General features: G+C 40.7%; 2 protein-coding genes and 1 non-coding gene across 3 annotated transcripts; all 3 read left to right on the plus strand.

Annotated features, from left to right (window-relative positions):
• The first annotated feature begins 29508 nt into the window (after positions 1-29508).
• thsd7aa (thrombospondin, type I, domain containing 7Aa) lies at positions 29509-167493 on the plus strand. The gene is made up of 28 exons (XM_034600231.1): positions 29509-29967; positions 93192-94398; positions 98242-98490; positions 102940-103121; positions 111042-111197; positions 115978-116181; positions 122729-122923; positions 127878-128118; positions 130480-130595; positions 133114-133246; positions 134306-134409; positions 135798-135992; positions 136263-136529; positions 137844-138022; positions 138457-138462; positions 138727-138860; positions 139257-139410; positions 140954-141095; positions 141202-141317; positions 141409-141526; positions 147597-147742; positions 147907-148081; positions 150653-150826; positions 150986-151081; positions 153390-153472; positions 161652-161865; positions 163305-163392; positions 167039-167493. Exons 1-28 carry the CDS (start codon positions 29814-29816, stop codon positions 167124-167126), a joined length of 5316 nt encoding a protein of 1771 aa, XP_034456122.1. The 5' UTR covers positions 29509-29813; the 3' UTR covers positions 167127-167493.
• A 13728-nt stretch (positions 167494-181221) lies between these two features.
• nxph1 (neurexophilin 1) lies at positions 181222-230282 on the plus strand. The gene is made up of 2 exons (XM_034600468.1): positions 181222-181791; positions 228190-230282. The coding sequence occupies exons 1-2, from the start codon at positions 181738-181740 to the stop codon at positions 228925-228927; spliced, it is 792 nt and encodes a 263-aa protein (XP_034456359.1). The 5' UTR covers positions 181222-181737; the 3' UTR covers positions 228928-230282.
• A 54537-nt stretch (positions 230283-284819) lies between these two features.
• trnas-gcu lies at positions 284820-284901 on the plus strand. Its single transcript has one exon. It is a non-coding gene; the product is annotated as a tRNA-Ser (tRNA).
• Positions 284902-288358: the final 3457 nt, after the last annotated feature.

A 288358-nucleotide genomic window follows, 5' to 3' on the forward strand; every position in this document is an offset into this window, starting at 1 on the left:
GGTGAATGACAAATACACACAGTGCAAGTTGTTCCCTCTCCACCTGAGCTGGAATTCTTTGGACTGTGAAAGCAAAGACCATGGAAGCACAAACAATGTAGAACACTACTGAGATTGTTCTGTTCTTAACACACCTGACTGGAGAACCTCCTGCTGCCTTCTTCCCAAACCCCATTGTGTGGACATTTCTGGCTTCTGGAGCACATTGAATAACACCCAGGTGCTAGCTGTAAAAATAAATGGTAAATGGTCTGTATTTATATATTAGCACTTTTCTAGTCTTGATGACCACTCAAAGTGGTTTGCAGTAAAGTTTTGCATTCACACACACACACTCATAAAGTGCATCTATGTGCAGCACGTTTCTCTATGAGAAGGGGCAATTTGGGGTTCAGTATCTTGCCCAAGGACACTTTGGCATTCGGAATGGGGAAGACTGGGATCGAACCACCGACCTTCTGGTTAGAGGACGACTGCTCTACCTACAAGTTTCTTTAAGTCAATTTGTCTGTTGAGCGGCAAATTACTTACAATCTACCATTCACTGCATCAACAAACTTTAGACATTTGGAATTTTGAGACAGAAACTATTCACTCTGTCTTAGACAACTACTGGATTAACAACACTCCTCATTAGTTATCCTGTTTTCTTGTGCGGCACAGGGGGAAGAGCGAGTCATCCTCTAACCATAAGGTCAGTGGTTCAATCTCAGTCCTCCCCATTTCCCATGCAGCAGTGAAACTGCAGAGATCATATTGAAAAGCATAAATATATTGAGGGGAAGTGAGTTATCTCATTATCCAACAGAATCACAATGCATGCATGAGAGTCTTTGTGCTCAGTGTTAAATATTCATGCAGCTGTGGGGTATCAAACCCCCTCAGAGAACCAATCCTTACATATCCTCGGTTCTCAAGGTGTCTAATGATAGACCCATTGTATACTATTGGTATTTCAATTCCAGTTTGGCCTAGCACAGTTAGTCTGACTGCCCTGTGTGCTTGGCATAGCTAATCTAAATAAACCAGTCCCTCTGATAATGATCCTCGTGGCACAAAGTCATACAGGAGCAAGGAAATCGATTATTAAAGAATGAGGAGGGAAATGCCCTTTATCTTGTCTAATTATATGATTCATTACACAATCTGTGATATCCGACATTAATTAAGAGATTTAATTTAAGGGTTACCTGAGCATTATCAAATTTAATAGCAAATGCTGTACTTTGGGTTTAAAAAGGTGGCAAGGGCCCGGAATATATTGCACAAAGCGTTTAAGCCATGTGTTCGTGTTCAACATAAATTACGTAACTCACACATTTATGAGCAATCCAGTCGTGGTCAAAGATGAGACCAGGAACAGAGGCAGTGGTGGATGTCTTTACCCTGACAATTGATTACATCGAGTCTAATTTACTGAGAGAGCAGCATGTGCTGATTACTTAGTGTTCAAACAATGCCCCCAGATCAACAGAACTGAAACAATAAAGTCATTTATCAGGTGTCTGCCATTTTATTTTAATTTCTTCACCACATATTGCCAGATAGTGCTTTTTGATAGGCCATATTAACAGCAGGAACAGAGCTGCACACACACATACAGATGTACACTACCGTTCAAAGGTTTGGGGTCACCCAGACAATTTCATGTTTTCCATGAAAACTCACACTTTTATTTATCAAATGAGTTGCAAAATGAATAGAAAATATAGTCAAGACATTGACAAGGTTAGAAATAATGATTTTTATTTGAAATATTAATTTTGTTCTTCAAACTTTGCTTTCGTCAAAGAATGCTCCATTTGCAGCAATTACAGCATTGCAGACCTTTGGCATTCTAGCTGTTAATTTGTTGAGGTAATCTGTAGAAATGTCACCCCACGCTTCCTGAAGCACCTCCCACAAGTTGGATTGGCTTGATGGGCACTTCTTGCGTACCATACGGTCAAGCTGCTCCCACAACAGCTCAATGGGGTTGAGATCTGGTGACTGCGCTGGCCACTCCATTACAGACAGCATACCAGCTGCCTGCTTCTTCCCTAAATAGTTCTTGCATAATTTGGAGGTGTGCTTTGGGTCATTGTCCTGTTGTAGGAGGAAATTGGCTCCAATCAAGCGCTGTCCACAGGGTATGGCATGGCGTTGCAAAATGGAGTGATAGCCTTCCTTATTTAAAATCCCTTTTACCTTGTACAAATCTCCCACTTTACCAGCACCAAAGCAGCCCCAGACCATCACATTACCTCCACCATGCTTGACAGATGGCGTCAGGCACTCTTCCAGCATCTTTTCACCTGTTCTGCGTCTCACAAATGTTCTTCTGTGTGATCCAAACACCTCAAACTTTGATTCGTCTGTCCATAACACTTTTTTCAAATCTTCCTCTGTCCAATGTCTGTGTTCTTTTGCCCATATCAATCTTTTCTTTTTATTGGCCAGTCTCAGATATGGCTTTTTCTTTGCCACTCTGCCTAGAAGGCCAGCATCCCGGAGTCGCCTCTTCACTGTAGACGTTGACACTGGCGTTTTGCAGGTACCATTTAAAGAAGCTGCCAGTTGAGGACCTTTGAGGCGTCTATTTCTCAAACTAGAGACTCTAATATACTTGTCTTCTTGCTGAGTTGTGCACCGGGGCCTCCCTCTTCTCTCTCTACTCTGGTTAGAGCCCGTTTGTGCTGTTCTCTGAAGGGAGTAGTACACACCGTTGTAGGAAATTTTCAGTTTCTTCGCAATTTCTCGCATGGAATAGCCTTCATTTCTAAGAACAAGAATAGACTGGTTTCACATGAAAGTTCTCTTTTTCTGGCTATTTTGAGAGTATAATCGAACCCACAAATGTGATGCTCCAGATACTCAACTAGCTCAAAGGAAGGCCAGTTTTATAGCTTCTCTCACCAGCAAAACAGTTTTCAGCTGTGCTAACATAATTGCACAAGGGTTTTCAAGGGTTTTCTAATCATCCATTAGTCTTCTAAGGCGATTAGCAAACACAATGTACCATTAGAACACTGGAGTGATAGTTGCTGGAAATGGGCCTCTATACACCTATGTAGATATTTCATTAAAAACCAGACGTTTCCACCTAGAATAGTCATTTACCACATTAACAATGTATAGTGTATTTCTGATTAATTTAATGTTATCTTCATTGAAAAAAACAGTGCTTTTCTTTGAAAAATAAGGAAATTTCTAAGTGACCCCAAACTTTTGAACGGTAGTGTATGTGTACTAAAGGAAAACTACTGCCCTAAACAGTGTTATACTGCATTATCCATTTCACATGCTCATACTGTATATCTGAAATGTCTCACAAATCTGAAGTGCATCACCCTAAACTCAGTATGTTGAATTAAGTAATCTTTGTTATCTCTTTGTTTGTATATGTGTGGAGGGATCTGCTTCCTCAGCTTCACTGCCTTCCCTTTGGCCAGAATGGTTCATCTATATTATCTAACAAAAAACATATTAGATGAGAAAATAAAAACAAAGACAATTTGCATTGGTATATTTTAATGAGTCAAAGTCGCTAAGCTCAATATTGTATAGGTAAATACTATAGTATACCAAAAATGCCTGTTAGGGATGCTTCTTATCCTAACCTTGATACAAACCAACAAAATGCAGCTAACAACAAATGTAAATATCATTATGCTCAATCTCTTTGTTTTGCCCTTAAGAGACCTCTTCTCCATTGCCTAGAAAATTGGCAACTTGGTCCAACTCTTGGTTTTTGAGGTTCAGGACCTTTGACAAAGTTGCAAGATGTTTGCTTAGCTGTGTCGACCTCGGGAGTTCAGGGTTCTCGTCAGCTCAGTGTTAGTATAATTTTGTTACATTTCATCTCAGTAAAAACATTACACAGTTCTTTCTTCATGCCATCTTTACTTAATGGACAGTTTATGTTCTGAGTTGGGTGCACACAATTTGGTAAATTTTCTGTCTTTTTCTTTAATTATTCTGTGTTTCTCTTTAATTTGCAATAACACTTACCCTTTGTTTGCATCAAGCTCCCCTGGTAAAAGGGCTGAAGTCTGCAGGAAGTGGCCTTTTAAGCCCAGCCCACAGGAAGTGGAGGAGGCCAAAGCATGATTGAAGAGGGGGGGATTTTGTAGTTTATATTCTATTTTTGTAAATTATATTGATTTAGTTGTTTGTTATTTGGTCCCTAACAGTGAATGTGAAACATCATTAACTTCTGTCCTCTGTTAGGAGACGAACAATGAGGTCTTGCAAACAGGAATTGGTTTTCTTCTGGAGCTCCACAATCTCGTATTTTGTTTCTGGGGCGCATTCAGGAATCCGCCATGTCTAGTATTAGCAGCACAGCAACTGTGTGCCCTTCTTTAGCCTTAATTTCCACATGACTGAAGTGTTTACAGAGATTTACTCAAACTTCGTAAGCCAACGGCAATCTCGTATATAGGGCAGTTGTGTTCCTCCTGAGGAAACTTTTTAGTTGCATCTTTGAAACCTCTCCTCCACTTCTATGGTTTAACATTATTATCTTTGCAAAGTTCACCAAAGGTTTGTGGTGTTGGCAGCTTTCCCAAGTTCTCCGATGCCAAGTTTTTTCAAGATGTTGAAGACGTTGCACATCATCTGTGAAAGAAGAGCAGATGGCTTGTTAAAATACACAATCATGTCTGATGGTCAAAGCTGTGAGACAAGTTCCGCCCACTTTGTGGTAAGCCAGTCTGCGTTTAGGTTGACTTTATCAGTTCACTGTCTTTGGCCGTTAGAAGGGTACAATTTCGTATCTTTTGTCCCAACAAAGTGAAAGGTTTGCAGTTTGGGTAATCACATGCACATTTTGAATTCCCTGCATGGTGTCAGTCTAAGGCCGGAGATATACTTGCTGTTTAAACACGCGTTTGCGTAGACAACCGGCTGCATCGTGAATGTAGTTGTTCAATTACTTGCCAATGTACTACGCGTGTTACTGGAGGTTACCACTAGAGGGCACACAAGAGAAATCAGACCGTATAGAACTTCCGGATTTGCATGATGTAAACATGGCGACACTCGCGGGGGTTACTATTTTGTTCACTCTGAGATCACGGCAGAAAAAGGGACAGCGGCGCCATCGTAGATTGTCTGTAAGGCCCTTAAATCAAGCACGGCGAGACAATGGAGATTTTTGTTTCTCCTGTCTGCCAATGAGAGAAATTGATGAGAGAAAATTCTTGTCCGCCAAGACGTTTGATGATTTGCTCCGCTGGATTAGCCGGCTGATGATACACCTGTCATTCACCGGTCAAGTGCATATTGCATCTGGCGTACACATAGCGTTAATTTCTGAGGACGTGCACAACCGACGCTCCAAATGGACGCAGGATACACGAGGCAGCCATCATGCGCACACGTACTTGTAGTTAGCAGCAAGTATATCTTCACTTAAGTCTTCCAACTTTGTGGAGCTCCTGACAGATGTACTCATATTTGGTGGGATCCTTCCAAGGGCGGACTGGGACAATAATTCAGGCTGTAAATTTGACTAGTTTCCAGGCCACCCTTTTCAATCAAAGCACCAGACCGCTAATTTTGTAGGCTAACCCTATTTGTTGTAACGGTAACCAGACTAGTAAACAAATAACTCACTACCCTCTGCCATCTTTTCAATGACCTCATCTTTGTCAAGTGCCATAAGTATATCCTCTCTGTTGCCACAACCAAATCAGTGAAAATATGATATTTTCAAGGGCTTTTACTTTGAAATTCTACATCAGCATGTCCTGATATTGTCTGGGTGACAAGGCGACGAGGCGGTGAACTGTGAAACAGGTAGTTTCGCAATGACAGTCTGTTATTTTGTTGCATGAATTTAATAATATATCATGTTATAATACATTCATTTTTTATCTAATTAATTCATTCATGCATTCACAGACTTAACAAATGTGATGTCCCATTTACAGGAAGGTCATTGTATTTTGAACGCCTGTAACATAATGCTTAGAAACAATGCACATCATTAAATGAGTGGGGGCCAGTTTGACCATGTGTGTCAGAGTAGAGGCTGGTTCGACCGCAGTCCTGTACTGCTGTACAGTGAGTTTCACTTGTCTGACCTGGGGCCTCATTTATAAAACAGTGCGCAAGCGCCAAAAAAAATTACATTTATAAAACCAAGCACACACACATCCATCTTCCTCCTGTAGCTGTTCTTCCCCTCCCTGATCCTCCTCCTCAGCTCCTTCAGAACAGCTTTCAGCTCCTCCTTGTCTCTGTGTCTTCTCTGTCTGTGACCGTCTATCATGTGTCTGTCAGTCTCTCCTGATGGTAGTTTGAAAGGCAGCTCTCTCAGCTGCCCTTTAAACTGTGGAGGAATCAAACTTCCTCCTGGTATGTACAACTGGAGGTGCCCTCTGACACAAACATTTTGTTTAAAATTTCATGAGAGCCAACTGTAGTGACCCCTTTGCCATGTTATACAAAATAATGTTATATGCTGTTTGTTAAATGCATCCCCTCTTACTCATATTGCCAGTGAGGAATTCAAAAAAGTAGGACTGCCACCAGTACATCTCAGGGTAGAACAACAGAGGCTGAATCATAGGTTTAATATTATTCATGGTTATGCTCTTAAATACTTGTGCTTTCAGATTACAATGCTCCATTCTCAGCATAGCCATAATACCAGGGCCAGTGTACGCTCATGTATAGTTCCCACATTAAATCATGTTGCCAGAGGCTCCTTTTTTTACACCAGTGGCACGTTGTGGAACAGCACTTCTGTTGCAAATCAAGCTCTTAAATCCAAAAAAGAGGAGCTTTTAAAAGTCATGTCAAGATTTTGTATGCAACCGGGTTACAGATTTCTGATGTAATATGCATTACATTTATATTTTGGCTTTTCCTTGGCTGTGGATTCATATTTTTCTTCTCGGATTTAATGGTAATTATTTTGTTTGTAGGGCAGAAGATCGGTAGTTCAATCCCCATTCTTCTCCATCTGCATGCCGAAGTGTCCTTGGGCAAGATGCTGAACCCTGAATTGCCCCTCATAGAAAAAAAAGTGCTGCTAATAGATGCACTCTATGTGTGTGTGAATGGGTGAATGGCAAACTGTACTGTAAAGTGCTTTGAGTTTGAGCTCTTATTAAATGGTTTTGTATCTTTTTACATCAGTTTTTTGTCTTGACATCTTGGGACAAGTGTTTTTTTCACTTTAAAATGTTATGTTATATTTGTCTTATTGTCTGCTAATCCATAAATAAAATCAATGAATCAATCCACCTCAACGGTGAGTGACTTGTCTAGGGACATGCACCCAGGTCTGATCAACCTGTGGTGGGCCTGCCTTAGAAAAGGGTGTCTTGTGATTAAAAGGCCGAAACACCTGATGGTACACAACTGAAGATATGTCCCTAACATCCGCTGGTGGTCACTAACATCAGATAACATCAACTAGTGGTACGCATTAATTAGTGCGGTAGAACGTACAAGGGATACTCTCCATCTTGTCCTATGTACTAAGATGGGATTTTTTTAAGTAATACCAACAAGACATTTCAAGTTGTATCTAGGTTTTCGGCTGAGGCTCATGGCAAATCTGACTGGCTACTGGCTTGTATTGCAGTACTATGAAAGCCATGAGCCCCACTCAATACCCTTTACAAACAATACATGATAAAATGCTCAGACAGTTGTTTTAACTGACCTTTTATACACTGATGGCATTTCAGTGCCCTCGTAGTGGTCAAGCTCGACATTACATTACTGTAGATAACTGTAGATTATTGATTACTGTGTACTGTATATGAGTATAGATTACTGTGGATGCAAACATGCATATATATGGTTCTAACCCCAAAGGGATTTATCTGATTTTACATATACCATATTATAATATGTGTGTGTGTCTGTATGTGTGTGCAAAGAGTATCCCTGAGACAGTCCAGTACATAATAGCAGGCTATAAGACACAGGCAGGTCAGGCGTACATTGAATGCTTTAACCAGGTGGCTGGCATAGTGTACTGGAACATTTTCGCTCAGTGTAGTACATTGTAAATGTTCTATATTTATATAGTGCCTTTTCAGTCTTATTGACCAAAGCGCCTTAAAGCACATTCATACAATGCTTCTATTACACATTCATACAGTGTGGACACAGCCACCAGGGGCAATTTGGGGTTCAGTATCTTGCCAACGGACACTTCAGACTGCAGACTGGGGAGCAAGGGATCGGACCAACAAACTTCTGGTTAGTGGACGACCCTTTCTACCTCCAGAGCCATAGGCAGCCCCAATACGCCAAACATGGGTGAGACCAAGCCATAATGTGATGTCCAGATCTTAGAAGCTCGAAAAGTACTAATACCAAGAGGAGCTAGAGAAGATATTGAAAGTAAAAGCAACAGTGGTGAAGGGATAATCTTAGCACTCGGAGCTGTAACCGGAGTCTAACATCTATCTAATGTAAACTGTATTATATTATATTACCAGCATTATATTAAAACTTTATTTTTACTTCTTTTAATAGGGTATTTATTTTTATACTTAATAGGTACAAAAAAACAGTATATTGTTCTTAATTTCGTATATTGACCATATTATAAAATAGACTTACAGTGTATATTGGGCATGGCAAGTTTAATACAGCATATTCTATACATGAGGTAAAATCAAAGTGCATTTTATAATGGCAGGGAATTGAATTTACAAAGAACCTATGAAATCAGGTGAGGATAAAAAAAATAAAGACAGTGTAAGGAGAATGAGAACAAATGAAAACTGATTACAAATTTGAGAAAATAACTGTTGAGATAAAGTTTCAAAATTAATTCCGAGATCTGCAGAGTTTATACAGTTTTAACACAGATGCATTCTCATATTCGAACCATAGAGAGAATTTAACATGAGAAGCAGAATTTGAAAATGAATATACACTATCACACAGGACGGTGAAGAGATATGAAAGATTGAAAGGTTTTATTTTGATTCTGACAAAATAATTTGTTTGTGACATCCTGCTGTTCTAGTTGGCAAACATAGCTATTCCAGCTCATAATACTAAATATTTAAACATCCTCACTCCAGCCCTGGCCCTTTCCAATTGTACTCTGCCAAGTTAACAGCTATGTGAGTGACAGAAGGACAAAATGGTACAGGGGTAATGTCTGTTTGCATTTTCATGCCATGGAGTCCCAGTGAAAGAATTCATTACTTATGAATGATCCAAGTTAGGAGTCAAATTTTTCACTTTGCTACATTTACCGTTTACTGTTTGAATACTTGTGGAGTGCAATCATATCCTGTATTTATGACATAAGATGGTGGTTTGATTAAATACTTGAAGATTGACCATGTCCTTCCTTTTGATATTTAAGACAATGGGCCTCATTTACCAATATTTCCCCTATTTCTTTTTTTATTCTTTCTTGAGAAAAGTCCAAAGAAAAGTTTAAATCAGATTCATGATGTATTCCTAAACCACAGATTTATTCTTATCAGGATGAATCCCATTGTACATGTAGCAAAGGGAAATGCATGGCCATTTCCTAAAGGACATGAGACTGCAGGGCTGTGTGTTCTTACAGAAACTGAAAAGAAACAGAGAGAAGACTAAATCTACAGATGATGGAGTAGCAGACTCGAAACAGTAGTTCTGAAGTGGACGTACTGCTGCAGGAGGTGAGCAGCAAACAAGTTCTCATATTAAATAGCATGAGTAGTGTACATAAACAATTAAATAAATAAAAGTTAAAAAAATCAAAAGCAGTTATCTGAGCTGGATGATCAGGGACATTACTGGAAAGTCAGCACTCTAGGGTGAGTCATAAGCTGAGCATTTGGACACATGAGGTCCGTGTCGAGTCCAGGGTGTTTTCATATAATACAATTCATTGTGCAAAATCTAAAGGAATGTGTTTGTTTTTATGAATAGTTTGTATTGAAAATTTGCTTTGTCTTTTTGAGATGCCAATTCTTTGCTTGTTGGGACGCAAGCACACGTTAGAGTGTGATCATCTCCACTGACCTGTTAACTCTGTGACTCTACCGCCTGGAGAAAACACAAATCCTTCTGTGACTCCACTGCTGCTTCAAAACATGTTCAGCTATGCTGATGTTCTCAGTTACATGCAGCATCTGTCCGTCCTGGGAGAGGGATCCCTCACATGTGGCACTCTCTGAGGTTTCTACGATTTTCCCCCCGGTTAATGTTTTTTTTTTGTAGTTTTTCCTTACTCTTGTTGAGGGTTGAGTACAGATGATGTCACACCTTGTTAAGCCCTATGAGACAAATTGTGATTTTTGAATATGGGCTATACAAATACAATTTGATTGATTGATTGACTTCTACATCATCTGACTGTTTTTTATTTAATGTCATTATCCTGAAATCTTTTATAATAAAGTGCCAATTAGTAAAACCTACAACCTCGTCATTAACATCCCTCCTTTTAACACTGCTCTCCCCTGAACTTTTTTCCTGAAACTATAATGTTCTAAAAATATTTCAACCTATTTCCTCAAAATCTATGATTATTTCCCCCTCACCTAGATAATTCTATATAAGGGACTGTGCAAGAGCCAATAACACCATCAGTTATGTATCATTTGTATTGTCACCTCTAGGGGCCGATAGTGAGGTGTTTGGCTGTTGGAGTTGTTATTGCATGTGTTGCTGGGCGGTCGCTGCATGGCTGTCCCCCTCAACCTCTGTATGGCCTGTAGAAATGGGAGTGGTCTGCTGCCATGCCTCAGTTGGAGAAGAAAAACATGGGTGACCCACATTCTAGGAATATCACCCCTCAGTACGGGACCTGAATAATGCATACTTTGTCACAAGTACACATGGGATCGTCTCTGCATCCCATATAGAACTAGATCACAAGTCTGCACCTATAGAAAATATTGTTGCTGCTCAGATGCCAGTAGATGGGATCAGATATTAAATAGATATTTAAATGAGCAATTTTTTAAATCTTCTATTCTTTCTTCAACACCTTCTTCTCTTTCTCTAAACACTTCTGTCCCCCTGCCGGCCGTCCTCCACGACCTGGATCCTGCCGCTCAGCCTCAGCAAACCACCCTGACCATCATGGTGAGCTGAGCACCAAGAGCTTGACATTTCCAATTCAACAGCTGAGCAAACTGGGGACATCAATTACCTGTGTGTACAGCATGCAGAAACAAGTGGCTCCTATTAACCCTGCTGTGTTTTCACAGCCGGCCCAGCACTCTCCCATTTCCCTGCATCCTCGCGGAGATAGAGTGGTAATTTCCTCACCAAAACAGCATACCTGACAAGAAAGAACTGATTGCTTTCAGCACGACATCAATATCTCAACGCATTGGCGCGTACCTCAGACTTTGATGGAAATCTTGTGAACTGATGGAAGAAGTTTCACGAAGTCCTCAGAGCAGAAGCTTGTATTGAAGCTATAGGTCATTGTGTATAGAGACAAGCAATACAAGTTAGCACTGTGTAATGTCACCCACGTTTGAAGGATTCCTTCCTGGTGACCGCATTTAACCCCAGACTATGTGACATGATATGTCCACATGAGGTTATTCTTCATGGAACCACATCACACATGAGTGACTAATCCTAAATATTATACCATGTTTACCTAAATGTACTTGTCCTACATTGAGGAGACTTTAACTGTAACTTTACCTTGAGACACAGGCTGTTTGTCATGTCTGTTTACATGTGCTGACTAATTAAACAGAACTCATGTATGTGAATGTGTTCGTCAGTTGTCTCATAGTTATTTCTTATTTTCCTACTAAATATAATTTCGAATTCCTATATTAAAAAGAATGGTAATCGCATTTGACATTGTTATTACTGCAGAACTGTAATATCTTTCATCTGTTAAAGGACATCTATCTGCATTTCAAACACAACTTAAACTACATTTCCTGCAACAGATTGCCTTGAAATATTCAGTAAATATAGAGAAACTATTGATCCGGTTTAAGTGACGTGAACACTAATATAAATTACAATATAGGTTCATTACACTTTTTTGCCTGACTATTAAACTCAACATCTAAGATACAGTATAATGATTATATTAGATGAAGTGATATTATATTACTGCCAGTTATTTAAAAAACACAATATTATTTAAACGTTTAAATCCCCTTAATATGGAGTTTCAAAATTAAAATGAATTAAAACACCTATTAGGGTTAGGGTTACACCTATTACGGTGTAAACTGAATTCCTCAAACGAATGGAGCCTTTGTACTTGATGAACATGGAGGAAGTTGATTTGGGCCACTGGAGATGACCTTTCACCACTAACACCCTTCTGCAGAAATGAACAACTTGAGCCTTCCTCTGCATGACCTGGATTTTTCATCTTACTGTGAAGTCCAATGAGAATTAAGAGCCCATACAAAACCCAACAGAATCTGTTGACCCATTTATTTATGGGCAAGTGATAACATTATTGTTCAGGTTGGAATAGGTCATAAAAACAGCTGATTCTGATTTCGATATCCACATCACAATTATGTTATTTAATGCACAGCGTAAAGCCCCTGAATTTTTCTCATCAGCAGATTTGCTCTGGCTTTGCACAAACATCATTTTGAGAAATTGGATTGAACGAGGCTATAAATATAATGTAATCTCAGCTCCCCAAGCTGGCATATTGTGACACTGATATTGACATTATGCTGAGCTGATTTCATTTAATCCAAAGCAAGTTGCTCTTGATATCCACCCCAGCCTCATTCTGATGCACAAGAACACTCCCAGCAGTGAGGACTGCAAATGTGAGACAAGCCAGTGTTGCCCACAAGAGTCCTTGGTTTGACTTTGAATTCGAATCAAATGTCTGAAGCAGGCTGATGCAGGGTTTGAAATTTTAACTCTGTAGAATGAGACATAAACATGGTAAATGTTGTTTTTCTTGTGCATAGCTTCACCAGGCTGGCTGTTGTTATGCCCAGGGGTAGTCACCATGAAAACCCATACATTGTGCAATTTGCCAATTCAGTAACTCTGTGATGTGGAATCATTTGGCGCCAAGCATGTGATTGGTGTTAAGCAGCATGGCAGGCAGAGGGAAGGATGCACCCAACCTGGAGGCTCCTGTCTCTAGGAAGGAATGCCGCTGTAGTTCTCTCATTGGTAGAGCCCCAAAGATCCTGGGGGGGTCGTGGTGAGTGCAGTGGGGGGTTCCAGTGTTGGGGGATGGGGAAAGGATGGGTGGGGAAAGCATGAAGGAAAGATGAAAAACAAGACCGCATGGTTCCTCCAACCTTGTTACAGCTAATAACCCGTCAGCCAGGATTGCCACTGCTACTTTGTATCATTTCAAGTTCTGTCAGTGAGGTCTCGATAGACTAGGTTTTATTATTACACTGCTGCAAAGTGTGTGACAACCTAGTTTCAGCTCAAAACATGCCTTTTATTAATATACCCATTGCCAGAAGAATATTCATGGCTACTTCTTCATTTCTCAATTTCACTGTTGAAAATATAAATGTGTGCGCACCATCTGGAGCTGTAAAAGGCTGCTCTGATATGGAGTTTTGAAGTGTGAAATAATACTAAGAGTTTTAGATATTTACAAAAATATTCACTATTATTACATTTGAAACTTTGTAATATTGTATGATATATATATATAAAAAAATATATACATATTATAATTAGGCCATTTTTACACCATTTAACTTTTAACATTAATAATTGCCATAATGTGCGTGAAAATTGAATGGAAAATAATTATTATGTTGTATTTCAATAAAAAACTCTTTATATAATTTAATATATATATGAGATGTGTTTTGTCTCTTTTAACAACCCTTTAATGTTGTACTGAGACCCGCACCCAGGCAAGATGTAGGATGTAGGGCGCATGGTGAGAAAGCATTGCACAATGTCTAAATAGGTTGTGTAATGAAAGCTGCACATTACTAGCTCCAGTATACCAGGTCAGTCACAGAATTGACAGTAGGTCATTTGGCATTAGCCTAGAAATGAGACCAATCAGCAATCTCATGTTAATTTGCTGTCACAGATGAGTCTGGTCTCCTCCTGTTCAAACACATTTCTATCTGTAATGAAACTGGTCGGGCCAATCACAAATAAAAAAAATAGGAGGTTCGCCGTAAAGCCGGTAGAGCTGCCGCCCCAACAAGGCTCCACCTCATCTGCAGTGGCCCGGGTCCGACCCCGACCCGTGGCACTTTGCTCCATGTCATCCCCCACTCTCTCTCTGCCCCCCTTATTTTTGATATCACAAATAAATTCAGAAAAATCGCCCAAAATATATATAATAAAAAAGGAAGAAATAAAATAAAAAACGGGATGAGCAGTGCTGAAGCATTTTCATTAACATCCAAGATGTCTGCTCTAAAGATTTTTCATCTAAAAGAACATGCACGACAGAACATGACAGTATATCTGCTTAAATTTTTCTAAAACCCTCCACTAAATTGCATGTTTTGTTGATAATTAAAGGTCTATTCAACTTTTATATTTGTAAAAATCATAAACAATGCTGAATGAATTAACTAACCCAAAATCTGTTATTGTGGTTAGTTTTACATTTTGATTCTGAACTAACTAAAGCAGAGGAATTTCAATTACTAAGTTCAACCTACTTAAAGTGACTTAATTAATGAAAATCTGTAAAGAATTATGCAGCTAGTGTAGAAACCTGAACTTTTAAAAAATAGATGTATGACTCTGGATCATGTGCCTGCTGAGGTGGTCTTCATAAAGTGCTAATAACCATTTTTCCTTTTTCCTCTAAACTCATGTTAACGGATCACATCTGCACTGTATAGTCCTTGTCACAGCTTAATGTTGACCCCTTAAGGGTAGCAACATGGTGTTTTACAGACAATAGCATAGCACTTGGGAGTTTCACGCTATCCCTTGCAAATCCACCTGAGTTGTGCAGCTACCCAGACGGCGAGTAGCAGTTGAATAAGATGCTTAAAATGTGAATTGAGCTAGTTGTATTTGTTGGACTGTTAAGTGGACATTATACTGGGAATTGTCGCTGAACTGATGGACAGGACATATCAGTTTGTGGTCAAGACCTTAAAATACTGTGAATACAAGTGATCCAAGCACATTATTGTCCCAACTGGGACATTTTTCTTGGGCTCTTCAATCACACAAGGGAGGAAGGAAGGACACAAGGAGTGTGATGGAGGCTGATAAGGACCGGAGTAAGAAGGTTACCCCAGTTGTATAAATGCCTTCCCCACTTATTAATTTCGTCACTGATTTACCATGATGCACCCTGAGACAGATCCCTACATTGACCATTAGTTGGTAGCAAACCTGATTAATAAGCACTGAGCAGCTCAGTAGCATTAAGCTGCAAATTAGCTAAATAGCTGAAAATTTGATCGAGAAGACGAATCCTTCATTGGCCAAGTTTGTTTGCAAACAGGAATTTGACCTGCATTTCCATTTAAGCCTAACCCATCTCTGTGATAATCAATAAGCTGTGTTCATTCTACAGTCACATTTCCAGGGTATCAAACCTGCAACCTCTCTATAACAAGCTTGCTTCTCTTGTGGAACACCAGACATGAGGTGGTGGCCCTGCTTAAAGGGATAGTTCATCCAAAAGTGAAAATTCACTCATTATCGGCTCCCCCCTATGCGATGGAGGGGTGGGTGAAGTGTTTGAGTCCACAAAACACTTCTGGAGTCTCAGGGGTAAACTTTGTTAGAGGAGAATCCAATACAATTGAAGTCGATTGTGAGTCCTACTTCAGACGTAATAAAACGACAGACAAAACATAACATGCCTCCATACTGCTCCTGTGGTGTCATTCCAAGTGTCCGGAAGTCCCGACAATCATATTCAACTCGAAACGAGGTCATTTACACCAATTTTTAAGCCGAAATGTCCTGTGATATCTTCCGATGAGGTGTATCGGAAATGCTAACGTCCGCTACATTCACATTCCAAGCATTCCAATTTCCGAGCCTTATAATTTATTTCAAAGAAAGTCACTAGAAATGTACGTTTGTTTTTACTATGTTAAACTTTGATGTAACAGGAAGTTGAAGGTTAAACAGGAAGTTGAAGAGTAAGCAGGAAGTAGAAGAGTAAGCAGGAAGTAGGAAGTCCACTTGTTGAGACATGCTGCCATGCATCCCAGCCATGCTGAAGCCTGCAGCCTTGTATGCTAATGCTGAGCACAGCCTGTAAGTTGTCTAAGTAACATTTTTCTGAACATATGACTTTGTAGAATATCATGTGGTGTATAAACAACACTAAGTTTAAGCATATTTCGTTGTTAGCATAATGACGCTAGCATTAGCATGTTAGCACCTCTTGTGTGTTAGCTTGCATGTTCTAGCTTAGCGTGTTAGCTTAATTTGTCACATGGGGATCAAACAGTTAATTTGCTTTATGGGAAATGGGACACTTTGTACTGATGGTGGTTTGTATTTTTCATGAATTGGAAGATTTAGCTATCTGCATAGCTGTGTAGGGAAAGCAGTGGGGGCAGAATAGTGAAAGAGACATTACCCAAGAGGAAAACGTCTCTTTCCTTGAAAGATGTTAACACATTCTCAGTAGGATACGGAACACAAATCAGAAACAGGTGACCTGGGTAGACAAAATCTTTCCCTGAGGTTGCTGCATGACATGTCACTAGAAGTCATTGTAAATCAAAGCTTTATTACTTTGTTCATTTGCACGTTGTTCCCTGTGGAGCGTTAAGATAAATCAGATATAAAAACAGTCAGATCCTGTAATGTGGGTCCCATGGAGCTGGTGATACACCTGCCCAGTCTTGTCTGTAAAACATCAGCATCCCCTTGAGTTCCCTTGGGGATCCGAGACCCGACGCCAGTGTTAAGTGTGTGGTTGCAAACCATCCAGCTAATGTTATCAATTTGCCTGGAAAGAATCGAGTTAGTGTCCCTGCGGAAAGGCTGCCTTTCATCGAGGCAGCACAAAGCAGGCCCGATAAAAGGCCTCTTCAACCCTGCTGCTGTGACGGAGCTGTTTGTGCAATTACAAATCAATCAATCACCCCAAGCATACTGAAGATGTGATAAAGAAAATGTCTGTTTTTATTGTCACTAGGATTAACATTGGCTCACTACATCACCAACGGTTATTTAGACAAATGAAGGCTTCAATGTATTTGTAGCAGATGGGATTTTTTTGTAAATGGCATCTCAGGAGCATGATTACAGACAGCATTAGATAGAATAGACAGTTGAGAGCTTTGAGCTCCCTAACCCCAAACTTGCCCTATAACCCCCTAACCATGATAAGGGTATAAAAAGAGTCATCCTGTCATACTGTGATGCTCCTCCATGATGTTGTAACATAGGTTTGAGCTATTAATAAAGGACCCCTCTCTAGGGTCAGAGTTGATTCACATGGCCAGTGCATAAAGTTGTCTTTTGTCTTACCCTACAGCCCTAACCCTGTGACCAGAGAAGTTACATGACATGAGCGATCACTCTTAATGTGAACAGGAGTTGACAGCAGCGTGTGTTTCTGTATTCCCTCACCAGCAGCTATTTGCAGATACAGGACACACTCTCCTTGGGCTTAAGATGCTGACCAACATTTTTCAGTCTGTCAAGGGGCAACATGTCTATGTCACCAGGCCCCGTGTGTTGTGGGATGACACAGCAGGGTCAACTCTGTCTTATACAAACAGCCACTGCACATCTGTCAGGAGATGACAGGACGAGGCCGAGACTTTCACCTTGTCTACGGGGGCAAAGTCAGCTCCATCACTCTATGAGGTCAGAGTCTGGAGGATTTGTGAACAGCTGAAGATCCCCTGTGAGTGTAGTGAACTTGACCAAAGCCTTTGGAATCACAAGGAAACCTGTGCAGTGGGACACGGAGCAGATGTTGAGGTCTAGCCACTGCAGAGATGATCCTGACAGCCAAACTGTAAAACACACACACATTTCACAGGACACTCCTCACTATAAGCATCACAAGTAAAAGCCTAACCCTAATCATGAACCTAACCCTAACCTTATTTTAACCCTAAAAGCATGTTTTAATCCTCAGGCACACCCATGAATGAAAGTCTTCAGTTGCTGTTCCACCAGCTATACAGACAACTCCTGAAATGTTTACAATATCCACATGTCAGATGGTCAATCAAATGCCTCAGCTGCTCACCTATTTGTCCTACATCTGCCGTGTAAAGGACAAATATGTTGGAATGTGAAAATTCTAAAAAAATCTCCATTGAACTATCTGTTCCATGTGACATTTGTTATTTTTAATTCTTTAGACACTTTCAAGGAGACTAAACGTTTGTCGAGTATGATCACTCTGGAATTTGATCCATGTCCCTTTTTGTCACTGTGTGGACTTTTACATTAAGTGAGACCCTAAGCAACATCTATCTCATCCAACATAAAATAGCTTGAAAGTATGACTAAATTCAAATCCATTTTTGTGAAAGTGATTTGCTTTCATTAATGGAACTCAATATTTTGTTCATGCTTCGTAGTCTCACGGCCTCACACAACACTTTGTGGGTAACAACAGCAAACAGAACCGATGTCAGTGAGGATTTTATTGCCCCTGCCATGGAGGTTATATTTTCACCTGTGTCTGTTTGTTAGTTTGTTCATTTATTTGTCAGCCTCTGCTCTGACCTGCACTGCAGACGTGGTGGAGTGACATGTGCAAGGGAAGGGCTTATGAAAGTGTATGGTGTTGACATTGGCCTTGGTGGAGGTCTGCTGAGTGACATTATAGTTTACTTATAATTCATCTAAAGGGCTGTAGGTGTTTTATTTTATTTGCAATATAGTAATGCATCTAATGATAAATATGTATGAAATGATTCCATTTATTTATTTATTAATTCTTTGGAAAAAAAAAACAATGCTGCATTCTCACCAAAACACAAAGCATATTTTATGCACAATGAGATCACATACAAAGTTAATGCAATGATGTAAACTTTGTGTCACTTGCGCCGGACAATAAATGTGAAATTCGTGCCTCTCGCTCAAGATGAAATATTTTCACTTGAGCAAAAACTTACAGTGATGCAATGGTGGTGAAAGACAATCAGTGTTGAGAATGAATGCAATGACCAAATTTGCTTCGCATTTGGTGTGAAGGCTGCATGATACAAATATTATTTAGAACACACAGAAAAACTACATAACAGAACTGTATTATGTATATGATACATAGAAATGTAAGGTTTGTAAGTTTTTGTTAGTAAATGGTAAATGTACGATTCAATTGAGTCACTCCTTAAAAAAACTCCACATTAGTGTGTCACGAGTCCAGAGGGAAATCCTCTCCTGGGTGAGTAATGGCAGGGAAACAGGTTTACAAATAGTTAGGCCCAGCTATTACACAAAGGCTTTGTGTTTGTTTTGCAATCCCCCAGAGGTTGCTCTTGTGTTGTGGATGGTAACACACTTAAATCCTCTTTCTGGGGTGCACCAGCAGGCTGCCTGAAGTGGGACTTTTTTAGGGCTCAATGGAGGGTTCCCCCCGACTTTGTTTCCCCCAATCTGGTTACCAGCTTTGAGCCAATGAAGCAGACAACAATGGAGAGCAGGGATGAGGCTAAAGGCTGGTTGCAGTCATGGCCACTGCCTGGCTGAACTCATTTCAGGGATGATTTGCCTTGAGTGATATAAGCTGCTCGGATTACTGTTGAGTCTCTTTGTTCCTGTTTGGGGAAGGGGTCAAAACAAGCCCCTGAGAGCACAGCAGCTCTACATAACATGCACTGACAGATTTAAATTTTAGTATCTGTGCCCGGCATGCTATTTCATGGCTCTGCTTGACTTCAGACGACTCCTCCTCTGAAGTTGGGCAGAGCCATGAGACAGATCTGCTTCCTTAAACTCCAACAGGGCAGTGTCTGTTGTAAATGCGCATTCACTCTCAGCAGACAAATGAGATGAGCAGTTTACCGGATGCTTGCTGTGTGCGTGTTGTGCCTGTTAATTTTTCTTCTCTGACATGAACAAATTAGCCTTTTCATTGCAAACATGTCACTTCACATTCCACTATAGACCCAATCTCTGATCCTTTTTTCCATTGAGACTTGACAAGAGAGAGTTCCTGTTTTCCGCAACTTCTAAAACCGATAATTAATTTCTCAATAATGGAAGCTAACAATAGTAAACATTTAATTACATTACTGTTTTGTTCTGTGTTCTCCCTCATTGCCACATTGTTCCTCCATCCGGCTCCCCGCGATAACATTTGCATATTTAAATTGGATGTGCTTCACTTGGCCCATCGGTACCCCCCCCCCCCCCCCCCCCTACAAAACCACCACAGCACATTTCCCACCCCCCACCCCCCTCTTAGAAAAAGGCCAGAAAATGGCAAACAACATGCAGTACTAAACAGACTAATAACCTAATGCCTTCTTTTTTTCCACCAGTGTACAGCATATTCATTATTATGTTACATTTGTCCTCTTTAATGTAAATTAAATTGCAACACTAAAAGTCAAGTGGCTACTAGAGGCTACAATGTTCATTACAGCTCTCATAGGTTTTGAATTTAACCAGCAATAGGCCAGATACATTCAGGTATAAGGCCATTATTTGTACTACATCTACGCCCAATAAAACACGTATGGTCTAACCAAAATGGGTAGATGATGTAAATTTACTGGTACTGTAGCTAAAATGTAATCCTGAGGGTTGTACAAGCTAAAAGTTAACAAAAGTCGAAAAAGGAGGTCCCCTGCTTTATCTGCTTTTCCTATTCTTGCTGTGTTCTCCATCACCAAACATTCTATCATGTTGTGGTTGTCCATCACTGAAGGTTTGGTTGCTGCACTTTTAATGATGTCACTTTGTTGCACCCTCGTCTTCTGCAATGGCACACTGGCACCTGACTCAAGATTCTGGACAAACCAACTCCATATCACTGCAGTACTAGTGTTGATCACAAGACACCGTGTTCAAACTAAACCAAGTTCAAGAGACGATACATTGTCATGTAACAGCTCTGCAAGTTTACAACCTAAAGGGGTGTACCAGCAAAACTTGCTCACTTTGACAAATCTCAAAATATAGAGAAACTCCATCATTATCAAATACATAGAGCCTACACCATATATATAGAAAATAACATTCAACTAATCAAGTGATTCTTATTATAATCACTTACTTTCTACTGCACAGTAGACAAATTAAAACAATTAAAAATGTTATTTTTTTAAAACTGAAGTAAAGGTAAACTAATATTCAAAGATATTAACTCAGGATCTGTGAACACAAATTTACTAATAACCCTGTTTGTGTGTTTAAAATAATCTTACAAAACACGCAACCTCTATATTTTATTTTAGACATTAAGCTAGAATAGTCATCCATCCATCCATCTGTTATCTATAGCGCTTATCCTTTGAGGGTTGTGGGGAGCTTGTGCCAATCCCTGCTGACATTAGGCGAGAGGAAGGTTACACCTTGGACAGGTTGCCAGTCTATCACAGAGCTATAGAGACACAGCTTACTTAAAAGCCTTCACAGGACTATGTGGTAAGTGTCCGTAAAAAAGTTGCCACTTTCCAAAATAAAAAGATACTTGTGCATATACAAATGCAGCTCAATGTCTTATTCATAAACACAATCCATTAAACCATCTTCAAAAAGAATTCCCCGCACAGTGTTCTAAGCTCTGCACTATAGCCCATACACTTCACACAGCATGAACGCATATGCTGGAGCATGCAGTAAAAAGAGCACTGCACAAACTGTGTCAGGTCAGGAGCCGCGTTTGATCATCTAAGCCAGACTAATGTACTTGGTTAGTTTCAGCCTCGTGTTTTAAGTTAGGAGGGATACTTCAAAGAGTGTCAGTCCAAGGAGAATGCAGCATGCACTCACTACATTATCAAGACCAGTGAACTCTGAGGTTCGCTCCATGATGCTGCACATAGACTACAGTTACCTGGTCCTCTCTGTCTAATGAAGAAGTCTGGTAATCAAAATCTTACACATCAATCAAGGGTAGTTTCAGCTTCAGGTCTGACCTAACACACTAGCTGTGTGTCATTTCAGGGGCTTCATCCTTTGGAGGCTGCCTTTGAAGACTGATTGTGTCACAGCAGCGCGACCTAACTGTCCCATTTCGAAGTCTCATTCAAATGCGCCGACAAATGAGTCCTTCCTTCCCCAAGAACTGAAGTTGAGTATCATGCTTCAACTCAACTGAACAGCGAACCGTACACATGTTAAAACAACAAGGGACATTCAAATAATCTTGTCATGTCCAATGTCTGCACTGTCGCTAGGAAACAGCAATAAGCGCTGGTGACGCTTATCACGAAAAACCTCTATAGACGAGATCGTCTCATTTCAGTTTGGCCTTTGCAGTCTACATTACCCACAAAGGAGGCAGTCTTAATGGACCGGACAGACCAGGTCCTCCGAAAGGATGCGGTCCTTGAGATACAGCTACTATCACAGCAATTACCACACAAAGGGTTATAAAATGTTGCTAGCATGCTAGTGTGATAACCACAGCAAGTGCTCTAGCATGATAATGCATGCTGATCACAGTTAGCATTGCAACTTTGACACACTGTACTGAATTCATACTACTGCACAGTACTAAAAATACACATACATATTATTACCAACTGGCGACTTAAAAAACTACATTTTCAAATGAGGCAGTAAGAACTGCACTAGTGAAGGTGTTGTCCGTTTGTGGTCGTTTCTGACTCCTTGTGATTTTAAGACTTGAAATGCTTCCCATAGTCCCTGCTCATTACGCAGGTTCTGTCCACTGTCCATCCTCTCAAATTCAGGGTGAGGTCATCATATATACCTATAAAGGAATTATTTTTCCAGCAGGGGTTGTCCAACCCTACCCCTAACCCCTCATCAGCGTCCCTTTTGTTTTGTGGATGTTGCAGCACCACTAAAGTGTCTATAATCTGAATTATTTTAAAGGAAAGAGAGACAGAGAAAAGAAGTTCTCCATCCAGAGTTATGATGATGCTCTAATAGTGACACTAATAACTCTTTTATCTGCTGCCGTCAGCCTTTGAGTACCTGGAGGGTTTTATTGCATGGCCTACTGTTTCTTACATTATCCACATAGCTGGTAGAGTTTTAAATACTGGAATTAATGTATTGTGTTGGATCAGAAAACATCTTAGAGGAGGCTGTTTGTTTGTCAAGTCAAGTCAATTAATTTTTATAGCAAATAAAATAAAAAATCTGACCAAAGTGCTTTACAAAACACATACACAGACAGAGATCAATTTAGTTTGTGTGTGACATGTGTGCAATTGTATGTCATATTCTTCTTCAGCGTTATAATTTATACATCTCCTTCTCTCTCACCTTTCTACACTCCGCTGTGGATTGCCTCTACAGTATATCCCTCTCTCCCTCATCATCATCCAACCTGCTATGTCTCTATGGAGACCTGCAATATCTATTTCACATGCACATGCTGTACTATTCATTTCCATGCCAATACTCTACATTCCAATGCTGTACTTTGTACTCTGTGTCAATGGTGTGCACTAAATAGCAGCTCATTTTGTGATTGTGCTGATAATCTTGTTTCAAACATAGATTGGAATATTTGCACTAGAGGACACAGCACTGAACAATGTGTCTTGATTCAGAAGCAAGGAGAAATCATGGAAGATTTCTTCAAAGATCTCAAAGACACTGCATCAAGCATCTCATTCTTTTGGATTGTGACATTGAGGTGAGCAGATATGTTTAAGTTGTTGCAGGTCGAGTTGCCACCTGCAAAGGGCAGTTTTAAAGGATAGTTCACCCAAAAATGAAAATTCACTCGTTATCTTCTCACCACTATGCCGATGGAGGGTTGGGTAAAGTGTTTAAGTCCACAAAACACTTTAGTAGTCTCAGGGGTAAACAGTGTTAGAGCAGAATCCAATACAATTGAAGTCAATGGTGAGTCCTTCTTCAGACGTAATAAAACAACAAAAATAACATAAAATGCCTCCATATTGCTCGAGTAGTGTCGTCCAAGTGTCTGCAAGCCCCAACGTGCGGCCACTAGGGAAGAGAAGGAAGCACCCTGAGCCAGAGGCACACACAAACACAGGCTCACACACACGTTTCCTTGGTCACTTTCCTTAAAGTTGCAGCGTGTAGAATCTAGTGACATAAAGTGGTGAAGTTGCATAATGCAGCTGAATACCCCTCACCTCACCCTCCCCTTCCAAACATGAAAGAGAACCTGTGGTAACCTTCAGTTTTCATAAAAACACAAAGGGTGCTTAGTTTGTCCAGTCTGGGCTACTTCAAGAAACATGGCGGCCTCCATAGAGAGGACCCCCCCGATGTAAATATAAAGTATTTCAATAAAAAGGTTTTTATTGATAAAGATTTCGCCTAAATCTTACACATTGGACCTTTAACTTATCTTTTAGCAGGCGGTGAACCAAGACTTTCAGCCTCTGCGTCACGTGCGACTCTTTCACGTAACTTCGTCCAGTACCTTGTCTTGGGCTTTGATCACTTTGCCGCCCCGTTTATCTTATGCAAACTTCCTCGGTGGCACCGCCTTAACTTTGCGGCGTGTTAAACTGTCAGGTCTTGCTCCCTTCCTTGTGTCCGTCTTCCTTGTGTCTCCCTTCGTCTTTTCCTTCGCCCGTACCTGTCTCCTGAAAACGTAGCTTAAAAGAATCGACACCAACCTCGACACCAGCACTGGAGAAAATACAAGACAAAATCCTTAAGTCATCCATGAGCCCAGTAATTCAATTCAATACAGTTTTTGCGCCAGATGACAACATACATTATCTCAAGGCACTTTACATAGGAAGGTCGAGACCTTACAAACTTGTAGAAAAATTCAACAGTTTCCACAATGAGCACCATGGGCATTTTGCGACTGTGGAATGTTTGACCATCATCACACATTACATCTGTACACCATTATGAGAATATAGCCTGTCTCATTCCACAGATACTCCCTTCTCTCCAAGCAATACTTAAGGTCAGGTTATAGAGAAATGGCCAACCAACAGTAAATTGTAGTGTCTAACTCATGGACTTTCATATCTAATTCAGATGCACCAAACAGAGAGGCACCAGCTCCAACTCTTTTGCGTATTACACCAGTGGCAAGACACAACATGATTTACCAATGCATACTTTATGGGCTTAACTATCCAATAGGATGCGAACACCTACATGTAACATAGAGAGTGACGGCAATTCTAGCCATTCATGGATGTGCTGTTGGAATGGGTGACGCAAGTAAAGGAAGATATATGCAGATGCTGTGGGAGTCATCTTCATACTTGGGGGTGACAATTGCTCATGTTACTCTGTTGACGTTTGTATATTGTTTCACCTTCTGGTCTCCTTGATGCTTCAAGTCTACATTAAACTCTTCTGCTTAAGACATCAGTTGCTGCCTGAGTTCTCCTTTCACCAGCTTATAGAAAACTTCCATAACAGAGAGGGAAAAAAAAGAAGGAAACCTCTGGCAAAACCAGACTCAATGTGGGTGCCCATCTGCCTCCACTGGTGACCAGAGGAAATGGGGGAGAGGGGAGAGGTGGGTGGAAAGAGGGTAAAGAGGAGACACAGACCTGGAAATGTAAGACTTTTTTAACCTGAGGAGCACATTTTTTTTCTCCTCGAGTTCAAACAGGTGACATGAAACTCCTCCGAGAAATGTCATGGGGAAAGGGCACCAGATGGAATGGGTGATGCAGTGACAAGATGTGGTGATGTCTTGATTCAAAAGGAAGGAGAAATCATGGACTAAAAAGATTTCTTCAAAGTCCTCACAGACACTGCATCAGCATCTCATTCTTTTGGATTGTGACATTGGGGTGAGCAGATATGATGAAGCTGTTGCAGACTACTTGTCACCTGCAAAGGGCACTTTTAAAATCAACCACATTGTGAGAGGATTCACGATTTGTAGGTCTGCTCCCGAGTCAACACGACTTGTGAATTTGGACCAGCTGCGCTGCTCCAATCAAGTGACATACATCATGTGACACACATCATGTGACATACCTCACTCTCCACAACCATCTATAATACACACCCACCTGATAAGGTCTATTTAAGCAGAGATACATTTCCCATCATCCCCTTTGCTCGCACTGCTGCTGCAGTATTGCTACCAGTTGCTTCAGCCCCTCTACGACCCCAGCATCCACCTGTAGGCTCCAACGGGGGGGGGGGGGGGGGGGGGGGGGTACAAGTATTTGCTCATCACTCCCATCATTCCTGTGTAATCATATGGGGGAGTGATTAAGTTGAAGCCTAGACGCCAAACACTAAACCTGTTCTACTACTGCAATAAACGTTTGAACGTGAGTGGTCTGACTGAACTATGTAAAGCGACTTTTGATTTAGTTTTGGTCCTCTAATGGCTGTAGGTGATGAGTTTAAGTGCATGCATCAGAGTGGCGCTGGAAAGACTACATTCATGTGGCCAGTTTGCAACATTTACATCAGACCACATTTACTCAGGAATGTTATTAAAACACATGTATGATCCAGGTAAACATGAACAAAACATTGAAATAATTGGAACAGTGACAAAACAAATATACTGTTTCAACTACAGCCACTGATAGGGTGTAATTCTGTGGGAAACATTGCATGTATACTATACTACAATATATATAAAAATGATAACAATAATGATAATAACAATATATTTTATTTCACTGGGTCTTTCTAAAAATCCCAGGACCGATTTAGTTCCTCATAAAACCAAAGGTTAAGATTAAATGAGTCATAGATCATTTTTACTTGACATATCTTTTATTGCTGTTATATTTTATAATCTTACATTATAATCTTTTTTTACTGTCTGTCGTCATACAGTTTTGTTCTTGACTGGTTATTCTCCACTTTCACCAGCTCTCCCACTCCTCCTTTCCGGTCTGTTTGTTGTCTTAAATGCAACGGAGACTCTAATCCCATCCAGCAGATTCCCACTAATCAGGGTCAGATAAGCCCTGCTTCCACCTTGCTCTTACTCCAGCTCATTTTCTCCTTGCTCTGTCTTCTTCCTCCTTGAGATGACCCATGTGATCACTTGTCCGTGCTACAGGCTGTCCCATGAAATTACATAAATAACTTAAGTGAAGGATTCTGTATGTCCATGCATCTTGTACTGAATGGCAGAGGGAATTGTGTGTATGTCAGCATCATACAGCAGAACAGGGAATCATTAAATCTATAATAAGAGGATTTCAGGCTGGTTGTCTCATTAAAAATGAAATGAGCACAGGACTCTAGTTAAATAACATCACTTTGAAATACAGTTTTCAATACAGTTTTCATTTTGTAGGCATAATATTATCTTGGGATTTTAGAACATTCATTAAGTTATGGCCATAGTGTGTTAATGGTTCTGGTTGGCTTGGGTGTCCTTAAGTTGTATGCCACCTCGGTAGTTTTCTATCGTACCCAGAATATCTCTCCACTCAGAGTGACATACATATTCCATATGTACGGAATGGTTAGGGTTGGGTCAAGTGTAGTCCACTGCCCCGTCCAGTATCCTTGCCTGCAGTTCTGTTAGAGTTCCTCCTGTCCCAGTCAGTTGAACTGTGGTCATTCTCTTCTTCTGGAGACAAGGCAGCACCAAGAGCAGCACCAGTCTGTGTCCCCTGTAGGGATGTCAGGATTTACAGATTTTACCATAACCACAGTTTCATAACGTCAAATCACTGGTTGAGTCTTTGTGTTCATAAAAATACATCAATATACTACATTATACAAATGATTGATCATCTTCAGCAGATCAGCCCTTAATAATGTGCTTCTTACTGAGCTTCGAATTAATTCAAGAGGCGGCACAAATGCATAACAACCCAGTAATTTGCAACAGAAAGTTTTGATAGAAACTTAATGGAACCCATAGGGACTGTGTCCACGAGCAGCTGTTTTTACTCTGGAAGCGACCGTGACCTAAATTTTTAGAATGCTTTTCTCAAGCGCTTATTGTTGCTAAGTTACAAGAACCATCTTCCGACACTTCTGTAAAACTTTGTTGTGAACCATGAGAAAAATGACTGACAAAAGACACCTCATTTAATATTCCAGCAGATGTGGCAACATACCTTCATGTACTTGATTTCAAATATTGATGAAGGTTACTCTTCATTGTTGATCAGTTTTCCTTCTGGCATTGTAGACAGTGTTGAAATTGTGAATTGAAATTGATTGGCTGTTGAGGATGTTCCAAAACTCTTGTAAGTGGACTTTTGCATAAAAAGGATACCGAGGCAAGCAGTGCGAGTGTTCTAGCCTCATTTGCATTCCAATTGAAATTAGATTTTATATAAACAACATTATCTATTATCTATGTCATACTAAAGTAAAATTATGCTGGATTTATTTGAACTTGCTGGTTGTAGCACCAGCAAAAATGAAAAATCTAATGTTTTGGTCTGTATTTTTTCTGGTCTGTCTTTATATAGTGCTTCACTTGTCTTGATGACCACTCAAAGCGTTTTACAGTACAATGTTTGCCATTAACCCGTTCACACACACAATCATACAGTGCATCTATGTAGAGCAAACTGCCGACCTTCAGGCTAGCGGACGACCGCTCTACCCCCTGAGCCACAGCCTAAATAGAAATTTGGATTGGAAGCTATCAAAGATAGAAAGATTAGATAATATTTCCCTCCGCCGAGGGGTTTATGTTTTCACACATCTATTTGTTTGTTGTTTGGTTTGTACGTTTATTTGTGAGCAAGATTACACATACAAATAATGGATTTCCATGAAACTTGGTGGAAGGAGGCAGTATCATAAGGGAAGAACCTATAATTTTGGTGTGGATCTGGAACAGGGAGAGGATTTAGGATTTATATATTTTTAGATTTTTTCAACATTGTGAGATCAGTCAATATCTCAGAGAATATATCATGGATTTCAATTTAGGGCAGATCCGAATAAAAATCTTCATCTAGTGAATTTAAATGTGGTTTCATGAAGTGAGGTGCTAAAGGTCTTGCGTGGATGTATGGACTCTACTGAATGTAATGCCAGTTTAAATCTCAAACTTGAGCACTGACTTCTGCTGAGGGCTGATCCTTGGATGAAAACACAATGCCATGGTTTTCTGAATATTAATTGCAAATGTCAAACAGTTTGACAATTTGTGTAGTTTTGCAATGAGAGGTCAGAAACTGGGGATATACTGTGGTGCTTTCAAATCCATATAACAATGTGATGTTCACACATTAACAACTGCTCTGTAACATATTGGCAAATAATTAATTTACAATATAAGCTGAAGAGCAGTGGACCAAGGACAGAGCCCTGTGGAATCCCTGTTTATCCCCATTCCTTTTACTTTTTCACCTTCATCAGATGATGATTTAATTATTTCTTTATTATTACATTTTATGTTGAGGCAGTGTTTCACCGACTAATACACTTCCACACCTTCACCTGGTGGATCCAACTGCCTACCTCAGTCAGAGCACAGAACAACTTCCTTTGAGATAGAGATGAGAGACAAGTGAGAGGGAGGGAGAGTAGAGATGGTGGGCGTGTGTGCATGTGTCTGCTATGTTAGAGAGGGAGAGAGGGAGGTGCTGCATCAACCCGGCATACAGCAGCAGCAGCAGCAGGCTGGGCTTAGGGATCTATTGTTCCCTGCTTTATTGCTGCTAGACCTCGTTCTTTCTCATTAAGGAGCCAAGAGAGAAAGAGAAACAGAGAGGAAGAGGAGAGCGAGAGGAGAGTTCAGCCCCGTTCATCCGGGATTACTTCTTCTTGGACTCGCTGGTGTGGACAAAGCAGAAAACATACTTAAGTCCAGCTCTCTTCCTCGTGGACAGGCTTGCTTTTTTCCTACTGACTGCATTGGGAACTACAGTAGTTGCCGTGCGGTGGCCATGGGGCTGCCCGAAAGAGCTGTGGGGACACCGGCAGTCTTGAGTGGGGCACCTCTCCCCTCTCTCTGGAGGTTAGCACTGCTCTTTTTCTCCATCTGGGAGCTGGATGCACAAACCGCAGTGGAAAATAAACCCCTGTACATCTGGCAAACAGGTACGGTCCACCTTCTACTATTTCATTACCTCCTCCGAGGATTAGGAGAGGATGATTGTCCCATTCACTACTACTCTGGCACCCTAGATGAAATATTAATATGTAAATGTTTGTGTCCATAACATGATGAATGGGTGCTGCTGAACTTGTTCAAAGTGTAACATTTTTTTTGCTTCTATATTATTGTTCACTTTTTATGATTGCATCAAATAATCCTGCAAGGAGGAAGAGGAACTGACAAATGGAAGCAAAAGTTTCTTTCCTGAGCCTCATTTTCTGCAGAGATGCATGTGGCAGAGGTTGATGCATTGGAGCCATCTTGCTACAGTGTAGTGGGGTAACATATTTACTGCAGTCCCTGAGGTGAATGTCTCTTTACCCCATAACCAAGGTTTAGAGTAGTGGGTTGTGCTGCCCATTTATAGGCTGTACTTCCTTCGTTCTAGGCTGAAGCATATGGGACTCCTCGGCTGCCCAGTACTACTATTTGGCTCATTTATTACAGTTTGACATGTGTGCAACTGATGAGAAATGGTGCGTGCACTGTAGTCACATGTGGCTCCTTCTTGTATGGAGGGAATACCACTGCGCTACAACAGACATGAAAACACTCCATTTTAGCGATGAAGCAGGTGTTTTGTTTGTTCAAAGATGAAGCACGAGGTGAATGTTAACAATCTTTACAGTGTAGGCAGATGTGCGGTACACAGCTCTCTGTTGTTGCTGTTTTGGGTGGTGCCTCCCTCTGATCGAAAAGCTCATTCACTGTGAGAGAGCAGCACATGGTCAGAGGAACACAATACTGATGCATGGTCCAGCGAGCAAAGTGAAGGAGTGGGAGAAGGAGGGGAGTAAGAGTAGGGGGGGATGGATCTCCCTCACCCCATCAGGACAGGAGTGCCCTTTGGATGCAGCTGGAGATCAATGTTCACTTTCACATCTGTCTAATCTCTCTCTGTTTCTCTGGATCAATGTACTGGTTTCATTGGGACCCCGCAGCCCCTTCCCACCAGTAGGGGCTGATCAATGGGTATAGTCCTGGTAAATTAGCTCAGGCTGCATGGGATCAATGCTGGCTTTAGTGGGAATCCTAAATGTAATCTATGTGCTATGTTTGTGATATTTAAATGTACAGTCCTTGTGAAATTAGGATTTGTTTTTGCTTAACAAAATGCATATATATACATATATATATATATATATCCTTCAGTGTTTGAATTGTGCACTTATTTGGCCAAAGATGTAATTCCCAGAAATAATTAAGTTAATTTGTTTCTCTGTAGTGATAGCAGCCCCAACGTTGTTGTCTGAGGTAGATAACTTTGGTACTAATGATATCGGTGCTGTGATTTAATTGGTAAAATATCATTGTAGGTGCACAAAAAAATCACTAAATTTCATTAGTGTTTTGAATTAAAAAACAAATCAATTCAATGTGAGCAAGAAGCAGGGCAGATTCAATTCAAAGCTGTGAACATTGTGGGATTTCATATACATGAAACATGACCACTTCTGAGATTGTCTTTAATGCATTGCTGTGTCTTAATGTGAAAAATAGATATGGCTGGTTTAAGTCTGGATATTCCCAAAAGTAATTTATCTGGAATATAGCTCACAGTTCAGATCATTGAGCGTGATTGCATGTTAATATGCATATGTAAATAAGTGGCCGTTGTTGTTTAGGTTTTTTGATCACCCACCTTTAACTGCCAAGATTTAGCAGATGACGAAATACCTTGTGCAAATGAGTGCTAACGTAAGCAACTGCACTAGCTTCCATTTCCTGAGTGCAATACAAACCCAAAATGTGGAATATATAAAGGAATAGACAGCAATAATTGATAATTGATAGATAACACTACATGCACAACTTCTTTTATCTTAGAGTTCAATCAATGCCAGTAAGAGGCTAAAGACTGAGATACTTTGAAAAAAAAACTTTAAAAAAAAAGATGTCATGCACACTATATAACATAATATTAATCAATAAAAGATCATATTCTCTTTTTTTTTTTTTTTTTTGCACACCAGTTTCATTGTTCACACCCTGTGCGAAGGAATGGAAATCCGATGGTATTATGTGTTCTACCTCCCACTGTGTAAAGACAGGGGAGGAGATTAAGGATAGAGAAACCAGAGCAGATTGGCCAGACAAAGCTAACCTAGATACGGTATAGACATGTTTATGTGTGTCTCCTCTCAGCTTAAGTGTGTCGGCACTTGGCTCCCTGATGCTAGTTTGGCTCAATGACAGGAACTTGGCACTGCTGTTGACATGAATGGCAATTAACTATTATTGCTTGTTGTATTCTTGCATTTGACGTGGCATTTTTGATGAGATCCCACCTTCCCATCGTAGCCCTGACCATTCCCCAGATACTCAACACGACAATGTGCAGGAGGCTCTTCCTGCACCTCAATAGCTTTTGTGTTGGAGCAAAGAGGGTGTATGTCAAGATCTTGGAAAAGGAGATGGAGTCTCTTCCATATTTTTTTCAGTTACAAATTGGCTACATCTATAACTCTGGTACAGATGGGCTGCTGAAATTAGCCATAGGAGTAATATGTGAGGGTGGGTTCTCAAGAGACAACTGTTCCCAGCAATATGTGCACCAGTGCCAAGGGAGATAGTACAATTTCACTAAATGTACTGTGGTTGTATTAGTATTTAATCTACTTAATCATCCCCTGTGGACCACAACCAAGACTGAAGTGTAACCAGGCCGGGAATGCGAAATGAAACAAACAGATGAGTGGTCGGGTCGCATTACTCCCCTAACTATCTGCATATGTATGGAATTGTGTGGCATTGTGTAATTTGGCACTCTGTGTAATTTCTTTTGGCACAATAATTGCTTGTGTTGTCTCAGTATTTGATGCACAGAAGCCACAGACAGAAGGTTGGGGATTATTCCTGTTCCTGCATGTTGCTCTCTAGGATTTCCTCCCACTCTCACCTGGTTTGTCCAAATAAGTCTTGCAGGTGATAAATACATTTACAAGGAAGGTTTCTTTCACAACTTTGTTCTTTTTTGTAGGTCTTACAATAAATGGTTGATTCTGAGGAAAGTTTCAGAGGCCAACACAATAATTTTTTCTGCAGAAATCAACCTTCACAGGAGTGTCTGAGACAGGCAGGTTAGCCAATGCCAGGGGCAGGAGAAAAAAACAGTCCGTCAGTCTGGCCAAACCTGTGGCTGATGTTTGTGGGTTTTGAGACATAGCTCATCTTTGACAGAGGTTTATTACAACCCATATTTATGTTTTATTGTTAGGCAACCTCTAGTTTAATTATGAGAGTACTTACAGACATAGTAATTATGATTAGAGCAAAAGAGGAATATAGTAGACAACGTACGTATATAGAGCAATACACTCTGTGTTAGGATGTAGTTGGGGCTGCATTGATGGGTCAATAAAAGACTTAAAAGACTAACCATGATGACAAAGGTCCTCTTCTCTGAAGAAAATGCTTACATTAACCAAACCACAGTCTTTTCCTAAACCTGTAACCAAACCGTCAAGCAATGTTTAAACATTTGTTATTCTTACCATGACGACAAAGGTCCAGTATGCCTGCTGGTTGTAAGCATCTATGGATTGTTTTCTTGTAACGATGATAACAAAGGTATAGTATGCATTGTCACTGCTCTACTCCTATGGGTCATATCTTAGAGTTGGCATAGTTCTTCAGGTTGATTTGTTGACCAAGTTGGATGATTTGACAAAGGCAAACTGCAGAATTGTGACCTCAACCATCTAATGTAAACATCCATCACAGTTCAAGAAAGAGTCTTTTTTATGATGCATGCAGTGCATGGATTTGCCTTATGCGTGTCTTTTCCCAAGATACTGTCATTTTTTATAAATTCCTCAAACAAGATGATTTGTGTTAGAAACAGTAAAAAAGCCACACCATACTCTAATAATTATTATTACTTCTCCTGGACAACAAAACCTCCATGACTTGATAATGGATAAAATAACCTGAAATAACAGAGCAAAATCAATGTTCTGATTGTCTTTTCTCTCATGTCAACATGGCATATTTAGATAAAGGCAGGGGTCATGTTATTTCCCTACCGATGGCTTCTTACTGTACTGCGTGTAGTTAAGATTTCTGAGGCTTCGGATGAATGGCATGCACACCATACACTCAAAATCCGATGAACCGTGGCTCTTGAGGCTCACAGCGTGCCTAAAAACAGTTGTTTGTGCTGTATATTTCCTGTTTTCTCTCATTTGTCTTTTCCAAGCAACCTTTTAACCATCAGTGACACTGTCAGTGTAGCTGGAGACTTCCTGTACTGGTGCAGGACAACAATGGTCCCCGCAGAGCTGAACAAACCAGAGCAATGACTGATGGTAATTAGTGGGGCAGGTCCTCTCTCCAGACCAAGCCAGCTTCAGAAAGATCCAATGAATGGTGGCCATTTAGGGCCGCAAAAACCACACACACGCACAGAAAACAACAGTGTCTCCGCATTGTCCTCATGTGGCGTACGTCTCTGTTCTGGCCCTCCACCGCAGATGCTCGTGTCCATGTGGCGCACAAAAGAAAGAGGAGGCTTCACCTCGAGTCACATGACTCGCTCTTTGTTCTTCCTCAAATGTCCCCATAGAATTACCCCCCGCCCCTCCTCAGCCCCCCCACGGGCACACACTGTCACCATCACCCTCTCCCCCTCTCTCAAGGTGACCTTTAACCTCAGAACTGAGAGGGGTCTCATGAGGGTATCACTGGAGAAAAGGAGGCGGGGGTGGACGGTGAAATACAGCAGCTTCTCCGGATCAAGTGTCAAGTGCTTAATTCAGCCATTTACACCAGTACATTTAATAAGCTGCGTGTGAGCTGGAGGTCGACTGATTTAGGTGTATGAAGGTGATACAGTGATACTCGTGTCTTTAAATCTGAAGGTGCCAGTAATGTGTTTAAAACTGCAGTGATCAGTATATTCTGAACCATGGAACCAAGGTTCATATATATAATATGAAACAATATGAGCCATGGATGAAATGACTATGTGTGATGCGAGAGGTGTTGATTGTACTGACAAAACCAGAGAAAAGCAAGTCTACAGAGCTTGTTAGCTGCTATTAGCTGATTGTGTTGTTTTTTCACCACTCACGCTGAACACGGTGAAACATTGATCAGCGTAAGAGACAGTTATATTTTCATTGGAGCTGATGTACAATGAAATGAGCCAAAGGAGAGCAAATAGAGGACCTAATATTATTTGTCAGGTGACCAGAAATCTTACCTCAAATGTTGCACTGGGTCTGTTGGAATCTAAACAGTAAGAACAAGTTTGCTAAAGTGAAAGGCTGCAATATGTCAAACTAGTTAGATTTTGAAGGTTGTTTCTGAGTTCAAGATACTGATTAATGCATATTTGTAGGAATAGTCTCTCGAGTCAGATTAAAAAAAATGTCAATATGTTCATCTGTGCTGTGTCAAGAATGTGTCTAGCCTAGCTTAGCATCAATACATAAAACAGCTTATTTACTTCAAATGAAAATACTAGCTTGAAATTTAAATACATTTTGAGACTGTCTAGTTTTACTCTGCCACATTTTCTAAGAAAATATTGTACTTTTTACCCCATTATACTTACAGCCGCATGTGGCAGACCTGGCTGAATTAAATAGGTCTATTATTCAACATGAGAATACTCAACTATCTTTTCAAGGGAGACCTTAGTCTTTACCACAACACTGACCACATTGGCTGATTTTGTATTTCAATTTAAAGTCGCCCAATTGTAGAGCACTGCATTGCTTAGTAGCTGCAGTGGCTCTTCAAAAATGACTGGAGCTTACATTTTCTCTATGTGGACCTCCTGTGGTTCCCAAAGGCAAAGGCTGAAGTAGTGTCCTTCTGTTATGGTATGACACATCCTCCAGTGGTGGTGATTCAGTTCAGCTGATCACATCCAATCTCCTACTGCCGGCCTGCATTCTCCCAGCTCTGCTATTACACTGCAGCTTGCTCAAAGTAGCTCCTTCTCCAGTGAGGTTGTCATTTTTGAGCAGTTTCCTTTTCCTTTTTCTGTCTAATACGATTTTTGGATTTATGGGTGACTTGCTTGCCATTCTGAACAATATTGTGCGAGTTATAAAATTGATGAAGGCCCATCACTTTTGACAGACAGAGATTGGTTTACAGTTTTTCGCTGCTTACTGTCTTTATGCTAAACCAGCCTAAACCCACCTGTGCCTGGGTCCATGACTCCCATTAAACAGATCAGTCTGTTGTCTGTCTCATCTAACTTTGATAGCAAACAGGCCAAACAAGTGTGTGACTGTGTTGTCAGAACTTGTTTGTGTAGCAGCATGTGTGGCTTGGGGGGAATCAAACCTTTATTCTCATTTTCTTGTGCACCGCTGATGTTGGACAACCATTTCAGTGGAAACATATGGATGTTCATGAGTAATTAAAAGGCATTTGTTATGTTGAACACACACTGGAGTGTCAGATGGGCCTGGAGCTTGAGGATCTTGAGCAGTGCCATTAAGGCGTCATGAAGGCGGGTGGGATTATTTCTGGTTTTGATGGGATTCATCAGGTGCCAAATTGCAGCCATTATTCTGTGTGGGTTTGAAGGAGCTAAATCCAGCTGTTCAATTCTGCCTGGCGGGCTGCCCCAGGTGGTGTGGCTGTGTATAGAAACACACACACACAAACACACACACACACACACACACACACACACACACACACACACACACACACACACACAGGTGCATGCACACACCACCACTCCACTGAACTCAGCACTGTGTCTTTGTCTCTCTCTCTCAGCCGCCTGCTGTCTCTAATCGACCTTGTAATCCCCATTAACATTGACACACTCTTATTTCTCTTTTCTTTTACTTGACAAGTAAAAAAGAATTTGTAATAAGGTAGTTTAGTATCTCACCACCCTGACAAAAGCAGAGTGTCATTCGTGCAATTCGTCCCGCATCCACCTCCTTGCTACTTTATTCAGTTTCTTTTATTTCTCACTCACATACAACTATAGCAACACCCATTCATTTACACATTGGCACACACACACACACACACACACACACACACACACACACACACACACACACACACACACACACACACACACACACACACACACACACACACACACGCGGATGGGCATTGTGTGTGTGGCATACCTCATTACTTCCAGAGGGAGGCCTGACAATGGGGGAGGAGTGTTGCTGTCAGTTTGCCACCAAAAGGCAGTGGAACCATGGAGGCTGAGTAATTACATGGGAGTGGAGTTTGTTCGATCCGGGTGCAACTCCACTGCATGGCCGCCACCTCGTCTGTTAGCTGACAAGAGGCCAGCGCAGACGAGAATACACACTCAGGTTTGACTGATAAATGGGTTTACAAATATACATGGTTGACACCGGCCAATTATTCACCATGGGGCTGGTTTAAAGAATTGCTGACGCTCCCCAAGTAGCCACAGTGTTCCCTCTATTCCCAAAATGAAAGTGTTAGGAAGGACCAACAACTCAGAGTTAAGTCATGGGTATTCTGAGAGCTTTTCTTGTTGCGGGGTTAAACAGTAAAGTTAGAGGCTTGAGGCCTCCTGCAGCGACCACAGGTTTGGTTCCTTCTCAAACCTTTGCTGGGTGTCTTCACTAATTTTTCTCCCCATTTCACGCTGACACTGCCTTATCAATAAAGGGAAGAATATCTTTGAAAATATATGAATGTGAACATACACATTAATCGTTAACACATTAATCTGGCTGGTAATTGTAGACAGTGCAGTGTAGTTGGTTGAATGAGGCACCTTTAGATTTGAATTATGCAATCAGGGGACATCCCCTACCCATCCAGAGTCATGATAACACATCCTCTGGGAACCATGATGGTCTGTATCAACGTTTTTGCCATCTATCCGCTTGATGTTGATATATTTCACTGGAAATTTGAAAACTTTGACCTACTTGTGGTGCTCCCAGATAACATGCGGATGTCAGCCACTTCAGACAATGATGCAGCACTTCTGGCCGTCTTGTGGCTGGGACAAAATGGATGTGAGCCTAAAGTGGCCCACTTGTAAAATAGCAAATGTGACCCAAATATCCCAAAAGATGTGGAGCTCTAGGCAAGGTTTTATTTTGATGTGAACCTAAAGTGGCCCATGTTGGAAGATAGTGAATATTGCCCAAATAGCTCAAAAGAAATCCAGGTCACCTTTGGCACCTTTAAGTAAGTAAGTTAGGCTGTATGAAAGGGAAGGGGATCAAACCATCAGGTTGTTTGAATTCCTGCAATATATGGGACAAATCCTATGGCAATCTATTTGATAGTTTCAAAACGAAAAATGTAAATCTCCAAGTGGCACTAGAAAAAAAAAAGCAGACATTTAGTCCTCTCGGAACCCTCTTATTTTGTATCCAGTGTAATCCATATAATGAATGTGTTGAACTGAGCACCATCGCTAGAGCTATGCAGTGTAGTAGTGTAGTAGATAAAACCATCGGGGAAGAGGTGGGTGAAGAAACATAGACTGTTCTCTAACTATGGTAAACATGTCAGTCATGGCTGACTTAGTTCAGAATAAACATAAAAAAAGACAGGAACATCCCCTGCCCAAATTTGGAACATCCAACATGCTGAAACTGTGTTGTCAGCAGTTCCCCACACAACTACTGCCATGTATTAGCCCTGTTAAGGATCATCATTCCTTAATTTCCACTCTTCAGAGTCATTAATCCCAAACCTGTTCAGATCTAATGTGTCACCCATCAAACCCAATATCACGGTGTTTGCACCTTAAAACGCAACTCTTTGTGTGCGGGTGCAGCCTGTGCAGAACAATACTAGTTCAACTAACCACATTACAGTGATTAGCACAGTCTTCCTGTACTCAGATAAACCCTTGTTTCCCTCTGGCTAACTCATGCTCTCCTTGTGGCTTGATTAGCCCTGGGAAGCGTGCTAAAGGATTGGCCTAAGCAGCATTAAGAGATCAACCTGCTTCTCTCTCTCTCTCTCTCTCTCTCTCTCTCTCTCTCTCTCTCTCTCTCTCTCTGTGAAAGCCTCTATTAGAGATCACCTCCAGCTAACTCACACATGATCTAAAGACACAGCCACCAACTCTTATCTTCAGTAAGTAAACCCAGACATGAGAAATCGCAGGTATATGATGATCTTTCACTGGTTACATCATTTCTAAACCTAAGCCCAATTGTAATTACACCATTTACACTAAACCCAGAGCCTAAAAGTGTCAGACCAGGGCTATACTTAGCAGTAGCTACACTGAGTTACTGACTTTAACATAGTGGCTCAGTTCGTTTTGTTTAGACATGATATACTTTGATTTGACAACTGTTGGGTCAACACACATAAATAAATAAAGAACTGGGGCTGGGTAATCTCTTCCCATACATTACTTACTTTGGGGGATAGTTGTTTAGGCAAGTATAATACAACAAATATAATAGGATAGGAAAGTGGATAGGATTCATTAGACGACTTGGCGTTAATGTCACTATTTCTAACATCCTGGCAGACTGAGTTCACTGAATAATTTAGACATGACTGGATACAAAGTCAAGTAGTAAATATGCCTGTAACGATTCTCGAACCAAAACCAAAACCCGCGGCCCAGACCAGTTTTGGTTCACGGTACGCAAAGAAGGAACTGCCACACATCTCCCTGACCAATCCTGCATGCTGTCACAGCTGCAGGTGCAGCCTGTTGCGTGTCTGCGGATGTTTCCAATCACTCCCAAGCTTATGCCCGACTTGACCATCGATGGTACCATGAGTGCCCTGAACATATTGTATATAGGAACGCTGTTGTTATTGAAGCGACATGGACCCTTCTCTCTCTGTTAACTTTCCTGAGTTGTTGGTTTATGAAGATCTGCGGTAAATCCCTGGAACAGATTTTTTTGCATCTGTTTTTCTTTGTTTGAACTGGAGTGAAATGAAGTGTGTTGGGTTTGTCGGGGAGACTGAACCGGACTTTGTATACATATTGAACTCTGGACGTCGAGACTGTGGGAGACACATACACACACACACACCCTCACCTCTTTCCTATTCTTTGGTTATTTTTGTTTACCTAGTTTTATGTGAAGTCAAGTCCATTAATAATAATTGGAATAATAAAAACATAATAATAACATCTTATAACAAATGGTAAAATAATAAATTCACATTCAGGACAAGCTTTCACCCAATCTCTGACCTAGGTAGATGCACATCTGGCACACATAGCTAGAACTAATGCAGTCTATGCAATAAATCATCCTTCAAGAAAGTTATAATGTTCATTGGTGTTGATTCAGTGGTGTTGATTCTATTGTATCATCATTCTGAGGGATGTTGCTTGTGGTGCTGTTGAATTGTAATGCATTATACAATGAGATTTTCTTGCTATATAGCCTACCCTCAATGATATAGATTCATGGACAAAATAATCCAAACACCTTTCCCAACACAATAAAACATGATGCAATTCAGCAGCATCGCAAGCTGCAGCCTCCAACATGACTATTGTTTTAATGCACAGTTTGTGCTGAAACTGTTGCAGAAAGTTTTTTGCTCATATTCAGTTTTAACTGGGTCTAATATATTGAAGAAGTGAACAATTGTCATGCAACTATTTCCATTTGACTGTTTACTATTGCATTTCCATTTGCTACCTGTTTGTATGCTGAGAAGTGTCCAAGACCATAATTACATTAAGGTTAATAACGGAGAGCCTCTGGTAATTGGACTCAGTACCATGATATAATGGCTTTAATGACGGAGTCATGCTGTGGTGGGCCATCAGACTGAGACCTGGTAGGTACTATCTCTGATTATCATCTCTACACTATGATGCTGTGCTGCCAGTGACACAGACACACATAGTGATATGGTGGATAAATACTATTTGAGTTCTGTGTGATGTGTTATTAATAGCCGAGGAAATTACACAAGGAGAGATTCACCTCTGGCAGTCGAAACTGTGCAGCCAGACAAATAAGATACACAAGCGCAGAGTGTGTGGGAGAAATAAAACACACTCACACTGATTATGATGCACAGAGTAGAAAACAATCCCATTTCCATAAGCAGGAACTCTGAATGTTAGGACATGCATAGTCAACATAACATGTATTGAGCTCATTTGTGCTTCATAACCTTCTCCTGAAACTTAGACATTTCAAGTTCTTCTGTTGTACTAGATAACATACAATTGAGCTCATGCATAATACCTAGAGGATGAACCCTAATGAAGTGTTCTTTGGATGTTCTTGATCCCACACTAACCAAAAGATCGACTGCATTGCTCAAGCATTTAGTTTTCAAGCATTTGTTAAATGCTTTAACTGCAAATTGATCATGATGAGGATATTTGGAAACTCAAACAATTTATTCATGTTTCACAGAGGATAAGCCTCAATGTCATTGAGTGTTGTTTAGCCCCCAGATTATTCATAAAAAAAGGGCACCATCTAATCAAAACTTCTTCTTCTACACAAGAACCATAAATTGTAAAAAAAAACAACAGCTATAATCTATACACGAAACCTACTCAAATTTCAATCAATAACTACAAATGAAACAATAACCTGGTTGACCCTGCTGCCCTGTTCTGGAACTAATGGTGCCCTGATCTTTTCCCGCTTCCTTGTTCCTCACTTTTTTCCTTCTAATTTATGACTATTATTCCTTTTTATTATTATTACTTTGTATAGTGTAATTAGTAGAGAAAAGCAGCAGGACACATTATTCTCCTTTCCTACGCTCAGTTCACTGTTTTTTCTTTTCTTTCTCCCTTTTCCGCTTCTCTTTCTTCCTTTTTATTGGCTGGGCCCAAGTGTCCTTTGGCAACATACAGAACCCCAAATTGCCCCTCATAGAAAAAGTGCTGCCCATAGATGCACTGTATGAATGTGTGTGTGTGTCAATGGCAATTAACTGTAGAGTAAAGTGCTTTGAGTGGTCTTAAAGACTAGAAAAGCTCTATACGAATACAGCCCATTTATAGACCATTTTGTCCTCTGTTTATTGTGTAATGGTATGTTCTGTTTTTGCTAAAAAAAGAAATAAACAAAAAAAAGAAATATAAAATGCACAGATAAGCATGACGTTTCCTGGATACATTCATACTTCCCGGGGGATGAACCCTTTTCAGTCACTTCATGATCTGTCCTCATGCAATGCAAACTGTACATGTGTTTTAGCAGAGCACATACCTCTGCCAAGGCCAAACAAAAAGAATGAATGAAGTAGTCTGCCAAACACCAACCTGTTCTACTGCAATAAACATTTCAATGTGAGTTGTCTGACTGCAATATAAATATGTTTGATTATTCCCTGACAAACTGACAAAAATGTTTAAAAATACAATAATAAGCAAAATGGTTAAAAAAAAAGGATCCTCCCCTTTAACCACATCCCCACCAAAATTAAATGGATTTGTGTGTGACGTGTTTTTTTCCCCAACCTGAAGTGGGCAAATACCTGCTCCTGTCCTGCCTGTGATTGGCTTACCCAGATATCCTAACAAATAATTACTCATCATGCCTACACCTAACCAACCCTACAACTGAAGGCAGTGAGTTGGGACAAATACAACACTTCCTTGGCTCATGCCCTAATCCTTCCACCAAGTTTGTTGTAAATCAGTTCAGTACTTCTTGTTAATCCTGCTGACATACAAATTAACAAACATGGGTTAAAACATGACTTCCTTGGCAGAGGTAATAGGAGCAAAACTTTTTACACTGTGCATTACTTGTACTATTTGACACTTTGGCAATGTGGTATGTCATGAATACTGTATTGCAGCCTCTAAGGGTATTTCAACTCCAAGTCTTGTTTTGAATTGAATTAAATGAATCTTAAGTCAGTTGAGAATGGGAAACATAGAGATAGATGGGAAGATATGAGATATGAAATATTAATTCTTAATACCAGCAGCACACAGTAGAATCTCCCTTAAATAGCAGCACTTTAACTGCAGTCATCACTGTATTATTCATCAGGTCTTGGAGGCAGCGGCACCCTGGAAGACACAAACACAGTTACACCAGTCATCCTTGGCCTAATGAGGCCCTGAGGAGGCCACTGAGGTCAAAACACAACCAGATCCCAGCAAGTGAGCTGTCTGTTTCTCAGTCGAAAGAGACACACTCCTCCAGTAATGAAAATAAAAAAGGCAGCAGTGCCCATGCCCCCTGTGAATGAGAGGTTAAATTCGAGTTCCAAGTCACCGTGAAAAATATTATCTGGCACTGTGTCACAGCAGTGCCATCTTTTCATGCTCCATATCGTGCTTCTTCTTGGATTCACTGATTGTCCAGCCAGTCAGTTAATGCAGATGAGGGGCTGTTTCTGAAAGGGCAGTATACATAGATTGATTGATTACAAGTTGTAAGTAGATGATGAGAATATAATTAGAGCCAAGGCACATTTTTAATAATTCAAATTCATTTAATTTTAGAACTTTTCATTGATTCTACTTAGGGATTTCACTCAGACTGCTTCATCTGCTGTATCCGAAACTGAGAAGTAAGCACCTCTCGCTGATGAACAGCAACAAAAGCTACTGTTTTTCAATTAAACTATTTTATTGCTATACAAATGTAACATTAAATACAAACTGATATAACATAACATACAAAACTGTTAGAGCACAACAGTAAGCAGAAATTCAAACTCAAAGTCAATTCAAAGAAGCAGACACATAAGCAAATGAAAAAATAAGGAAAGGAAAACACAATTTACATATCACGGTCCAGATCGAGTCCAGACAGGACCACTGGCCATTGGAAGCCACACCATCAGGAGTGGGGGTGGTGCTGAGGGTGGGGGTGGGAGGAGACAAACACCCCACAACCATTTACGACATAACAGAACAAAAGCAATTAGGTGACGCTGCACGCTGCACGCTGCACATACCCCCACCAACGACCACACAACCCTCCAAGGACCATCTGTCAGCAGCAGCAGCGAGCTCACAAAAAGACAAAAGATGAAAGAGAGGGAGGCAGAGCGTACGCCAGCAGACATGACAGCACAAGCTCGAGGTACAACTGGGCACGACTTCATTAAATAACTATGTATGCACATTTTCTGTCTTCTTTCATGCCCGTCCATCCCAGTTGTTTCCATCCTACTTGTTTTGATGCCAATCCTTCTGTCAACCAGTGTAATTTACAGTAAAATACTGACATCTGACATATTAACCTATGTGGGTATTTAATATTTAATGACATCAGTTATCCCCAGTAATAACTAGTGAGTTATTATGCTCACTAGTTAACCCTTGCATCAATAATTAATTATTATTGGTAATTATTTATTTTATCTCAGTGTTTACTTTCATTGTTACAAGACTCCCCATATGCTGGAAGGATTTACTTATTATATATATATATATATATATATATTACAGATATAATACTTGTACTATTGCAATAATTATTCAGTCTTTATACTTCTATATTCTACATTATAGTATATAATCCTCAAATATCCTTAATTAAACTTATATATTTTACTTTATTTATTTTCTCTTTATCAATAAAATTGTGTAAAGCCCATATTCACAAATCACAATTTGTCTCATGGGGATTAATCATCCATGATAAATCTTTTCTGTAAGGGGGTCATACAAGTTGTTGGGGAATTGTCTCAGCTACAGTATTTTTCAACTGAATCCCGTTTATTCCTAATCGATTGTTTATGATTGTATTACAAGTTTTAGGATGTTGTCTTGTTTGTCTGTGAGGTGATAGTGTGATGGTGTCTTCCATGAAGACATTCTGGGAAATAAGTTGGTTAAGATGTGTAACATTTACAAACAGTGTTTTGCACGATAGATGCCTTTTGAGAATTAGGTTTCATTCATTGTGTTAGTGGTTAAACTATTATATTCAGGATCTCCACTTCATCTAACCATACTCTTTTAGTTCACAAGTTGCACTTCAACTTATCTAAGTGCAAGAATTCCAACACCTTTCAGCACTTTCACTACTTGATACTTGAACTCCACTCAGCACTTTTATTGAATGACAGTTTCATTCAGTACTTACACTCAAATCAAATCTTCTCTTTCAGCATTTTCATTCTACCGTTCCAATTGAAATTAAAGTCGTCTGTCTGAATTATCAGTACAATCAAAGAGGAAAAAGTCAAGTAAAACTTTACTAGTTTCCTAGAAAAAAAGACCCTCCAGAGGAAATGGGATAAGACACAAGCTTCACATTGTGCTGCCATGCTGCTACAGTTAAGCTGATATTAGAAGCTGAGCACAGTAGAAGTTTGCTGAATACGTTAAGAAAAAGGATTCATTTAAATTGGTGGAAATGAATCAATTCAGCAACTTGGACCCAGGGTTTTCCAATTTGCTTTAGCTTTGATTGACTGAGGGTTCACTGAAGCACAAAGGACATATTTATCACTGTAACTTATAACATTCAATAGACATCAGTGTTACTGTGCTGAGATTAGTTCTATATATAAGTCACACATGTCCCTATGCACTGGTGATGTATCTCTTTGGGCTTTTCTAAAATTTCCAGACATGTGGTCACATTCCAGGTTGCACGACCTGAGAAACAACTGAACGAGTACGTCTTTCTGCTTATGCAGAGGATGTCAGGAAGGAGGTCCTTCAGTGTGATCCAGGACATAGTTGCTGATGTAATGTGGCCACCTGCTTCTTTCCAGACCACCGAATGAATGTGGATTGAGCGGGATCTCAAAGCATCTTGGGCACATTCAGCACTTTGAGCTGTCCACCTGTGAGCAGATCACTTTACTGTGATGGACGTTTTCTGGGAGCTGGTGAAAGGAGAACTCAGAACATTTGCACGATAATGCAGTTATGAACAGGGCCGGTGGTAACGAGAGACACCAGATTCTTGGATCGACCTTGGAGAGGTAGTTGGCGCCGTCTCTTTGCAAAAGAGATAATCTATCTCAAGAGTCTGTTAAAGGTAACATTTTACAAACTACAAAGCTGATATGGCCAAGAGGAGAGTATGATGTCAGGTCTTTTGCCACATCTTCAGGTATGGACATTTGGAACAGGTGTAAACACTTGATGAAATGATGATAGCCAGATTGAAATAGACTGAAGCCTTTACCCTCCTTACACTGGTTGTGTTGCTCACAGATTGGGAAGACTGTGAACTCATCAAAAATGCAGCAGCAGCATTTACAGACCAGGGGAAGTTTAATTGTAACTAATGAAAACATTATATAGATGTTTTGTGTTAATAAGTGGAAAGAATGAAGAGCCTGGTTTCAGTTTAATGAGTGTGAATGAGCGAATATTACCAGTCTTACTATCGCGTGGTATCACATAATATGAGATGAAACCAGCGCAGCGGTCGATCAGAGGTCATCAGGGAGCTCTGTGGGGAGCTTCAGTGCGCTGTGGGTCAGACAGCTCTAACTTTGATTCCTGACCCTGGTGATTTGATTATTGAGAGAACAGTCATCATCCGACAGCGACACAAGGAAGAAACTAGCAAGGACTTTGCAAACACGAGTTCCTGTCTAAAAATAAACACCGCGGCTCAGATTGTGGAAAGAAAGCATGTGATAATAAATGCAGGGTGACAATTTTAATTAAATGGAAAGTGAGCAAAGTGTTGATATCAGTGGGATCAAAGCTGTGAGTTTTAACAGTCTGGATGTTGCCAATGTACTTGAACACAGACTTCATGTGATAATGAGGCTACAGCTGGTTAGCAATATAGAGGAAGCCTCATTGCCTGGGAGCCTTAAAGTTGTATTCATTGATTTGTTTGGCTGTTTGGATGCAGTGAAACAAACAATATCAATGTATAATAACTTTACAAGGTTGTTATTGCTAACCAACAGTTATTAGTTACTTTGCACAGGTCAATATTAATCCAATTTAATACCGTTTTTGTCCTTATCTCAAGGCACTTTACACAGTAAAGCATAAAGTATAGTGTTGTTCAGTCTTTTCCAAAGCTTGAGCACAAATGTAGCAGCTGCTTCACTATGTACACAACCGGGTTCTAACTCTACGTGTCTGCTGTTTGATGCTGGACAGGTGGCAAACAGAGTTTTCTTTCACAAACAGCTGCCTGTTGATGGAAATGGAAAGAACAGTGAACGGTGAGACGTCATTGCTTTCAAAATGAAATTCTGGACTGTGAAACTAAACCTGCAAGTCAAACAAGGAATTTAGACCACTGTGTGAAACAAAGACCACACACTATGACTGTATGTTTAATCAAGATGTAGAGACATTTATGATCTTGGCAGAAAACCACAGTGCAGCTGTGTATTGAAGGCACAGACGCAGAGAAAAATGCTCGCGAATGAGTACCATCATAGATAATGGATGGATGCAGGGTTTGAATTACATGATGGCTTTAGGGGGGGGGGGGCTATTTTCCAGTGCGCACCAGTCCAGTACTTAACATGTCACATGCGCATAAATCCAGATGTGCACAGTGCAGTCAATTGCAGGGTTACTTTATAAAATTGAAAGCAATTAATTATTAAAAGCAACCTAACAATCAAAAAATACATTTAATTGCCAAATCAGAGCAAACAAAAAACATCCTAAAAGCAGGGGGAGACAGGAAACACTTTTCTGCTTTTCATACACACCACTTCAAGATCAACATACCACTTAGACAAAAAAGGCAGAGCATTATTTAGCTAACTTGTTTTTAACAACAACTAAACAAAAGAGCTGTCTGCTGCTTGCAGCTCCCTCTCTCTCCCTCTGTCCCTCTCTGTCGCTCTGTCGTAACGGTCCCTTCACTTTCCTGATGTTTCACTTCCTTCTGTGGATTGCAACAAAAAATAGAAAAGAGTCAACAGAGGAGGGAAGAGCCACGTATTCCTGTTTTTTCCACTCACTACATTGCTTCCTTGACCAATTGAAAGGGAATGATGCATCCCAAGGTTCCGACCCAGGTTCGCTGCTGCAGGTGGCAGCGGTGGTGTGTTGTCATTACTCGTTGTCGTCTTTTTTTGTTTTGTGAATCCAAATTGTATCAAGTGTTTATTTTAACCATTTGAGCAAAAAAAATGAATAAATGAGCAGACATTGGTCTTTAGTAAGGTATTGATACTACAAACCTCTAGAAAAGCTTCACTGCCTCTTGTCCTAAACCCTCTTTCTTCCAGAGATCCCACTATAGCCATTAAGGAGACTCCTTATGAGGCCATACTTGTTTCTGGTTAACCGACACACTTATGCTCCAGTGTGTGATTTTAGATGGCGTGCAGACATTCTGGAATCAAATGTATGACGTATAATACAACAGTGTCTGCCACCTGATTTCATCATGATGCTTTTACACACGTCGATATTTCTCGTTGACGACCTCCACTGCCGGCATACAGGCACAACATCAATTTCCCCCACCCCCCCTCTGCTTTCACACCTTTTTATACAGAGTGAGGAGGTGGAATGAGGGTGCAGCATTTCCTCCTGAACAGGCTTTTTAAAAAAGGACCTTAGAATTTCTTGCAAGTGGAATTCTAGTGGAGGGATAAACAGCATCCTCCCAGAAGACATTCTGAGTTGAGTGACTGTGAAAGCCTTCACACGATTGTTGGTATCGCTGGTGGTTACCTCAATTCATGAGCTACACATTCCTGTACGGGTCCTTGAAGAGAAAAACATTATCTCTTCAATGAGCTGCCACAGTTTCCACTACTGCACTTGTGCTTCCATGGCCGTTCTTTAACTAAAGCAACACTACAGGTGTCCTCATCCTCTGAGATTTAAAGGTCCTCAAGAGCACAGAGAATAAGTGGGATAAATGACAAACCTTGTTGAAGTGGAGGTTGGTTTCATTGGTGCCATTTTTCATCGGTCCATCTACAGAGCCTGAAGTTACTCTATTTGAATTACAGGCACTGGTTCCATTCATCATAGCCATGGACCTCACTGAGCAGTACTCTTTCAAATGATCCTCCTCTCTCTTCCCCACAATGCACCATTACACCCGATCAACCAGCTGCACTCTGCAACCATTGGCTCATCAGGTTCTCGTCTTGTGAGACTTGTCAGCTGATTCCTCTATATAACTGTAAACAGTGGGAATCATGGGTGGGGGGACCCTTGTTGACCTTGTAAATAAAAAAAAAATTGATAATAAAAAATTCTAAATCAGGGTCATATCAGCATACACTCAACAAAAAAGGTTAATCCTCCTAAAAGCATGTATCTCTGCTTGCAGAATTCGTGCCGGTCCATTGTTTGAGTAATACGATTGCTTACATACATAAATGTCCATTTGGACTCAAGCTAAAGCTCATGGACAGTTTGTGTCATCATCTGGGGAGATGATGTTTCCTGCATGCAAATGTAAAAAAAAAGAGTTCTGGTAATATCAAAGAAAGGGTCAGGAGGTTACTGGACAACAGTGTTTAAGATATTTGGATAAACACATATATCGTGTAAGCCTTCAGCTACAACAGCATACTTCAAGGCAGATTTTGCCAATGTGTTGTCCACTGAAATCGTTCAACCATTATGCCCGGGCCACACTGGCTGCTCTTGCGCCGCGGAACGGCTGCGGAACGTTTTTTTTCCAGCTGTCGCGGCTGTCAGCTGTTCACACTCTGCAGCCGGTGTTGCCCGTGCGTTAGGAAGAAACCTCTGTCAATGGAATTTCATGGCCTGTAACAATGTGACATGTCTTTCTGTTTCAGTGAACATTTTGAGTTTGGAGGTTACAAAATACTGAAGAATCATTTATCAGGGAAAAAATATCGTTTCCAACTAATTTCATGTCAATCTCGAGATACCTTACTCTCAGGCTAAAGGTTGAATGAACCAACCGAAAAGCATTCTTAGGCCCCTATCATGCATAATTCTAATAAAACCACCACCAGTGGGCCTGTACGTCACTGCTAGAATGCTATGCTGCAAAAATTGTTATGCTAATAATATTGTATGTATTTTTAACAAAGGATTAAGCCCATCTACATTTAGGAAGTTAAAGTAACAACAGAACGTCCGCTAGACACTTCTACTGCTATTTTCTACAAACTTCTGGGCTGCCTCAGAGGTCTCATGAAAAATGGAGACAAGCCTATTCACAGATAGTGTGAAATCCATGTCAGAGTTGATCAATTTAGGATAGCTCTCATTTTATCCTGTTTCTCCTCTCCTCTACTGTGTGTGTGTGTGTGTGTGTGTGTGTGTGGAGGTCATTCTGACTCTGTTTGGCTGTCCATTGCATGTTGCAGTACATTTTGGAGATGTGACGTGATGATACTGAAAGGCTAAATAACAGTGTTAAACCAGAATCTGTTTCATTGGTCAAGTACATCTATGTTTGTACATACACAGAATTTGACTTATAGTGGCTCTCAGTATTCGGTACTAACACATTTACTAACACATAGATACACATGGATGTACAGCAAAGCAGAACATAAGTAATGACTTGTGACATATGACTAACATGTAAAGGCAAGTAGGGGATATAAAATAAAGAAAATACACAAATGTATAGATGTAGCAACAACTAAAAACATACTCATACAAGTCAACCAGTTTCTGAAGTTGTAATCAGTGAAACAAGTGGTGCCGGCAAATTAGTGCAATTGTGTCATGCAATTCTTTATATACACACAGTAGATGGGTCAGCATCCTGCTCTCAAAGGTCTTCATGATCATCGATGTTGGGCTAATGGCTCTGCTGTCAGTGAGTCATGCAACTGATGGTTTCTTTGGGACCCGCAAAGCATTTTTCAGGCAGGAGGGGGACTTCACACAGCTCCAGGGGTCTTGGTAAAGATCTGAGTGAAGATTGGGGGCCCAGCTGGTCAGCAGAGACTTTGAGACTGTAGGGTGACGCACCATCTGGGCCTGGTGCCTTCCTGATCTTTTAAGATCCAGCGAACGTCATCTTCATGAATTCGGGATGCAGGTGGGGAGTTAGCGGGGAGGGGTGAGATGACTGCGGGAGCTGCAGTTGGTTGTGTGATGTGATGCGAGTGAGGGGTGTGAATATGAATGCTAATGTTGGCCAATTGGTGGATCTCTACAGTACTGGGGGATGGGTTCCTGTCTCTCCATACTGACGCAGGATCGTTAGCTTGCTTTTATGTAGTACAACAAAACACAAGTTTGTATCCCTTGTGAGACATTTAATACGTAATCTGTATTTTCATGGCTCCCCTAAAATAATCAGGAATGTCTGGATGTTTTGTGCTCCATGCTGTTTATCTGGTCAGCCAGGTGTTGAAATGCCTCACTAACACAGGCGTGGGCTGGCATCTAAGAGCCACCCGGAATAAAGGAGGAAAAACTCCTGCCGAGAATAAAAAGGTTTGCAGCGCATGATGAGAGACTGCAGAGTTTTTCTGAACACCATGACATCTGCACACCAACCTTTGTTTATCTAAAGGCAGATTCCACCTCCCCTTGTTTCCCCTGATTGCTCCGTGGCTGCTCTGAGGAGATGAAAACCCGGCAGCTGTAATGAGCTGTCTGGGGTGGACTCACCGAGCCGGCTGAGCATGAAAAGTCGGGTTTGTCCTGTTGATGAGCAGCAGTTCATCCTTTTTGTGGTCTACAGAATGCTGATTTGCCAAGTGAATGGTCAGCAGTGGTGCTGGAATACCCCGTGGAGAGCTCATTCTCCTCCGACCATCTCCGTGAAACTTGCTGCACTTGTGGAAAATTGTAAAAAATTGTGTGGACTGGATTGTGAGGTGTTCAGTCGATCTTCTTTAGTGAAAGTAATCGTGTTTGAGTAGTAAAAGGTGGCACAGGTGGAACAAGAACAGTGAAAGCAAGAGAGACCCAATGCAGTCGAGTGTCTTCAACAGAGCAAAACTCAGCTAAAGCCACTGGGATTATCAGAAGACTGATCGAGTGAGTGGGGACTTTCAGCTCCAAGCCAGAGGGGAAATGCTAAAAGCCATGTGAGAGGACGTGGAAGCACTGAACTTGTGGACATATCTGGATTAGGCTAAAGGCTAACTCCACTAGACCTGCCCTCTTGTCTCTAATGTTGGCTAACGTATGCTCACCGGACAACAGGCTGGAGTTTATTTTGCTTTGATGGACGGCTGGGTCTTTGTTGTTAAACTGCATTGTGGCCACGCAGCGTTGGAAAGTTCGGATGATGCTGCTTCAGATCTACCAACTTTCATTCGGGCCTCGTGGTGCTGATGTGGCTGTTTTCCTGCCTCAGAGTGTCCGCTCACGTCCATCGTGTCCGCACCCTCTGCCAGACCGCCCTGTCTATTTAACTTCACTGCTCTGTGTTGCTCTGAGTTGTTTGTGTCTGGAGTGACGTTCCCTGGTGTGTCCGTTGCGCACCAGTGGCCAGCAAAATAAAATGGTCTGCATTCTGCACTGACACATTGACACACACACACAAACTTACAAATGTATCACACACATCCCCAAACCGCCTGTTTCTGTCTTCTCTCTCGGTAACACACTTCTTCGCATCATTAAGTCTCTGTTTCTGGTAACTGCTTGATTCACTCTGGCCATTCATAACCTCTCCGCTCCAGAAAATGATTCTTTCCACTTCATCATTTACTGCCAGTGCGTTAAACAAAATGTCACAGGCCGACAAGTGCCCCACCTCCTTAATAGCTGTAATTTGCTCGCTGCTTGCAGGGCTAACGGCAAGCGAGCATTATTGCCTGAATTGGTAAGTGTTGGCGTCTGGCTTGCTCTTAGCAAAAGGCCAAGAGGCCGGGCTGAAGTGTTTTCTGCCTGAATGTGTTGTCATCAGACCACGTTTTGACAGGAACATGAGAAGGAGGCATTGTTCACTGTCCTTATTATGCTGCATAAACTTTCTGCTGGTGTTTGCAGACTGCTATGAAATCTCAGTGCACATTCACTGAGGCTCTTCTCCACATAAGCTGCTTTCACACATGCACTGCAACCCTGAAAGTTTCAGGACATTACCCAGCGGAACTTTAATGTGAGAACGCAAATGTCTGAATAATTAGATGGATTTTACCCTGCCAGCTCCCTGGTACAAAGAAGTTGGGATGTCTGACTGAGGCCCTGCTTGATTAGAGCCAGTCATTGACTGGAGATTACACAAGGGGCATGTGGGAATGTTGATGACCTTTTATCCTGGCTCCTGATCGCCCGACCCAGGCGCCACCCCTTGCCGAAACTAAAGAGAGCATTTTCAGTAGGAGTGAACATGTCTCGCATGGACAGTCTGCGAAAGGAGAACTGTAGACAATTTTCAAACCTGATTCTGTGGACATCGTCTTGAGTTTGCACGTGAAATGGCACAGCAGAAGGAAATGGGGTTGATACTTTGATACACCAAATTTATGTTCGTAAGATCTTGGTCGCCCTGTAGTGACTCCTGCCATCATATCTTTGTTACTGTTGAGGGTACTTGCTATTCTGTTCAACAGAATATAAACTGTACAGGTGAATAAACGAAAGAAGACAGAGTACTTCATATCTGCACAGGCAGGGCTGAGACAGTATTATTCTTATCAGGGTGTAACAGCACGTTCAACACTTTTCGGATGGGCACCTGTCTAGTTAAAGCACCTGTACTCTACACTTTCATAAAGCAATGTATCAAAAACCATCATGAAAACAATTTGACAGTGTGAAAGCGATCCCCCTCACCTCCGCTCCACCTTTTTGCTCAATCTGCAGCTGTCGGGTCCTTCGCCTAATTAAGTAACCGTAACCAAAAATCATAACAAAACACAGCGTGCACGTGACGAAGGGAAACTCAATCAAATCTTGTGTCGTAACAGTGGATATTGTAGGGAAACAAGTGGAACAGTGTCAAAGAACATTTTACAGATTTTTATTATCTGTACATTTTATTACATAGATTATTAGATATATGATATACTCCTGAAATAAACATTACCTCATTATGCTACTAATAGACCCGTCTGTCTGTCTGTCTGTCTGCTCATCCAATCAATCTCAAGCTTGGCAGGTGTATTTCTACAGACCCTGGCAAGTGTTTTGAATGGTCACTTGTCCAGACCTCAATTTAATCAGGCAAAAACATGGCTACATATTTGCTATTTATTTATTATCTGTATTTAATAATACTCATTATTTACAATATAAAAGTAACCTAAAGGAGATTGGGTTGAGTTGTGTTGCATCTTATTTTCCAGCATTGGTAAACATCAGCTCTTCAGAAAAGTGTTCCATCAGATCCACACATCCCTCCTGCAGATCCTAGCTGGACTTTAACCTACAGGTGTAGTCACTGCATGGCTGCTGGGCAGTTTGCTGGAGTGTATCCTGTCTGTCGGAGCTGCTGTCCAAACACCACTGTGGTTATCTCTATCCACACAACTACCGGCTCTGTGGGACACAGACAAATCGCACCAGACACACACAGAGAGAGGGTTAGGGGAAAAACATATATATATATATTTCTTTATCTGAGACCTACTTCCTGATATTTCTTTCTTTTTACCAGTGTTAGCCTCAGAAAACCAGTTTCTTTTTTAAAATATAAATATTGACGTTGCTCTTCACGTCCGACCGATGATTTGATTCGAAATGTCAGACTGTTCCTTTAATCAAGTTGCTTTTTATATATGTTTTTTTTTTATATATGTCTTCCTTTACATCCCAGCTCTTCAGACAGCAAAGCGAATGTGTTTGTAGTGAAGCAAGAGCAGCACGTTTGGCAGTGAGCTCCCCACCGCTCCCTGCCAGTTCCTCTTTAGAAGTGTCAGTCTGCAGGATTCTACATTTAAAGCCTGGTCTTTAACAGTAGGAGAGAGATCAAACGTTGCCACTGACCCACCCAAGCTCCCCCTTCCTCCCACCGTCTCCCCCTCACCTGCCTGTCTCTGCAGGCACGCATGCTGCAGTGTCTCTTCCGCAGAAAAAAAGGAGCAGAATATTCAGGGATGCTGAGTATCCCGGGGAGGCCGGCGTCGACTGCTCCCCACTGCTGACTTTTTGCTGATGCTCAGTTTTTCTTAATGAGACCGAGCCGAGCAGCACAGTGGGAGAATCCAGAGGCTGAGATGGAGAGGCCCTCCCTGAGCTAATGGCACATTGCAGCAACCTAATTGCAATGAGACAGTGGGCTCCATATTTGCTGTGATCACACTGTACTATTAAATCTATACCACTGTAAACCCAAAGTCTGGATTGACCAAGAGGAAATACCCGGAAACACCGACTATGAGTCAGTATCGGTGCGTATTGCATCACTTTGTAACACATTACATTAATGTTACTGCTTTTACTTTTTGTAATAAGTAGTGTAAAGGATTACAGAGGACTTACATGTTGGAGGCCACTGCTCATTCACTTAGAATGGGGTGACTTAAGCTGTTTTCAGACATGAATACAAGAGAATGTCTCTAGAAGGAGCAGGAGGCCGAGGCAGGATGTAACGTATACATTCCACTGTGGACATCATGTGTTTTTGTTAACGGCACCTCGACACTGGTAACAGACCTTATCACCAAAGGTTCTGTCTTCTACAGCACCATTTGGTACCGCTGTTTCCTCCTGAGATATTTATATACCTTTCATTCATTATTGCATCTCTCGCATGGTAGATACATCATCAACACGCCCACTCGCTCGCGGTGAATCCTGTGCAGGATCTCAGTCGGACATTTGCGCTCTCACGTACAGCCCCTCCGGACAAAGATTATCCAGATTTCATGTCTGAAAGAAGCCTCAATGTGTTACTGAACTGCGATGTAATTCCATTGCTTTTCTTTGCTTTGAGGCATATATTCAAGTGCAGGCGATAGACAATCATATCACCTTTTAAGCAAATATAGGTCCTGCATGACATTAAATGTCAGAATGAGCCTGGAGAGAGGAGGCAGAGGCAGTTGGTGATGTGTTGTATACACAATACATGTTCATCTGGTTGTAGAATTTATTTCCCCTACATTTCCCTTTAGCATTGCATGGACAGCTAACACGCAAGCTGGCTATGTTCTGTGTCCTGAGTGAGAAACTGATGATTACTATTTCCCCAGCCCCAAGCGCCATACCCACTGTAAGTGTGAGTGCTCGTTACGATATGAAGATAAGCAGTCACATTACAGTTGCAAACCCAGTAAGGTCCCATCTCTGCGAGGTTTGATGGAGAGTTGATATGAGTTGGGCCACTCTGTGTTCAGTGGATTCTGGAATATGAATGAGCCTCTATCGGAAGAGGAGAAACATAAATCCAAAGTAGTAAACTTTTATTTGTGTGCATTTTGTTAAACCTTTCACACCCTGAAACAGCTCTTCAGAGTTGAATGGTGTGTGCTTCTTGGAGAACACTCACCAAGGTTGAGCAAGCTGCTGGATTGTCAGTGGGAAAAACTGTAGGGTTGTTAAAATGCAACGTCTTGTTTTGATTTGATAAAAACAGAAGTTCAAAGGCACCTTTGATTCCTCTGTAATATGTAAGTAATTCTCTTTTCACTGAGTAACATTTAATGAGTAACAGATTCGAGTTTTCAAGTACCTGACTGCACAGACCCGCCTTCCGCAGCTTACTCCTCACAGTGATTTCACGTTCACAGTCCACCCACCACCAAGGCTGCACCTTCTGACTCCTAATGTCTTTGGACTCATCCTGGTGTATGGACTAAGGTTATTATTGTGAGACTCGAGTTGTTTTAGAGAGGTGCCGTAAAGGTCAGTAGCTGCAGGGAGTCCGAGTACGCAGAGAAGACAAAGAGCCAAAAGTAATAGCGCAGAGGAAGGTTATGTTAAGTTCACATTCTCCACTGAATGCAGCAAACTTGAGAATGCACAAAGCAACACTGGGTACTGACAGTGAAACTAAGAAAAGGGGGAGGACTGCACAGCTACATGCTCCCTTCGTCACCTCCATCAAGGCCATTACGCGTTAGCCCAATGAGAATTCAGTGAGTATGAGTTAATAATGTTCATTTAATTTTTTCTTTGTTTCACATCTTTGAGTTTATCTTGAGATAGCATTCTAACATAAATACCCATGGGGGAGGGCACAGTGATTCCACATTACCAGTTTAATGAGTTTAGCATTTCCATTAGCAGTACTATCATCAAAATTGTTACAGAGATGTCAATTAAGGGCTTCAGTGTGACACAATGTGTCCCCTGGAGGCCAGACTACATATCTGCCATGTTACACAAGTGGGAGAGGAGCCTGGCAGTCAGACTGCATTTCCATTTTGTTTTCCTTAATTCACTGAACATCTGAAGAACGTGGGCTGACATTCAGACATCTGGATCCATGATAGTTGTATTTTAGGATAAATCTCAACAGTGTGCTCCTTGCATGGCTAACATGTGCGTTGGTTTTGAATACATAGTTGCTCTGGTTGAAATTGTTGTAGAAGTTGATTTTTGTTAAAATAAATTCTCAGAAAATCTTTATCATTCAGAACATTAGAAACTGATTTCCACTCCAACATCGGTAGACCAAAGATTATGACGATTTAAAACTGATGTGAATAACACAGTTAGCACAGTATTACATATACTACCATATACGTATACTGTAAGCTACAATGCAGCACCAAAGTACTCTAAGGGAAGCTTGGTAAATAACTTCCATGAGCACTTTAGATCAGTTCTCGTTCAGGTACAGAATTAATTAATATCAATGAACAGCAGCAGCAGAGTCAGGTCTTTACAAGCTGCTGAAAAGATGGGGGTGGCTTGTTTTAATGGTAACTATAGTGTTTGAAACTGCTGCTGTGCACATATATTGTACTAATGTCAGGTAGAGGCCATTTATAATGAGAATACTATTATCTGATGAACTATTGTTCAGAAAACACTCATGCATCCCAGACAAGGCCATTCCTCGGTCATTCAGTTTATTTCACAGCTTTACCTTCAGATTCTTTTTAATTCAGGTGATTTTTGACAATATGAGAGGCCATCAGTGACCCTTGAATTTAAGCTGCAAACACACACATAATAGTGCACCTTTGCCACACAAATAAAAGTTGGAAGGTTTTATAATCACTTTTTGAAAGAAAAAAAAATTCAGCAAAATATAATGCACATATAATATGGTTAAAAAAAAATGAAGAATCCTAGTTATAATGATCTTAAATTTCAGTCAACTCACAAGCTTTTCCCTGAGCTTCAAATAGCATCTGTCTTCAATTTTTTTGAACTGGTAAAAGGTCCCAGCAACAGCTGATAAACATCGGGTGGTGAAACAATTTTTTTCTGTACTGGTTTTTACAGTGTATCAGCCCACCATCGTAACAGGCAGACACTCCTGGTGTTTGCTCTTCCACAGCTTCGCCTCACCTCCTGAAAACCACACATGGCCACGTCGTCAAAAATAGATGGAAAACTGCTTTTAGAGACACGCTGCTGCTCTGATAACTGACATCTTTTATTTTATCCTCTGTATGCTCCACTTTTTTCCTCTCATTACTATTTTAACACCAAAATCACTGCAGCTGTGTCTCCACTCTACTAGAACAGACAACGTGTTCACACACATACACTCTCTCTCTCTCTCTCTCTCTCTCTCTCTCTCTCTCTCTCTCTCTCTCTCTCTCTCTCTCTCACACACACACACACATACACACAATGGTGAACAAGATAAATTAAAAAAACACACAATCAAAACTAAATCTTTATTTCAACATTGCTGCACAGGATGGATCATATTTAGTTATGTGCTACTTATGGTGAGGAGACATGCAGCTGGTAGTGGTGGGATAACTGCTGACTTGAATGTGTCTGGGGGCTCTGCACTCTCAGTATTATTATCCATCTTGAGCCAATTAAAGCAGCTTAACTCTTTCTACAGGCCTAATCATGATTGGTAGTGCAGCGTGTAATATTTACAAAATATCCAGCTTGTCCTATCTCTAAGTAGAATAATGATTATGTGATGTATTTGTGTTATGGTGTTAACTGTGACATGGAAATTAGTTTTGGTACATTAGTAAGGTAACACAAGCTCATTGGCAGCGGTGGCAGCAGGTTGGGGTGTTGCGGTTCCCTCATCCCGTATCGTGTATCTCAACACTATGGATGTTTTGGTTTGATTTCAGAACCGCTCCACATATGATACACATGTTAACAACGCAGGCTGTTGTTTCCTGGCTGTAGATTTCCTTCAGGCCCCTTCCAATAGATTTGTTATCTGCCACTCCCTCACTCTCTCTGCTTCCACCCCAGACTACACCATGCTATTCTATCAGGGGCACTTATGGGCACTGTGGGTGATTACACGCCACCAACATAATGAAATTCTCCTCTGACAACGTGGGACTGGTCGTGGTAGTGAAATTAATTTACATTCACTCCTAACAGTAACCCTAGGAGGAACCTGCTGTGTGACTGCAGCTGCTGAACAAAGAGGTTTCCCTCCCGTCAGGTTAATATGACTTGGTGTGAAGCAGCCAATCAACCATTGCTTCTTCTTACTGTTTCCAAAATAGGAGAGTTGCATTAGACCCATGAGTTATCAAAGTCTGGGTTAAAGATCATTTTGTTCTTTCATCCATCCAGAATAAATGAGGCAATTCAAATAATAATGTTATGACACATCATCAGGAACTTCATTTAACACTCAAAGCCAAATGGTAATTAAAGCTTTCCAAAAAAAATGCTACAGCATGTTGATATATTATATTATTTGTAATATATATAAACTGCATCATCGCAGGAGAAATGTATTTTATTTTGTATCATTTTCATGATGGTTTCATCCTTCTCCACATGAAATTGACATCATGTATTTGTCTGAAGAAAACAGCGAACCAAACAAGCTAATGGTCATTGGAGAGCTGGTTATCCAAAGTCACGTTTGAACAAATGAATGGCTTGAAAAAAGAGGATTTATATATATATATACATACACATGTGTATAAGGTTATTGGCTCATACAGGTTAATTGACTCATACAGTGAGATAACACCATGAAACAAGTATACAACAGGTTTTAAAAAAGCATACCTGCAAATATCAACACATTGTGTAAACTGGAGCTTGACAAAGGCCTTTTCTTGAATTACAATATCTCATGAATTACACAATTTATCATTATGATTTGCAACAGAGGGTCAATGATTTTAAATGCATGCAACACAGCTATTCATGACATGTCCCTGTGCACTGGAAACTTTTCACCTGCAGATAATGCTGTGAATATTTTTTTCGGCTGCCCTCATGCTGAGCAGTCATATCACTGTAAAAAATTATACAATGATAAAGTCAATGTCAATCTGACATTTTGCTTTGTGCTAAAGAAAACAAAAGGTTGTAATAGCATTAGACCACAGAACAACTAAAGGGCAGTCACACAGACAGCGCTCAGTGTCTGGCTGTGAAAAGCGATTGACTTAGCGGGATGTCTTTGGGATTGTGGCCGACGAATTATGTGTAAATCTATAGAGATGTGTGTTATCATCTGCTATGTCTTTGTGTAAACCAGTGATACGTATGCTGTGTGTGTGTGTGTTTGTATGGAGTTTTAGAGAAGCAGGTTGAGTCTGGATTAAGATGAGCACTCCCTGTATGCTAAGCTTTTCACACCGGTCCTGTGGGAGTCCTCAGTTTTCCATTATGCCCAGCCAGGTGAATATCACTGCAGGGCGAGGCAATCATTCCCCAGCCAGTGCATGAAATGATACTTTAACATTAAATATTAATGCGAGCTATTGTCTGACAGTGGTGCCCTCCATCAGACTGATGTACTCTGGGAACCCAGAGAACCTGTTTGTCATTTTACTCTGTGCATGTCAGTGTTCAGGGCAGACCCAGTCACTGAAATGCCCAATTATTTTAAACAGCCTGCTACTATGAGGACCTGCCATAACCTATATATAAAAAATATATATATATATATATAAAAAAAACTCCTCATCGTTGAGGCTATACGCAGTCATTATGATGATTTCATGTGGCATCCTTTCTTTAAATGTTTCCTGGTGTATTTGTTTGCATTCAAAACTAATTTTCTCTTCAAGTCCTCAAGTGATGTTTTATCTTTCTTTTAAATACACACATCTCAGCAGCTCCGGCACACATCCCTCCAGAGGCCCTGCATTTCCCCTTGAGGGAGAAAGAATGTCTCCTGAATTCAATTAAAGTCTTTGTTTGCTATTCACTGTAGACACTACAAATTCTGTCTCGTTTGGTTAATAGCTGAAACAATGAATCCATTATTCATCCCGCCGATAAATAAAACTAATAATTTTGCTCACCCAAGTCATTCATCAATTAAAATATACCAAATATTATCCTACTTCAACTTTTCAGTACGTGAGAAATTGTTGTGGCTTTGGACAAGACAGCTAATATAAAGATGTGGCACCAGTAAACTAGTTTCTTACCCTTTTTCAGATATTTTATGATAAAAAGACACAGATGAATTAAAGCAACCGCAACAACTAGAGTAGTCATTGGTTTCAGTCCGGATTTCAGTGCAATAATCACAATGGATCTTTCAGACATGGAATTATAGATTTTATGAAGTAGTATCTGAAGCAGTAAACCTTGTGTACGCAGTGCCGACACAGTCCTGTTGATGAGATGATCTGAATAAGATCATAAATAACAGCGTGTAACTAAATGGGACTCCAGAGGTTTAATTCCCCTTTGGAGAGTTGTGCTCTATTGGTTTGGTCTGTGAGACTGGATTTCAGCACCAGGAGCTGTCCACTGTCTGACTTGCTGCACAGTGAGTCAGGATCAGTTTCTTTTGTCCGAGTTGAAGCTTCTGAATATTGAACAACACTCAATTAATAAAATAATTTCCAATGGAAGTTACTTAGGTCTTATGATCATGATGATCTACGGATTTATGAAATTTGCTGGATTTACGAGGTTTTGATGTGACTTTAAAAAGATAAGGATTCAAACCAGGAAACCAGACACTTTTGATTTCCAACTCTTGAGTGATGTTCTGACCAACGAGATTTCACCCAAATTAATGGTGGATCTTTTTTGCACAGTTTGTGTTTATTCGCCTCAGACATCCTCTCTAGCTAACAAGCAACATACGCAGCCAGTATGGCTCTCACACAGCCTTGGGGTGTGTGTGAATTTTGTTGCTCAAGCTGGAGCAGTTTCAACTCGCCAAGAATGAATGCAGCCCAGGGCGAATTTTTTTGTATTTGCAGCCATTTCCGTTTTTGCATTAATTGCATAATTGCCACAATTATTTTCTACAAGAAAAGAACATCGCAAACCCCTGAACTCTGATACTATGAAGCTATGATCCATCAATGACCATGTTTTGAAAGCTCATATTGGTAAAATGATTTAGACAACATCTAAATAACATGGCAACCACAGCACCTGTGACAGGTTTAAGAACTACATGCGCTGTGGGCCCTCGCCATAACCCAGACCTCCTTCCTTTACTTTCTGCTTTGTTGCATAAAGGGTACATTAATTCTCACTCTGGTACTAAATGTTGGCACTGCACACAAATCATGAAGCAGAATCATCCAGTATGGACATAATGCCTGGGGATGCTGTGCTGGCCTTATGCTGTATTTTAGCACCAGTCTGAAACATAAAAAATATCGTCCTGTACATCAGAGGACTTTTCCCTGGAACAAGCTACAAGCGTCTTGATGACGATTCTTCTTATGTCGATTGCTATATTTGTTTGTCTAAATATACAGAATATAATGTTGGGCTGTCCCCTGAAAGTCAAAGATTCAAATCATCTCTATAGACCCTTCAGTCAAGTAAGATTCTTTCAAATTGAACTCGAATTTAGAATTTTTTTTGTTTGACTTTGTGTGGTGTACTTCTAGAGGGTGTTTTGGTCTACAGAGTGAGCACTTGGTGAAAATGTCTGTGATAGGTCCAGGCAACTGCAGAGCCAGGGTAAGACGGAGGCGGCTCTCTGGTCAGACTCGGAGTTAACCTCATCTCCTGCCTTCTGCTTAGAAGGTGCTGACTTTACAGCTCAGAGCTACACAGCACAGTCGTCTGTTTTTAGTTTGATATCTAGTGTCATTTGCATAGTTAGCACACATTAGGACATTGGGATGACTTGGTTTATAGCGTCGCCATCACCCAGAATGTCACTCCAATGTCTGGCAGTTTACCAAAGTGCAGTCTATGTGAAATAAAGGCAATGCAGAATAATCGGATTCGATTTACAAAATTCTTAGTTGAGTACAAAACCTAGAATCATGCTAGTGCCATCCTGCAGTAACCACGGATGATTTGGTTATTATTATTATTTTTTGTTATTGAGTTGGTAGGTACAGTACGTTGTAATTTAGCTCTTTGGGAGAATTGCACATCCCACTGCCTGAAGGCGAACTGCAGCAGAGACAGTAAGTGGTTCGCCCTCCTGCTCGGTGCTGTGCAGGAGGGAAATCTGTGCTCAGCAGCTGTCAATCAGGTCACACAGGTGTGTTTAGAGCTCTATTGTTTGTGTCAGGTGAAAAGACCCTTCCACAGGAAATCTTAGTACACTGTAGGAAATCATCCACTTGTGTTATCGGACTATTGATATTTCAAACAGGTTTTTTGATGTCCCCATTTTAGTGTGTTTATTAATAAAATAGTCAGAGTCAATAAGTCAGAGTCACATCAGGCCATTTTGAAGGATTTTTCTCTCTGTAACTGGAGGATCTGTGCATATACAATATAATAACAGGAAGCCTTAATGAATGATTAATTGGTATGAAGTGTAGAATTAGACAATATATATATATATATATATATACAATATATTAGTGATAGATCTTTTGGATCATATTGGACAATTTAAAATAATAATAATTGAAGCACTTGCACAGCCAATCCAGCAGCCCATCTGCACTCCTGTACCCATCCCTGCTAATTCTCGATCTTCATTAGGCCACATGGACATTAATATTTCAATGTAGCCATACGCTGGTTTGAATATATTAATATACAACAGTCAGCATGGCTTATTTGAAGATGTGCATACGCTGTGCATGAGATGGAGAGCTGGATATTAGAGAGTAGGATCAATTAGGGGAATGTATTTGACTCTGTATAGAAGTCACCTATACATCCACGACCCCCACATGTATCTCACATCTCTTTGGTTGAAAGCAGACCGTGTTCTCATCTGGAGAATCCCATTCAAACAAATTCCCGATTGTGCTTCCATCTAATCATGCCCAGAGCCTGAAGAGTTCCAGACTGTAAGATTTAATTGGAATCCTGGTTGTCGGTGACAGCAGCGCAGATGGGATCCCTTGAAAGCTTTTGTGCGTGGTAAACGGTTCGCGTGGAGAACACAGGAAAATGGATTGCATTCTGTGTATTAATACATTTCTTGAAAGGGGGAGAAAATGGATTAAGCCTCAACTCTGTGGATTGTCAAAGAGAGCGTGTCAGCTGGTTTGTGCCAAGTGAGTGAAATACAGCGACTGAGGCCAGAAATCTTCCACACCCCCACCCTGTTCCTGTATGTGAGAAACGCTCCTGACTGCGAGTGATGAAGCTAAATATATCGCTGGCAGTGTGTTGCAGCTGAGATCTCAGTGAGTCTATGGTGGGCTAATCAACACCTCCTCCATCCATCCATCACCCCCACCCCCACCACCCCCACCACCCCCACCACCACCTCTCTACCCTCCCCTCCTCCCACCCTCACCTCCGTAAAGCCCTCCCTCAGGTGCCACTGTACCCCATCTGCTCTGTTTACTGCAATTAGGCTGAGCAGGAGGAGACGGTGCCGACGCAGGGGGTCACTGGCTTGTTTTTTTCCCTTTGACTTTCATGTATATGATGAGTAGTTCACATGGCTTCCCCGACCTTTCTTTTTTGTTTTGTTTGTTTTTGTTGTGGTAAAAAGACGTACTGGGGTAAGAATAATTTGTATTCTGCTTAGCTCTACAGTTGCATGGCAACCCTGGAACACATGGTTCATAGTATGGTTCATACAAATCATTATCCTGTTTTTCCTGAGCAGTTTCTGAAGACAGAAAATCAAATTTTTTTCATTTGAGATGTTTACCACCAAGGTTGTTATGAATTTATATTGGTATTAAAATAATAACCAAGTCTCAAATAATAAATAATTGAATGACTGGATGAATGCTTGGTGTGTGATGGGGGATGGTTCCTGTGCTCGAGTAGATCACATCGTAAATTCATCTTCTGTACTTTTCCACTGCATTGATTTCATTAGTACAGTATCAGTACAGTAAGAACACAATGAAGATGATGATCCTACTCTTCACCCCCATCCTCAGTTTGGAGCACAAGCACTGTTTTCATTCACTCTCTGAACACTTCTGCTCTTCAGCCTCGTCAGTTTGCACCATCAAATTACTGCAACATCCCGACATTACAAACAAGTCATCACAATATCAAGAAGAAAGCCTGTAAGTCGTAGCTATTCTGTTATGGATTTACTAATTACAGTAAAAACAATAAAACGATGGTCATAGATAAAACAGTCTTTCTAGAGAGGAGCAGAGCAGTGTTTACAATATATCTGCTGTAGAAACATACATTATTCTGAATTTGTAAAGACGTCAGAGTGTATCAGGAGACCAGGAAAATATGAAAGAGGGTATATTGGAAATACGGATCAGTCTCTAATATGAATCTGATTCAAATAAAGGCCAAGTTATCTTTTCAGTGAATCATTTGTGACATTACAGAAAATATGGAACATAAGCGTACAGGTTCTTACTTATTCATTTCACACCTCTACTCGTGGTTATTTTGTTTAAAAATTATAATAATTCACAACAGCTAAATTTTCTACCAGTATATCTGATCTTACAGTCCATTTTATTACCCTTGTTTATGATCACATTGGCACTCACAGCTCATGGTTAAGTTCATGGAAAGATCGCGATCTGGTTAAATATGGAAAATTTCTGCTATGACCCTATTGTTTTTATACACATTCAACTAAGACCATAATCTTTCCGGAACCTCAACCAGAGACATTTTGACGCTTAAACCACAAATGGGACTTTAACTGTGGTCTGTGGTGTTACAGTTATGTACATGATGAGACCACTTACCACCTCCTGCTTACTCTACGCTGTTATTCATTTATTCAACAGCCCCCCCCCCCCCCCCCCCAAGAAAAATCATTACTCTGAACAAAATCCAATCAGTGACAACACTATCACCACAATGTCACTGGGAGCAGTGTAATCGCCTAGTCGGGTATAACTATAACTTGTAGCAGACAGGGTTGTGCTGGAATAATCTTAACCCTCCATTTCTTTCAAATTTCTCCATAAAAACAAGAAAAGAAAACAGAGGATTGAAGATATATACAAACAAAGTTTAACCACTGCAGGAGATAAATCTCTTTTGGTTTGGTTATACATTTTTCAGCTGGATTCAGATTGGATTTCTCTGAGCTGCTCGTCACCACATGCGACATGAAACGCTCTTTTGATGGAGGATTGTTTATGTTGTGGAAGAGTCCATGTGACTGAGGCTGCTCTCCGTGTTGCTCTGGAGCCTTTCATGCTACATATTAATATCTCAAATATCAAAAATAGTATTTAACGCAGCTTTAAAAATATGCTGTTATTTCTCATCTTGCAAAGAGTATCTCTGCCCTGCCTGCTCAGCGGCTTTAGCAGTCTGCTGTTGTTTACAGTTTATAGGAGGCATTTAATGCGCTGTTGATTTTTGCTGCACGTGTATTCGCTGTTAGCGAGTGTGTGGAAACCCATCCCCCACATGTCAGCATGTAGCTTCTAATGAAGAACATGCCCCACAGGCTGGATGGCAGACGTAGACAGGAGATGACAGCTTGGCTGATAGACTTGGGACAACTGCATTCTCAATAGTATATAATAGTATATATGTACATTACAATTGACAGGTGTGTATATGTAGGGAAAAAGAAATAATCATCAGAATTAGTGAAAGAATGAATAATACAGTACATTCATTTGTTTCACTACAATTTTTAAAGGTATATTACTTGTTATTTGAATCATCAGCTCTTCAAGAAATACATTCAATTGTGACCAAAGCTGCTCTGACAATCATGATGGCTTGTATTCTTCTCGAGAAAAGCTGTTGCATTTTAAGGAGAAAATGTACTTAGTGATGATTAACTATGTATTTTTCCATTTATTACTTTTTATGTCAATTAAGTCAATCAATTAATACTTCTCTACAGTATAACGACAAAAAACGGACTGTTTTTTTTATCTGGTTCATGAAGACAGATGTTTTATTGACAAGTGCAGTGCCTGTTGTAAAGCTGCCTGTTTGGGATGGGCTGTTTACTTGGCCTATGGTAAAGCTGGTTGCAGTTTTTGAAACTGTAAAAGTCACCTGTAAATAATTGAACTGCACCAAGTGAAGACCAACTGCTGGACTCCACAGAACCCTGACCCCCCAAAATGAAAATCAGTTGTTGTTGCCGTTGTCGTGAACCAGCTGTTCTCATGAACAACACGTTGTTATACAAAGTGTCTTAGTGTTGAATGTTTAATGTGTCCAAATCGCAACACATTCAACACTGCCATGATAGCCATGGCTGTCTCAACCTCTTTCTCACAATGTTTGAGGCCTTTTAAAAAATCCATAAAGATCTTACTGTCCTTTGCAGACCAGCAGGATTAAACTCAGTCATGTATAAAACTGAAGAAAAGCTAATTGAGCATTGCATTATTGGTGTTTTTACGGCATGCATGGGAATATTGCATTGTTAAATCAATGGTTTTTACTTTATGGGGGAAAAAAAGTGTATGCTGTGTGCTTTCGACACAAAACATGGAATTCCTCCTTCATTTCCACACAGTGATTAAATTCTTTCCCTGACTGTTTGAACTGATGACTCATCAAGTGTCATTTTGAATTTCATTATTGTTTACCACCTTCTAGGAACAACACGGGCTGATCCCTGCTATGAATAATTCATCGGTTACAGTATACTGCCAGACATTGACTAGAACAGGAGACAGTTTTAGACCCTGCTGGCAGCGGCCCCGAAGAGGAGGCTTCATTTCTGTCATATATATATACTTCAAGGTGCCTTCAAGTCTTCAACACAGACACTGGATACAATCAGTGGCTTTGAATTCCAACATAAACCCTACTACTCACTCCAATCAAGTTTGCATTGAAATAACGGAAAAATTAGCTGCAAGAAATGACCTCTTTGAACAACTGGGGAATCTGTGCTGGTGGTACATCAGCTCCCAAATCCATGGCACTGTAACTCTCACTGGGAGACTGACTGATTTGCATGGCCAGTGCATTCGTGTGTGCTCACTGACACAGTGGCCCTATTCCACTGAGCTCTTGCTGTGAGGGAAGCCTGCGTCTTTGCCCACTGTGCTAATTTTATTCCTGTCAAAGTGGAAAAGCCTCAGAAACACCGTTTGACACGAGTGACACTGACTCGACACTTAAAGCCTGGATAGTATTGCTGCTCGTGGTGCTAATGCTTCACTGCTGCTGTCACTGCTGTGCTGCTACTGCAGTTACTGAATCACATCCACCTGCTTGCCTTAAAAAAAAATGCAACATAACCAGTTTGGGTGAAAGTAAGTAAGGATAAGTTAGTACACTGTCCTTAGCTTCTTGGAGGTTTTTACTTAAATTATATCAATACTTTCCCAAGTCTCACCATGTCTTCATAGAATTCTTCATCTCCCATTAGGCAGCCACTGAACTAAACAGGATCTTGTAGAGAGAGCATAGGTGATTGTGCATAGCAGGCAGCATAGGGAATCATTAACAGGCAATACTTGATTTAATTTGCCAGAATATGTTTTCCATGTCATCTTTGCATGTGTAATACTTTCAATTCGGCTATTCTGCAAAATGACTTAAACCATCTGTCAAATATTTTGTTGTGTATTCACAGTGTGTGAGTGAGGGAGTGTGGCATGAAATCAAAATGGCAGGCAGTGGTGTTTTACACATCTTGACTGGAAATGATGTGTCTCAACACTGTAAAGCAAACTGTTATGGAAATAGACAGGATGGCAATGGAGGCTTTGAGCAACTGCCTGCTCCTCCTTGCTGATTTCATGGTCTCATCTCCAATCATGAATGCTACTGAAGTTTCCTAAAATTCCTCTATTGCCATCGACTGTTTTCATGGCTTTGGTTGTCAGAATCGCGTAAAATGGAAGTGTGGCAACTTGGACCTGCTGTTTTTGGTTGGGGTAAATCCAGGAAGCCGTGTTATCAGACTTTCTTGATGGATTTGGGGACTTTTTTCTTTGGACAGACACTCTCAAAAGAGCGTCACCGGCAACCAAAAAAGAGTTTGACTCAACTGACAATATTTTACTAGAGAGAGACAGTAATACTGACTGGACATTTAAAAACAAAAGGGGGGAGACTTATACAGCCTTTAACACCCCATACAAAGGACCACCCCATGCTGTTAAAGCTCCTGGTATGGTCCATTTATTGGGTCTCTGTATTTAACCAGGCTCCACCCTCCGCTACTTCTATTGGCCAAACCAGAAGGGACTGATAGTGCAGACACACTAACACAAAAACGAGGACATTAATACAACTGAAAATGACAGAATAGTGTAAAGCAAATGTGCAAGACTCCTTTAGAACACAGTTGAATTTGAATGTTGTTGAATATAATACACTTTCCATAGTGTGGCAATGGATATTGTCATCAAAGTCAGGCACTACCTTTTCCTGCTGTCCTGCTTCTTTATTGTTGGTTTTTGTGACGACTACTTTAAGTTGTAAATGTAAATAATTTCAGTGGCAGATGTTTAAATTAAAGCACAACAGAGACTGAATTGGGCAAGTGGATTTTATTGTTGACTGAGTTTTAGTCTAAAATAATATATAATTGCGTAAATATATTATTTTTTGAAGCATACTTTAATTCAAAGTGAACAAACAAAGAAATGTTATCATGGCCTTCTGAATGAAGGCAAAAAAAATATCAGCATAATTATGTACTGTACTACACCATTCTGCTTAACACGCACACACAGAGGACAATATTCGAGGACTAATTGACTCCGCAGCAGGCTGTGACCAGGTTCATATATTACTTCAGTGTGCAATTCACAAGTGAAAAGATTTTTTTTTTTTTTCAATCAAATTATGTAAAGCGAAGACAGCCTGAGGGAACATTTCATTTGAGTGGAAAAAAAGCAGCAAAAAAAAGATTTGCATCCTCGCTTGTTAGGCGATAACTGAGAGCTTGTCAAACATAAACAATGAAATATTCATCCTTTGGTCCCCCTCAGCGTTCACCTTCTCGCACTCTGTCAAGTCACTACAGTTCAAACAGGATTAACAGCGCCCTCATAAGAAATATGAAGGAACCTCCTCGTTTTACGTTCACTGATGAATCCTGGGCTAGGCTGTGTCGACACAACAAAAGTTACGTATTAGCCCCTTATCTGAAATAATATCCATTCATACTGATATGCCTGAAAATGCATAACATCCCCATTCACACTGGTGCGTGCTATAATATGCACAAAAGCTGCTAGCTAAGACAACACGTTTTTTTTATTTGTTATCCATGTTGCATTCATCACTGGCAGATGAGGCTGATGCTGTTTGCTTTTTTCTGGAAAAGGTTCATGTGATTGGACGAATCAGGCCAGGATACGGTGTCTGCACCATCGCTTCCAAGAGGCTCCGTATCTGCCTGTCTAGACCATAGACTGTAAATAAACATGGATGACACATCTCCACTTCCTTGTACTGAAGTGAAGCCAAAATATCTTGGATACAGGCGCTACCATCTTTGGCTGGTGACGTCTTTTGGAGCTAGAGTCTGTGAAGTGGCGATCAGGGGATGGAGCTGCGATCTTGAGGTCCCGCTAATAATGAAAATCATGACGATTTTGCATTTTTTGTATCAAATAACAAATTGAAACCAAACATGTGCACTTGAACATATATGGGCGTGAGAAGAATTACCTGAAATGTCAGAATCCATCTCTCAGAAATGTTTTTTTCACTTGTACTTTTCAATTGGTCCACGTCCCATCCACTTACACGGAAGGGGCAGGGTTTAGGACTTATGCTGCAGCCAGCCAGCCAGCCAGCAGGGGGCAATCAAGATGATTTGGCAAAAATTTGTGGAGCTGTCATCTTATCAATCTTTAGAAACAGTATATGGACCACACTGAAATGCAACCCCTGAGTTTTTAAACTAAAGTGGGCCAGTAGTATTTACAAAAATCAGTTGTAGGAGCCCGAGCAACTCTCGAGTTTTGTGGACGCAAAGTGTCAACACAGTAATGTGGTGCTTCTGAGAAAAAAAAAAAAAACTTAATGAAGCGTCAGACTTGGAAAGTCGTTGTGATTTAAATTGTCTTGAACATGTAGAAATAGCTGCTTTATGAGTCACATCTGAGCCCCTGGGTGCTGTGCGGGGCGGCTGTTTGGTGCCGGGCTCAGCAGCCCTCACCTCGACCTCGCAGGCAGACGGGACTGCGCTGATAAATATTCAAAGGTTTTTAGGAGGGATTTCATGTTGATTCGGGAGCAACTAAGTCCCAGCATGCTCATTTTTGTGACCTTGTCGTTCATTCGCTGATCATTAGTATTCACAGCACAGAGGACGATCAGTTCTGTCTCATCGTTGTCAATTTGTTCTTTTGTACTGTTTTTAACTAGACCTGACGGATATCCTATTTCTTGATTCAAAATACATCAGGCGTACGCGCTATTTCTTTTTACTGGCAATGTGTCCTGCAAGTGTTTATTAAGATTTGAAATTGTTTTCAATCGTGACCTTGGTCTTAATTTCTCCAGTTTCCATCTCTTCCCATAATCTTTGTTCTTGCGATGACTCCACTGGGACAACCGGAGCCAAATGTAACAAGGAAAAGGATTAGGGTTTTCAGATTTCCTTCCGAGGATTGCCGTTACAGGCAACATTCCAGAGATTTTCTCAATCCCAAGGAAACAGCTGATCGTGCTATTATCTTTAAGTGAGCTTTAATGAGATCTGTGCTCATGACCTCTCGGAGACCTCTGGATTGAGAGACCCATGAGGGATTCCCACAAGGCTCTGACTTCATGTCTTCTACCATTTGGGCCGGTTAATTGTCAGTGATGGGAAAGAAAAGAGGAATGATGGAGAGAATGGCACATTTTCAGAACATATACTTCTTGTAATTTTCCACCTATTTGGTTAAGGTGAGAGAAAGACTGCACCATGGTGAAAAGTAATGAAGCTCTTGATAGGAGACAGAATGGGAACTGCAGGCCGACAGGTTTTGTTCTTTCAGCCATCCACCTCAACTCCCTCTTTATAAGATTTATTAGATGCTATGACATAGCGAAGCATGTCTCTTTCTCTGCTTCCTCAAAGTCTCCATTTTATAGTTTCATTCTTACCCACATCTGATGAGGTGACACTTGTGTCTTTCTCTGCTGCTGCTGGTCCCACTGTCCAAACTTCCCTTTCTGCACGATATTTAAATGTTGCCATTACCAGTCAGTCCTCTGTTTGCTAGAATCAAGTCTAAAATCCATTTTAATTAAACAATGGTGAAGGCGGCTCATTGCCATCAACAGATTAGAGTGAACATCTGATTCAAACTGATGTATTAAAACGTCTTGCAGCTCTGATTGTCTCTGGCTTCTGTATCCGGTCCGATTCCCACATTTCATCTCGTTTCGCTGGAACAGGGTCTCAGCTATCCCCAGGGTCAACAATTTATTATTCTTGCCCGATGGCTGGCGCTGATACTGTAAATGTGCCACTGTGTTATTATCTTGTGTCCTGACAGGGAGCAGTAGTCATTTCCTGGGTAATGTACCCTGTGAGGAAGGAGGTAAAACCGTTGAATTAGACTCAAGAGGAGCCAGATTCTGATAACAGGTCATTTGGAAAACCATGAGATTTATTTAGATTTCCTTTTGTTTTACCTCCTGATGAAGTAAAGAAAAAAAACAACATATTGATCAATAAACGTTAGAGTGGACAGCGCTAGGCAAGCTGTTACCTCTGATTCCAGTATTTAAGTCCATTTTTCATTTTTACATTTTAGTTTATCGTTTTTCCGTGCTGCCTCTCAATACCCTCCATCCACCATTCTTACTTTCCTTTTGTCTCATCTCACTTCACTCCCACTGACATTTGAGCAAGCTCCCCACTGCTTCAACCCCCCCATTGACAGCATCCCTGCCCCCCTTTGTTCCCCACCATCCCGAAGAAGATCTCTTCTCACACGTCTTTTCTCTCCCCTGCACTCGTCTCTCCTCCAGCTTTAAATTCCCTCTTAAACATTTCACTTACCAGATTTAATAATCAACAGATTTCATAATATTCCCATTTATGTGATGAGTGCAGGCCTTTTATTAAGCTTTTATTGAGTTCAGACTGACCTCCATTCACTGAACCCTGATATTCCTATTTTAATAACCAGGCTCCCAATAGGCACTTATGGTGATAATCATATGAGCGTGGGTAAAGCAATTATAAAAGAAAATATACTCCCACAATCTAACAAATGTTCACCATTTTCTGTATGTGCTTTCAGCAATGTTTAAAAATATTTGTTTTTATGGAAGCCCTGAGGAATTTGCAATATCTCTTTTCTAAGGTTTTCTTTTATTATAATTTTCTTAATGGATTTATTTTCTTGGTATTTCTTAAAATGTATACTTTTGCTAGCATCATTTTTCTTAAGCCAGTAAAAGCCACAAGGTTTTGTTGTTTTGTTGTTGTAATAATAATTTTAGCCACAAGAGACAGAATTTCACCACTCCCCCAAGTCTAAATAGGACTAAAAGTAAATTAAAGTTTTTTTCTTCATGGTGATTATTTAAAACGCAAATCATTTAAATGCAGTACATTGTATGTTGGCAGTTTAACATTACTGTAATAGTTTTTTAAATTAGGGAATGATTTCTGCAAGGAAGTTGGTAACTCTAAATATCCAAAACCTAACCCAAACACTACCAATTTCACAGTTAGTTGCTAAATAGATGTTGACATAAACACCACAACTACTCCGAAGCCTATGACTTGTTCCTTTGAGTTTGATCCCATCAAGTTTGACCTGCTTCATGACCTCCCGCGACTTTTTACATTTAGTTTGAATGACGATGTCAGAATGATGGATGGGAAAAGGCAGGTAGAGCAAGGTATGAACTGAATGTTGGCATTTCCAGTGTTGCCAAGTGGGATCTCACAATCAGATCAGGGCAGCCCTGAGTCCCGCCCCAGCAGACCCAGGGCCACCAAGCACCTCCCACGAACACACACCCCATGGCTCAAACTCTCTTCTTTTGTCCATCATCTATCTCTCACCAGCCCCCATCCTTTTGCCCCCATCCTCAGGGAGAGTATTTCCCCATGGTTCCCAGCCAAATCCAATCATGTTAGCCTCTCCACTCCCTGGTCCTGGCTGACTAATACCTTTTCATCTAAAGGGCAGATTCCGCGAAAGAGCCGTCTCCTCTCTGATGCCATTCGTCCCCTCCCTGTCCACGTAGTGACTAAGTGTCTCCTCCTCCTCTTCCTCCTCTCCCTCCCCCAGGGCTGCTGTTTCTCATTGAAAAAAAGCCTTTTCAGATCAACCTCAGTGCAGCCAAGCCCTCAGGTGTGTCGATAAGGTCGGCAGCCACTCAAAGCATGATGGTTCTTCATATTTCTCTTCTGCGCAGAGGTCATCTATCAGCAAATGCTACGAGAGCCTTCCCTTTTTTCTGTACAAATGTAATTCAAAAACCTAAGGATATTTTCATCATGGCTATTATTATCATTACTTCAGAGTCCTAAAGCATGCAACCAACTTCACATTCCTTCTTCCTGCCACCCCCTCGTTTAACTGTGGTTAAAATTGGCTAATTTAATTTCAGAAGAAAAACATTGATGATTTTATGAGGTCGATCAATTATTTTTATTCACAGCGCTTGTTGTCAAATTGTGATGATGAGTCTCTCACCACCACAGTTGAAGCTGAAGTAAAGAACTAAGGGGAAATTTCTTCTGAGGCATACATCTAGCATATGTTGGGGCAGACACCCAACACAGCCAAGTCATTGTTTGGGGGTCAAGGTGTTCAGTAGAGCTCAGACTGTCACAGCAGGCGTGTTCAGTTGGTGTGTTCACCTGCAGAGGTTGGGTTAAAGTGACAGTAGGAGCCTATGTAATGTGGTGTTATAGGGCTGGAGGAGGACGCTGCTGCAGCAGGCAGTGACAGCATGCAGGTATCAGCAGGAGATGTCATTTATTATGGCTGTGATGAACACACGTATGAATATAGCATCTCTGTGGTCAGCTGGTGGCCATGCTGCTGTCCACACAGACACTAATTGTAAAAGCAGCAATGGCACCAGTTGTAGCAAATCTCCTCACTTACTCTGATTAACGTGTAACAGAGTAAATAGCATTAGCCTAGTTAGCAAAGCTCCTGGAAAAAAAATCTAAGGATCCCCTCACCTCTCTGACCCATGTGTCACATGACCCAAGTGGCCACATGAGAGTTCTCTAGGTTTAACTAATAAGACCATGGCTGTGTTCACAGTCTATTCACTTCATAGTGCACTATATTTTACCTCTCTCTCCAATTTAAAGATCTAAGTGCATGGAGCAAGTGCATTTAGAACATGTCCAAATCCATCCATTAGTTAGTAGTGTCACCTCCCATTCCCTTTAAAAGCCATGTAAGCCTGCATATTTTGCTATTAGAAGGGTTTGTTTTCCAGGTAGTAATAGAAAAACTCACAGGACACATGGGCAGATCATCTGTGTGTAAGGAGCAGAGAGTGCATCTACCTATCTAGGCTCATATTACTATCTTGATAATGTGCTCTAAAAATAACAGTGAAATACTGCACCACCGTCTTCGGACCGCAATTTTTCTTCTTCAAGACCAGCACATCCATGTGAGCGCAGATTGGAACATGTGCCTTTGCTTTTTATGCTGGACACTGATGGAAAAATGACTGTTTGTCGTCAGAAATTAGCAGCGACACTTGCTTTGCCCTGGGAGTAAGATAGAGCCTATGGTGTGTCACCTTATCCTGGTTTGAGTTCCCTTAAAAACATACTGCTCATAATATACAATACTTTCTGCTGCAGTGCAATGTGACAGTTCCAAAAATTACTCCCAATTCCTATTTGAAATGGACCTGACTGAACAGCTGAATGATATGACACTCTAAAAACAAGAAATCTTAGAGTTAATGCTAACATATGCATTTTATTTAATATTCAAACTGTGCATGTGATATCTCCTCCAGGTTATGAGGTCTCAAGTTCGACTGTGCAATGTGGAGAATGACCTGCTGGTATTGCCAGAGGCCTTTGGATCAAGCTTTGCTGAGCATGAATGTGCTCAGTAAAATTCCTGGCAGTCCACTTGAAAAAAAAGAAAAAAAGCAAAGGGATTGGAACAGTCAGAGGAATATGCAAAAGCCTCAACGATTCCATGGAGATCTTTACTGTAGCTGCTGTATCTTACTCTGAAATATCTGAGCGATCAACACTGTCGTGCTTGCACAATTAGCAGTTACTGTGTATGGAGAGTCATTGTTTTACAGTGGCCACGTTCCTGTTCGCGCTGCTTCATACTGTACTCCTCCCTCCTCCGCGAGGAAACAGAACATTTCAGAGCCCTGCAAAAAATATTGACTGGAAGCAGAACAGGTGCAAGAATATCTCCTGTGGATCAATACTGGCTGAAACATTTAGAGAGCAGTGAAGGAATTTGGTGCCTGTTTCCAGCTTGTTTGTGTTTCATGAATGGCAATGTAGCAGCAGCAGCAGCTTTCCCCCCCGCAGACCACAGCAGCTCTATAAAAATCCAGTTTGGGAAACATACCAGGCTTTAACATTGCCTTCATGTAGTGCGAGAATATTTGAGTGCTTGCTGCATGAATATCAAGCGGTAATCGTAACAGTGGTGCGTGTGTGTGTTTCCTCGTGTGGCTGGAAGGGCTGTGAGTGGGTGGCAGCGTGTAATTAATCCTTTTGAAAACACTTGAGATAAATGTGCTCTTATCTCTCCCCAGTCACTCCGGCATATTTCGACAGATAACTAGCATCTGTTTTCTGCTTGAGTAGAGCAGTGAGATGAAATAGATATCTGTATACAGTATGTGCGTGTGACCCGCCTCTGATGTGCTTTGTCTTTTTTTTATTTTTGTTGTTGTTGACTACACAGGCAGCATACTGATGAGTCACATCACACACACACAGTCGGTCAGCCACATTTCAGTTGATGTCAATATAATGTGACTTATTTAAAAAAAAAAAAAAAAAAAGGGTTATTAGGTTGGAAGGCAAAATCGGAAGTTGCACATGCAGCAGGAAAGCAGCGTTCCAGGCAACTAACATTTAATATCACCTCAGGTGTTTTAGTGTCCTTAAACTGCATTTGAATTGTGTTCATTCCAAAGCACTATCTCTCCCTTAATCTAACCAAGTGGTGTTTGTGCCTTAACCCAAACCACATGTGAAGTATAGACGTTAAAGGGTAAAGTTGTGTTATTTGTGCGGTGATTAATAAGAATGATGTGGATGTGGCTGGCTCATATGTTATTTGTCTTAAAGGGCAGAGTCACCCAGATCTCGCCAGAACCCTCATTCAATTTTAATGTGGAGCTGGTTGAAGGGCGAAATCCAGTTGTTGTTTTTCTCTTGCTTTCCATTACAGTTTGGTTGAAGTATATCATGGCGCTTCCCTTTATTTTGGAATAGGTATGTGTGGCTGAGGTGTGTGATCTAATGAGTGCTATTGTTAGTCTATTTTTATTTATTTAATATTTTATGAAAATGCCACATTCTTTCTGCTAATCTCTTCAGCATTATTCACATTTTTCTGGACTGAAATGTTAAAACTATTTAACTATGAGCAAAAACAAATAAATATCTTAAGTATTTCCTCCATCAGACTTTCTGAAAAGAAGATGTGTAGTTCATAGTTCTCGTCTGGCCTCTGGCATCACTATTTGAAGCCTGTGCCTCAGCGGCTCTCTGTGGCATCACTTTAACACATTGTAACATTAGGCTGCAGCGGTGCGACACCACACAAGTTGTTTATGCATTATTTTTTAATGAGACGTCTGCATACGATACTTCTGTGTGCTGGTTGTGTCTCCGCTCTGTCATGATCCTAAAGGCTCTTTCGAAAGATGCTTTTCAAACATTTCCTCATGGCAGCGTGGAAAATGTCTCCAGCATCTCACAAAAAGCTTTGTCTTTTGGCTGCGTTGCTCACAGAACAAGCTCCACTGACGTTTGCGGGGTTTTTGGTACTGTACTTGCACCCGGAGAATTTAAATCAATATTTATGGAAAATTATGACCAAACCCTCATTGAATAGCTGTAATTTTAGCCACACAAGCTGCACGACTGAGAGATGCAGCTTCTGTCCTATAATCTTAGAAGCACACACCTTAGGAGGCAGATATAGGCTGTGAAAAATGTATGCGCAAAGTGTTTTATAGGAACTGCTCCCTCCTAACATTAAGGCAGCAAGACATCCTTTTTCCTAAAATGTTTATAAGAGGAGCTTTAAAATGAGGTTTGGAGATTGTTTCCCAGTTTTCACAACTTGACCTCCAAAGGCATATAGACGAAAATTTTATATGTAATAACACATTCCAGTAAAACACTGTTTTTCATCTCACACACATTTGTGTGGACAGCTTTGGGCAACACATTGCTCAGGAAATCTGCAGTGTATTTGTATTAGGCATAAAGTCTGAAGTTCATCAGCAGTATTTCTGTAGCTGGTTGTATGTGTTTATTAGCAGCAAAATGATGTGCCCTTTACTCATATTTGCATAAACCTCCCAGAAACCTTTTGTATATCAATGTGGGGAAATATGCTACTGTCCAATTAGATTACTGTTCCAATCTCATTGAGTACTGTTGTATCAAGAGTATCAGCTAATTACTCCAGGAGCTGTGCCAACATAGCCACATTTTTACACAAGTTGGAATCATATTTTCTTAATCACTGCTTTCTTGTGCCATGACTGAGAAAATAAAGTCAGATTTATACTGGTTGTGTTGTCAGTCGAAATTCTCAGGAGAGAAAATCATTCAAATACCTGCTCCCTGCTTTAAAGTGTGTGGGAACCTAATTACCTCTGTGGCTGACGTTCTCTCTCCCCCCTTTTCTTTTGTATTATTATTATTATAATATTATTTTTACCTGTGACATTTTCAAAGGTCAGAGAATAATATCAATTTGGCAAGAAAAGGTGCAAATATACTTAATAGCAGGGGTAGGATTAGGTTTACTTGTGAGAGCTGTTACATTTTTAGAGAAAGAGTTCAGTGGTTATGGGTCCATCCAAATATGTGTGCAGTAAAGGTGTGCAGAGATATGGGATATTTTAGATACTTAATGAAAATAAATTGTAGACCAAAATAAAGTGAAATGCAACGTTTTATGGCCAAATGCGTCTAATTGTGACAAGTTGAATTACACATTCTGCTGCTGGATGGGAAATTCATGTCACAATAAAAATTAAATATTTCAGTTGTTAAAAAATAGAGGAACGATAATTGCCATTTGAGTTGGACACATGTTCATTAATCTTGACACACTAAATGTGTCACAGCTTATTTTTTAGTAAAAGACAAAGCAACTGGAGAGATAACATGCGAGCTAGAAGTTGTAGGTAGGTTGGTTACAGGAGCACTCGACTGCATACAGGTCCTGTCTGATGGCAAAGGTCCAAATGGAGGAGAGATTGTTGCAGTGGGGAGTCGCCCTGTTCTCAATGATCAGACATAAAGACCAAGCATGGAGAGAGGTGCAGATTCAGCTGATGAACCTCACTATGAAGTCCGCCATGGCAGATGATGCAGATGGTAACTTTGTCTAAAGCCGGCCATGTTGTGGGACTTGTTTGGGAAACTGATTGGTTGTTGTGATTTATGGCACCAGCACCAGGGACACCCACCTTTTACTCTTTTGTCCATGCATTTGAAACATGAGGCCTAAATGATAACAGTCATGAAAGTGATAAAGCCACAATTAATTGAATTTCTTTGCTAAAAAAGACTATGCTAGCAGCACTGTACAGCTGTAATGCTCACTATAAAGATCAAACCATTTGTGGTTGACAACTGGGGCCCCCTGGCTACATCCTGTTGGCATTAGCATTTTGTCTCTATTAATATTCTTTACCTCTCTTTTGGAAAATAACTCTAATAGCCTGTTAAAAGGAAGGCTAATGTTTCTTCAGCCGTGAGTTTGCTGTGGGCTACAACTGGAGTCATGTTGTTTTCTTTTTGTATCCCGTATTTGTTCATTATCTTTCCGATTAACTGGTCTAAAAGTTTCCGGCATATCCGTTTGACAACCATCTTGGGGTTATTTTCATTCTGTAGACATTTAAAAAATATTATTATTCTCAAGCAAGTTCTGAGTGTAAAGGCATTTTTTCCTTATATTTCCAAGAAGACTTTTGGAAATCAATTTGGACATCGGATATTGGCACAAGTCACTCTGAATGTAAATGTATGTGCAACATATCAGTTGAGATTTTGAGTTATGACACTGAGGAGTATGAGTTTCTGATGCAAATTGTAGCAATTGGGCGCTAAGGGTTTTAAAGTACCCTAATTGCCTGCATGAGCTGCGTGTTACAACCACCGCCGCTGCTGTAGCTGCTGATCATGTTGACAAATGAGATGTATCAGCTGAAAGACAACTGACGTCCTGTAACTTTCTGCCTCCGCATGCCCCTGCAACCTTGCCCCGAATCCTAGAGCGGCAAACCTCACAATTAACAAGCCCAAGTGATAGTGTTTGCATTGCTAACATGCTAAACTATTACAAAATCTTCCTTTTTTAAGTTATGGGTGATTGTAATATTGACATTCACATTAGCTGACGGCTGATGAAGATGTTGTCTTGTTTTTGGATGCAGACATTTTATCATAAAGAATAACCTGATGAGGGCTCTACATATGAAGTATAACAATGCAATACACCCCCAGGGAAACTTGAATCTGTGAGATTATCCATCTTGCTGTTGTCAAGACTGTTTTGAACAATCTTAGTTCATCATTTGGATCTGTCTGTAAAATAAATAATACCAATCCATCCAATAGTTGAGTCAAGTGTGAACCTAAGTGGTGAACTGTGACTGACCGACCAACCAACACTGCCATCCCGGAAGCTACAACATTAGCATGGCTAATAAAAATCCTTCTTGAGGCTTAGGTTATATCTTAAAAGCCAGATTGCTGGTATTAGGCCATTCAAACATTCTAATGTATTAAGAAATTTGTGTGAAATTACGTCTATGAGAAATGTTGGGGAAATACGGTCCATTTCCACAGAAAGGTACACAAGCAGGTGTTATGTTTTCCATCCTGATATAAATAACCAATTTAACGTTGAATACCTGCTTGCATTTTTGTGCTTCATATTCAAGCAGCCTCAGCAGTTTCAATCCATATGGGTGTTTTTACGATAATTTCAGAAATATAAAAAGAGATGGTTGCTACTCGTAAAAATGCCTTGACATATTGACCCGGGCAAAGTAAGATAAATAAAATAAATGACAAATAGGTTAGTACCATCTGTTCATGGTCTGCCATACAAGGTCCAGCGCCAAACGCTGCATTTAGCAGGCAGCATGGTCCGCTGTGCACTGCTGTAGTGAAGCTGTTTTCCATGTAGCAGCACGACACCCCAAATGAGCCGTGTAATGCCGCCTCCTGAAAGGGATGGCACCGCTGTTTCTGACAAGCCTTATGAAAGATGCATGAGTGCTGGTTTGTCTGAGCCTCCGGTGCTCCTCCATACCTTTATCTAATAAACCAGCTGTGTTATTGTTCTCGCTGTCTTCTTAGGCTACGAACTAAACATTGTCTAAACACCATGTATTGTTTTTGTGTTATTGTGTTATTTGTGGATACACTGTAATGCTTCATAAATGTTGTATTCAATCCAGTTTTGTTTGTGTAGCACATATAACATGCATTATCTTAAGGCACTTTACCGAGCATTTAGTAATCAATGTTACACAAAGAAGGTTTCTCAGAATAAAAAAGCACCGTTGAACAGTCAAGAAAAAAACAACAACTCCCTTTATAACAGGAGGAACAACCGACAGTACACTGTCGGTTGACCTGGAGGCTTTACACAGATTTATTGGGACATCCCAAAGAATGACGGCTGTCCAGTCTACAGAGGTAACAAATGCATGGACTAGTATTTCAGCATCCTTTTGAGACAGGGTGTTTCCAATTTTCAATATAATTGTAATTGTAAGGTTGGAAGAAGGCTGTCCAAAAAACTCGTTTTATTTATGAGTCAAATGACATGTCCTGGTCAAACATTAGTCCAATGTTCCTTACGGTGCATTATAGTGCGATCCAAGGCAACTACATGATCAGATAATGTTTTGCTAAACAAAACCTCATTTTGTGTGAATCTAGAAGTTACAAGTTACAGGTCAGGCCTTTATGTCTTTTAAGACATTTCTGGAGTTTGACCTGATTATCTGCCTTCATGGAGAAATACAGTTGTGTAGCATATGGATAACCATGGAAACGGATATTTACTAAAGGAAGAATATACATAGTGAAACATATCTGTACCACTGCAGCACCTAGTGGAACTCCAGGACTAACTGTTGTGTGTAGTCATAATTATCATCAAGAAGCTGGAATCTATCTGATAAATATATCTTAAACCAGCCTAGTACTGTAATAGCAGCACTTACATCCAGCAGGACGAGAATATAGACAAATCCATTGTCTGCCAGTACTGTTTCTGTGCTGTGACGGACTCTAAAACCCAATTGAAAGCATTCCAAAGGACTCTTCTTGTGCAAATAATCACATCATTGGTTTGTAACAGTTTTATTTTTAGGATTTTAGAAAAGATGGGGAGGTTAGATATATGTCTATAGTTAGCTTAAACTGAAAATCTGGGTCAAGAGTAAGCTTTTCAGGCAGACGTTTAATTACTGCAACCTTGAAAGTCTGCGGTGTACGTAGCCGGTAATAGAGATAAATTGATTTGATCTAATGTGGAAGTGTTAATTAAAGGTGAAACATAATTAAACAGTCTAAGTGGAGTAGGGTCTAACAGACACGTTGATGGGTTAGATTTAACTGTGAGATCTGTAGAAAAAACAACAGGCCATGAAACGAGGAACCTTGGGTTCTTTTTATTTGATTCTTTGAAGAATAAAAGGTTATTTCATTAGAGTTGGGGTTTCTTGTTTGCATTTATATTTCCTTTCCAGGCAAGGTGAAATTCTTCCAGGTTGGTGGAACACCACTTTCAGAGGGGCCACATTTACACGTGTCATTAGCACTGAGGCCACAGCACAATCAACAAGATCATGAAGTTGTGTCGGAGTAATGGTGATAGCTGCCGTCCATTTTACAGACACATGGCAGAGGAGTTAATAGCAGGGGAATTCTGTCCTTATATTTTGTTAAAACAATGAGTGGGTTCATTTACATGTTGAGTCAGATAATAACGTAAATGGAGAGATATAAGGATGTCTGTCAGAATCTGCATTGGATGTTGAAATCACCAACTACAATGACTATATCTGTGCAAAGCATCAACTCAGATAAAAGGTCTAAGGATTCAGGTGAATGATTTCCAACTTGGCTGTGAGAGACTAAGTAAGAGACTCTCAAATATATAGGTTATAGCTAAGTTTAGCTCCAGGGTTTTAGTCTTTGTTTTTTCTCAGAAAACTACAGAGAAGCATGTAGGACTGCACCATGTGAGGTCTGAGCCTTACAAATCCAGTCATATTGTGCAGCTGTGTTTGGAAGACATAGAGGAACATCTGGTTTGGTTGCTGTACCTTCCATCAGAGGTGTAGGTGGTCTTTGGTGACCTCAGAACAAACGCAGTCTGCTGCGGAGTCACTTCCACACCAGCTCTTCTTTTGATGATGCTTTCTGCAGATCACAGACCAGAGGCACTCAGCCAGAGTAACAGTAAAGCCACTCTGAAAGCAGCTCATCCTGAAACAAACAGGGAGAGTGAGGAAGACTGCAGCAGACAGACCAAGGGAAGGAATAGAAAAAGCTTTCTGCGGCTTTCTTGTTCTTTCTGCTGTAGTTTCCCCCAAGTTGATGAAAAGCAAAATCATGTCTTACCACCATGACCTGATAGAGCATGGGATTGAATGGAAAGATCATTTTGACAAGCAAATGTCATTACTTCTGCCTTAAATGCCACCTTTTAACCTTACTCTTAAGGGCTATATCCTTAAGATCCCTTAATCAGAAAACTGTATTTTACTCATTCTATACTCCAAAGTTATGCCTGGTGGCATAAGCACTTCAGCTCAAGCATTTCCCAACTAACGTCTGTGACATTGAGGATTTCTTTCATCTCTTACATATAGAAACTGGAGTTCACATCCAGTTTCTTTGTGGTTTTTGCAAAAGAAAGATGTCAGTTTTGGTTAAATGTGAATACAAATGTGTGTCTGAAGTCGGAAACTTGTTCCTGTATAAAACCAAACCAGGATTTTTTACTAACCTTAACCTTTTAGGACTTGACAGTGTGGCTTGACTTTATCTCTGCAATACAGGAGCTTAGACAAGTAATTCAAAAGTTCTATTATACAAGTTCAGAGAGAGAAGATGTTTCAAACAGCTCAATAAATCCAGTTGAAAGAGTATCTAGGGGCATGCAGGTGAACTGGAGGCCACTCCCAGCAGCACAGTGCAGACACTGAATTGGGAGAAAAAAAGCCAGGTTAGAAATATGTATTTTTTTCCCCCCCATTTGTATCTAACCTTTACCAAGAGCTCCTAACAGATTCTTAAAACTCCTAAATAATAGTTTCGTCACTACAAGTGGATATCTTCCTGCAAGATTGGATATTTTGTCAGAAAACAAATGAGTTGGTGGTGAACACTATACTGATGTGTTCAGTATTTTGTGTCATTTATCAGAAATATATTTTAGTAACAATGCACACCGTATCAAATTTTATGATTTTATTATTTTACTTTTATAGCCCAACATTCAGGTTTTCTACAAACGTCCTGGACAGAATCATGGTTGATGCCGTTGTGATCTAAACAAAGGTGATCAAAGTTTTATTCGTTAGCATCTTAAAAAAAGATACAGTTACATTGCACCTCTGTTGAAACATGAATGTTGCATCATTGTATCTGTTTGTTTCTTCCATATCTATGATTTTCACCTATGTTCTCTTTAAGTGGCATTTTCACAACTTTATTTGATCTCTAATCTCTGCCGTCTACAAATGTATAATTATTACATGCAGCAGCCCCATTCTGACCAGCTGGTGACACTGAACCAAAAAATAACTTTCAAAAACAGGCGAACACATAAACTACGTCAGATTTTATGCTTCCTGAAGTATTACATGGAAGCTGCAGTTCCGCTGCTACAGACACATGAGAAAGTTGCTCTTGTAGCCTGCTGCAATGCATCATTCTTCCAGGTTAAGTGCAAGTCGGTGGTGTGTCAGTGATCAATCGATGGACAAGCTAAATAATTTAGTGAATCCTGTGACGTTTGCCGAGATGCATCATTCCCTTTATTCCATCAAAATCTGATCGGCAGAGACACTAAACCTGATGGAATGATGAGCAAAAATATTGATGATGAAATCAACAAAATGAAAGTGCAACAGAGACAGAGCTGTTCAAACAGAGTTCTCCTGAATGCACGCGAGTGACGGAGAGATTGACGAGGAGTAGCTTGCAGAGAGATGATGAGGGACTTTGTCTGCAGTGGTGTCAGTAACAGATTTGCTTTCCCTGGAGCTTGTGTGGGGCTCGGCAATAGTAATGGAATGAAAGCTCCCAGAAAGATCTGTGTAATGCACACAGAGGCAGTACAGGTTGGCCGAGACTATTAGGGGCATTCATGGTTATCAGGTTCGTGAAGTGAGTGCTAGGAGTCTGCTGCAGAATGGTGAGGGGGAGGATCTAGATATAATGTCCTACTTTAGTATATTATGAGTAGCTAGCTTAGCCACCAGCTCCCAGCAAACTGCAGTGTTTCTGTTGTTCTGCTGTCATAGAGAGCAGCTTTCCACAACATTCACCTCACCACCCGGACCACAGTGATCATATTGTTATTTGACTTATTGTGTCTGGGAGGTTGCAGAACTTGCGCTGTGATCAGAGAAGAACAATGACAGAGAGAGATGATATATGATGCTTGGGGTGTTCATTATCCCTGAGGTTATTGAGTCCCAAAATAATCTATAGGTCACAGTTTTATTAAGTTTCGAAATCTTTAGATTGTACCCTGCCTCCAGGTAGCATACGTATAAGCCTCCATCCCATATCAGCTGCACATCAGAGGCTACCACAGTTTTTCTGCCACCATTCCAACGATAAGCTGCATGTTCGTCTCCAAGTTATTTGTCTCAAGGTTATAGACGATAGATTTTCCATCAGTTTTTCAGTTCAGCTGTATAGGTTTGATGTCACCACATATTATCATGAGAGGGAAACCAGGCATGAATAATTTTCCATCCAGCTTTTGTGTTCCTCTTCAATTTTTTGTATAAAAAAAAAAAAGACTTGTGCGTCAATAAAAGGCCAATGTGACTAAGTGAAATAAAAACAGGTCCAGCAAGTAAATGATTATGGATGAAAATCACGTCATTCGAAGGAATCATTTGAACAAAGGATTAGTTCAATGCATATATGTCACAACTGAGCAAACACTACATGTTATTGTCAACATATTTTTATTGGGTTTTAATGAATTATTTCAGTAATATTTTTTCTAGTAGCAACACTGAAAACAGCAAGAGGTGACATTTTTTTTTCATTGAAAAGCATGCTGTCACTTTAACAATAACTGAATGATGCTGTTTACACCTGGGATCCAAAAACAGGTTAGTGGGTCAAGGGCTCTATTGTATTTAAATGAAATCAGTTTTCAGTGCAGCATACCAGAAAATGTGAAAACATAAAAGAAAGCATTCAATGATTTGTTGGGTATTTATCTTTTTCCCAGGCCTGTTATTATGGATTTACAGCTGGAATAAGAATTCTTGAAAACATCATCTTAGCGTGAAGGCATCCAGTAGTTAATGGCAAATCCCTGACCTTTTCACGTCTTTATCGTAGACACGTGTCTACGATAAAGATCTATATGAATACAGATTGACTGCCTGCTGCTGCTACTCTCATTTCTCTTGCCTCTCTATCCTAAAGCCACTGGTGGGATGCACATCTCACACTGGTTTCCATTATCCCTGTAAATGCCAACGCCAATCTCCTGTTTGGTAGCATTAGAAAAGTGGGAGGGAAACCAGGTGGGAGGTCCGCGGGTTGCAGGGCAGGCGGTGTACAAAAAGAACAATCCCATTATTTAGTGGGGGATGAAATCATCTCACACAGATCAAATTTTCCCTCTGCTGGCAGGCACATTGAGAATATTGGACGAGATGTTAAATATCCCTTGTAGAACCTCAAGGACCAAAAACAAATAGAATCTTTCTTCTCCCCGTATGGCTCTTAAATAGACAAACCTCTGAGTTTTGTTTGCAGCTGGAAAGACGTGATGTACTTACTTCAAAGATGGACCTTCTCAGCTCTAATGACTCCTGTTACATGCTGAATAAATAACTCAAAATAAATTAAAACTACAAGCGAGACTGAATTGGATTTTTGTGTGAAAGTCAAGGAGTCATTGTTTGAGTTTAGTATGACCCTGAACTGTACAAGGGGCCATCTGAAGCCGATGCCTCTGTTCAAATTTAGATTAATGGCCCCTGCCTCTGCGGCATCTATGCTGGAGTGTTTGTGTTTGTGGCTGAAATTGCCCGGCAGACCTTCCAAGCTTTGGATTTCTCCTCATGCTGGAGCAGGGTAAACTGCAGCTATTACCAGAGAGGCTACGATTATGTCTATGTTTTCATTTAGAACCAAACACAGACTATATAGTATAAGGAATCCTGAATAGAGAGTCTGCCACACCAAAGATGGCAGTTGTATGACATGCAATAAGACAATCTGATGACTGCTGACAAATGCACTACAAATGCACAGATGCTAAGGTTGGCAAACAACACTGATTCCTTATCCTTCCACAATTTGTTGAGAAATGTAATGACGATCTTCCTTCATTTCCATGTCTCCTATGTGTCGTGACGAGGGCAGGGAGTGCTGGGACATTTCCTTGGCTGGTTTACCTTGGCGCGTCACCTCACCACGGAGTGTGTTGAAATTAATCCATGTTTGGGAATTGTTTGGTCGTGAGTATTCCGGGTAGGAACATCTGGCCTTGCTTAATCAGTTCCAATGGGAGATGGCTGATGTCTAAAGGTTTGACTCTGGGATGGGGATTTAGAGTGGAGCTTACACATACTGTGGTGTGCGTGGGCTATGCTCTCTGTTGCTTGAAAGGACGTAAATAAATGTCTTATTTTCGGCACTGCTCTGAGTCTGCATTTAACGTGAATGATTAGCCTGGCTGTTGTGTTAAAAATCTGAGTGTTAACCCTGCCATCCCTGTCATTAGCTGCATATGTACGCTGCCAGAATGGAAAGCTTGGCAGGCGTGCCAGCACAAGGGACACAGAGCTTAGGAAAGGGTCAATTGTTTAATCTGAGGGACAGTAACAGAAAAGGGCACTGCTGTGAGTGTGCCAGTGGCCAGTGTACAGTGTACTGCACATGTACCAGTGGTCTCAACAGAGGCCACTACTACTTCGGGGGTGCTGATGTAGGGAGGAGAGAAATAAATCTAGTGATAGATGCTCACAGCAGAGCCTTGGGGCTGAGGATCATAGGACCAGTGGAGTGTGGGTACATGGCCAATTAGTGGTCAGGCCCAGGCAGACCTCGTTCACTCTTCTCTTTTTTCTCCCCCCTGGTCAAATCAGCCCTGTCCCTCGCTGTATATTGACATCTCAAATTGATCCTCTCATTCACTTTTTTTTTTTTAGCAAATCTCAATTAATCTTACTGTTGATCCTGTTTTCTCTATCTCCCCTGAAAGCTTGTTATTAGGAGCTTGAAATCATACCCCATATTGCAGTAATGTATTTTTGGGGGCGGCGGGGGGGTCTCTGTGTAATAAATAGAAAATATGCATATTTAAGTGGGCCACTTCAATTTTGGCAGATATTTAATTCGTCTTCACACTTTGAAAAAGGTCATTGGTCAGTAACCATCTGCAATGGCCTCGCTTAAAATAGCTCTTTCTCCATGGCAATAATGATGGTTGTGCAACAAACCCCCTGCAGTGAGGAAGAAACCCCCCTCAGTTAGCTCCTATATGATGACGAAGGCAACACCCGAGACATCTTGCGAGAAACTAAATTGTGGAATTGTAATTGAAAACAAGAGATTGTGGACCTGCCAACAAATATAGTATGTGTAACTCACGTGTTATCAATACTATCATCCATCTTGTTCATTTTCATTGTCAATTGTGCAACAACTTCCATTACTGACAATTCCTTGCTTACATTGGTTCTTCTGAAACATTGTGGAAAGGCAGTATTTCTGAATGGAACCCAGTCAGGGAACAGAGCTAATGTTCTTTTATGTTTTACATATTTAATTTGGTTAACACCTTGGGATGAGAGCAGCAAAGTAAATTGTTTTAGTTTCATGAGTCACTAGTGACTGTCTTGTACAGTTTATCTTTATTGCACATAGTGGTCATGCTTATTTTGCTAGTTCTGGTAGTCTGTTGTTAATTGTATGTCTATTTGTGTAAGTACACTGAACGCAACTACACCGGAGTCAAATTCCCATGTGTACTCATACATGGAAAATAAAGCCGATTCTGACGTTATGTCATTGCTTTTTTAAAGAGCAAACAGTGGTTACGATTCCCAAAATGGATTTTTAACAGTATAATTACCTGGAGTCTTGTAATAGTAAAAGCCCAGCTGTTCATAATTTCCCTGTCTCCCTTGGTGTAACAGTGACATTAGTGATGGGAGGTTGTGGTATAAGAAAGGATGTGTGTGGTTAGATGTGTGTCAAGTCTCCTGGAGCTTTAGCCTTGTTGGCACAGTGCCCCCCTGTGCCGCTTGGCTCCTCTCAGTGGGAGATAGTAGGTGATGTAGGCCAGCGTGAGTACCCCCCACCACCACCACCCTTTCGTTCCTGCGCTCGCTCACCACCGGCCCACAGATAACTGTGTCATTCAGTGGCATGTTCATAAATTATGGTGAACACCTGCATGGAGCGTACACAATACCGCCTGCCAGGGAGCTAATCTTTTATGGCTATAAACATGCTGGCCTCTTTAGAGAGCAGGATATGGATGAAAACCCAGAGCCCAGATGGCTACTTAGCCTTGCAGCACGTAGCCTCTCAGTCTATTTTCTTGATTACAAAATCAATTTACCATTATTTTTTTATCACTGACTCCTCCATGGCATCATACTCCACTCTAACACGCTGAGTCTACATTAAATGCTGCATTAAATCAGCACCAGGGTTTTTCCTGCAAAGTGAATCGTGAGACCGCTTTCATCAAATTTCGTGACACCTCCTCCTCCCGACAAAATTCTAGAAAAGTGATCACTATAAGCGTCTGATTGCTAAAGCTGAATTGCAAGGCTTCTCTGTGATAGTCGGCGCCACACACACTGACTCTGCTGCTCACTTCTCTCTCCCTATCCTTCTGTCTCTATCCCTCACCCGCTGACACACAAACAGTGTGATAAACTCAAACTGGGTAAATACAACACATTTGTAAACGTAGACAATGTATGGAGAGCTGGAGGAGACGGCGTGACGCGATCAGTTTGGCTCGGTTCGGTTGGATAGAGATATAGACACAGAGAGGAGGACCCAAAATGATTACTGTAGGCGATGGCTCCCTGGGTCTGTGACCACCCCCGCCTAATTTTCGGTCAGGAAAATCCCTGGGCACTGTATTTTCCTAATTTCCTGTCTACATGATAATGGGAGGTGTGTGAGGGATGTCACTTCTGTGACTACAGATGTCTCTGGTGTCTGGGGCAGTTTCCTGCTACTACTATTGATTTGTATTGATCCAGACCCTTCTCCTACAGCTGTATGCTAATTTCATTTGGTTTTTCTGTTGACATTTTCATTGTGTCGTATCTCAGCTCTATTGAGTGAAACTATAAAGCAGTGGTTAATAGAGCCTGACTCATTACCGAGTAGACAGTTGGAGCTTGTGCAAATTACTCTCAATTTGATCAAATGTGCATTGCAGTTTTTCGTTTTGATGAAAGTGGTTGCTTTTAATGGATGCCTTTAAACTGTGCCACTGCAGGTTTTCTCTCATTCAATAAATTATGTTGACATCTACTACTTCAAAGCATTCGTGCTTCCCATAGGTTGAGCCATGTTGACTTTGATTAGATTTTGTCTAGTGCCACAGACAGGTTGACATTTTTGGTTCAGAGTAATGTCTTAACAGCAATTTGATGAAATGTCTTGAAAATTGGTGCAGTCATGTTCAAAATAATCATGAATTGAAACTGAGCAGGGGTAATAACCACTCTACCCTGAATGACTTCTCTTCTGAAAGCACCTCGAACAGCCTAACAGGCCACAAGCCCTTATTTCAGTTCGCCTCTTTGACTGATTCCCCTCAGTTTGTCTTGTTGAACAGATTAAGGTTGTAATGTTCCCCTATTGCAAATTGCTTGAGGGAAAGATGTATCCTAAATGAGTAGATTTGTATTATGGAGGTGAATGCAAATTCAACCCCACCCAGATTGAGTCCAGTTCAAATGTTCAATTTTTCATTTGTTCATTTTGCTGTTTTGGCCAATTTAACAAAAAGAGCAAGATCCAATGATATTGTGTGCCAGCAGTAACTGTTTTGGCATCAGCTCTCACTCTCCTCAGTCGAGTATAAGGGTAAAACCCTGGAGTCAGGTCACCAGAACCCCTGATGTTTTCACTGCTGGGCTCTGTTGCTGCTGATGGAAACAAAGGATACATTTCTGTCCTGTGCTAGAGATGCCCTTGATCATCCAGGGTTTCCCTCACAAACAGCAACTTCATCTGTGATTTTAGCAGAAGGCCGGAAGCAGGAAGTCCCTACCTGAATGAATGAATGAGGGGGTGATATGGAATCAGTTTTCTTTTGTGTCGTGTTTTACATTATTGATAACTGTTTTGTCTTTTTTTTTTTTTTTTCCAGTAAGGTCAAAGTCAAAATAACAATGTGTGGGAGGACGAGACATCTTTTCACATTTTTATCAGTTGCTTTAGCTGAGCTTTATTCTTTGGAAAGTGAATAATGCCAAGTGATAATTTTTTGTTGATATCAGAGTAAAAAACTCTAATTGTAATCATAAAACTTGTTATGTAGATATCACAACATATTTGCAAGGAGAGAGAGAATCCTTTCTGCTACCTTCTGTATCTTGTCTGTGTCTGCTCACAAAACAACATACACTGGTATTGGTTAGACAGAAACACAAGTGTAACAAAATAATATTAATGTTAAATTCAGCATTTCAATATGTCTGGATACAGGTTGCCTGTATTGTAACACCAGACACGGCTAATGATTTTCATCTCTGTTGCTCCTGTTCTGATTGAGTCTTAGGCTGCTCTGACTCTGCATCTGCTAACAGGGGCTTTGTGCTGAAAGTCGATGTTTACTTAGACCTTTAATTGCATTCTCATAAATCCAGTGGAAGTGCAATCACTATAGACAGAGAGTGATTTAGCAGTGTGTATTTGTCGGGACATCATTATTGCACTTGGAAGCACTTGCGTATCACATGCTCGATGTGGAAAGGCAGTCGTTTCTTTGAAAGCACTTAAGAATTGTAAATTTGTGTTTTTGGGTGGAATAAAAGATTTTGTTTTCATGGGCTTTTTTGCCATCAGCTGGTAATTTCCCTAAAGTGGGACAAATAAAGGATTATCTTATCTTAATGACAGAGATTGAATGGTTTTCAATGAGATGCTTTGTTTAAGGCCAACCATGAAAGATCAACATTTTGAAAACTTACTTTTCCCCTATTGATGGACTTTCTGCTGAAAAGCTCTATGAGTTTTCAAAATGAAGTAGTTTATAATGATCATGGTCTTCCATTCATACAGTTGACACTGTCTCATTCACTCTAGGAGCTGTGTATTTACCACTTATGAACACTGACAAGATCAGCAGATGGTGAATAATTCTGGTTTTCTCTCTGACTTGGGTCTCAGTGTAGATGTAAAACATCCCTGATCATTGGGGTGTTCATGCTTTTTTGCACTTTCAGATTAATGTTAGTGATTCTGCTGATGCAGTTCTCAGTTAAACTTATGGCTACAGTCTATGTAACAGTACTAAGAGTTAGACCAATGCTATAATATACTGTAATTCAGTCCTCTGAGTGAAATAAATGTGTTTCCTAATCACAAATCATGCTTCTATCCTTCGTCTTTGTTAGTTACATGACCACTTGTCTTCCTCTTTACAGGTCCATGGGGTCGCTGTATGGGCAGTGAGTGTGGTCCTGGAGGAAGCCAGAGCAGGGCGGTATGGTGCGCCCATTCTGAAGGCTGGACCACTCTTCACACCAACTGTGATCAGACAGAACGGCCAGACAACCAGCAGAGCTGCTTCAGAGTGTGCGACTGGCACAAAGAATTGTACGACTGGCAGCTGGGCGCCTGGAACCAGTGTGTCCCGGTGTCCATGCGCAGTGCTGGGGTTCAGCGTCCTGCTGTGTGCACCCGGGGAGAGGAGGGCATCCAGACCCGTGAGGTGGGCTGTGTCCAGAAAGTGAATGCTGAGCCTGCAGAGGATGCAATCTGTGAATACTTTGAGCCTAAACCACGACTAGAGCAGGCCTGTCTAATACCCTGTCCTCGGGACTGTGTGGTGTCGGAGTTCAGCCCCTGGACTCTTTGTTCAAAAACCTGTGGAATGGGCTTACAGAACCGGATCCGCTGTATCCTAGCTCCACCCCTGTTTGGCGGGGCAGCTTGCCCAAACCTGACTGAGTTTCAGACATGCCAGCCAGGGGTCTGTGAGGGGGAGGAGAACCTCTACAGTCTCAGGGTGGGAGCTTGGGGGCCCTGCTCTGTCCCGCTGCCAAGGCAAGCAAGACAAGCTCCCGGACTACCCAGAGATAGTGACAAACCATCGAGAGACACCGATAAACTTTCCAAAGACGGAGACAAACAGTCCAGAGGGAGTGAAAAAACATCCAGAGGAGGAGACAAGCAGTCCAGAGAGGGTGTCCTACAGTCTGGTGACGGTGACAAACAGTCAAAGGGAGGGGACAAGCAGAGCAAAGAGGGCGACAAACAACACAAAGAAGGAGACAAATGGGCCAAAGAGGGTGATAAAGTGCCAAGAGATGGTGACAAACCATCCAGACCCAACAGAAAACTGGGTCGAGCAAACAGGAAACCTGACAGGCCATCCCGACAGGCAGACAGGCCCAAACGACAGAAAAAGGCTAAAAACAAGGAGAAAAGAGAGAAAATGAGAGAGAAAGTCAGAGAGAGGTTAAGGGAGAGAGGCAAGTCAAAGGATCCTGAGACGAGGGAGCTCATCAAGAAGAAGAGGAACAAGAACCGTCAGAACCGCCAGGGAGCAAAGTTTTGGGACCTGCAGGTCGGCTACCAGACCCGAGAAGTGTCGTGTGTCCACAAGAGTGGGGATGTTGAAGCTCTGAGGTAAGAATGACTGATAAAAGCATCACATCACAGCCTCTGTCATTTCCATGGTTTGGTGTTGTATTGCTGCTAACTTTTGATATTTTTTAAATTCCTTAAGAGACAAATTCAGGCTCTTGTGAGGATATCTTCTGACCATTCATGCACTACATTAAATTTAACTGTTTTTAATTTGACATCAGTGACATAGTTGGGCCATTCATTTGTCCTAACCGTAACCATTCCAGGATGTCTTGAATGTATAGGGATTCAAGGCACTGGCCATAGCAAAATCCGAAGTCCAACTTTGGCTGGGGACATTTATTTCATTTAATCTCTTGACAGTACTGAAACTAGAAACTGTTTGAACATTGTGCTACAAGCCCCACCCCCAAACAAAATCTTACCCTGCAGTTTACAAATATTAAAGACAGAAATTATCTTTAAAAAACCTTGGCACAAAATATTAAAAAACATTGTCATCAAACATTTCAGTCGAAAAAATCATCTTCTTTGATTAAACAAATGTGACTTGTTTGTTGTTCATTGTCAGAACATTGCATGTTCCTGTTGGATACACTGTCTATGGCGCTCACTGGTGTCAAGTGTCAAGGCTCATAACCCTCAGACAGCTGTTGTGTTTTGTTAAGGCCTGTAAGCCATCGGTTTTATCTCTGCAAAATGAGATCATCCAAAATCTCCGACGAGGGCTCGAGTTTAATTAGTGGACTGTTTCTGTTTTTTTATAATGCCACAGTGCAGGGTAATAAATGCCAAAGGTTGTGAAGAAAATTGCTGTCAGTCTCAATTAGTGAGTGTTCCACGTCATTTTGCCCATTCCACTTCACCAGTATACATTAAGCTTCTCCCAGCAGTGGTTGCATTAATCAAAGCTTCACTGTAAGGTCCATCCAAAGATGTACAGTCTCGTATCCAGTGGGGTCAATGTCCATGAGGTGTCTGAGAGCCATGCTCTTTGTAGGGGATGAATGGCCTCATTCTGTCTGTCTGTTCTTGTGCGACTCTAATAGAGGCCACTGAGCAAGGTCCATTACTTCCTGTGAATATCGAGCCTCCTCTGGTATGCCTTTGCTTTTAATGCAAGGGTGAATGTCAGAAATCATACATCAATTAAACTCCTGCAATGGCTGGAGCCTTCAAATTTGGATACATCATTTTGGATTTTTTGTGGTGGCTAAAACTGCCCCAAAGTGACCAGGCTTTTAAATGGTGATGAACTGCAAATTCCCTTTGACATTTCAAAATAAATATTTTGATTTTTTTTCTTTAGGAAATAGGTACTTAATAATTTTGTCTACACTTAAATTAAGATTTCTGTGCATAGGTCAATATTAGAATTCTAAAGTGAAAAGAAGTAATGTCAATGTACTATTTTGAAAGTACAATAACTGTTATGTTGGAGAAAAGATTTGAAAGATTTGAGTTTTTGTTGTGTTCACAGTCTCTTGGCACTTTTTAGTGCAAAAAATGTAGTTAATCAAATTGCTTCAGATGTTTGAAATGATTTTAACAATGATCTTTTTCCACCAACTTCGGCAATGGATTATTTGGTCCATGTCAGAAGGAAAGACAGAGGTGGCATTGTTATGGCAATTTATGAACCATGAACAGAAAGAACAGAGTTGCTAGGAGGCCATAGTGCAAACAATTTCTGGGCTTCAGAGAGTATTCAGACCCCTTCACTCTTTGGACAATTTAAATTTAAATTTAAAATTAAATCTTAGCTAACTCTCTACAATCTTTGCACGCTTGGACTTTTTAACACCTGGAAGAACCTCTCAAGATCCATCAGATTGAATGGAAAGTTTCTCTGAACTAGCATCTCTTCACAGATGTTCTATGGGGTTTAAGTCTGGCCTTGTCCTGAGGATATTCCAGTGTTGGTCTTGACTGAAAGGTGATCTTTATGTCCCAGTCTTGGGCCTTATACAAGGCGGCATGTAAGAACGTTTACTCAACGATAGCATGTTCTCCGATCTCTGCAGAGACTTCTGAAGCTATGTTAGTATGGTCTTTGGTTTCTTATTCACCGCCCTGACCAAATACTTTCTTGCCTGGTTTTCAGTAAAGCCAGACTGTCAAATCTAACTTTCTCAGGACACTCATAACTTTTTAAATTGTTCTATACATTTGCCCTGATCATTGCCTCGTCACATTTCAATCAATTCCATTCTGACAGGTGGAATTTAATTTATAGAAGCACCTCAGTGATGATTAAAGCAAACGAAATGCACCTGACCACATGGAGTGCTACAGCAGAGTCTGAATACTATAGTAAAGCAAAATATTGAAAAAGTTAAGAGGTCTGAAGGTTTTCTGAAACCATATTCACCTAATTAAACTGATCAATCAAATCACAACAAACCAACACTGTTACCCTGGAGCTTTTGGTGACTACATTACACTTGGTATCCAGATGCACAAATAAGAACAAAAAAGTCAGGACATTGTTCTTTCTTCAAGCAATAATTATACCCACTTCATGCAGTGATTGTCCTTGTGTGGAAGTAAGCTCTCAAAGAAAGTGGTATTTGTTTTTGCTTTCCACATAAGGACAGTCTTCTTTGCCAATCCTTTCTTGAGTCTTCAGGAACAGGTATAATGTTTGTTCTGCCTATTGTGGGATGTAAAAACTGTTGTTGCCTCTATATAATCCATTAAAGCAGGATATCAATTTGAGGTTGTCTTTAACTTTAAATTCCACAACAGCTTTCTATTTGGGTTGGCTCAGTTTTTCTCTTGATAATGATAGAAAGGGTATGATTACAGCAGCATTAAAGGTGGAGGTACAAAGTACAAACTGTTAAATCTTGTACCGCTGCTCTGGCTTTACTATAGCAGGATGTTGCTGAGAATGAACCTCAATGACTGCAGGAGAATTGTGATTGGAAAAAGACTAAAACAAAACAAAAAAAACCGAAAGAATGAGAAAAAGACCTGAAAGAGCAGAGAGTTTTTTTGTTCACAAATCTTCAGAAATCCTCCAGAAGTTTAGGAAAACTGGGAAAATATTGAACTGGTGAGACTAAAAGGGGGGAAGAAGCCGAAAAGAAATGCAGTGTGTCTCTATCCCAAAAGGCCAATCAGCTTCTACAAAACACAGTTAGAAAAAAAACTGTGTTTTGCAACTCCACAGCAATCCCATCATCAAACAAGCCTTGGTGCCGCGAAGCTGCTGCTGAAAATACAGATAACAAATTGTTTGGGTTTTTTAAAGAACAACTTTCAAACCACATTTATCACATTGGCTGAGTCAGAGAAAGAAAAGCTGAACAACCTACAGCTGTATTTCACTAGCCTGTGTGTAATCCCTCCACAACAATTGCTGTATGGTTCTTAATGATCTACTCTGAAAATGTAGAGGGATATTTTTTCACAGCTTAACAAATGTATCTCTCTGCCTTCCTCTCCTTTCTATGCCTCTGCGTCAGCCAGTGGCCAGGGGCACTATGTTTACGGGTCGTTCTTTCATTATCTACTGTTGCATTTACAGCTTCCTATTTAAAATGTCTTTATTATGTCATGTCTGTTTTTTTATTTGTAATTCCTTCTTCTTGCTATTATTTATTCAACAAAAAATGATGTAGCAAGATAGCAAAGTACCAACCATATTTTAACAGTTGAGCAATTTGCAATACCTAAATGGACATAGCACTGTTTGGTTTTTCCGACACATTTGTTCCAACGGCACTTATAATGAGTAAAATCACATAATTTAATTAAATGAACTCGGAGACTCAACTGGGTTTGTGTTTTTAATGCAAAATTACTAAATTGTTGTAGAACCAACAGCAACTGTAGTTCCATCGTGACTAATGGTATCTTTGTTTTCATCTTCTACAGCCTGTGCTCTCAGGAGACATTACCAGTGAACTTCCAGGCCTGCGTCATAACCAAAGACTGCGACGTGACCGAATGGTCGGAGTGGTCAGCGTGCTCCAAGGAGTGCTATGACCCCAACGGCCCCAAGGGTGAACGCACTCGTACCAGAAAAGTGAGCCAGTTCCCAATCGGTGGAGGAGGAGATTGCCCGGAGCTGGAGGAGAAGGAGCCCTGCAGCCCCCAGGGAGACGGAGTGCCACCCTGCATTGTGTAAGTACAGGACAAGGGTAGAGAGAGAGGAATATAATTAAAGGACAAGTGCTGGTGGTAATATGAATAAAATATAAGTGACTTATTGAAAACAGTGTAACTCACCATGAACTCAGACATGGATACCTGCTGCTGTGTTGGCTGGGAGTATTCCGATTGGAGATGGGAGGCTTAGGTATTCTGCACCAAAGTGTTTTGCACATATTATCATCATGTCTGCCATCTATTCATATTAATATTTCTCCTTTGTCAGTTGAATGAAATTAGGGAAATTTGACTTTGTGATGCTAGAAATTTAGCCTGAAGGAAATTAACCACTGTATGACCAACCTTCCCATTAACTGAAGAGTCTTTAGAGGGCATCTTCAACGATTTTCTACTTGTGTGCATATGAACGATTTAAATCACTGCTTATAACTGAAAAAGTCCTCCAGGTGAAACACTCACTTATCTCATTTAGACTACAGTGAGAGGACAAGCTGCACCTGCTCATTCTTTGAACACTGCCACTGACTTTGTGACGTGTCCTTAAGAAACCACACAGCCAGTATCATGTAAATTTCTGTGTTTAAATTCTTACAACATCCAGTCAGTCCTTGGCACGTCTTTGACGTCATGAACATTGTGAAAGATGGCATGCTACCAATATGTAGTCTGTTAAAGGCTTGGGTCAAGTCAAGACAAGAATTTATGACTCCACAATTGCCTTATTTGACCATCCTATCACAGCCTGTCACAGGTCAACATGACCTGTGTCTCAATTCAGCAGCCGCATCCTTTGGAGAACGACTTTGGCTGCATCCTCCAATGGCTGTGTTGGCTGAACCGAAATGAGACGGTGTGGTCTTCCTATAAAGTCACTAGCTTGTCCCACCATAGATTACAGGCGTCACCGAGCAACAAAGCTATGGACGAAAACGTTCTTTGCTTAATTAAACACATTGAAAAGATGTTTTTAACATGTCTTCCACACAAGTAAAAACTGACCATTGGCCAGTTTGATGACCTGCTAGCTTGGGTTGGTGCCTGGACCTGAGTACAATGAGTTTCATTCTTGCCACTAATTGGCTTTTGTGACATCGGGTCACACAAACATTTTGCTTGAGTTAAAAAATATTTCAACTCTAGCGATAGATGTGAATTTTGCATCTACATGTCTATCAAGTCGCACCATTTGCATAATTTACATTGCCTGGCACAAGGGATTGAAACGTGTGCCTATTCGTGTCTTTGTATTGATTGTGATTATTTGTACCACGTTTGGTGTGAACACAGCATTGGGCTTTTCTCTCTTCTTTCTAATTTCATGTCATCTTACTTGTCTGAGGATGACATTACCAGGGAGCCTAGCTTTTAAGCAATAGATGGCAAATTACAATTTTATAAATTTTATTAGGGACATTGGTAGTTATATTAGCAAGTAACCTGAACCATAAACTAATCTGTCTTGACGATACCTGTTGTTGGGTAACATGTGCGGTGGCTTGTGTCTGGCTCGGTGCCAGCAGGAATAGACAAATGGAGTGTCAGAGAGGAAGCTGCTGCCATGTCTGGCTTCTGTCTCTCTGGTGTCCCATCCTGACACGTCTGCCAATTACCCGTTAAGTTCCTCCTCAGGTCAGGTTCATTAGCTGTGAAAGGTGGATGAAATGATGTGATCATACCCAGTGGTAAAGTTGTTAAATTGAGCTTTGACGATTTGTACTACAATGATGCTTTATGAAGAAAGACAAAGCCCTGATGCTACATGTATTTCCAGGCCAACTGTTGTCACTGTTATTCTATATGTAACCATATTCTGAATTTTACATCTAAACAGCATAGTTTGGATGTTTTGGATTTGACCTTTTTCCAAACTAAACCGTTCCTGATTAAAACATGTATCTATATCATATATCTTTGGACATATGGCAGTTTGCGAAACAAGGTCTCTTTCCTTTGAGTTTCTGTGCATTGTCCACTAGGCAACAAGACCGTTTTCAAGGCAGGTCTAGAAAAGCCCACATTTCTGGATAAAAAATATATCAATTATTAAACATTATGACAGACTTGGTTAACAGTCAATCAATACATAAGAATATGCAATAACTGATGATAATATTGGTGGAATATTAATTTAAATAGCCATTTTAACAGCATTATAGGGCAATTGTCTTTTTCAGAATCAGGGCAAATAATAGAATATTTTCTTGTATGTAAATGTAGGGATTGGGTTAGGGTTAGGACTCTTTTCTGAAAAAATTCCTTAGGTTAACCGTGCCTAGTATTAGAATTTAAGCTATCCATTACAATAATAATTTAGGTAATGGTGACTGGTAACGTTGGGAAATGGTGTTTGTAAAAGTCCAAGGCCTCTAAATAAGGGTCAAAGTGGAGTAACCTGCATGACATACTACCGAATATGCGTAAAAAATAATTTGTTGCATAAACAAACATCAATGCCATTTTGACTGAGGTTTCCTGACCCCTGGAACAGAATCTATAAGTTCTGTTTTTACTTCAACTCTATAACCCATATACAACAGGAAATCAATGTCCATCAACTGCTGCGGTCTTTTCTTTGACAGCAGAAAGAGAAGCAGCACTTCTGTCCACAGTGCTGCAGACCTGCTCTGTCTGAGTGACCCCATCTGTGCAACTTAAAGCACCAAGATGCAGTGCTTTCCCAGGGGCCTCATTGTCCCGCAGCAGTTCTGAGAGACACAGAGAGACCTCACTCATGAATATGGAGCCTTTCATTGGCGACCTCAAATGAATTCCATTATCAGTTGAGATGGAGGCAGGGGGTTACATTATCTGACCTCAGGGTGGAAACTGCAATGGTTTATTGCTGAAGCAGACTGCTGCCATTTCAGTAACCACACACAAACCCTGTGTGTGAATAGCCGATGCAATTAACAACCTCCTTTCTGCTTAAAAATTGAGTCTTGGAGAGCACTCAGTGGACAGTCTGGATGAATTGCAAATCTCGAGGTGCAGTGTAAACAGAGATCTAAGGTCAACAACACAAAAAGTCTTTCTAACAATGTTTGCTACTGCGATTCACTCAGCCACAACCAATGCTATTCAGTGCCTGCAAAAAGCCATTGGCACTGTGAGCTATATACAAAAACTAACAACAATAATAACAAGTTGTTTGTGATAATCGAATAACTTTCAGGAATTCACGTTAATTTATTTGTATAATGATTCGATTATTAAAGATAGACATTAGTCAACATATTACATTAGTTACATTACAGGTAGGTGGAGTGAAGGCTTTATAATGCATTTGTTGAGTATCAAGCCCAAGAACACTTTGGCATGTGGAATGGGGAAGACTGGGATCAAACTGCCAACCTTCTGGTTAGAGGGAACCACTTCTAGCCCCTAGGCCACAGCCAGTTTAATGTTTAACCAATAAGCCATAGATAAATGGCTTTTTATCAAGAAAAGTCAAACTTGCTAAAGTTCTTATGATTCTATAAAAACGTGTGAGAGAAAATGCTGAAAATCCTTATTTTTTTCAAATTTTGTGACATTTTCCTTGTCTCAATAGGAGATCTGCTGACAAAAAGGTTCACAAAATCTTTTGGTACTGTAATAAAAAAAGAAAATTCACCACAATCCCAAGTAAATAACAAACACAATCCATATTATTATTATTTTTTTAGTTTTTGATCTGTGATTTTTTAAATCTAGCTGGCAAATGGTGCCAACATTAGCACCAAGCTTGTGTTAGCCTGGCATGCTAACATTGGCAGCTCATGGAGGAGCTGATAAATACCTTGCTTAATAATCCTTTTTTTTTACTAAACTCGGACATTGAGAAATGCTGTAAACTCACTGCTCTTCCTGGTTATGCTTGCTAACAAACTGGTATGTGTCGGATCACCATGAACACATTGTGAGGAGTGGCTGAGCATGTGTAATCTCAAGATGGAAAACAAAATATAGTGTATAAACATGACATTGAATTCAGTCTTTTTTGAGCGTTTGACAATGTAGTGAGAAAGGTCTATATATATGCATTTGTTAAGATCATAATTACATTGAAATTAAATTATAAAGTTCAAAGTGCTTTTGAAGGTAAAACCAGATGCCCATGAGCACTTAAACGTATACAGATGTAACCATTGATTTAGTTACAAATTGAATCTATGCTCGGCCAGGTCACAGGAAATGAAGCTTAATATCATTTGATCTGACAGCATTAGTTTCACATATGCCTGTGGTCAATATGAATTGTGTTTGGACCACACCAACACACCAATAGTCAATAGCCTGTATGGCAGTAACTCAACACACGATGACAGATCTCCCACCCCTTCCTCTTTTTTCTTTCTCCTTTCCACAACACTAGAAATAAACACTTATAGATGTGACTCTTTTTACTCTATTCTAGTATGTTAATAGTATGGGCCGTACAAGCTATATACAAACTCTTCTTGTTTCCACCTTTGGCCTCAGATACAGCTGGAAGACCACAGAGTGGACGGAGTGCCGGGTGGACGTGCTGCTGAGCCAACAGGACCGTCGGCGTGTAAACCTCACAGGGTTGTGTGGAGGCGGGATTCAGACGCGGGAGGTCTACTGTGTCCAAACCAGCACTGATACACTACCCAACCTCAGCTCACTCAGGAGCAAAGAAGGTAAATTCCATCCCAGCATGCCTTCCAAGTAGTGTCTCTACGACACTACTCACTATTGTTTTATATACAAACAGATTTTGAGCAGGTTCATTTATTGAGCGTCATGGAATATATCTTCCAGTGTTGACTAAATAAATTGATTTCTTTGTTTAAAAACACGTGAAAGAAAAAAAAAGTTAATAGACCAAATGTCTCAAGTCATACTTTACATTTTACTTCTACGTCTGCATAAGTGTCCACCGGTGTGTTGCTGCATCTGTTTGTGATTTTGCTGGACGGATTCTGTGGAGGCCGACAGCGGGTGGTGAGCGGTTTGGTGACCTTTCCTTTCTCACAGTTTAGATATGCCACATTAAGGATGGAGATACATCTAAATGACACTCAACTAACGCTATGGGGCTCACATTTTGCTTTCACTTTGCCAGATAAAAAAATTCTTTCAAATGGTGTTGCTTTGGCTACAAACTGACGCCATCTGCGTGTATTCTCCTCGGTCACCGGGTCTCTTTGACAACCACAGGCACACATTCTTTTCACAGTTATTTTCCCCTATATAATTTGGTATTTTGTTTGAGGGAAAGGTAACAGCGGTTTTTAAGATAAGGGCGATATTACATTGCACACTCGCGTATGCGTACACACAATTTTTTTCTCTCTCTGTCCCTCCCTTTCCCTCCCTTGTGCGTGGGCGCACACAGAGAGACACACACTTGAACACATTTCAAACGTTGATTTGTTTGAAATGACGCCACAAGATCAACACTGATCACCACATCATGATCAATACTTTTCTTAAATGTGTAAAATCCTTCCTCATAGCTGTGCTCAGCTCGTCTCTCTTGCTGACACATACGCCACAATATCAACACTGATCTATACATAAAGATCGATACTTTTCTTAAGAGTTAAATCTATCTCCAGAGCGGCATGCATTCATCAGCCCATCCTGCTCGCTCTCTTCCTCTCGCTGACACGCAGACACACACAGAAACAGTGTAATCGTAGACGTGTGTAAACTCAGACTGGGTAAAAACAACACAAATTGTAAACTTAGTCAATGTATAGAGCTGGAGGAGATGGCAGCGCGTTCGGTTTGGCTCGATTCTGTTGGCACAGGGCACAGCGCCAATAATAGAGACACAGAGAGGAGCAGTAAATTACTGACAGAGCCAGTAAAGACTGTAAAACATAACTTTTTTACGGTCGAAACCTGAATGAAAAGACCCCAAATTATCACTGTGAGCTGACTTAGTGAGCTGTGCATGGCTCTGTGGGTGTCTCCCCCGGACTTAGTGGCTCTGTGGCCGGGCTGTGTGCCCTCTCCCTCGGGCGGTGGAGCTGTCTGTTGGCCCTGCATCCGTAGCCAGGTAGAAATCTTTGTTTTTGGAATGGAAATAATGCTTTCCTTTTTCTTTTTTTTTCAGTGTGTGCATAGGCTACTCACTGTATGGGGTCTATGTTAGCAGCGAACCCAAAGCAGAAAGACTTTAACACCGTATATTTAAGAATTTGTTTATTTATCGTCATTTTAAGTCATATCGTCATCGCAAAATTCCACAAAGTTATTGCATATTTTCCTAATATCGTGCAGTCCAAATGTGAACGCAATATTGATTGATTCCTGTTTTAATAGTTTTGTTTACTGAGAGCACTTGTGTCATTGTCATTGAAAAACAATGGGAAAAAAAACAATGAAAAACCCTGAAAGATTTGTATAAACTAAACACTGACTTGAAGCAAAGAAATGGACATGGCTGCTTTTTATATATCATAAAGAATAGAAGCCAAAATCAAATGTGGCCAATTAACTCTTGCCTTTGGTGTTGAATTAATCTTTGCTGTATTTACTCTCTCCATGACTTCTCCTACACTTGCACATTTAAAATGTGGTGCACTGAACTAAGGAAAGCAGCAGTTTCATTTTAACCAAGACATAGTTGGCTAACTCAATTATCTTATCTAAGTATTTTTATGGGACTCTAAATATTGTAAGCAAAGCCAATGATGAAGATGGACAGGTTCTGATACTTGTCACTAAATTGAAACCTTGCACATTAGGTCAGATTTTGAAGGAAAACATGTGCTTTACTTCACAAATATATTTTTTATGAACACAGAATACAGCAGTTAGACTTCTTACAAACACTTGGTGTAAATAACACATCACTTCGGTCCGAGCTCAACTGGCTCCCCATCCACTACAGTGTTCAGTTAATGATTGTATTGTGTACTTATAAATCACTGCATAGTCTGGCTTTATAATTTCAAAACACTTCACCCCTCTCTCTGCTCTGAGACCCCTGAGATTGGGGAATCGAATGTAAACAGTCTCACGATCCAGGCTTTGTTGATACTGCACTTTATTGATCCCATATTGAGAAATAATTGTTGTTATTACAGTTTGCATTTTTATATATCCCATCACTCATGCGATGGCAATATGAGCTTTTAGGCTTGAGTTGTCTTCACAAACACACACACACACACACACACACACACACACACACAGCCTGCACACAGTCACTGAGTCCTCCCCCTACTTTATCATTCATGTGTGAAGCAGAGATGAGAATTAAAGTGGTTTCCCTCTAAATATGAAATCTGGGACTAAGCTATATGAAAATGAATGTGAACGTGTGTGCATAAGCCACACGGAGATGATAGCAGATGAAATATGAGCTTTCATGTAAATTCGGTGTCATTACTGAGCGCGCATCGGCTGGAAGTTGCCTGCTTGCATGCCTGTGCTCATCCAGCACCGACACAATAAGTCTCAGCCCGTCTGGCTTGGGGAGGCTGAACTGGCGTCTGCTGCTTAAAATTATTCAGATCAGACCACGCGCTTTCATCTTTCAGCATTACGACTGCACACGGACAGTTTTGTTAACAGCGGCGAACCTCGCAATTTCCACCGTTCCCCTACATATTGTCAGGATGAGATAGGAAATAGCGGCTGCACCCCCAGCCCTGCAGCCCCCGCCTGCATGTTAGCATGTAATTGTTCTGGAGAGTGTTTTTTTGGCTTGAGGGGGGACGTTAATGAAGGTATTATGACGGTGACTAGATTCGGCTTTCAGGTGTGTGACTAACAAAAGGACAGCAGCAGGCAGAGAAAAACTGAGGAGAAAGAAAATTGGAATGTGTGAAGAGGCTTTACCCGGCATCACGCCCCCTCCCTCTTTTCCCCCCGTCTTTGTTGTGCGATAATGTCATGTATAATTTTAGCTACTCCTCAACCTGGATGATGTAAATGAGAGTCGTTATCCATCCCACATATTCATTTCCTCATTTTCTTGCTGCCCTCTTTTAGTGTGTTGGCTTCACCTAATTTCCTCACAGCAGAGGGTGTATTTGCTGGGCAAAGCACTGCCGGTATATCGTTTGATTTTGGTGTGGTTAACATAATGTCAACTGATTGAAGTCAAGTAACTGGTCTGCTAAATATCTTCAAAACCCCTTTTAAAATACTTGTTTAAACACATCATTCACCAGTGGTATACTCGGAGGTAGCAGTAAAACAAGAAAAGGGAAAATAACCTGGTTGTTCTTATTTACTTAGAACCTGATCATTTTATATTATCAATGATTTCAAACTTCATTATTTCTATATTAGTGTATGCAACCGCTGTGTGAAGGATGTATTTGATGTGCAGCTCCTGTGAATGGCATCATCTGCTAAGGAATGTCGTTACCATTAATTATCAGAGAACATCTGCTTGAGTAGAAAACATGAAACAATAGTGTTTTAAAATTGATGTGAGGTCAGGGAGAAGAAGCTAGGACGAGTGTACTTTGATTTAAGCCCACAGAAGGAGGAGTGAATAATTACATGAAATTGAATTCACAACTGAAGCAAGTCCGCTCCATGGGGACCGGCTCAGTTTAATTGTACTTTTTGACTCAGGCTGTACCACTGAAGTCAGAAGACTGCTGTGTTTATTGATTTGAGCCCAACGAGCGCAGGTGGAAATTCTTCTTCCAAAATCAGCCACTTGACAAGTGAGATAGAAATATTATTATGTTAACTAATGGGATCTGAGATCCATCCATGGGGCAAAGTGAGAGAAGTGACAGCCTCATGGCCAGACTAAATACTGCATCTGATTATTCTACAAAGACAGAGATTATAGGTTCAACTATAATCATTTGAACAATTTAATTAATTTATTGCTTTTATTTCAAATAAATTAAAGATCATTTATTCTCAAATTCAAAACAGAATATGGAAAATTAAGCACATTTTATTTATTTATTTTGCTTTAATGATAACTGTCTGCTACGCTTTAATGTCATTGAGGAGCTGTGATTGTGACATTTAGTAGGTTTATTCCTTTCTTCAGTTAAAATGCAAAATGTTTAGATCGAATGTACTGTTGAAGTAATGGAACATCAATCAATCTAAAATTGCCAGTAGATAGACAAGAGGAAAAACAACTACTAGGATCCTTGGAGGATCCATGAGAGCAGTTGGATGACCACTGCCTTTGCCTTTGAGAGCACCTGAAGTCAACAGAGGAAACTCATCCGAAGCCACTTTCAGCACCAGCACTCTGAAGAATCTCTTAATGTGTGGAAGCTCTTATCAAGACCACAGCAACTGTATCACTTTCTAGTTCTTGTATCAGAGCATGCAGTGGGTGATTTCATTGTGATGAGTGGAGGAAATCTGTAGCCCAATTACACTGATGTAATTTTATCATTTTGCTTTCAAGGATGATCAGACTGCGATAGGATAGTCTGGCAGTAATATCTCTGAACACTCATTATTCCCAGAAGCTGCTACCACCCTGTATTCCTGCTTGTTCTTGATTAGATTTATTCACAAAATGAAAGATTTACTCAGTCCTGCACAAAGATTACTGCTCAAGCCATCACTGTTTATTATGTTACAATCTCAAATGGTTTTTGATTATCATAAGAAGCTATGTATTTGCCTCGGTACATATTTTATTGCCAGTTTCACTATTTCTTTCAGAGACAACAACATTTGAACAGTTAATGTGAGCACAAGTTTAACTTGTATCAGCTGTTTGCCGTAATTTCCTCTACTCGCTCTGATCATTATATCGCTTCAGGGAGCAAACAGTGACATGCAGTACAACAGCTGTGCCACTGTGATGTCTCGAATCCTCAGCAGGAACAGAACTGGGAGTAAGATTATTGATGGCACTTGGCATGTGGTGCTACAGGGCTGTGGCCTCGGAGGTTCCTAATTTGGTGGCTGGAGGAATAGCACAGGGAAAAGTAGACCATCTGGCAACAGAGTTACCTGAGCAAGGTCAGTCTGTGTGGAGATTTCCATTAATCAGCCTTTGTTATGTTTGTGGAGAGCTGCTCAAATTGTATGAGGTAGGAGGAGAACAAAGAGGCTATTGTCCTCCAAACGATAAGAAGCCACATGATCAGAAGACATGTCCGACTCTTCACTTGGCATTTGGATGCTTCAGCACCTGTTAGTGCAGTGGCATATTTGCAATTTGTCTGTTTAATACCTCCCAGTGGTATGTGGTAACTACTTACAACATTGTATTTATTTTATGCCAATCAGCATTTCTGATGCCTCATGGCTGAACAAAGCAGAAGTGCCTGCCCTGTCCAGATATTTAGCCACGTTCAAAACATGTCTTGGACCATTTTGGTCCAAAGTGAGATATCTCAACAACAATTAGATAGAAAGTCATTATAGAAATCCATGGTTCCCACAATATTGACTTTTCTCATTGTTACAAATTGCATTATCTCAAAATGCATTAGATGTGTTGCCATGGAATTTGGTGCAAAAAATGCATGGTCCTGGCATCTAGCTCCATTATAAAATCAGCTTGGCAAAGCTAGGATAAGCAACCTGGCAAAGAAGGTAAATGCCCTAAGGCCTCAGATTGCCCAAAACTACCACCAAGTTTGTTCCTACTTATCGGGGAATATACCCGCCATATTGTATAATACAATTTTGTCAAACCAAAACCTTAGGTCTGTGCAGGTGCTGTATGTAGGGTGGTGGATAGGAACCTGTGAATTAGTAAATACATCTAGAACTAAATGCATTATATCTTTCTGAAGTTGGGTGCAAAGGCAGCCTGATTTTGTTTCAAAATTAAAACCAAAACTAAGATAACTAACGTGGTAAACACAACTTCTAATGGTGATGATAACCAATGATGGCTCTCTTACAAATCTGGTAACATTCTGCACAAAAAATGTTGGCATACTCACACCAGCATTTAGATCAAAACACTACCTACCTTAGTGCAGCTGCACAAAGCTGGCAGCATAGCTTGAGTAACTGTATAAAATGCAAATTAGTGTATAATCCCATAATTAAGAATGTTGGAGATTGTTTAAGCAACATGCAAAGATGCACCGATGCAAATTTATTTCTCAATCTTCCTATTAAGGTCTTTCCAGAGGCTCTATTATACAATGTGCCATTAAAATAGACTTAAAAGGATAATCACAAAGTGCTTCGTATGAACAATCAATGGAGACATACCCAAAACACACTGTTAATATGAAAAGCAGCAGATTTATGTGTCCAGTGTAAGTCACATTACACCTTTTACACAGCCGTGGCTGTGGCACACACAGATATCAGAAGGCTGTCGCAGAAAGCAGGAAAATGAAAAAGACGAAGATGACGAGTGTTACGTGTAAAGTGACCATTTGATAGTATACATTTTTAGATGTATGTAATTAATTTTGTGTAATTCCCAATTTCCAATTTTATTCAATTCCCCTAGCAAAATGTTAGCGCTCTTTTTATGTGGGATTCCACAGTTCCCTAAGTGACACTTGATTCCCAATCCCAAAAGCAATTATATCAGCCAGTTCATTTTTTTCAACATAACTCACGTTTACCAACTGTGAAGAAAAATAAACACAAAAGTATATTTAAGAAAAATACCTTTCGATATAAAGTTGCCAGTAGAGCGTTTCATGTCACAATACTTGACATATCACCTGCTCTTGTGTTACATGGCTGCTCAAGGGCATGCCACGTGTACACGCACTTAAGTGACGCTATTAAAGGACGCAGCTTTGGCCAAGCGAAGGTAATTTGCATGTGGATGAGGCTGCTGTGGCACAGTGAGAATGATTCATCAGCCTGACGACCTTGAAGAGAGTCACCTATAGCTGTTTGGAGCTGAGGTCTGCAGAGAATCAGGCCAAATGGAAGTCTGCTGCTGTGCTGGGAAAATAAAAGAGAACAACTTCAAGGTTGTAAGGTTTTGGAAGTTTGGGGCACTGGGGGGTGATGTGACTAAAAGTTTTGCATTTATGTGGCTTTGATTTTAACTGAATGGATTTATTTCTGGGGGGGATATTGGATCTGAGGGGCTCTTCTAAAGAACCAACATTTCTGTCTTTTTTTTCTTGGGTAAGTGGTTTGTAAGACTGGACATGGAATGATGTAGTATCTGCACAGGATATAAATAGTCTATTACAGTTTTGGAAGTGAATGTAAGGTATTGATGTAAAAGGTAGAAATTCATATTTTGCAAGAGCATAGTGCAGAAGGAAATACATATGATCACAACCTAGGTTAATTGTGTTATTCTACTGTTAGTGTTTGCAGGGAATACTGTCCTTCTGTTTAAAGAAAATGTCGTAAGCAGTTTATTACTATCAATAGTTATATTTATTGTTAAATGAAGTCTGCAGTGGGGGGAAAAGGGGAAATCAGGTTGCTCCTATAGGTCATGTTCGAGGGTAAGTGGACCTATATGGCCATTTAAGTTGAAGGAATTTTTGCATGGTTATAAATGACAAAAATAGTTGAACATGTGGTCCTGTGTGGACTTTAACATTCTGTTCTTTTTTCTTTTTACTGTATCCTGATCCATTTAAATGCGATTAAAACCATCTTTTTTAACAGATCATGATTCCAACATTTTGCCATTGATTCTGTCTGTGTCTCCGTAGCATTGCGACCAGTGGACAGCATTCTGTGTCTGGGCATCTCACCGAACACCACCCAGCTCTGCCATATTAGCTGTCCTGTAGAGTGTGAGGTGTCATCATGGAGTGCCTGGGGTCCCTGCACCTATGAGAACTGTCAAGATCAAGCAGCCAAGAAAGGTAAGGCCTCACTTAAAGAATTACTTTGGATGATAAATACATTGGGCGTCTCAGACGTCAGATTTCTGACGCAAGCAGGAGTGCGATTTCATACATGCTGCTATTGGCTGTTCATTACAAAGAGACTGCTGACTGAGGGTTGTGACCAAACAGTTCAGTATAGAGAAAAATGGCCAGAAAGCTTCTACTCCATATTATTAGTTAATAGGGTGCAGAGTTTTTCCCATACACTCTCTTCTCATTGGCAACAAATGAAAACGATGCTGCTACTAAAAAAAAAAGAATAAACTAAAAAACAAAATAAGTAGAGTGGGAGCAAAGCATCATCCTCTCCTATTCATATTTGTCGGCTCTTGTGGCAGGTTCTGCTACTCCATCAGCGGGGTGGGCACGAATGCTGCTTCAGCCCTTAATTATCCCTGGAACAGCGGCGTCCGCCATGACTAATGCATGTTGACTCTGCCTTAATGAAGCGCCTCAAATGAAAGGGATGGTTGGAAACTCTTCTCCATGTATCTTAATGATGGATCCGCTCCCACTCCCTCTTGTGCTCACTAAGCCACTTATGCTCTCACTGTCGTCTACTCTGTGTTGTGTAAAGCGAACATGAACACACACACACATCCTCAAGTCTGTGCATCCTGGCTCTCATTATACAGAGAGATATGGACTCAAAATGTTTCCTCCTGGCTTTAAATCTTTTGATCATCCGGCACTGAACGTGGGAATCAGTTGGCTGTGATTAGAGTCACTACTGTTTTCAGAGGAAAGCAGATCTTTCCAGGATTTGACCAGCATCCAGTGATCAGTGTTATTAACAGTTGGGGCTGAAGCATCTAATTAGGATGGCCCTAATCAACGTGGTCAAGACAAGTAGCAGGATTTAAATTGCATTATTTATTTATTTATTATCAATTCAACTCGAAGCTTGTGTGTTTATATGGGATACATTTATATTAAATATAATCACACGTCAACAACTTATATTTGTTTCTAAAAATGTTATACAATGATACAGCTGGATGTGATGTATTCCTACTACTCTGGACACTACATGTGGTCTATTGACATTACTCAATAATCGACGAGCAAAATCATGAGCCTCTGTGGAAAGTTGGACTACTTAAAATGTTTGATGAATGTTTGATGATTGTCCAAAAATGATACAGTTGACAGCTTTACACTGAAGCTGGTCAAGCTACTGTCACCACAGACTGAAAGGATGAGCTGCCTCACTGGTGCAAACTCATGAGGGTCCTGGCATGTCCAACTCCTGTTGAGGTCCAGGTATACAGGGTACAAATCCATATGTGCTCTACCATTGCCACATAGGAGCAAGACAACCCACATTTACAAAATGACATTACTTTTTGTCTCCTTGTGTTCTCTTCTTCTGTTTCTATATGTCTTCATGCCACTTTGCCATGTTCTGCCATTTTGCGGTTCTATGACTCTCTGTAGTTGTTTACATGTCTTTGTGGTCTTTTTGTTTGTTTATGGACTCACCTTAATGCTACTTTGTGGTCTTATCCCATCTCTTTATGCTCATTTCCATCTCTTTGAGCTCATATTGTATCTCTTTGTAGAAGTTGTGAATGTCTTTGTGGTGGTAGGATTGACTTTCCGAGACATATTAACAGTCATTTCATGTAGAGGCTTTGGCCTGTGCCCTGTTGGCCTATTTAGTAATCCATCCACCACTGGGATTCTTGTCTCCCCTATATCATCACAAGTAAGCTAAAGCACATTTGTAAAATGAGCAGAGTAAGAACACATTGGATTTGCATTTTGACAGAACTTGGCTAGATGTGGACGTATCATAAATGTTTCATAAGTCCTCTTGGAAAGTGCAGAGTTATCCTGAAAAGGTCAACTAAATATGTGCTGTGTAACTTAAAACATGTGGGATGTGATGAAAGGTGCTATATGTAAGTTTTGTGCTGCACATATTCAAGAGTTTAATTCATTAGATTGTTTTATTCTTTATTTATTGAGTCTGTCCTCTCTTTCTCTATGGGTTGCTGGTTTGGCAGTCCTAACCTTACAGGTACAAAATGGGAAAAAAAAATTTAAAGCTTTGCTTAAGATTACTGGTGGTATCCTTTACTCTACTCTACTCACTACCAAGAGGTTTTTATACCCTCTGGACAGGGTTCACAATAGGAGAGGTGTTGGGCAGCCACCCAGGCCAAGCTAGCTGGTTAGCATGCTATACATGCTATACATGCTATACATCTATACATTTATACATCTCTTAGTAAGAAATGGAATAAAGCTTTCTGAACATGGTAAGTGAATAGCTGGTAATACTGGCTATGTAGCTATGTAATGGTGGCTAGTGATATTGAAGGTTTACAAATCGGGCTTAAAGGTACTGCATACTATCTGGAAGCTTTTGGTCATTCAAATACAGCTGGCAAATGTCTAACCTGGCTGTATATGTTTAGTAATGTGACCAATAATAGATTTAATATTTTTTTTACAGAAAGAGTCACTCTTCTTTTTTTCTTTCGGAAAGAGAAATGCAGAAAAGACAAACAACCGTTCATGCTAAACTAAAACAGGTGGCTCCTAAGGCCCTTTACATTTAAGCACCTAAATCACACGCCATTTTAACCATATTACTGAAGATAAACAGAATGATCAAACATTATTTTACATCTGAGGTAAGATCAACCAATAACAACGAGTGACAACACAGATTGCAACATTACACATAACTATATTGCTTATGCCTCATTGCAGGTTAGCACCCGAGATCGAGACACTAAACTTTAGCAGTAAAATGAGAACATGTTCCAAACAGATGATTATAGTCTGCACCAGTGTGGACCTAAACAATTTACATGATTAAAAAGTGGAACAGCTGTTGGCTTGCCACAGCCTCTGTCTCAGTGGATTCCATTACTGTAGAGTAGATTATTCTAACCAGGCCCAGCATTTTGATGCTGGGCCTGGGGTAGTGTCTCCTCTGACCACTGGCACATCTGCTTGCTCTAATGCAGGGCTCACAACTCCAAGAAATATTAAAACTTTCTCACAGTCATGTTATCCTTGAATTAATACAAATAAATCAAATAATCTCCGTCTCTATAGAATGGACACCAGGCCCAAATGCAGCAAAAGTGATGCGTAAAAAACATTTGTTGGGACATAGCCCCATTCAGGGAGAGTCGTTGAGGTCTCATGCAAGTCTTTGACCTGGTGTTATTATCTACATAAAAATCGAGCAGGCACAACTAAACAGATTAGATGATCTTCCACAGCTCATCAGCCTTTTCCAAGTAGCCATTCATTCAGACGTTGATGGACGGGTGTTGTGGGATATGAGGAATACTTTCTCAAGCCACTGTAATCCTAGGAGTGGCCTAAATGTTTGGTAGTTATCAACATTGCACATTGATGATGAATTCAAGGAAATGTCTTAGGTTGCACAGGTTCATCCTCCGCTCTGTTTGATGGTACTAACCCTCCTAATGCTACTCAACAATTGAGTAGCATTTACATTTTACTGCTATTACTAACATTGATATATGTAAAGTGAAAACAATTTCTTAGATGCTAGTAAATCAGCTGACTCTGATAAATTCTAACTTTACTTTGTGGAATTCGGGGAAACCAACCATTGATTCAAAATAAATAGTAGACACACCTTTCATGTTATAGTTTTGCTAACTCGTGAAGTTAATGTTCATTAGTCGTACTTGAAAGGATGTCAGGGCAACACTTCGGGTGGTGAAATGGTCAAAATTAATATAGAATTTGGATGCAGTTAATGATCTAAGATAAAACTAGACTGGAGATTTGAAGAGTATACCCTTTCAAAATTGTGAGTTTAGGTTTTTACCTCTACCTTTAAACTTAACCCTCACTATCACATTTCCTTGAGAATCATTGAACATCCTTACTATCCTGCGCTGATGTCATGTAATAGAGAATCACATGTGATTGTTTTCATGTATGTGTCTTGAGTCAAAATGAAGCATCAAGCCTTGACAGCAGCTGCATGTGCTACACTGTTATCTTGCACCCATGCCATTCATAATACACCCTGCTGATGGCAAGTGAGTGAAGCCTGATAGAATTGAATTCCCTGCACCCCAAGACTCATCTTCCTTCATACAAACCCTCCCCCCCCTCTTAGATGAAACATCTATCAATGGGTCTAGACACATCGCGGTACATGTTCTGCTGAGCTGCCTGATTAAATAAAGGTTTTTCGAGGGGAGAAAGAGGACAAAAAGAATTAGAAAAGGGGAGATTCTGCCGCCTCCACCTGAGTCCTGCAGGCACACCACGGCTCCTCGGCCTTATCGGGCATGTGCAGGAGTGTGGATTATGGTCTGAGTGACCTTGGCTGGGCTGAAGTTAACACCCTCCCCCCTTCTCAGGACCTGGGTCATGGGATCCGATGCCCTTGAGCAGAGGGAATGACACACACGAGAACAAACCCCAGCTGATTTAATGGATTCCTGCATGCATTACTCACTTTGGATAAAAGCTGAGAGTCGAAGAAAAAAAAAGTCATTATGTGAAGTTCTTAGAATTTCTGTCAACTTTAGACTTAATGGACTGTCACGTCAAATACAATATCACAATTATCATCATCAAGGCACACTGTGACCATGGAGTGAAGTTAATCTACTTACTGTTTCATGTTAGACACATTCAGATTGCATCAGGTTTTCGCTCTGCAGATCACAGAGGGGGTGCTGTGGTTGATTAGCGTGGGCATGTTTGTGTTCATTTACTTCATTAGGTTCCTTTTGTTCTCCGACAGGCTTCAAACTGAGGAAGAGGAAGATTGTCAATGAGCTAATGGTCGGGATGGGGAACTGCCCCCACCTGGTGGAGGCAATACCGTGTGAAGACCCCAGCTGCTACGACTGGCTGGTGATTAAACTGGAGGAGTGCATCCCTGATAATGAGAAGGAGTGTGGACCAGGAACCCAGATCCCTCAAGTGCAGTGTATCAACAGTGATGGTGAGTAGACAAATGATACATGACACAAAACACCTATTCAGGTCTTGGAATAGCTTGTGTCTAATCAGCCGCCACCTTTTTCCATGGATCTCCACTATGGCTTTATAGCGGTGGCATTAAGGGTTTACAAAGTTTCACACTTTTTTAACTTTTTGGATGTTATGAGTGCACCATCCAGGTCCCATTGTGCAAGGTATTTTGCAATATACTGTATAGCTGCCATAGATCTTTTGCAACTCAAAAAGCTGAGTATGTATGGAAGAACACAAAATGCTCCAATTCAGGGGCTGCATCCTTCAGAGGCTGCATTTGAAAACTGATTGGGTCAAAGTAGCAAAGGATACAATGGGTAGATCTCTCTTGGGCCATTGATTACGCACTGTTGACAAAGCTATCTCGCTATGCAGGCGGTGTGGCTACAGTAAGTGCAACAGCTGAAAGTTGCAACGGTAAGGGCGGTACAAGCTGGTGATGCAAGTAGGAAATCCTTTGTACATGTGACGGTCTCATTTCAGCAGTCTACTCGGTCAACAAGCCATCAATCAATCAAATTGTATAGCCCGTTTCACAAATCACAGTTTGTCTCATAGGGCTTAACAAGGTGTGACATCCTCTGTCCTTAACCCTCATCAAGAGTAAGGAAAAACTACAAAAAAAAAACCTATTAACAGGGAAAAAAACATAGAAACCTCAGAGAGAGCCACATGTGAGTTATCCCTCTCCCAAATAGCAATATTAACAAGGGCCACGTTTTCATAGCCCTCCGAAAGATAAAGCCCCTAAATCTCTATGCAGCGTACAATGCTAATCTTTCTTAACACTGGGGTTTTCTAAGTTGTCATATATATCTATAAGTTGTAATCGAGTGACATAAGTATGGAACTTACTGTAGCATACACATCACCCTTCCTGTTTCTGTGCACATTCAGGGCGTTAAACCCTACCACAATAATCTGTTCATGAAATATACTGTATGCCTGAGGGTGAAAACTTTCAAGTGTTTTACAGTCAAATGCAGGTGCTTGGAACTGCAAATGTACCAGCCCTGATAAAGTGACTCTTTTAAACCCTTGAGCCAATTAGCAGATAACTGGACGGGATCTGTTACGCTGGGAGGTTGTGTTCAATGTGCTGTGTGAGTTTACTCAGCTCTGAATGCTGCAAAGTTGCTCGGCCTCCCTTTGAACCATCATACTGTGGGCCCTGTAGCCTTGGCTCATTGCCCATCATTGTAATTGCTGTAGTTGTGGGGAGACATCGCTCTGTTGTTTCTGCTTTTCTAAGCAATTTCATTGTGTTCCTCTGTGTAGCTGCTTTCGTCTGGGCTCCTGTGAGAGAATGCGAGGCTCCAGGAAAGCAGTGTTGGCACGTTTGTTAATTTTCTCAGCTATTTTGAGAATTAGTTTTTGTCCTGAGATGAAAGACGAGTTTCAGTCACATTTATTGAATCTCAATCTTTTTATTTTTGGTAAAGTTTTACTCTCCTCTTAGTCAAAGAAAACATTTTAATCACCTCTGTTTTCCTCAGTGATAACGTTTAATTTTGTTAGTCCTATTTATTGTTTAAAGACAATAACTCCTCTTCTTCATGGACACACACACACACACACACACACACACACACACACACACACACACACACACACACACACACACACTCAAAGTTACCTGAGTGTGCAGAGTTAGACAGTCTTTTACATTTTCATTTTTTTCAACAACGAGACTAATGAAATCAGGAGCTTTTTCTGGAGAAAGGTAGTTCAATATACATTATACCTGACTTAACACATCATATATTAGGAAAAACGAAAAAGATAATCGAGTGCTATAAACTATATACACCGTGTGCTTTTGTGTGACTTCTTTTTTCACATCTGTAAAAAGTTGTTGGGACAGTAAACAAAACACAGTGAGCTCTTTCTACTCTGCATTGTACATCATGTGCCACTGGGTCCAATTAAAAGTTGAATCTGTTGGACTTTAGTACTGAAGTGAAGCTCCAACTTTCAGAGGTTCTGCTGAGAGCAGTGGAAGGAATAATAATGCATGTTGCTGGAAAAGACCTTAATACATGTTCTGTGTCTTCTGGGAAGGTGGGAACAGAAAACTACTGGGATTCTTTGAAACATTTTTCTGTTTCATTTCTGTTCATTCTTGACAAATTAAGTGTAGGCAACCTAAATCAAAGGGAAGCTGAATGTCACTCACACATATTCCCTGGGAGAGCCTGTGGGGAAGTAAACATTTTTTATAGAAAACTGCAGGTTGCAAAATGTCTTGAGATATATATTTTTTCTAATCTTTCCTTCAGTGGTATGATGTAATATTAAGGTGATGTTGTGACAAGAGATGAATTGCGAGACATATTTATTTTTAGCTATTTGTAGTTGGCGTATTATTTTTTTGCAATGAAGGAACAACCACAAAACAACAAAACAAAACCAGTAGACAATGGCCTGAGAATGTCAATGGTAAAAATGTTATGGGGGAGGGGATATGGCTAGTGCGGGTAGATTCCTGAACCATAACACAGTCGCTGCTAATGAGGGCTCTGGGGAGTGAAAGAGAGATGGGGCTTGTTCATCAGTTTCCATATTATACTTATCATCAAGGTTCACAGGCTGCAGTGTACGATGCTACCACTGTGGCACTGATTACTAATCCTCCCCGCCACCAGCAGTAAGAGAGCTGTTGTTGGCTGTCGTTCTTTTAAGGTGTGTCATTGAACAGAATAATGTGGTATACCAGTGTGGTGATGTTCTACAAAACATAAAGATTCAGACTGGTTGCAACTTTACCTGTAATGAAAATGAGGAGGGGTGATGGAGAAGGCACGGTGACGCAGAGCAGTGCAACTTGTTTGTGTTTGCTCCTCAAACTCTCTTAGCAGCTGTGCTACATGTGAGGGAAACACCCTTTTTTTACCAGACGCTGGTACAACCTCCACTGCTGCTCGCTGTGATTAACTCCTCAGCTGACAGTGCTGCCAGAAGCCACGCAGGGGAGTCTGTCTGTGACGTGGAAGGGTTTTATGACTGAACTGCGACGACAATGCACACATTTTGTTTTTTGGGTGGAAAAGATGACTAACAAATATAGCATGAAAATCTAAGTGTTAAAGGTAAAAGAAGAGAGTATTTGTAGGCTGTTTTGACTGAGGGCAAATAAGCTGAAAGGTACTGTAACGGTGAATATTTCTCATAATTGTGCTAAGGTAGGTTGGAGAAAAAACATAAATTGTGTCATTAATCAAATTTAGTGGCAACTCAAAGAGAGAGAGAGAGAGAGAGAGAGAGAGAGAGAGAGAGAGAGAGAGAGAGAGAGATTGTTTGTCTGTGCTGACATCCTGACATTCTACTCTGAATCTGAATTCCTTCAGTCTGTTGCTAGTCACAGTGTGAATAATGACTGTGAATAAAGATGGTCTTCCTGCACTGTACAAGGGAAGGCAAGCTATTCCTGATAAAGCAATGCTGCATTGCACTGGTGACATTTTTAAAGCCAGTCTTTTTAGAGGTGATTGTGGATTTTGTTTAAATGTTGCACCAACACAGGCGCTTGACCAAGTGATTTTATAGCATGAACTAACTAATTACCCCAAACATACATCATCCAATTTAAAATTACCTAAAATGACGCAAACCAACTTTCAAGAAAAAAAAAATTGTCAATTCTTTCCTTTGATAAGCAAACACAATAACACCTGTTCACTGATGGCTACCATCTTCTATCCTATTTTTTTGGTTATTGTTTTTTTTTATTCATGCAAACAAGTGGGAGCAGCGGGACAGAGCGATCACGTTTCTTTGTGGACACATCCTATGTCCTATCTTCATATGGGTTACATTCCTACAGAAGACACATCCTATACAGTATTGCTAATGCTTTTAACATCCCTCACATATTCATTGATCTTTTGCCTATTCCACTCTATCACTAAGTAGGGAAGTTCTTTGACTCCAAGTATTTCTCAAGGTGACCTCATCTTCATCGTTCTTTCTTCCTCTCCTTCGATCTTCTGAGAGCCACTCAGCCGAAGAGATGTGCATGGGTTTCCTTTCATGGCACCCTGTTGAATCAGACTTATTGGTAAATTAGATTAGCGCAGCCTGCTCCACAAAGTCAGCATGGATTTAGTCTTCCTTTCTTCCCCATTACCTCTGACTGCATGAGAGGCAATCTCCTCCATATGTGGCAGGGTTGAATGGAGGAGATGTCAGCTTCCATCGGGTACATTTCCATCAACACAGTTTCAGACAGAGGTTTGACTTGCCTGATGTGTGTAACATTAAAAAGAAAATTCCTCGCTTTGATCGCTTCAATTGCTTGCTGAGCTCAGGGCCAACTGGTATCGCTTGAGCTTCTCAGATGTTTGAGCTTCGCAGAATGATTTTAAACAGCATGAAATAAGGGGCTTTCTCGGAACCACTTCCTTCCTGCTTCCTCTACAAGGCCTCTTTTGACTTAACTTTGACATTTCCCCAAAAATGATGTTCCTGTTCCTGGCATGTGTCTGAGTTTCTCCTGTCGTACTGCAGCTACTGTAATGGTAGCTCATTGGAAACCCTTACCTTCAGACTAAATTTTTTATTTTTGCGGCCAGATTTTCGATGATCATGAGATGTGCACTGCACTCCTACCCACCGACATACCTGACACCATTTCCCTTTTCATTTGAATGGGAAAAGATATGACAAAGATAGCCACACTTTTTCACATTCACAGTGTTTTTAATCACCAAGCACGAGAGTCAACTCATGTGGTGCTCCACTAACAAAAGACACCATGGAAGCCATCACTTGATGCCGGACACTTGAATGATTTTCTCCAGTATCTATCACATGGGTGTCTTCTATTACCCCTGTCAGGGCTCCATATGTCCCCCATCACCAACGCTGCCCCTCTCCCCCAGCCATGTGGCATCCCTCAGGGTTTTCTCCTGACTGGCTTTTTATTGATCTCTTGTTGTCCCCCTGATGAAAATGGGTCTGTGTTTTCCCCGGGGTCCCTGGCGTGTCATTCGACTTACCAGTTGCCATTCTTCCTCTCCTTTACAATGAGATTTTCAGATATGGTCTTTCAGCGACAGCATGGGCTGGGATGGAATGGCATGGAACGGATAGATGGGGGTGGATGGAGAGTGAAGACAGCCTGCAGATCTTGATCAATATGGAACACATCAGCAGCTTAACAGCTCCACCCCTCTAAAAGCAAGTCCTTGAGAAGACCTTAAATAGAAACCAGTATGAATACTCACGTGACAGCTATTTGGGACTATTTGTATTTTATTTGTAAAATGATTCTACAACTCTCTGCGTATTTAGTTTGTCTCTGCAAATCAAAAACGTTCACAGTCATTGAACACTTAAAGAGATGACTAATTATGATGTTGTATATTGAAACAGAAAGAGAATTGTATTCAGAGGGCTATGAGGTGGGGCAGGAAAATGGCAGGAAAAGGACAAACTGTTGGACCAGACATTCAGCATTGTTTTTACATTTCTCCTTGTTGGTATGGGCCTGCAACACATTAGATCATGACATTTTTAGAGATGCATGCATTTACATATTTAAACATGCATTTACTACACTAAAAGCTCACTTATTGGACTTACTGAACTATCCCAGTGGCATATGCTAAAGTATTAATGTCCAGTTAAGCACTATTATGGATCAAACATATGAAAATGTTTCCAAGGGGTTGAAATGATATTAGTATCGCAATGATTGAAAAAAAAATTGCAACACATATCGGACAATATGAGGATTGCTTTTAGCTTTTCTACCTTCAAACATGCAGATTATGAGTATATATCTATTTTCAGGTGCTAATAAATAGAATACAAGGATTTATGTATAGTATTATTTCACTATCACAACAATCTCTGCTCAGACCTATTTATTAGGAAATTATCACATTTCTCCTCAGTGTAGCTGTAAGCTGTATTTTGGTTATCATGTAAAAAGACGTTCATGTTTTGTTTTGGTTTAACCTATCTTTGGTGGGTGCAATAAGGAGCTCTCTGATGATTTTTCTGCTTGCTTTGCTTTTGGCTCAACTGCAAAATAGAACATGTGGTCAGTGTTGTACAGGTGAGGTTGAGACATCACTGAAATAAGGAAAAAGGAATTCAGTGAGATAATTCCAAATATCAGTGAGCTAAATACTTCCAGGAGAAGGAGGCAAATCCGCAGGACAGATATAATTCTCAATGTGTAGCAACATGCCACAACCTGAGGGAGCACACACATGCATATGTACTTGGGTAGACTGTATTGTGATGCTTTGTCAACATTTGTTATACATTGTTCTAACTTTGATGCTAATGATGAACCTTTGAATTTGACTTCAGTATTCTATATTTAACCCCCCACCCCTACTGTGAAAGAAAGAAAGAAAGAAAGAAAGAAGCACAAAAACGTCCTTCATTAAATCTTCAGCCTTTTTGTGGACTGAATTGGAACATGAAGCACATTTAACCTTGATTTGTCTTTTGTTTTATATACATTTTTATTAAAAACATGTCATTTTTGTTGCATCATGCAGGTAAATATGTGGAAAGACAGCTCTGCCGTGATGCCATCCTGCCCATGCCCGTTGTCTGCGAGGTGCCTTGCCCAAAGGACTGTGTCCTGAGTCCCTGGACCCCCTGGTCTCTCTGCTCCCATACCTGCTCTGGAAAAAACACGGAGGGAAAGCAGACCAGAGCTCGCTCCATCCTCGCCTATAACGCCGGAGAAGGTAGGAAGTCTCTGAAGCAGGAGAATAAAGCTGCATCCGGGACATTGTTGGTTGGGTCCGACAGATACATGGTTGGACCTCACATGGAACTTTAAATTACTTAGAAATCAGTCAGTCAGTCAGTACCACTTAATACAAGCTAAGATAACAATGCTGACCCTGACAGAGCATATCCATTAATATCAGTGTCTGCCTTCACAAACCAACCATAATTCCACATTGGTGCGAGTATTGCAAGTTTCCCTCTTTGTGCTGCGTATCCTCCTCGCCTCTTCTCCTTATTTAAGTAAAATGTCAAAGTTTGTTGTTTTGTGTTCCTCTGCAGCGACTGCAAAGGTTGTGGCGTGGGTTACTGTGATGCAGGGTAAGAAGTGAGTGGAGGGATAAGCCCACAGAACTGTCACACGACTGAAGCACAATGTTTTTATCACAATGTCAAACTGTGTAGTACAAAGTCTTCTCGCCTCTTAAAAAAGGATTTTGCATTTTAATTCTGTTCAAGGTCCTTCCCTGCTGTCGTTGGTGCGACCAATCTTCGGTACATATGTTTTTGATGTTCTTAGGTGGCAGCAAGAGATGTTTTGCTGATGTAGTGTGTAGACTTCATGTTTAACGTAAGGGAAATAGAAAAGTAGCTACCTTGATGTCATCTCTTCCTGCCAATGTGCTGGCCCAGCAAAATCCCTGTGCTTTTAGAATAGAAGAAAAAATAGAATCAATAATAGATTAAATAGAATGAAAAACAGAATAGATACAAAAAAGTTATTGTTCGTGAGTAGTAACAGTAGTATTGAGTATTCCTTCGCATTATTTATTTCAAATCCCAAGGTAAGGGGTGGATATTTAAATGGTGCTGGAATGATGCTGAAGCAACTGTTAAAGCCCAGCCCCCCCAAGCTGTCAATCACACTGTGAGTGACCCATTCTCACCAAACCTCGTTATGTGGAAAAATGAGAGGCTGCACAGATGGTTCAAGCATCTGGCTTGGCAGCAGATCGTAATTTTATGTTTTACGCCCCTTTTATCATTTTAACAGCTTATGACGTCTGACTTCTGGAGCACATTGCGTGGCATGCTGTCTTTTACATATTTGCAATAAAGTAGCATCCACACTGGAGCGAGGGAACATGGATCACACATGATACTGTGTGCTGTGGGCCATGCCTTGTCTAGCTGCTTTCTCAGCATTCAGAAAGCAGATATTGCTGGAGAGTTAGATGGATGGCAAGGGCCAGAGCAGTGAGCCAAACATGTTGATGTGGAATGTGATGAATTAAGTGTCAAGTAACATAGACATCTCCTAGTTGTCAGCTTTGCCGAGCTGAGAAAGGTTTGGAAAGAGCCTCAGTATTCTGTAAGGGTCACACAGCAGAGTAGAGAGTAGCAGAGTAAAAGGCAACTCTTGCCCTTACAGAGGTTTAAAAATATCTCCAGTCTGTGGTTGGCTGCCTTAAAGCTGCTCTTCAGTCCATCATCATCACAGTACGAAAAGGTCAAAGTCACAGTCTGAACTTTTATCAATGCAGACCAGGAATGGTCATGTTTTTTGTATGCACACCTGTGCTATAATGTGGTTTTTACAAAACCTTTGAAAAAGATCTTAGTTTAAAAGTGTCCATCACTTGTGATGCCCTGTTACACATTAGCTTAGTGGCTGAGAAATTAAACTGTGAATCTATCTTTTCATGAAAAAATTATTAATCCAGGACTAAACCACTAATTTGGAAATTAAAATGAGGGTCAGCAATACAGTGACTGCTCACGTTGATTATTTCCTCATTCGTGATCATCTACTGTAGATATTCTGTAAATTACTGCACTGCCATGGCTCTTTCTGAAACATTCTCATGTCTGTATATTTGGCATAGAGCTGAGAAAATGGGACAATTAGCTTAGTTTCAGCTAAAGAACTGGAACTAAGTTAAACCAGCAAACCTGAAACTGATGAACAACTATTTACACTTCACTAATGAAGCATCTAATTGAAACAGGATTCTCTGCACACCCTCCAGCAAATGGCAGCTGACATAGGTGCAGATGTACAATCCTCATTGGATAATTGGTTCAACTGGGTTTCAAATCTATTGGACAATGAATCCAAGGACGGGAGTTGCCATGGTCTGTTTACCAGTGTCAATTATAGCTCACCTATAAGAGGACACATTAAGCTGTTAAGTTATGCCAGAAGGCTGACATAATGTGAGAACCAAAACAGACCAGGACACACTTGTCTTAAAGTCACAAGTATAAAAGTACAAAAGTCCACAAGTCAGAGGAAACATGAGTAATGTGTTTCTTATTTTGTACCAAAGGGCTTTAGAGTGTGAATGCAATAATCCTCTCTGCAGAGTGGTGAGCTCATGATGTCACCACCTCCAGGAGAGGGTGAGAGTTTTATTTTATTTCCCAGAACCTAAATGATGTTGTAGAGCCGAGGTTAGCCTCAGCATTATGGCAGGCAATAGCATACTTTATATTTTGTATACATATTACAGTTTTAAATTCATATCTTTAAAGATCACACGCCTGATTGCTCAAAATCCTCCATCAGTTTAAGATATTGTGTGTGGTTAAACTGGTTTAAAAGTATATATATTTTTAAGTATATAAAAATATGGCTAAAATTGGATAAAGAGTACATTTTAACCACTTTTATCAGACAACCACAACACTGACACATGTGCAAAGGGGATATGACGCCATAAACAGGAAACCAAATGAAACGTACCATTAGCTTGATTAAAAAAACACATATCAATAGGTTTGAAATCCAATATTGATAATGTAACTACACAACTCAATATATGTGTATAACATAGGTTTAGTTGTTTCTGGACATCTTAATGCAGAAAGGTTACATATTCTACAAATATTGTAAGTATTTTATCAAAATGATATGACACTTTTTCATCCTTAAAAAAACAATGTCAGCAATTTGTTTTACATGAGTGTTATCGTGTTTTGCATTTAGTCTCCATAGTCTTCAGTGAACCATTAGCTGCATAGTCACATGGACACACTCGCACTAACACAAATATCAGTGCGGTGTGTACAGGTGATGGTATGAGATAACTCAGGTCAAGACAAACATTACAAATGACAAGACAGTGTTGAGTTAATCACTTTGTTAAGCACTCAGCCAATAATATCTGAAGACAGTGATGAGGTAAAGTCGACTGCTGCAGAACCCTTTCTTGTGACCTGGACAAATTTCACCCATTTGAGCTGCTCATTTTTCAAAAACCTGTTGGGTTTAATTGGTAGCACTTAAATATTTATCAGTTAACTGTTTAATTAGCCTGTGCAGCAATAATGGTGTGTCTTTCCATGTGTTAATGAGCTCCGCACCTGATAGATGACTGCACATGATGATGAAATCCACTGATATCGCTTATAAATTACAGTCTAGGATATCACCTCTGAGCTGTTACACAGAGGTCAGACGTTTCCTCTATAAGAGCTGCTTTCTCATGTCCAATTCAATGCTCCATCTCTGGCTGGAAGATGTCATTCAATGCCTTCTGAGGCGCTAATGGCTGACCTTCTCTTAGGGGGGTTGTCTTCTCCCCAAGGTGATGGCGGCTGCTGATGACAAGGTTTCGTGATGAAGTGAGTCACATGGTGTGCAAACCCCACCTGGGTCCACATCCAGGCCCCTGGCTCTGTATAGACACTCTGCCCCCTGGGTCATCTCATCTCTGTCAATCCTCGTGGCTGGCCCAGCCCCCAGAGACTGTCGGCCTTATCTCTCATGATGCTTCAGCCATGTTTGTTTTCATACAAGTCATAGAAAAATAAAGGCTGATTGTTGATCTATAGCTATGCACAAAGACTCACACAGCAAGTGATAGCCAACACCTTACTGCTTGCCAATTCTCTTACCTTAACTAGAATAATTAAAAGTAATTGTTGCACATGCAAATGTTGTGTGCACCCTACTAAGACAGCTCTTGAAAACTCCATAACCCCCCTCCCACACACACACACACACACACAGGCAGATATCACAGCTTGCAAACAGTTTTAGTGGCCAGTCAGGATGGTCTCTATTCCTGATTTCAGAATCTTCTGAACTCTCAATTCTTTATATCACTTTTATCGCTAGATATTCTTAAACTGCTCTCACACACAGCACATTCCACTATCCCATCGACCGCAGGACATTTGTATCCAGAGTCTGCTGGCACTGAGGGGAATTCATTACTTCCTCCGTCTTTGTGATGTTTACACACAATGCCGAAGCAGAATATACCCACATCAATGCCTAACAGTTGACAAGTTGGCAGTTGCTTGTCTTTTTCCTTTTCTCCAAACACACCTTTGGTGACTGGCCTGTTACCAAAATGACTCAGGCTTATCCTGTAGTCACTGCAGATGGTGTCTTGTGTGATGAGTTGGCCGGTTTGGGGGGTCCTCCTGATCCTGTTTGCACAACAAGGCTGTACAGTGGAATGATGAGGGAACCACTCCTTTTTCAGATCAACCTTCCTCCAGTTCCTCTGCAGTCATTCGGGGTTTGACTTTTTTTTGTTCCCAGCAGACCTGCAATTCCAAGTTCTAATGATTCCACATCTCTTATTGACATTTCAGAAGGTGCAAGTTTTGATCTGGAAGCACGATGATATCTTCTAATAGAATTCCCTGCTTTGTAGGCATCAATTAGCTTCATTTCCGGTTACTCCGTCAGCTGATTAGAGGGGCGTGGTTGTGTTGAGTGCACAAGGTTTCAAGAGTCAGAGAACTGTTCTGTTCTGAAATTGTCATCAGCTCATGATTCCTGCTAGCCCTGCCCAAGTTCTAGCTAGTCAACCAAGACATAACGAGTTGATGGAGTTTTAAGTGTTTTAAAATTGTTCTCATCTTCCAACACGTTTTCCAACTTCCTGTGTCAGTGCCAATTAGATTTTGTCCGTAGCACAGCTGCAATACTGACGCTGTTTCACTGTTCCTCAGGTGGAATCCTCTGTCCAAACAACAGTGCTCTGCAGGAGGTGAGGAACTGCAATGACCACCCCTGCACCGTGTACCACTGGCAAACATACCCTTGGGGCCAGTGCATAGAGGACTCCTCCATTCCGGTCACCAACACATCTGCGAGCAGAACACACGGGGACGACGCCTCCTGCTCAGTGGGGATGCAAACTCGCAAGATCATCTGTGTCCGGGTCAACGTCGGCCAGGTTCCTCCCAAAAAGTAAGATTCCCCCTTAAGTCTTTATTCATGGACCTCAAGTATGAATTGGATATTTCTACGCCGGTTTCAAATTAGAACCAGGTATTTAGCATGTTATAAGTTGTCCACTTACGTTTGCTTAGTCTTTTATGATTCCTCCCACAACCGGGTTTCTAAAGGTCTGTAATATCTATCTGGTATATTCAAGAGCCATATTCTTCCTAATAGAGCAGGGAAAGAGATAAGTCTTTTGTGTTTATAGGATCCTCATTTCTATCATACAGAAATGATTTTGTTATTTTAGGGTTGGATTTAGGGTTGAAGTTTCACAATATAAGGGATTTTGAAAATATATGGTTCTTTGAAACAACAGTATGCAACAATCATCTTGAAGTAATGGCTACATATTCATTTTTATGATCAAGACTAATGAACTGTAGATCACAACTGGGAACATTTCAAACTATTCTAGTCTTGCATTAGTTTTGTTCCTTGGAGAGACAATTGTCCAATTAAAGTTGTATAGGCAGAATTAGAGTAAAGTCTCGATGTCACAATGCGTCAATTTAAAGGTTCAGTGTGTAGAATCTACTGACATCTAGTGGTGAAGTTGCATGTTGCAGCTGATTACCTATCACCTCATCCTCCCCTTCCAAACATGACAGAGAACCTGTGGTCAGCTTCAGTTGTCATAAAAATTAAAAAGGTGTTTAGCTTGTCCAGTTTGGACTACTGTAAAAAACATGGCGGCCTCCTTGGAGAGGACCCGCTCCTGATGTAAATATAAAGTGTTGAAATATAAAAGACCCATTCTAGGGTAAACAAAACAACAATTCTTACAATTTAGATGGTCACACATTAATGAAAACACGATTTCTGCCAATAGATCCCTTTCACCTAAATCATAAACTGGACCTTTAAAGACATTCAGCCATTTATAAATACAGAAATATAAGACAGTAAAAACAAATTTAGATAGAAAAGTGCACATTCACTTTGATACCTTGTCACATCACATCAACAGCTGTTAACAGGATGAAGAGTGGGGACATACAACCCAGCTATCTGTTTACAGCCATTCAACTATTGGAGCAACAGGACAAATGACCACACAAACAGTAACAAGTGAGAATGATGAGAGGATACTTTGATTACTGTATAGAATGTCAGACAAGATGGTGTCAGTTTCCCTGATCATCAGGATTGGCTCAGGATTGGTTGTAGACTTAGTTTGCACATGGCACTTTGTACCATTCATTGTCCTGGTTAGTATGTGGATGTCGGTCTCTGGCAGAGGTGTAAGCTGAGGAGCTGCTGACCAACCATTTTAAGCATATGGGTCTGTTTCCCCCTCCTCAAGGCATCTGCTGGGAAACGGTATTATCCATTTATTTATTCAACAGAACGTCAACATTATTCTGGCAGCACGGTGGCCCTGTGCAGGCAAATCCCACCAGCCCCCACGCTGTGTATGGAAATTAATTTTTATTCCTGCGCTTACTCCTGAACATACAGTGTCATGCTGAGCAGTGAGCCTGCTGACCAGGGACACACTTTCACTTTCACTCTCAGTAGAGAGAGGGACACCCACTCTTAACAGTGGCACCAGCTGTGGACATAGAGTGAGGACTGCCAATCCTCACTGTGACTCACGGCTTTAGAGCTTTTTAATTAATTAGCATGAGAGAAAAACTGTAACATGTAGGATACACTAGGTGTGTGGATCAAATATTGATTTTAAAATATTGTTGTCAAATGTGTGTGTGTTTGTGGTATATCTCTGGTTTTCTTGTGGACTTTTAATCGATTACATGGAATTTGGAAATTGTGAAATGGGCTAAAGTTTGGGTTCTACAAAAAGACATGTTTTTCAACATACCAATTTGGGAAACTAAAATGATATAGTGAGGCATTTGAAAAGCTTTAGACCAGTGTACTGCAAATGGGAAACTTTCATACCTGACCTTTTTGGTTTCAGTTGGGATTCTGGTGCATTAGCCTGTTAAGTTTGGTTCATTCAGCCTGGTGTGAAACTTTAGTGTGGACTCATTAGACCAAGAGGAATCTCATTCTGCGCTTCTAACAGCCCTATCAGTGCAACCAGGGAACATGTGGCAATGTCTTCCAGGAATCAGAGAGGGAACAGCACTGCTCTTTACTCTTCCAGGTCACTTGCTTTGGAGAACCATTAATCCACCCGACCTCTACAAGGTTTTGTAGCTTTGTAACAATGTTACACTGCCTCCATTTTGTCTTGTTTTTTTATTTGTTTTTAGTTTTTTTCTTTTCCTTGCCTCACCTTCTCTCGTCTCTATCAGATTTTCAAGGGTACTCTGTGTGTGTGTGTGTGTGTGACTGAGCATGTCAATGATGTACTTTCAGGTGTCCAGAGAGTCTGCGCCCAGACACCGTCAGGCCCTGCTTGCTACCATGCAAGAGAGACTGTGTTGTGAGCCCGTACAGCGAGTGGAGCCCCTGCCCATCAACATGTCGAGCAGGTAGCTTCTCTACACACAGCGACACTGCACATGGTGTCACACAAGCTAAATGCCACAGCACCAAGAGGATTCATCAAAGCTTGTCTGTGTTCTTGTATGATGAAGCATACCAAATATGCTCATCATTATTTCAGCACAGGCAGACAGATAATAAAATCATCGCGCTCACTGAGACGGAATACCAAAGAATCTAATTCTGTTTGAGTTGTGTCATGTCTAATAAATTCTAGGGAAATGCAGTATCTCCAAAAAAACACATTCTAAATCAGAGTCTTCCTCTAGGAAATTGTTTATTTTAGGTGTTAAGCCTCATGGGGCTGAGACAGCCCATTTGTATTCTGTTTTTGCTGCAGACCACAAAGGTAGAATTATATAAAAGGGTCGATTCAATTTAGAACCTAATTGTCAAAGAATCAGCAGGAGAGCTCCGAACACTTAGCCTCAGTGTGTGTGTGTGTGTGTGGCTGTCATTCTCTTGAGTTTTGTTTTATACACACAGTATATTGGCAAAGTTACTCCCCTGAAGCTGCTGAACAAATCTTGTCTTCACTCCATTACTCTCTTTCTTACAGTATCAATGCATCTTTCTTTTTGCGCATTAAAACTCTGATAGGACATAAGACAATCCACAAACAGTACAGTTCCCTCTCTTGTGTGGACGCATCCTCTCGCATTGAGATACATTTCCTTTTTACCGACACATATCCATAGACTTGCAATCATGATGGATGCAGTTTGTGTCAAGAGTCCCGTCCCTCTGAAAGCTCGTCATCCCTGTCCAATTCAACGGGGGTTCTCTACCTTCTGTAAATCATCACAGTCCTGAAGACAAATCACCAGGACTCTGGCAGTATAACAGCTGTAATCTGATAGGCTTCACATAGACTTCCTGTAAAGTCCATAACCTCTACCACCCATAGAGGTGTATTGGATACCACAGAGTAGATGATGGGCGTAAAATTCAATATTTCACTTGATTGGATTAGCCTTCCCCTTGAAGTGGCCACTTCCTGCAGAGGGTGAGTAGACGGGTGCATTACAGAAAATGAAGACCCACTGCACTTCATCACGTATGTTCTACATCAGCACTTTTAATGAGACACACTCAAGACTGCACAAATGACATCTTTTTATTTGATTAAGATCCGGGGACAAGAACTGAAGGTGTGACTACACCAACATTTACTTTCATACATTTAGGCTACATCCACAGTAATGCATTCAACCCTTACATATTGTTATTTGACCCGTTTTGACACCTGACAACAGTAAAAATACCCTAAATGTCATTCTTTTAGCCTACATTTTGATGACATTTCCTATAATGACCCAAAATACACAAACATGTTATACTTATACTAGACGTAGAGGTGCTACAAATTTGACCAGTATCTATTGAAATGGATTTTAGAGCCACCAGCATCAAATCCAGGAAAATGGTGGTTTTAGGTGAATCTTGAAAGTGTGAACCGTACGTGCCATGTCTGTGTGTATTTTTTATGGAACAGTGATGACAGAGTTCAAGGGGGACATTGACACTCTCACAAAGAAGTGTCTTTGTTCCCAGCACATCTGCCCAGGTTCCCTCAGAGACAGGCACCTGCTGGTCTTTGAAGGGTCATTGGGGAATCTCAGACAGTGAAAGAGTAAAACAGCATAGGAGTGATCATATAGTCATAAAGAGGTCAGAGGGTGCCTTGACACAGACACGAGATCTGCCCCTGCAAGCACAAGCGATCTAATAATAAACTAATTAGAATCCATTTATTCTGAGCTAACTGAGATCAAAGAGGTGTTGGGTGCTCATAAGATTCTAAAGGTACGTGAGCTGCCATTTCAGGGACTGAGGTTATGGCAGCAAGTCATACTGTGCAACCGGCCCTTGATCCGATCTTCCAAGACGAGGAACCAGATAGTGATTAAGAGCAGGAAGACAACATGGAGGAAAAACCTCCACCATTGGTGTAAAACCTAAAAAATACACTCTCCCTGCTCTTTGAAACATTAATTAAGGATTAATCATCAATTTATTAATTGTCAGATAGGCTATTTACATTCTAAATAGATCTGTTGTTTAAAATATGGTATAGACAATTATTATGAGGGAATTCTTGGCCCGGGCCAAAATTGACCAGGACCATACTGTGAAGGCATGGAATATGAACAGTACGTCAGGGTTAAGTTTAAAACATATCAGTATATTTACTCAAAAACAGACACATTTGGAAACCACTCAATTTGTTTCCTAATATTGGTCAAAGTGCTGCTAACGCAATTAAGCAACCAACTGCAGAGTAGACAACCTGCTTCCTATTTACATTGGTTCTCACATGACGTGTGTGTGTGTGTGAATGGTCATGTAGTTGCGTTTTGAGGTGTGTTAGTGTCGGGACATAACCTATGATACAGACCTGAAACACTAGCCTGAAGGGAGTTTGTGTTTGCTTGAAATTGAAAATGTATTTGTGCCTGATTTTCTTTATTTACACTACATGTGTTTTCATGTTGCTTCTCTTAGGTGGTAACAATAAGAAGAAGCAGTTAAGGAAACGTATTATCATCCAGTTACCAGCCAATGGGGGGCAAGACTGTCCGGAGGTGCTGAGCCAGGAGAGAGAGTGCGAGGCTCCATCTGTGTGTCATGGTTACCGGTAATGGGTCCTTTTTTTTTTATCACGCATATTCATTCTATGTTATCATAAATTACTGGTGGTTACAGCATGTATGTTAAGAGCTACAGATGTGTCCATAATCAGGTACCAAAAGGACTTCAGTTTTGATCAAAAACAATGTTAATATGGTTTGCAGATTTCCAGATAGGTCTGCAGCCATCAGGGAATAACGCATAAAGGCTCTCAAGCTATAACAGGATTTTTTCCCCCATTCTTTCCACTAACAGCTTGTTCAATAATATGTGGATATGTGGACTGTGGCCTGAAAGATACACCTTCATATGTTATCCTTACTACTGTTCATATGGCATTTAAAAATCGTCACATCCACCTGAACAATTACAAAAGTTCTCATCACTCCCTACTGCCTGCAAAGTTGGCGTTTGATGCCGTATAATAATCCATTCCACATGGTAAGGGCTGACTGAACATAACATGTTTGTTCTTCCAAGCAGTGAGGGTTGGGTTATGCTTGAACAGAACCAGTTGGACTCATCTTGTCCAATGTCATTGGACATGAGAAGGGTTTATCGTTGATCCAAACAGTCTCCCTGAAAGCTGGAGTGAGAAGCAAACTCTTTGAATATGGAGATAAAGGCATTGATTTTCACAGCAGACAGTATCTATCGAAAGACATTCATGGTGTCACACTCAGGTGTTATCTTAAGGAAAGACAAATAGCTAAAAGCTAAAAGAGTTGGCTTCTCACTGTTTGAAATAGGAGGATTATTTGATTATATGTCTCAGAAGGTATCAGAAATCGAGACAAAATCTTCCAGTGTCAGAAAGGTGTGTGGGGAGGGGAGTCTCTATACAGCCATCGTCCAAACAAGTCTACTGGCGGCTTAATGCTCCAAAAATAGGAGCATTATTAGTGCATTGTTTGCTCCATCCAGCGCTTTCCTGCATAGAGTGTTGTGAACAGTTTTTTATGCAGGGCTTTCAACTTTTAGTTGTGTTGTCTGTCTAGTCCAGGGATTCTAACTAAGAACCGTTTCAACCTCTTCACACCTTTTCAACCTCTTCACACCTCTTCAGGTGGAAAACTCACAAGTGGCGGCGATGCCAGCTAGTTCCATGGTCGGTACGCCAGGACAGTCCTGGAGCTCTGGAGACGTGTGGGCCAGGGCTGCAGATTCGAGGTGAATGGCACACACACCCTCTCTCTCTCTCTCTCTCTCTCTCTCTCTCTCTCTCTCTCTCTCTCTCTTTACTCAGATGTTCACATCCAATTTTGTTCTTTATTTGAACACATTACTTTAACAGAGCAGAGAAAACTTGAGCAGACATGGGATGTGGTTGTGGAAGTGTGTTTGCAGTTTCCATTAAAGCAGTACATGAGGGCTGCCTGCCACTTGGGTTTAGCTGTCAATTCTATGGGACTGAGAAGAGGGACGTTAATGTTACAGTTCCAACAGTACCAGCAGAGCTCACAAGCACAAATTGCTGTGGAATTCATTTTACATGATTAACAAATGATCGTCTGAAATCGTAATTTCTGCAACTTTTGCATATCATTTCTTTCCGCACACTATACTTTTTTGTAAGGGTTGAAAATCCTAAAGGGTTGAGCCAAAGGGTCCTTTTTGGTAAGAAAATCAATTAGTACAATATTGAAAAAGGCACAATCCATCACAGTGACCTTCAAGCTAGCAGAAATCTTTGTGAAATTTTCATTGCTGTTTTACAGAGTTTTGTTTTTAAATTTTGCCTTCTTGAATGTGGCCTGAGAAATGATTCAGGCAAACAATTGACTTGTATCAGTGGCCACACTCAGACTCCTGTTAAACTCTCAGAGACACAGGCCATTATCTGATTTCAATACTGAGCATCCTGCTCCTCCATCTTGGAAGGCTTGTGTACCATTACCTGTAATTGTATACTCTGAACTGGGGTGAGACAATTCAATATAAACCTCTTACTGTTCACCCACTCATTCGATTAAGCATGTGGAAGGCCATACTCACTTTGTGGCCTTTGATTTCCCATTGATGGGTGGGTATCTGTGGGTGTGCTCTTTATGTTGTGGATGTAAGATCGGATGACAGGGGGATGGCCTGAAATTATCACAGTCAATATTGGTCACCAATGTTTCTTACATGCGGCAGCTTGACTAAGGCTAATTTCAAGTAATCTGAGGAGACAGCACATTCTTACCGAGCAGGGCTGGTGTTAAAACCAGGTCTGTCTGCATGCTGAGAACTAAGAAGGATGAGTCCAGCACCTCTGAACATGATTGTGTTGTTTGAGTAACAATGGGACTAGCCTAGTATTGACTGCTGAGTACTCATTACTCAATACTGTGTGCTCATGAGTTAAAAGCTCTATAACCATGTGTCGCAGCTGGTATGATGCCTAGTTGGATAATACTGAAGCATGGCATGTCTTAGTGCTAGTTTGGAGAATACAGTATCCCACCCAACAATCTCTTTATCATCATTGCCTCTGTAGTTCAGCAGGAAAGCACCAAATGCTGAGAGTACAACTAAGTCTTCTTCCTCATGAACTCCATCACTCCATTTCCCTGTAGCTGTTTCATGTCGGAAGCAGGATGGAGGGCAAGCAGACGTTGAAACTTGTCTTAAGTTGGCCAGCTCCATGCCGCCTCTCATCCAGCACTGCCAACTGCCCTGCCAGGAAAACTGTCAACTCAGCAGCTGGTCGAAGTTCTCCTCCTGCACTGCCGACTGCGTGGGTGTCAGGGCTCGCAAGAGGATGCTAGTGGGTGAGTGGCAGACTGTAACTTCAAGTCGACTTCCAGATTATATTATCCAAATGACCTTTAGAGGGAGATCAGTAGATGGGAAAACCTGATTTTTAATTAAATAAAATTCTTTGAGTAAGCCTCACTGAGAGGTCCTCCGACCCTCTGTGTTAACTTATATAATTAAATTAACAAACTGTGCAAATTCAACAAGTCTCATGTGTATAGTACGATATTAATTTCTTGCTCAATTAATAATCATAATGTTCCCAAAACTATGCTTTTTTAAAGGGAAGAGCAAAAAGCGTGACCAGTGTAAAAACCACCAAATGTATCCCCTGAGTGAGACACAGTACTGCCCGTGTAACAAATACAACGCCCAGCCTGTGGGCAACTGGTCCGACTGTGTCCTCCCTGAGAATGGCCGTCTGGAGGGTCAGCTGGGCATGAAGGTCCAAGGTGACATCAAGGAGTGTGGCCAAGGATATCGTTACCAGGCTATGGTGTGTTACGACCAGGACAACCGCATAGTGGAGACCTCACGCTGCAACAGCCATGGTGAGTTTCACATGCTGTTAGATAAATGATTGTGATTGGTCTGAGCAGTTTATGTATCGATGGAAGTCAACGCTTGCATTAGGTGCAATCTCTTCGATCAATCACATTGGACCCACTTCAGAGTCCGTTACCAGTGTTTCAAACCACAAGTGTAAATTCAACAATCAATCCGGGCAACTTGGAGCTATATTTGTTGCCGGCAGCCCAAATCTGTCAGACCATTGTGCTGGGAGCTGTATTAACATTCAAAAGTATGTCCCAGAAAAGGGAATTAAGAATCACAGTTCTGTCATACTTTGCATCTTAACCCTGGAAAAACAAAGAGCACATCAGAGCACTTTGGGGAATGAGGTTGTCTGTGTTTGTTCAGTCAGAAAGCTGTCTCATTGTGAGTCAAAGTTTTCATCCCAGTACGGGGCGGCTTGATGTTAACTATCTGTAACTTTAACAAGATACTCAGAGTCGATGCTGCTGCTTGGGTTTCGCTGTGATTTGGGAGTGGTTGATTGGCTCTCTAATACTACAGAGTGTTGCGTGAGTAACATTGGAATTGCCTGCTCCTTCCAACTGATATTTTGTCCTCAGGCTACAGCTGGAGATGAGTGATCTTAGGTTTGTTCATAGGTGTGAGGGAAAGGACTGCATGGGTAGACTGGAGTCAGCAGCCGTGACTAATGAACAATGCTTTCAACCCTAAGGAAGGTTTCTATTAAGGCAGCAAAGCAGGTGGTCACAAGTTTATATTTTAATAAGTAATTCAGACCGATGAGTTTCCAAAAGATGTTGTCAGAAATGCTATGATGGATGCTATTTTAGTTTTAATTAACACTTCTCCTTTGATTTTGAGCAAATTCTTACCTGAATTACTTTTCAAACTCTTCCAAGAACTCCTCTAAACTCTTTGTGCTGATCAAAATCTGTTGCCACAGTTATGCCCCCCCCTAATATCAATGTTAAATCCCAAGTTCATCAGTGTCTGCCCTCGGTGTAGCTGCATGGAAGCATTGTCACATTTTTATCAGGAGTACCTTCCAGTGTCCTTGTCTGACATCAATATGTGAAACCGTCATGTTATACTAAGATATGTGGTGACATGGCTCAGAAGACTGAATGTCTCGTGATTAGAACTTTACTTTAGAACAATATAAATTAAGCCCATTTACCATTGAATATTATTGTTATAACATGAAATATTTGTTAGTTTGTTGGAGTCATGTGAAAATATCTTGTTATATTGTGAAAAACAGGTTCAGGCTCTTGTGTGGATAATCATTGATCTGTATTGATGCTTTATTGTTATATGATTGTTAACAGGATATATTGAGGAGGCTTGCATCATCCCATGTCCATCTGACTGCAAACTAAGTGAGTGGTCCAACTGGTCACGCTGCAGCAAGTCCTGCGGCAGTGGTGTCAAAGTGCGCTCCAAGTGGCTCCGAGAAAAGCCCTATAATGGTGGGAGACCATGTCCTAAACTAGACCATGTCAGCCAGGTAAGAGAGTCTAAGAGAGAAATGTAACATTTCTATTTTCCTTGTTCCTTATTCCACTTCCTCGGCCAATCCTCAAATCTCTGCCTCTTATCCATCCCATGCAACAACTGCTGTTTTAGCACAAAGCCAGATTATCAGATTTGTGGAATCTTTCATGTTTCAAATGGAATATAAATTAATGGATTTCTTAAAGCCAATTTTTATAGACAACAAACTTTTTATAGACCTGTGTTGGTTCATTAGTCTGGTGTGTCTCTCCCTGTGCTCTAATATTCGTATGTTTTTTAGTTTTTTTTCATTTAAAGTGTTCCTGCGTGTTTGATGCAATGTTTGCAATATAAATGAAGCTGTATGAATTTATAATGACTAAATTATGTAATGACCCATGTTCTGTTGTCACTTTTTCTTCCTTGATGAATGGATTCAATCTACAGGCTCAGGTAATTTATCCATTTTTAATTATTCAAATTTTGGACTTTTACTTTTAATTTTTTTCTGAAATTGTGTTTTCCTGTATTGTTTTAGTCATGTTTTTATTGGTAAAGTTCAATAAACAAAGGTTTTATTTAGATTGTAATTTAATTAATTGTTCAAGCTTTTTTATTGGTTTCTGAGCTTGGGGACACATTCAAAATTCACTTTACACATTTCCTGCTGTTAAACCACAGATCAAGCAGGTAAACTGTGGTGTTTGTGTGTGTCAGGTGTATGAGGTGGTGCCTTGCCTCAGCGACTGTGGGCAGTATGTCTGGGTGGCAGAGCCCTGGAGTGTGTGGAAGGTGAGCAACGTGGATGTGAAGGACAACTGTGGGGAAGGTGTTCAGACCAGGAAAGTCAGGTAAGACATTTACACAGCCAGCCACTGGACTTTTCTCTGCCTGTACTAAGCTACGTGTTAGCCAGTTTACTACATTTCCGTATTTTGTTGTCTTTTGAACTCAAGACTCCTTAGATGACCAGAGATATGAGCCTCCATGGTCGTGTCTGATCGGATGGTCTGAACTCAGTACCCTTTTGAAAATGCGGTCTGCATAGCATTTTAAACATGAGTTATAATTTATTTTCTCCTGGTGTTTAGTCAACATTGTTACACTACGGAAATATTAAACAATGGAATGCGTTGCCTTTCACTAGGATATATTCTAGGTAGATTGAAGACTGATGCGGTGCCTGTCACAGATTTCTAGGTGTTGTACACACAGATTGATTCTACGTTGAACCCCTTTGTTTCCAGGTGTATGCTGAACACTATAGACGGACCCTCGGAGCAAGTAGAGGACTATCTGTGTGACCCAGAGGAGATGCCACTGGGGGCCCGCAACAGCCAGCTTCCCTGCCCCGAAGATTGCGTTTTATCAGACTGGGGAACCTGGAGCTCATGTGAACTGGTAAGAATGTATATTATTTCCTCTGCCACTGTGCTAATTCTCTATATTGCTCTCTGTTTAAAGACAAATCAATCGTTTTCATATGTCACTGTCATTGTGTTTCTTTCTTCTTCTTTTGGTTATTATGACTTATATTGGACCGTTGACAGGAAAGGAGGGATTGAGTCATTGCAGTTGCAGAATATAAACAGTCTTAATTACTCAGGGATTGAGAGTAGAGTGCAATCCAGTTAAACTGCTGCAGCCGAGCTCCGTCTCCTTCAATATCATCACATCGATGAGAATAAAGTGTATTTTTTAATCTCCCTGTAAGCAAAATATTGTGATTCAAAAACCTTCATAACTTCAAGAGTAGTTACTGCAGTTTAAAGCAAGGCTTTAGGGACATGAAACCAATCGAGACATCCCACGTAGGTAAGGCCTCATATAACTAATTGATGAGTGTTTTGGTAACATCAAGACATTTCAACTTGACCGGTGATGCCATCAGAAGCATGAATTAATCAATACTTGCATCAGGTGCATCTCTTACCTCAACAGCTACCTCACTGAGCTGCTGCACCCCACAGGAATGTGTGTGCGTGCACTGCTGCTGTAACTCCTGAAATTCTACACTGAGTTTGCATTGGATAATAGCCATCGATAATAACAATCCTCCATTATTGATAAGAGGTTGAGAAAGTGAAGAGTTGTTACCAGAAAGCAGACAAGTGATTTTTTGAACCCTTGTTCAGAACAAGAGAGAGAGAGAGAGAGAGTTAATTAAAGCCTAATTTGGGATTTGGCTGTGTTTGACTATATGGCTCACATGTAGTCTCCACTTTCTCTTATGATGGCATAAAGACTATCTATATAAAGCCCAGTTTAATCTCTGGTAATGACAAAATAAAATCCCAAACATTCACAACTCTTCTGTGTTTTCTACATTTTACCAACACATGCACTCTTAAGCAATAAAAGTTACCACCATCAGGGTCTGAAACGGCTCTGAACGGCCTTTTAAGCTTGGCTAACTAGACAAATCAACCCTTTGAGGCTTCAAAGTCGGTGGTAACCCTCCCTCCCCTTTGCTCAGTACCAGCCCTACTGTGCCGCTGTTCCCTCTTTCAGAAACTCCACTGAGTTCGAGGGACTCAGTCTAGCAGAGCCCCATGCATGAGGAATATTCACTTAGGAGAAGGTTGACTAAACAGAGGGAGGAGAGAGTATGAACCTGGGAGATCATCTCTCAGCAAGCTGGTATAGGATAGAGGAGAAGGTCATCCCGGCACTCTGCCGTGCTGAATATCACCACTGATTTGTAATTCAGTTGAATTTTGACTCAAGAACTCCCAAGGACTTTGGTTACAAGGGATTTAATTTGATTCCATTACTGAATAATTCAATGTCTTCAGCTACTTCATGTGCCAATGTTGCTTCTTTAAAAGATTTGAAGCACATTTCTTTCCTTTATTCCACAAGTGTTTTCTTTTGAACAAAGGCAGATAGTTGTTTTATGTGTGAACACACAGGGACAAAATGAATGATTTCCTCTGCTTCTCAGCCGTGTAGTGGGAACAGTACCCGTGAGAGGAGCGCTTACCCACTCCGCCAGCCTGGAGAAGAGAAGGAGTGTCCCCCGACTACAGAGACAGAGGCCTGCAAACTGAACAGCAACTGCTTTCACTACTCTTACAACATCACCGGTGAGACTCAAACAGAAAGGCAGACTACATGCAGAAACGTTGCATCAGAATGTTAGGTTAACATTGACCTTTTGCTGATGAAACTGACCCCCCCCCCCCCTTGCAGATTGGAGTACCTGTCAGCTGAGCAACAGTGCAGTGTGTGGAAACGGCATCAAAACCCGCATGTTGGACTGTGTGCGGAGCGACAGTAAATCTGTTGACCTCAAGTCCTGCAAAGAGGTGAGATGTGTGTCACTTCCCATTGTCCACAGCTATTCAAATGATTTTGAATGAAACACAGGTGATGAAACCTCATGGCATTGTCTTGCAGTTGGGTCTGGAGAGGAAGTGGCAGATGAACGCTTCCTGTGTGGTGGAGTGCCCAGTCAACTGCCAGCTGTCAGACTGGTCTCCATGGTCTGACTGCTCTCACACCTGTGGGCTGTCAGGTATGTCTTTAGCTCTGTTTACACGAATGTATAACAAATTCGATTTTGGGATCAGATGCACCCTGTAATACTTTTCAAACCCTGGTCACAGGGACCTTGACCTTTGTATAAACTTCTGTGGAATCCCTGTTTAAAATGTTTTCTCACTGAAGACACATTCTTATAAATCACGACTGCTGTCGGTTTCAGAAAACTTGGCACAAAGTCCATGTGAGGTGTTCTTTGGTTTTGCAGTCCTCTCAATGGAGTCGACTGTGGTGAATTGCAGATGTTACCAATACTCTGCAAGTTCTGATTCCTGCGTTCCTAAAATTCTCAAGATAGCACCACAAAGGATCGTTAGAAAATGTATTTATCTTGTTGATTTAACTGATAATTTCTTGAAGATACAATATTTTAAATGTTCGTAATTGTCTTGCCTTTCTAGTTTACTTTAGACATAGCCACAAAAGCATTAAGCAGGGTCTCTCAGTCTTGCGTTGTCGAATTAATTAATTAACACGATTAATTGTGAATCCCTAATAAGGACTTATTTTGTTCATGCGGTTTAATGTGAAGTTGAAGTCATTGTTTTATTACATTTCAGTGAAGTTCCAACACCGCCTCTTCACAAAGCGTTGGCAGCATAATGCTTTGAGAGCTGAGAATGATCTCTCACTGCTCTAGGTCAGCGGTGCTCAGCTGTGTGCTAAAGAAAGCTGGCCTCTCTTACGGTAATGGTGGAAACCGGAAACGCTTTATGATGTGAGAAACGATGGTGTTACAGTCTAAAGCAGATGAGACAGGGATAATAATGTCCTCGCGTGTAATTCCATAGGATCAGCTCATTGATTGGTGGTCCATTACGAGTGTGTGCTCTGGGGCTCAGGGAGCACTCTGCTCTCCACGAGTCCTTGAAAAGAACAGCAACTAGAGGCAACAAGAGCAAATAGTCGACCTGAAACCAATACAGACTTTAGCTATTGTGGTAACTTTAATCTGTCCCCAGGCGAGAAGGATTTTCTCCCTTCATGGAGAAACAGCAGGTAGGCCATGAAAAGAGGGGCCCGTCTCGCTTTCCTTCCTGTGTTTGTCTTTTATCTCCAGGCTGACTCTGAGGACATATTTCCCAGGAGGAGCTAATTTCTGTTCTAGAGCCAGGAATAGCAATGAGCTGGATTAGTTATCTCAAGCAAGTGCACATACCTGGAAGCAGCGAGGTGCTGTTATCAATCAGGCAGTGTAAAAACTCAGCTATTTTCCTGCACATGTCAACCTGTGTGCATAGATAATCATGGCATTGTGTGTTCTCCAGCCAAACCTCGACAGAAACAGCTGGCATGGGCTTTCCTTTACCCAGCAGCCATCCCCACCACCCACAGCTCAACACCAAATTCTGCCATAGCTGCCAGCAGGGAGAAAAGTGAAGCATGAAAATGGAGGGCGATGACAGGTTTCTGTTGGATATAGGGTGCCACCACCTTCTGCAAAGCAACCAATAGTAAAAGCCGGCGTGATGTCAGAGATGGGGAAGTTTATTTAGAGAACTGGGGCTCAGATTCTGTAGAGGCTTCTACCTTGTTATTTTCTTAAGCTCTCAATCAAGGTCATATGTAATGTGAAAGAATCTTCCCCTCCTCGTGGTTTTCTTTAAGAGCCCATTTATGGTATGGATTAGTCACACTTCTCATTTCCAGACACATACAGTCCAAAAAAAGGTGTTCAAAAATTCATGCCCAAACCCCAAAATACCCAGAAAAGTAATTCCCGGAACCAAACTAGACCTGTCTATTGGATCCAGACCCACACAGAACTGCTGGACCAGAGCCTGAAATGGACCTTTCTGAAATGTCGATCTGACGGAGACACAGACCCAATCGGCACTGACTTCACAGTTTATATCAAACTAGCATCCGTTTACAGGCTGTCAAAACAAGCTTTTTTCATCTGTGCCTGGCTGGTATAGATATAATCCAACCTCCATGTCAAAAGAGTTGATAAAATATATATCTGCCGCAAGCTTTGACCTTTATTTTCATTTTCTCTTTTCATCTTGGTGAAAAAGATATCCATCCTTGTCCTGCGCCACTCTGTGCCTGTCTGTTGTCACACACCTTGTTTGGGCTTTTTTTAAAAACCTTTTTTCTCAATCCAAACTCTTTTAATGCACCAATGTTGCAAGCTATAAATGATATACACCCACAGCACTAGTTCCAGCATGATTAGCTGTCGGCTCACATCCAGGTAGTCACTGATCCGCACAGGTATTACACATAATGTTAAACAGGGACCCACAAAAATAGAACAGAAACTGACCCAGATTCAACCATGGTTTTGTAAATGCATTACATATGAAACACCAAGGTGGTGTTATCTTGTATTTGTGAGCTGAACCAGTGCCTCTGAGTGCAGTGTGACTGACTGGGGAAACTCATAGAGGTGAGGCACACCAGTGTATGACAGTGGTGCCAAACCAGCGCTTTCATCCTATTGGTTGAAAGGTAGCTGTAGTAACTAAATGGGTGAATTTGAAAGCAGCAAAGGTACTGGGTATTGATGAGTTGTAGCATTTATCAACTGACAAACAGCCTGAACTGCTAACTTCTAATTCTCTGCTCCAGCCGTTATTGTTGCAGCGCACAACCCTAACGCTCTCTCATTGCCACTTGTTTGTTAGGCACACAACTCCACTATCTGCACAACCTGTGTAACACAATTCTCTCTCAAACGTCCCAAACTTCCTGCAGATCTTACACAGAGATGGTACATTAGTGTCATTTGCTCATTTACCTGCTGTTGCCTCTTAATACTGAGGAAGAAAAGACTGTTGAAGCAATTTTGGTTTTGTACACTGCCCATGCTTGTTATAATGTGTGTAAGATATCTTATCTTAGAACATTGCAAAAAGAGTCAGCGTCAGCTCTACAAGCAGCTGTAGCCAGTCCACCGCCAGAGATCCCAGGTTTGATCCTCAATGTACATACTGTATGCTAAAGTCTAGAACAAGGTACTCTCCCCTCCGCTTGACAAGCTCCAGCCTTTGTCAATGGCATACGTTAACGCCCACTAAAATAAAAAAGAAATGATGGAAGTCAAGCTAGCTCCCACGGACAATAACGTGTCAAATCCAGTGGAGAATCTGAATTAAGAACAAATGCAAACATGCAACATTAGATCCTTTATGAGACAGAACACTCCCAGGTCTCCTCATCTCACTTCCACTTACATATGCTTTAATTGATGTCTATTTTTGGATTGAACAGTTCAAGCACTGCTTGACTTGCTTACCTTGATGGCACCCCACTGCACAGGATTCCATTTGTTTTTAGGAAATGATGGAGCCAGTCACTAACATGCTGATGCTATTTTAACATTTCTTTTGGTATGTTTTAAACTAGGACAGAACCTTGTTTGTTTCTCACTTTAAAAGGAGAAGGCAGATGGATTATATGTCATCGGGGACTCATGAAGTTTGTTCTGAATACAAAAGAATGAATGAAAGCTACAAGTTAAAGTCGTATATGCGCCATTTAATCTGAAATCCGTTTTTGTGACCAATTCTTGGATGATGCCTCCTCTGTGTTTCATGGTCACAGAGGATTTTTGAATAAGGGACATCACACAAGCTAAAAGTTTTCAGCATTAAAGGGATAGTTCACAGAAAAATGAAAATTCACTCATTATCTACTCACCACTATGCCGATGGAGGAGGGGGGGGGGGGGGGGGTGAAGTGTTTGAGTCCACAAAACACTTCTGGAGTCTCGGGGGTAAACAGCGTTCCAGCCGAATCCAATACAATTGAAGTCAATCGCGACCTCTTCCTCAGACGTAATAAAGCAACAGAAAATACATAACATGCCTCAATACTACATCCAAGTGTCCGCAAGCCCCGGCACTCATATTGGACTCGAAACAAGGTCATGGACACCATCTTTTAATGCTTATATCTTCCTACATGGTGCGTTCGAGGACCCTCTGGCACACCATCATGTGGCTACGTATGCTAGCTTAGCCACCTCCAGTGGACTTTTAGGCTTAAAACAAGGTGTAATTGACCTCGTTTCGAGTATTTGTTTCTATTGTTTTATTACGCCTGAAGTATAGGTCACCAATCACTTCAATTGTATTGGATTCAGCTGCAACGCTGTTTACCCCTGGGACTCAAACAATTCACCCTTCCCTCCATTGGCATAGTGTTGAGAAGATGATGAGTGAATTTTCATTTTTCGGTGAACAATCCCTTTAAGAGGAGTGTTCATGGCTCCACAGTCACAGCACTTAAGATTGTATCAATTCATACTACATGTCTTTGAAGAATGGAGTTAATGGGCTCTCTGCAAAGGCCCGGACATCTGAGGATGTCCCCAGGATGGTCTTCATTCGATAGAAGACACATTCTGAATCTGAATTAATGCTACAATGCGTAACAAAATGTCTGTTTAGAAAGGTCCAGAGTTCTATGATTTCATTTTTGGTCACTTGTGAAGCATAACTGCTGAATGCATTATTTGTTTTAGGTTGGAGCATTCAGCAAAATCCACATGCCATCCCTTTGAGGCAACTGCTGATTTAGAGTTTTCTCAGATGTCTCCTCTGAGGATCTTTGTAATAATGCAGAGTGAATTCGGTAGAGGGATCCTGCCTGCTTTATACTGACTCATATCCCCAACCTAAGGAAGTCACTGGTTTCATTTTGACGGGAAAGAAATATGAATATTTAAACACTACAGGAAACTATTCAAAGGATTCTGAGTTTATTCTCTGATACATGAACTTCAGGTCATGAAGTAACTGGAGAAAACAGCCCAGATTCTGCATAGAGATGATAAAAAGTCAAGAAGTATCACATTGCAAGTCACAATGAATAACATTTACCATTTTCAAGACATTCAGGTTGTCTATAATTTATTTGAGAATGAGATGCTATTCTTATAACATTACTGTCAATGAAATCCCACACTTCCTGCTCAGATGCTTCACATTAAAAGCCTTTCAACAACTGATGTCTTAACCCCTCCCCCCATTTGTCATTTTCTTTTAATATGCATTTAGTTAATTAAACGATGATTGCTTGTCATGTGGCTACAAGATGAGTCAGAATCAAAACATGTTGAAGCTAGTTATCCCCTTTCGACCTCTACCCATTCTATACTAAGTAATTTAAATTATTGGTGTTGCATGTCATTTTTACACATATACAACATGACAGGGGAAATTCATGCAAAGATGAAACTAATGATGTGGACGATAGCGTTACATTATATTTATTATGTGCATCACCAAAGAATATCCATCTTTTCTTTTTTTACACCTTAATTAGTGGTCGGCTTTATGTGGACCAACATTTGATTCACAGCCTTAATTGAAGAGGGAAAATTATTAAAATTCTCCCTTTTTGGATTATATTTATTGGTTGATTTTTATGTTTAGCAGGGATCAAATACCACTTTCCACTGACAGCAGGACAAAGCAGGATAGAACTTGATTTCTATCAATATGGTGTAGTAACAAAACCAAAACATACAGTAAATTGACTATTTGTATCAAGGAATTGGGGAAAATCCCAAACGCAGGAGCCAGTAAAATAACTAAAGGTGTCCTAATAAGGCAAAAGTAAAACTACAAAAGAACAAGATACAAAAGCAAACAAAGTCCCAAATAAGTTCAACAATCAGAAAAAACTCTGGGAACCAGAAAAGATTGAATACAGGTGAAAACAATAGACTTTATATAAAGGGTGAAACACATGAGGAACAGGTGCAGACTATCACAAGGGCGGGAAACTGGACCAAGGCAGGAAATAAAACTACAGACACAAAGGAGCAAAATTTCAAAGTGAAACAGGAAACTGAGAACTCGGGGGGGGGATAACCAAACACAAGCAGTAAGTAAGTCATCAGTTCCACAACACTGCATCTCACTTCAGCCTCTGACATGAAGTGAGATCGATTTTAAATCAAATCAATTGGACTCCACCCTGCTCTGAGCACCCTGTTTTCCTCATCATTACAAATCTTGGACGTATGGAGACCTCAAATTTCACAACTCCGAAAAATAAAAATGTTTGTCTTTGTTTCTGGCACTCTGCAGGCAAGCTGTGGAGAAGACGGACAGTGGTCCAGGCTCCTCAGGGTGACGGGAGACAGTGTCCATCCCAGATGGCGCAGTGGAAGCCTTGTCTAGTGAAGCCCTGCTACAGCTGGCAATATAGCACCTGGTCTGAGTGCAAGTCTGAGGTCAGTGGGATAACATCTGTCTGTGTTCAAAATATCTTAACACAGCATGAACAGATTTTCACCACACTTGTCACTCGGGAGTGTATCCCCACACGACTACCTCTTAGAGTTGATCTAAAAGTGTGTGTTTGACCCATACACGTCTGTGCTTCCCCTCTCACCAGGGAGCAAGGTGTGGAGAAGGCCTGCGCTTTAGGAACGTGTCATGCTTCGTGTCGGAGAGTTCGGGTGAGCAGGACATCAGCCTGGTGGATGACGAGCTGTGCGGAGATCTGGAGCCCTCGGTGGACGGAGACACACACATTGTTCTGCAGGAACCCTGTACTGTTCCCTGTCCAGGTGGGCCTTCCACGTACTGTGACACGTTCATTTTACATTTACCTGTGCGAGGTAGAGCTGAGGAAAATTAGCTGATTCACTGAGAGGTTGATTTAATGAACATTAATAACTGATAACTAATTTAGAGAAATATTTGTGACCATGTAAAGCAATTCAAAATATATTTTCTGAGTTTGTCACACCACAGACCAATGTCTTATCAACTACTCATGCAAATTCCATTGCTTCAATATATCACGGCCCAAGAAGATTATGGGACAATATGAGATAATCACATCTTCAGCGACGTTGATTATTATTATGAATGTTTCTGACAAGCCCCCCCAAAAAAGCAGGGTGGTTTGGGAACATACTGAAAGGGCAAATATGTTCTCAGTTTGACTCCCAGTCAGCCCGACCATTTATTGCTCTGCCTTCACGGCGTAGAAATGCCAAAGAAATATACTTAAGAAAAAATAAATTTGTTGTGGCAACCAATTCATGGTGGATTTGTGCAGAGTGTGCCCAGCGTAACCACTTGACACTGTCAACTGGGTACAACAAAAAATATGGCCTTTCTCAGCGTGATGACTCTTAAGTACTAGCAATTGTGCTCAGCGCACCTTTTCACAATGACAAGAAAGACCCCTGAAGCACTTACTGTTAAATGATTTTGATTGTAAGAGCTTCAAGAGCTCCGGAGTGTGGCACACAATGCGGAGCTGATGTTAACAGGCGGGAGGCCAAGGACGATGTGGGAAGCGTTTTTACAAAGCTGATAATGGATAGTGTTGTGGCAACCGGGTTTTATTGTACCTCAGTGAAGGCCTCTCAGCTGCCGCTAAGTTGCAGCAGCTGCAGTGTGTGTTCAAGTGTGTATGTACATGTGTATATCTGCTCTACACAGAGTACTCCAGCTTGGATTATGTGTAGGCGTAATCAGGCCAGAATGAAGCTAATTGGCTTAGTGGGGACGAGGGGGGAACAAGGTCAAAAAGGACTCAGATCCGGAGCGTTTCCTGTCCTCTCTGACTTACCAACTGAAAACAAGCAGTAACACTGATGGAAACATATCTTAAAGGGAAATTCACTCATTATCTACTCACCACTATGCCGATGGGGGGGGGGGTGGTGAAGTGTTTGAGTCCACAAAACACTTTTGGAGTCTCAGGGGTAAACTTTGTTAGAGCAGAATCCAATACGATGGAAGTCAATGGTGAGTCCTTCTTCAGACGTAATAAAACAACAGAAAAATCACAACATGCCTCCATACTGCTCCTGTGGGGACATTGCGTGTCCGGAAGCCCCGACATTCATATTCAACTCGAAACGGCTTGAAACTTGGTGTAAATGACCTTGTTTCAAGTCGAATATGAAGTCGGACACTTCGATGACACTACACGAGCAGTATGGAGGCATGTTGTGTTTTTCTTTTGTTTTATTACATCTGAAGATAGGTCACTAATCAGCTACACTGTTTACCCCTGAAACTCCAAAAGGGTTTTGTGGACTCACACTTCACCCACCCCCCCATCGGCATAGGGGTGAGTAGATAATGAGTGAATTTTAATTTCTGGGTGAACTATCCCTTTAATAGAAGTGAGACAGAGGATGTGATTCTGCACATCTCTTCTTAATTACTTGATCTTTTTTTTTCTGATAGGTTATGATTAATTCAATGTGTAGAGACGTGCTCGTGTCAGCCATGCCAATACAAAGAGAACAGTGTAACCTATTTAACTGAGAATCCTCTCTTTGCTGAGAGCATCATGCTTCTGGGCAGTAATAAAAAAAAAAAACGGATTGTGCCTTGGAAGGAAAATATTTGAGAGGAAGTTTGATTTTCATTTCATTTCGATGTGCGGTACTGACCTCTGTCAAGACACACAACCTCCCACTGCCACTGAGCTACGTTGACATTTGAACGGATGTGCTGAATGACATATTTCATATCCTTCCATGATAGTTTGCAAATATCAGGTGAGAGCCTGTGTTATTCAGTTTTCAGTTTCTGCCATTTTCAAATGTTCAGTTTGTAATGAAAAGCTTCTCAATTCAAATTTGTCATATTTGGATGAATTTCCTCAGCTGCTGGGAGAATTGGATCTTTATTTGTAACATCTATTTGTTGTATGTATAAAATGAGCATGTCCACCTCACGAATCCCATCAGTAAAACCGATATGCTGCTCTCACTTTCTCCATTTAACTGAAATACTGTTTTTATTCACTTCCACCTGAAATTGTGTATATAGTATATGGTAATAATCAATTAATGATTTTCAAGAAATTAATGTACAGAAATACCAAAGATATATTTTGAATCAGTATCTCCATTATACTACCAGAGAGTAGTGACAATTTAAATTTAAAAAAAGGTTCTTGAATATCAATATATTAATCAATGCTCAGACAATGCTCTTTTAATTTGAACAGCACATTGACATTTGCTGAACTGTTGCTTCAACTGGAGCTACATGTGATGCGTAACAATTAAAGTGGTTCCGTGGTAAAGGCCTTTGCCCCCCAGGTCTGTAGTTTTTGACTAAAGTTGTGGCTCTGTGTGTGTGTGTGTGTGTGTGTGTGTTTGTAGGAGAGTGCTACCTGAAGGACTGGACCGTTTGGAGTCCATGCCAGCTCAGCTGCGTACGTGGTGACGACCTGGGCTTCGGATCTGTCCAGGTCCGCTCCAGAGCCGTGGTGGCCCAGGATCCGGAGAACCTGCTGCAGTGTCCAGAGCAGGAGATGGAGGCACGGCCATGTACAGGTCAGTCAGAGAAGGCAGAGAGCTAACTGTTGTAGACTGATGTTTGAATTAAGTTCTATTGCACATTAAATACACTGGCAGCTGTGTCTGTTTCTTTAAATATAATGCAATTGAGAATGGAATTTGCATTGTTATCCACATTGCATGTTCTTCCCTCAGACGGCCAGTGTTTTGAATACAAGTGGGAGGCTGCACCATGGAGAGGCTCATCTCGCCAAGTCTGGTGTCAGCGCTCAGATGGACTTAATGTTACAGGTAAGCATTATGAATAACGCATATATACAGTATTTCTTTCCAATTATGTCTGGTACGATACGATACATCACTAGCTGTCTTAAAACCTATTGCACCGTAGTGTCACAAGGCCATACTCTTGACCAATGGCATGTAGGCTTGTAAACAGTGTTCGCCATTTTCTGAGATTGATCGGAAAGGCTTTTTGAAAGTTCTTCCCCAGGTGAAGTCATGCAGCAAGACAATGACACACAATGACTTGGTGGACACACTTACTAATCTCTGAGCTTTCAACTACTCTAGAAAGATTATTTTCACAGACGATTGATGGAAAACTGTGCACAAAGTCCAACACTACTCTGTTGTGAATGGCGTTTGAGTGTAGCTTCAAGTTTTTGACAAAAATTGTGTCTCTTTCATTTTAGCATCGTATCATTTCAATATGTCTTAATATTCATCACAGGCAAATTAAACCATTTTTTTCTCAATAAGTGCAATTCAAGATGAATAATAATGCACATGCATTGAACAGGCATAGCAGATTGGCAAATGGAGTTTGCTCACTTATCAGAGAGACAGAGCAGCTCAGCTGTTATCTCTACTGGTCTGGAGCTTGAGTCAGATATAATGGATGTGAATGTGACCTAAATGAGCTCCAAAGCTCTCACTGCTGCTCTGACACTCAAGGTCTGCATGGCAAGGTGATACTGTGGATAAGCTTACTTAAAACTGTCTCATCCAGCAGGTCAGAATCCCAGATAGTACTTTGAGCATTTCTTGACAGCGACTTCCAGGAAGCTGTAAGCAGATGAGGTTTTAATCTGCAGCAGTGTTACATTTACAGCTTCAGTTTAATCTCATCGTCCATCACATGTCAGAGTTAACCCCTGCCCCTAAATAATTGTGAGTTTATAACATTCAGCTCTGAGTCTGAGTGAACGAGAAATGTCAGTGTACCCTCTACTCCATATGGTGTGCCTATCTGTGGCATACCACATTTGCCCCGTTCTTGTGAATGTTGCCCGGCAAGCAGTGGTGTTCCCCTCATGAATATTCCTACCGAGCTCGCTCCCTGAACACGCTGCCTGATAAATATTCAACAGGCCCTGATAGATTACTGTGGTCTCACAGACATGTGTTTCCTCTGAGTGTCTGCTGGTTGAATCATTGTCAGTTGTACCGTCTATCTGCGTTATCCAGCTTATTTTATTCTCAGTGGGAGTACACACTCCTTACCCTGTATCGTTATTCACTCAGCAAAACCTCGGATGAACCCTATTTAAAAGTGAGTGAATGACAACTCCTGCCCTGGTTCTTCCAAAAATTCTGAGCAAGTAGTCAGGGGTGGAATGAGATTAATACAAAATGTTAGATTCCCTGAAAGTGAACTGTATCATCCCTCTTGCCATTCCACTGATTTACTCAAGAGCGGTTGAATTTAAAGAGTTCCCCTTGGCCCCTAAGCACTACATTGCATAGCAATAATGGGATCAAATAATTCTCCCAATTCTAGTAATGAGTATTCCCCAGTTTGTATGGGGAACATTTCCTTTGATCTGGTTTCACAGTTGAGGAATCCAATCAAGTATGTTTGATTTTCTCAGCAATTTAGATACTATATCTATCAACCAACACACATACATGCCCATGTCTTACCAATGTAGGTGATGACCATTCAAATTTTCCATATAGTGGTGAGTGCAGTAGCTGTCGCACAATGACTTCGCCGTAGGACAATATGCTATTCAAGCTAATTCCTAACTCCTTCTGATGTATTGATTAGATTTCCACTGAGGGTATAGACAATAATCTGCACATCTAATATGTACTCTTTATGTGTTGTGTGATGTCTTTCCCCAACATAACTTTTAATGTATTAAAATGCCACATAATGGGCAATGGAAATAATATCCCATCTTTTCTGCATGAAGGTACCCTCGCAGCCTTCAGGCATTATGTCAGCCACAGCAAGAATAAAATACAGCTGCCCCAATTAGTCTGGAGATTTAAGTGGCATTTTAGTGCTTTCCCAAAAATCTCGTAATTATGAACTTATTCCAGCGTCGCACTGCATGGCGAGGTTCATTGTACTAATGAGCTGAAACTTAGTGAAAGTCTTCTTCAAAGAGACAACAGCAAAGAGAGCTGCAGCTTTACCACCTCCGGCTCAACAATCTGCAGAGGTGCAATGTTTGGAATCTGGGACACATTTGTCCTGTAATATTGGCTCGACTGTGATATTGTTACCTAGCATCCTCCAAAATCTTAAGATGGCTGAAACATTGGTTATCGACAGGGGAGTTTGACCTTTTTGGCCTTTGCCCTGCAGGTGGATGCCTGGCAACTTCCATGCCGATTGCTGACCGATCCTGCGACCCGCCCTGCACCAAGCTACGTTCCCTCTGCACAGAGGTGAGTGACTACCAGGTTATCACACATCTATTGTCAGATGTCTTTCAGATCCACAGTATGCAGCTCTGGTTTCCCTAGTGGTATTTTTATTGAAGCTGTAGCTCCAGGAATTGGTGTCATGCTTGTGAGATATTGGCAGATCTCTTTTGTTTATTCTACCTTCTAATTCCACAAACGTCTGTCTGTCTATTAGTATGTGGAATGCATATCTCACGAACAGTTCATCTTATTCGGCTTCAAACTTGGCATGTGTGTCCTTAATGGCCCAGCAAAATGCAGTGCCTGATTCAGTGCGATTTGGATGCGTAATACATTTAATATTTATAAATTATCAATAAATAGGCGACCTGCAGTGTGTAGCTGTCAGTGGGGGCAGGGCAGTTTGCCTTCAGTCTGCATATCGACTTGAACATGTCCGATAAACTACAGCAGCAGTATGCAAGTGGGTTAAAATCACCACCACATTATTTGTGTTTAATCATATCGGTCTGACATGTTCGTGGCTACCGCAGGAACAGATCTCTCGTGTGGCAGCAACGTAGAATCACTTCCTCTTTAGCAAGTTGTCTTCAGTGTAAAAGCACAGCGTTCGTTCTGTTTCTGTGATGTTTTATATCGAGCTGAATTGAAGAACTTTTATTCGGAAAAAGTTGTGTTAATCATTCAAACTCGTTATTAACCACAGATCTGAACAGTATTACATTCTGTTTCATTGTTTTAAAAAGCTCTGCACACAACGTCCAGCACACAAACAATTAACTACGCACAAGGAATCATTCTGAAGTAGCTCAGGATCATTAACATAGGCCAGGAAAACAGCCCATTCCCAACAGGCAGGTTTAGAATGGGCACTGCACTAGTTGGTTAAAAAAAGGAACAAATCTGACAGTTCACCACACTGGGGTGAAACAGCATAATTACTGTTACTCAGCATCTCTGTCGCATGATGCCCTTTGGCTTCTCTTGAAATCTCACACCATCTTCTGGTAACTACATTATAATGTCTCCACATGTCTTTGTGTTTTTGATACTGTATATCTTGCAGTCTCTTGTCATCTCTCTGTGCATTTCGTTCCTTCTATTTTTGAGTGTCTTTGCATCGTTTGGGGTATGTTTTGGTTACTTTTGGGGTCTCCAAGCATCTTTTGTTCCCGTCCCTGGTGTATTGTACTATTTTGGAGATAATTGTCCTCCCTTGTGTGGCTTCAGTGCGGACCCTCTAGGCTTGTCCTCCACTATGGAGGCTGATGACTTAAAACATTGTGGAGAGCAGCCAATGTGAGGAAATCAAACCCACGGCATCATATTATTTTACTCTAGTTGGCTGCTGCTCGCCACTTTTAAGCAGTAAAACAATGGCAATGACAATGCTTCACACTCATAAAATGAAAGATTTGTTTTTTTAAACAAAACTAGATGGGCTTAAAGCAACACTTTTCACTGAGCAACAGTGCCCTCTGCGGCCACACATGACAATTCATTATGTTAGGTGATATTTTCATGTTGAGAAAAAACGTAGCCTATCAATCTCTTCAGCAGAGACTGACTGAAACTGAAACAACTGGAGGGTGGATATTACCAATGATCCCCGGCTTCCTAAACCAGAAGAGCATGGCACTGTAACAAATATACCAATCTCTGTTTAGAATTCTTGATATTTAACAAATGTCCTCACTGAATATTGGAGATAAACTCGTTTTTAATGCCTCCTTAGACGTTTTAACTTATCTACAGTTTAGCATTACTCCTGAACTTGCTGGACCTGATTCTGGCCATTTAAGCTGTGACTATCAGTCAGTTACACTCTTCTCACAAGGAGATAGTACCCACTCACCAAAGTTACACTGAGCAAGACCAGACTTTCAGAGTGAGGAGTGGTAATGAAAGTGGCACCACTCTCCCTATTAAGAGTCAGTGGATCATCAAACTAGTTTTGAAGCTTCTAAAGTTTCAAAAAGTTGCATAGTGTTGCTTTAATAAATGCATGGCACACTGAGTCTAATTTGCGGTGAATACCAGGGCAGAATTTAAAGTGGCACTTGGAGAGAGAAGGAGGATAATCAATGGTGTTCTCCTCAGACAGCTGTTAGGCTGAAATGTCAGGCTGAACTGGGACCTGCCAGTGCTCTGGTTTTAAGTTTGTACTCTCAGGCATCTGCTGCTGAAAAGAGTGAGGCCAGCAACTCAGCAGCTGTTTTATACATTGCACCAGCTCTAGAGATACATGAAAATTCACTCATATTCTACTCACCCCTATGCCGATGGAGGAGTGGGTGAAGTGTTTGAGTCCACAAAACACTTCTGGAGTCTCAGGGGTAAACAGCGTTGGAGCAGAATCCAATACAGTTAAAGTCAATCGCGACTTCTTCTTCAGCTGTAATAAAACAACAGAAAAAACACAACATGCCTCCAAACTGCTCGTGGTGTCATCCAAGTGCCAGCAAGCATTCATATTCAACTCGAAACGAGGTCATTTACACCAAGTTTTAAGCCCAAATGTCCGCTGACATATTCCTACGAGGTGCCTTCATGGACCCTCGGACACAGATTTGCAATTGAGCTGTACAAAAACAGCTTCGGGACAGAGTTGCTGATGATATGGATCCGACAGAGCCTCTCATAGCATGCACACACTCACACACACACAAAAACACACACAGGCATACTGGGCAGGGACCACCACAATTATATACAATGTAGGGTACAATGGCTCAGATTGATGACTTAAATGCAGGATGTCTTGGCCTCTGCTGCTTCAACCTTAACCATTCTTGGTTTCATTGAGAGTCTGCTAACTATAAAGCAGTGCTAAATCTTTATAGTGGCCCATTAATGTCACACTGAAACTCTGAAGTGCTGATAGCATCGCTTGGGCACTAAGGGAGGTATGTTATGTTCATGTAATCCTCAGGGTAACAGAAGAAAGGTCAAGGGTCACTGCTCTCAACAGTGGATCAAATGCCAGGGAGTTTACATATGGACCTAGTACAGAGTCAGTGCTCGTCAGGCACTTACAAATGGTTTTAGTCAAATAGGAGAATGTCCATTCTATTTTTGAAACCTTATGTACTGTTAATAATATAAATTATAATATAAATTATAAATCCTCAATAGCATAGTGTTTGAAAACTAATTAAAAAATGTGTATATTTAAAAAGAAGCTGGGCTGACTGTGCTGTGCATTGTTGTCATGTCATCACATCAGATAACTGACAGACTGATAACTGGTCTGGAAATGAATCACTGAATCCACATCTATTCATTTCTGCCCACTGCCACTTGCTGCCTGTGCCAGCAATACGAAAAGACCGTGCTGCTATAGAGAAGAAACAGCCTGTGCTGCCAGTTATTCCTCAGTATGACAGATTAGTCATTTAAAACAGGCTTTTGTTAAGTGGTGTTATTTTTTGTAAGGTACGGTATATATTTGGTATAAGGCAGAGACGACACATTTCTTGCTCTCTCCTGCTGTCGCTGTCCATGGTTCTGACATGTTTTATATGACATGCAAGCCGTGACATGTGGTTTTCATAGCAAATCTCAAAAGATTTAAGAATGCTTGTCAGAACTAGTTATAATGATGTTTTAACAGTGCAAATACACTATATGCCACATGGCAGAAATCACCACAGAACAGAAGATAAATGATTTGAGGATGCGGTTTTATGATATAGAGAAGCAAGGAAGCAAGAGAAGGCGACAGATGAGAGGTATATGGACCAAGTTACACAGTGTGGGTATAGTGCAAAACCCATAGTGTGAGGGAATGTGCGTGTGACATGACATTTGAAATGATGTATGTCACAATACATGTACATTCATATTTACGTGTGTGTGTGTGTGTGTGTGTGTGTGTGTGTGTGTGTGTGTGTGTGTGTGTGTGTGTGTGTGTGTGTGTGTGTGTGTGTGTGTGTGTGTGTGTGTGTGTGTGTGTGTGTGTGTGTGTGTGTGTCCTATAAAATGATGAAAAATACTTCCTTTTCTTTGTTTGCCACTAAGCAGATGTAAATGATCCCTCATTCCCTGCTCTGTCTGCTGTTGAACTCCTGCTGCTCCTGTTTGCATGGCGGCGGCTTCTGAAGCCATCCTCCAGAGATAGTTGTGGAGCTGGGGATCCCCTGCAGGGTGATGAATGGAATCAGGGATGAGAGAGAGAGCAAGATATGGAGGAGGGGTGGTTTTGTGTACCCACACACACACACACCACCCTACACTATCAAACACATGCCCTGTCTGACAGAACTGACAGCATCATCACACCATAGCACCATCACATAGCTGAGTTTGGGATGCGACTGCACAGCTAAATCAAAGCCTTATCAAAGCTGCTATTTGATGCAACTCCGACATTAACAAAAACAGCCTCAACGCTGTAATATCTGGCCCTGTTTCCAAACACCAAGCAGTCTGAGGGGTTTAAAACATCTAATTCTCTAAACTACCTTTGGAAAGCACAGTTTCCCCTGCAGACTTTTACAAAGCTCTGTCTGTACCAGACACATTTTTAAGATCCAAGACATAAGACCTTTGAATTGATTTTAAGAATAAACCAAAAAATACTGAATAATACAACAATGAGCCTCAATACAAAGTTCAATCAACCCAAAAGACCCAAATAAAGACAGTTGTGATGCTCCACCAATTAACAGGCAGCAGCAGTTGAAGAAAGGAGCAAAACATTTTGTATTTTACAGTTCACCTCCTCCACACTCCTCCAAAATATTTTTTCTGCTGTGATACAGTACACCAGGAATCTAATCTTATTACATGGACATAGCACAGTTTGGTCTCAGGCATTTATACCGTCAGGATGAATTGTTCTAGTTCCAACAATTCCAAGATGTGATTTGTCTTCGTTAAGTCTTTTATATATTCAATTAAATTAACAGAATTAAACAAACAGTATTTCACATATGCTCCTCTTATCCTCACACTGACATTTCTCAAACTGTGTTCTAAAGAGATTCCAGTTTATTGTATATTACAGAGCCCATTTCTCTGTTGAGACAGCTCTAAGCTCTGGCGTGAACACACCCACAAAGCATTGGGAATGCATTTTAAATCTGATCATTCAGGCCATATGTGGAGTTGGTCTCAGACATATGTGGTCCAATTATTTAGCAATGTGTACATAAATTCTTCCTGGGACACATTGTATGCACCATCACCAATTGGCGATAGGCTCGCCCCATATTTTTTTATTCCTGATTGTTTCCCATACACTCATTTTGTTTGTGGCCAGTGACAAATATTGATTTTGATTTTCTTTGGGCCATTTGAAATGGGAAAATCTTAGTTTGTAGGGCTGAGCTATTTCTCTCTCTCTCTCTCTCTCTGTCTCTCTCTCTCTCTCTCTCTCTCTCTCTCTCTCTCTCTCTCTCTCTCTCTCTCTCTCTCTCTTATGTGTCTATAGAGCAGGTAAGGGAAATCTGATCATCCGACAGGAGACACATGAACTAACATAGAGCTGTCCACATGTTATTGGATCACTAGAGATGGATGTTAATACCATATTAATAAGCAATAAGTGTGTTAATAGTGAACCTTGCTGTGACCAGGACCTAATACAAGATGTATGTAGATGAAAGTGAAGTGAGTTTACTAAGGTGAGTTTCTTATGGTGGATGTTACCAAAAAAAACCCAGAGCTGCTTCCTGAAGTGATCAAGTAAACCTTCCAGAGGGAAATGTGTCAACAACAACAACACAACAACAACAACACGCCAGCTCTGCTGCTTTATATTGACTCTTTGACAACAGAATCAAAGTAGGATGATACTGAAGGAAAGTGACAGGTTGATAGATGTTCACTGACCGAGGGTAAGATCAGCTTTGAGAGAATGTCCACAAGTCATTTGAGCCTTCATTCTAAATCTTTTCTCCCCTCCTCTTCGTCAACCCACTCCCTCCCCCCCACTTGTGTTTATTCAGCCTGTGTCGGCATTTTTCTTTATTTGATTATTCATGTTCAGTTTCCAGCCTGGGGGTTGGTACTACCCCTGAGGGGCGGAGAGATAAATCGCACGGGTTGCAAAATGATTGAGAATAGAGAAAACAGGAGGCAGACAGGATAAAGGGAAGAAAAGAAAGAAAGGAAAATAATTGAGGGAAGAACAGCAAGAATATACTGTAGAACCAAGGAAAGAAAGTGGGGAAAAACTAAGAAATAACTGAAAGAAAGGAAAATGAGAGGAATGAGAAATGGTTTAATAAGCTGTTTAACAAACAAGAAGAAAGTCAAGTGGAAGAAAAACATTTATTAAAAAAGAGAAGAAAGAAAGGATGGAAGAATGAAGAGGAAAGATGAATAGAAATATTGAAAGAGGGTAGGAAGACGAAAGAAAAAGAGGATAAAGGAAGAATAACAGATAAAGACAAAAATAAGTAATGAAAAAAATCTGGAATCAAAAGAGAATAAAGTCGGGTGTTAACATTTACATATCAAACACACAACTTGACTGCAGGGCTGCGCTGCAAACACAAACTACACACCATATTTTCCATGTTTGCTCTTTCTGGTGCTTTTTATATTTTGAAGGTTTACTCAATATAACAAAGAGACCAAACAATTCCCAGACTACCGGAGGATTCATTTAAGTGTCAATAGTCACCAAAGTATATTTTGTCACAAAATATTAAAAACATTATTCAATTAGCAAAACCCATTCAGGGAAACACAGATATCCATTGTTCACTGATTGCTATGGAACGAAAGAAGGGAAAAAAATATGCAACTTCCGCTGTTATTTTCTCTTCAGGCCTCTGGAAACTATTTTGACATTAAACCTGTGAGAAGTGAAAACAGCTTTTGGTTGATTTGTTCACAACTGGCACACAACAACCTGCTTCAAAGGGTCACATGTCAGGAGGGCTCAGTAGTCTAGTTGCAGTAGTCTAGGTGTTAGATGACCAGAGCCTGGACCAGAACCTTTGCCGCCTTCTGAATGAGAAGGGGACGTGTTCTCCTGATTTTGTGCAGCATGTATGTACATGATCAGATTATTGCAGCAGTGTTAGTGGTGAGGGAGAGTTGATTGTTGAGTGTCACACTCAGGTTCCTTGTGGCCTGGGTGTGGGCTACCACAGAGTTTTCAATGGTGATAGTAAGGTCATGGGTGGGAGAGCCCTTCCCTGGAAGGAAAAGTAGTTTATTCTTGTCAAGGTTGATTTTCAGGTGGTGTGCAGACATCCACTGAGAGATGTCAGTCAGACAGGCAGAGATTTGTGCTGCTACCTGTGTTTCAGACTGGGGAAAAGAGAGGATTAGTTGGGTGTCATCTGCGTAGATGAGGTAGGATAAGCCCTTTGCGTGAATAACAGAGCCGACAGAGTTGGTGTACAGAGAAAAGAGGAGAGGACCCAGGACGGAACCTTGAGGGACCGAATTAGTGAGTGGACAAGGTTCTGCCTTGAACCAGACTGATGAGGATCTAGAAGGTTGTTCTGGTGAAGATAGGAAGAGAGTTGATTAAAGAAAGCATGCTCAAGTGCTTTGGAGAGAAAAGGAAGAAGAGAGACTGGTTTACTTCAGACCGGTTGAGGGTGCGTTTCTTGAGGAGAGGGTTTACTCTTGCCTCCTTAAGAGAGGGAAACAGCCGGTTGACAGGGAAGTGTTAATAAGATGGGTGAGAAAAGGAAGAAGGTCGGGAGCAATAGACTGGAGAATGTGAGATGGGATGGGTCAAGGGGGCAGGTGGTTGGGCGGGCGGAGGTTACCAAGGTAAGAACTTGATTGAGAGACGGGGGTGAAAGTGGATAGAGCAGGGGATGAAGATGTGGTTGATGGAAAGGTAATTTCAGAAGGTGGGTTGGAGAATGAAGAAAGTATGTCTTCTATCTTTTTTATAAAGTAGTTGACAAAGTGGCTTTGTAGAATGTAGGAAGGATGGAGAAGAGTTTTTGGGGGTTGTAAAATGAGGATTGTATTTAAAATTGATAAAAGGAGCTTTTGGCTGCAGAAATAGAGGCAGAGAAGGAGGTCCTCAGGGTGTTTTGATTTCTGCCATTTCCTTTCTGATGCTCGCATAGTGGCTCTGTCGGCATGCACTGAGTCAGACAACCAAGGAGCTGGGGAAGACTAGCGCACCTGTCGTGAAGTAAGAGGACAGCGAGAGGAGGAAAGAGTCGAGAGGAGAGTATGTCCATGTCACTGTATTAAACCTGCCTCCTCCCTGTGTCAGATGGGTGTGTGCGGCTGTATAGACGGCTACACTGAAGTGATGACGTCAAATGGTCAGCTGGATCAGTGCACCCTCATCCCCGTGCTGGAGATCCCTACCGCAGGTGACAACAGGGCTGATGTCAAGACCATCCGGGCCTTGAACCCCACCCAGCCTGCAGCCAGCACGCCAAGCAGGGTGGGACGCACCTGGTTCCTGCAGCCCTTTGGTCCAGGTAACGCATCTCGATACAGTCCGACATATCCCACTGCTGGAACTCGTGTTAACCTGATGTTGATTGATACAAGTGTAGAAAATAGTTAAAAAGAAAGAACGGTATAGGAGAAAGAAGTAATAGCAGAAGCTAAAAATAGAAAAGGAGGAATAACAAAGAGAAATATTGCGAAAAAAGAGAAGCGACAAAGGGATAGGAAGGTGTAAAGAGGAATGGATGAAAAACTGATTCAGAAAAAACAAAGAACAGGACAACAGAAAAATAAATGAATGGGGGAGGTAAAAGATAAAAGGTATGAGGGTCTGAACAACTGATGAACCACAGGAAAGAAAAAAAAGAGGAGAAAGGCAGAATAATTATTTCCCTGTGATAAGTCACAGGGAAATGTAGGAAAGGGATACAAATCAGATCAAATAAAAAGAGGAAAAGTTTAGATGAATGCAGGATGAGCACAGGAAGGAGGTCATGTTTAAATGACATCATTAATGCAGAATATAACAAAGTGGAATGAAGGGATGGAGAAGGACTACAGCTCTGAAACAGTCTCCAATCAAATATTCATCTCACTGTGCATATTGAAATAACAGGCTGCCTTTTTAATTGGGTTTCCACAAGGAGGAATCATATGAGCGGAACACACATGAACTGACTCTGTAATCTTTTCTCATTAACACGGACTTATCACAGCATATTTATAGATGAAGGTGTTGCACTACAACAGCACATTTAGCAGTCAACATCTCTCCTGCATGTGCTGTGTGCTGCAGTTAAAGGCTTTGTATTGTTCATCTGTGTGTTCCATTCACGATTAGCGGACATGACTTATTGTCACACTCTACTGCCCCCTTAAGCTCAGAGAAGGAAATGAACACAGTAAACGGAAGAGTCAGTGGGCAGTTTATCTGAAACTAATTCAGCTCTGCAATAAATCCTCCTCCATGAAGGTTCTCATGTTCAGATTGTGTTTAAGCTGCTTTAGAGAGGCTGCGGTTTGTAGTGCTGTTGAGCTGCTAAAACCCGATGCTGAACCAGAAGGGCACTAAGGGAGTACATACCTCCGCCAAGCCCTAACAGTCCACTTATGAAACCAAATTCATTAGATCATGATTTTTTAAATTTGGATCTGCACCAAATTGCACAAACTCATAAATATCAGTCGCCGGAACATACCTGTTTTGTTTTCCCGACTCCTGATTTGTTTTCAAGATCCACGAATTATTCTCTGGGAAATCAACAAAAATCTTGTACAATGTTCAAGAAGTTGAAAGAAAAAAAACAAGTATCTAATTAACTGCACAGAAGAGGGTTAGAAAAAAGAAAAGTTTCCTAATCTCATTTACAATTACAAAATAAAATGTCACATGTTCCTAACCCACCGTACACCTGAGTTTATATCCTTACTGTGTATTAACTCCTTGTATCTTGGATTCTCTTTGCAGATGGGAAGCTGAAGACCTGGGTGTATGGAGTCGCAGCAGGAGCCTTTGTTCTGCTCGTATTTATAATCTCCATGACATACCTAGCATGGTAATGTACCAACACCGAAGGGTCTTTTATTTCTACTCGGACTCCATCATCACTTTACTTACCATTCATGCCGTCATTCACCTACAGTCAGTGATGTAATGGGGATCAGTGTAGAAGGACAGAGCCGTGTTTGTCGCTGATGGTTAACAGACACAGTAATTTCCTTAAATTAGCCTCGTGGAATGGACTGGGAATCAAAGGAAAGTAAAAGCTATGAAATGAATAGTTGATGAAAGTAATAAACACATGAAGAATGTGTTAAAAACAGTCTTAATTCGGGTAAAACTGACTCTATAATGCCACTGAAACTGATTTTGGTTTGTTTGTTCTTAAAAGAAAGGAAATTCATTATCAACTCATCTTAAACAAAACCTCTGAACTGTTGACCCTTTGCTTTTAGTCCACATAGCCCTCTTCCTCTAGCTTGCAGGTCGTCTCTACTGCTGCACTGCTGATGCATGTAGCCATGCAACAAGCGGACAAAGTTAAGTGACATAAATGAAAGACTTCTGCCGATTAGACCCTATTGATGCCATCATGGCTGAAAGGGGGTGAGGCTGTGTGGTTGAGACTCTGCTGGCCTCCACCAGGCTCCTGCAGATGGGGACTGGCGGTGTTTAGGGTGAGGGGTCACAGGGAAAGATGACTGCAAAAGAAAGGAGAACACATTTAAAGTTTGACAGCAACGACACGATTGGCTGATTGAGGCTCTGGTGATTTCTGATTGGATTAGTGGACACTCACAGTCAGCTGATTAGAAAAAGTGGGGGGGAGAGAATTGTGAATAAATGAGTCATAAAGAAAGCCTTCCTGGTTGAACTAACACTGAGTTTTGTAACAACTAGACAGAGTAGATGGGCATATTGTCACTAGCACTTGATCCAGCTATCAGAGTGAGTATCAGCCTGATATCAGTATTGAATCCCTAATGAATATTTCCTTTTTGAAAAATCAGGCTTGTTTTATACGTAATTAATTAAAAATTTAATGAAATGTGTTTCTATCATTAAAAGAATTTCAGCTGTCTAGTCTTTTAACTAGGATTAGGCTCAATTGTCTGGAGAACAGCATCAGTACGACACTCGGGTCATAGTCCCGTTGGGTTTGACCTCATTACATCACTGCTCGTGTTCATTCATTCATTAATTCATTCATCCCTTCATTTATTCATTCATTTAACTTTCCATTTGTCTTTGAGTTCATCGTTTTGCCCTATCATTTCTTGTTTTTCTTTCTCCACCTCCACTCTCACACTCCCTGCTCAGTCCTTGTGGTTGTTGCCTCTGCTCCGAGCCGGGGTCCAAGTCCCCCTCAGACGGGGTTTACTGGATGGACCCGGTGCCTTACACATGTCCCGCCTGCCAGAAACTAGAGCAAGAGGAGTTACGGCAGCTCGGCCTGCTCCAACCACATCTGCAGCAGGAGCAGCTATATGAGGCCCAGCTCCAAGAGCCACCTCCATCACAACAACAGCCGCAGCAGCAGCAGCAGGCACTGCCACACCCACCACCTCCCTTTGAAACCCTCATCACTTAGAAAAGGCTTCACCTCGCCTCCCTGTCACTCACTTCCACTTGTAGCCAAACACCTAGAGTGCCTGTTGACTCATGTCAGTGGATCACTTCCTGGAGGTGAGCTGTCCGAACTACACAATTTCCATGTTTGCTCTTTTATTTGTAAAAAGCGAAAAGGTCCCCAAGTATCGGATGATTCCTTTAAGGGCTTATCTGATCAAAGCTTCTGTATCAGTCACGCAGAAGTATATTTTCTTACTGGATTTGGAAAGGAAACGTTTGGATTTGCATAAACAATTAAATACAAAAGACAAATGATCAGTGCTCCCATCTGTGTCTGGCTAGATGAGCCTGTGTAGCAGCATGCAGATTATAAAACAAAAAAACATTCAATTGAAACCCATTGTTACTGCTACACGGTAAATCTCTACTGACAGGTTTGCAAATATATTTCCGTCTTATGTATCTGAAAATATATCTCATCCACTATGTTTCCGGTTACATTTTTACAGTAGCATTTTTATTATTATTATTATTATTATTATTATTATTATTAATGTAAACTAGTGTTTAAAGGGCCATGAGGGATGAGGGCATGATTTCAAGTGTCCCCCATAGGCTCAAGTGGTAGAAAAATATTCAAAAGAAACAACAACATCATCAGCCAACCTCTGCAATAGTAAGATGTTAGTGTTAGATTTCCAAGATTCAAGAGGAGGTGTTGTTTCCATCGCCTTAACACCTGAACATAACCTGATCCCACTCGCTAACCTCGCTGCCTCCTCCTGAGCCTCGAATCCAGCGTGTGCTGATTGTTGACCTGCAGCCCAATCACAACTGGAAGTTGTGTTCTCCTCTGCTACCATCTTGTGGTCATCCATCCACATTTCATGTCATGTCATGTCATGCCAGATAATCATCATGTCATCACTGAGCTCAAGTGGATAAAGTAATTTCTCCACCATGTGGTACATGCTGTATTTTTTTTATCTCCTGTGATAGTGTGTGTTGAACAGTGACACAACCCAACACTCTCTCTGCACTGATGAATAATTGCATGGGAATTCCTCAGGACCATATGTTCCTCCACGTTTTATCCCATTTACTCTAAATCACTTCTACTTCACTGCGGACCATTTTCCAAAGCATTCCACAATAATTATTTTTTATCAGCCTTTGAAGGAGCAATTTCCACTCATTGCTCCACAGCAAATGAACAATTGGGTAAATTAATCCATTACAGTGAACATAATGACTGCTGATTATTAATTGTAAATGGGGAAATTATTTCTATGCTGCATCGCAGTTCAGCGACAATTCAATATGTGTGTGTGTGTGTGTGTGTGTGTGTGTGTGTGTGTGTGTGTGTGTGTGTGTGTGTGTCTGTGTGTGTGTCTGTGTTATATGTATTTAGACATTTTTTTAATTCACATTTTCTTGATAGTGACACAATCACGTCTTATTGTCTGCAGGCTGATGTGATCACATTGCGTTCAGTCACACATTGAACTGAATCAAATACTATGATTCATTATTTTCACCTTCTCATTGGAGTAGGCTTGTCGTCCCACTCAGCCCTGAAAACATGATGGATACGTTTCTCCAACAAGTTTCCAAGGAGAGCAACATTAAAATCACTTGACAAACTAAAGCCAAATACAACCCATGCAGCAGGGTGGAGCCAATCCTGGTTGACATTGGTTCAGCTGACCTATCAGAGTTTGAACACAGAACCTTCTTGCTGTGATGCAACAGTGCTAACCACTAGACCACCACGCTGCCCCATATTAACATTTGACCTGATACGTACCTCTGTTAACATTTAGTTTTCTGTCAGAGACAAAGGCAGAGATTGTGCAGTTGTTTTCTTTGACATTAAAATTCCCCTCATCTTCTCTGCATTGGATGAATCTAAAAAGTATCTAACAGGTTATTTTGATGAGCGAAGAGTTTGGAATACTTCAGAGAAGTTTAAATCAGACACTGAAATTTGAGTGAAATTAAAGTAAAAAACAGGAAGACATAAACTACAGGGCCAAGTGATTAGGACTGAGGATACTGTTGTATTAGGAAACATATGAACACTCGGGATCTGCTTCACTAAACCTTTTCTCTTTTTGTCTGTTTTGCAGCAAAAAGCCAAAGAAGCCTCAGCGACGGCAGATGAACAACCGACTGAAGCCGCTGACTCTCGCCTACGACGGAGACGCTGATATGTAGAAGTCTTCCTGCTGACCGCTCTGAGCTGGAGACTTCCGTCCTACTGCAGGGCACACGGGGTTGCTATGGAAACCCCTTGATGTCAGGGCTGCCGCTGGGCATTGTTCAAACAACACGCAGACATCCCAGGAACACGAGTTTGACGGAAAGAGAAACCTCAAAGATCAAGACACTGAATCCATGTCCATTAGCAGCCTTGATATTCCTGTCGTCGTCGTCTTTTTTTTTTTATTTCCGTTTTGATACTTTCAGAAGAGCCTTCATGAATTCTCTGTCTTCTTTCGGAAGTCTGCCTTTGCTTCTCTTGCCATCTACTACTGCCAGTAACATCCAAACCACGGCCGTTGGAGAGGGTCACACGAAAAGATTTTGCTCTAAAAGCACAAATCCTCTTCTTGTTAATTTTGCCTCAGCTGAGCGGGATAATCTCGCTCCCTTCTTTGTCCCATTTAGGAACATTCAGAACCCACAGTGTTATTATGGCCTGGATCCATCTCACGAGAAGAGAAGATAAAACCAGAGGAGGAAAAAAAAGTGTAATGAATCCCCGAGCCGTCATCACTTCTGCCTGCCTATCCCTTCTCAGTCTTTCAGGCATAATTTTGCACTATATTAGTGCAGCATGATATGTTCTTATGTCTAGCTTCACCATAGGAAACTGCCTCTCTCAATACAAGATGGTGTACAGTCTTGTGCTAGAAATGTAAAAAAAGTAGACTTTTTTGCAAACAGAACTCACCAATGTTTGTAATATTTTTCTTCTATTACCTCTTGTATGTGATACGATGGGACTCCGTGTAAATAGATTTCTTTTTTTTTTTTTTTTGTGGTCTCAACCTTACCTTTCTAGTATGTACAGGTTCACGTCCCAAACTCTGCCTGAATTGATTTATTCTCTGATGAGCTTTTGACTGTGACTTCAGGATTTTTACTTTTGTAATTAATGGATAAACGTCACTGTTGTGGATTCAGAGTGCATGAGACCCATAGAAACGCATTCATCGTCACGAAACTCTGTAGCTGTGACAGGGGAGGAACGAAAGACGTAGACATGGATGGCGTCAAATACTCAAATACATTCACAACATTTACAAACACATAAAATCAATCAATTCTGTTGTTTTTGATTGTGACGTAAATCTTCTAGATTCTTTTGCGATCTCACTTTGCTACAAACTAACGACTTCACATGGCGTGATGCCCGATCATGTCAAAAGGTCAAAGTGTTTGAACCTCAGTAGCGACGCTCAACGGTGGAGGGAAATGCCCGTCAGTGAAGATTTGATTTATCTCCGAGAACTCTTGTCTTTCATCTCTTTTGGAATATGATGAGTTGTGATAACAGCTCACACTTCTGGCCAGGGGCTGAAGTGTGAGCTGATCAGATGTTATCTTCAGGAGTTGTTCGAGTGTACACAGGCAACTGGACTTTACTGGTTTTTCTTGAGGATGTTTCACCTCTCATCCAAAAGGCTTTTCCAGTGAAGTGAAATGAAACAAGCAAGTCCAGTGGACACTGGTACAACTCCTGTAGATGCCATGACCTGGATGACTGACAACTTCCACAGATATGTCAGATTGTTAGTTTTGGAAAGTTTCCGAGATTGACATCCACCACTTTGTTCTGTTTTGTCATTTGAAGGCAGCTTCTACCGTTCAGCAAGTTAACAGGGAATTAGGGAATTAGGAACCTCTACGTGTTCTACTTGTTTTTTGATGATTCCTGAAGTGAATCATCAGTTTTTACGCAGCTCATCGATGTGCTCCCACCTTCTTATTTCATTTTTTTCAGCCTTCACTCAGATTTTGCGTTCATCCCAGAATTTTGGCTTCTGGTTTACAAATAGTAAGTATTTACAAATAGTAAGTATTGGCTTAATTAAAGGCCGATACATCATCGGTAACTAAAAAGAAAGTGAACCTCCATCTTCTGTAGACATTTTGTTCTTGATTCATTTTGAATCCACACAGGTCTTAAGGTGTTCGAGATGTCCTGTCTGCACCGTCCTCAAATCGGTCTAATGTCGTCTGCAGCTCAACAACAAACACTCCCCTGTACTTAGTTTTGTTGAGGAGGTTCCTTCCTGTTCACAGCTACAGAAAAAAACTGTCTGAGAAGCATTCAGCTCTGTCTTACAGGTTTCACTCATCCATTCATGTTTACTGAGACTCTCCATTCATGTATTTCAGAGAGAGGAAACAGTTGTGGCCTCACTTTCTTAAAGAGCTTTCAGTCTGACTACATCAGCCTGGGTGACCTGTGGATCCCATGATCAAATCCCATGTAGGAGCTTTTCTACTGATAAGAGCACATTTCAGGAAGAATCATTATACGGCGACATTTTGATGTGAAAACTGAAACCATACAGTGCTGCCTAACATCACTGCCTGATGGAAGCTCGGGGGTCCAGTCACCCAAAGTGAACGTTGTATTATTTGTTAGAACTGAGGCATCATATCGTTGCCAGAGAATGGCAGTTTAATATTCTGTGGAATTTGTTGCTAGTAAATTAATGGAATGTTTAATTTATATTACTTGGAATATGAGTTGTAAATAAAGTGCTAAATATTTCTTTTTTTTATTATTTATTGTTCATGTACCATAATAATGTTTCATTTTTTACTACACAAGATGTTATGGATACATAAAACTAGAAAAAAAATGGAGGTGTGAATGTGGGTGTGCTAAAAGGGAAATTGATAACCTTGTGAAAAAGTCGCAGATAAATCTGTCCTTTTCCTACTGTTTGTTTATTTGTATTTGACTAATTGCTGATAATAAACAAGGGGGATATTTGAAAGTGCATTCTCATGTTATTGACTGTGAAGCAGAAGTATCTTTCAGTCAACATTGACTATCTACTCCATGAATATTAGAGCCTCGTAGGCAATTTTCAATTATCAATCAATTATTGCAAAGTAAGATTTTTTCTTAATTCATGGCTTGATTCTTAATTTAATTGTGACACAATCACACAAGAGGTGACGGTAAAATGTGTTCAGGAGGCTGCAGTTATTAAATTAAAGGTGAGGAATTACATCACACTTTGGTATTTTACAAAATGACAAAGCTGATTAAATGCTTTGGTAAAGAAAATCTAGAATAATATTTGGGTCGTGCAGTGAGTGAAACAGCCGTCTGCAAACGCTCAGGTAAATTTGGGTAATCTGGGACATTTTTTGCTATTTTGACTTCTACAACTTATTCCGATGTATCACATATTATACCTTTCTGTAATCTTTAAGATGTTTTCTAACCACACCAGAAAGAATGGAAACATCATACTCAGAGGACACACGACACAGCTCTTAGTGTTGTTTGTGCCCAAAAAGACAATTCTGTTGGATTTGATACTCTGGGACAGGTCACGTTGTAATCTGGGACACTTGTAACAACGTGACCTGTTATTGAGGCTTATACACGTCAAGCTCAATATTACTCATTTTAAAAAAGCATTATGAATTTATATTACATATATTATTCAAGAAATGTCATTGACTCCTCTTAACATGTAAACGTTATTAAAGTTATAATATTTATTTAAAACATTCTATTCTAGGTGTATCACACTTCTACTACTAAATTTGGTAAATATTAGTATTTGTTGGCATCTATTGCACTCCCTCACATGTGGCTCTCTCTGATTACACTACATTCCATTCACAGTAAAATACAACACCGTAGCAATCCACCCACCGACTCAGATGTCGGTATTCATATCTTATAAAGTTTGTAGTCCTGCTTTTCATGATTAAAACCATGAGTTAATTTTGGTGGGACAGTAACAATGATCAGATAAAAGTCTTTAAAGCAGTCATAAAGCTGCGGCTGTGGCTCAGGGGGTAGAGTGGTAGTCCTCTAACCATAAGGTCTGCCATTCGATCCCAGTCTCCTTCTCATAGATGCACTGTATAAATGTTGTTGTGAATGGGTTGATGGCAAAAAAAAACCTGTACTGTTAAGTGCTTTGAGTGGTCATCAAGACTAGAAGAATACAGACCCCTGACCACAAAGCCGTGTTGCCAGGACGATTCAGACAAAAAAGGGAAACATCTCAATCGTAAGAGGGTGTGTACACAGTTAACATGTTCCGGATCAATGTCTTGAAAAGACAAAAATTAGGTATTGGTCCCCCCTGTTATCCCTCATACATCTCCCTACATTGTGACCAACCATGAACCGGAGACCAATTGCTAGGGGCTGTACAGAAACATCGGGTCCAATGTGCTCCATCTCCACTACAACTTCCAATCTGTTAAGGAGCTGTAGAATCCATGCCTTGGTGCATCTGGTAGTCACAATGATGGGCACATCAGTTAACAGTTGCAGATCATTTTAGTCTAAATGGGCCATTGTAATATATTCCACCACCAGATGTCAGTAGAAGACAGCTAAAGGTCTGCAGACTGCTCAGCTCAACCAGGATATTTTTGTTTTTTTTAGGCACCTCAGTCACATCAGCTTCCAGTTCCTACCTTCACACATGCAATGCTAAAAAAAACTCTTCATGCAGCCTTCATTTAAACGTCTCTACTTTTCAATAAATGCTCTGAAGGGATAGACAGCCTTATCAGAGGTGGGACAATATTCAAATTTTGTGTAAAACTCCAGTCCAGACAAAAGAGGAGATTGGAGACGGGCGGGTCAGTGCGGGTTAACCTCTGTCATGATAAACTGATACATTCACATCCCTGAATGAGCCAACATCACAAAAACTGCAAACACACACTAAGGTCACAGATTCTGCACTGGAGATTCCTTCCCCTGCCTTATTCTGCTATTTTCTTTTAACCTTACTGGGTTTTTTGCAACAAGAGGATCCTGATGCACAGATTCCGTTTTAATGCATTCATTTATATCGGCCTGTTGTCCTCTGCTTGTTGAAGTAATGTAATTGCCTTTATCACCAGAGCCCCTGATTATGATCGGATGTTTGGAAGTAAAACAGAGACAGGCCACTACATGGGTTCGGTCCTCTCATTTAATCAGCACTTCACATAATCATGTCTTTGTCTTTCAATTAATTCCCCCCCGTCTAAGAAAAGGAAGTCCTACAGTCTGCCCTAATCAATTAAGTCATGTTGTAAAACCCACTTCAAACGGGTGACATTGTAGTGACCTCAGAGACATCAAGATCTGCGGAAAAAATTTGATTAAGGATGCTCGGTCAAACACTAAAGATCATCTACACAGCATTTCCTTGTTTCCAAGTTCTGTTCCCGGGAGCCCAGAGATAAAAGATCATCTCCTCCTGATAAAAATAATGTACTGTCTCAATCAAGTGAAGTGGTGGTCTGCCTTTAAAAAAGCTTTCAGAAATGTCTGCAAATACAGTGGTGAGCTAATTCCTGATTGTACATGATTTATAATGTCTGGCCTGAAGAATGTCAATCCGTAATAAAAACTGACCTTCACTACCCCAGGTAGCAGTGAAGAAGGACTTTTTTGAAAATGGAGACCTCAGAAATTTAGTTTGGGTTAAACATCAGCACACTGCACACAGCTCACTAATGTTTACCACCATGCTTGTCTTGATGATTAAAAGCTACATCCAAGAGAAGCAAAACATGTGGTTCAGTCCAGATTGTTCCAATTTTTTAATTGCAGATTTTACGTCTAACTTTTGAAATTGTCTCTTGCCGTGGTATGAATATCATTTGGGGAAAACAGAGGGAAACAACCGATTAGGGGGATGACTTTTGGTCGGTCAAATCATCAAGAACAGAAAGCAAATGGCATTGTAAAATCTGAACGGATATATATAGAGTTCACCAACCAACTTCGTTCCTTTACTCTGTTTTCTCCAGTGGTGGAACGTCTATGTTAAATGTTTTTTGACTTTACTTTCTGTTAGCATGCTAACCAGCTAGCTTTGGCCTGTCAGGCCCGTCTCTTCACTTTCTGACAGCGAGTCACTGTTGCGTCCAGTCTGCCCTGAAGAGTCAGTGCTCCTCATTGGACGCATCATAACAACGTCACGTAAACTGAACACCTGCTGAAACGCTTTGGAACATGACCAACACCGCCACCTGCTCCAGGCAAGAGACCACATTTGTCAGTCGAGAAACCATACATATATTTATTGTATGTTGTCTGTGCCAACGTTCTTGTGATGGTATGGTTGTGTTGGACAGATGTTATGGACACGCTACACACCCACTCACCACCATGCTCGCTACATAAAGGACTCACTGTTTCCTGCACGAGCACTGAATATCATCCAATATGAATTCAATTCCTTGGGATACTGCGCAGCACTGTCACCACATTCTTAAATATCAGCACAAAAGTTTGTAAGTGCAACGTTATCATGAGCAATAGCTAGAACGAACAGAGTCAGGAAAAAAAGGTTGTAACGGATTCATCTCCATTTGTTTAAGAATTCTCTAAGCACCTTTTATTGCAGACTATCTAATGATTTGAAGCAGCACAGAGAAAGAAGGCCTCCTGCTCCACTCGTGTTAACTTCTGAAAGTTTTTCTAAGTCTCAAATCTGTGTCTGTCTCTCATTTGAAGGCTTGTATTCAATCCCTTCAATAAGCCACATGGAAACTTGAGTTTCCATCCCTGCTTCTCCAGGCTGACGCTGGCACTCGTTCTAATTGTGATGAGGAAGCGATTGATGTGCAGCAGCTGCATCCTGTGACCGACACTCTGCTCAGCCATTTGTCTCTGTCAGCTCCCCCTCAGCCCGCCCACCCTCCACATCCTCCTGAAAAGCACTGGCAGCATCGACCGTGACTGCAGAATGCGGGCCTTTTGTCACCACACGTGGCGTGAAGCGTGCCCTCGGCCCTTCTGGTCAAGCCCAGTTTGACTCCTATCCCTTGCTGCCGGATGAGGAGTGACACTTCAGATGGCAGCTGGTTGGGCAGCAGCCATGGCAAACCTGCTGCTGTTGCGTCACGGCCATGCCTGAGGGCCCGCAGCAACATCTGCCCTCACAATTGGCGATGGAGCCGAGCCAGCCAAACGTATTCATGCCACTGGACGCCACCGTCACTCAGCTGAGCAATCATCCTCTTCCTCTCTCCTGCCTTTATCTGTTGCCCCTCCTCTTTGCAGCTCAATGGTAAGCTATTAGGAAGAGGCTACCCTGCAATTTCCTCCCCCGGCACTGAATGGGCACCAAAAGGTGTGCTTGGAAAATTAGCAACTCGACCTCCTGATTATACTCTATCAATGAGGGACAATCTGCTGAGAGGAGGAAGGAGACCAGGTGTTAGATTGAGAACCACGGAACATTCTTTTTATCCCATCTTTGTAATGGCAGCAAAGTCCCAGCTGTGTTCACATCACTCTCGTGAATGGTTTTCACTCTGTGACACTGACACAAATCAGCAGCTCCGGTCTAACTCTCGGTGCTTTACTGATGCCCACACTTACCCAATGACACAGGCAAGGCCAGGCCGCCCTCAGATGAGAGCTTTCACTTTGTTCCCTCTCCTTAGCAAACCAGTCATGTGAGGTTTTTCTTTTGCCAGTTAAGTAAGAAATCTGTGGTATGAATTTTGAGTTTTAACACATTTCAATAACGTCTCACCGTCCTCTGGACTTCACGAGTGCTGCATGGAGCCAAACACAATCCACACCAGCCCAGTTACCCTTGGAGTTATGTTCATACTGGATGCCTACACAGCTGACGATTTATGTCCACTGACAATGTTCAGTGCCACTCTAGGAAGTAGTTTGTCCTTTATGTCACAATCCAGCAGCTGTTACATGTGATGCTACTTTTGTTTATAACCCAAACCCTAACTGTGACAATAACTAGTCCAACACTGACACTATAAGATTGCTAACCCCGAACCCTATACTTACCGTTTCTATCCTTAATCATATCATAGTTGCATACATATATATACAACATAGGCTACATCATACATATTTGCAGCAATCATTCAAAACGTCATCAAACATAATCAAGGGGCTCTCAAACATTCCCAGTATCATTGTTCTTGTCAGAAAATAAAGGTTTGATTGTTCGATTGACAGCCAACCTGTTCAAAACTGATCTTCAGTAGCCCAACTTTGTCTAAAACCAGACATTCTTGCTGAACTGGTGCAGTCATGTGTCTTTGTGCTTTCGGCCCATCACAGTGTTCCCAGGTTATATGAGCGTCCTCTGTCTTCTTTGTAACCATAGCATGATGGTAAATATTCACACTCTACACATGGGGGATTTAAAACATTATTTAATTAAGTTTGATCCAATGCTGTTCAATGTTGCAAAGCTCAATGATTCCATTTAGCAAAAATAGCATGTTAATACCCAGATGATAATGAAATAGTCTCGTTCAAGTTCCCAGTTTGGTCTATGATCACAATTTTGATGTTGTTTTGCTCCCTGACTTCTGTTTTCTGACCGAAAAACAAACAATCTGAGCTTCGTTGTCAAATGAAAACTTGTGATATCATCTTATTAGCGAGCTCTGTACCCAGTTACATCAATGAAACACAGGAGGAGATGGACACAGCTGTAGAAGTGACTGGAAGCTGACAGACACAGACAACTGCACTTTCAAAATATTTCTTCAACTTTCATGAAGGACGTTAACTGCTCCCAGCAACTGCTCCTCACTTCCATGTTGACGGAAAATGAAATTACTGGGATGGACCCTATACATCAATCACTACAGATTGGATAGAACAAAACAAGGCAGAACTGTACCAGAGAGAAGTGGACTAAACACTGTCAGGCTGAGAAATGAAGGAAAAGGGTAAAGCATGAGTGAAAAAGTTCTGGTAAACTTAATACATTTCTGTCACCTCATCTGCTTCCTGCGTGAACCTCGCTGACTAATAAAATAAAAAATAAAAAAAGCTTTTAGCTATTTTGGTCATATTAATATTTTACATTGTTTTGATGCGAAAGCTTTTTAATTCTCTGTGGCTATTGGAGTTTGTTACTGCACATCATTGTTGGCCTCTGCCTGGGTAACCATAGGAGACACTTTGCTTTTAACATAGTGCTGGTTAAATAACAGTAAAAAGTATTAATATTAAATGGTGTGCCCTCCACTTGCATCAGTCCCATTCTGACCAGAAGTCAAGGATGAAGTATTCTTTGAGTAGTCTTTAAAGGTCCCATATTATTCTTAGGTTTTTTCGTGATTTTGTTTTAAAATCACTTTCAGCACAGGAGATGAGATGTTGGATGTTGGACATACATTGTTTGCATGTGAATAAATTGAATAGAATATTTGTATTTTTAAAAAAAATTACAGGGCTGTATTTATATTGCACTTTTCTCGTCTTGATGTCCACGTTTACATTACTTTTTTGCCATTCACCCATTCACTCATATTCATAGTGCATTTATGTGCAGCACATCTATTCTACTATACTTCTATTATCAAATACCAAGGACAAATGAAATGTGGAAAGACAAATGGAATTGGAAAGACTGATCGAACTGCTGACCTCCTGTACCTCCTGAGCCACATAAACCAAACTGGTCATAAGTGACTGGATAATTGTTTTGAAAAGTCTTTCCTTGTAAAACATGTGGTCATAGTAACCGATGCCAGGCTTAGGTTAGGTTTCATGCTTGGTTCGGTGTAGTTATGGTACCAGGTTTAATGTGGCCACCATGTCAACAGATCAGCAAAGTTCCAGATTACTCTCACTGACGATGATCTGGTGAATGGTCTGTATTTTATATAGCGCTTCTCTAGTCTTGATGACCACTCAAAGTGATTTACAGTGCAGATTTTTGCCATTCACCTTTTCACACACACATTCATACAGTGCATCTATAGACAGCACTTCTTTTTTTTCTTTGAAGCAATTTGGAGTCAAGTATCTTGCCCAGGCATGTGAAATGGGGAAGAATGGGATCGAACTGCCAACCTTCTGGTTAGAGGACGACCTGCCACAGCCTACCCCTGAACATTTGAACTTTTACATCTGATATCAATGTTTAATTCTGTGAAGGTTTAGCTGAATATCTTCAGCATGTGAAGACATGCAAAGATTGTGGCTACAGTCAAAAAGAAAGTAACCACTGACTAGAAGGTCTGTGACCAAACACGAACTTTGTCTCCTGCATGAAAGTTCAATGTGCTTTACTCAAGTAATCACCCCAACCTTACATACTCCTTCTCTACATAAAGGCATCTCTACTTCCTCCTCTGACACTGAACATCTGCACTGGACATAAATCATGAGATATTAATTGTCAGACATGAACATAACCACTGTGAATACTGACCTGGGTCGCCCCAAGCACTGACCTTGCTGGTCTCTGCAGCACTTCCTGACTCCCAGTTCAACTTCTGCAAACTGGCCCTCCTGGAATCTCTAAAAAAAAAAGGAAGAATGCTGAGCTAATCGTGAATTATTGGCCCTTTAGCTTACCGTAGAAGAGACTGTGTTTTATTGCAGCCACAATGCAAGCCGGCCGACCCCCTGTGATTTATCTCCACCTGCTCTGGTGCTGCATGCCATGCTGGGCCCGTGAAGGCTATCTGGGCCATTCAGAGCAGGATCCCATCAGCCCTGCTGGCTGAGTTATGGCGACAATGCCAGAACACTGCAATGTTGTAGCAATGAGACTGCTGGGGATTTATTAAAGCATGGCCCCTCTCGTCTTTTCTTTTCTGCTCACCTCCCTGCCCCTTCTGTTCCCTGACAAAAAGAGCCCTATCTATCTCCAGCCCAGAAACACACACTCAGCATCTGAGCGGGCCTTGGTCACCCTATCCTACCTCTGCTGGCATGGAGAGCAGACACACACACACACACACACACACACACACACACACACACACACACACACACACACACACACACACACACACACACACACACACACACACACACACACACACTTCGATCTTAGTGAGGACACTCACTGACATAATACAACCCCTAGCCCCTTACTCTAACCTTAACCATCCAAACAAAAGGCCTAACCCTAACCCTAACCTAATTCTAACCCTAAGCCTAAAACCAAGTCTTAACCCTCAAACAGCCCATTCAAAAAGTGAGGACCGGACAAAATGTCCTCACTTTCCAAAAATGCCCACACTTGGTAGGATCCTCACAAAGATATAAGTACAGGACCACACACATACACACACACACACACACACACACACACACACACACACACACACACACACACACACACACACACACACACACACACATACTTTTCTTAAGACCCTGGAGTTGGAATGTTACTCTGAGACACGTATCCCTCTTACGGTATGTCTCAACTCAAAGGTCCCCTCACTAGCATTTTCAGACTTTTGAATCAAAGCTTATAAGCTCAGGCTACATCACAACATCATATAAACTGATTTTTTTTATAACCATGTTTGTTGTTTTGAGTTTCAATCAATCAATCAAATTTACACATATTCACAAGTACCAAGGGCTAGAAACCTCAGAGAGAGCCACATGTGAGGTGTCCCTCTACCAGGACGGACAGAAGTGCAATAGATGTAGCACAGCACATCATCGAAATTACAATATTTATACAACATTGATTATGATGTTGTATTAGAAGAAAAAAGTTTTGAGCATAATGGAAAAGTGTGTCAATGCTTATTTATACATTAGAAAATGTCTGATGGAGATGAAGGTAGCAGTGATGACAGTTGAAATAGGGGAGTTACTGCCAGTAATGGTAGAATATGTGAGTAGACATATTGTATATCAAGCAGTGTTTGTTGTAATCATAATCCATGATCAGCCGCCAGTACGATCTCAATCCACCATCACGATCACGATCCAAAAGTTTATCAGGAACGGGACGACAGTTCAACACAGAGTATGAGAAGATATCCAGACCGTGGCCACCCGCTGGTCTGACAGCAGGTACAGCTGGACAGACTCGCTTTTGGGCCAGTTTATGTGTTCAAACTAAATACATGAATGTACAACAATATTAAAGGTGAGAAAATATTTGGCCAGGAGCCGGCTACTGGATGACACTCCAAAAACTGTATGTGAACAAGTCCCCATCGCCTGAATGGGACAAAGGGTAAAGCCGAGTCAGTGGTTACTTTCTTGAAATCAAGCAAGCATCACTAATCAAGCAAAGGGGGCAACTGTCCAGGGGCCCCAAACTCTCAGGGGACTGTGTTGCAATTACTTTGTGGTCATTTGATTAATTAAACAAATAAAGACCTTAAGGTGGCAAATCCATAATGCAGAGCCAATCATGAGGCCCTGTTTTATAAAGGTCACTATCAAGCTTTAAAACCTCAACATTATGCTGACACTGCACATGAAGGAGAAACAAATATTTAATTTAAAAATAACAAGAATAAATCATAATAAATGGATGGATCTAGATGCACTTGGTGGCCAACATCCACGGCCCCATCTGGTTCAGGTAACACAAGCAGTTTGGTTAAGGTTTGGGAAACATGGTGGGGTAATATAAATAAACACAGAGTATCTTAAGTCATTGTGGACATTTTCTGCATTGAACCAGACCAGGATCGAACCAAGTGCTGTGAGCGTCTAAACTCAACCATAAAACACTTAAAATAATGCTGCAGTCACAACAATAATACTTATTTCTGTGTCATAATGCATTTGGACAATCCATTTTATGAGATTACAAGACAGACGTAATTCACATTTATGGGTAGACACACATAAAAGAGAAAAAAAGTCCAAATAAATCCAAATGAAGTCAGGCTATAGCATTCTGAAAATATTACACATCCATAAACTGACCTGATACAGTGCATTTTCTCACTTCTCCTGTCTAATGAATGTGTCTCATACGTAAACTGCCAACTAGTGGAGTCTGTGCTGCAAGATCAAACAACAAACACACCGACTAATACGATTTCACTGATGTAACTTGTCAAATACGTACATTAACAACACATTCTCATTACATTTGAGGGAAACGTAATGCAGTCGCACATGGGAAGAATCAGCAGGGGATTACTTTTGCCCCTGACATCCCTGAAAGGTTAAAACAGCCCTGTCCATCAAGCCCTCTGTCTGATTAGGTTCAGTCTGATTCTCTCAAAACACACGAATAATCGAGCAGTTCAGCTGCAAAGTAACACAATTGCAATCCTCGAGATTTCAGTTCTGGATGAGTTAACAGAACCAGTGGTCGTGCGTTCCAAGCTTCTCATGAAGAGTTCAGTTTGAAACGTGTCAAACTGTCAGCGATCCAGCCGAGGAAGATGAGCAACTTCTGTATCTGTTTATTCTGACTGATGAACTTCTGAAGTCTTCTGTCTAAACGGCTGTTACACCAAGAAACAGCATAAATCCACTGCTCTTCCAAATAACCTGATTACATGACACGGCCTGTAACTGTACTCGTACATGTTGGACTCTACATGCATGTGTCCAGTCATGTGAGCCCCGTTTGGGGAAGGGAGGACATTTGATAACTAAACATATATAACCGTGAGTATACTTTTAATGGATGTAGCAGCATGCAGCCACCAGCTGTAATAAACTGGGTTTGATATGATGCCCTTTTTATGGATTATGACCTAAAGACCCTCAGTGCAAATCAATTTAGTTCAAGATTTGTTTTCTTTTAAATTTAAAATGTCAGTGCAGAAGTCTTTCTTGTTCTTTCTTGTATCATCCTACTGACACTTTTACAAAATTCAGACAAACCTCATCTCTATTGACCAGGGGCTTGAGATAGTTTTACTATATGAATTGACTTTTCACTTGTTCCATGGAAATGGGGGGTTTGTCAATATAGAGAAGTGACTGGATAAGATGCGTGTGGTTTGCAGTGTTAGGCACACAGACGTACAGTGTTTGTATATATTCATGTGGCGCATTGTTGGATGCACAAGTTACGTGTGTTCTTAACATTATAGATCGTGACAGTGGTGACGAGTAGTCACATATTGGAATGGCCCCAGTGAACAGCAGCCGCTGTTTGTTCAGGTTTAGTTGGGGCTTGTTTGAATAGAGGAGCTCATTCATTCTCCACCAGCAGCCTCTTTTTTTTTTCTCCACCAGAAGAGAAAAGGGGGGGAGAAAGAGAGCGAGAGTGTGCGCGCTCTGCATCCTGCACCGATCTCCACGCGTTTTATTCGTCTTTTCCGAAACACCCCCCCCTCCCCAGCCTCCCCTCTCATCCACCCCCTCCTCCCCTGGAGCGACACTCTCCCAGGTTGTGTTGCAGGCGCTCGTTATAAAGAGGAAAGCTCCGCCGTTCCCTTCAGATCGGAGCGCTCAGACCGCTGCATGCGCCGGCCGCCAGACAATCAGGACTCGAACCCTGCGCACAGCGATGACCCCGCTGCTCCTGCTACCTGGATTAACTCCCAAGTAACCGCTGTTTGTTGCCCCCTCCCCCCCCCGAACCCTCTGACACCACCCCCACCCCTACATCCTCACCCGGAGCAGCAGAACCAGCAGCAGCAGCAGCAGCATCAGCATCAACTGATCCTCCGTCCCCTGTGCGCCGCCCCCCCCCCCACCTCCTCGTCTCCAACTCTCAGTCTGTGTTCCGCGGTCATGGGGTGCGCCGTGTTCTTCTCGCCTGGGCTGCTGAGGAGCTTGGCCGCGCTGTGAGACGGACACCGGGTGGATTTATGGTCGGCAAAGCTGCAACTACCAGCCGAGTGGGAAATTAGTGGAAGTTTGAGTGCCGGGAGGATGCGGGTGACGTGCTGGTGCGCCGTGTTCCTCCTGACGCCCGCGCTTTGCCTGGTGAGTTTGATTCTCCCGCTCAGTCTGTGTTTCTGCTTTTACTTCGCCTCACGCTCAAAGTCTGGAGGACACGACTGTGATTATTCACTCACAGTGGCGCACTTCACTCCGCTCACACGCACAACTGTCCGCGCCTGTTAACTGGCTTCACCGCGTGGATGAACGGTTTAGCGTGTGTAGCAAGAATCCAAACTTTTAACTTTATTTAGACTTTTTTGTTTTTGTTGTTGTAACTACACTTCGACAAAAATGTAAAGTTTGACAGTGAAAGTTGCACCGCGTGTGCTTTGTCCGGTGTCTATGTGCGGGAATATGCAGCGACTTAATATTGCTGAGGATGTTCAGCTTTTACACAGAAAGGACGGGTCAAAATTAATGATTTGACGGAGACAGCATGTCTTTTTATGTAATCTCTATCGTTTTTTGTTTAGAAATAATTAGGAAATGAGGCGCCTAGAACAGACATCTTTAACCGGCACATGCAGCAAAATGGTCTCACGGGGGCGCCCTAACAAACCAAACCTCCACTGACTGCCTGGACTGTCAGAGTACACACTCTCCGAGCGGGTTAGGCAGGGACCCGGTGACTTGTCCGGCTGGTTATCTAACCGGGCGCGTCGTGGAAAACAAACTGACGCTGTGGGAAATGTACTTTTAACATTATAGTTAAGCTCGCTTCAAATTAATCAACAAGAAAAAACAACAAGGCAGCAATCGGTCATTGAGTTAACCTTTGATTCCTGGATGAACTTAATTTGTGTGGTTATAAACCTGAAACTATGTTCTAATGCATGATCCAGGTTTGTGAGTGTATAACAAATATATTCTTTTAAACTGAAGTAGATAATGGTTTTATTTTGACCCAAGGAAAATGCAGCATTACTTCACGTTTTAAGTGTCCTAAATAAACAGGTAGAATCCCCCCAAAAATTGAAATAGATCCTCTTTAGCCTTTTCAATTTTCACACAATTTTTTTTAGATTTTCAGATCATGTGAGAAAAGAGAAAACAGAGAACTTCTAAATCCTAATTTCCTCTAATCAAACATACACCTCAAAGATCCATGAAGGAATTCTTTATTTTATCTAAATATATTTGTTCTAATAAGTTAAAGATGTGGGACCACTACCAACAGGTGTAATCACTGTGAATTCAATGAATTACATATAGAAATTAATATGAAAGTTGGTGGAGTATAAAGTGCATCAATTAGTCAAATGTATCACACACACACACATTGTTTAATGTAATCCTGCAAACTGTAAATATGTGTGTTTTACTTTTTTTTGGCAGTATTGTAACTTGTATTTGCAGTTGTTCAAGCGTGTTCGTGCGTGTGTGTGATTTTTGCGTGTCCGTGCGTCTGTGTGCGTGTCCTCTTCATTTGTCTAAAAGCCACCACGTAGCGGGTGGACGTGGAGCTCTCCAAGGTGCTGAAAGCGTTTAAACACACTCCGCGCCTCACACTTTAAATATGTGGGTAACAGGGATTTAACCAGGCCAGACCATTAACATATATTTCATAATATATACATTTGTTTACTAAACCTGAGAGTTTTTAAATTGAAAACTAATAATACTTTAGGTCGAAGTTGTATTGTCTTCGCTTTTTTTTTTTTACTTTTCCATTCTCTCAGTCTTTTTTATTGCCTTTACAAATTGTTCGGCCTCTTCTTCTTCTTCTTCTTCTTCTTCTTCTTCTTGTAAAATATAACCCTCTTTTCTGAATTCTGAAGCTAGATTTAATTTGTCGACATCAAATATCAGCATGACTTTATTGTAACAAAAAAATTATACTGTCGAGGAAAAGATGTGTGTATGTGTGTGTGTGTGTGTGTTTTAATACAGTGCAGCGGTGATTAAAAATACGTCTTTCCAACTAAATCCTGTTCGCCGTGTTGTCTGAGTTGAATTATAGCTGGTAAACACACACAGACACACACACACACACACACACACACACACACACACACACACACACACACACACACACACACGTACACGCGCGCGCACACTATTATCCCGGCTAGAGTAAACCGAGCTTATTGTGCAGCGCGTTAACCATCAGCCTTATCCGCGGCAGCGGAGGATTAGAGCTGAACTTTGATGGTTTTATTTCGTGTTTAAGGCTCCAGTCTCCGTTTAAGCCTCTTGTCTGCGAGCCGCGCCTTGACCCCGATAACAGCGCGGCAGGTAGACTGTTACCGTACAGAGGCAGAGCGGGACCACCACCTATGGCTCCACTTATTTAATTAACACACCTCTCATTATTCCCGGACAAAAGAATCCCATTTGGGATTATCATGATTTCTATTCATACATCATTTTAATGGGAATTCCGCACGTCTAAATCGCAGCAGTTTAAATGGATAAATGATAGTGGTGTTGTGTCTTCTTCGGCATCTATATAACACTCTAATCTGTTATCAAATTGTACTTAATGTTTAAGTTTTCTTTCCATTTTATAATACCCTGCAATTTGGCTGCTACAAATGATTTTCCTAATTCAACAATTTAAATAAGTTGATAGATATGAATGAGAGAATAATTGTGTTGACGTTAATAGCTGTCTGTCTATTTGAGAACAATATGGGTTCAGGAATCTCAGTGAAAGATATTTTGAAAACTGAGATTTCACCTCTTGAATTTCGTAGCTGCTCGATCTGGCCTTTGACTCAATATCTGACTCTTTTTATGGTTATCACTGTTGTTTAAAATTATGTTTTTCATATTTCATTCATATTTGAGCACTGTTGATTCTGCTTATGCTCTAACAACATTTTTCTAATATATCTCCATTGATTTATGATTATTCTTATTTTCAAAAGATTATTGCCAAAGGATTTTTCATTTTCTGGAGGAATCATTGGATTTCATGTCATCAGTTTGGCTTCTTCTCATATTCAGAGACATAAACTCATACAACTGGAGGGATTGTAGGATTTGAGCCATGTTGACATTGTTTTAATAAAAACTGGCAGACGTTCTTCTCGCCCAGGCCGTGGTGCAGCATGATGTGAGGTCTCTGTGGTTGCTGGCTCTCTCCTCCGCTGCTGCTGCTGCCACCCCCCACCCACCCAAACCGCCTCTCCCTCCTGTCTCCCCTGGGAATAACAGATGCAGCGGTCCCACTGGCAACAGCCACCACAGTCACATTAAAGTGTTATTATCAAACAGCGCAAATGGGGCCTGGAGTGTCAAGCAGTCTGCACGGTGGGGAGGGAAGGAAAGTCCCACTGAGATCACTACAGCACAGTTCACACAGTGTGAACACCCACCACCAGCAGCAGCAGCACCCTGCGACCCCCATCTCACCACACCCCCTCTTCAGTCCACAGGCTTGGAAATGAGCACATCATAATGAAAAAGCAATATGTTTTCAATGAGCTGTTTGAAGCTGAAATCAAGAGTGGGCCAGTATTAATTCAATTATATAGCAAAGGCATTTGTGCAAATGCCCACATGCTGTGCGACACACACACACACACACACACACACACACACACACACACACACACACACACACACACACACACACACACACACCCAACAAGTAAGAACAAGTGCATGGTGTGGCCATCAAGTGGGAGCAGTGGAGTGTGCAAATGGTAAATGGTCTGTATTTATATAGCGCTTCTAGTCTTGATGACGACTCAAAGCGCTTTACAGTTCAGTGCAGTGGTGTGTGTTTTTTTCTCTGCCCAGATGTCAACAAAGTGAACATTTCTCTCAGTTCCTTGTTCAACCTTTGTGCTACTTAGCTTTTAAAGCAGCATGGAGGTGTCACCTCAGAGCTATTCAAGCCCCGGCTGCTGAGAGAGCCGAGTACAAAGGGGCTGAGAGTTCAGTCTTGGAGAACAACATGGCAATTCCCCCCGCTGCCGTCTCCCTGGCCTCAGCTCAGCCCGGTTACCCGGCTCTGTTACATTCAGCAGCTTTCGCACACAACGTTTACGCAAACTGCCACTGCCTCTCAAGGCGTTGACAAGTGGGGTGGGAGGTCCTGAAGTGGAGATCTAGGGAGAGTTGAGGGCCTCCAGGGGGCCTCAGCGGGTCAGGTGTTTGCAGGTATCATGGGACGTAAGAAAGTGTTTTAGAGGTCATTCATGTAGGTGCTGCTATGAGATCTAGAGGACTTTCTGAGAAGAAGTTTGGGGATTGTTGATTCCTTTGGTTGTTTTTTTTTACAAATGAAGGATAAGCCAGGTCAACTTCAGCAAAATAAAGATCAGACTAGTGATCTTTAGTAACAGGAATAATCAGTACAGACAGAGTCTGTCCACCAGAGAGCACTGACAAGTTTACCTTTACACTGTAAAATGTCCTATAGTCACTTTTTGTATTTTGGTTTACATTATTTTATAAACCAATTTATGTAGAAACATAAACACACACACACACACACACACACACACACACACACACACACACACACACACACACACACACACACACACATGTTTATATAATAATATTCAGATAAATTGTGGCCAAATTATAATCATGTGATTTTTTTACTCTCAAATGTAAATATTGGTATTGACCTTGTAACGTAACATCATGGTTGAATGTTTGGATTTAGATTTTGGAGTAATTCGATTTTGGAAGAAAAAAAGGTGAAACCTGAGCCAAGACTGAGGTTTTGGTCTGACCAAGGAGAATTTGAATTTTTTGCTTATAAAAAGACTGAAAGCTTCAATAGAATAAGAAAGTAGCTGCATTTTTTCAGCAGAAATATCTAATTGATTAATTAACTTATTGTATCAGCTCTGGGTGAATAAATAGCTTAATTGTCCAAATGTTTGTATGTTTACTTGTGTTAAAACCTCTGGGACTAAATTTATGATAAGTTATTTTAAAGTCACTGAGAGGACATTTAAAATTTTTTAGAACATGACTAAAATGAAACTATAATTGAAAACAAGGTTGCTTCTGTGGAGCTGACCTTTGACCTACAATCCCAGTGCATCTCGGCAGGCGGATTGAAAATGCACAGTTTTGGAAATGACATGTCAAGGTGACCTCGTCTTGTTGCAGCACATTACACTGTGTGAACTGGCACCTCTGTGAACCTGCCTGTGAGTCCTGGGCTCCTCTGATCTGAGCTCAGCCTCCCCAGGCGGCTGCAAACACACACACAAACAGCCAAAACAACACTTGACCTTGGTGTTTGGCCATAAAGTCAATGATAATAGCACACACTGTGGTGTCTGGAGTCCAGAGGGGGGCTGAATGAGGGGAATCAGCCCTGGATTTGGATCTTTGAAGGTGTTAAATTGGAGAGCAAGATCCCTTAAATATTCCCAGAATAACCAGCCAGTTTGACTCTGCAGCCTGTATTTCGCTTGTGTGTGTGTGTCTGCGTGTGTGTGTGTGTGTGTGTGCGCACGCGAGGTGGTAGGTGTGATTAATGACCACAGCCTCTTTTCTCTACGCAATGCACTGCTCCAGATTTTCAATCGCGTTCCACAGTTCAGAGGTCAAACCTGGAGCTGATCACTGAAGGGTGTTGTTCTCTGGGAATCGAGCGCCTGTTCACGACCCGGGTTTGATCCTGAGGGAAGCTTCACACCCCTCGATTCTCTCTCTCCTCGTAGTGCAATCCTTTTATGGCGAAGCAGCACCTCGATAGAGGCGCTTTGAAGTAGCCCGGGGAGAGGAATGTCTCTGAAGGTAGGGAGCGACTGGATAACCTGGTCCACCCTGCTTTGCATCTCCAGGTGCTCCTGTGGCTCCAGAGTCTGCGGTGTGCACGGTTCAGTCTCAGCTGAAAGCGACAGAGCAGACCTCTCCAAAACTCACATCTGCACATGAGAGGATTCAAAAGCCCTGTTTGAAGGCACTAGGCCATTCTGAAACATATTTTTCAGAACTTATCCTGTGCGGTGAGCAATTAGCATTTAAAATGAAGACAAAAAAAATCATAGAGTTGTATATGGGTGTCTGTGAGTGTAGTAGCTCCACTGCTGTTTAAAGCCGCACTTATTGTTTTGGTTTGATGGCCTGCAGCCTGACTGTCTGGTTCAGTCCCAGCACTCGAATTAATCTCATTTTCAGCCGCATCAGTGAAAACTCAAAAAAACTCAATGTTCACTTTCTGCCCAGCAGCAAATAGCATAGTTATCAACTGGCTGTGAAGCTAAAGAGAACAATGAGGAGAATGAATACGGTACCTTTGACTCCAAATGAGCGTTAATGTGACCTTGATTTTTATTTTTGTGTAACATTAAATTTTTGTGATTTTCCTTTGTGCGTTAACGCTGAACTGTTCAGTCCAAATGATCAGCAGTAGGTGCAATGTGCAGTGAGTGTGTATAATGACAACAGCTTCTCTGGTGACATATTTGGTGTGATCAGAATCTGGCTGGTCCATAAAATCTTTACCAGATTTACCCGAAGGCCAATTAACACCCGTGCTTCCCCTCTGATACAAGGGATATGTATTATGTGGCCTTTTCTTTTGCCCTGAATCCGATCAAGGTGCTCAACCAGATGGAAGTGGAGGGTGGTGCAACTGAATGATCATGGTCTTAAACAGGCCACCACAACATCTGACTTCCAGATAAGACTGAGGTTATGAGTCTTGCGCCCAATTCATGCCTCTGCATCGAATCTACGCCCTAGCTCTGGCATAGCCTACATGTAGACGTGTATCCTATGCCGTACCCTACCCTGTGCCCTACCCCATACCCTGATGTGCACCTTCCATAAAATGTAACTATGCATCGAGGCAACGCAGACGGCCAGAGCTGTGATTGGTCCGCTTGGTATCATCGCCTCACTCAGTTTAATGGTCGTACAGACCATCTCCTCCCACATCTTTCTTTTTTTCTTTGTAGTCTAAGAAAAGTAGTTCTTCAACATCTATCAGCTCCAACATGATAACACTCCCCATTGTGCTGAAGTAAACAGAGACTCCAGAGAATTTGTAAATAAGCGGACCGGAAACCGGAAGACACGTCTTTTAATTTAAAAAAAATATACCATATTAGCGGTTGTCAGTGTGTAGTTAGTAAAAGAGAAAACAAACAGTGGTTTGTGTGTTTGATGAGTCGGAGCTGCAGCTGGGGGCGAGTGGGTTGGTGGAGATAGAGGTGGAGCACATTTACAGATTCAAATGTGTGTGAATACGAAATGAAACAAAGGAAAGATGCATCCAAGACATTTTAAGAACACAATGGGATTTCTTTGGGGTTTGATCAATACCAGGAGAGGAATCCACCCCCCCCCCCCCCCACACACACACACACACACTCAAACATAATCCTTTGCTCTCATCTCACCCACTAAAGCAAAATGGGTAATTTTAATTTTTTACAAAGTCACAAATCTGTTAATATTGTTGCTAAAAATAGTGTTGAAAAAAAATAATGGGGATGGAACCATTGTGAATTTAGGACGTGATACGTGACACCACTAGAACTTAGATTTAGAGAGTGAAGCGAGTGCTGTGCCCTGTGCAGTTGCTTTGTCATGTGGCCTTCATACTTCAGCGGGAGAGCAGTTTTTGGCACTTCTTACACGATTTTTAAGTAAACCAAATAATTTCTCTTCAGAGTCTTTAGCCGATGATTTAAAACATTTCTTCTCATCCCCAGAGAGACTTTATCAAGAGCTTTCCACACAGATCTGTCAACATTTTCTAAAAATACTCACACACTTGAGCTTTAATACAATTTGTTACTCATCACTTCATGTGAATGTGATTACAGTTCTCTAGTTGTGCAGATTATTAGCTGCCATAATGGATACACTGAGAAAACACATCACATTAAATATGAAGTGCAGTTGATAGAATACCCTGATGGGGACTGTACATCTTAATTTCTGTATCTGTAAATTCACCCCATCTGTTGTACACAGTAAACTGTGTGGCAGTGTCATGACTGATGTACAAATATAGATTGATCTTCTCCACAGAACACAGTTTGAAATATTATAGTGCAATACTGGAATCATTTAATTATGCTATATATTAAGCTATATGAAGCTGGTTAAAGTATTTATTGCCTTTTTAAATTTGAATTCCTTTATTACTTTTGGTTTGATTCATCATCAATTCTGCTAACAATGACACATTGATTTGTATAAAGTTTTATAACATGTAGAAGAAAAATCCTAAAATATGTCTTAAATATGTCCCTCACATGTGGCTCTCTCTGAGGTTTCTACGTTCTTTTTACCCTGTTAAAAGGTTTTTTTTTGTAGTTTTTCCTTCCTCTTGTTGAGGGTTAAGGGCAGAGGATGTCACACCATGTCAAAGCCCTATGAGACAAATTGTGATTTGTAAATATGGGCTATACAAATAAAATTTGATTGATTGATTGATTGATTTAATTGTTTCTAGAGCATCTATTTATGTTATTTGGTTTTATTTCAAGATTCCATACAGTGAATTCTGGGAAATCTGACAAATCCTAATATTGAGGATATAAGTGATTTAGTTGAAATGGCTCAGGCTGAATTTAGTCATGAACCATGGTACACCACCATCTGTACTATGATACTGGATACAATACTGATGCAGGCACTGGATTTAGAGTTGTATAGTGATGGATTGCCTTGCTTTCTAACCTTATGATGGGCTTGACTGACTAGTGAAACAGAACAGGCTGAGAGCCTGCACTCCTCAAGGAGGCAGCAGGAGGAAGAGGAGGAGGTGAAAATAGTGGAAATGGAGAGGAAGAAGGGGTGGGGGGTGATGCTTCCCTCTGCCGCGTCGGCAGTGATGGATCTCCCATCGGAGCTTCACAGTCCAGCAGTCATGGCACTCAGTGACGGGAGTTACCAGCCATGTCCGTTATCTTCTCCTTTAGATCTTTCCATCCTGTTATGTTACAGTGACTGACCATGCGGACATTGTCGCCCTGCTCCAGAGACATGGATGACTTATAAAAAAATCAATGAGTGATGAATACTCATGTGAGCTCTCAAAACCAGACTTTAAGCCCACATATTGGTTGGAAAGATTTCTGAAGCAGAGAAATCAGTTCAATGCAATAAGAAAGGATTTTACTCAACAGTGTAAATCCTGCAATGAACCCAACTTCGCCCTGTACAAAGAACTGTTAAAGAATTCTCTTAGTCTCACTGGAGATTCACTGGAGACCATTAATGTTAAATGCTCTGAGCACTGAGTGCTTCTGTAGGTTTTCTGCCCAATAACTGATCTAATTTCCAAGTAAAACTCTAATAACTTGTAACATTTTAAGCAGAAAAATACTGAATCTGCGACACAGGTTTTTTTCCCTTTCCTGGTAGTATAGGCTTCTCTCTGCACCGTGATGACAGTCCGTCATTTCAGGTCTTACCTGTGTGATTAAGATTTATCTAGGTTCAGGCACAAAAATGACTTGGTCATGGTTAGGGAAAGATTGTGGTATAGGCACAGGATACAAGCAGTAGGCCAAGTCACTTCTTCAGTTTTTCCAAACCTCACATTCCCAGTGACCTTCTCCCTGACAGATTTATAAGGTTCCTTAACATCACACTCTTCCCACATTTGCTCCTGATAGAGGAATCAAAATCAGCATGGCCACTCGAGGTTCTAATCATAGGTAGTTTTATTTAATCAACTGACTGATTCTATTCCACATGCCATGTCAAACCATTTTATTGTGAATAAGTTAATCCAATAAAGGTTTTATACCAAATTCACCTCCTTAAACATATTTAAAAATAACCTAGAGCAATAGACAAGGATGGTGAGTATTTTTATCGAAAAAAATGCTATTGATCACAAAATGTAATTCCATAAAATGTACACTCACTGGTAAAAGTTGTGTAAGTCAGGCATTGCTGGCATTACGTCTCAAAAGATAACACTGTTTCTGAATGTTGGTGTTCCACAGGGATCACTTCTAGGTCCAATATTGTTTACTTTATATTTAAAAGATCTCTGTAAAGTATCCAAATGATTATTCCATCTTTAAAATTTTTAAGAATTAAAATAGCTGTTTGAGAGAAGAGTGAACTTAAATTATTTTCTTAAATGCATGCAAAACAAGCTACAGATTTTTGGGAAAACATGCCATACATACAGGCTACATCAAGGATAATGATTGAAAAATTAATTGTAAGAAATAATTTTTTGGTGTATAAATCTTCATAATTCTGCGTTTTAATAACACAAATCAATTGCACAAAAAGCCAATTATTGAAATTTACAGTTTTATTTGATTATAGATTTGAACAAATAATGTATGATATATAAAACAAATTGTTACCATACAGTGTTCTTAACATGTCTGAGATGACATGAAATATATGTCTGAGAAGTTAGAGGCAAAATAAATGCATGTGAGTGACAGTTATTAAGAGTGTCAGATGGAAATCCAGTCACTTTGGTGCTGCTGATATGCAAGACGAAGATCTGCAATCTCAAGGAGCTGGTCACTGTGAAGTGGGTTGTTTGTTAAATACAGGAGTTATGTGCTATATCCCTTCTCCTTCACTGTAGAGTGCAGCAAAGTCCTGACATTAATTCTCCAAAGCATCAACTCTCTGCTCCATTTTCTGACTTTTTACAGCAAAGCCAGAGGAAGTGAGAGAAACGTGAGATGTAGAACAGAGCGGGAAAGAGGGAAGGGAGGTGAGCGAGAGTGACTTTTATGCTCGGGCTGCTTTATGACTACAGTATTCCAATTTGTTGTCAACACCCACATGTCTGTCAGGCAGGGCTGTTTGTGCTGTCGCTGTCACTCCAAGCAAACAAGCTGATATATAACACAGGCGCGGAGAAGCAGGCTGCGAATTGTCAACACAGATGTTCTTTTTTTTGAAGAGGAACAAATGATAAAGTCAGTTAGGTTTAACAGCAAAATGACAACTGCAGTGGTATCTCTGCCTCATTCTCTCTCTCCCTGCTCATAGGACAGGTAGAGAGAGCAGTGAACTTCAGCAGCTGCCAGCATGAAGAAAACCATTGCTGAGCAGGAATAAAGTTCTAATTCATTAGAAATTAATAAAGGATTCTTTAGTGGTGAAATAGACTGTATCTATATAGAGCTTCTCCAGTCTTATTGGCCACTTAGAGCACTTTTATGAAACAAGTCATACGTACCCATTCATGCACACATTTTATATGCAGTGTTTTTCAACAAACCATTCATTCACTGTTGGCGCAGCTGTCAGGGGCAATTTGGGGTTAGGTGTCTTGCCCAATGAGAATTTGGAATGCAGACTGGAGGTGCCAGAGATCAAACCGCTGACCTTCTGGTTAGAGGACGTCCCTCTCCACTCCCTTAGCCACAGGCCCCTATAGTGACTGTTCTCACTATAGGATAACAGCATTGGTTGGTCACATTTTCTGAAACGACCACCTTTTTCCAGACTAATTTCTTGGGGGATATAACTGGCAACTTAATTTCTCAGAAGGGAAGGCAGGAGTAAGTTCAACAAAGGATGTGACTGTGATAGGATAGATCTTCTCCTAATGTATAACTCTCAGCCTAACCATGGTCAAGCCTTCCCTAAACTTATACATCAAATGGATAATGATTGCAATGATCCTATGTGCTTTGGATGGGATTAACAAACAGTCAGACAAAACACCTATTTTATCATTTAGTTTGGTGTCATTGTCCTCAATTACTTCATTCATCCTGTAGAATAGCCATTACTTGCATTATAGAAAGTAAAAGTAAACAAAACGACAGTGGTAAAGGTCATGGTTGATTATCAAATCCACTTATCAGAATCATTTAAAATCTTTTAAAAAATAATTTACCAAAACTTACACATAGGTACAGTTCAAAGATTTAGTTTCGATTTGTTATATGTTGTTGGACAAGAAGCTTAGAATGTTGCAGTTTTTGTCCTGGTAGTTATTGAAATAAACACCAACATTAATGAAGTTAACCTAATAAATTTTCACAACCTGCAGCCATACCTGAAAATGAGATGAACAGCAGAACATATAAAATATGGCATGTTGATTGATATTAAATGATATGCTGACTTTAACACCTTTTCATGACATGATCCAAATAACACTGGTCCTTATTCACAACTATGAGATTAATGAGCTACAATAACAGATCTGATATGACATAAACAGTTTATCTGGGGCTCTCTTGTATTTAACGTGCAGCTGATGATTTCTCAGGAGTCACCACTTTTTTTCAACTACAAAATCACTGAACACTGCAGGTGCATAGTTTCTTTTCAATCACAATTTTGCAGAGTAAAGTCAGCAGGTTGGAGAAAGCACATTAACCGAGAGACTTAATTTTTAATCTCACACAATTAACATCAAGTAGCAAGAACCGATATAATCTACTGCCTGTGAAATCTAAATCAACCAAAGCAGTGGTTAGTAAGTGGTGGATCTAGAACATGGTATTAGCTAAGCTTGTAAAAATCTGGATGGGCTTGTGTTTTTTAAACTTAGATCCAGTTTTTTTCCCCGCTGGTAATGAAGTTAGTATTCTCATTACTCACGTCTCAGTACAATGCAGGCATATTTCTGCTGTCACACTGCTTGGACTGTGCACAGCATCCAAAAGTAAACTGTAAATGAAATACCTTTCTGGAGCTGGACCTGGGCAGCTTCCATCATCAGTCAATGCTAGAGCCAAATGGCACTAATTTGATGCCTGAAAAACTCACATCGGTCACATGTTTTGCCATTGCTAGTTTAAGTGTTGATCAGCAGGCAACTAGTGTTTTAAGCAAATAATGTTAGGCAGCATTAACTCGCTCATTTGTGTGTGGACATAACCTCTGTAAGCCCCAAGGCCAGCACAGGCTGTAAGTGAGAGGCCGGCTAACGTTACCAGCATGTTGAACTTTGCTCTTTGTATCTGTTGATCGTAGAAGTGAAGCCGGGTATCTAAACCCAAGAATTTCATCCAGACGTTTTTGCGTCTAACTGTCAAAGCTCGCTTCACTTTTACTAGTTTACCTATAATATTCAAAGACCACTGACCATACATCTCTGACCCATTTTCATGAGATGTAGTGACCTGTTCCACCTGGTTAACATGTGGATGTCAGCATGACAATTTATATAGTGACAAGATATTTTTAGGATGTACTTGTTCTCAACCCACAACAACATTTGTTAAATAAGCTCTGCACTTGTGAGAATGATGCTCTGGTACGTATCAGTGTGATTGTGATGTAAATGGTTTTTGCGTATTTAACAGCAGAAAGCTTAATAATTGATCTGGGCCATGCAGGGACGCAACATGAGAACACAATGTGAACATATTATCACCACATTAACTGTAATCTGGGATATGGCCATTAGACAGAGCAGAATTAGCATCAATTTAGAAATGTGGTGTCTTAAAGACTGCAAGCCCAATATATACCCTCTTTTATGCTCTGCTTTGTTCCCTATCAGCTTCTTTCAATAACCATTTGGCTTTAAAGGCACTTTATGGGCCACTATGTTTACAAGGTGTCATTACTAACGTGGATAGGTGCTGGATAGGTAGACTACAGTGATAAAACCACTGTACTGAGCTTTTTCACTGAAAACAAAGTTGCAGGCTGCGTCTGAAAATTAAGCTGACGAGAGTGGAGTTAGCGAGCCAGAAATCCAATTAGCTCCAGGAAACTAAGACCCTAAATGCAGAAGGGAGTTAGCTCATAAGGCCTCATCACTTCAAGTAGTATATTATGCATAGTAACTTAATTAAAGAAGTAATATCCTTTCGTTTAGGTTTAAAATAATTTCCAACACCAGGAATGGTTAAATTGTATTTGTGCCTGAAGAAAATGGTTGGAGTTGATGTTAAAAATCACTGATAACAAAATTATGGAGTATAACTTGAATGATAAGAAATGTATTTGTGAAACTGAATTTGTTAATTTGACTGCAAACGCACTTTGATGTAGCTCATCCTATTCCACTAATCAATACATTACAACACAGACCTACAGCGCGTGTGAGCGATGAGGGAATAGATGATTCGCAGGCCTTATCAGTCCACCAGTTCGGTAGATGACAGGGCGTCATTGCTTACAGCAGCCCTGGAGATTGTGGCCGTAATGATTTTCAGAATTGCAATTCTATTTGGATTTGCAGTCACAGCAGAGGGCAGAGAAAAACGGCCACAAGGGAGCGTGGGTCTGGATCTGACAGTTGTCAATCAGCGGGATGAGAGCCACCCTTTGGACAGGTGGTGCAGTGGCGACGAGAAGGAGGAGACCTTCCACTCTTCCCTTATCTCTCTTTTTTTTTCATTTACAGCCTCTCTCTTTCTCCTTGTCTGATTATCGCACTCTCACTGCCTTTCTATTCTCCACACTCCCTCCTCAGATTCACATGAATAACTTGTCTTATCTAAGCTGACCCTCGACTTCAAACGCTCCCTTACTTCCTGGGAATCGGATGTAGCCCATTCTCATTGTTTGCCATTTGCTACATTTTTTTACCTCTTATCATTTCAATGCCATCAATTCCTGTTTTTCTCACTCAGTCATAGAAAACGAATTCCATGCAGGGCGTTGTTCAAATATACAGTGTAAACATGATCACATTCATTTCCCTGAATTCAGAGCTGTGCAATACACGAGCAATTTAAAGTGTCGGAGTGATACAGATGATGGAAACACCATAGAAGACCGTGAGGTGAAGGAGGTACTTTTCATAAATCATTTGATATCAAGGCAGTATCACCTTTAAACCAGCACACACTGGTGTTATGTGTCTGTTTGCCTGTTTGGTTTATTTATCAGTGCATCTCACTGCAATTGCCTTCGCTGGACAAAAATGCAGCTGATATTTACATGAAATCCCATTACAACCAGTTAAATAACCAATATTATACATTGTTTTATTCATTACATTCCTTCTAATGTGGGGGAATTGCTCTTCAGTTTGATCACAATCTTTTCCCAGCTCAAAGTTTTCACTTGTCTCTGCTGATGAAGACCATGAGCTGTGGAGGAAAGCACCACAACATTGATAATAACTGACCTCCAGTTGGGTTTAATTGGCCAAAAACTATTTCCAAGACAAGAAGTTATTTTTGCACTGTGGAATTGTTGGAACATTTCGAGGCTCAGGTATTAGCATATTGTGGGGTGGAGTGGTGCCCGTTTATTCAGGGGACTGAGTTCACAGCAAACAGGATGTGACTTTTATGAGAGGTCTTGAATCAGTCAGATTTTACAGCAGTAGGCAGTAGGAGACACTGGTGTGAGTTTGATTAACAGGGTAATTCTGTTTAACTGTGTTTTCTGCTTTCGTTTCATTAGAGATTATGATTATGCTAATTCAAGTGCTAATATGCTAATTTTCAGTGTGTGTGTGATTAGAGAGTGATCCAGTGACGGGAGGAAAGGTAGTCGGTTCCGTATTTTATGGGATCATGTCTTTTTCTGATTTCTAATCTAACACTCAATTCAATACAGTACAAAGTGCACAGACCTTACCTTACCTATCCATGTTCAGTTTGTGTTCGTTAAAACTGAAACCTGAAATACTGTATGTGTGTGTGTGTGTGTGTGTGTGTTAAAGTATACATGGTCATTTTTTTCAGAGTGCACCATAGTTGTTGTTATGGATCATAATATGGAAAGCTGTTTGTGATACAGTTATTCTACAAACTACAGGGATAACGTCATCAAGTATTTGAATTGTGTAAATACAAATAGGACACGTTTCCAGTATTACATGTACATACAGAGAATAGAAAAGACAGAAAATCACACCGTCTGTTGGTCTTTTTTTCTTGACCCTGATTTAGTTGCTTTAAGTCACCCCCTCCTGTGAAAACCTGTTTTTGTCCTCCCATGTGAAGGATCCTAACAGAGCGTGGACCTTTCTCTCGCTCTGTGTGGCTCTCTGTCACACAGAGCTCCCCTCTCGAGCATTCATCAAATCAATTACTGCTGATGGGAGTTCCTCCTAACAGGTAGTGAGGTGTTGTGGCACTAATTCATCCTGTCGCTTTGATGGATTCGCTCGGCTCTCTTGAGCACCGGGCCCCGCATCTCGAGAAGATCCGTCAGGCCTCACAAGCCATTACTTAAAACATTAGCTGCTCAGGACGCAAAGAGTGCCACTGCCCCACGATGATGTGCAGCAGATTTCTGTGCAGCAGATTTCTGTACAGCAGATTTCTGTGCGACTCCTCTGAGTGTTAGGAGGACAGAGGCTGGACAGTTACAGATGTAGCTGAGATATGTCTGCACTAACTCCCTGAAAGGTGACAGGGAAGATGGTTTCACTTGCAAAAATTAGAAACTACTGTTTTCACAATTAAGACAAAAGAGAAGGAGACTGGCCCTCAGTCCAGCGCATGCCTCCGCTAAGGCTCAACAGCCCACTTCAAAAATCAATCCAGCTGCAACAAATTCCACAGAGTCATCGATATCAGCACCATGAATATATGCACTCCACCAGGTTTTGTGGGAAAGCATTCAGTAGTTTTTGTGTAATCCTGCTGAAAAACTAATAAACAATAAAAAAACAGTCAACGATCAAGCACAAGGACGGGGACGGAAACAGAACATCCTCGTCATGACATAAAGCTTATGAAACTAATGAGCTTCTCTTTCATTGAATGTATATATTGGCTGATTTACAAGGTAGTTAGAGAAAATGTTTGTCTTCAGAGCAACCAGTTTTACTTCGGACACGAGCAGATCATGTGTTTGTAACAAGCGGAGGGTATATACTCACCTATGTAGATGCATGGTACTTTCTTGATAAAGCTCCTTAAAGTCACAGTGAAAAAATCACTTACTTCACACAATTTTTCTTTTTTGGTTCAATCGCTTTTTAATGCCTCATGGTAGTAATGTGCCAGGCTTTGCAGGTTAAACAAAATGGGAACAGGGAGATGATAACTGAAGCGAGTAACAGGAGACTAGAAGCTAACCTGCGATGTGCCAGGGGTGAGATAGGGCCAATAAGGATCAGCAGCATCAAAATACTATAATGACTGCAAAAAAAAAAAAAAAGGGGATTAAAAATTGTTCAGTGAACAAAGTTTATCTCTAAGCTGTGGGCCAGTAGACAATGTGTAAAACTGTTACTTTAAAAACAAAACAGCTCCGAGATTCTGCAGCCTGGACAAACAAATTCAAAGGAAGAAACTGATTCAACCTGATCTCCAATGATGTGAACAGATGCACTGCTCCTTACTGAGGTGTAACCATAAAGCAGTGTAATGAATTACTGCTCCCAGACACTAATAAGTAGTAAAATCTTGAGTAATGAGGCCATCATTAAATAGAGCTGGGTGCAGTACTGCTGCTGTAGAATGTCTCCCGCTGTTACACATTCCCCAATAAAACCACAGTTTGTATCTTCGACTCAGCTAAAATTTAAAAACTATTTGGCTCTAAGTCTCAAGTTAATGGCTCAGGCAGTAAAGCTCAGGCAAAAAAAAAAAAAAAAAAGAGAAAGTTTGGTGGAGTTAATTGAATGCATTTGCTCTTGCAGATTTCTTACAGTCAGCGCAAATACAGACTTTAAGCTGCAGCAGAGCACGACCAGAGGATGGGACAGGAAATGTTGTACTGATAAGTGCTCGTCTGCTCCTTAGCCGCCAGATACCGAGCTCCCCATGTCAACTCGCCATGACTGACAGGCCAAAAGCATCTTTCACAACTCGTCAGAGGGAAGCGGCATCTCGCCGCCGTGCTCGATGCTTCTTACGAGCCCCTTGAGCTCGCCTGCCTGGTGTTACTCACCGACAATAAAAAAGTACACGTCAGTCATAAATCATGCCCTATCATTATGAAGACATTAGCATGGCCTCTTAAACTAATGTGTACCATGGCCCCTGTGGAACGTTTATGTATTTGGCTGAATACTTTACACAAGGAAGTATTTTTTTATCATTAGCCTGAGGGTTGTGTCTAATCACACAGTCTGTTATTGCACCATAAGCCATGCATGCTGCCCACTCTCTCACTGTTTGTTTAGCTTGCTACAACCATCAGCAAAGCATGTCGAACACACACACACACACGCACACACGCACACACACACACACACACACACACACACACACACACACACACACACACACACCAACTGAGCTCCAGCACTGGCTTGCAGTGGGGAATGCAGGGATGGAATTGGCTCTCTAACACCACTGCCCCCTATCATTTTTAAAACGTTGAAGGAAGTTGGACTAAATCCTCAATGGGTGCGAGCGGCTCTCTGTCACCAGGGGAAATAGCCCGTACAGCTAATACTGCAGCTGTTCAAATGACTGTGAAATGCTGTGGAGGATCTCACGGTTTAAACTCTGCAGCATCGCATCAGACGGCCTCCAGCCATATTCAAAATGGAGGAGAGTCAGTCGGACTGCGTGTGTTTGCCGTGGGACAGGATAAGCCGTGAATCAGGCAGGTGATGTGACGTGGTTAAGACCAACCCTGACAAACAGTAGTAGTTGCAAGTAGTTGCCAAAAGAAGACAGATTTGGGAATTGCTGACTCATGGATCGAGAGAGCAGCTGTACGTGCATAGTAAAGTTTAGCTTTTCTAAGAAAGCCCATTTTTCTACCAACAAAAGAAACTTTGGATCATTTAATTCTTAAATGTTTGCACGGGCAGAAGAGTTTTTAATTTCAAACAAATTTATATTTTTTCTTGTTTTACTTTTTAATTATAATTTATCAAAAAATCTCTCTAATTTGCTGCTATTTCCGTCTTCCATTTTTTTTGTGTTGATACATTTATTTCATCAATGCAACAGCGTGTTATTATGTTTATCAATCTGTGTTTTTTTAATTGTTTCTACTTTGCTGTTTTTTAATCATTGTTAGGACACCATAAATAATACTGAATGCCTCTACACATGTTTCACACATAAGCATAATTCCTCAAAGGAGATAATTCCTCCAAGCCATTGGAATTCATTCGTGAATTAAAATACTTTTGCTGTTTAGCACTGATTGAATTTAAGTTTGCTTCATTAGATTGGATTTGGCAAGTCAAAGTCAGTCTCGTAATGTTTAACTAGTGTCATTTAAATTTTACGAATTAGTTTTCTTTACCCTTACTTTTTTACAGTCGTCCAAACACCTTTTGAGTTGTTATGACAACTGAAGGCTGCCACAGGTTCTCTTTCATGTTTGGACGGGGAGGGTGAGGTGAGGGGTATTCAGCTGCAACATGCAACTTCACCACTAGATGTCACTAAATTCTACACAGTGAACCTTTAAGTTCAACACCAGTGCAGTGGTTCTAGCTTTCGGACAAGCGAGATCCCTTTCGTTTTCCCTTGATGTCACTTGCTGTAAATTTAATGGTAACTCAACAACCCCTAAAACAAATCTGTTGTTGCTTCTCACCTTGTTTCAGTGAAATACAAATGTACTGCAGGGTGTGTCAGTATGCTGTTACATCACTGTTGGGTGTGGTTATACGGGCAAATACGAAGCAATTCAGGTGCAGTCCTAAACTTGTAGTATTAAGCAATGGACATACGCTGGTTTAAGTTGTCATAATTAACATTCACATAACGTAAAAAAAAATAACAATACCACCATTAAGGTAAAGAGCTTGGGGCATACCCATAGAACACACAGTTCAGCTGTCCCACTAGGCTAAATAGAGTTGGTGTCTGTCAGTGCCGGACATGGTTTCTTTCACACTACAAGACAAGAGGTTATCACACTCTCTCTCAGCAGCACTGCTTCTTCAGGGCACTGGACGCTACAGTGACTCGCTTTCAGAAAGTGACAAGGCAGGCTGTTAGCATGCTAAGAGGTCACATTGACAGACATAGGAATTAAGGCCTTGTCTACTTCTTGAGCTTTATAAAAAAATGTCCATCCTCACGACTGTCATTTCACAAAATATCTCCATCCAGATGAGAACACAAAAAGAACTACAGACGCTGCGAGTGCCGGTAATGTGGTGCAGTAGTGTTACATTTAGCTGCAAACTTGTAATTAGACCCATAGCACTGCTGACCAAGCCTAGAGAAACTGGTATATAGCTGTCGTTGCTGTTGTTGTGAATTCATTATTTCCCAAATGCTTTGTTTTTACATGTACACGTGGATACACAGAAAGGTAGCCATTTGTAAAAAATCTCAGAGGAAAAGTCTGTTTTGCAAAATATCCACCTTAGTTCTGACAGGGTGTGTATTTGATGCTGAACGTTTCGACGTTTCATGCAGACTAATAAGTTAACAGCTCTTAATGCAAATGTTTACTTTATGGCAATAGCAAAACTTACATATTATCCCTTTATTACAAACCTCACATGGTTCTTCAGCGAGTATTTGTTTCTGTAAAGCTGAGGGAAATAATTCCACTGTTACTGTATAGAGATGAGCTGCTGTTTGTGGCGTATAAATTGTCTTACTTCTCCTCACAGTGAGAGAAAAAGCTGGATCGACTCAGAGATGTCTCTCACACACACACGCACGCATACTCACACACACACACACACACACACACACACACACACACACACACACAAACACACACACACACACAAACACACGCACACACCAACTGAGCTCCAGCACTGGCTTGAACATAATCAAAACACTGAATCAGAGGGGGTTTTAAACCTAAGTTATGACTCTAAGCTGAACTTTGGAGTGCATTTATACAAATAGCAAGGGCCATAATTTGGTCCAAGCAAGGTCCATTTAGATTCCTGTATATTATCAAATAAAAGCCAGTATTGAATCAAAATCTCTAATCTCTAATTGACGCACAGAAATACAAACAAACCGGTCACTAATAAGCACAGAGTGAAAAAAGAGAGCTTTGAGGGAATTACCCTCAGACTACACAAACTCACACGGTAGATTTACTGATAATTCATCAGGACAAGAACAGAGTGGTGTCACACTCAGCGCTCTGCTGCTCAGAGTTTCTCTTTTAATACAATTACAGAGCATAAACATGAACAGTTCGATCATCTGACAGGTAGTAACCACAAATGATGCTCTATTTATTCAATAAACTATTTATTCAATAATAACAAAACTGGGTTTCTGATACCAAACGTGGTTAAGTGGAACAGATCTACAGTCCCATATAGAAAATGGACACTTTAGTACACATACATTTAAACCACTTCTACTCATGTACACATGACGTCAACTTCGGGCCTTTTTGAAAAAGGTGAAGGATGTTAGGCGACCTTCTCAATATGGAACCGGCCGATACTGGTACGGGACCACTTGGGTGGATTAGTCCACATTTGGTGCTGTAGTATTTGGGACAGTAGGTTGATGTATGTGGGGCTGAGTCAAAATATACTACAATGTGTGTGTGTGTGTGTGTGTGTGTGTGTGTGTGTGTGTGTGTGTGTGTGTGTGTGTGTGTGTGTGTGTGTGTGTGTCTGTGTGTGCTCATGGTAATAGAGGAACATGTCGCCCAGTGTAGCAGTGTGTTTGGACAACAATAGAGCTCTATGGTTAAGAGGAACAAGATAAATCAGGCCTTATTATTTTCAGTTTGCCGTACACATGCTATGGCTCAACCCCTGGATGGTCAACGCTCTTCTTCTCTGGCCTGTACAATTAAACTCTGCCACTGCCGTCAACCCATCAGTCTGAGGCTGTCAGCCAGCTTCTGTCCTCTGTGATTAATGGTGCACAGCGTCAGGCTGAAAGGCACACTGCGAGGACAATAAGCATTTTAAATGGACATTATTCCTACAAAAGCCCCGTCGTGCTGCCGAACAATAGGGAGGGTCCTGACACAGTCAAGGTCAACCTATGCACCTTTTGTTCAAATATCAGTGCTTGTTTTTGGAGCGAGGGCTCTATAAATGGGGATGGAGGGTGCATTCATTTTATTGAATGACTGTTTCAAAATAGGTTTTATTCTGATCCTTGCTGTATATGCTAAGGTGCGCAATGGCAACCAACAACTTGGATGTAGCTGAGGGGATACATCGGTCGGCCTCTAACCAGAAGGTCGGCAACTCAATCCCAGTCTTTCCTATCTGCATGTGTCCAAAGCATCCTTGGGCAAGATACTGAACCCCACATTGCCCCTCTAGAAAAATAGATGCCCATAGATGCACTGTATGAATGTGTGTATGAATGGGTGAATGGTAAAAGAAACTGTACTGTAAAGCACTTTGAGTGGTCATCAAGACTAGAAAGGCGCTATATAAAATACAGGCCAATTAACTTGGAGGACGTTTGGATTTATTTTCAAAATATATGGAGGTAATGTACTTGGTCCATGATGAAGCCTCCTGAAAAATTATACCTGCAAATTTTGAGTGTATATTCATGGCCCCAAGTGGATGACCCAGATGAGATTGGTGTGCCACTGAGGGTCATTTCTAGGCCAAAAGAGATATATAAATCTAATGGGTAGAATAACATGGAATATAAAATAATGTTCCCTAGACGGTGAACCCTAATTGAATCCTTGACCTTTTCTCATTCTCCACCATTGGGGAAAAGAGTCAACTTTGTAAGTATCTTGCACCATGGAATTTGCTCAACATGTTAATGCACCCAAAGGACAAACCATTTTAAATACCACATGGTCTTGCGTCTGGTGCAAGCCTCTTGACAAACTTCACATTAGCCCCATTAATGCTTATTAGAATACAAAGAAAAGCAATATCATCAGTTGTTTGTTGTTTTGTCCACTCAGCTTTTATCTGCTCATGTTTTATCTGCTCATGTTTTATCTGCTCATGTTTTGCCATCAAAGTTCTACATATTTGATTTGATGATGTCGTTCACTGGAGGGCTGGGAGTGTCAATCTCAAAGATTAATAGGTTTGAAATGTCTCTTTACAATGCGTTTTACAAGCATGTCTACAGGAAGATGTGTTTATTATTTACTAATGTTCCAAATGGCCACTGTAGCCTCTCCCTGGCTGCAGTGTTGTGCATGAACGCGTAAAATCGTTCATTGGACGAACTGTACAAATCAATTTACAAATGATGAACGTGAGCGGCGTTCACTCCAGCGAGAGTGAATCATCATCGTATAGACGTCATCATGTGAAATAGCAGGAGCGAAGATGTGTGTGTGTGTGTGTGTGTGTGTGTGTGTGTGTGTGTGTGCGTGTGTGCGTGTGTGCATGTGTGTGTGTGTGTTTCCCCGGGGCTCCGCCTCCACTCACTCGCTCAGAGCTACACACACACAGTGAGATCAGAGGAGCGTTAACGTGAGGTACAAGCCGGTAAGTGACTTTGTTGAAGAACAGTGGCAACAAACTGTGAAAATACAGAGTTTCTCTCTGGTCCACAGCTGCACAATGATCAGAAGGTTTGTTTGTACCGTGCTGGAGTTTTGTGTCCTCCCTCCACACACTGACCTGCTCTCAGTTTAACTAATAAACACTCATCAGTTATCAGGACCTGATCAGTATATGATCTTAACTTCGTGTTTGTGAGACTGCATTTAAACATCATGAAAAACGAGTATTAAACATTTCTTTGCTCATTACAACACGAGACTGGGTGCTCACAGTCAGGACTGTGAGGAGTCAGGAGTGTTAAAGTGGCTGGAGGATATGATCTGCTATGATACCATTTATAAATAACTAAATACATGATTGTAAATTTGTCATCTAAATCATAACCATCACAATAAAAAAACTGAACAAATAATCGTGAACTAGTTCATATTCATCTGTATGAACTAGTCTTTTAAAGTGAGAACTGGCACAACACTGCCTGGCTGCATAGCGCTGCCTCCCCAAGTTGACCCTTGTCGTGACAAGATGAATCGTAGGAATAGAGATGACACTTTCAGAACATGTTCCCTTATAGGCGTTCATTGTGTTGCACTCCACTGAGCAACATATGTGAAAAGTGATGGAAGCAGTTCGGTAAATAAAAAGAAGTCCAACTTTCCCTATGCCACACACTTGGCCTAAAGCATGTAAAATGTGCTCATGATTGCTGGACTTTTCAGGGATTTTAGCCACAGACACCTCCCCTGAACTATACTGGGATTTTTACATTTAGATGTAGTCTGTTCTTTTGTAGATCTTACGCTCTAGTTCACTGTGTATGTGGTGTAAAATCTCTTACGTTCAAACTTACATTCATAACACAAGTATTAATCTGCTGTTAGATCGTTGAGGGGTTGTTACGGGGGAACAAAATGGATGAATGCCTCTAATAACCATAAGACACTCGCCCTCCAAATACTGTCACACCACATTAGACAACAGAGCTTGTATCTGGTTTTAAATGTCGCTCCTCCCTTAGATCTTTGGTCCGCAGATCATTCCAGTGCTTGCCTCTGTTAGACATCCTGTCACAGTAATAGCCTGTCTGCAATGATGTGACCAGTACATACCCCACTGCCCCGAGATCCTCGAGAACATGTGAACAGAATGGATGACTTTTTAACAGGTCTGCTACGTGCCGCACCTCGACAGAGCGCTTTGATAAAATGACACAGTGTGGCCACTCAGTCGGTTCAGAGCCAATGAAGTGAGCACGGATCTGATATGGAATTAAAGGGCCAATTAGTCCTCAGGTAACGGATAACAGCTCACGTCTCTCTGCTGCTCTGCTTTGATGGGACACAGAGAGGAAGACAGACACGGTATGAAATCCCGAGCATGACGTTCGCTTTGCGGCTCCTACCCTCTGGCTTCAGATGCAACGCAGGCCTTTGATTTTCCCATTAGCAGCTGGAATAGAGGACGTACTGCTTAAACCTACCTGGCTTATGATGTTCAAAAATGGGCGGCAGAGATAGCGTTAGCCTAACCGCACTCCCCCTCCTCCCCCTGCCCTCACACAGGGGCTTCAGTCAGGCTGATAAGGGATAATCTGTTCATTTACAGCCGAGCTTACCCAGATTCCACATTGATGTTGTGTGGCTGGTCTCACATCCACTCGCCCTGCCCTCTCAGGGGCTGCTGCAGCCCTGAGATGCAGGTGAGACTCGGTTGGCTTCACTGGAATGGAAATGAACCTCCGTCGCAGGTGTGTGTTTAAGACGTGCAGCAGGGCAACGTGCTTTGAATGGGGAGCAGCTGGTAAGAATTTAATTGGAATAGAGCGATGAGAGCGGCTATTAGTTGTCCCTTTGATTCTATTATAAAAAAAGGTGCTGGATATTTTTTCTGTTTATGACTTCAGAGAGTTTCCATCACACAAATTTTTTGCATTCATTGTGATACACTACTTTTTTATGCATTATGGCAGCAGTGAGTAGCATGGTGTTTAATTATTCTCAATAATATTCAAATATAGATTATTATTATTATTATTATTATTATTTTGCATATTATTATTATTATTATCTCCAATAGAACTCGAGACACTTATTTGGCCTTTTGGTATCAATAATATTAAAGTTTCTGAAACTGAAACAGCGAAATGTAATTCAGCCATCCTTCACTTTATTAATGCACCTGAGCTTGGACACAAAATTTAGAAGAAAGAAAGAAAAAAGTGCAAACATTTTGTAATTTGTTTAAAAAAAAGAAACTTGATTCTGAACTGGCTGTTTCAGACCATGAAACAGTTACTAGTTTCATAGTGAAATTCCAAACAGTTAGCATTACTTTTTCTATTTCTTTTTTATTCATTAATTAAAATTGTGTTAAAAATATAGATAGAAATATAATTCCTGATTCAGTGAATGTACATTAATGCACAGACTCCCCCTGCCCTCCCCTTCCTCCTCCTCTTTAATGTCCCCTCATGACCTGAAAATCAATGATGGACAGTAGCAAACTAAGGAGCCTTTATAGAATGCAATTACAACGAGCTGGAGTGAGCCTGTAACTCCATCTTTTTGTCTCAGCTGACTTCAGCTCTTATATCATATTGATTACAGCTTGTCATAGGTTTGAGATGAGGTCCTCCGGGGTCAGTGGAAGCAAAAATGGTAGTTTATTGGATTATGGCTTTAATTTAATTTCAGGCAACAACTCAGCATAGTAATGATCTCTGGCCGCTCTCCTATGGCTCTGTCTTTACCTGCCTGCTGTTTCTGCCCGTCCTAATACAGACCCAGGTCAGCACCAGCGCACTCCTAATTCATCTCCCTGCATCCCTGCTCTTGAGAGAAGAACAAATTCCATTGTGTGTGCGAGAGCAAATCAAATAAAGCAGCAGACCAGTCGCTGTCATGCGGCTAAAAAAATAAATATATATATAGATATAGATATATTTTATCCCACATGAGAGTCTAAAGGACGTCAGGGGTTTCACACAGAGGACTGTGGAATGCATAAACCATAAATCTTTCCCTGCCAACTTTTGGATTGTGAGGAATATACATTTTGACATATTACACTGTGCAGTTGAAGTACTATGTCAAAAAAAGTTTGAGGGACAAAAAAATGACATCAGTAGAAATAAATAAATGCAGCAATAAATAGTTAAATACCTAAATAAATGAAAAGTAAATACATTTTGGTAATGAAAAGGCTATTTATGTATTTTTACATGTATCTATTTATTTATTTAATATCTGTTTGAAGCGGGATTGGTCAGCTGGGGAAAACTAGACAAACCCGTGTACTAGTAAAGTCAAGTCAGTAGTGGTAGATCCAATCACACCGCTATAACCAATCTGGCTTTAGACTGAGGTGAACTGCCTACCTTATTAGCATACAGACATAGAAATACAGAAATAAAAATATTTAGTAATACAGAATCAAAAAAAGGTAGAAATGCATAAATAAATAAATCAATTCATAGAAAAATACATAGAATTTTTCATTACCAAAATGTTTTTATTTTTCATTTATTTATGTATTTAATGATTTATTCCTGCATTCATTTATTTATTTCTACTTGTTTAATTTGTTGTTCCTCATTCTCTTAAAAAAATGTAACATTTTCTAAAACATAGGCCTACATTCTCCATGGTGTTCATTTTAAACAGCTTTAATTTGACTTCAATAATGTAAACTAGCCATACACTACATTGTTAAGGCTAATGGATAAAGTATAGCCATTCAGATAAAAGAGAATATGTGAAAAATGTAACTTTTATCCTGTAGCAGTGCTTCATGTTATGATTTCCTGGTTTTTGTCGTCCAAAGCATGTCTGTCCTCAGTTGGATGAAAAAAGAGGCTTTAATCATTGGTTGAATCTCTACAATTCCATGTTAGCAGATATAACAAAACATTGACTATAGCATAAATGATTAAATAGTGGCTTGACTTTTATTTGCCTCAACTTCAGAGAGATCCAGGCAGTTTGAAGTCATTTAGCATGATATCATGCTTCCTGGTTTATGGTCAGTGTGGTACAGTGGTAATTATTGAAAACAAGGAAAATGCAAAACCCATGAAAATCAGGAGATATTCAACACAAAGCGAAAATGAAATGTGTTGAGTTCTTCTTCCTGAGGTAGGGCTCCACTCACTTTACATATTGGGAGATTATCTTCATTTTATTATCTCCATCTTCTGTCAGGCATTCAGTCTTCCAGCAGCAAGGAAGGAGAAAAGGAGGGCTGTCTTCTTTAGATTGTGTAAGGCCAGGAGAGTTCTTCAGTTGGCAGTTTAATAAAGATCGAAAAAGCACTGGGGCGGGAACAATTTCAATGAGCTATTAGTACTCACCTTTTCTTTGAATCTTGAAGCTGACACAGCAGAGTGGCAGTTGTCATCACAATCCATAGTAACTGTAGTAACAGTAACTTCAAAAATCATAATAAATGGAAGTAGAATGTATATTTGATGTGTCTGAGCTGTGACCTTTGACCCACTCAAACATGCTCCATGCTGTTCAGTCGCTCGCCCAGTCGGGGGAGCCGGTCCCAGGTGAGCAGAGCAGAGTAGCAGGTCAGCCCACTGCACGCCACCAGGGTCCCGCTGTGGGTCAGGCTTGGACAGCTGAGGCACCGGGGCCCCAGGCTGCTGTCTCGCCTTCAGCTTAACAGTCACTCAGGGCTTTTACAAGGAGAAACTGTTGTGTTGGCTAATGCAAAGAGCTAGATACAACTCAAGTTAAAATCATCATCTTGTTCTATAACATTCTCCTTTAGAATCCATCTTACTGCCAGTTCCTCCTACTCACATACATCAGAGTTGTTTAATTATCATAGGACCAATATCATGTCTATATGGTATTCTGGTTGCTGATGGGTTGAGGACATCCTCTATTCCACGAGTTTTGACCATTGACTGATTGGCTTGGAGATTAAATGGAAATAGGGGACCCCACCCAAAAGAAGATAACGAGGGTCCATCCTCCTCTACTGCACCCCCACCACCTCACACAGACTTCCCTGCAGGTGTCGCTGTTGAAGCATTTTAATCAGAATATCACTAATATCTGTAAATGATACTGAGATGTTTATTTCAACTATTAACTTCAACCTCTTCATTATATTTTCCCTCTTCTCCGATGTCAGATTTCTATCTAAAAAGATCGAATTGACAGCGTAGTAAAATATACAGTTATCCAATTTGTGATGTGTGTTCAAACATAAAGTAAGGTTTAATGTAGATCTCACTGCAACTGTTCATTTTGGCAGAGCTGTTGCAAAACTGTCCAAATAAAACTTGTATTCAGCTTTTGGCAGCAGCAAATATGATATTTCAACTCCAACAGTTTTCTTCTATCAGGAATAATAAGACATTTCAGAACACAGCCAATTGAAGCGCTTGCCAAGATAAGAGACCGACCACCTGGACATCTCCCAACTTTACTGGTCTCACCCTGCAGACATGACCTGTTATATTAGTAGATTCCCATGTCGGGTGAAATTTCAAGCACTGGCTATATCACATATATATATGTGTGTGTGTGTGTGTGTGTGTGTGTGTGTGTGTGTGTGTGTATTACAGTTTTACCTGAAATAGAAAGAACATGAAGCCTGGAATGCACACAAAGTTACTTGTAACATTGCTGCTGATTCCCTATTTGTATGTGTGTTTAAAAATCAGAGCCGTTACATTTTGGAAACTGATTAAAACAAATGGGCGGATACCCTTTTTTTATTGTCCTTACAACAGCTCCCACAGAATTATGCAATCTATGCATGGCGGAAGCAGGGGTGCATGTTCACACGCACAGAGGTTGCTCTCACACACAACAGATTCCGGTATAGGTATAAGACTTGAGTGTGAGAGAGAGAAGTTTTTCCCTGACAGAGAGAATTGCATTGCATTCCACTTGTGAGTGAATGCACAACTGCATCTGAAACTATCAGGTCTGCCTGTTTGCGTGGAAAGCATACATTTTGCGGACAATAGCGTGAGCATGCTGGAAATAACGCTTCAAATAGCACTGCTCACAGCAATGGAATGCAGCAATGGAGCAAGACACCAAGTTAGAGATCTCTTATGTTATTATGAGAGGTGTACAACATGTTTTTAGTTCATTGTTAAACTATGGCAGGATAATTTAGAATATGGTGGGTTGCCACAGTCAAGATAATTAATAGGAAACACTGGTTTGACATGGTGAGATGGGCCTTAGCCTTTGTAGAGGTATGAGCTCTCAGAGGGACCTTCTAGTTTTGTGCTGTTAAGAAATATCTCTACATGCATCAGACAAATTTAATTTCATGAAAATGAAATTTATACCAGAAAGACAATGTAAATGTAATTCATTCCTTTTGTTGACTGTCCTGACAAATTTAATTGGCATCGACTTTGTTAATCATATATCTAGCTGAGAGTCGCATCAATGTGTGTATGTGGTTGGTGATGTGTAACTGGCAAGGACCTACAATATAAGGGCTTCTGGTTCATCCTAAGTGATAAATTGTGTCTCTGTTCCAATGTCGTATTCAGTGCACAGCCTGCGCCGAGTGAGGAACAAGCACCACATCCCCGCTGTAATAAAGTGACTTGTGAATTAGCCTACTGCTAAATTAGTAATCAAAATAATTACACTAATCCCAGAGCAACATGTTCAAACAACATGGTGTGTTTGTGTGCGCAGGCAGCCGCAGACTAACAGGGAACAAACTCTGCATCCGGCACCTCAGACGTCAGGGGAATTCAATGAAAACACTACTAACAGCTTCCTGAAGCACACATTAGTTTAACTGCGCTCAAGTCTGAACCTGCATTGTTGGAAATGTTCTTCAGATTCAGGCTCATTTGTATTGGTTGAGAGATTCAAACTAAAGTTAATCTTTCAGTCAAGTGTGATATGATAGAATTTACATGAAACATTGAAAAAGCTTCAGAGAATGATATGTTCTGTGTTATTATGTGATGTAGGAGATTCTAAGGTTATATTAAGACAGTCCATGCTGTAGGATTTATTGATGTACTTTATACTGAAGGAGCAGCTCACAAATGTTCTGGAAAAAACATCTGGAAAAACATCAAGCGTCCTCCTCCTGTTTAAAGAGTGCAGCTGTACATGCTGCTTTCAGGCTGATCCAGCGACTGATGGTTGACGCGTCTCCACTTCCTTCCATTTACGAAAATGAAGCTCACATATAGAGGGCCTGACCAATCAGGAGTCAGTCCCAACAGCCCATCATGATGTCTCACCTCATTGTGACGCCATCCATCTTTATATGCAGCAATGCGACTGATGGCAATGAATTAGTATTTCACATTTAAAAAAATAGAAATTCTTCACTGGTCTATCTGTCTGTGCTGTACTAACACTATCGCACTCTGGGCCATCCGAGCCCAAAAACAACTTAAATTGTGTGTGTCTTTGCTTTCATCAGTCCTTCATTCTAACATAGAAATTAGAAACAATCATAAATTCTAGCCATAGCCTACGTTTTATGAAATATATATTTTTTAATAATTTTATAATAAAACCATACAAATTAAAAAAAGCTGCAGCATCAGTTGCAGCAGGTCAGTTTACAGCAGGACAGGAAACATTGGTCTAAAATGTTTGAGAACACTTGAATTAAAGGATCAACTCACAATTTCCAAGTCTGCTCAAAGTCTGTGTGAAACAGGTGTAACTATTCCTCCTGTTAAATGACTTGAAGCAGTGAGAGTGTCACACATTAGGTGAGCATCTTCCAAACTTCTGCTCCTATCCCTCCACTGCAGCGCAGCATGGAAACACTCTCCATGGAGGAGACCCATTTGATCCATTCAGACATCTCTCACACAGAATGAGGCCAGTGATTTCTGCCTCCCGTCACACACTGTTCATTCAAAGTGCCTTAAGAAGGGATTTCTTAATGGCTGGGATGAACAAGGGGAATTATTTCAGCAGGCAGAGACTGTCTTGATATCCAAACGGCTCCCGGTTATTGTTTTAAGGCTGTTCAAAAATGATTTTTTTTCTCTAAGTTGTAGGAAAAAAACTTATTTTTGTTTGTTGTAACTGCAAATAATTATACTAGTCTATACCAATTGTATTAGCTGTTACAAAATATGAATGATGAGCAGTATAATGATACCCTTTTACTAGTTTTTTTTTTTTTTTTTTGCCTAAGTTTAGCATCTCCAGAATAAAGTTAAAATGTTGAGAATAACCTTGAAATTTAAATAAAACATTAGCAAATAAGATTGCCTCTACAGAATGCCTTGTATCAATACATTGGTGAAAGTGTTATTTAGTTTTAGTCACAAGTTAAAGTTTTATTTGTCAATAGTGAAAAGTGTTGGACGCGAATGACAGGTCAGCTCAGCAGGAACAATATGTACATTTAAATAAAGCTCACAATTTAGATTCTCCAACAGAAGCAAGTTAGTCAGACACTTCTCTAACTGTATTTGATGGACCAGAGGAGTTGATTTTATTCTCAGAATGCAAAATTAAATATAAATCTTCCTCTCCTTTTGCGCATGTTTGTCTCTGATACTCTACTGAACTTATCAGCACAGCATTATTTTAAGGATTCACTTCAAAGGCACAAGGTGTGAGAGTCAAAAATGGCAAAAGCCCGACAAACGTCTGACTAACCAGAGATTAAAAATAAAATACATATGGAGACGGAGTACTGCAGTCGTGCATTTAAGTATGTGAGGTTAATGAACACACTCTGATGACAGCAAGCAGGGAACAGCAGGATCTAGTAAAAGATAACAGCTTTAATGTGCTGCTCTTTATGAGATCCTCTCAGTAGCCTGACACATCACATTTAACTTCGCACTCATCAAAACACTAATCACATGAAATAAAACAGCCTCTGCAGAGGGCAAAAAGAATGAACAGATATTCTATTTAACTACACTAATGTCGACATGCATGTTTGTGCAATTTTCATGATGATTTATGACTCATTGTTTGTTATTCCCCGGGACTGGAGAAGTGCAAAAAAGTGCTAATTAGGAATAATAACGCCACACATTACATGCCTACTGTACTTTCAGCTGTGTGTTTGCAGGCTGAATAATTTAATGTGATTTGTATAAGTAATAATCCTTCATAATGCATCGTTCACTGAGGGGAGGAACAGACAGAAGGTGCAGAAGCGGTTGCTTAAAAGCATTTGGAGGCGATGGTGGGAACGGCAATGGCGGCGTGTGCTGGGGGAGTTATTGCTCCACTTACTTTACAAACTGAAAATCTCATTAAGTGTGACACTGAAGATTAGTTGAGAGGGACCAAAGTGGAGAGAGAATGAACTCACAAAAGGGGCCGTGAGGAGGCTTTGGCTTTGTTTGCCATCATTAATTCAGCGCTGAAACAACTCGGAGGGGGGGGGTGGATGGGGGGGGGGGGGGGGGGGGGGGGGGGGGGGGGGGGGCTCCGAGCCGCTGATCAGAGGAGCTGCAGATATGACAGGCGAACAGGTGCCCTTTTTCCTCTCCAAACACTTTTCCCTTTTAGCTCCCCTCCTCGCTTCTTAATTGAGGTGAGTTGTGTATTTGGGCCATCTGCGTGCTGACAAAATAAAGCCGGCTTTGATTTATGGTACCTCGGGACATATTAGCCTCTGAATTCCACCAGCACGAATCCCGGCTCTGCTCGTGAACCCCGACACAATGAGAGTGGGAACGGTTTTCACTGCATGTTTTTACTCGAATTCACAGCATTTATCTGATGCAAAACAAGTAGGGCTCTCATGGTGCTTGTTCGCTAAATGTGACACCGACAAGTTTAAGGATGGAATTTCTTACACAAAAATAGTCCAACAATTATCATCTACCTATCATCTATCCTTTGAGGGTCACTGGGGGCTGGAGGTGATCCCAGCTGACCATGTACTTTCACTTTCGAACCTGCACACAATTTAGATTCTCCAACAAACCTGCATGTCTCTGAATTGTGGGAGGAAGAAGGGGTGCCCTGACAAAACCCAGAGACACGAAGAGAACTACAGAAACACTGTTTTATCAACAAGTTACAATCAATTTACTGTTGGCATGACGACTCGAACAAAACAATAAAGTTGCTTCTTACAAGATGGAGGTTTAAAAAAATAAAAAAACAGTGATGCTGACGTCCAGCCGGCCGGCCGTACCATTTACTGCATTTCATTCACATCCTCTCTCACCCTGTTCCCTTTCACTCCTTTACTGTCTCTAGTTTTTTTGACCGCATTTCCTTTATTTGTTAAATTAAACTCAATAAAAAATAGAAAACAATCCTGTGAAAAGAGAAGAGAATGAACTGAAGCCAGTTCTTTTCTTGATTTGTGGGAATTTCTGTATAAAAGTAATGTCATAAATATTCTTTTTGATTTATTAGTTGACTTCAGATAAAATGCAAGAAAGAAAAAACCTGAATCAGATCATTGAAAAGGAGACATATTTTCAGGTTTGTGATTTATTATTCGACAAAGGTTAAATGTTCAGTAAAAACACTTTACTTCCCTGTTACTGTCTATTGCTGCAGCTCCTCTTTTCAGCCTCAGTCTGAAACACTTGGTTTGAGCTCCTGTCCCTTTAAGGGGCACTGCACCACTCTGTTGTGATTGTTTAGCCACTTCCACCACATGCAGAAAAAACAAATTGTTTGCCTCTGAACTTGCTTTACCTGGCTGTGTTGTGGGGCATGCTAGACTTCCTGCCCAGCGTGTATTGAGCAAATGTGAACATCCCACTGGTGACAAGGTGTTACAGCAGATTCAGGAGCAGGAGAGGAGCTAACTACCAACCTCTGTCTTTTGAACGTTGCAAACCTTTAACACAATAGAGAAAAGAAAGACTGAAATAGTATAATGTGATCTATGTCTTTACATAGAAAGGTTGTAAATGACATTAAATAAAATGACCACTTATATACAGTATATATATATATATATATACACACTATAGATTCATCTTTACACAAATTGCAACAATATCAGTCATACACTCAAACATAAATATACACTGCAATTAGGGCCCACCTGTATATTAAGTGGTGCTCCACACACAGAGGTACTCAGTCAATCAGAGATAGACAGACGACTGGGTACTTCTCTGCACAACTCAGGCGCTTCATCAGACATCAGTCAGGATATGTTTTTGGTTTTTTTCCCTGATAAAAGACTTGATTATATAAAAGCGTCCTGCCTTTTTCTTTGAGGATGAATGCAAATAATTTATGAAATAGGCTTGCGATAGTATCAGGCCATAATGTACTCTTTTAAATCTCTCGGGCAGAATGAGATGGAGCACATTCATGGTGTCCAGAGGATCCCATGGTCCGTACCACCCACAGGGAAAACTAAACACTTAGAGTGCAGATATTTACCACGCTCTTAGAGAATCATCAGTGTGTGTGTCGTTTGTTCAGTCCAGCACTGTTGAAAGACTTGATCAACACTACATCTTTCAGAGGAATTCCACAACTTCAGAAATACTAAAAATGGTATGAGTTGATTTCGAGGTCAGCTTTCTTATTAGCGGAATCATTGCAACTGCTTAAATCTGTGGCGACGTTTAAATGTAGACATGCTCAAATGCACCAAGACAGAGATATAAGGGCAAGACCTTACAAGGCTGGAACACACACACACACACACAGACACACACTCTGTCTGAATTTGCACTCCTACAGAGCAGAAGAAAGTCTGCTCTAATGATGTGTCTAACAGTCTGCTTACATGACCATCAGCAGCTCCAGTACACGGGCAAACTGTGACGTTCAAGCACCACTTAGCAGCCGCCTGGTGCCAGCCACTAATAGTTTAACTCATATTGTGTGGTGTGGGTGTAGATAACTTTTAGCGACTGCGTTTCATCACTTATTCTCTCCAAGGAACACTTCAGGGGATGTGGGCACTGGGACTGAGAGCATCCTTGGAATGCTTTGGCCACGTGTGGATGTGCTGCTCAATGTCGCAGAGCAGAAAGCACATCAGAGGAGAGATGGTAATCTGTATTAACCATAAAAGTCTCTCCCACATGGTCAGCTCACGGAAAAAGACCTTTTTATTTTTGCTGTTATCATTTCCAGTGCTGTTTGCAGCCACACATCAAACAGATTACACGGCCACGGTCTCGACACCTGGAAATGGCTGCAATCGCACTTACATTTAATTTACTTTACAGTGGTCAATAGTACTTTACTGAGCCACACTGAAGGACAGGTCTTGCTGTGCACCACTACACACAATATACCATAGTGATATGTTGTTCAAAAATGATCAGCAGCTCTCTGGTAAGTCTAAGGGAACCGTGTCATAGGTTACTTACTAACAACCAAATTATGTTGCTCCAAAGCCACACTTTTCATTTTATGTGAACAGTGAGAACAAGGGGGAGGGGGACTTGTCCAGCAATACAAGTAATTGAGGGCTGTTAAACCAAGTTCACACATGCAAAAGTTGCTGGTAGGGTATCAAAGTTAGATTCTGATTCAAATCTGATCTAATCCTTATCCTGGTGATTGTTGCAAACCTAAAACTAACGACCCCCACACCCTTAAAAAGGAACGATGAGGAATAGAACAATGAGATGGGGCTCTGTTCAAAGAGACAACATTCCCATTACTAATTTATAAGAGTACATGTACTGATAAGCACTAGAAAACCAATAAAAGAGTCAGGGGCTTACAGTGCTGGAACAAATTTGGTTTAAAACTTGACACACATGAAAAAAACGATTAAAACGTTTAAAGAAATCATAATAATTTGAAGTTGACTATTATAAAAATGGTGATGGCCCCACCAACCCCAGTAGTAAATTATAGGACTCTATAAAATGTTTGAAATGTGATAAATAGTCGACAGTGTTCATTGTATCAGTAGTTGTTTGCCCTTTCCACTGCAAAGCTGCATCTGCTGACGTCTCTCCTAGCTTCGGGACAGGGCTCTGTTTCAATGTCGGTCCGATTAAAAGACGCAGTGCAAGGTAAATGTGAACTGTTAGATGGCCAGTGCCCACAAGAACATTTGTAGATGCAAAACACACGGAGGACACAAGCACAGCACAGTTCTGTTTTAACACTTTTAACTTGTTTTGCTTCCCCCCAATTTTTGCTCAAGCATATTTTCCAATTCAGGCCTGAAAAACCTGCGCGGTGTTGAAAATTTTTAAATGGAATTGGAAATTAGCTCCAAAAGTTTTTTCGTTTGCGAGAGTGAAGAAGATGAATGCGACTAAGTGCAATGGAGACTGATTATGCTACATAGGCAAGATGGCGACCGTGAAGGGTTGATTGTTTCCATTGTTTGACACTCAAGTATTCGATCCTTTTCGAGCAGTACACTGTCAGGTATACCGTGAATGTGAATAATGCACTCACAATAGCGGGTATGGAAGCAGGCAGATTAAGACACAGCAATGGTTTCCCTTTGTGAGTTTGGATTGGTGCTCTGTTAATTACATCACCTCTTTGAACCTAGCGCCACCTACTGTGATTTAGATGGAAACCAGACCAAAGTTCCATCGCTCCCTTGTGACGATATTCACACTTAGCATAATTAACACATGATCCAAGATAAGTATGAATAATTATACATACTGACGAGTATTGTTGAAATCCAGTGGTTTCTCTGAATTGCTTTCAAACTACCAAGGAATCCACAGAGTGAACCAGACTTCAGGTCATCGCCAGTTGATCAGTCTGCAACACGGTATCATTGACAGATGTCACAGCACCTTAATTCAAATGAACCGAACAATCATTAGAACCCCACCACACATCCAGGTGTTGACCTACACTGAGGTTTTCTCCATGTATCTAAGGTCGTAGCCTATGGATTTTTATTTTGAAGACCTGGTTGTTGTAATTATTTTAAGCTTGGAGACTGCATGTGTGCATAGCATCACACCAAAGACAATTCCGTCTATTCTTTATAAAAACTACAAATAGGCAGACAACCACTCGGGGCCATTGAAAAGTCCTTAATTCGCTCTTGGGTGTTGCTTACCTGGAAATCTTATTGCCCCCAGTTAAAATGTATGAATGAACTGTTGCACAGTGTAATTCCCTGTGTTATTCCCTCAGTAGGGAATTCTGATACCTTAGAAAAGACGTTAGTTGCTTGTGTCCGTGTTTCAACCTGTAAAATGAACACCCTTGCAGGCCTTTCAAGTATATTCATTTATCAGTGTACAGCTGTACACTCTGCTGAACTGAAGGTTAATAGTCCATATGTTCAGGGTCAATACTTTTCAGTCCTCCTCATCCTATATTGTAACACTCTTTTTTTCTTTCTCATCGTTGTTTTCATTCTCTGGAGCTTTCATGGGGCTTCTTTCATGCACCACATTGTGCTCAGGACGTGATCCTTCGCCCAGCATTTCATTCCGCCGTTGCTTCGCAGCTCCCTCTGCTTCACTACCATGATTGGGAATTTTCTAAAGAGCAGAAGATTCTGGAGCTCATCTCATCTCAGATCGTTTTTTTTTTCTTCTTTTGTCTTATTGGACTGTAAAAACAGAGCAAATGGGATGGTGCCAATGCTGCTCCTTCTTTAAAAAGGGAAAGTCTGGGACTGGATATTGTTTGACTTTTATGCTCGTCATTAAACTGACATTAACAGTATTTGCTTCACAGGGTATATGTTCCATAGGTATCTGTTGTTGCTAACCACTACAACATGTACAGTATGAATTCATACAGTCTGAGCTCGCGGGCCATTTCCCTTTCAAGTCACCGAGGAGCAAATTACCATAGTGCTCACAATACAACATGGATCCCAATGCAAGTGTAGTCATTTGATTTATTGTCCCTTTCTCCAGCTGTTGGCAGTAACATGGCCACATCAATAATACCTGTGTGTTCAGCAAAAAGCGACAAGTTAATTACAAGAACAAATGAAAGAACTCCCTGGATTTCTCCCAAAAAGAGCTCAGTTTAGGGCACTGCAGTAAATCTGTACGCATGATTTTTATTATCAGGGTATTTTCCTGAATCCAAGTGTCAAGTGTTGGCCCCAAATCTACAAACTAATGTCTTCTACTGATACATTTTTGGGGCTGTGGCTCAGGAGAGGGTCATCCACTATCATGAAGGTCAGAGGGTCAGTCGCTCCTCGAGTCCTTGTGTGGAAGTGTCCACAGGCAACATACTGAACTCAAATTGTATGTGAGAATGTGGTGTGCAGTTGTAAAAGACATTGATTGGTTTATAAAGTTCTAAATAAATTTAGTACAATCAGTTTGTCACAGAACTGTGTATACTGGTATGAATTGCCTCCAAAAGTAGACGTATGCGCTCTGTCCCACTCACTCCGTTTTTTTAAATGTTACCAACTGACTTCCAGCTGCAGAATGGAAATATGTAACCTCAAATCAGGTTAAAATCTCACATGACATCTTTGTGATAACGTAACCTAAAGCAGTGAAGGTGATGACAATCAAGTTTTCCTGCACCGCTGAAAATGTTCCCCATAAACCAGTAGATCGTTGGCTTTCTCTATATTATAGTAAGGTCACAGTCTTACTGTGTTAAGTGCCTTGCCACAAGTGTTTTGTGATTAAGTGCTATGCAAATAAATTTGAAACGTGACTGCTGCTGATAACAGCTCTCCTACATGCTCTGCGCCTGCAACTCAGCCAAACCGCAGCCAAAAGAATGTGGAAGAGGCCATTTGGGAGCTTTGGCGTGCGTCAGACCGGCTCATGTACCAGACAGCAGGCAGACTCAGCATTTGTTCACCTGTGAGGATGTAAGCTTGTTCCTGCAACCTTACAACTGTCGGCTACAGACATGATAGACGTAGATATAGTTGTTGTTTTTTTATTGTGAAAACCAGGTGTGATTGATTTAAACATTCATCATAAAGGGGCTAATATTTCTGCCTTTTTGCAGTTTGAGGTTTTGTAAATCTTTTTTGGCCCCATGGCAGGAATGTTCATGTTCAATTCCTCACTTTATTTAGATTTTATAGCTGTAGTAGTTACAACTGTTGTGTTGTTCAGTTGCTCTGTCTTAGCTCACACTGCTCCACCCTGTGATTGGTTGTTCAATTCCACAATTACATTTACACCAATCTGCCAGTTTAAAAACCGAGTCATGGTTGCTCCACACAATGTGTTCTATTGTTCTGTTGTGTCGGAACCAGAGAGCCCCTTCTTCAATCATTAATCAGTCAGTCCTGATCAAATCCACGTCAGTGCTACACTTGGGTTGTTTTATGACAATATGAACTTCCATTCAAATTTTTTTCCAAATACATACAATACAAAATCCACAATTCACAGGATCCATATTTGACAGAGGTCCCACAACTCCAATCTTATAGACCACATGCTCAGTACTTCCTGTGAGAATACACAGGAAATCAGGCAGATTTCATGCTGCACATGTTGCCACTGCATGTTCAGTGATCGGCACATTTGTCAGATTTAATGGTTTCCCGATGAAGCTGCTCCTCACAGTTTTACACGCTTTCCAGGTCAAAACATGTCAAACAATATCACAGCAGACATGCAAACAATATCTTTCTATCTAGCAAACACTTCTCATTCGGGAACTATTGTTTATAGCGTTGTTTATGCTCAGTAACCACTGGGAGAAACAATATCGTCTTGTTGACAGTGAGTGAAAGGACACTGCCAGAGGTTAATAACAGGAACGTGTTTGACAAGACGATGGATCAACAAGCAGTTTAGGATTCAAAACTAGTGAAATGCTGAAGCCCATGCTATTTGTTCTCCTACATCCCTCGCCACAGCATTGAGACAAAATCCACTCTGATTTAATTTTCTTTTTTTTAAGCAAAGGAAATCCTTTGAACGAGATTTATGTTCTAATTAAAATCAAATAATGCACATATATATACACCTGACTTACACACGCCGATGGGATCTCCTTCTCCATCTTATACATGGTGTATAGCAAATTCAACTACCCACTTGTATTCAAGAACACACATACACGCACAGATTACAAGAGGTTTATTTAAACATGAACATATGAACACATATCAAGTTACATATTAAGCAAATTGCTCATCAAGTGCACAACCAGGTAACAAACCTCTGCAGACAAATTATAGCCTGATAATTGATATTTAGTGTGAACGTGGGCAATTTAAAATAAGTTCAAGCAGGCACCGGCAAACAATTGCAAACTTCAGTTTTTCTGACTATAACGCAGCACAAACATTCACATTCACACAAACAATGCACATTTTAATGAATCAATTACAATGAATACGTTCACACACACTGTAAGCACTGAGAAAGAGGAGGGGTTGGAGTGTTCTATAATAAACATTACTCACTGGACTTCACGTCCTTCGCTACACTACTTCCTCCTGTTCCCGGGTGGCCGTTCTCTTTCTCCTCCTCGGCTCAGGTCCCTAGTTGGCTTTTCAACAGACTATTTCCTCAATCATTTTTCACCTCAATTCCAGAAAACCTCAGTTGAAATAGTCAGAAATGCAAAGTGGATTTCATTAATCAATGCCGAAACATATGTTTCCACAGTGGCAGGAGGGTATCATGAACCCCAGTTCCCTACTCAAGGGATTATGAACTTTACCTGACTAGTCTTCTGCTAACTCCATATACAGCAGCATAACACCACAGCACCTCACTAATGTACATTGCAATCCAGAGGGGAGCTGTGGAATGTTCCAATTCCTCCAGCCAGAGCATCAGGATTACCAGTCCACCCCTGTGCTGAATATTAAACTGACTGTGAGAGCAGCCATGCTGAAGTGATGTCATGCTGTGAACTCTGATTTAAAAACTGTTTTACTTCTTGAAAATTGTTCCTACAAGTGGGACATCTTAAAGTTCCTCTATAGTTGTGCTGTAACATTTTGGGCAGCATTAAGTGCATCTGAGAAGCAAAATACACGGTTATAATCACCCGACATGTCTGACATTGTACACATGTTATAACATTGTTGTCATGATAATGTAATCATCATAAATGTATCTCAAAGCAACCATACGTCAGCTGTTCACTACAACATTATGCAAATGTTTTAACTGACAACAAGCTGTTAATCAATCTCTCATAGAGATGAACATGTTTATATAAGCTAGAACAATAAGGATGTGTATGAACGTTAGCAATTAGCGGCATGAACATTCTCGTGAGCTCTGCAGCCCACACATGAAATACAATCACAAGCAGTATGTGTTTTGTCAGTGTGGCCATGTTGTATCCAGCCTCTTTACACGATGTCCCCACAGCATGTATCAGGGATTGTATCAGCACACACGGACACGCATTCTTGTACTTCTAGCTTAGTGAGGACACTCATTTGCATAATGCATTTGCCAGTCCCTTACCCTAACATTAACCATCACAACTAAGTGACTAAATGAAAAGACTTAATGCCGCACCCCAACCCCTTATCATATCCACTTGTTGTGTTGTGTGTGGCAGGTGATCTGGTGTGTGCAAAATGCTGGACTTACTTTCAATGTGTTTAAATACATGTGTTATAAACTCTCGAGTAAATCAAACACAAAGTAAACGTCACACATGCACACGCCTGTATGTGGGACACGGATGCTCACTGTGGTTGATGCTGGATGGTTTTTACCATGAACTTCACACGTGGTAAGGAATTTCACACACGTGGTTAATCGTGAAACTGTCAACCATTTCACCCCTACTATCTATTTAGCTATCTATCTATCTATCTAGCAAGAAAAATGTATGGCTTATTTCTTAGCCTAATAGCTCATTCTCACCATAATTATTAAATTATTGTCAAAGACAAAGACTTCAGTAAAGAAGTCATGTCTGATGATGAGTACAGACAGACAGTGTGCTGCCTGCTCTTGCCCAGCAGTCTTCCTTGCCTGGGGGCAACCAACTGGCTGTCTGGCTGCTGGTCAGGAATCTGCAAGGCGTGTGCTGGCCGCAGTGTCGGCCATGTTTACCAGATGCACCGTTCCCTCCGGTGAGCGTACTACAGCTGGCAGCTTCAGGATCCAGCAGACCTGCTGGCCCTGGGCCCAGAACAAGCTGCAGGATGATGTCTGGGCCCGAGAACTGATTGACCAATCAGAGCTTTGTGGATAAGATTAAGAAAGGGCTCACTATCCTCCCACATACTGAGACAGAAAAACAGGCACGTGAATGGTGACAATTGTGGATTCGATTGACGCAGAGAGATAGATTGACAAATATTAAACTTTAAAAAAAAATTCTAGATCTTTGTGGAAACATAAAATGAACTCTGTGCAGCTGCCATTGCGGCTTCTGTATAGACTGAAAGGAGACATTTAATACTTAATTGTTAGGGCAACGCAGAACAAAGTAAAAGTCCCACACACACCACACATCGGCTAACACAGTGTTAGACTGAACGTATGCAGTTAAACAGAACAGCAATTCAGTTTATATGTCAGCCTAACTAACATTGTTCAGCTAATGCTTTAATGCACAAAGTATTAATCTCTTGTTTAAAGGCTTCAGAACAAATGCACTTGTTTACTGGTCTTTGAGAAGCAGCTGTGTAGAAAATAATGTTAAGGGAATCAGGAATCCCAGCCCCGAAGGCCCTCAGTTGTCTGCGAGGCAATTATTTTGTGGCAATCAGATTAATTGCAAATTTGTATAGTAGCATGCATCACTAAAGCCCAATTAAAAATGAAATGGTAAGAGGTCTGTGGTGGCTGCTGCCTTTTCACCCAATCGAGTTCATTTGCCAGAGTGACTTAATCTGGCCCTGTTGTAACTAAGTAAGATGTTCAACCAAGTAGTTACTTTAACATAGAGTAGTTACTTGGCAAGGTTGTATAGTATATGATACATCCTAGACAGTTTGTTATATTAATTAGCAGTATATACAATTATCCCCACCTCCACCAGCTACATCATAAAAATGCTACATACATATTAGTGCATTGATAATAATAGCTATGTAAGATTGAATGTATGGTATTTACACTGATCATTTAACTTGTATAATATGGTATTGATACTTCATTTGTAACCAACTACTGGTTAAAATGTAATGAAATATGTTTTCACTTGTATCCCGGTTGTATGTGTCTGTCTACAGATGACAACACAAACTCATTCTAAAAGGATGAAAGACATGACAAGTGCTTTGTCTTTTATTTATATTCTTTATGGTCATTTTTTTCCCTAAGCGGTCACATTATCGTGACTCCACCACACTGTAATCCCCACCCACCACCACACTGTGATACTGTTCAGTATGAGGACCTGACCTTTTTGAACAGGAAATGATTGCTGAGTGTGTCTGCCTCACGCAGCCGAGTGCTGTCTGAGTTTAAGGTGTAAACCTTCTGGCTAAAGATAGATCCCCTGAGATCCTCCTCACCTCCACTGAGTGGGCCAGTCACTCAGCTTCTGTCTTTTTCCTCGCCTTTTGATTTGCTTCATGTCTAATGTAGAACATATTCTCAAAGTGTGACTGGTACATAACACCATTAATGTGCGATTAATGTTGCATTAACTCAGGATTTCCAGTTATCCGTTGGTTCCAAAGTGTGGCTAATGATTACTGTTTGTTTTAAAACTTAAATTTAGTCTGGTTGTAGTCAAGAGGCAGACTCTACTCTGTAAATCCAGTCGTCATTCCCAAGCTGACGGTTTGAACAGAGCCATTGCCTCACTGCTGGCACTGTTGCAGCCGCCACTGCAACATTCATAAGCTGCATTGACTCACTATAGGTTGTCAGTACCACACAGTTTGCCTTTAGTTCAACATAATGTTATCCCCAGGGCCAGAAACACCAATAATAGTACATATACTTATACTTTCTACTTTAAATCACTTAATGTACAATACCGAGAAAAGCCATGGCTGTGTACGGAATCACCCACTCATTCACTATTCTCTACTTCACTATATAATGATAATTATATAGAGAAATCATTAGGAAAAGAAAAAAAAACACTTTCTCTGCGCTGGTAATGACGTTATTGACGCAGGATTATTACGAGCTACAACAGCAACAACAACAACAACAACATCAACCCAGTACATTTTGAATGTTTATTTTACACTTGTTGAATGATCATCTTTAAGATGTAGAAATAAACTTGTCTCCTGCACTTTGTGCTGTGATGTGCTGCCCTGCTTCTATTTGCATTCATAAGACAGGTCAGACAGTTCCTGCTGCCCTTAGTGACCATCGGCTGTACAATACTTTCCATGACGCATTATGGGAAACAGGTGTGCTTTATAGGGTATAAAAAATATCACTAAACATTCAGAAACCACTTCAGTTTTTAGTTTATAATATAACACAGGTGACTTACACAATGTCCAGAAATTGCAAATCAAGGTATTAACAGACATGTACAACTTATAATGACCGACCAACTGCAGTTCTTTTCTTCTCTTTTTAATTTACTGGTATGTGACCGACTAGCCATTAATAAATGCTCTGCTTCAATTATTCAACAATATGTTCCTTTTAATAATGTTTCAGCCTGTGATGACATTACCAAGAAAACGCTCTTGCTTTTTAAGTTTAGTTGTGTAGACTAAACGTAATTTGTGGGGAACACAGGTGCTGTGACATAATTCACAGTACAGGTATATTCTCCTTGTAACAGTATGTGTAAAGGAGACTGTGTGTCCCCATGGTCCTGAGACACACACTGTGAGGCAATTCAATTCAGAGGGCCAACTGATTGGTCGCGAAACCGTATTTTCCAAGTATCGATCCTCAAGGCAGCCAGCAAAATGCAAAAACCTCAGCAAGACGTATCTGCTGTCACGTCTTACAGTAGAAATCAGGCAATCAATGTCACATAGCTCCAGTGGGGCCTGCATGAACCTAATTCCACTCATTGGCACTAAATAGTGAAAACCCATGGGTTCATCAATCATCAATTCAAGGGGCACTCTTTAGTTAATAGTCTGGTCTTTACCCGCTGAACGGCCACAGCCTTTATCTGTGTGAGCCAGTAGATACTCCTTCTATTTGACAGAGGGAGGAGATGGGAGCAATATGTTTTACTTTGATTGCTGTATTCTCTTCCTCGCTCAGCTTGTTGCACTATAATTCTCAATTTGGAGCTGTCCACTGTCATGATTTGAAATTGAAGCTTGCAGCAAGGATTGATTATCTCTTACGCCCTATGGAATATATGTGATTGGTCAATTTTATAGAAAATGGCATGCTTTAAAGTGAAACTCAATATTTCCTGAAAGATATAGATGATAAAGATAAGTAATTTATCATGGCACATCACTTCACCAAGTGCAGAAGTATGTTCTTGTATTGGCAGAACAAGCCAAAGCCCTTCTAGGGCTCTAAACTGAGACCACCATCAGAGTCACCTCCTTGGAATTCCACAAGATTCTTTAATAGTATATAACAGAAATACTCAAAGTTAAATCTGCTGACACTGAAAGTTACTGTAAATACTGAACAGGAACAGAGAACTAGCTGGCTAACTACCTACACAGTACTACACAATACATGTGTAGTGTTGACTTCCTTGATATCAGTATTGAGCCAGTATTGTATACTGTTCCACTGATGCACAGTTGGTGATGGGATGTTGCCAAAAAATGTTAATGTTCCAGTAAAAACCATAAAAAAACACAGTGATCCCTTAAGTGACAAAGCCTTAGTTACAAAGGTATTTGCTAATAATTAAGGGATTTAATTATAGGGGGAGAAGAGAACAGTTACACAAAAGCTCAAGAACATTATCAGGAAACCTTCTTGAAATGGGGTGCAGCACATTCACCGGGCCAACAGGGTGGCTAGCAGTTGGTCACTATGGTTAGCATCATTACCAGTGCCATTCTGTGTGTAGTCCATATACAGTCTAGTTTTTTTTCTACTTTTACAGCACTGTGGTGACAGCTGTGTTGATAGTGCGTGTGCTCGGACAGATGTCACAGTGCACCAAAGGGGCAAAGTTTATCCCCTTGCGTGTCTTCCATCAGTGCCGACTGGGGCTGGAGCTGTTAAATACTTGTGACTACTGCAGAGACATTTGACCCTGGAAATTTACTCCGTGTCAGCCGGAGTTTGTGGGGATTATTTGTCCAGTTTAATGGGTTTTTTAAACACCTTGCAGACCCATGTTACCGTAGACGATTGGCTGGTTAACAAAGATATAGACAATGCAAGTTTCTAATTGGTTGGCTTCACACACAATGGAAGCAAAGTAGAAACATTAAATGCAAACTCTTCTCTTAAAGTGGTGTCACCAAAAAGTTAATGATCTAAAGGTAGAGGTAAAAGTTATAGTAGCCTAAAACAAAATTGATATTCATATATATAACATATCAGCTCATGGATGCTTTTTTTGTCCCCTTCCCAGGTTACAAGTGCCCATGTCAAGTCGGGAAGCCCCAAATCAACGCTAAAGCATATATGGACAGAGAGCAGTAAGGATATGTCAATCAGTCGGCTGCTGACACAGACACTGCATGGCAAAGAAAACAGCACAGCTTTGGACCTTCACTATGACACTCCAGAGCCCTACTCGGAGCAGGACCTGTGGGACTGGCTGAGGAACTCCACAGACCTGCAGGACTCGCGGCCACGGGCCAAGCGGCGGCCCATGGTAAAGACAGGTAAATTCAAGAAGATGTTCGGCTGGGGGGACTTCCACTCCAACATCAAGACGGTCAAACTCAACCTGCTGATCACCGGTAAGATTGTGGATCATGGTAACGGCACCTTCAGTGTCTACTTCCGCCACAACTCCACAGGTCAGGGCAACGTGTCGGTCAGCTTGGTCCCCCCAACAAAGATAGTGGAGTTTGATGTGGCTTCGCAGCAGTCCGTCATCGACGCCAAGGATTCAAAGTCCTTCAACTGCCGTATCGAGTACGAGAAGGTGGAGAAAGGGGCCAAGAACACGCTCTGCAACTTCGACCCATCCAAGACCTGCTACCAGGAGCAGACCCAGAGCCATGTTTCCTGGCTCTGCTCCAAACCTTTCAAAGTCATCTGCATCTTCATTTCCTTCTACAGTACCGACTACAAACTGGTGCAGAAAGTGTGCCCAGATTACAACTACCATAGTGACACACCCTACTTTCCCTCTGGCTGACAGTTGCATACACTCAGTCACACCATGGACAAAAGGAGCACAGAATGGGGCTTCTACCCATTCCAGAGAAATGTGTTTGTTAGCCTTACTGTCCCTAAACATGTCTACACCAGAGTGTCAGTCATCCCCAATGATTTTCCACTTCTGCGTTCTGAATTTTGAGGGAACAGTTACTTTTAACAATTTACTGTTGTTGAAAAAAGGTGGTATATAAGACTCCAATTAGCTTACACTGACCTGAAAAGCTGATTGCTGTAGGTAAAGTTAGTTTGTCCCTAAATTATGTTTTATCCCTATTAAACCATGTGTAGATAACAGAGGCTTATTGGTCCTCTTGGTTGTTTTTTCTTTTGAGTTCCTCCCATCTGTTTTGCTTTATGTCTAGTTCACAAAATAAATGTAATAACTTTGTTTATCTCTCTTAGCATATGTCATATATGATACATTAACTCTCTGGACACCAACATATCGACTGTTTGCCCCTGCTGTGCTATTTACGCTCTGCAGTTCATCCTAGAAAACAAAAATTAACTCCTCATTGAAAAATAATAAAAAAAAAAAATAATAAAATAGCTAGCTTGGGTGCCTGCGAGGCATCTGAAGAGGAGAGTGAAGACTAAATGTGAGTTTGATGCTTTTAGAAATGTGAGGTGGTCTTATCTATCTAGGGGTGAGCTCGGACTGAGCAGACTTCTCCCTCAGGGGGGGAGTCTCATTCGGGAGAGAAACTGTTGGTAACATGCTCAGATACTGTAACACTTTCAATCCTCGGGTGGGTTCCTGCCAGCGCAGGCAGACGCTGATTTGCGTTGGGTGATTGCTTCACTCTCGGCTGATTGAATGTCCACTCACCTGACCGATCGATCAGTGACTTGTTCGGGAAGATGGGGCTTGCTCATTGTCACTTAATATATCAACTGTAATGTATTGAATTCTATATCTTAGAGCCTAATTTGTATGAATGGTTTGTATTGTACATAGTTTATCCCAATTGCGCTGCTTCTATACATGCCCCCAAGAGCTGTGTTCCCCCCCCGCGCTAAGTCCTCTTGTTCACTCCATCTATGCTCGTTTTTGGTTTCTCTTGCAAAGAAAATGATGTTGCTGCCCTAGATGTGAATTTCATGAAAACAGCAATCCTGTAAAAAAGCTGTAAAACTGACTAAATATATTAAAAGTATTGATTGAATTTTCTTTACTCGGGGGTGGGGGGGTGGGATGGGGGTTGAACATGTACATATGAATTAAAGAATACAGTAAATTTTATCAAGTGAATGCTGGTACATGTGAGTTATTCCTGTGAGTCTTGTTGGCAGTAATAATCTGTTGAAGTCTGGTTACACCATACCTGTGGAAAGAGATAGGTCTAAACCACCAGTCACCACTGGTGAGTAATACACTGAACCACAACAAAGTAGCTGCTGGCCTTCTGCGATGCATGCAAATGAATGCATTGTATTGAGATATGGCCTCATAATGCATATTTATATATAAAATTGAATGGAATGTATTGTTTGATATTTAATATATGTAACCAAATGGGGGAAAGTTCATGGTGATATCTATTAGTTATTTATATGTAGTGACTCACTGTACGCGCTTAAAACCATTTGGATCTGAACAGGTGCATGTTGGCCTCAAAGCTCTGATCATGGTTGTTTGATTTTTCATTCACAAAACAAAAAAAACAAAAAAATGTTTCACAACACTTGCACATAGCAGATACAGTGCAATTAAGATTAGGGGTAAATCAGGGGTTCAGGAACGGTTTTGTGTGTTGTTCCCCTCGTTTGAGGAGGTGGTTGGGAGGGGCCTTGACCACAAACTAAAACCTCCTTTCCACATGTATGACCAACACGTTCAATCTTCGTGTGCTGACTCATGAAGCTGAAAGACACATGCAGGTGAGACAGAACTGTGCTGTTCTACAAACCAATGAACAGTATGTGTCGCTGTCAGGTCCGCACACAGAAACAGTATCTGTGTGTCTGGGTGAATTCCAGCTGTACTGCAGCTGCAGCTCTGACCAATACACAGTCCTCCAGCCCCGCTCATGGCACCTGGACAAGAGGACAGTGCACAGTAAGAGCTGCTACCCTCATCACAGCCTTTGGAAGTAAGATGGAGAGGTATGTGAGACCATTGTGAATAAGCCACATAATTAAAGTTACCTGATACTATACTCTTGCACTTATATAGTGCACTTATGTATGGCACTTACATGTAGCACTTGTAGTTTTTGCATTTTTGAAGCTAATTGTACTTACGTGATTCTTGCTGTTCTGGGCTTGTACCCTTAATGGTTGAATGCAATTATTGTAAGTCGCTGTTTTGTAATGTAATGTATCTGCTTTATTATATAATTCAAAGTAAATGTCTTTTAATCATTATATACATTTTTGCAAAGTTTTGAATTGACAGCCTCATGTCCATGTTGGCTTATGGTGTTTTCCAGTGTGTTTAGTGGTTTAGCGATTGTTTGCTTAGGAGAGTCAGGGGTCCCTCCAAAGAAATACGATATTTCAATAAAAACTATGCATTTTCACACCAATTTAGACCATTATTGTAACAAAATAAAAAAATACACAACACATGTTTTATATATCTCCCAGTACAATGAACACAAGTGGAACAACTAAAGTATGTATAAGGTGCACGTGCTATGTTCTCAAGTCCACATTGTGTTAATGTGTGCCACACAGAACAACATTGGTTTAAAGCTAATCACCAAACATTCAGACGTCTGTATTGAGGTCTCTGCTTCAGTTGGTGTAGCCACTTACCAGCTGACTGAGTTGATTTCTCTCTCTGAATCATTTCCTCTGAAAATTAACAGCATTTTTCAGACTCCAATCACCTTGAGCTTATCATAGGTGACAGTTCTAACTCTTGGCTGTTTTTGAATTTCTCCATTTCATTTCTACAGTAAAGATGTTGACAGATGGTAAGAACTTGTCTTCAGTAGTCATGAATTTCATGAATTTCCTCCCCAACATGCACTACACCAGGCGGCAGGTTAAACTGGACTGTCCAAACACTCACTATAGACAAACTTGGAAACTCTTGAAAACCTTGTCTCATTGAGTAGAGCTCTGCACCAGGTCAGGTACCCTTGGGTACACATAAAGACCAAAATAGCCAGTGTAGACAATTCCACCATCACAATGGTACTCCCTCACCCCCGGTTTTTCAGACTTTACTAAAAACACATATATTTCTCTCTTGTATAGGGAAAACCCTGGCTACAATAGGATTTCAGCATCACAAGGCTAAATAAAATGTATTAGTGTTAATGTATCGACTCAGTTTATTGACCTAACCCTATCACTACCTCTGCTATAGTCCTTAAACATAAATGTGTTTTTCTATACATTAGTATTTCCGGCTCCACTGGATTTACTGTTCTTTATTTAACTGTTACCGTATTGACATGTAGTATCGCAGCTCCCTTGATTATGAATTTATTTTAATGACCATGCACTTACTTTACTCAGAGTGAACTAACTCCGGTCAGGAGTTTTTAATCTCAGGGTTCCTTAGAATCCATGTTTAACATCAGAGCTGCAGAAAACAGACCATGGTGAAAGTCCTTGTGGTGAGGGTAACCTGCCAGAGCTGACTTTTAAATCAAATGTGGAGAATGGTTTAAAAAAAGCCCACAGTGCGCCTGGACCACAACCATCCACAGTTATGTTTCTGAAGCAGAAAGACTTGGGTTTGACTGTTTGAGTGGTTTGATAGTCAAGCAGAAGAGGCAGGGAAAATATATTTCATATGTAAATGTATGTCAGAGATGCAACAGTTAATACTGACCAGGTAAATAAGACCTTTATGTTGGGTTATCACCATGAATGTAACTGAGGCCACAGCATTGTTTTACAAAAACTAAAAATACAATTAGATGCTACAACGATGACCAACAGGAAACAGAAAACCAACAGATGCTATAAAGATAATACAGATGAAAATAATAATAATCTGGACCGAGATTTATTAGCACAACTTCTGGCCTGCTTGTTCATAACCTAAATAAGGTATGTTTTATTATCCTGTGCTGAAACAGTAATAAAGTCTCGTGTGGACAATCAGTTTCAGAGTTCATGTTGTGTGTGATAGAAGGGGAACCGTCCTCAGATTTCACTGCTGTAAAGATGTTGTATTTGCCCTCGTTGAACAAACATATCTAGATATGCCCTCAGTCCAGGTTGTCTGATGAGAGTAAATACCAAAACATTAACATTTAAACACATGCCTGTCAGAGCAGAGCAGGGGCAGAGCTGTGGTGTCTCTCTGATGTGGAGACAAGCAGGCAGTGGAACATGGAAGAGGTAAATAATAATGGTCCAAAGTCACTTTGCTATTCAGTATTTTTTGCCTCTTAGATTTATGGTCAATGGCGTTTTTAATGGATTTTGACTTTACAGTGAAAGCTAATGGTACCAATCTCTACAATGCATTACATAATTCATAAGGCCATTTAACTTTAGTCTAAAGCATTTATGAGTTATGTTATTGTGCTGACGTTCATCTGTCCATTTAGTCCCACTGGCTTGTTTTTCCAATTCTTTTAGAAATCGAGCAATACGTTTCCATGTGTCCACATGAGGCCCAAGACCCACTGTTGTGCTCCTTCACGCTTTAACTGTATCTCAAAACTAAATACATGAATACATATCTGAGCACAGTGAAGCCTGGTGCAGTGTGTGACTTCAGTTTGGTCTTATAGATAATTAGTGTGCTTTCTTATGAGGCATAATATGACAATGTTTTACGAATGTGTTTCACTTGTCTAACTAACTGGATAAAATTATATCTCTTCACAAATGTAATTTATTTCCCCACTGTTTTTTCTTGAGTCAGAGGAAATTACTAATTGACAAATTCATTTCTTAGTATGTGTCATGATGAGTTATGCAAGCTCCATATTTCTCATGTACACAGTGTACAAACACTGTGTATGTAAACAGTCTGTGAAAAGCGTTGCGTCGCCTCCACAGTAAGAGCGACCCGGGAACACAAAAGCTCCGTGCCTGACTTTAATTACTTCTTGGAGCTTCCTCTGATCTTGCACCATGTGTGATCGAGCAGATTTCCTAATAACCAAGCGTGCCAGAAAGTTGGACATGTGGAGGCGAACTTGTATTTCAGTCCCTGGGAGATGTGGAGATTGGGATGCGAGACTGATAGCGTCTGTTCTGGGACTTCACAGTGGCACCTGCCATCGAATCCTCCAACTCGGCAGTTAGGATCAGCAGTCGGCTTTAAACAGATTAGAGCCCCTGGGGGAGGGAAATCCGCTGCCTTTAGCTTGCTCACAACTTATCAGTAATTAAAGTGGATGCCAGGTTTGTGTGTTCATTGGCGGTCTGTAGGGTGCTTTTATAGCTGTCCTCATTAAGGAGCTGCCTCCAACAGTTTGCCCTCCATGCTCACTTTTAACAAGCCAGCAGGGATTTCTTGAACATGTGATAGTATATGGTTAAACACCATTAGTGTAGAAGCAGACACGTAACACAACCACTCGTGTTGATTCTAAATGTGATGGATACAGGGTCAGTATTTCTTTCAACCTAAGCAATGACGTAGAGGACCCGTAGGGGATTGTAACATTTCATATGGACATTGATAGATTATACACAAACAAATGAAGGGGTAGAACAACTGAAGGAAATAAACCATTGAGATCTATGCTGACATGTGAGATAATGTATCATCTGGCAGGTACAAATGAGAGAATAGAAACAACTAGAAAAAATACATTACCAAGTAACTAGTAGCAAGTCATGCAAAGCCTTTTGGACCATGTTCCTTTCAAGGTTATGTATGCTCAACCCAATGTATTACCAGACTGAGTGCTGCATGGTATTTGCCCAAATCCTGAATTAAGGGCCTTGAATAATCTGCAACGTTCAAGTACCAAAGGTTTACAAATTGTGTTCAGACACAGTGTTTTTTTAATCATATATTCAAAACTACAATCATTCCCCAGCCTTTACCCAAAGTGGTTTTGTTTGCCAAAACCCAGCCGAGAGTGCAATTGTTCTGCGGTTCCTTTCTCCGTCAGCCACCCCAACCACTTCTTTGTGACTCAACTTCGTCAATGCAGTGTACTTTACACCCCGTCCAATTAGGAAAACAATTCAGTAATGTCAATATAGAAGACAGAGTGGATCTTAGAGAAAAACAAGAAAAGGACACAGTCTGTCAACCCCTGTTAATGGAACACACAGTACATTATCCACACAGTCTATTCACAGCTGTTTTTACAAGCTATGACTGCATGAGCATTATGGTGAACCATCCAGCACTCGCTCCGCTTGTTTAATAACAGTGATATGATGTCAGAAAAACAACATTTGTGCACATGGGTTTTGAATACAATGAATCCCATTCGTCTCTTCATGAGGTGATGTGTTGAAGTGGTATTACCGGCCTTTGTGCTGTATTTACTTCCAAACTGTCCCTAAGTAACCCATTCATAACGACAGAGAAACAAACGTTGTCAATCTGAGTTTCAGCTTATCTTTGCCAGAAGGACACATCAGCAGTCCAACAAAAGCCGTCCAGTTGAGTGTACTGCTGCATAATGACTCGGTTTTCACTTGGCATTGAGGTGCAACTGGAGCACAATGCGGTACAATGTTGTACTGGATTGGCGATGCTGCAGTAAGGCAGGCTGCCAAAGAACCAGCGGGCCTGGATACTTGGTGGGCAGCAGCCTGAGCTTCTTCTTTTGCATTTTTCTTTCTTACAGAAATCGTATTCGTGTGTAGATTCTGGAGACCGCTGACACAGTCATCTTCTTGCAGGACTAACGTGTCTTTAGTTGTGTTGGCATCGCTACAAGGCTCCACAAAATACATTCATGTTTTGTAATTATTCAAACAAAAATAGATTTTGGATACATACACTTATGGAAGGATGCTGGAAAGAATGTTGCTGCAGGAGTAAGATTCTAGGTCACCACTGGAATCCATCAGAATTGTTCTGAATCCAAGCTGACGTCAGCTGCCCTGAACAAACGTCTAAGAAGCTCCATAACCCTAGTTAACCTACTAGAGAAAAACCCAAACATAACCTTGTATTTTGCACACACAAAAATGTCAATTTGTAATGAGTGACCTTTTGTTCCCAAGATGATGGACCCTCATCATAGCTCATCAAAGCTCATCTGATGACCTCCATGGATGATAATGTGCTATAAAGATACATTTCATTCACCTTGCGTAAAACCTTATGGATATAATATTGATTTCTCTCTTGATTGTTCTATTATTGTTTCTTATAGATTTCTTACATATTATTCATAGAATTGATCATCTCCATGCATCAAATACAGTTCTTAAAGTGAAAAACATCACATCTTTTTAATGGTGAATGTGGAATTTGTGTCCCGGGTCATCATCAACTGCCTTTTTCTCCACAACCTCTGCATCAGCAACAGGGACATGATGGAGCCTGATGAAGGTGATGAAGGTGATGATAGTTATGACTGTCACATTGAGCCTCTCCAGCGGCCAGGGGACACCCTCAGATTCAGGCTCCTAGCTGCATTGTAGGGTTCTGTTATTTTGCAGCAATTGCCTGTTGTAATTGTTTATTGCTATATATTATCAGTTCAAAACTAATTAAAACGTATTAAAACTATTACTATCAATAAACCTGCTTATGTTTCTTTGGTTGTCTCCTCCATTTGTATGGCCCTTTTAAATCTCTCTCTATATATATATATATATTAAATGATACCTCAGTTGTATTACTTTGATTTGTACAGAGGGGTCTGTAGCATTCAGCCACCTTCAGATATTATCATTGTTACATTCCTTTTGATCTTAACATTCAGACTGTAACACCTTCAATAATTCAACTCACCTCGTATTTAGGTTTCAGCTCCTTCAACTTCTGTTTCACCCACCCAGCTCCCACCTTTCTTTCCAGCCCATGCTGCTTGATTAACATGGTGAATTTAGCGTGAGCTTTTGACAAGGGATAATCACAACTGTGACAGATACTCCTAAATATCAAAACTAGCTGGTCAACGATGTACAATTATACATCTTAGCAGAGCAGTAGCCCTCCTTTATCTCTGCTCTGGTTTTCTCATATGCATCATTCAGCTGTAGAAGAACAACAGCACACAAAGGGAGCAGTGGTCATGAACATTACAACACAAAAGCTCTTTTCTTACACAAAACCTCATCATGTTAAACATCATCTATATTTACAACTCTGCTTGCCGATGTTGTTATTAGCCAACTTGTTAACATTTAGACTAAAAGGCTAGCAGACATATTACATTTCAACAACAATAGAGATACATTCATTATGAATATACTGTAAAAACTGTAAAAAAAAGTATTAAACCACGTGTATTGTGGTTTGATTTACTTACATGTATATGCAAGCTGTGTCTGGCTGCTGCTGGTGACGTCTAACTGCATATTCCTCCATACAGTCAGAAGGAACAGAATGCATTTTGGGCCGGCTGAGTGTGTCCAGTCAGATCATGGAGCACACTGGGAAAATCTTCCAAATGTAGTATACATTGGAGAATTTCTCACGTACACAAAATCTGTATAGTAGGCAGTTGAAATGCACTACATACTCATTCTGACATCATACGTAGTTGGAATAGTGTATCAGTATAGTTCCGAACACGGCAGTTCACAAACCAATGGGTGACGTCACAGAGGGTTGCCAAACAACACGGGCGTCACATGACCAAAGTGGCACAACTTGGCTAAATGTTGGATCGATTTGAGACAGAAGCGATTGCTTATCTTTGGTATCCAGCATATTGAACCTGAATTATTATTTTTTTATTCAAAATTTAGTATCTGAATTTCAGCAACTTGAATATATATGACTTGAAATTTTTGAAGCATGACATTTTCATTCTGAATTGTGAACATTGAAAGTTTAACAGTGAAATTAGTTATTGAATTCAGTGGAATTCAGAGTAAAAACAAATCTGATGCATCATTTCAATACAAAAAAAAAAATCCACAGGCTTTAAAATTTTGAAATCTATAGAGACAGATACGCCTCCATAATAATCTCCCAAGAAATAACCAGTCTCGTTTTATGTAACTGCCCTTTCTGTATATACATTTTGTGCTGGCTCAAGTCTTTTCGTTGACATCACTTCATTCAGAGAAATTAGAATGAATAATATTAATAGTTACATCAAAAGACACAGATTATATTTACTATTGCCTGCTGTCTCTCCATTCAGCAGCATATCAGAATTTGCAGCAGAGGTTGTGTCCCTCTCAGCTGTGTGATGAATGCCTGTAATAAGTGGCCATCAGATATGCAGCCCGGTGTCCTCTTGTTCATGATAAGCATTCTAGCCATGAGGAGACATATCTGTAAAATCGGGGCATCAGAACAATGGCTTTGGGATCCTGCCCACATTAAGCCATCTTTGCCAATCCAATCCTGACCTAAACTGTGGTTTTCCCCGAACAGAATTTCTGCTTTAATCAAAAGTGGAATGGAAAAAGGACCCTGCGTGCCTCTGGGATATTTTTCCATTAACCATTTTGACACATGACTGACTGTGGGGGATTATTGGTTTTTGAAGAACTATTAACAGCTGTACATTTGCATTTTAATACACTTCTCCTCAACTTACTAATGCAATTTGCTTCTCAGCTTTGTTGCCCCTCATTCCTGCAGCAATTCAGACTAACAGCACAAAGCCCCCCAGCTTTAATCATTTTAATTTTCATGAAATATTAGTTTTCATTAATATCTTCTGAATCTTCACAGTTAAAGACCGGCCATTACAACTCCACTCCAAACTGTTGCTTGTTCCTTCTGGTTGGTTTTGCACCAGGTCGGTCGAGACAGAGAGCACATGGAATTCTAAGTAACAGAGGGGGAGCTCATCTCAGGCCGGACAAATATTTTCTTCATTAATAGGTTTGCTCTCCAATTTCTCATTTTGTTGTTTTTTAAAGAAATTGCTGAAGTAAATTTAAAAGGTTACATTCATTGCAGGAACCTGTCTGAGAAGCTATTTAAATTTAGCTGTGCTGAAATTAGAAATAATATTATTAAGAATATTAGGAAATATTAATATGACAAACAGAGCAAATTCCAATTTCAGTTTAGCATCCCTGGCTGTGAGAATGACGCATTAGCATTTGCATCAAATTGTCAAGAGACAAAAGTCAACGGAAAATGTCCTTTTTTATTTTTACATTCTGGCATTTTGAGAATAGAGACATTTGTACCAACAAGTAATTTCATTTAAAAAAGTCTGCAGGAAACATTTCATGGCGATGTCTTTAAATGGCAGTGGTAGATCAATTGCCGGAACAACTGAGACTGTGTCATCTTCCAGAAAATCTCCCTCTGCACCAAAGATTGTATAGAAACAAACTGGTGTAGTGTTGTGGGTCACTTGTGCATCACCCGGCTGCACACATAGCTGTTCAGTTAAAAAGAACCAATTCTAACATCCAAAGACTCAGCGGTGTGGGATCACTAGTAAGGTATGGTCAAACTACAACACACTGAAATCTCTACCTGGTTTCAGCTGACCTGCAGGTCAAAAGTCACCGTCCAGCTTTGACCGTGCATGCTTTGTTACTATCACACTGCAGCATGACGTCCACAGATCATTCACAGCTGATAACTCTGCTTAGTCTTCATCTATTACCAATTCATGAATTATGAGGTCACATCCTGTTTAGGGGATGTGAATTAGGCTGATTCTCTGGATGGAGGGTTATGTGACCATGCTTTAGAGCCATGACAGTGGACAGAGATGTGAAAGAGAGGATGACAGTATTCTGAGGTGGAGAAAAGGAGAAGAACTGTATGAGGTCTGAGTCGCCAGCCATCAGAGAGGAATCAAAGCCTTCTGTAAGAATGAGAGGTTGGTGTTTGAAGCAGTGCAGCATAGTGACTGTTGCTCTGCTTTGTCTTCAGGTGCACCTGGTGGCTGTGGTTTGGATTTTTAAACGTCCCTTTTATAGACTTTTAGATCCCCTCCTAGTCTCATTACATGCAGCCCTTTGAGTTGTGAACACATTTAAGACGCAGCTTCAGTCTATTTCGACTTCCTCAATCAATGACAATATCTCTTACAAAAGAGAAAAACCTTGTATTTTTCACATGCATGTAAAGCTGAGGGTTGAGAACTTTAATCTTTGTCGTGATGGAAAAAATGTCAATCCTGTTGGCTAAACTCGGACATGTGTAGGGCTTTTACTGGCTACTGTACATTCTGTTTCTGGTCAAACTCTGGATTTCATTGAATTACTACGAGTGCGTAGCCAGTCTGTAACATCGTAGACTCTTAACCTCCAAAACTCAGAGAGAAATTCTTTAATCTTGACCAAAGTGGAATGGGTTTATTGAGAGAGAAGAAATAATTGCGGGATCATTTGGTCTGATTACACAAGAGGATCATTAGTTACTGCCTGTGTATAGGACACCTTTAAGTATATATTATGTTTTGACATAATCATTATTAAACATATGATGTCCATCATAGGGACACATGAGTGTGAATTACTTAAACTAATAAATCTTTACAAACTATATCAAATTCATAACCTCTCCCCCTCCCATTTACATTCCCCATATTCCATTAGACCCACATCAGTGAGTCTGAAATGACACGGAGATAAAGGTTGTCCTCATATTTAATGATGTACATTTCCCAGGGGAGAGTTTTTAGACGGTTCTTAAGGGGCCACTCAGTAGGTGTTTGTTATCCTTATTAAAACTTCAATAACTCCATGGAAAACAATTTAATTAATATTCTGTCATAAAGAGCGCTGCCTCCGGGCCTTGGAACATGTTTGATGAAACAAGTAGCATTTTAATCCAGGCAAATTAATTACCTGCTACAAGTACACACCCCTTTTTGCCACACTCCCCCCAGGTCTTATCTATTTGACCTTTTCCTTCCTTATTTTATTTACGCACAGTTAATGCCACGACAACTGTAAGCGACTCCTCCATACAAACTTTCTGACTGTGAGTTCAGTGCTCGCTGAAGTATTGCTCTACTGGCTGGGGTTTAATAGAGTCCAACGCAGGGCAGGTCACTTTCTCCACGCATATGAACCCAGGTAAGGTTTAAATGTTTGTATATACTAATTCAATGGGAGGTTATTCATATGTACTATAGATACTATTTTTATCCCACACTGGTAGTTAAACACTTTATAGTTAAAACTCTCTAAGCCCATAAAAGGATAAATGATGCTGCACTCTTTGCTTAAACTATAAAATAATCTGCCTGCAGCCATAGTGAAGCAGAAGTGAAATAAAAAAAGGAAATGTACCACTAACTTGAGAGGGAAATACATGAAGCTGTATTTTTGCATTGACTGCTGATGACGTGTCCTGTGTTCGCGACGACTACTGATGACGTAACGGCTTCTTGAAGGGCTGTCTCAATTCGTAGGGCAAGATTTCAACCACTACCCCTTGTGACTCCGTTTTAAGGGGCAAGATAGCCCTCGAAAACAAGGGGTAGGGGTAGGGGTAGATCCAAGGGGTGAAATGGGATTGGGCCTTAGACTATTGTTCCCCTTTATGTTAAGTGAAATCATCAGCTGAGTTTGAGCTGGCAGATCAGTGCCTCTCCTCTGGTGTGTTGTCTCCATGAGACGTTCCACAAATGAGTCCCCACTCAATTCCCTAAGCTGCACCCACACAACTCCCAACACACCATTGTGTAGCACTTGTTGTCATGATCCACTGCTTTGACTTGCCGATTGAAAAGGCTACCTTCAACACCTGTGCATGACAGCTACTGTATGGTAGGGTTAGGTTCACGTCGTTTTCTGGCAGAGAGTCAGTTGAGAAGATTGACGCCAGCTTCATATTTTCAAGAGCTGCAGGCTTGCTTGTGTTTCTTGAAGACGTTTCACCCCAACCACACAGCAAACCTGTACATTTCAACACCCTGAGAATAGAAGCTTGTCCAACCCAAGGACAAAAGACCCAGACACAAACAAAATGTGTGTGTGTTTATCCAGTCCAATCCAACAAGGATTGCTCAGACCTATACATTGGGGAAACATAAAAACCAATACAGCATAGGAGAGCCAGTTTCTCAGGCCAGGAAATGTTCACTCCCACCTCTAGGACAAGGGATACTCTTCTGAGAATTGTAATGTAGGTATTTTGGCCAAAGAAGACAGATGGTTTGAAAGAGGAATGAAAAAAGCCATCCCTGTCAACCTGGAAAAAACATCACTTAAATGAGGAGGTGGTCTAAAGCTTAGTTTACGCTCGCCATTTCTGGTGGCGTGCCCCAGGAATTACATAATTTCCACTGGAAAGTGGGCACAGCTAGCACATACACAAACATGGATCAGCTTGGGATGAGAGACTGATAACAGGTACGTCTCTGCAGACATCTGTATGCCACTCTCATTAATGATGGAGCCAAGAGAATCCCAAATGGCTACTGAAGGGAGATTGTAGACTGTTGGTCATGAATGCTGTAAGCTATGGAAAATCCTCCACAAAGGGTTTGTCAGGGCAAAGAAACATGCACAAGCCCGAAGCAGTGCTCATGGAGGAGACAAGTTGGTGGCAAAACTTTTCTGTTTGTGTTTCCTCTTCTTTGCCTTTTCCTGGCAGTGTGGTTGTATTTCTTTCAGCTGCGATAGCTATCGTTTAGGAAAAGGCTCAAGTACAAAAGGTAAAGGAGTTGTGTTGACGTCACTGTATGAGGTCTGAGTCACCAGCCAGTAGAGAGGAATCAAAGCCTTCTGTGAGAATGAGAAGTTGCTGTTTGAAGGAGAGAACCATACTGGCTGTTGCTCTGCTTTGTGTTCACGTAGACCTGGCGGCTGCGTGTGAAGGCGAGAAGAATGTTACATTACATGACCCACAGAACTGGTACCACATGCAACTCTCATGTTTTGGTTTGGATTTTTACACATCCCTTTTATAGACTTTTAGATCCCCTAGACTTTTAGACCCTGTATTGAATTAACACTGCTACCTCTGTGAAGCTTTCAGCTGCTTCCGTCTGCAAACATACACTGTCTTGCTAACCCTAACCATAACCCTAACCCTTGCTGACTAAACAAGTCCAATGAATTAACTTGTTTGCTAACTTTAGCTTGCATTAGCATTAAAACAGCTACCGTTAGTAATAAAGCACTCCCATAATGCGGGAACAATTGTTATACATTTAAGCTATCACCTCCAGTTTACAGACTATATAATTAATTACAATTTGTGAATATATATCGATCTAATGACACCTCATCACTTGAGAGATGACTGTTTGATACGGTCGTCGACATTTTGACACAGGAAAGCCACCAAAGTTCTCCTACATGCCTAGAAAGAGAGGGGGCGAAGTGGATGGCTGCAATATAAACTTCACCACTAGATGCTACACAATGCTCCTTTAAGTGTTATGATTTACACTCTGCTGTATATATCACTCCATGAAAAGGAAAGATTTGTGGACAGATACAATGCAGAGAATGAAGCCCCCGTTGTCTTATCTTCCTTTTGTTTCATTTTGATGGGGTTATCAATTACAGACAATAACAGGGGACCTAGTGGGTGGGGAGTGTGGGTGACAAGGGTAAAAGAGCTATTTGGATTTCTAGAGCTACACTCCAGGCTTTCAATAACAGGATTAATGTAGCCCCCAGTGCTGCTGTTCCGGTTGGAAAAGGATCAATCGGAAAAAAGGCAAAAGCGTATTAAAAGGATTATAGATTAGCAATTAGATGTCTTCTGACTGGGGGTTAGAAAGCACTCTCACACAGTATTTGGAGTCTTAAGGTGAGTTGTGTGATGGCGGGCACTGTGGTCCACTTTCTCCCTCACACTATATCTACTCTGAGAACCCAGAGGTTCATCTGAGTCGAATGACTGTCTGCTTCCCAGGTACTGATTATCTTGTTTCTGCAGACCTGACAGCTTTTTATTACCCATTAGAAGTTATTCAGCTCAGAAGTATACCATCACATTTCTTTTTCCTCATTTGTTTTATTTGGGTTCACGTTACATTTGGGATTTGAACAATAAAACTTAGTATGCAGAGATTTATGGAGAGCTCTGCCAGTAGAAATGAGAGAGAACCTCCATGCTGTTAAAAATTGCTCTATACAATGTGTCCAGATCAAATGAATGAAAAAGAATGTGACAGGGACATCGCCACTCCAAATAAAACCCCTCACACCTTTTCCTCTGTGTCATTCAGTGTGGAGGAAAACAGAAGCCATAGCATTGGGGGGGAAGTACAGGGACTCCCTCTTAAATCCCGGTGAAATTAATAGAATTCCTACAGATGACATATAAAGAATAAGGTTCTACATTTGTCCCTGCTGAGATGTTGAAGTTATTATGAAATTAATTTCTGACGACTTGCAGGCTGACAAGTAGAACATCTGTTTGTTTGCTTGCTGTTTGCCCCAATAACAAGCTCTGAGAGGGTTCTTCATGTCAGTACATGTCATAGGCCTAATTGACTCAAGATACATGCTGTGCTGTACACGCCTGCAGCCAGAGTAAACCAATACTGTTGTCCTTGATGTTGCACACTCCCAGGCTGTCCAAAACAAACTTGTGTTAAAAGATTTTGAGTGAAGATCATATTTATGTCTACTAAAAAAAAACAAGTTGTGATAGAATCAGCTTGATTGGCTGTCTGTAAATACAAGGAATTTCAGTTTCTAGTAGCTCACAATGTACTTACACAGTACCAATAACAATGTTCCAATGTATATACACTTCATCGTATATATTGTGTTTAATTCAACATGAGATGTGTCATTAAATCAATGAAAGGGCTCCATCCACAGTAGGAGGTGGACAGAGTAGAGCAAAGAGACATCAAAAGTGCAACAGCAGACCAGGTGCCACCACATCCAGCTCCCCGAGGCTCTTGAGATGGTTGTGTCCTCCAGGATAGCAGCCAGTCACACTTGTTCCTCTAGTTCGTAACGTCAGACCAGCAGGCTGCTTGATTCTCTTACATTTTCTATATAAACATTATAGAATTTTATTTTATATTAAACTATAAAAGCCCCAAAATGTACACAACTGGTGATATTTTATTAACATCCGCTTGTGGACGCTGTTGATCCCAGACGGGGCAACTTAACATTAAACAATGTGTAGACTAGTGTAAAACCTTGAAACGTACAATAGATATTCACCATCTTGTCCTACATATGAGGGAAATTATATTTAAGACAAAGTGGATTATATTGATGTAGCATTGTTGTCAAACAAGCCATAGCATTTGTTTCCTTTAAGGGTAACTGCATCTGGATTCCGTATCAGGCCCGAGCAGAGACAAAGTTTAGTTTCAACAACTTACCCAAGAGGCAGGGGAACAAAAGTTGAAATATACTTTGTGATGTAACTGCCGAAAGCCATGGCCCCAGCACGGCCATCCCAGAACCCCTGTCCAACCTTGTAGGAATTGATTTCTCTGAGTGTTAACCCGAAATCTCCTATTCTCTAACGATCATTTCAGCTTTTAACCTTTTTAACACTATTCTTCTATGGATGCTCGATGAGTTTTAATGGTCTCAAACTCTACGGCCATGCATGCATCCCTGGTCTCGACAAACACTGTAGTAGACTACAATATTTTATCAGTGGGTAGCCTTGCAGTCTACAACTCCAAAAATCCCCTTTCTTTATGATTTCCTCTAAATATTGTATTACCACTTTGTATCTTAAGTGCTCCTGTATCAGTGTGTTTGTAAGAAGGTAAATACTTATATATAAATGTATAGAAGACACTGTTGATGCATATCCTATGAGTAAATATAAATTGTGCAATGTAAAAGTCACTCTTCTGCCATATAAAGCCATAGACACTGTTCATTTAGCACTTGCTGTGGATGATCACTCATATTTGTAAGGTCATTGTGGGATAACTAAACCATGCAATTCTTGCATCATTGGGTTTCTTCTTCAGCTACAGATCCATGTGTTCCTCGTTCAGAAAAAAATATTCTTCAACCTGTGACAGATTTCACATGGCATCAGCTGTGTCTGTGCTGTCACTTTGAGCTGTCTGCATTATTTGTTATGTCCAAGGTGACTCCACATGGTCAACACTGGCAGATCTGTCTCCTGGAGAATTAGGAATACTTCTACAGCTTCACTGACATCAAATACAATTCATAAGACTACACATCATCTGTCATGTTATTAAATAACAGTTTGCAAAATAAAAGTCACCAAGGTCAGTCCAACTTTGATTTTAAAGTATAGCTGCTATTTGACCATAGAGAGGGGAATTGCTACTTGTTTTGGATTGACTTCTTTATGCTAATTATTCTTAAAATATACATTCATTGGTTGACTGAATGGCCACTAAGCACTGTTTTCATTCCATTCCATACCAGGCCAGAATTAGTTTTTGTAAGACTTCCATTTATCTGCCTGTGAGAGTCTGTCATTCTTTTCAAATGTTGATGTAGCATAACTTATATGTTTCAGGAGAACTAACATTTGATAATGAGAAAACATTGGGTGTGGGTCGTTGCATTCGATTTTGTTACAATTGGTGTAGGAGTGAGACCCAAATGTACGACTCAGAACGACAAATGAGTTCACAGTTTAATGATGAGTTCAAAGTCTTAGTAATATGAACGGTTCAGATCCAGAAAGGTCTCTGGCGTGGTCGTCGTGTCTGGGCTTGACAGCTGGGAAAGTCCGGTGGTTTCAGCAGCTAGAACGCAAGCGAAACAGACAGGCTGGCAGGTAAATTCCGTAGAGACAGGCAGAGATACTGAGGTTCAACAGATCTGAAAACAGACTGATCGGAAATGGTACAGCGCCAATACAGACGCTGATGAAGACCAGGGTTCTTATACTGCAGAAGGTGATTAGTGTTGATCGGCTGCTGGTGTGCCAGGGCCCTGCAGAGGTAAACCACAACCACAACAAGCTCATTCAAAACATCCACACTCACACACACAGGAGGGAGGGGGGGGCGGCCAACATGCAGACCATGTCAAGATTGTAATTCATGTCAAAAGTATCTTGAGGGGTCCAGGTAAAAAAAACAATTCATCTGAAATGTGAAGGTGTCAAATATGTTAACACATTGCAAATCAATAATCCAAAAGGTGAAATGAATAAGGTGTAACTAACAGCCACTGAGGAATTATAAGAAGCAAAATTGATGACATGCAACATCAAACCTTTAACCAAAATTATTTAATACCGTGCATCACTGCATACTTGACCTCTCTGACCTGACTCTCACATTGTCAACAACTTTAGTAATCGGAAGAACACAATGAATTTCTGCTGTTATGCTGATGATAGTCTGCTATATATGACTGTAAAAGCCGATGAGCCTCGTCAAATAATAGAGTTAGAGGACTGCTTGCCTGCATTGAAGAGCTGAATTTCACATAATTTCCAGATAAAACTGAAATCAAGTCATTAGCTTGGTCCAACGTACACACCAAAGTTACATTTGATCCAACCTTCTCTTGTTGACCATTCTTTTTCACTTAGGTCACATTGATACAATTTTGTCTTTTCTCTCTATGGCAGCTATGGCTCAGGAGGTGGAGCGGGTTGTCCACTAACCAGAAGGTTGCTGGTTTGCTGCCCCATCTCCTTCTACATGCCAAAGGCCCTGTCCCAATTCCTCTCCCAACCCCAGTGTGTTTACATCAGTTATTTCAATGTAATGTTAGTCCTGTCAATACAAATATCTCCCCTGCACTGAAAATGTTATAACATGAGCAGGGTAGTTTACAAAAAAATATTTTCTTGACAGTTTTTCAAACTTCATATACGGGACACTGGAGTAACTAACGTTACTAGTTACTCCCACTCAGACTGTTTACATGCTTATGTTGATGGCATGAACAGTGATTCCCCTAAAACGCTTTTCACAGCAATTCAATGACATTATTATTTGCTACCGGTTGAAGATGTGTTTGAAGGGCTGAATGGCCACTTCCCCTACATCACATAGAGAAATGGGACAACACTACCCCTTCACGGAAAGTGTTACAGTTAAGGGGTGAATTGGGACAGGCCCTTAGTATCCTTGATCATTGGCAAGATACTGAACCCTAAATTGGCCCTGACGGCTGTGTTGCCAGCGTATGAATGTTGTATGATAGAGAAAGTGCTTTGGAAGATTTACAAAATCCTATTTTTCTGACCTCTGAAAACTATATATTCCATCAACTGTTCTTCACTCTCAGAATACAGGGCTCCTGCCTGTTTTGGGAGTGAAAAAGTCAGCAGGCTGCAGGTCCTTTCTTTTGTTGTCTCTCACCTCTGCAAAAAACACCCTGCTGACATCAGGCTGTCTGACTCCTTGGGGCCTTTAAATCCAAATTTAAAACTCACTTTTATGCCTAAACTTTTAGTTAGTGAATTATTCTTTGATTATCTTAGGCCTTGCACCGCTTTTTATTCTCCTGGCTGGGTCAATTTCACTATTAAATCTATTGAACTCAGTATAATTAGCATACATTGTGGTACTGCCAATGACATTACTGCAAATGTTCGTAAAACATCTCTCCTACCCTTTTTTTGTCTATTCCCTCAAGCACTGTAGCCCCACTTGGGCAACATTTTTCTGTCCAAACACATCTGAGTGCGAAAGAAAAAACTGTGCCTGAAGCAGATAAACATCCTGAATCTTGTGTCTGACCCTGACCCGAGCCCAATGCAGTACGCTGCACTGAATTTGTGTTACTGTGTCCCTCACACACATGGTTATTGCTTGTTTTACTCAATTATAGACATGTGCAATGTAGAAAACCTGCAAAGCCAACATGACCGACTCAACCCAAATATACTTTTAAAAATATTGTGCAAATATAAATTCTGTCTGGGTAAATTGGTATAACCACACTCTAGTGTGTGTCAGAGTTCCCCAAATAATATCTCACAAGTTTACATGAAACATAAACATTTTTATAACCTATTTAGAGTCAAGTAGCCACATCAGGATTGTTTTTACAGTAAAGTAGCCTGTTTTAGGTAGGGAACATGTGTAAACAGAAAACAGAAGCCAATTTTGCTCTGATTACAGCGGCCAACATAGCGCAGACCAAGGGCTGTGAAGGGCTTTCACTGAACCCAGCAGTAAGGGAAATGAAAACCGTGTTTTATGTGAAAAGGCCTTTTGTCTCATTATAGATGTTTTGGATCTTGATCTTTGTCCTCCAGGAGTCCCACCCTCCTCCTGTCTCTCTTTCCTTATATGTTTTTAATTACTTCTGACTGTTATGAACATGAATTTATTAATATAATAAAAAAAATAGTTTGGGCCTTATAGGCTTGTAGTGGCTTATTCCTTTGTAAAGAGTACATGGAAACATTTCAGCATTTTATCATTTAGACCAGTGGTCGCCAACTCATCAATCGCGATCTACTGGTCGATCTCTGAGTCTTCACTGTCGATCTCCGAACTCTCTGGATTCACTGGCTGCGGTGGCGCCGCAGATCAGCTGTGTGTCGGTTGTCTGTTGTTCACGTGGCAGAGTGTCCGCTACTGGCTGCAGAGATGCTGGTTTATCTACTGCATTGCCTTCAAAACAAGTCGGTTTATGTACTAAACTAAACACCAGGACTCTACTGTATAAAGATGCGCATCTTCCGGTCTGTCGATAACAATCAAAGCCCCGTTAGAACAAATGAATGGATTCAGAAAGTGAAAAGCTGGAGTGCTTTTACTTTGAAACGGGTTTGGGAAGTGTTGTAAATACGTTTGTGTCATAGACAGATACACATTGTGTTTCACAGAAGAATAAACAGAGAAGATGATCTCAGTTGGAGTTTTTATGTTTATCTGTTGAAATTGTGTCACATACATGCATTTTAAAATGTTAAAACCACTTTCTATACTCGTTTCAAAATAAAAGCACTCCAGCGTTTCTGTTGACGGAATCCATTCTTTTGTTTAAAAAGTTTTTTTTATTATTTATTATTAATGTGAATATTGTGCATTGAATAGATAAAGTTGCACAACTGCTTTTCTTTGTGTATATTAATGCTCGTACATTCAGCCTTTTACAGAAATTGCAAAAACTAATAAATATGACCCTCCTAAGTGGGTTTCTTGGAAGATATAAGGGTGGTAGATCTCGGCTTACGTTTAGAATAAAAATGTGATCTTGGGCTCAAAAAGGTTGGTGATCACTGAGTATTTAATGAAGGCTTTGGTCAATAACTTAAGAACAGAACTTTAATATAAATAGATATTCTATTCAATTAAATTTGATTTGTATAACGGCAAATCATAATATGCATTATCTCAAGGCATTTCACATAGTAAGGTCGAGACCTTAAAACAAAATAAATTTTCAAAACCCAATTGTTTAAGATGATTCTATGAACACTTAACTGACTTCAAATTTTATTTTGACATTTCTCAAACTTTATTGTATGAGTAAACTATAATTACTGCACTGTGGTTGTATGCCTTCGCCAACTAGTGTAGTTTCCGTCTATATATTTCTAAGTTTTTTTTTTTCAGATTCATATAAGGTCAATGTGACCATAACCTTTAACCACTGAAATGTAATCACTTTATCTTTGAGTCCAAGTGACAACTGATCAAAATTTTTTGAAATTCCCTCAAGTCTATGTTGAGAAATCACATTCAAGAGGCCAAAATCATTTTTATTTGTCCACCGTGTCCTTGACCTTAAACCACTTAAATATATAAAGTTAATCAGTGAGTCCAAGTAAATATTCAGGTCAAATTTGAAAGAATTCCCTTGAGATGTTTTGGATGTATCACATTCACAAGGCAAAACGTGTGTTTGAGAAGTCACAGTAACCTTGACCTTTGACCACCACATTCTAATCAGGAAATCCAAGAGTCATAGTGAATTGTACCATTCCCATGTGAGGTCACTGTGACCTTGGCCTTTGACCTACAGGCACCATGATCTAATCAGTTCATCTTTGAGTCCAAGTGAACATTTTTACCCAATTAAAAAAATTCCCTCAAGCTGATCTTATGATCACATAAAAAAAAACATGAACATTCTTTGTGAGGCAACTGTGACCTTGATCCTTGGCTACAAAAATCGAATCAGTTAATCGTTGACACCAAGTGAAAGGCGTTCTTGAGATATCTCGTTCACGAGAACAGGATGTTTCTGTCATTCAAGGTATTCAACATTAAAATGGCTATTTAGCACTTACAAGTTCATTCATTCTCCATTTCACCAACATTTAAAATGTGGCTGTGCATTTATATTATATTCCAGTTAGAAATTGAAACAATTCACAGTGATAAAATGCTTTGATGCCATAAGCTTGGTGCATGTTAGGGAAACATTCTGAACATCAGCAGCACAATCCACCCTAACCAAGAGGCTTTTGTAACTTGAATCTTGTCAGGACACATAAAACAAGACATGTAAAATCCACATCCACATAACGGACATATGGCAGGTGACCATGTTCCAACCGATGTTTCCTGGCTCGCTTTGCTACACATGGGAAATTTGAAGTGTGGCATTTCCACTGTGCCAAAGGGTCTGTGTCACTGCCGACCTCAGTGGTCTGCAGGTAGCTTTTCAGCTCCACTTGTAATGTCTCCTCATCTGAGAGAGATGCTCTGCTCCCAGCTGTGAGTCTTTTTTCTTTTTTTAACCTCTGGTGGAGCCATCGGGGGAGATGTTGAAGTGCTGGTGGCACTTGCCAGTTGTTCTGTCAGCAGTGATTTAATCTCTTCTACTGTTCTAGTTTTGATGTGATCACGTTTTTGATTCTCAATATATCTAGTTTTGAAGCAGGGATCAAAAAGAGAGGCCATATCTACTAGGTGATCTGTGCCACGGTCATTTTCTTCCTCAGCAGGAGTGTTTTCATTAAAGCGATAGAGTACTGGCTTGTTGTATAAGATGCTAACATAGCATTCAACAGACAAGGGATATGTGAGCTCCCGAATAGGCTCAACACCTTGTGTGCTGTCTCCATGTCCCACCAGCTGGGCACCTTTTTGTCACCTTTTAATATTCTACTTAAGGCTCTTCCCTCCTTAAGAAGTCTTTGGTTTTGTCTTTTGTCACAATCCCCTCATAGTAGGCGTCTGCAGCTGTATGGAACATAACCTGTACAGTGCAATAATGGAGCTGCACAGACTTGCATGAAAGAGATTTTTTTTTAAAAGGTAGAAATGTTTTACAGCCTTTTATGCAATAAATACTGTAGCTACAACAACAAGATTGCAGATTGTTCCAGACCAACTGGATGGCATGAGCTGCTGGATGTCTCCTGCTATTTTGAATATACCATTATCCAATGTTCAAAGCACTCAGACAGGACAACATATTACCCGCTACAGGAGCATAAGTACTCTGGTTCACAACAACGTTTAATATTCTGACAGAACTGGAAGAAGTGTGAAGAAAAAAGTTAGTGGCCATAAATCTTCTAGTAGGTATAATCGTGATGGCTGATGTTTTGGTTCTCTTAATAATATGTATTATTGTTGTTGATGTTATTATTACAATTAATATTTAATTGTATCCATGCTTAGTATGAAAGAATAAATTTGCTTTGATGTAGAGGCAAGGTTCAATGGGCAACTGAACAGACGATTCACCTAAGAAATGTATTGAAAAGATGGAAAAGAACGAACGTTCTGACGCACATTGAACCATTTCCATTATGTTGCCATTTTCTGTGAGTACCCAGCTCTGTTTGCAGAGAGGCTGTAATGCAATAGATACATTTTGCTCCAATGTGAACACTGCCTGTTCTGATCCGCAAGGTATGTGGATCCAACCCCTTGTCCACTCAGCGTTGCTAGATAGGAAATGTTGAAGTATCGCACCAGCAGCTTAAAATGATGATCTGATTTCGAGGAAAATTATCGTACACGCCCAGAGTAGGGATGGGAGGCTCAATCCTGACGTTTCGAAGGTGTTTTATTTTGAAACATGAGACAGGAATGACTTTTGTTAAGCCTGTGAGACGTGAGTCATGGTGTCATGACGTGACTTCACATTCATCATCACAAGCATGATTTGCTGGAAAGTCGTCATGTGAGAAGAGATTCTTAAACACAGATGTGATCCATATTTTTTACTATCCAGAGTAAAACTGATAATACTAAGTATTATTGATCGTACAAATACGATAATTATCGTACAAATACATCTGGCAACACTGTCTCCATCGCAAGATTGAAACTGAATAAAGAGTACACATCACTAAATTCTCGTCAGTGCATGGCCAGAGTTGAAGACAATAGTTGTCTAAATCCCTTTGACTGCCCACTGTGGACTTCACTTTTCTAGGTTCCTCACTTGCAATATTAAAAACTGATATTACTGTTTTAATGTAGCCGACTGATTTTCGATAATGTAAGTATTTCTCACGTGTAATAATGAATGGATTCACTTATCTCATTCATCAGTATGAGAAGAGTGAATATTGAGATTTGGAGGTGAGGGCAGTTTTCCCCTTGACTCTAAAGGTTTGTTCTCCCAGCAGTCGTTCTGGTTAAAAGGACAATTGAGGCAGGAGCTGGACTGTGTCCACTCTCTATTGATTGTTGGCCTACCTTGGCCTGTGTACCGCTATTGGTGTAAATGCACAGTGTGGGAATGTCTAGAAACAAATGGACTCCTTCATTGGTTGTGACAGCTTTGCGAGATGTGACGGACAGGAACTAATTTTTCCATCATACGCAAATAAAAAAAAACTAAAAACAAAGTCGAGTGAATAGGTGCCTTATTAGAGGCAGGTGTTGAGCAAACCCTATAAATGCTAATGTCTGTCTGTTTCCATTGTGATGGCTTTGTGCTTGTATTATTTCCACTGAACAGTCTGCCATCCAACAAATACAGAATTGCATTCAGACATTTTCTACAATTAAATAATTTTACCCTATACAGATGAGCTTTCTTTTATCTATAGACAATGAATTCAACTCTGTAACAGGAACAAAAAAGTATTTTGTTAATATCTTTCCTGTTCCTTGAGTATAGTGAAGGACATACAGTACATGCATCTGTTACCTGACAAGACTTATGCAGCTCTCTGTATTCTGGTTGATTCAGCTGGCATTAAAAACAGATCAAACCATACCTCACCAATACCTATTCCAGTATTTTTTTTATATTTAATGAATTACTTATAAAAGACGGTTTTAAATGGAAGAGCTCATTTAGCATCATGTCTCCTTGATAGTGGGTTCAGATCCTCTTAACACTTGAATGTGCTATTTACACCCAGAGGGGCTTGGGCTAAAAGCATTTTTTTTTTCAATCAATCACAATATTTTAAAACTTGACATCCACATAAACTGTTTTACAATATAGTCGACACGTAACAAGGTCATTTACACCATGTTTTTGGCCTAAATGTCCACTGATATATTCTGACTAGGTGCATTCAGGGACATGCTAATGTCCGCTAGCTTAGGCACTTCTGTTGGACTTTTAGGCTTAAAACACGGTGTAAATTACACCGTTTTGAGTCAAATATGAATGTCGGGGCTTGCAGACACTTGGATGACACCACACGAGCAGTGTGGAGGCATGTTATGTTTGTTTCATTGTTTTACTACGTCTAAAGATTTGGTCAACAGTTACTTCAATTGTATTGGATTCTGCTCTAACAGTGTTAGAAGAGGTCCTTCCAAGAGGAGGGCGTGCGATGCCGTGTTGAAGGCCGATGACTGAGCGAGGAGGCTGTGTATGATGAGGAGCCTGTTGGTGCCGACTCCCGCAGCTATTTTTATTCGCTATTTGAAGTGCATCCATCTGTCCGGTCACTAATTGTGTCTCTTTTTGCTGGTTCTTGGACTAGCATCTTGTTTATTTTTGTAAATATCTGTGGGTTTGTTGCTGTTGTTTGTCTGTTAATGAGACCATGAGATAATACACAGAATAAGTGAAACTGATACACATTGATTTATGTAATTCAAAAATCACCCTGACACTGCATCATGGAAACGTCCAGCCTTTCTGGGCACAGCAGCCTCCAAAATCCCATCTTGTCAATGGGCTCCATGTTGCTGTTCGATCACATTGTTCATCGTTTCCAAGGGCAATCATGCTTGTACAGCCAAAACAAAACATTCAGCTCTTAAGCGGCTGGGACTGGGCTGAATACATTTTTCTACTGTTCTCATACAATTTTATGGATGTTCATAGTCACAGGAGTGTACATGAGATGTTATTAAATGCTGCTGTATTCAATTTTATTATTTCAATGTCAACCTTTTGTGTAGGTAGCTGCAGTGTCTGAGAAAGTTAATCTTCACATTGTTGTGCAATAATGCATTAAACGTGATACCATAAAATGGTGTGCCTTTCGGCATTCAATAAATTTGGTTATCAAAATAAGATATTGAATATTAATATAAAAAATATTAATATTAAATAATAATTTTAATTGATTAAAGTTAGCTCGGGGCCCCACCCTTCAAAGGAAGGGAAAAGAGAGCCAATTTATTGATTAAGTCTCATAAAAGTACTAACTATAAATTTGGAACTCTGATTAACAATTAAATTAATAACTATAACCAAAATTACCATATAGATAGTTAGCTAAGTTGAAGGATATAGAGTTCTTGACAGTGTAGAGGTTGGCAAAATTCACTTATGCAACATTAATGAAAAAACATTTGTGAAAGAAAAACATTTATTATGAAGATAATAAAGTATAAAAACACAAATTACTAACGGTGTACTTGAGTAGTGTATGTGACTATGCGTGTGTGTGTGTCTGTGTGAGTGAGCGTGCTTCCAAAATGGCGGTTGGCCACTCCAAAGATAACGCCCCCCCCCCTTTGGAATGTTTACGACATGTAGCGGGGGTCAGAGAGATGGGTGCTGAGATATGCGTGTGTCTGTGTGTGTGTTTGTGCCAAGTTAGAGAAAGAGTGTAGAGTGGATGCAAAGAAAGACTGTGAAGAGCATAACAAACTAACATTAACTTTCAAATAACTTGTAACCAAAATATCACAGCAACACAAATCAAACTTATAAACATCACAAGGAATCGAATAAACAGTCTTTGCTTAGCCTAGTATAATTATTAAGCCCAGTTGTGTTACCCATCCATGGAAAGGGAAAAAAGGTTGCTGCGCTGTTCGAAGTTCTGTGAAGTCATCTTGCTGGGTTGCGTGGCTCCTGCCTTTGTGGTTCTGCTGTACGGTGCAGCGGTTTTGCTGTTCGTTGTTTAGGCCGGACCTCGTGTCACTGCCTGAAGGATGGTAGAGCTTGGATTGCGAGGAGGCTTCCTTGGTGAGATGAGCTGCAAGCTGCCCCTCTCCTCCATTGAGGGTTTCGTGGAAAGAGGAATCGAGGAAGAGCGGTGTGCTCCTCTCGGAGAGGTGCATGGAAAGAGGCTGGACACCCTTCTCCTCTCGAGGGTGGCGTAGAAAGAGAAAGAAGAGAAGGGGGACATGGCCTTATATTGGCCCGGTGACCTCACAGGTCATGGGGCCCAGAGTGACCAATAGTAGTTGAAACTTGTGTCGGTTTTCACACCTCTGTGTGAAGGTGAGCACCCTGGGAGATTGAGTTCTGGAGGCTCTAGTTTTCTCCAGAACAAAGGACATGCGGCCTGAGGCTTTTGACTACACATGTAGGCCGAAATTGTAGTTCACAAATACCAGGTCCCAACAACATATTTTTACATTTGATTACAATTCTCAAAATGATCTTGTTCATTGATTGATATGCTAATAATCACTTATTGAAAAAGCTAAATTACGTGCACAAAGTGAACTTCTGTCATGATACCCACATAGACAAATTGTTTAGACCCAGATTTTGCCTACATCCCACATCGCACACATCCCACATCCAGCCCACATACCGTGTGGAATGATGGCACTTGGGTGGTGAGCTCCTGTCAGCCATAGCATTACAACATGTCAACCAAATGTGCCGAAGGTGGCCCAAATTTGTTTGTGTGAATTTGTGTAGTCTCACTTTATCACATGGGCCACTTTATTGTCCACATCCACATTACACCTTGCACCGCATGTTTGCTAAATAAGGCCCACATTTGTTTTGGGATATCTTTTGTTATTTTACAAGTGCGCAAATTTAGGCCACAAGCAGTACAGAAGTGCAGGATCATTGCCTCAAGTGGCCCAAATCCTATGCTATCTTGGAAGGGAAGTGTAGAGAAACAAAGGAAGTGAGTTGAGCAGGTTGCACACAGAGCAGCCTGAGAGCAGAGTAAGACGTAAGAGAAAGGTTTGCTGCATGAGCAGCGAGCAGCTGCTGCAGGATGTGCAGGACAGGTGACTGGTATCAGCTCTATATGGCAGCCTATCCTAAATAGGATCTCCGTCAATCAGATGGAATGCTTTGGTGAGCCAAGGGTTTCTGTGACTCTGTGAGAACATTAAGATATGAATCAAAAGGAGAATTTATATCCACCCCGCTCTCTCCTCCTGTGACAGGCTCATCACACACCAGACACGCTCTGTCACGTGGAAATTTTATTCCAGGCCGCTTCAACACTCTAAAGGATACAGCACACACTTAACCAAGCGTTTGACTATAATCCCGACTTTCACTTCTTAAAGCTACAAACCGCTCCAGTCAGTGTGGCTTCTGATACAGCAGATATATAAATTATTTATTGGGTTTTGTTTTATTAATAGTTGATATTGATAATACATTTAATTATTAAAATCATTTCAAAGGTCTGAACTGTTCAAAGTGCAATGGTGAAATCTGCAGAGTGGGTGATATTAGTGGGAAGTGGAACATTATAATAACCCAGGTCTAACATAATGTTGTCTTAGAATAAAGTCAAACATGTTTTGATTAATAAATTGCTAACTTACTGTATTTAACTCTATGAAATTGTTTTACATATTCACATTAAGTGTAGAATACTATATTTTCTTATTTCCAGTGTTGTAGACACAGGTTTAGGACAGTGTTGTCAAATGGAAATGTCTCAGTTTCACCCTTTCCTACATATCTTTAAAATATCTTATCTTTTTCATTCTAATTATTATAATTTTTACCACTCTTACTTATCATGTGCCTTATTTTGAATCTATAGTTCCCATGATAGTTTTAGGAATATGCTTGAAGAAAAAGATATTTGCCTAGAGATGAATCCCATGAAAATGTCAGAACTTATTGATAATTTGATTGTTTTTATTTTACCATATTGGACTGACACACACACACATGGGTGTCCATGGTGTTGATCTCCGTCATGGCGAAAAAATTCACAAGATCACTTCCTCTCAACAAATTGTCTTCAAATGAAAAGCACAACGTCCATATTGTTGCAGTAATGCTTTATAGTGAAAAGTCATTGAATTGGGCCTGAAGATTGTGTCAATTGCTAAACAGACCTCTAAAATAGACATGCAATGTATAAAATAATAACAGCAGTATCTTCATTACAGATAAACCAGCTAGGATAAGCAAAACGTTTTCTTACTTCACTGTGCATCTCGGGTTTATTTGGGCAAAGAGTCTGTCAAAATTCCCAGACTAAATGAATTCCAGGTGTAGTGTTGACAAATGAATTTGCCCCACTTTACAGAATCTCAACGTGAAATCATCAATCATTAAGCAAATTGATGGTTCCGACAATGTTGCTCATAATTAATGACTCTGTCACATGAACATGCTTGTGGAGGTAAAAGAAAAGCAAGGTGTAATACACAAGGTTATCATGGTGGGTTCTCTCTGCATGACACACAGGACACAGAGCTTTCAGCTTAAAGGGATAGTTCAGTGTTGTAGCCAAAGATAATGAGTGAATTAAAATTTTTCGGTGAACTATCCCTTTAAGACTTTATTGCCGAACACAATTAAATTCATTCAGTCCCCATATGTGCTCCTTTGGACTTTTCTGGCTGACTTCATGCTCCGTACATCTGTTCTAATGGCTGTGATCTTCACAGACCTCGAACCACGATCTGTGTGCAGCATGTATGTCTCTGTCAACTGTTCTGACCGTGGTCCATGTTTGTCTTTGCAATATGTGTTTTCTTTTGTGTTTTTCTCTCCTGGGGCAACTTGGCCTGCGTGCAGAGTGTGTGATGTATGCAAACAGGTCTGCGCTAGGACAACATGGTGATTGGTGGACAATGGGGATCCCTTTGCAGCTGATTGGTCCACCACAGAGCTTCAAGGGGGCGCAACCCAACCTGCCACATCGGAAGGCTTTTGTTCTTTGACCTGTGGGCTTTATCTCTTTGATTTTGAATTTGTTTGACAGTAGGAGTGGATTGCCAGTTTATCTTTACCTCATTTTCTCCTCTTATTGGTTACTTATTTGATTTAATGTAATTACATTCATTGATTTCTGGATAGATTATTGCAATGTTAGATTTCAAGAAAGCTATATTTGTTTGTGTTGGCATTTTGTGCACTCTGAAGCCAATAAGTTATTATCTCTTTGTGTTAATTGTAATAATAAATACCTATAGCTGAGTTCCAGAATCACACCCACCTCCACACCAGGGTGAACTGAGAGAGTTGATAAAGAGCTCCGTAGTACAGGTTATCAGGGCGGCCAATGTTATGTCAAGTCAAGCTCTCTGTATCTATTGCTCATGCTGACACAAACAAGCACATAAAAACACACACAAACACACACACACACACACACACACACAAACGACTTCATGCTATGAGATGTGAAAAGAGCTCATGGGACCAAAGCTCGGTTCTAATGAAGCAGACCTCTTTTTGCAGGGCTCTGCCCGTTCCGTTGCACTGTTGATCTCTGAGACCGGAGATCCTACGATGGGCTCAATCTCCATTAAAGCGGAGGTCAAGCGGAGGTCAAGCTCAAGAGGAAAAGTGCAAAGCAGAGAGGAAGAACTAAGCTTGGGAATAGTAGTTACCTTTGGAATAGGGAGTATGTTCCATTAGCTGAGGGAGACAGGATTGGACAAACTGATTTAATATGAGCTAGATAACTCTGATATACACTCCAACACAGGAGGTTGCCACCCGCCACTCAACTGAACAAAGGAGAAGCTGTCAAATATCAACGGTAATAAGAGATACGCTACCGAATGGGGAAGAAGAGGAAGTAGGATATTGACACACACAGTAGAGGGCGGTAATGCACCTTGACGTTGGTTGTCACCTGCCAATAAACCGAATAAAGAAGGAGAAGAAGACTTGGGACTGGACTTTCTCTGGCGGTCGTCTTTCACACGTGAAGAACGCAGCAGGAGGTCCTGGGCTCAAACTCTTAAATTCAAGGAAGCACAACAACGAGAAACAGAAAGTAAATCTCGACGAGTTGTGTTTCATGCTGTACTTTTCTTAAAATAAAAATAAAAAAACAGATCAGAGATCAGGAAGTGTGTGTGTTGTTGTGATGGACACATGTTTGAGTAGAGTAGAGAAGCTGCTGTTAAAAGAAACCCACATTTCTTCATGAGTACTGGCAGAGAGGTCTGTGGATGGAAAGTGTGGTAGTGGGGCGTGGTCAGCGTCGGCTGCAGGAGGGAGGGAGTGGGGATGGGGTTCTGGGATCGGTGCCAGGGAGAGAGTCTGATTGTACACAGGTGTTCCAGTTCAACTAATGACTCTCTCCTCTTTATCAGCAGTAGCGCGCTGGGGCGCGGGAGCCCGGGAACCAGGAGATCACTCCCGGACTTATAACCTCAGAGTAACCAAGCTAGTTGCTTGATGTATGATTTAAGTTTATGTTTGTTGACGTGTGTGGAGTCCCCCCGCGGCCCGCTCCCCGTTGGCAGGCATAACACTCCACAAAATGTCGGAGGCGGACGACCCTCAGTCCTTCCTGGAGATGTTTGAGGCGACGGCGGAGGCGTGTGAGTGGCCGGCGGAGGAGTGGGCAGCGGTGACTCCCCAGGAGGCACCGCTGGTACCTGAATTACACTTCATGGAAGATTTTCCACTCGAACAGTCTCGTGATGATACTCTACGCTCAGCCTTTGATCAAGTGATACAAATTGATGGTCACATGGTGCGCCCTGACGCGGCGCAGACGTTCCCATATTTTTCATGATCAGGGACAGGCTATACCGAGTGAGTCGTGACACTCAGATAGGAGGAGAAACCACCCAGTTGCTGGTGCCTAAAAGCCGTCGGGAAATGATTTTCCCGACGGACTGCACGTGGGTATCGCTTTGTGTTAGTCCTGGTGGATTACGCAACGCGATATCCAGAGGCAGTGCCGCTGCGCACCATCTCTGCAAAGAGTGTTGCGCAGGCACTGTTTCAGGTCATCTCCCGAGTCGGGATCCCAAAAGAGATCCTGACTGACCAAGGCACCTCGTTTATGTCACGAACACTAAGGGAACTCTACGGATTACTGGGAGTTAAGTCTATTCGGACCAGCGTGTACCACCCACAGACTGATGGGCTGGTCGAGCAACTGAATAAGATGTTAAAATCCATGATCCGTAAGTTCATTCACGAAGACGAGCGTAATTGGGCTAAATGGCTTGATCCTCTGTTGTTTGCAGTGCGGGAGGTGCCCCAGGCCTCCACGGGATTCTCTCCCTTTGAACTGTTATTTGGCAGAAAACCACGGGGCATACTGGACCTACTTAGAGAAAACTGGGAGGAAGGTCCAAGCCCCAGTAAGAATGAAATTCAGTTCGTCCTGGACCTGAGAGTGAAACTCCACACACTGGGGCAGTTATCACGTGAGAATTTGCTCCAGGCCCAGACATGTCAACAGCGCCTGTACAACAGAGGAGCCAAGCTTAGACAATTCACACCGGGAGAAAAAGTACTTGTATTGCTCCCCACTTCTAGCTCTAAATTACTCGCCAAGTGGCAAGGGCCCTTCGTGGTCACACGGCGGGTGGGGGATGTCGATTATGAGGTTGTGTGTTCGGACAGGGGTGGAGCCACAAAAATATACCACCTCAACCTCCTTAAAACATGGAGAGAGGCAGAGCCTGTTTTTCTGGTGTCGCTGGTGAGCGAAAGAGATGAGTTGGGGCCGGAGGTACCAAATTCTATCAATCCGACCGTGCTCCCTTGCGATGACCATCTCTCCCCGGCCCAGAGAGCAGAGATATACACAAAGGGAAAGATGCATGTTTTGAAAAAAGATGGATTAGAGAAAGTTGTGAAGAAAGTTGTTTGAAAGAGAATTTAACGCTAAGTTGCATGTTCTGGAATGAACATAGATGTGCTGTTTCTGTAATTTTACTCAAACCAGAAAATAAGTCACCCTCTCAGTTCCTTCGCAGATATTCAGAGGATGCTCTCCTTTTTTGACATTCCTGGTTCACACTCACATGTCTTGCTGTCAAAACACAAAAATGATGAATGGCAAGACTTGGGACCGTGGATAAAAAATGTGTCAATGCTGACGTTTGGGAAAAGACATCAGATCCTATGGTTCAGTGTATTCCATTTTTGAAAGTGTTTAAAAAATGATTTACATCTGTTGTTCACAGATTCAGGACTGTTTAACTGGTACCAGACACACATACAGACGCCCAATATGCATATGTATATTTACATTATACGAACAACATTTTAAGGGCTCAAGGTAATCATGAAGTGGGTTTAATTTAAAACATGGAACCTGTGGTTGTCACACCATGATCTGACAATATCCACTGAAACAGAAAGCCATCGATGGTATTACACCAGTTTTCAACTCTCTATTGAGGGCAGGTGTAATTGTTCTTTGCAAGGATTCACTAGTGGACACTTCGATTTTTCCGGTCAAGCATATTTTTGATGAATCACAACCTGATGATTTGCGATTCATCCGAGATTTGTAAGTTGTCAACGCCGCAGTACAACAAAGCGCTCCGTCTGTTCCAAATTCTTAAACAATCCTTTAGCAAGATCTGAAGGATAGTAAATTGTTCTCTGTTGTTGATCTGGCAAATGCATTTTTCAGCTTTCGAATTGATAAAGACAGCCAATACTGGTTTGCATTTGAGTTCAACAGAGACAGTTATACATTCACATGCCTTCATCAAGGCTATTGTGAATCACCGACTATTTACAACCAGGCACTAAAAGAAAGCTTAAGATCATTAGAGATAACACCAGGAAGAGGACGTTTACAATATGTTGATGATTTAATGATTTGTGCTCTAACTGAAGAATATTGTGAAAATGATTCTGTAGCTCTACTAAAACATTTAGCTGCAGAAGACCACAAAGCAAGCCTGAAAAACTGCAGTTTGTAAAAGTACAAGTTTAATTTTTAAGGGCATGTGATCACAGCAAATCCCTCTCCCCTGAGAGAGTATTAGTAATTTAAAATATTCCTAAACTTGTTACAAAGAAACAAGTGATGTCATTCCTGGGAATGTGCTCTTATTTGCAAATAATTTATTCCTAACTATGCTGTCCTCGAGGAGCCCCTCAGCGCAATCGCACACGGGCAAGGCCTACAAGTATATAGTAAGGTGACATGGACTGATGACGCAGAGAAAGCTTTCACTGACTTGAAACTGACCTTACAATTGACCCTGACCTTAGGACTACCAAACCCTGACCGACCTTTCACACAGGCAGTTGACGAGAAGGGGGGCTACTATCAGTGCTACTCCCAGACCATGGGGGCAAACAGAGACCTGTGGCATTTTTCTCAACGAAACTTGATCCTGTTGATACAGGCCTCCTTACTTGTCTTAGAGCTGTAGCAGCTTCAGATAAGACTGTCATGGCATCCAGGGATTTAGCAGGATACTCCCCACTCACCCTGCTGACCCCAAATGCTGTGTCTATGATGCTATCGATAACATGCTATTCTGTTGGAAATGCTTAACATCACTGTGAAAAGCTGTAATGTTCTAAACCCAGCTACTCTTCTTCCAACAGAAGGAGATGGTGAACAACAACTGTGTAGTAACAATAACTGAAGTTTGTTCCCCGAGACCAGATTTACAGGAAACACCACTGCAGAATCCAGACTTTGAACTGTTTGTGGATGAATCAGCATCTTGCAGTTCAGACACAGGAGCAAATCAAGTTGGTTTCTCTGTGGTAACAGCACATGATACATTGATTGCAAGACCACTCCCTGATTCTCTGTCTGCACAAGCAGCAGAGCTGACTGATCTCATTGAAGCATGCAAATTGGCTAAGGGGAAAGGGGTGAATATCTACATAGACAGTAGATATGCATGTGGTGTAGTACATGATTTTTCACGATTTGGAAACAGAGACAAACCAATTGTATATCATGCTCTAGTGTATCAGATGCTTGATGCTGTCCTCCTCCCCAAACAGGTTGCAGTATGTAAATGTGATGCTCACACTTCTAATGACCCAGTATTCACAAGGTAATGCCGAATGCGGATGCAACAGCAAGAGCAACTGCTCGCCAGCCACTATCTGCTTCACCCATTCTCTTACAGGTCGACCCTACCACCCCCACGGCTGACCTGCAGGAACTCCAACTTAGAGCAACAGCGGATGAGCGTGCACATTGGAGGAAAAACGGCTGCACATACACAGATGGGGTGTGGGTGGGCCCTGATGAGAAACATTGTCTGCCAAACTATCTGTTTTCATATTATGCAAAGTTAACGCATGGGATGAACATGTTTCGAAAGGATCGATGTTGGCTGCAATTTTACAACACTGGTTAACAAAGGGGTTTTCCAAGTACTCTCAGAAATGTTGTCACGTATGCATGATTTGGATTCCATTTGTTAGTACGGCATTAAAACAATTAAGTAAATATTTGGGCATTGATTTGAGACAACATTGTGCCTACCACCCATCCAGTGGTGGAGCGGTGGAAAGAAAAATGGCACACTAAAAAACTAATTGGCTAAATTTTATGAGGAAACTGGATTGTCATGGACTAAATCTTTCTCGCTTGTTCTCATACAGATGAGAATGAGAATTAGACAAAATATGGATTGAGCCCATTTAAGATTCTGTTCGGACGTCCAGCAAACAAGGGCATTGGACCTGTTAAAAGGCAATTGCCCTGAATAACTCTCTGCGATGAAGAATGTGATGATGTTGTACTGGCTGTTTAGTCGGCTCTTATCAGTCCTTACTCCCTTCTGCGACGCATACCTGTGTCGACGACAATGGCAGTTTGCTTTGCACTACAGTGCTGATGATGATGCATTTTGAATCCTTGTGAATTGATGTATTTGATTTTTTACAGTAGTTCTCTTATGTTGTCATAAATGACAAAAAGGAGGGAAATGTACTGGAAAAATTAACTAAGTTTGGTTGAAACCTATTTTATAGTTGAAGAGTAACTTTTGCAGCCCTGTCTAAAGACCTTTATGACCTGAGCTGTTTTATGGTCTGAACTGTGTATGACCTGAAAACTGCCAGACCCTTTTGCCACTTATTTACCCTCCAAAGAACGGAATGTATGTCTGCTTATCTCCTTAGGAAACACATGTAAATCAGTTGTTTGTGTTTAGATTCCTCTCTCTCCTGCGCCTACAGAACCAATCTGAACTGGTTCTGAGAGACAGCCTTAGTCCTCCTATATAAGATGCTTGCATTTGAGTGTCCTGCATCTTCACTCTGAGATCCTTGTGACTCTCTGTGTTGATCCTTTCTGCAGAAAGCCCCTATTAAAATACACGTGGATAACTTTGGTGTTTCCGGCCTCTTGTATTTCCAGATTTCCATCACAGACTTCCCCTGGGGTGACTGTATGTTCACGACCCTATCAGCTTCCTGAACATAAAAGAAAAGTTGTTCAGGAAGAATTGCCAGCTATGCTCGAGATGGGGGTAATAGAAGAGTCCAACAGCGCCTGGTGCAGCCCCATCGTTCTTGTCGCCAAGAAGGATGGGTCTGTACGGTTCTGTGTGGACTACCGCAAGGTGAACGATGTCTCACGGTTTGATGCATATCCAATGCCCCGGGTCGACTCGAGCTCCTGGATCGGCTAGGCACTGCACGGTTTTTTACCACGCTGGATTTGACCAAGGGCTACTGGCAAATTCCCCTGTCTCCAGAGTCCAAGGAGAAAACGGCCTTTTCGACTCCGTGCGGGTTGTACCAATTCGTCACACTTCCGTTCAGGTTGTTCGGGGCTCCGGCCACTGTTCAACGCCTCATGGACAGGGTGCTGCGTCCACACGCTGCATATGCCGCCGCCTACCTGGACGACGTCATCATTCACAGTGACACCTGGGCGGAGCACGTGCAGCGGGTGGCCGCAGTACTGGAGTCTCTGAGGCAGGCCGTGCTCACGGCCAACCCGAAGAAGTGTGCAGTTGGACGGAGGGAGGTTCGGTATCTGGGGTACCACTTGGGCGGCGGGCAGGTGCGCCCTCAGGTGCACCTGCTATGAGATGTGAAAAGAGCTCATGGAACCAAAGCTCGGTTCTAATGAAGCAGACCCCCCGTGCTCCCCCTTCTCCCCCCCTCTTTCCTGCATGGTCCTCCTCACACACTGGCTGCTTTCACACCAAGAGGACAACCTCTGCGACTCATCTTCTTATTTTTTATTATTTTTTAACAGTTGTGACAGAAAATGGTTACAGAAAACATTTCATGCAGACTTTTTTTTTTGTTTGGATGTGGTAAACTGGAGCTCCCAGAGTGAATCCACACCCCTTCAGTAGAAGACACGTATATGCACGTCCTCATTTAAAGCAATAGCATTTCTACCGTTTAAAGAATCTGCTCAAAGAGGAGAAGAATCTGGACATTCTGCCGGGTTTTTTGGACATGTGGCTTTCCATAGAGGCGGCGATTCTTTTCTCGACCTCTGGTTCTTTTCGATAAATGGAAAGCAGCAGCGTTTCTGGACAGTCCCACATCTTACACAGGTCCTTGAACACGGCCTTGTGGAGGACATTGATTATATCTGGGGACATGTCTAAGTCAATGTCTTGGACTTCGGCCCATGTTTTTTCAAACAGGTATTGAGTGAGGTGTATTGATTCGTCACACAAGTTCACTTTGGACTTTGCATACACTCGAGTGACGAACTGGTCAATGACGAGATTGACATACATCTTTTTGTGGGGCTCTGCCCGTTCCGTTGCACTGTTGATCTCTGAGACCGGAGATCCTACGATGGGCTCAATCTCCATTAAAGCGGAGGTCACCCTCTTGGTGTAGTCACCGGCCTCTTTTGAGAACCACCAGTTCATCAATGGCAGGAAATTGATCACTCTCTCCTTTATGTCCGCGAACATCTTTTTGTGGGACTTAGGAACAGACACTTTTGTCACTTCAGCTGGACTCGCCACTAAAATGTCAGTTGTGATGTACGTATAGAGGACATCGGTAAGGACGGGGGCGTTTGCAGGTGAAACTCTGTCCTTGGTCTCTGTCAGAAGCAGAGACTCCACACTATCCATCAGAGACTTGACTGACTCACTACTCGGGACTTGGGTCTCCTTACTGAACTTGTTCCTGACTTGTGTCCCCATCTTGAGCATCGATGCTGTCACCAAAAACTTTGCAAAAAGCTTCTTGATCCTTTTCCCCACTCCTTTCCAAAACTTCTTGTGCCTCTTTGAGGATTTGGAGCCTCTACTCGAATCAGATGATCTGACGCTCTCCTCTTCACTAATTATCTGATAGATTTCATCTGCAGCAGCTTTAAACTCCAGAGAAGATTCAGATATCAGCCCACTCAGGTCAGATTCTGACATTTCGTCCACAAGGGGCTCGATGATGTCGCTCACCTCCTTCCCGATGATTTCCTGGATGGCCTCACTTGTCCTATAGTCACTGCTGCGGACTGATGATTCTGAGGATGTTCGTCTGTCAGAGCGAGAACTGCGTGATGAAGAGTCAGTGCGTGAAGAGGTTGGTTTCCCCCTAGGGAACTCGTTTATCAGCTCAAATGTCTTTTGACTGTGTAGTTTCGGCTTGAACGAGCCCTCGATGTCGCCGGCAGATTTCTTCAACACTTTGCAAACACAATTGACCATTTTCTCAAGTTTGTTGGCTGTGGTCTGGTGACACTGTGGCAGTCTGGTGGAGCATCCGCTGGTGGAGCATCCGCTGGTGGAGCACTCAGACCGGCGGGAATTGACCCTCTCTGTCATCTCCTCTGCAACCAACTCAGTGAGTTGATCCAAACTCACAGACTTTTTTAAGCTGCCCGGTGCTAAACTCTGACGGAGAGCGTCTCCCAGACTGGACTGGATACTCTCCGCAGTAAAGGGAAAGTCATTGTGTCCATGTGCTGTGATCAGGTCTGAGGACACAGACAAAGTCATGTTCAGAAGAAGTTCTGCCAACAGAAACCTTGTGACGTTGTCTGGTGTTTCTGATTTTAACAGTTCCCACTGCTCCGCAGTCAACTTGGTATAAAGATCCTCAATCTGCATGCGAATAGTTTCAACTGTCATGCTGGGAAGCTCCAATGCATTAGATGTATCCATGGTGAATGTCTGTATTGCAGTCTCCTCCATATCTGGGTTTAGGTCTATTTGATCCGTTTCTTTCCACTTAGCGATGCTAACCAAGGTAGTACAAAATGCCCTTGATATGGAACATGAAGGGTATCTTCTTCCAACCATAAGTCATATAGACACATCAAAGACATGATAAAGAACCAAAGACAATTTTAAAGATCTCAAATAATGTTGACGATCAAAGCCACAAAAGGATTGTGACTCTAATAGAAAGCCCGGCCTCTTGTTCAAAACATTGTTATTTTAAGGGCGTTTTCAGTCATGAATTGCGGAGGATGTCCGAGCCTCTTCTTCTTCTCTGTTTGGTTTATTGGCGGGTAGCAACCAACGTCAAGGTGCATTACCGCCTTCCACTGTGTGTTGAACCCCCCCTCACAAAATATTTTATAGAAGAGTCAGTGGAGCATGTAATGCTTCACTTTAATAAGTGTGTTCGAGAACGAGAAAAGCTCAAGAGGAAAAGTGCAAAGCAGAGAGGAAGAACTAAGCTTGGAAATAGTAGTTACCTTTGGAATAGGGAGTATGTTCCATTAGCTGAGGGAGACAGGATTGGACAAACTGATTTAATATGAGCTAGATAACTCTGATATACACTCCAACACAGGAGGTTGCCACCCGCCACTCAACTGAACAAAGGAGAAGCTGTCAAATATCAACGGTAATAAGAGATACGCTACCGAATGGGGAAGAAGAGGAAGTAGGATATTGACACACACAGTAGAGGGCGGTAATGCACCTTGACGTTGGTTGTCACCTGCCAATAAACCGAATAAAGAAGGAGAAGAAGACTTGGGACTGGACTTTCTCTGGCGGTCGTCTTTCACACGTGAAGAACGCAGCAGGAGGTCCTGGGCTCAAACTCTTAAATTCAAGGAAGCACAACAACGAGAAACAGAAAGTAAATCTCGACGAGTTGTGTTTCATGCTGTACTTTTCTTAAAATAAAAATAAAAAAACAGATCAGAGATCAGGAAGTGTGTGTGTTGTTGTGATGGACACATGTTTGAGTAGAGTAGAGAAGCTGCTGTTAAAAGAAACCCACATTTCTTCATGAGTACTGGCAGAGAGGTCTGAAAGCTACTGTTGGTCAGGAATTTAAAGGTAATAGCTACGACCACTGGGCAGAGGGTGTGCTTGCCACATGCACTCACACACACACACACACACACACACACACACACACACACACACACACACACACACACACACACACACACACAGGGGACATATTCAGGACATATTTTCATGCCAGATGTGAAGACACATACTTAACGCTGACCACTTGTGATTAGATCTCTTGGGACAGATGTTATAACCAAGTCAGTGCCACTGTCGTTTCAGTTCTGAGTTGCTATTTTATTTTTATTTTGAACAAATTACTTTAATGTTTTCCTTTTGTAAGTTTTGAATCTTAACTTATTGTTGTGACAAATTACAATTTTATATAATTTTCCATGACTGCCGTGCATTTATTGTCATTACCCTGAGTTTCAAGTGTTAGTGTCCCTTCGTGCAGAGCTACTAATGTCATAAATTATAGAATAATTGGAATGGTGCAAATATATGAAATGATTCAGTGGGACATTTCTAAGGTGGTTACACTCAATGAGTTCAAAGCACTTATATCAGGACCATTAAAACCGCCATTTCAGCTCCACAGTTGAAAATTTAAGGTGTTGAAAATAGCACTGGAGGATGGGGTTACGATGAATGGGAAATATATTTGTACTATGTTGCCTGGTGTGAAGTAGGTGGAATTATAGATAGGCACTCAAAAAGTTGAACACGTTTTGAACGTATAATGTGTAACTCTTCCACAATAATACAACTAGAATCTAAGAAATCAGACTTTAAGAACCATTGTATTATTATTATTTGTTTTTATATATAGCACAAGATTTTGAATATAACTTTTACATTTGAAGGTCTTCTGCACAATTTAGGTTGCCAACTACCACTAGTATGTTAGCAGGTGTTAATGGCCACCAGCGGATGTTGAGGACATAACTTTAGTTGTGCACTTTAGCGTCAGCAAGTGTTTTGGCCTTGAACTTCAGGGTACTCTGAGGCTGAAGGTAAATCTGAGTTGTGTAGTTACATTATCCCTAATGTTTGAGAAACACCTGATTTTATTCACAGTATCACCAAACCATACAATAACAAACCCTGATGTTTTTCTGTTCCTAAAAACTCTGTGCAGTGACATCAGGGAAGCCCTTTCCTTTTCCTCTGCCACTACTTTTTTGACGTCAAATATATAATGCATGTTTTGTTTGTCCTATAACATGAATTTTCCTACTTTCACAGATCATGAAACAAATATTTGTACAATTAACAAGCATAAGAGTCTGTAATCACGTTAGCATGATTGTAAAGCTTAATTTAACTGCAGTGCTGCTTCAAACTAAATGTTAACATCATTGCTAACATAGACAAAAGGACAATTTTGTGCTGAGGATAATGATGATGATGATGATGATGATGATGATGATGATGATGATGATAGCTATGGCTGATGGAAATGTTTGCTTTGGTGGTATTTTTTCATGAACCAAAATACATTTTGGTATTTTGTTCAGAGGGGAATTCAAATGTGGGTAATCCAGCTGGTAAATGTTTAATATTTTACTGGATAACCCCAAAGTTTGGGGTCCAAAGGAAATAGGACTCAAGGGCCTGAATATCTGTTACCAAGGTTCTTGACGCTCTGAGTTGTTGAGATATTTCAGTTTGTATCAAAATGGTGGCAAACTTAGAGCCATGCCAGTAGTGTTGTTCAAAAACAATATCACTGTGGAAACAAATGAATATGGCAAAGAAAGGAGGATCAAAACATAAATCTTGAACAGGAACAGAATGTTTGAACATTGCCAACATATTTGTTGCTTTATTTGATCATCTCTGGTGATTCCTTATTCCCTGGTTAACAAGTAAATGCTACATTTATGAACATGATTATTATAACTAAAATTGATATCTTTGTTGCACCATATCAGCTATTTTCACTGATAACTAAGGATGTGTATTTAAATGATTATGTTTAAGAGAAAGATGAAAACAACTACAGTACATGTTGTCCACAACATGAACAATTCAAAAGAAATACAAATTTAAATCAGCCCAAGTGAAAAAAAGAACCTTACTGTTTAGATTCTGTCATTTGTTCAATATATGGTCTCCTCAGTCAGCCAAAGTCGAATAATGCGGTCTTGACAAGCTCCTAGTCTGCATAATCACTCCTGTCACAGCAGGCGGAGAGGGGACCATGAAGAATTTCCTCCAGAGTCATCATTGTCATTGTGCAGAGCCTTGTACTTAGCCCTGTCACCTGCAATTAATGTCAGTGAGAAAGTGTAGCCCGGCTGACACTGAGTTTAACTCTATGACAGGCTGTCAGCGGCTGGGCTCTCTCTGTCACAGTGCCTCCCTCTGTGGATCACAAAGGGGCGTCTGAGAGATGGCAGACTCAGGTATATTTCCTCTAACAAAATATGAAAATGTGTTGGTGGGGTTGAAAAAAAAAGCTAAATTACTTGGTGACAGCTTAACTAACATCTCAAATGCTCTTACTCATTGATCCAATCAAAAATTCAAGAGTTACAAGCTCGAAGATCTTCCTGGTCCCCCATGGGCGAATTAGATTTTCTGGCAATGTAGAATTACTTATTTTTTTTATCTACTGATGATTCACTTTGTTCAAATGTGCATTTACCATCTGGTCAAAATAAAAAAATAGTCACTATCACAGTGAAATGCTGCTTCCTCTCCCTTCTCCCATGTATTTTTAGACCAGGAGGTGGAGAACAAGGGAGAAATCAATAACCAAGAGCACAACCTTGCTTTTCTGTTACACTTTGGATGAATGATATTGTTCTACAAGCTACTAGCACCAATGACTGTACACAATAGTGTTTGTCCTACCCAACCAACCAATCACAAGTCAAGGTCATCAGCCCCTTTGTCCGGATGTGCCCCTACATGTAATGGTTTCTTTTTTGGCTCATGTCACATCCTTCCATCAAGTTTCTTGGAAATTAATTCAGTAGTTTTGTTTAATCCTGGTGACAAACAAACAAACAAAGGTACTGGGACGAAAAAATACCATTGTTGGTAGAGGTAATTAAAACCAAACTTCCAACCAAAGAAAAATTAAGACTTGAACATACATCAGTAAGATAAGACCTCCCTTACATGACAGAAAAAAACAAACCTAAAACAAACTATTTAGTTTGACTATGTAGTTTTGCAGATGTCCCATTTGCCAACATGTAAAGGGCAGAGTTTATGATTTATATTACAGCCACCAAGCAAATGTTTTGGCTTCACTTTTGGAAGCTATCATGTCCTCCATCTTCATATGCAGTCATTAGTTGTGTCTCAATTTAGGGCTGCATCTTTTGGGGATGCATTTGAAGACTGATTACATCACTATGGCACAACTAGGCTATCCTTATTCGAAGGCTCCTTCAAATGCGGCCGACAAATGCATTCTTCCATCACCAAAAAGCAAATGCTCCAACAGTTTTTCAAAGAGGTAATGGCGCCGGCAAGCTACAAGACATCCAGTGCTTAAGTATCATGCTTCAACTCAACCAAACAGCTGGACAGCTTAAAAAAAACAAGTAGCATTAAAATGTCCAATTGGCTTTGTTGCTAGGCAACAGCAATAAGGGTGGGACAAGCCAGAGACACTGATCACTGAAATTCTCTGAAGACCAAACTGACTTATTTTCTTTCTGCCTTTGTGGTCTATGTGAAACACAATCTTCATGGGCAGAGTAGGGCACATCCTACAAAGGCTCCCCCTGAATTGAGACACAGCAATTGATTACAGCGCACAAGTTAATAAGTGCTGAGTAGATGATGAGTAAATGTTTGGGTGAACTATCCCTTTAAGGGTTGCATTTGGTTTTTTGGGTCTTTAAGAAAAAATAAATCACTTTCCTGATGGGAATCACTTCATTCAGTTCACTCATATGATTGTTGTCACGTCCTATGCAGTCCGTTCAAATCTTTGTTGAAATCCTCAGGTAAGTGTTTACATCACTGCTCAAAGGCACCTCAGTCTGTACAGCAGTAGGTGAACTTCAAAGGCACTTTGAACAGAACATACCACCCACCAGTGGGCCGAGCAGAGAAAAAGAAGAAGACACAGTAGATGGCGGTAATGCACCTTGATGTTGGTTGCCATCCGCCAAGAAACCGAACAAAAATGAAGAAGACTTAAGGAGGTACAACAGCAAGTGAACCCGTCACCATTCACACAACCCAACTGAATGACCACATAGATTACTATTCTCTTCTCTGTGACGCAACCCACTGGCAGCAGGAGAACTGTACTTTTGTTGTCATACAGTGGTGAACACACAGAATGTACTGATAGTGTTGCACTGGCCCTTCGTCATCAAGGTTAAACTAATCGTCACATAGTTACATTTCTGAAAGGTTACAGTTACCTTGAGCTAGAACTATAATTCACTGCATTTATTGATGTCTCACTAAGTCTTATGTTACTTTGTACTTCCTGTTTTATTTTGTACATTATTAACACCTGTCATTGTAGTTCCGTTATTGTTTCAACTTTACGACTTACCTGGTTCATTCACATTTCCTTGCCCCTTTGTTCCCCACCAGAACACCCTTTGGGGTATAATGTGCTCAGTCAATTGTTTCTTTCCAGATTGTTATTTTTGCTTCTGTGTATTTACTTTCTTGTGTTACTCATATTGCCTCCATGTGGGTTACTTTTTGCCTGATTATGTGTTTTGGGATTTTTGCATGCTCCTTGCCTGATTTGATTAACATTGCTGGACTAATATTCAGTGTGTGACCTTTTGGACTGTGAGTAAAAACAGTTTTTACCTATATCTGGGAATTCTCTGCATTTGAGTCCCATCCATCAGCCATTGTAACATTTATATAGTCTTAACAAACCACTCAAAGCCTTTTACACCACGAGTCACATTCACACACACACACACACACACACACACACGCACACACACACACACACACACACACCAATGTAGTGCTTTATTTATTTGTCTTGCTCATTCACACTTTGACACGTGAAATTGGAGGAGCCGGAGTTCGAACCATCAACATGTGTTGGCCGGTTAGCAAGAATTCTATATCTATATTTTATTTCTAAACACAAGTCAAATTTAGTTTATGATCACTTTTGGTGTCTTGTGTGTCCAGTTCCTTATTGATTCTATCATATCAAATGCTTTTCATCAAATGGAATTTGCTCACTTGCACAATTGCAAAATCTTCATTTGTACTTAACTCTCTAAGGAGCTTCAGTGGACCGTGAGGTGATTGTTTTCTCAACTGTGGTACAGTAGGTTATTCATTATTTTTAATCCAAAGCTCTTTTCTAATTTGTAGGACTAGTGCAGTGCCCACTCTAAACCTACTTATTTGAAATGGACTGTTTGCTTGGCCTGTGTTAATGCTGTAGAGCTATTTCAGAATTATTCCTTGTCATTAGTGAGTCCTCCCCAAACAGGCCTACAACATACGATCAACTTTTTAAAATGTTAACTTTTTAAATACAGTCTATAGTGGAGAGAAGTTTGAAAACTTACAAAATCTTTATCTTTCCTGGTTTATCTGAAATTAAGATTTTATAGTCAATGTTTTATCTTGAAATTAAGCTATAATTGCTTTATTGCTGTTCATGTGTGCTTTTATGTAAGTTTGAACCACTTACTTATCTGTTGTTATTTTTTCATACATTGTGTTTGGACTTGTGATTTGAACCTGTCACGGGCCACTGCTGTAGTTTATCCGAGGACATAGAGGGAAATTCAACTCGGTCCACAACCACAGACAGTTACCCCACTGCCCCCACTGACTGCTACAGAGCACACAATACATGTTTATTCCATTTTTATTATATTGAACCTATGGCGTGTCCAAAATGTACCAAACTCGGCACTGCACTTTCCTGGGTGCATGCCATGTGTGAAGTTGAGAAGATGAACGGTTTACGAGATATACATACGGACAGACAGATGTTTGTTGAATTAGTTGGCGGATAGGCCTAACAATTTATTTGAGGCCTTCCAGAGTTTTGTTGTAATTGTATACCCACTATCATTTTTTATTGAAGAAATCTACTTTTACGGCTTCACTCTTTAAAATTAAATTAAAGATGATATAAAATCACACTATGACCTGAGTGGAGCAGTTCCCCTTATTCGTTTCATCTTTCAGTATAGAGGGTCGGGCCCTCATTTCTCCAGTTGTCATTTTTATGTCTTCACATTCATTTCAGTAATTATGAGGTGCTATGCGCTTCTTGTAATATTCAGATCTAAACCGTCAAGTCTTTGATTTGGTTCATTGTTGGTTTCATTAGGCCGAGCAGCTCCAGACACGATCTAATGAAAAGCTATAGTGAAAATACTGGGCCTGTTGTAATGCTACATTCTGTGGGCTTAATGGCATTAGTGTTTAGTTTTTCAGAGGCTAACGATGCATTGTGCTTCTACCTATTTGCGCTCCGAGGCAATGTCTCTGCATTATGAGACGTTTTTAATCGGCTTTGGTCTCCTGTGTGTGCTGACTGTGAAAACCGACTGCATGTAATATTATCCAGGCCCAGGTACCGTTGTTGCTATAGCAATTGTAATTACAAAGGGCTCATTAACTCACAACAGTTTTGCCAGTCAAAGGGGGGTTCACATTAACAAAATTTACATATTGAGGAAATTAACGCAATTGGCATGAAACCAGGGTCATTAAAATGAGAAGCATCCTAACAATGAGGAAGGGGAGCTGCTGGAATATGTGCATGAAGGAGGACAGAGTTAATGCATGTGCACCAGAGTTAAGCTGCTACTTCATGGTTAGGGTAACTTCACCCAAAAGAGCAAACTTCGCTAATGTAAAAGTTAATTCATCTGGTGTTCAGTACAGAGATTAAATGGAAAGCTGCCTTATTTCGTCATGTTGACCCCATTAACTGACATCATGGTAGCTGCTCTAATGCTATTACTAATGTTGTTTTTTTATGGCTTTTGACATATATTCGGTCTTATAGCGGGATCAAAATATATATCCCAAATAAACATGTAGCTCTAACCCCTTCTAATGCACAACATGGGTCAAAAATGACCCGTATACATTTCCTGTGTTATTTCATGCATGTTGTGTGTTTCTTTGCTATATCTTTGAAAACTATTTATGTCATCATTTAATATTCTACGTATTCATTAAATATCTTGTTTTTGATTACCACAAATCATTATTTTAATTTTTCCTTTCTTACTTCATGAACAAACGTACATTTTGTATTTTAACATAAATTTTACACACATGGGTCAAAAATGACCCATACAGTATGTTTTCACTACGGAGCACCTGAGATACTATTCACTCGGCTGCTTTTGCACATCTGATGCATGTACATGTAAGTCTTATTTCACAATCCATTACTAGTGAGAAAGAGAAATATGTACAATTCCTAGCTAGCTTTTAGCTAGTTGTCATATTCTTTTCTAGCTAGCTAACCATAGCTATATCAACATAATAAAACTCGCAATAGAACAGTATAAACTAAATAGACTGATTGATGTGCAATCTCTGATGCTGATGACCTAGACTATGTTGCACAGGATCAAGCTGTTCTTCCCTGAGTGGAGGGATGCTCGTTCCAGTAAGACCCGTTTTTAGTCAATCTATTGGACTGGGTCTGAGTTTCCCCTTTAGAGGACTCATCAGATGACTCTTCTATGTCATAAAAGGAACCTTCTTCATTTAGGAGAGCTGGATTCCAAGACACACCCACAACTGCAGTTTGATCCTGTGAAAACATAGTCTAGGTCCTCATCATCAGAGATTTGAGATTTAGAATAAAGACCAAGAATTGCCTCCTCATCTTCCTCATCTTCATGCAGCATCTTTATGGCCCTTTCAGTCGTAAGTCTGGAATGATTGCAACCAGCCATCCTAACACTGGATAAAGAAAATCCAAAGCACAATACAATTTTCAAATGCACATCAATCAGTCTATTAAGTATATACTGTTCTATTCAGGGTTTTTATTTTGTTGATCTAGCTATGGTTAGCTAGCTAGAAAAGAATATGTCAACAGCTATCTAGTATTGTATACATTTTCTCACTATAATGGATTGTAAAATAAGACTAACATGCATCAGATGTGCAAAAGCAGCTTTGTGTAATGAATGGCAGTTGTTCCAGAGTGAAAACATACTGTATGGGTCATATTGACCCATGTGTGTAAAATTGATGTAAAAATACAAAATGTACGTTTGTTCATAAAGTAAGTAAGGAAAAATTAAAATATTGATTTGTGGTAATCAAAAACAAGATATTTAATGAAGATTTTGAATATTAAATGATTAAATAAATTGATTTCAAAGATATAGCAAAAAAACACTCAGCCATGCATGAAATAACATGGAAAATTAATACGGGTCATTTTTGACCCATGTGTGTAAGATTGATGTAGAAATACAATAGTTATGTTTGTTCATAAAGTAAGAAAGGAAAAATACTGATAAGGATTTCTGGTCATCAAAAACAAGCTATTTAATAGTGTAGTGTAATAGTGTAATTGCAGCAACTCACATTCACTATGTAGGCTACATGCGTACCTACTGTGTGGCTACGACACAGAAACATGAATGGGCCTTAAACTGAAGCACAGGACAATTGTGCAGCAACAGTTTATCTGAGTGTGGCCATACAGATCTGAGCAGAAGCAGAGAACATTTGCATAAGGGCAGGACATATTTGAGAGAGGGTAGGGGTTTTGACGGAAAACAATACAAAATCTGATTCCAGAAATAATGCAATAATAATCCCAAAAACAAAAGATGGTGATTTTGAATAAATATAGGCTACAGGAAAGAAACTCCATTGTTCATCCAGTCAGTCGTGCAATGTTACTGTGTCCCCTTCACACATTGCAGTCTCCTCACTCACCAGAAATGTGAATGATTCTAGGACCTCCTATTTTTTATTGATATAACCCTAACCAAAACTTATATATAGCAGACTGATTCCATCAGTCAGTGATTACATGAAAGATAATAATAATAATTATTGATTTGTGAAATTGCAAAGCAATAAAAGGTGTAATATACCGTATGATTTGTTTCTCTTGTAATTATACCCCTCGTTAATATAAAAAGGACACACTTCTGAATGAAGTAGCATCATCACACATATCCAATTAAGATGTTAAACAAGGCTACTGACAGTGTTGATTTAGGGCTTCATATTGGTTTGAAATTCAGGTATTTAATAAATTCTTCTTGTAGAATATGAGGTTTGTAGAAGTCATTCAGATTCAGAGCTGCAGCTGAACCCATCTGCTGATCAATTCACTCTGTAATGAAAAGCCCCATGGGACCCAACCATTCTCTCATTCCACTGCAGAACACATGAAAAAAGATTTAACTTTACAACACTGAAATTATATTTGTGAAAAATCCTTTATCTAATTGAGGGGAACCATTCTGGCTCCATGTATTCTCTTAGTAATAAAAAACTATATATACAGTGGAAAAAAGATAATTAAGGAAGATGTATTGTTTAAAAACATATGTATGAGTCAGGGTCTGTGTGAAAAGGGGATTAAGAGGGCCTATTTCTATGTGAGACCTCAACATTTTAACTATCAATGAACCCTAATGATTCGTGGTCAGGAAACTTCAGATCAGAGCAGCTAATCAGTGAAGAAGAGGCATAGATTGGTGGAAGGCAAAGGGAATCCCAGGAGCACTCCCTGCAGAGCAAGAACGTCCAGATGGTGTCAGCACAAAACATTCCACACTTTCAGATCTACCTGACATCATCATGACATCACATGGGACAATACTGTTACAAAGCTAGAGCGATCTCTAGAGCGCTGTGTCAGTGCTGGGGAATGCTTTGGCTGCACAAATAATCATTCTTTTATAAAGCTTGTTTGCACTTTCTAAGCAATCACGATCATCTCGGGTGGCACTCACACCAATATATTTATTTTGCCATACTATTTGGTTCAAATCACCACAGAAAGAGTATCAAAGGTTTCAATATAAGAAACTTTTTAATTCCTTTTATTTTATTTTAATTTTTAATTGGTGGTGGTGATGTGCCTTGGTTTGATGTTCAAGTTTGATTTTAATGCAAGTTAATATTTTATGTTTTATAAAAATGTTCTTGAGTGGGTTACGAGCAGTGTGCCTTCTTGTTTAATTTAGGGATCTGTGAAATAAATGGTAATTTCCTCATTAACATTTGTAGGGATTATGGTATTCAATGAGTTTATTTATTTACATTATCATATATTTGATTGATATCGTGTTTCATATCATTTTTTGAATTGGTTGATCTTGAATTGAATGAGCAGTTTTGTTGATATGATCCAGTGGGGGGAGTCAAGCATGTATAAAAAGGCTTCAACCAGTGTAAGAGGTGATTCAAGAGGAAATAATGCTGTATGTCAAGATTTCTGAGGACTTGTAAATGTTATGTGTTTAAGGATTTCAGGACATAAAATGCAGACACACGGGGCAATGAATATAAAGGGAAAAACCATCTTTTTTCAACTTGGCCCTGTATTTATAAACGTGTGTGTTTAAATAAAGGGTACTTACAAAATCTCTCCGATGGTCCACCAGCAGCAGCGACAGTGTAGCAGCGGCTACAACATAATCTTATGGGGCAACTGCGACAGTCAAAGACAGGAGGGCTTTTTTTGCCAATAAATGGCCTAAATTGCCACAGAGTCTGGCAACATTACAAACGTCTCGCTCAGGTCTCTTGAGATTGGGTCACTGAGGTGGAAAGGAGTTTAGACTCTACTAAGAGAAACAATAAGTGAGGGGTCTTAAAGCAGAACCTCAGTTCCTCAGTTTTGTGCTTGAACACAATGTTTCATGTTGCTAAATTCATTTCTTTATAATCATTAACACACAGCATACCATAAGCAAAGTAGAATAGAAGTGTAGTTTACTGAAGAGTAAAGTTCAGATGCAGTTTTATGTTCTCTATGTTCTGATTGTATTAAGTTCACACATGTGAAGTGTGTAAATAATAGATTTCCCAGGCATTTCTGTTGCTTTGTATCTGGAAAGTATAAGCTTTGTTCATGTAAGAATCAAAGGTTTATTGCATTCATTTCGTTCAGCAGACTAGGTTGAAAGAGTTATTTAGTTTTGATTAACATCATCTTAAAGTTGGAGTTTAGATACATGCAAACTTAGTTACAAGAAAACAGGGTTCCTCACTGTCATGTGTTTAATGTTTGATCAAAATCTCTCCTAATTCTGAAAATATTTTGTCATGTGGTTACTGGAAGAGATACAGCCACCAGATACGATACAGACAGCATATTATTATCACACAACCCTAATACAAAGACATGAATTTTGTCTGTTTTTATATATTCATCCAACCAGATGAGGCCATTGTCATAGTCATAGAAGTCAGCGAATAACAGAATAAACAGTTAGGTATTTAGGATACAACAATAGATTTCAAAGTTACAATTGAAATTGATGGTAAAGAGAATATTATTAACATTAATTAAATTAACAGTTTGCAATGATTAATTACTTTTTAATTCTGCATTATTCACTCTGAGATTTAAAAGAATGTGTGTTGTGTGTTGCCTGTTAGCATTATCAGCATAGCAGCTAGCTATGTGTACTGGTCTTTGGCCAGTTTAATCTGTCTTATAATGTTCAGCATACAAACTTCAATATTTGGAAACATTTTAACAACAGTTTGAGAACTATTTCTGAATGTAAGCTAGCTTCCTTGGTCTTTGCAGCAATGCACATGGAAGGAAATTTACATCGTCTCTCTTTCTATCTCTTATTTGTTGTTGTGCAGAAACAGACAAGGTAAATGCTGTCTTTTCTTGTCCTATTTTTTTTTTTTCTAAAGAGGGGTAGTTGCAAGGCAACAAGAGTGAGGACAAAATGTTCTATGCAGCTGTAAATGCACGTAGTTATATTTTTGTCTTGTTTTTTACTGTAACATCATGTTGTGGAAAATAAAAGGTCAAGGAAAGAAAGGGTCTTTATCCTTTTTGCTCGACTAAACATCAGAGTGACTCCTGGGTTCAGTCTGCATGTTCTGTGAATGCCACGTTTGCACACAATAATAAAGTAAGAGAATCTTGTAGTAATCCAACGTATTTAAAAATGTTACTAACATTGTATTATCTTAAAAATATCTATTTAATACTAGTGAAATACATTTGAAGAGTAATTCTTCCAACACTGACTACACAAGTGTAACAGGGCATCTGTAACTGTTCAGCTGCCGCTGTTGTTGTGTGTGATAATAATAATAATGTACAATTAAACTGTAAAGATGCTAATTATATATATATATATACAGCATGGATTCTGCCATGTTTCTCCATGTTCCTCGGCCCCCGCGCTGTAAAATGTAATCACACCAGTAGGTCCTTCCTCTCCAAAGGCCCATTATGACTGCTGGTTATTGACCCGTCTTGTCACATCATGTACAAGCTTACAGTCTGTATTGCCATTCAAGCACATAATTAATCACCATGGCAGTGTGTTGTGACTTGTAGCAAGTCGCAGCCAGTGCAGACTTGATAAATCATCCATAGATCGAAGTACACAGTACACTCTGCACCAAAGGGCTTTGAACAAAATACAGCCATCTGAGACTGAGATCAATGAGGCTCTTGACCTGCTCCCTCACAGCTCCAGGTTCAGCTCGTAAAAAAGTGGAGGTTCACAGAGACAGAGCAGTGACTAAGTGAAGTTATTCCGCACTTGAAGTGAATATTTTCACCGAAAGATAAAACTGGCTTGTGCTGTGGTGTGGCAGCTTATGAATGACAAAACCACTGAGCTGGCACAAAACAAATTTGAGCTATTATCAGTCTGCAAGTCAAGATTGGAGAGCGCTCTGGCAGATTCATGAGGCTGGAAGAAGAGTGAGCACAGAGCTGATTTTCTGCTCTCCTGAGTAGTCAAATTCACAGATCACAAGTGGGTCCAGAACAGGCTTCAACAGCACATGTCTGCATTGGGCTGTTGAGCTTTTTCAGAGTGATGTTCGTGGTGGAGCCCAGTGGAGGCAGATTGATGTCACAACAACAACAACACCATATATGTAGGTCATTTATTCCTGCCCTCTGATACCACAAATGGAAGTGTGTCATAAAACAGTGCCACTACAATTCCAGCCCTACGGGACCTTCGTTGTCATGGCTACAATAATATAAATGTGTAGTTATGGTTGTGTTATGATTGAAATGCTTACTATTTCTTTCAAAATGAAAAAAGTATATACAGCTGTCTCCTGTGTCAAAATCCTATGTTCTGTGGAACCATCCATCCACCCAACCCTTCTCCTCTATCTTTTTTTTTTAAAGGACAACAATATCTGACAACTCCTCATTAATGACCAAACCACTGCGAGACCACAAAACCACAAACTGCAAATCGTTATGTCATGATGTTAGAGCAGCCAGACACCGATCGATAAGAGAAACAGGATTTTTGAAACCTAGAAAACCTCAGAATCATGAGGGTAAAAGATGTTTTGGAAGAAGAAGACGAAATGTGTACAAGGAGCAAGTGGAAAGCAGATTTTAATATGTTTTAATTTGACAAACTTTACCACAATACTTAATTGCTGGTAGAATAGCGCTCTAAAAACTGCAAGAGGAATAATTTCAGGCTCGAATGCGAAACATGAAATTCATACTGATTGACTCTATCCAGGCCTCATCCTGACCTGTTTCCAGACATCTGAATCATTCGCACATCAAATAGCTCTTGTGTATTAATACTTCTAACTGTGCAGTATACATATACCATATTCAAACTTGTCTAAACAAGTAAAACAGTCTGTTGAACTTGAATTTGCTTCTGTTGATCACTGGATCTGGTCAGCGTCTGTCAGCAGGCTGGGGAAAGATTTCACTCAAGTACCTGGCTTTCTTTGGTTCATGTGTCGCCAAACTGTCTTTATCAACTTGCCACAATCAAACATTCAGCTGTGGCTTAAAGGTAGGGTTGGTATTTTGTTTCCAAAACACCTTGTTTCTTATTTGTTGAAATCCTCTTCATGTCCTGAAAGCCATCAGTACATAAATAGGTCTGAAAAAAAAGGCTATGTGTGTGGCCCCCACAGGACTGTAATAAATAGGACAACAATTTAATTCAGTGATGTTTGGCCTTGGTACCTGTCTGTCACTAACCAAACGGTCTGCCTGAACGCACCATCGCCCACGCTCTCACTGCACATGACCAAAGTCTTCAGCCGGGCAGACATACACCACGATAACCAGAAGTTACCGAGTCAATGAAAAGGTGTAGCTTTGACACGAGAGCCAATGGGAGGGGGTGGGATGTATCGATTGCATTTTTTTCAAGCGTAGCCCGCTCGTGCTAGCTTCTCCGAGATTACTAGCCTCAGCTTTTAAGAGTTAATACTGAAAATGCAGAGAAATACTCAGCTCATACTGAGCTCATGTGCCAACTGACTGGTGAGGTGATTGATCACCTGCAGGCGTGAGGCTGTCCATAATAAATCAGTGTGCTGATGCTGTATAGGTAAAGCCACATTTCCCAGAGGAGGTATACTGTCCACTTATGCTTGATCTTCTATTCCTTGTGGCAGTTCCTTTTCTTAACCTTTGTCATTGTCTGACTGAGCATTACACGCTGGGCATTGTTTTCCATAAAAAAGGCAACAAGTGTTGATGAGACTAACACAGCTGCAGAGATTGATATAAATCTGCACATTTCTTTCACTGTTGTTTCGGTGACAAGAAATCAGCTGAGAGGAAGTCAATGTTGGGCTGAATGAATGATGTGGAACACATTGCTCCTGTGTGGACAGACCTGCATTCTAAATTCAGTGTGAATCTGCCATGTCTATAGTTTGGAAAGTGTTTCCCCCCCATACTTCATTTACATAATCCCTATGTGAATCTGCATTCCACTAATTTATTTGGATTTATTTGCAGCGATCTCTATGCTCTTCTTAACTCTATTCAATATTCTGATTTGTGAGGACTAAAGCTGCTGATGGTTCATACATAGCTCATATTTAATTTGACCATTGTTTGGAAAACCATGTGACACTATACTCTCTGTTTTTCTTCTCTTAAACTCTTATCACAGGAGGACAGAGAGATATGGACATCTCTAAGATCGGATAAGACTGTGTCGTTGCCACAGCTACAGAAATCAGAGGAGTGTGTTCTAATCAAGGATAGAAATGCAGAAGAGAGGAAATAGGTGGTTAGAAAGCAGATTCCCTGAAGTCAGCTGAGCTAATGATCGAGACCTAATAATCAGCTTGTACTTCGCTGATTACAGGCTAATCACCGCCTGAATGCAGGCACCAACACCCTGAATACATTTACAGATGTCGTCCTTCCTATCAATGTCTTTGCTCCTGTGCCACATGACAAGCAATCCAGTGAGAGGAGAATGAAATCAATGTCTATTATCTATTAAGGAGCTTCCCTGGAAGTCTGAGGTGGATAATATTTACTGTATGCATTCAAATCTCACCGGTTTCATCCAAATATTCACACAAAGAAGCAATAGATCCTGAATAACTGTATGTGCAGGATGAGGTGGCCGAGTGGTCAAGGCGATGGACTGCTAATCCATTGTGCTCTGCACGCGTGGGTTCGAATCCCATCCTCGTCGAAATGGAGTTAACTGTTTGCATGTTTTCTAGGCAACAATAAATAAGGGTTAGGGTTAGGGTTGCCCCATGTACTGAGACAAAAGGTTCCATTCAGATTCCTCTGAACTGAGACAAACAAGGATTCAGTGAAATAATATAGAATAAATAAAGAATTAACTAATATCTTCCTCCTAAATATATTAAAGAGAACTTACCATTCATCCAATATATATTATTAACAGTCATTAATAGCTTTTAATAATATCTTCTAACACTGTGCGTGTATCATGAACGACGAGTGTGTGTAAAATCGCTGCAGTGAACGTGACTGTGCCATCAGGCGCACAGAGCACACAGGAGATCACTCACAAAAAATAAATAAAAACTATTCACTTTCAAAGCTCCATTCCAAATAATATCCCAGAGTGGAGGTTAGGATCCACTGATGTGAGGTAATCAGTCCGATTACTCTAAATAAATAAATACTGAGGGGACAATCACAAATATTGACTGATCAGCTGATATTCATAGATCTGTGATCTTTGTGCTGAGTCCAGTATCACACAGATCGACCGACGGTACCGAACCATCCCAGGACAAACACAAGCATATACAAATAATTCTGTTGAATTCTATAGATTGGGGACATCACATCCGTCTCTGAATTTAATAATCCTGCAGTTTAGGATTGATTAAAAAACGAAAAGGCGATACAACAAGTTCCCCTCACATTCTGATAGTGTGAAGCGATACTTTTCTTGCCTCCTCTGAATTAGATTTTTTTATTTCAGGCTCCGTTCTCTCTATCATACTCACTGTTTTATCTGCAGCAGCAGCAGTGTATCACTGCATTTTCTTTATTAATGACATCACTGCTGTCCGCTTGTGATTGGTTCTCTATAAGTCTCCCTTGATTTAAATAGTTTGGGAGCAGCAGAGGTGTCAGCAGTCACGTAGGGGCAGCAGCAGAGGCAGCAGCTGAACACTTCATTTATTTTGAAAATGCATGGTGATGAGTTGATAAAATAAGCAAGGTCTGTCAGATAAACACACACACACACACACACACACACACACACACACACACACACTACCTGCACAACATGAAGGAGTTCATGACCAGTTGATCAACAGAAAATTTACTATCAATCTAACTTTAGTTTGGAAAAAATCTATAATCTGCAGACGGCCTCTTGTTTGATCTACTTTTAATTTTGAAAACAAGTCAGTCTCAGTCCCAGTCTCAGGGACCTAAAAACAGGCACGGGGCTCTACTCCACACAGAACGGCCCTTGCCGTCGGTTCGGACCCAGAACCTCCTTCCTGTGTGGCAACAGTGGCACAGCCTATACCAGTAAACATATATTGGATTTGTACACAATCTCCACTGATGGTTCACACTTAACATGGTTACTATATGTTTCTTGAGCTCATTAAATATTGTTTGGATAATATGCCAAACATCATATATTGATATTGACAACAGAACTGTATGCATATATATTCCATATATTCTATATTTCATAAGCTATAGCTACAGTGAATTATGGTTAGTCTTAATCAAGATGAGCGCTGTGTCTGAAATCACTCCCTGTTTAATATGAACAGCGTTTACTGTCTGCCATTTGATTGTCCCACCTCTGTGTTTGAAAGTAGTACAGTGCATAGTTCCCCTTGAAATTACCCCAAAGTTGAATTTTAAAAAATGGTAACAAAAACTTATATGGAAGTGATACTTCTAGCACACTGCACTTGTCAGCAACGACCCACAATGATGATAACGATGATCCATGAGTCGCAAATCTCTATTTGTTGCTTTCTATAGGGTCAACTACTCAGTTTTATGGTCCAGCTGGTAGGGGAGAAGGGAAGCAACATGAAAACTGATGTTCTCGGTAAGAAAATAATAATAATTGATTAAAGGATTCATACAAAGACACATAAGGTAAAATTCAAAAAAGAACTAAGCTAATGGATGTTATTCAAAACAAAAACAAACATGCAACCAAAAGAAGGAAAACTGTTGCAGCTATCAACAAAAAAAATCTAAATGAAAACTAACACATGCAGAGGGTTTTTCCCTGTGTGTCAAAGATCAGTCATTAACAAAATTGACTCAGTCCCCAGGTAGTTTATCAAGAACCTCACTGTGACAAAAACTAGACAATTCAAGTTTTCTTTTTTAAATGAGCATGATTCAGTCTCTGGGGCCAAAACACCTCCAGCAGCAGGAGCCAATCGTGTTCCAGGGTTCCGACAACCTGATAAGCACATACCCAAAAATGCTAGAAGGTTTACAAACACTTTCAGCTGTGATGATGGATGCAATGCAGCCTCGACACATCACCTTTGTAGTTCTGCTATTGGTCTCTTTGGTTCAGGGAGGGCATTGTGGGTACAGACATGATTATAGTTCTTACTATACAACAGTGAGGGCTACTCGCAAAATTTTGAATTATAAGTCAAAGTTTAATACCATTTCTTAAAGGTCTTATACATACTAGCCCCGGGTCGTGTTCAACGTTTTTTTTTTTTAATGTTGTATCTCAAATATGGCCGAGAGACATATGGCTATGACTCAGGGATATGGCAGCAGTCTGTGTGTTCACCAGAGGTTGAATATGTTTGAATTAAACTAAACTATGATTAAATTATTTGCTATGAAAAGATCAATCCCCTCAGGAGTACCAGTGGATGTTTGGCCTCAGGCACTAGACACATCCCTGCCTCTGAGTATTTTGAGGAAATACTTATAAGTGAAAAGCATTAATAAGAATGGGACTGTAACCATATTAATTACTGCTTTGCCTAAAAAGGCAAAGGCAAAGGCAAAAAGTGTGTCTAACAGACAGTGTGTGGTAAGCAGAAATCTCTCAGGTTCTTTAGCACAGAATCATGCATCTCCCTTTCATTAGGCACAGGCAGCACGCTGGAGGACGGCAAATTGGGCCGAACTAATTACAGTTTAAACGAAACCATAATTGGACATTTTGCGCTTGTCATACGATGAGAGACAGATGGGTTTGTAATTACATTACAAGTCTGACATCACGGTGGTGAGTTACGGCATGCAACTCCCCATGCCCTTCATGGAGTGCTGAGGAGAAGTGGCCCACGTTCAAAAACAATTTACTGTTGATTTCCATAATCAGTCAGCATCTACGGCATCAACCACACTCCATCAGCCAAATCAGGATAAATCACCACACTCATCAACATCGTGTTGGACTGATTTCAGACTAATGTGGCAAATAGGCAGGAAATCTGAAAATCTATGGACTGAGCATAAATAGGAAACACATTTATTATGGAATGTTACTGTGATACTCTATTACTGAATTATGTCACCTCAGAGAAATTATCACAACGTAATATGAACATGATATTTTTGGCTCAGTGTCATTATATTTTAAGACATTTTGCTGTTCTCGATTAATCGGCAGCAAATAAATGTCTCAATCAATCAAACTTGTGAGT

This window comes from Hippoglossus hippoglossus, chromosome 11 (assembly GCF_009819705.1).
Source record: "Hippoglossus hippoglossus isolate fHipHip1 chromosome 11, fHipHip1.pri, whole genome shotgun sequence".
NCBI classification, from domain to species: domain Eukaryota; kingdom Metazoa; phylum Chordata; class Actinopteri; order Pleuronectiformes; family Pleuronectidae; genus Hippoglossus; species Hippoglossus hippoglossus.

Bases quoted from the DNA above. Each gene is read 5' to 3' on its own strand.
- nxph1 (XM_034600468.1), top strand. From the start codon at position 181,738: ATGCGGGTGACGTGCTGGTGCGCCGTGTTCCTCCTGACGCCCGCGCTT. The intron at 181,792-228,189 runs GTGAGTTTGATT...TCCCCTTCCCAG, and splicing joins TGACGCCCGCGCTTTGCCTG to GTTACAAGTGCCCATGTCAA.
- thsd7aa (XM_034600231.1), top strand. From the start codon at position 29,814: ATGGGGCTGCCCGAAAGAGCTGTGGGGACACCGGCAGTCTTGAGTGGG. The intron at 141,527-147,596 runs GTATGTCTTTAG...GGCACTCTGCAG, and splicing joins TCACACCTGTGGGCTGTCAG to GCAAGCTGTGGAGAAGACGG. The intron at 153,473-161,651 runs GTGAGTGACTAC...TCCCTGTGTCAG, and splicing joins TACGTTCCCTCTGCACAGAG to ATGGGTGTGTGCGGCTGTAT.